Genomic DNA, 275,808 nt, shown 5'->3' on the forward strand with positions numbered 1-275,808 from the left:
TCACACACCACAATCCAAGTACCTCTGGTACACTTCACCACACACCACAATCCAAGTGCACTGTTACACTTCACCACACACCACAATCCAAGTACTCCTGTTACACTTCATCACACACCACAATCCAAGTACTGTTACACTTCATCACACACCACAATCTAAGTACTCCTGTTAGACTTCATCACACACCACAATCCAAGTACTGTTACACTTCACCACACACCACAATCCAAGTACTCCTGTTACACTTCATCACACACCACAATCCAAGTACTGTTACACTTCATCACACACCACAATCCAAGTACTGTTACACTTCATCACACACCACAATCCAAGTACCCCTGGTACACTTCATCACACACCACAATCCAAGTACCCCTGGTACACTTCACCACACACCACAATCCAAGTACCCCTGGTACACTTCACCACACACCACAATCCAAGTACTCACCTTGCACTGTATGGCATTATCTTTGCTGGCACACCAGAAGCTTGGTCCATATGAGCACTTGCCCTGCTCCAACAACTTGTGTAGCTTGTTCTGGACACCCTTCTGGCTGGTTGGACACAAGCCTATGGTCTGTTAGACAGAACATAAGGCTTAGGACAATTTCAAAAGACAAATATACTGCTGAAGCTCACATGATTATGAAGTCAACATTTTAAACTGCTGTCAGCATATGCTATTCACATATTTTCTGAATACAGAGGACAAAAGCATTAACAAACAGAAACAAGCCAGAAACTAACCATCAATCTGAAAGTACTAATTGAACTTATAGGCTATTGTAGACCATTTTCGCAATACATAATGTTTACCAAGAGAGAAAATCTGAGGAACGGTAATGAGAATTTTCAGCTTTCGGTTTATAACTACAAAGGTTATATCTAAAAAAATATAACGTTTTGAGCCAAACTACCAATTACAAAGACGTTTGCTTGAAATTTTGAAATTTTTCTTTGAGTAATGGACATAAACAGCATTTTCAATGTGGTGGATATGTTACTTCCTTTGTTCACTGACTTCTTAGAGATAGGGAAAAGTATTTTGTGAGAATTTGAGTGCATGTCCTATACTGAAATTCCAGTTAATCTGTCACACCATGAAACATTTACTATAGTTTAACTAGAGTAATATGAAATGAATCAATTAAAAACAATCAGGTATAATACTCCAAAAACATTAGGACTACACTATTCTCTCATATTACTATAGTCAATCTGTTCTGCCATGAGTGAGTGAGTGAGTACATATTGCTTAACGCCACACCAGCAATGTTGCAGTTATTCGAAAAATGAAGTTAGACTAAATGGATTTTTTTCAAAATTCATAACAAACAAGTGTTTGCCACTGATATGGCAATGTCCCCCGCCGCTAAAGAATGGAATATCTATATTTACTACTTTTTATTTTTTGGTCACATACAAGATGCCTGAAATGACTGGTGTCTGCATAATCCCCCAATGTAGGCTGTCAACATAATTGAAAACATTGGGTGCAATGTTTTATGAGATATCGCCTTGAAAAAGCGGTCAAAGTATCGTGGTGACCTTGAAGATAGGTCACGGTCACCCAAATAAACTGGTGTCTGTGTAATACCCCAATGTAAACTGTCACCAAATTTGAAGACATTGGGTACAACAGTCCATGAGATACCGCGTTGACAAGAGTTAAAAGTGTGAAAAGTGTTGTGGTGACCTTGAAGATAAGGTCAAGGTCACCCAAAATCAACTGGTGTCTGCGTAATCCCCCAATGTATGCTGTAACCAAATTTGAAGACATTGGGTACAACAGTCCATGAGATGCCGTGTTTAGAAGATTTTGAAAAGTGTTCAAAGTGTCGTGGTGACCTTGAAAATAAGGTCAAGGTGACCTAAATAAACTGGTGTCTGTGAAATCCCCCAATGTAGGCTGTCACCAAATTTGAAGACATTGGGTACAACTGTCAATGAAATATCGCGTTAACAAGAATCGGGACGTACAGACATTCGGACGGACGCCGCTGAATACATAGTCCCCCGTTCGGCATGGCGGCAGGGGACAACAATCTGAATTGACATGATAAATAGATGAAAAAACATTTCATAGCTACTTATCACAGAATCTCACCTTGCAGATTTGCCTGGGGTCAATGTCGCTGGCAAGAAGGTCAAGGACAAGTGGTGCGTACTGGTCAACGAAGGCCAAACACTGAAATAAGACAGAAACAGGAAAATGGGACATGTAAATAACTCACATGAAGCATTCCGATCTGTCTCTTTAGAATGCCAGGAGGTTCAAGTTCTAAAGTGCACAAGGATGGACATTGTAATACATAAACACTGAAGTAAGAGTTAATCAAGTTATCATGTATAATCCAAGCACACATCCATTTGGTCATCTAAGTATATCACAAGCACACATTCAGTTGGTCACCTGAGTATAGTACAAGCTAGTGTTGGGAATTGGTTGAAATCTCACAATTGATGATTGCTTCATTACCAATGGACAAACATCGAAAATAAAGGTTAGCGTCATTTTTCAGATTTTCCTATAGAGGTTGTTATTGAAAATATGTATAACATGATGCGACTTGCTACTTAAAAGTGATGACTAATATATCATGAACATAAACTTCCTTGAGTCTTCAACAAATATTCAGTCATATTCAACAGAATTTTCAGTTAGTGAAGTGAGTTTTCTAAGAATTAAACAAGTTTTCAGGCCCTGACAACTTCGAAGATATGTTCCATTGTCAAGTGTTTCAAAGACTAAAACAGCAGTTTCAAAATCGTTTGTGTTCGATTATGAGAAAATGTGATCGATTGCTTGGTCGTTTGGTTACTTCGACCAATCTTCGATTATTTCAATTAATCGGAACACCACTATTACAAGCACACATCCAGTTGGTCATCTAAGTATATCACAAGAACACAACCAGTTGGTCACCTGAGTATATTACAAGCACACATCCAGTTGGTCACCTGAGTATATCACAAGAACACAACCAGTTGGTCATCTAAGTATATCACAAGCACACATCCAGTTGGTTACCTGAGTATATTACAAGCACACATCCAGTTGGTCACCTGAGTATATCACAAGAACACAACCAGTTGGTCATCTAAGTATATCACAAGAACACAACCAGTTGGTCATCTAAGTATATCACAAGCACACATCCAGTTGGTTACCTGAGTATATTACAAGCACACATCCAGTTGGTCACCTGAGTATATCACAAGAACACAACCAGTTGGTCATCTAAGTATATCACAAGCACACATCCAGTTGGTTACCTGAGTATATTACAAGCACACATCCAGTTGGTCACCTGAGTATATCACAAGAACACAACCAGTTGGTCATCTAAGTATGTTACAAGCACACATCCATTTGGTCACCTAAGTATAATACAAGCACACATCCAGTTGATCATCTAAGTATAATACAAGCACACATCCAGTTGGTCATCTAAGTATATTACAAGCACACACCCCATTGGTCACCTGAGTATATTACAAGCATGCACCCAGTTTGTATGTTACAAGCACACACCTGGTTTGTCATCTGAGCAGACAGAAAGTTGCAAACTTTGTCCAAGACCATCTCGGCATCCTGCACGGTAGCATTTTCCTTCAGCAGTGCATCAGCGTAGTTCATCACGGTCACACACAGGTCACAGATTTCATCATTCACCTTCAGGGGCACTGAAGTACAGAGATTCCATTACTGTTGATATTCAGCAATACTCCAGCAATATACACACATATGAATAATCCAGTTTGGTCATTAAATCATACCATAAAGCCTGATTATCAGATCATACCATCAAGTGTGAACATCATATCATACCATCAAGCTAGATCATACCATCAAGCCTGATTCTCAGATCATACCATCAAGCCCGATCATTAAATCATACCATCAAGCCCGATCATTAAATCATACCATCAAGCCCGATCATTAAATCATACTATAAAGCCCGATCAATAAATCATACCATCAAGCCCGATCATTAAATCATACCATCAAGCCCGATCATTAAATCATACCATCAAGCCCGATCATTAAATCATACCATCAAGCCCGATCATTAAATTATAGCATCAAACCTGATTCTCAGATCATACCATCAAACCTGATTCTCAGATCAAACCATCAAGCCTGATCATCAGATTACACCATCAAGCCTGAATCTCAGATCATACCATCAAGCCTGATTCACAGATTATACCATCAAGCCAGATCATTAAATCATACCATCAAGCCTGATTCTCAGATCATACCATCAAACCAGATCATTAAATCATACCACAAGAGGACTGACCTATGGGCTTCAAAGCAAGAGCATTTGACACTATGTGCCTATGATAATATATGTGAGTCTTAGTGCCCTGATTATTTGTGCACAAGAAACAAATACACAATGCAGTCATTTTGGAAATCAGTCTTATACAAGACACAGAGCAATCCATCACACCATTTGAATTTATGATGACCACCTCTGGGTTTTTTTTGTCTTGTGGATAGAGTCTGCCCAGAGAGAGGAAGGTTTGCAGTTCAATCACTGGCCCAGAGAGAGGAAGGATGGGAGTTCAATCTCTGGCCCAGAGAGAGGAAGGATGGGAGTTCAATCTCTGGCCCAGAGAGAGGAAGGATGGGAGTTCAATCTCTGGCCCAGAGAGAGGAAGGATGGGAGTTCAATCTCTGGCCCAGAGAGAGGAAGGTTGGCAGTTCAATCTCTGGCTCAGACAGAGGAAGGATGGGAGTTCAATCTCTGGCTCAGAGAGAGGAAGGATGGGAGTTCAATCTCTGGCCCAGAGAGAGGAAGGTTTGCAGTTCAATCTCTGGCCCAGAGAGAGGAAGGTTGGCAGTTCAATCTCGGGCCCAGAGAGAGGAAGGATGGCAGTTAGATCCTGCGCCCAGAGAGAGGATGGATGGGAGTTCAATCTCTGGCCCAGAGAGAGGAAGGATGGGAGTTCAATCTCTGGCCCAGAGAGAGGAAGGATGGGAGTTCAATCTCTGGCCCAGAGAGAGGAAGGATGGGAGTTCAATCTCCGGACTAACCAGGCCCACAGATGAAAAGAGGCACTTGGCATCCTGCCTGGTTCACGGCTGGGGAAATAACTAGGATTGCTTGTCTTGGAATTGGCATAGGTGTGACATGGTATCACAGTAGACTAGCACTATTAAACCAGCACAGGTACAGACACACACGTCCATAGGGGTCACCATGTAAGTGCAATATTCCTGAACGTGATGTTAAACACTTTCCTCACATGATTTTTGTCTACTGATTTTGTATGAACTAACAAAGGTGCATTACACTGAAGCCAGAACCGGTGGAAGAATGCCTGAGCTAAATTCCACAGGTCGTGTCTAATGACACACTATCTCCCAGGTAATGGATTCTTACAACCCAGGCAGTGTGGTAGCCTAGTGGTTAAAGCTCACTCATCTTGCCGAAGATCTGGGTTCGATTCCCCACATGGGAAAAATGTCTGAAGCCCATTTCTGGTGTCCCCCGCCGAGATATTAAAACTAACATTCACTGACAACCCAATCTTTATTGTAGTAGGCCTAAATCATATCATCTCTGTTATCACTGTAATCAAATCGTTGACACAAATTCTGTCTTTATGAATCTCAATGAAGAAATAAATATGAAAGGCACACATTCCCAGTAAATATATCTAAATCAGTTTTCACTCTTGACTTAAACTGTTCAATTAAATGAGCTTCAATGTCTCGTGATGTTCAATGCTACGCTGAAGAAACGAAGCATCAACATACACTATGTACTTACACATGACTGGGTGTTGGTTTTGTATAGAGCAACATAACCCACCTATTTTGTTTCTTCTCTGTGAGCACAAGCCAAGGGCACTGCAAACCACACTGGCATCAAGTTCTTGGAGAAGGAGCTGTATGATGGCTGGGCTATATGTATTGACAAAGTCGGTGCACTCCTGCGATACGGTACTTGGCAGCAGGCTACATACTTTGTCCAAAGCTGCCTCTACAGCAGCCTAGAGGACACAATAATCTCATCAGAAGGGGGACAGTAATCATAACAGAAGGGGCACAGTAATGAAATCAGAAAGGGTACAAAATAATCTCATCCGAAGGGGCACAGTAATGAAATCAGAAAGGGTACAAAATAATCTCATCAGAAGGGGGGACAATAATGAAATCAGAAAGGGTACAAACAATCTCATCAGAAGGGGGACAATAATGAAATCAGAAAAGGTACAAAATAATCTCATCAGAAGGGGCACAGTAATGAAAGGGTACAAAATAATCTCATCCGAAGGGGCACAGTAATGAAATCAGAAAGGGTACAAAATAATCTCATCAGAAGGGGGCGATAATCATAACAGAAGGGGGGCAGTAATGAAATCAGAAAGGGTACCAAAAATCTCATCCGAAGGGGCACAGTAATGAAATCAGAAAGGGTACAAAATAATCTCATCAGAAGGGGGCGATAATCATTACAGAAGGGGCACAGTAATGAACTCAGAAAGGGTACAAAATAATCTCATCAGACAGGGCACAGTAATTACATCAGAAAGGAACAATAATCACACCAGAAGGGGCACAATAATAAAATCAGAAAGGGCACAAAATAATCTCATGAGAGGGGGCACAATAATGAAATCAGAAAGAGACAAAATAATCTAATCAGAAAGGGCACAGTAATGAAATCAGAAAGAGACAAAATAATCTGATCAGAAAGGGCACAGTAATGAAATCAGAAAGAGACAAAATAATCTAATCAGAAGGGGGACAGTAATGAAATCAGAAAGAGACAAAATAATCTAATCAGAAAGGGCACAGTAATGAAATCAGAAAGAGACAAAATAATCTGATCAGAAAGGGCACAGTAATGAAATCAGAAAGAGACAAAATAATCTAATCAGAAAGGGCACAGTAATGAAATCAGAAAGAGACAAAATAATCTAATCAGAAAGGGGGGCAGTAATGAAATCAGAAAGAGACAAAATAATCTAATCAGAAGGGGCACAGTAATGAAATCAGAAAGAGACAAAATAATCTAATCAGAAAGGGCACAGTAATGAAATCAGAAAGAGACAAAATAATTTCACGAGAGGGGGCACAGTAATGAAATCAGAAAGAGACAAAAATAATCTAATCAGAAAGGGGGCAGTAATGAAATCAGAAAGAGACAAAATAATCTAATCAGAAAGGAGGGCAGTAATGAAATCAGAAAGAGACAAAATAATCTAATCAGAAAGGGGGGCAGTAATGAAATCAGAAAGAGACAAAATAATCTAATCAGAAAGGGGGTCAGTAATCACAAAAATACATGCAGATAACAGAGCATGTATAGAAACCAAAAATTCTAGCGAGATATGAGGTTAATCATTTTAATGCTACATGTGAACTAGGCTGGCCCTTTAAATGTTTTAAGCTGAATTTTCTGTCATCTTCCTCTTCATGGTAACCTTAACCAATATAATTGCTTTGGTCTCAGTGAATATTTATTTAGTATCAACATTTTATAAAACTGTATTCATACAGTGCTGACATTAATCATGTTAAAAAGGTATTGTGATTGATATCATGAGATACGATGATACCGCTGTGTTAGAGTTCAGTGAACAAACCTCGACATCTTTACTACCTGAGGTACATACTGGATACTGTCAAAACTGTAGTGTGTGGACTCACCTGTGTCTTGTTGTCACCAAGGAGAGTGTCGACTTCACGCATAACAAACTCGCATATTACACATTCAGGGCCTGCAGATACCTTGGTCTTTGGTGTGAATGATGGACTCTTTGAGACTGAAATGATGCACATATATATCACAGGTACTGGTAAATAACATTTCGTGAATAACAACAATGAATATGGGAGAGATTCAGTTTGGTTTTACGCAGCCTTGAACACTATTTCCAATATATCACAGAATGTGCCTTTTTCATGCTGGAGACCTTACACATATAGCTTGCTGGAACTCAAGGTGAGGTGAAATTGGGTTTAACATTGTGCTTGAAAATATTTTGCTCATATGACGACGTGCATGGGTGTGTATGTGTATGTGCGGCTGCTTGTACTATCCCAGACTGAAGCTGGTGTTATAGTGCTAGCCCACTGAGAGACCATGCCGCAGTGAAGCATGAATCAGACACATTATACTGACTCTGAGCCGACCAGTCCTTGTTGTACAAATTAATGCCGAGCACCAGGCAGGGACCAACAAGTACCATATTTGAACATCTTTTGGTATGACGCGGTAGGGGATCGAACCCGTGACGTTCCGCTCTCCAGGCAGACGCTCTAACCACTACACCACGGAGGCGGTTGGGTGGAACTCACAGCATGGGTATGTATGTGACGTTTCCCTCTCCGGGCGGACGCTCTAACCACTACACCACGCAGGCGGTTGGATGGAACTCACAGCATGGGTATGTATGTGACGTTCCGCTCTCCAGGCGGACGGTTGAGAATTGCCTGTTAAACTGTGCTTGGCTACTAGACTGACCTTTAACACCCTTGCTGCTTGTACACAGACGTAGCGTTGTGCAGATACTCTTGGGGTCCAGTTTATTGACCAGTAAGTTGATGACAGCTGGACCATATTCCTCGACAAACTGGCTACACTCGGCACTGATGGTTGCTGGCAATAGAGTGCACACCTTCTCCAGCGCTGCTTCAACCTCCGCCTGTAATGGGAAGTCAGTACAATAAACTCTCGGGAAGAGCTGGGTTATGCCGACGTTTCTAAACTGCGACAGCATAAAACTAACAACAGCACCAGGTAAGTTGGGAAAGTATACCTCCCAAAAATCAAGCCCACACTTTTAAAAACTTAAAAAAAACCCAGAAATTCATGTGAAAGCATGGATCATTATTCCTGTCAGGTATCTCTCTCTGACTATCACAGGGCAACTCCTCAAAAAATGGCTTCAAGTGAACCCTGAGCAAACCAAACCCCACCAAAGAACACAAATATATCCTTGATAGTACACTCTTCGGGATGTAGATGTTAGGAAGCTCAGAAACAACAGCATATTGATGTATCTACAGCTTTATATCAGTACTGCATCAAACTAAGTCAACTAATTGGTCTTTGTAATTGCCCAATCAGGCTATATCTGTCTGTGAGATTCATGCCCAATCATGCCATATTAGTCTATGGGATTCATGCCCAATCATATTAAATTAGTCTATGGGATTCATGCCCAATCATATTATATTAGTCTATGGGATTCATGCCCAATCGGCCGCCTCCGTGGTGTAATGGTTAGAGCGTCCGTATGGTACTTGTTGGTCCCAGCCTGGCGCTCGGCATTAATGGGTACAACAAGGACTGGTCGGCTCGGAATCAGTATAATGTGTCTGAGGGGTATTCATGCTTCACTGCGACATGGTATTTCAGTGGGCTAGCACTATAACACCAGCTTAAGTCTGGGCTAGTACAAGCAGCCACACATACACATACACACACATGCGCGTCGTCATAAGAGCGAAATATTCTCAAGCACGACGTTAAACCCAATTTCACCTCACCTCATGCCCAATCATTTTATATTGTCTATGGGATTCATGCCCCATCATACTATACTTGTCTCTTTAACTTTGAGACTCAGATTTGAAAGTTCACCTGATCTGATCTCCTCAGGAGACAGGTATTGTACCATTGTAAACAATGCCTGTGATCTTAATGAGACTACAAATATACTACCTACCTGTGAACTGTTTGCAGAGATGAGAGAATCCACTGTGGTCATGATAAACTCACAGACGATACAGCCAACATCAGCACTGACTTTAGGCTTGACGGCTCTTACACCTGTCAAAGATAGATCACACATGTTCAATAATCACACATTATGTCAAAATATATCTAATGTGTAAGTCTAATTTCCATCAAACATTTTCCAAATATGCACAGATTTAATATGCTCATAAATATGGCTAGCCCACCTCTGCGCCTTCCTATCCTCTCTAGATCTATGCAAGAAGTGAGTGAGTGAGTTTAGTTTTACCAGGGATACTCTACAACAGGGATAGGTCACTCGCTTGCTTTCTTTACCATTTGTACTAATTAACGTGTGCCTCGTCATGCTCCAACGCACACAGTGACTTGGTTCGGTCCCAGCGCAACTTCGGCTGCGTTTAACAGTACTTCAGCCAGTGTATTGTATAGGTCGGAATTTTACAATGAATGAATGAATTAAGAGCAAGAATTTTATGTGAATGAATGAAAGAAATTAAGAAAAAGAACAAAAGAAAAAGAACATATGTGAATGAATGAAAGAATAAATGATACACCACGGCCATCCCTCCCCAAACATGTTAAAGAACGCAAAACTATCGGTAGAACACATGTTAACATCAGCTGTCCTTTTTATAAAAATCTACTTTGAGACATTTTTTACATTAGTAACTAATTCAGATATCTTATTGCATGTGTGGAATGACATGGGCATTGACAGAATGTTAACTGACACTGTCACAGACCCCTCAAGAACAGAAAGTTTAGAACTATCACAAAGCGTTGTAAACACCTTTCCAGTTTTGTCAAATACTAAGATCAACAAGAAAGAAAGAAGTTTTAGAACTATAACACTCAAGCATCACAAGCACCAATGGCGTATCAGAACAGATCGGCGATATGTCATATTTTTCACACACCTCAAATACGCACTAACAAAAAAAAAAAAAAAAACTATCACTATTACTTGCAAAAAACTTTCACCTGATGGTATATTCCCCTCATAAAAATTAAAGGTGTATGTGAAAGATGTTTTAGAACAATAACTAGAAACACTCAAATAACGCCCTGTAGTATTTCAATGGCAGATCGGCGATATGTCATATTTTTCACACACCTCAAATACACACTAACATTTTTTTTTAAATTATAAAACTATTACTATTACTTGCAAACACCTTTCACCTGATGGTATATTCCCCTCATAAAAATTGAAGGTGTATGTGAAAGATGTTTTTGAACACTAACTAGAAACACTTAAACAATGCCCTGTAGTATTTCAATGGCAGATCGGCGATATGTCATATTTCTTACACACCTCAAATACACACTAACAATTTTTTTAAAATTATAAAACTATCACTATTACTTGCAAACACCTTTCACCTGATGGTATATTCCCCTCATAAAAATTGAAGGTGTATGTGAAAGATGTTTTTGAACACTAACTAGAAACACTCAAACAACGCCCTGTAGTATTTCAATGGCAGATCGGCGATATGTCATATTTTTCACACACCTCAAATACACCCTAACAATTTTTGTTTTAGTTATAAAAATATCACTATTACTTGCAAACACCTTTTAACAAAAGGTATATTTCCCTTCTAAAAATTAAACGAATATGTGAAAGAAGTTTTTAGCGATATAAGTTAGTCTTTCTTCGCTGTGTACTGAGAATTGAAGCCAGTGAGCTACAACATGCCCACTTGAAACTTTACTACAAAGCTGTAGGTTTTCAGTTGTCACAACACTCAGCGTATGTAATCAGCTGTTGAAAATAAACCGGGCTCAATCTTAAAAACTACGCTGCCGCCATATTGGCTGCACTGGTCACGTGACGAGCCGAGGCATAGCTTAGGAGCTTTCCGAGGAGTGACCACTCCCCCTTATAGAGTCTCCCTGGTTTTACGCTGCACTTAGCAATATTCCAGCTATATGGCAGCAGGTCCTATGCATGAAGATAGATGTGGAATGGTATTGGTAAATTCCAGTCAGAGATTTACCATCAACTGATTCTGCATCCCATTCCATGGAAACTAAGTATCAAAGTTCAAATGCCCTGTGAACATGGTGAAGGAATGAGCATCCTAAACTACTTTCTGCAGTGATGTGTTAATTGAATTAATGTTGCCTGAATCTGCGAAATCACACAACACAAACGATTTTGTCAAAGAATCAATAAAGTAAGTCTTCATAATACGTGTTAGGCATGTGTTGGTGCCACTGCGGCCCACACACAATCATTTCACCTCACTTCACGAGGAAGCAAAAGCTACATTTAATTAATTTAATCTGACTTGTCTAATGAATGTGATGTTTTCCTACCCTGTGCGCACAAGCCAATTTCTTTGCAGATTTCATCTGGCTTCAAGTTCTGGACGAGCAGTTTGATGATGACATCCCCATACGTGTTGACAAAGTTGACACATTCATCACGGACACTGGATGGCAACAAGTTACAAATCTTGTCCAGCGCCGCCTCCACTGCAGCCTAGGTAACCAATGTGCAATAATCAATTCAAACAAGGCCCCAAATAACGGTTTCAGCTAGTCAATTACCACTTGCACGTTCTCACTGGGTACTGAACATTTTATTTAGGTTTTCAAATCACAAAGTTGACATTTTTTAACAAACACTGCTGAATTTGCAATCTGTTCACATGCCACCACAAGAAGGGATGTGGAAATATCGAAATTTTTAACTTGGGACTTCTTCACACTTCTAACTTCCATGTGATATTTGTTTCAATGTTGACAAACACGTTTTTGTATTTCCAGTTCCCTCTATAGATAAGAAATTCATCCATCACATGGATGTAAATGTAAACCAATAGAATCAAAACAAAACAATACATTTCATGCAGCCAGTACTATCTGCCACGACTTCTCACAATGTTTAGACCGCCTCCGTGGTGTAGTGGTTAGAGCGTCCGCCCGGAGAGCGGAAGGTCGCGGGTTCGATCCCCGACCGCGACATACCAAAAGACGTTAAAATATGGTACTTGTTGGTACCTGCCTGGCGCTCGGCATTAATGGGTACAACAAGGACTGGTCGGCTCGGAGTCAGTATAATGTGTCTGAGTGGGATATTCATGCTTCACTGCGGCATGGTATTTCGGTGGGATAGCACTATAAAACCAGCCAAAGTCTGGGCTAGTACAAGCAGCCGCACATACACATACACACGCATGCACGCATATGAGCGTTTGGTTTTACGCCGCTTTTAGCAATATTCAAGCAATATCACGGCGGGGGACACCAGAAATGGGCTTCTCTCATTGTACCCATATGGGGATTGGAACCCGGGTCTTCAGCGTGACGAGCCAATGCTCTAACCACTAGGCTACCCCACCGCCCCGAATGAAACAATACCCTGCCATCGTTTTGATTGCTCTAACTTGTGATGTTACGCACTTTCAAAGCAGTACGTAGAATTTGTTACAAACATCTTTTTCAAATGGACTTAACATCTGCAAATTTGTAAGATTGTCCATGGACAACTGAAGTGACTTTGTTTACTCACTTGTCATCTCAAATCAAATGAGTCATGCATTCATTTTCCACAACCTGCTAACAACAGTGCTATGCATCAAGTTAAAATGCATAAGAAACTTTTGTGCCCCGATCACTGCAGGTGAAGTCATGCATGAGAGGTACGTAGTTAGGAACAAGCAAAATTGGGAAATAAATCTGTACCTGACTCCTGTTGTTCCCAAGAATTTGATCCACTTCAGTCAACGCAAATTCACAGAGTGTGCATTCAACGCTGACCTTGACTTTTTTAGGAGCACCCATGACCTTGACCTTTGTTTGGTAGGAAGCCAATCCAATACGAGTCAACGGCACAGTTTTGGCTTGTGTACACAGCTTCAGATACTCACACACTACAGTGGGATCCTGCAAGAACAGAATATTATGCTTGTATTTACGCCTTCCATCATGGATACAATAAATCTATTTATTCTAGGTATGTCTTCAATGATTATTTCAAAATTCCTGACACAAAAAGAGCAAAGACTGCACCAAGGGAGGTGTTCACACATATACATAAAATCACTCAACAAAACCACTCTATTTTGTTGCCAAGTGGTATAGGTTTTACAGAGACGTGTCCCTCAGCTGTACAAGAATCCCCCAGTTTGAATGTTAAAAGAATTGGCCTTTCTGATTACCTGCCTGACAACGTAAATGGTGTATGCAGCACTCATTTATATGGATACAAAACTAGAACTCTCGGTTAACCAGCAGACATGAAACCATAACTCTTTGAAGGTCAAAACAATCCTGGGATGTTTCTGTTGTCAATTTTTTAACCACCCCTTCAAAACAAATCAGTAAATGAAGAAATGAAACAGTCCTACCCTAAATGGCATACACAGTGACATTCTTACCAGCTCATTGGCCAGCAGCTGGAACAAGATGGCAGCATATGTCTCCACCTCCTGTACACACTGCAAGCAAAACAAGAAGATCGCTGCAACTGTGCTGAAATAAGGTAGGACTGATTCATCTTAAAGCTCTATCAGCTGAAGTCAGAGGGATCTTTGATCATCTAGTGTCACCTTGACCAAGGTAATACACCACTCAATACATGTTAAAGACACATCATTTCTATGTCTATGATTACACAATGACATTTAGATAGAGGTCAAATGTAACATGTTATATTTGGGATTACACTTCCTTAGTAAAGTACAGATTCTTGTACTTTTGTTGGGTTGAGTCCCTCCAGGATTCCAACCCACACACTCAGAGTCAGGTACCTAATCGCCACCACACAAAGTCAGCTGCCTAACCCGCTCAGCCACCGCAACTTCCACTAATGTGGAAACAGTGATCTGGCATGACAGATGCAATGTTGCCAAGAAGGCAGTATATGCACACACATGCACAGAAGAACCATGTGGTTGTTACAACATGCTGCGGTGCATACCATTGGATACATTGCTAACACACACATCATACTACTGATTTCTTTAATGACAAACATACATTCCAAATCAGCCATACTGTAATTTTTACCCTGTGGGTACCTTCTTGAAAGATATTTCCCCTAAGTTCTGGGTGAACTCAGACATGTCAACAAGGTTAATTGTCAGGTGCAGGTTTTCTGTCCACCTGTAGCTGACGGCTTATTATTACAGGGTGGTGAAATCATCAGACATGATGATCAGGGTGTTATGATGTTAGCTTATCGCTGACTAACTTCATCAAGCTTGACATGTTTCCTTGAAACAATCCTGATACAGTTAATCATTTCAAATGGCTGTCATAAATCATCACACAACTGAAACGTGTTTCCTGAGTCATAAGATATGGAAAGGAAAGACATTTTCATTGGATGACTATTATCTGGTATTTCTAGTGATGGCTTGGAGAATTAACACACTGACGTGCTGAATGTTCTCAGACAAATGGGCTTTCCCCATAAGCTAGACAAGACAACATTGATTGTGTCTAATCAATTACTGGCTTTCCCAAGTCAAACATTACATACCTGTTTTTGTGCACTGCCAAGGTAGGGGCAGATATTATTTTCGACAAACTGTTTCAGCTCAGTCTGAAACAATACATCATCATCATCATCATCACCATAATCATCATCATCAATAAAAATAAGAGCAATCTCTGACTGACTGACTGATCATCCGTCCATCCCGCCAAGTCACTGAGCATGGCCATTACACGCATGGGACATGTGGGACCTATTTTATGATACAACTTAATATCCTCAACAACAAAAGCGAGTAAGTGACTCACCTGTGTTGTCTGGTCTCTGTCCAAGGCTCTCAGCTTAGTGACCACCTCCTTGCACAGGTCACATTCCACCACATCAGACACGGCCTTCTTTGCTACAGGATGCTGACAAGACAAGACAAGACTGAGTTAAGTTTAGACTGGAGTGAATGAACGAGATCCATGCCATATGCAAGACAATACTGCAAGTATTCGCTGACTTGTTTAGAAACTGGAAACAAGATCACCTGTGGTTGAGTGGTTTAGTTAGTTCCACGTAATACAGGGTATTCAAATCTGTTAAAACCTGTGGGGAAAGTCCAGACAGAAGAAATAAACTGTGAATCCATATTCACCAGCCAATATTCATTTTAGTTACTGCAGGCATTTACAGGACACAAATTCCTGCGTCAATATACATTTGAAATAGAAGAGACTTTCCATAGCCTAAATTAAGGATTGCTATCAAATGTCAGCAATCTATTAGACATTCCTGAATTTTCATTTGCTCGTTTTTCAGATGTTGATGGTTTCAGACAGGATTGATGATACGAAAGCCTGGAATACATGATTGATTTAGACCGAGTTCTTACCGAACGCTCGTGAATCTCTTGAGTACACATGCCGAGGAGTCCACAGATCTGGTTGGGGTTCTGTAACAACCAACAAACATATTGTACACATCATTGTTGATGATGGAAGCGTCCAAGCAACAATTAACCCCAGCATAACATAAGACTAAAGTATAAAAGGAACATTTAACATCAACATTTCCCTACCAAATATACTTGATCCAGAATAAATATATCATAGCGCCCGAAAATGTGCCTTGGTTAATCAACAAGCATGAGTAACCCACAGAGGTTACTTGTCATATCTTCCTACGAACCTCTGTTCTAATCCGGCCCTTTCATGGTGCGAGTGTTCAGGATTCGTGATTGGTTGCAATCAGATTTAGTTGTGCTATCAGCGACGTTGTTTCAAGGGTGATCATTCGCAAGGCCTCGGTAATTTCCGTATGCTTCGGGAAAAATATAAACTCTTTCCACGCCCAAAACGTTTCTTCTAGACAGAACTCAGTCATGAGATGGCTGATCAATAGTGTCTCCATCGCCCTCGTTGACAACGGACAAGCTAGCCATTAAATGTCTTGTGTGTCACATCAACACAAGTCCCCGGCAGAGGAGGGATATTTGTGGCCCCACATTTGATTTTGTTAGTCAAGTTGGATCTAAGTTGAAGTAACACGTGTTCTGATTGGATAGGATGAAGGGAGACAATTCGTATTGCGATTTTTGCCACTAGGGGATTTTACGAGTACCGGGAAATATGGCCGTATTAGAACAGAGGTTCGAACTAAAGATATGACAAGTAACCTCTGTGGGAAGATAATGATCAACAAGGTGTTTCAGAAATAGAGCATCCTTTTCCATTACCTCAATATGACAATGAATACTTTACACGTGAAAACTTTGTTTACCACGACACAATAGAATCCTTTACCACAAGTGAATGTTTCAACAGGACTGAGCTCTTTTACCATACATGAACACACAATGTAGAATAAAATATCATCTACTCTTATCATGACTCATACATTAGAACAATTAGGTAAGAGGTGAGGTGAGGTGAAATTGGGTTTAAAGTCGTACTTGAGAATATTTCGCTCATATGACAACGTGCATGCGCATGTATGTGTATGTGTGGCTGCTTGTACTAGCCCAGACTGAACCTGGTTTTATAGTGCTAGCCCACTGAGATACCATGCCGCAGTGAAGCATGAATACCCCACTCAGACACAGTATACTGACTCCGAGCCGACCAGTCCTTGTTGTACCCATTAATGCCGAGCACCAGGCAGGGAACAACAAGTACCATATTTTAACGTCTTTTGGTATGACGCGGTCGGGGATCGAACCCGCGAGGATGCTCTAACCACTACACCACGGAGGCGGTCGCTCTAACCACTACACCACGGAGGCGGTCGCTCTAACCACTACACCACGGAGGCGGTCGCTCTAACCACTACACCACGGAGGCGGTCGCTCTAACCACTACACCACGGAGGCGGACGCTCTAACCACTACACCACGGAGGCGGTCGCTCTGACCACTACACCACGGAGGCGGTCGCTCTGACCACTACACCACGGAGGCGGTCGCTCTAACCACTACACCACGGAGGCGGTCGCAATTAGGTAAGATGCTAAAGGTAAACTGAACGCTTTGCCATAAGTGAATGTTTCAACATTACTTTAACCACACATAACACAATCTCACAAACACTTTACCACAAGACTTGAAAACATAACATTTACTCTGTTAGCATACACTGGGTTTCATTATATACTTATAAGTCTTGTCATCTCCAAACAACCTATCCAGCTCATGCTTCAAAGCAGTTATTATATTATGTTCTACCTCTTGATATACTCATGGAAACAAATAAGGGATAACATGAACGTACATTTTCACCCACAATGCAATATAAAACATGACCAGAAAACTGGAAGAGTGTAGGACCACTTGCACTTTCGTGTGTTCCTTTATTTGTTTCCATGAGTATATAAGTGACACTGATAAAGACTGACATGAAATGTACTTACATCTTCCTGGGCAAGATACTTCAGCATTTGAGGAACATAGTTCTTCATAAGTTGTTTGCACTGAAAAAAAATAAAATAGAAAGTAAAACATTCCTACACTAAGGAACCTTGTTAATCTGTACAATTTTGTTTACAATCTTTACTCTGTACACAATTTTTGGATCAAACTGTAAAGTGTATTTAATTATTAAAGGAGGACACTGTCTCATTATGTCCATGGTCTTTGTTCAGTTTAACCTTGGAACAGACCAGACGATTAGTTTGCATTGTGTGCTGCCAGTACACATACAGTGGTGGGGGTGGTGGTGGGGTTTGGGGGGAGAGAGAGGGAGAGATGTGAGAGCAACCAGTCATCCCCTCATCCAAAGACTCACTTACAATACACCAGGTCTGAAAGTATTTTCTAACCATGCATCCTCAAAGAAGGGAACGCCACATGATGTACGACTGATTTGTATACCTATACAAATCATTGTATACCGCTCCTCAGATAAACATTTGACACAGAAGCCAACAACATCAGCCTCTATTAGAAATTACAGAATTTCTTTTATTTTGGGGAAGTAGTAGATGATTTAATATTGATCCACAACAAATGATATATTGCAATGAAATTCATATCTTCAGACAATGACTTAGTCATAGACACAGAGGATACTAAAGGACCTTCCGTGTAATACCAATTTTATTAAACCAGTTAATGATTTAGTATAAAACAAGTGAACTGACTGACTGAGTTTGGTTTTACGCCGCTTTTAGCAATATTCCAGCAACATCACGGCGGGGGACACCAGAAATAGGCTTCACACATTGTACCCATGTGGGGATTCAAACCCGGGTCTTCGGCATGACGAGCCAACGCTTTAACCATTAGGCTACCCCACCGCCCCTATAAAACAAGTGAAAGTGAATTTGATACTAAATCTTTCATGAGTTTAATAAAAATGGTATTTCACGGAAGCGAGTTTAGTATTCTGTTTATTACTCTCCAACATAAATTGATAGAAACTGCCTACAGTGTGATGACTCTCATATAAATTTTCCGCAAGTCAAGCAAGGTCTAATACCATTGCCACAGAGGCATTAGCATTGTGACGTCATAACTGTAACCACTATGATGCCATATGTCTAGCGGTATTACACTAGTGTAATATTGCCTTAAAATATTACACTGCAGTATGTTCCATGGGCAAGCAATAAACGCCCATACTCCAGCCTGTTGTGCCAGGGTGCTCATGACATTGTGGCTGGTGTACCAGCAGTGTTGAAAGGGTAAAGTACTACTCACATTTTTTAACAGTTCCCCAGACCCCATGCCTTCCCATCAGTATACACTGATTAAGTTTTGTTGGTCAAGGTAACACTCACCATTTCTTCCAGGCCACCAAACTTAGAACAAACAATCTGGTCCAGGAGTTGTTCGATCTCAGCCTGGTAGATAAATCAGTGTAATTACTCAGTGGGTCAAATTTTTATATACTGAAGAGTATCCACCTATTATTCACCAATATGAAATGTTTTGAAATGACTCTGAGGTGCATAAGATGGCTCTACTCAAAACTAAAGTTAAGAGAGTGAAAATTTACAATTACATTCAAGGAATATTGAACAAACTTTATAAATAACAGCTTCTTTTATTACGTGAGTGCAATGTTTCAAAACAGATTATTGTACCGTTGCCATTCCTGCTTGACAACGGTACAAGAATCTGTATCGAAACATCACCCTCATGTAATAAAACAAGTTGTTATCCATAAAGTTTGTTCCATATTGTATGTCCTAACTTCTAAAATGCAACTCAAAGAAGTTACATTCAAGCAAGTTTGAAAGGGACTAATAGCCATATAAAATACTGCAACAAGACCATTTGCGAACAGTAAATATCATTTGTAAAGAAACAAGCATTGTCACTAAGGTGACATAATCCCCCGTCGCAAATTATCAAATCAGACTTAAAAAGTAATGAAAGTTTAAGATGAAGTTAAATGTCAACAAAAACATGACCAGTCAACCTCTCTTGATATCTTGCTCTTTAGTTGTTGAAACACACAAATATTTTCAAGACTGACTTTGACCTTGACATGAATGTCATAGTGTATGAAATATGCAAAAGTGGTACTAAATAAATTGCTTATTGAAAATCATTCAAAGGAAGTCTTGAAAGTCTATGAAGAAAATCCAGTGAATTCAGGTTAACATGCTGAAATCTTCAAAATGTCACAGTGACCTTGAAAATTATGTGAAGGTCACCAAAATTGACTGCGCCCTACACCTTCATTAGATGAAGCTTGGTGTCAAATATGAAAAAAATCCAGTGAATGTTTATTTGCGATATCTTGCTGACTATCTTAACATGCAATTTAACATGCTGAAATCTTCAAAGTGTCTTTGTGACCTTGAAAATTAAGTGAAGGTCACCAAAATCAAATTTCCCTAGATGAAGCTTGGTGTCAAATATGAAGAAAGTCCAGTGAATGGTTCTTGAGGTATCTCGCTGACAAGCATAACATATTGTATGCAGGTTAATATGCTGAAATCTTCAAAGTATCACCATGACCAGTCTTTCTTATCGTTTCTCATATTACAGATTAAATATAAATAACAAACACTAACATTTAAACTTTATTATATTTTAAAATTTAATGGAAAATGGCAAAATACCCAATTGAGTTTGAGTGAGGTGAGTACAATTTATTTAATTACTCAAAGGAAAGTTAGGATACCCAATTGAGATGAACACAAGGACCAAAAAAGTTATTTGTAGCTCTGTGACTGGGACCTTTCTTATACTGTGATGAACCTAGGTCCCAAATATGAAAAGAATCTAGTCAACGGATCTTAAGATATTCCAATTCGTATGTATGCACGGCGGGGGATAATATACTAGTTATGACAATATTTCTAAGTAAGAAAAGTACATGTTTCCTAAAATTAATAAAATTCCACCCTACTTAGCATACCAAAATATAACAAGTATTCTAAAAAACCTTTAAATAGCAATGCTTAACAAAACACAAGTCACTGTTGAACTTGAAAAGTATTGAGCTCCTACTGAAAGACTTACTGTTGTGTTGGCTGATGACACGATATTGGATATATCAGTGAAGAAGTTGATGCAGTCAGTGCACACCTTGTCAGCACTCTACAGGGAAGAAAGGTGTGAAAATAAGTCCTCGGCATTGTTGCAGAATTACAAAAATATTGTTTTAACTTATGACATCTACAGATAAATATTCCCTTTCCATAAAATTTTAACTACAGACTTACCCCTCCGACAGAGACAACCTGGCCTGCTGCCTGGCCATTGGCTGAAACAAAACAGAATGTGGTTACCATGGTTACATACAAACAACAATTTCAAGTGACTGATAAAGAAAATAAATGACAACAGAAATGAACAAGTTTAATGTTCCCACCGATATTACATTAATGAATAATTCAAATGAATGAAATAGAAAGAAAGAAAGAAAGGGGAGGTGTGTGTCTGGACTGGGAGGGGGGAGGGACTGAGCATATTGTAGTACAGTAGAGTGAGGACCTCCCCCGTAGGCTGCTATCAAAATTGGTCATACACTATATTGTGATTTACAAAAAAGGATAAATGTTCAACAGGTATATTTCAACTCCCCACTTCAACATGTTCAAATCATTATTTGTGGGACTGTAAAATTTAACGTCTCCTTCAATCTAACATGGCCCTAGGAGACAGTGAGGTACATGTGTCATTTGTATAGGGGATTACTCCTGACTCAACATGACTCAGGAGAGGCCGTGTGATTTCCTAATGACACAGACATACTTCCTACATATAGTCAACTTCCTCTGCACCGTTCCGAGAACTTAACTTAAAGCTCCTTATATTATCTCAGACTTGTTTAGCAAGCTTGCTAAGTTATCCTTGTTGATTTGTTCAGATAATCACATTTTTATACCAATATGAACACCTGTAACACACTGTCTGAGAAATGACATCAGGGTGCTTGTCAAATTGTCATTTCAAAACACTCAAGTATTTTGTTATAATTTACAAAAAAAGTTTATCAGGAACAACTCCCACGATAGCTGGGATTATCAGTCATGTGTTTGTACACTGTTTTCCTCTCCAGAAATTGACTTAACGCACACTGTAGAATCTACCATTCTGGCAGGAAATGATAACATACAGATTGAACATAGACAACTGATGTCTGTCAAGGCAAAAGTTACACTAACATACAATCTGTGTTCCTGATACAGAACATACATCCTAAAACACACTTGTATGGTAACCCTACGTTCACCGTACTGTATATATAATAACTGGCTATGTATATCATATATCATTGTGAATGGTGAATAGTGAAACTGGAGGGATAGTCAGGGGAGAATAAACAGTATTTGAGATATGTATACAAATAATTGACTGTTTGGACAAGGAAAATATTTGATTTGAGAAGACAGACCAAAGGCTCACTAATAAGTACCAATATCTGGCCAAGGCAGTCCAATAAGGAACCCCATTTGGCAAAGTCGTCCAATGAAGACACACTTTAGTAAAAGGATGTATGATATTGACACATATTTGGTAAAGCTGTCCAACAAGGACACACATTTGAGTAAGGCTCCATACAAAGGATATACATTTGATCTTTTTGAAAGAGACAAACAAAATTTATGAAGTAATTTACTGTTTCTTGGTCTATTTTATCACAGCCTCGGACACTGTCTCGATGTCCTCATCTTAAATTCATTTCCTGATCATGAAACGAAAGCAAAACTATCTTCACATCATTTCCATAATCACTAAAACCACATGTTTGTTTGAGTACAGGACATGACTGCGAACTCTGAACAATGAATGTTTCCTGTACAGTGATGTTGGAAGTGTCCAGTTGTTGTGTGCATGATTCTCACACACGTCTGCACAATCAAATAATAGAAATTGGGGCAGAGGAAATATTTCTTAAATTCATAAATTTCCTGTTTACATCTCAGCTTTTGAAACCAATGCACAGATTAACAGTCTGGGATACAAAACATATTCAACAATTCAAGCTCCTTGTTTGTTTGGTCTCAAGATTTCCAATACATTTTCAGCTTTTGCAAATGTAAATCTAGACATTAAAACAGTAGAAAGAATGAAAATCTGATTTCAATGAGATTGGTTATATACAATAGCTTCTCCAAGAAAGACTTCTATGATGAGTGTGGTATCTGGTTTCATAGTCATAAGACTCGAATGGTAATAGGGTAAGTCGAACCTTAAATTTGAATCCACGTCTGGAACTAACATGTTGCTAGTGTGATGTGGTATTTGGAAACTCTTATAACATCAGAATTCGGAATGAAAGACGCAAGAAAGACGCCGTTGTTCCTTATTTCGGAGACAGTCTTATTTTTGTTTAAACTGACTGACTGACTGAGTTTAGTTTTACGCCGCTTTTAGCAATATTCCAGCAATATCACGGCGGGGGACACCAGAAATGGGCTTAACACATTGTGCCCATGTGGGGAATCGAACCCGGGCCTTCGGCGTGACGAGCCAACGCTTTAACCACTATGCTACCCCACCGCCCCTATTTTTGTTTAAAGAGATGTAAGGTGCGGTGAGGGTCATGTTGATCAACCATTCGGGTTCTTTAAAGTCTGCCAGAGACACCCGCACATACGCGTTGTCTTTAAGGCTCAGGACGTACAAGGTGTTTTCCTCGCAGGGTCGATCGAATCTCTCTGTGTCTCCTAGATAACCGAGTGTGACGTTGGGATGATGATTGTTCATCGTCTATATAAAAATGTTATAAAATAGTTTCCAAATGTTTTTCTGATAATTTCTCAGGTGTGCACTTCAACCCCATGAAATGTATGATGTCGGGTAGGAAAATTTTGGCGAGTGATATCGTGTCTTCCACGGCCACGGTGACTCCCTGCAAACTGGTGTGGGAACCGATGCTCCCCCGCACGTAAACAGAGCAAACGTGGAATTGTTGTTGTTTGGTCCACCGGAGTTTGATTCCTTTCACGTTTTCGACTTCACGTGATGATGGTTCGCCGAGGTAGACTTGGAATTCTCTGGTATATTTTCCAGGATGTCGACCACGTTGTCGATTTCAGACACTATTTGCAATCAAACGTTTTGCGTCCAAGGTTTACTCGATAGCATGTGGGATGTCGTACTCAAGAGGGCGCTGATGATCACACTGCGTCTCACTGTCGGGACGTAAGCCACGAGCAGGATTCAGTTGTTCACGACTTTGTTTAGGTGGTGGTCTTTGGTTTTTTTCTGTGACCGTGATGTTGAGAAACCAGTCGGTTCGAGATTGTACCAAACCCGAATTTGTTGTCATCGGTGAAGACGAGGCTGTACTGCTTGTTTCGAGAGACGATCGTGGTCTCGACGTCGTCTAGGTCGAACAGTTTGCCACTGAACGCTGGGTATATCATCCATTTATCCTCACTGCTGCGGACTAGGATGTAGCGATTGTTGCTGTTCGCTCCTGCGGTATCGACGATATCGCTTAACTTACTGTCGGGTCCACCGGCGGGGACTTCAACGTGTTTGTAAATGTTATTTTTTAGTTGCAAGGCGTACAGCTTACCGTCTATTCCTGGGTCGTCAAATCCACGAGTGTCCCCGAGGTCGGAAATCGCTAGGTTGACACATTTTCTTAATCGCGTTCCTGGGCTGTGGGCTCTAGTCATTATCGTATGTGCAGCGTTATGCTGAGGTACCTTATATTAATAGGATGGTTATTTATATCTAAAATACATATTTTTAATTCCGAGATGGTACCTCACGTTAATTTCTTCTACGATTCGGTTCTGCTGTCTTTTCCGTTTTCACTGGTACGGCCCTCAGCAGCGTAGAAGGGCATTCACCTTGAATGTTGTCCGTCGTGCTCGGCTGATCGAGATGAATGCACAGTTCGCGATACGGAATGAGATCGGGTAATTTCGTGCTGGTTACGGTGGTTTCCAGGGTGGTATGTCGTTCGGCGTAAACCCGAGCGTTTTAGCCAACGGCCGACTGAGTCACAAGTTGGTTTTTTTCGTTGTTAGTTAAAGGTCACATGCAACCAAAAAATCAAACATAATTAAAACACAATTATCACTTATTCATGACATATAATATACATTGCTGGTTATGAAAAAATATATAAACAAAATTATAAGCGTACAATCGCAAATCAAAAGTGCAAAATTGTGTACTTCGGTTTACTTCCCAAGAAACGAAGCAGCCGGGATACCGAACCCAGTCAGAGCGGGTGGGTGTGCACTCAAGTGTAACGGCTGGTTCATTTGCAGATGCCCTCACGGCTAATTGTGTGTATATATATATAGAGATGTTGGGTTTTGTAAATACATGCTCATTTTTGGTGTATAACATTTTGCAATCAACAGACATCATAACATGTCATGTGTTCAAGTATCACACCTGCCTGTCTGTGTAATTACATAATGTGACAGAGACCGAACTCGGGCCATAAATCAATGCGTTTTGTTTATGGTGTATAGCCATGATTGGTGTTAAGTTCAAATTGCATGTGGTCAGTGATAGCAGCTGTGTATTGAATATTGTCATTAGCAGACAGGCAGGCAGACACACAGGTGTCAATAAAACAAGACATTGAGTTTTGTCTGTGACAACGACATATCAATATCACAGTTAGAAATTCTGTCAACGCTAAATAATGACATTGCTTTTAAGTATCGAACTGAGAAAGTGACTCGGTAAGAAGAACGTGTGGTGAAATAGACAAATGAAATTATATAAACAGTTAATTTACTGTCATAACATATAAAAAGCTCGCGCCTGTGAGATATCAACAAAACATTAGAAAAATAGCTCACACCAAAGCCTTCACCGAGTATTCACCCGACAACCCGCTTCCAAGCTGCGCGAACCTATTTACTTGCGCGCGTGCTATGAGCGCAGCCCAGCTGTTGAAACCCGTTTTCCCCAGAAAAGTCGGGGGAAAATTAGTGAAACGTTTGAACTCCGATTTCGCGCGGTTTTTCATCGCGTTATTTTTCAACTTTATAAGTTGAATTTGCATTTTTGACGATTTGTTTCGGGAAGTCCATACCGTAGGGTATCAGAATATGCAAAGTTGTGTTTTACGTTGCATGTGACCTTTAACACGACCGTGCCATTCGAGTCGTTCATTTTGAGTTCAGCCCCCCACGGGTTCGAAGATTTCTTCGTTTAGCAAGCACACGCTGTAGTAGCTGTCCGTTATTTGGTTGCGGGTGATATTGACGAAAAGCCTGTTGTTTTTGCTGTTGATGTTGGTCCATCGCGGTAGGTAGGTGATATCGCAGAGTGCGACAGTTGAACGGACTCACCGCTCGTTATTCCTGGAAGTGTCACGTACATATTAAAGTATATATACCCATTATATAATAATTTTAAAATGTACAAACCGGGAGTCGATGCGGATGGTTTACATTTCAGAGCACAGTTTATTGATGCGTTTAAAAATTACAGGGTTTCGGTGACGAATGTGAAAACGGTGCATGCTTGGTGTAACAACCCGATGCAGTTCTAGCAGAATCAGTTCAATTTCGCCGTGTGGTGCTACAACAGGATGTGGCTTGGCGTTGAGAGACACTCGGTGTGGCCCACTGGGTCGGGTTGTGTTTATGTTTCACGTGTACTATCAGATAAGACGTATCCTCAAAGAAATCAGCGCTCCGCTTCCACAGGACAAAGGGTGGGGTGCAGTAAACAATCCGTACGATCGACGTGCGTACGAACGAATTTGCAACGAATTCGAAATCCATCCGAAGACGGATTGGCGTTTGCTGGACCATGGTTTGGGTATACCATATGATGGCGTGCGATCCGTGAAAGAAGTCAGTGATGATTTACTGAAACGAGATTTACTACGTCAGGACTTTACTTTGTCCAGTAATGAATGGCGAGATGATCGTAAGAAATTTAAAGGTGGTGTTGCTTTCACCATTCAAAAAGTGGATCAACCCAAAGACTCTGTGGACGATTGGAAAATGTTCATGCTGGACACGTCGAAAGGGTTTTTACTCCTCCCGGTGTTGTCAGATTGGACGATTCGATTCGAACGTACATGTGGGCGCTGGTGGGCACTCAGGCGCAAACATGTTCCAGCATCGTGGGTAAAGGGACTGCTTACGACGCGCAGGCACAGTTCGTGTCAAACGTTGAGGATGCTATTAATGCTCCAGTTGATCTACCGAGTGCCATCCAACGCTACCAAAACGTGTTGGAATACGCCCGGTCGAAAGTCGACTACCTGTTCAGTGTGGGATTGTATATGGCTCCGAGCGACATGCAACTGATAATCCATAAAGTGGTCGGCTACAACAACGAAATCGTCATCGCCACCGCCGATCAAAAGTTGGGTATCAACCCAGATATCAACGTCTTAACCATCACGCCTACGATGACCCGTGAAACTGGCATAGTGGCATCATCCCCGAAACCTATGGGGGTTCGACCACAACCACCACAGCCCCTGTGGTTGAAAACAAAGAACATCTCGATCATAAAACAGCGCTGGTGGGATCGCGGTTGGTTTAAAAATTCCTTAGCCGCAACGTACACCAGACCCACCACGGCGACGATGGCTGCCCACAGGTTTTGGCCGAGCCAAGTGACAGTTTTAGCCAGCCTACTCAGTAGCCACGAGACAATGCTACCCAGGATTCCCGCAAGGGCTTCGGCGGCTTTGCCTGCAAGTTTAGCCAGGGCTTCGCCGAGTGATTTCAGATGTTTTTTACCCAGTCTCTGGCGTCACCACCACCTGGTGGTGCCGCCCATCAGCCCATCAGCAATACGACCAGGGTCTATGATGAAGCCCAATGCTGTAAGAACGCTGGCGATGGTAATGCCTTGTTCCCGGAACAGAGTTAGTGGAGGACTCGGTCGATGGTTTCTCTCGTGCGACTGATTTGGGATCGAAGGGCTTCACGGTTGGTGGAAGCGGCTTCTAGTTGAGTCAATCTTTCCTCTTGTAAGTCGCGTAATCTCTCCTCTCCTCCTTGTTTGAGTTTTGTCTTCTCGTAAGCGATACGGTCGTCTAGTGCGTTCAGTTTGGCGATGTTATTTACCAGCGATTCGCGCATGGTTTGCATGGCTTTGTCTTAACCTCGAAGTTCGCGAAGGTTGTAAGGGGCTTCCTTCATTGGGGCCAGTATGTGGTCTAGCCCGTCTCTCAGATCGTCTCAATCCAACGCGCTCGCCGTGGCGCCGAGTTCGGTTCGAGTCTTTTGCAGATCTTGAACGACCTTCGGTGGAAGTTGTTTAAGCCGTGCGCCACCGTAATCTCACATGTTCAATTCGTTGCGGATCAGTTGATTCCCACCACGGCCATTGGCGAGTGTCAACAAGGCAAGCGGTTTTCTCGTGTTTGTTCATGAGATCGACCTCCGGATGAGCTTTCAATTGCAGCGCCCAGTTGTTGCCAATTTCGAATTTGGAATAGTCTCGTCCCAATGGTTCGACGTAATTTTTCTTTCGCCTCAATGCGTTGTAATATTCGTCTACGGTCTGCTTTTAAAGTTCGTTGCTATCGGTGTCACCCATGAACGAGGTGTCCAGCTGAGGGTCGGTGAAATTGGTCATTTCGATATCGTCCATTATATTAGTTATATTAAACGTGTAAGGGAAAAGAGAAACAAATACCCGACCAGGTTCTCGTGAGGTACCTCTACCAGCCGGGAGAACATGAAGGAGATACTTGGAAACGAGACACCGATCCGACATGGTCGATCAAAACTTACAACATAAAGTGGACATCAAAGACGACGAACCGAACTTGTACTATTTGAAAGATGGGCCACCGAGAGGTTTCACCAGAGAGGAATTATTGATCATACCTCACGACACAATGTTGCCCCCAACCAAGAAGTAGCGATTCAAAATATTTAACACTTACCTCTCTGTCGAGTGATCACAAAAGTGTCATGTGACCAGGAAAGTGTTGGCTCGCGGCCATAGAGACCAGGAAGCCAGATGTATTGATCATACCTCACAACACAATGTTGCCACCGCTCAAGAAGTAAACATAATAGTGTCACGTGACCAGGAAAGTGTTGGCTCGCGGTCAAGGTGACCAGGAAGTTGGCTGGGGATTCAAAAGTGGTATATAGAATAGCGGTACGAGATTAGGGCCTGATAAATTATTTGATAAATAAAGCTTTACAATGGCTTTTTGTCAGAATTGATCTTGTGCCCCCAGTATATATACTACTACAATATATTTTAAATGACATTAATACCATTCATGCTGATTTATCAAAACAATGAATGTTATTGAATCAAAATTGCACCTGACAGTATTCCAACCATTTTACAGCAGCGTGTACATAAATTAAAAGCAGGCCTGACAAACCAGTGATTGTCAGCATGAGCAACAATCCATGCAATCCAAGTACGAGGATGCAGAGTGAGTGAACTCAAGAGTTTGTCCACCCAACCAATCACTTTAATCATCAAAGAGTTGCAAAAACATCTGGTCTTATTTATTTTAATCAGGCAAAGATCAACTCCAGCTATCAAATTCCTGTCTATCTGTCTACCGCTAGTGATGCTCATTCCTCCAGGGATATCTGAACAATTAGACCAATATTCAGCCCAAAGTATACAGCAACATCAGCAATTTGTGTTTCACTGATAACTTTGCCAATAAACAAGAGGCTTTAATAATTAGTTTTACATTACGGGATTAAGTGTAAAGATGTGAATAATGTAAGTGAGTAAGTATGGTTTAACACCACTTTTAGCAATAAAAGATCCCCGACCGCGTCATACCAAAAGACGTTTAAATATGGTACTTGTTGGTCCTTGCCTGGCGCTCGGCTTTAATGGGTACAACAAGGACTGGTCGGCTCGGAGTCAGTATACTGTGTCTGAGTGGGGTATTCATGCTTCACTGCAGCATGGTATTTCAGTGGGCTAGCACTATAAAACCAGCTTAAGTCTGGGCTAGTACAAGCAGACGCACATACATATACATACGCATGCACGTCGTCATATGAGCGAAATATTCTCAAGCACAATGTTAAACCCAATTTCACCTCACCTCACCTTTTAGCAATATACCAGCAATATAACAGCAGAGGACTCCAGAAATGGTGAGAAAAAGATAACTTTTAAAATCATAAACTAACAAATTATCAATTTTCCCCCAATTTGCCATGGCTGGGACAAGGAACTAGTTTGGAATCCAAGTTACGTCAGTCACATCCGGATACAGCATTGTGAAAGTCATGTTTGGAGGCTCATGACCATGTGACAGCTACAATGTTGAAGCGACAGACTACCTGTGCAGTATGATGCACGCTGGACTTTGGCCCACTTGTGGAGACCTTTAATCCTACATCCTTTTATCAACTCATCTGCCACATTTCAGTTTTCATCACCATGCGTCATCCAAGGCTGACCCAACATTTCCTGCCTTAAACATCAACATGTCTGATCTTGAATCTAATGTAACCATTTCCCATGAATCCCAGTGGCTAACTGTTCTCGTGACTTTTATGACAAAGGAAGACTGTATGCCGTAGATCATAAAACTAGATGTTATGAACACAATCACGTTCTAGGAGTTTTACTTCGACTGCATAGGTTATGAGGGGGCCATATTTGTGTCCAAGTTTTATACAATTTATTGCTTGTTTGCTATTTGTCTGATTTTCCCTCTTGTAATTCAGATGTGGGTTGAGGAAGAATAGGGTTTAACTACACATTTTAAAGATTATTGCATACATATACAGAAGTGTGCATACACACATGTGCCCAAACAAATTCCACCTGTAATACTTTCTTGATGGCCCTCATTTCAACATTTAAAATAATAGACTTCAGTGACAATTTCAAATTTCAAAACAAGGTAGCTGTTCCTCCAAAATGAGGTGTCATTGTTTGTCAAAACATATCCAGGCAATTTGGAGGAAATATTCAGTTATGGAATAAAACAATTGTGACTTTTGCAAAGTACTTATTTCATTAAGTTTTAATATGGCTTCCATGCAACAATGCAAAACGTACAGACCCTAACAGTTATATTCTTGACGTAACTTCCATAGACTTACATGTTAATTTAGTATAGCATAAATAATTTTCATGAATTTAATTTTCGTATGATCCAAGTCAATTTTTGCACATCTGTGAGGAATCATCTTACCTACAATTACATAATTTCTGTTTAATTTTCCGTTGCTTATTTATCGAATGGCAACAATTTAATCAACATATGTACAGTGCCGTGAACTCCTTTGACATGGCGGCCTATGGGATCGTGCATTTTGGAACTATATGTAAGTTGATAAAAGTGATGTCATTAGTTAAACAGTGATCGGAAAATTGAACTGAAGTTACATGCGCAGAGCAGAGATGATTTCAAATTTGCCTGCCAAATTTTATAAGGTCTAACCTAAACTCACTTCATGAAAATTATTTATGCTACACTGAAATAACATGTAAGTCTATGGAAATCACGTCAAGTGTCCGAATATACATGGCATGAGTCTGTAGCAGTCTCTTCGACAGCCAGTGTTTCATAAGTCAACCCTGAGGGAAATACGGGGTTTTATCAGTCCCGAGTAAGGTTGTATTCCCCTCGCCTCCGGCTTGGGGAATACAACCTTAAGAAGGACTGATAAAACCCCATATTTCCCTCAACACAATGTGATAACGCATTTATCTAGCCGAATGTTTTTACTAAATGAAAAGAAAAGAAAAGAAAATTCTCAGTTGTTGTGGCAAAACGTTTCCTTGCTGCCATGTTGACACCAGCTGATCGATTGACCTCAATGCAGCGCACGTTACTAAAGGCTTGGAGATGCACGCTTTTCACGCTTTTCTCACTTTGCGTGCTCACCGAGGTGTGGCGGGATAATACGACTTTTGTACACCCTGCTCGCGGATTGTGATGGGTGTACATGGTATTTTATCAGAGTCGCGTGAACCAATCAAAACTCGACATTCTTACATGAGGCTGGATAACACTGGTTTTATCTAACTAGTCCAAAGGTTACTGTGGTCAAATGGACATGTGGTCATGTCAACACACACAGTTGCTGGAAAACGTAAATCTGGGAGAAAGAAGCGTCAATTTACGAGGAGATTTACAATTAGCAGCCCTGGATCAAAGAGGATTTTTTCAAGCTGCGATACTGCCACAATTCTTTCAGTTTGAGGATCCTCACGATTATAAATGTAAGGAAGAGAGTTTTATGGATCTTTATCCTAATGTGTATCACTTCTTAATGCCATTAAAGACATTATAAATGTAGGTCCATAATATGACAGACACGCTCATTTGTATATACATCTTTGAGTGAGCTAAACATTTGTTGTTCTGCAGACTTTAGTATGCCAAACTTTGGTAAAGTCAGTCATGGAAGTACAAAAAGGAACACGCTGGATGGGAACTTTCATGACTGTGCTGCTTGAAATATAAGTTCTAATAAGATTCATCATATATTAACTAAGCTCTCCAGACTGAGGAGCTCTATCTACAGAAAGGTATCCCTGGTATATGTTTTCAGAATCCTATGCCACCACTCCAACAGCTACATAATCGCGTTTCATTGCGGATTTGGAATCTTAGAATTATCACTGTTTAAAATAACATTTGTCCACTAGGTTGAGACTAAAGCTGGAACTTCCTGAAGTGTTAGTAATGTTTCCTTGTTGAACAATGTACCACTTTCCCTTTCTTTAGATGGCAGCTCTTTTGTGTCTTGCTTTTGTGAAACATTGAAACTAAAACCAGTTTCCAAACCCCAATGATTACTTTCAGTACACATTTTTCCTCATCAGTGAAATTTGATCAGAAGAATTTGTGTGGAGTCTTGAATAACGTGTCATGGTTCATCAACTTCCTCAGAAAACTCATGTGAGTATCTTCTAAGGTATCCCAGGTATATGTTTTCAGGAACCTATGCCCAAACCACTCCGTTATTGAGTTTCAAGGTCTATAATTTTAAAATCATCAGTGTTTGAAATAACATTCATTAGGCTGAGATTAACATGATTAAGGCTGATTAACATGATTGTCTCGATTGACCTGGAGATAGAAGCAACTATCTATTATCTCGGTACTGCTATTTTCTTACTTCGGCACAATGGTACAAGCAAATGACATTATCAAACGTTTACTTAAGACAAGTAACAAATCTAAATAGTTTTAATATTAAAAGTTATTTAGGAATTTCATTATGATTAGTAATATCATCATGTTTTTAACCAAAACATCTTAAGCTTCTATTCATTTGGATATAAGGTAACAATAACATAACAAAATAATTTTTTGCCACCTTAAAATGTGCCATACAATTTGTAGCCGGGTGAAGTTACACAATATGTCACTTCCTGGTATAGTTTTAGAACGGAAAATATGCAAATGAACTTATAAGTTGTCACGGGATTACTCTTTATGAAGTAAGTTTTGATTCGTGCAAGATGGTATGGCGGTAGGGGTCATACTAGTTTCAAAATGTCAGACAAGTTACTGCAAAGATGAATACTTCAATATTTCTGTGATTAGACATGACATTCCAATGAAAAAAATGACTTTCAAGAGCGATGAATTTTTTTTAACGCACAGCCAATGCAGGGCATGGTGTTTTTGCTTCTCTGATTATTTCTTTGTTGACAAGCCTACCACTTTCACTTTCGTTAGCTAGCAGCTCTTTTGCAGATCGTTTTTTGTGAAATAGCGAAACTAACATAGGAAAGATTTCCGCCCATAACCCCTGTATTCTATGCCTAAGATTTATAGTAAGAATAGATGTTTTCTTATAGAAAGCCTGCTCTAACCCTAAACCAACATAATGCTAAATCTAAACCCAAACTCTAAACCCTAACCCCTTGAAATAATCATAATAAATAGAATACATTTCAAGCGGAGGTGACGTGCAGAATTCCTACCATAAATTATTTTCCAAACCCAAATGATTATTTTCAGCACATACATTTCCTCATCATAAGTGAAATTTGATCAGAATTTGTGTGGAATGTCAGATGACAACCTGTCATGGTTCATCAACTCCTTCAATGATATTGAGATCTGGACTTTGTGGGGGCCACGGCAAAGTAGGAATATGATTTTCCTGTTTCCAACGGTTAGCCCGAATGGACACATGACATGGGGCATTGTCTTCTTGGAAAATCCAATTCCGGTTGACAAAATGCCTGGCAACTACAGGCCACAAGTGGTTATCAAGAATGGCAATGTACTTATCAGTGTTCATGTTGCCATCAACGACAGTTAAAGTTCCCACTCCATACGCAGACACACACCCCCCAAAACATCACTGAAAACTTCGAATTTCGTTCATGATCGGTACGAACCCCCAAACAATCGGGTCGTAACCGCTCATGCGACTTTCTCCACACATAAACTTTTCTGTCTATCCCAATCTGGACTTGTGTCTCATCACTGAAAATGACATTATCCCACTCATTTCTTCCCCAATGCAATTTTGTCCGACAAAATCGGCGTCTCTTCTCTCTGTTAACACGAGAAATGGTGATTTTCTTGCTTACCACATGTCTACGGTACCCCTCAGTGAACAATCTTCTTCTGACAGTGCGAGAAGACAGTGTAGTCTGTCCCTGATTGTTATATTTTGCTGTCAAATCCCCAAGTGTTTGCCGGCGATTTCTTTTCACAAGACGAAAAAGCCGTCGTTCGCTTCTTGGTGACGATTTTCGGGGCCGCCCACTTCTCGGCAACGATTTAACTGAACCTCGCTCCCGAAAACGTTTTAAAATTTTCTGAATTGTTCTTGGGTTTATACCTGTCAAATCAGCAATTTTGTAGCTTGATTGGCCTTGCTGTTTCAAGTCAACAATTAAATTTCTTTGGTCAGGTGTCAATTCTCGGTTGACAGGCGGCATGATAGCAGACGACAAAAATATAAACAAAGCAAGGGAGATAATCGCATATTATCGGTGCTAAACATATTTTGTGACCTGTGAAATTTGTACCCCAAATCACATCACGATTGGTGGCTTATCAGCACGGCGAAACGCTCTCAAAGTCAACCTACCCCTCAAAACATGGGCAACGTAACATGTTTTGCGAACAGACTTTTTGGCCACTGACTGTAGTAGGCCAAGATCCCCCCGACAAGTGGAAACTGTTGTCAACAATTATGGAACTTTACTCACCTTGGCTGGCAAATGCCAACACCAGTAATGCGAAGAAAGTCTTCATGTTGATCCCTCAAGAGCCAAGACAGGCCGCTGCGTCTGTTACACTAGTGTAGAACGACATATCAAGCACAGTTCAGGACACTTTGCAACTCACGTGACTCAAAATCATATGACTCCCGGTAACAATAATATCGCAATTTGATTGGTTGTTTCTCTCAATCTAGACTTGCTGAAGGGCTTTTATCGTGTAAATTTTTTTTAACGAATCAATTCCGCAATCGATCTAATTTAATTAACACAGAGGGGATATTTGTGCAATTTGAGAAATTGTTTTACGATTCGTCACCGCATGTTTTATATTAAATAGTCAAATTGCAATAGTAATTATAATTTCTACGTGTGTCAGTGGACCTCCAGACCTTAATTTGTTCTTCTCTCACTTGTCAACCTGTCACTGAATCCTGCGAGTCTGTCGAAGTACAGTAAACATCTGAAATGTTCTTTTTAGATTTTGTTAATTAGTTTTCATTACTCAGCGTGAGCAAAATGCATGGCAGAGGGTACAGTTGCGTGCTTTTCGGGATTTACTCAAAACGAAAAAAGAACACTTCAGCATTCTTCATTTGTTCAGAGAGAGAGAGAGAGAGAGAGAGAGGAGAGAGAGAGAGAGAGAGAGAGAGAGAGAGAGAGAGAGAGAGAGAGAGAGAGAGAGAGAGAGAGAGAGAGAGAGAGAGAGAGAGAGAGAGAGAGAGAGAGAGAGAGATTATATATTTATTCTGTACATAGTATTTTAAATTGTCCTATATTGTCATGTGGCTGCTTCAGTTGTATTGAACACGTCGGATAAGAATCGGAAGTCAATGTCTAGTCATGCGCACACACTTCCCTTCCAAAATAGAAAATACGGAAATCAGCATCTATATATAGAACTCAAGGTCACACAAATGTCGTCGACATGACAGATTTGACAGGTCAATCCGGGGGTAAATTTTCCTGGGAAGACCATTTTGCTTGGAGTTCTGGGAAATACTATGGCTATGTAACATGCCTTGACGACGCCATAGACCTCATACAAGAGTTTTCGTACGAAACCTCTACTTCTTACGTTGAAACTAGGGCAACAAAGTGAGGTTTCTGGCGGCTTTACAATCAATGGAGGTATACTTAATGTTAAATGTGTCGCCTTTTATGACAAGTTCGTAAAATTTCAAAATATTTTTCAATTGTATGTTATTTAATTAGTAAACAATGCACCCCTTCGTTTCATCAAGTTAATCATGTATACCCACCCACATAACCATAACAGCTATTATGATCACAGTCTAACATCTAAGTTGTGAAATGGGCGCTTCAATTGTATCCTGTTCAACTTTTATCACCAAGTTCCTGTAGTATTAATCTGTTATTAAAGCTCGCAATGTATACCTGCTAACTGCATTTTGTTGCTACTGTCATTCTCACCTCATCTTGAAATATTATGCAACCACCATTTTCGTAACATTTGAATCAAGTTGTCCTGTGTAAGGATCTGTAAATAAACATGAGCTAGATGGTGAAATATCTGCAGGTCTAAACCAGTAGGGTCATCAGGTTTGTTGTCCGGTACAGAAGTGTCTGTTATATTTGAATACAATTGTTTTAGCAAGCATTATGGGTTCACACATTTACTTCATCGTTAGGTGTGAAAGAATGAAACATATATTATTTTCAGCAAGTGTAATGGGTTCCCACATTTATCATTTCACAAGTAGGTTGGTTTCATACTGTGATGTGCATAATAATTACATAGTCATTATTAATATGGAAAGAATATACAAAGAAGCTTTTGAATGTTAGTCTCAAGAATAATGTGAACTCATCAGTTCGATTCCCATCTAAAGCAAACATGTCTACACTCTTTCCCATTATACTGAATATATTTTATTTTTTTGTTTGCTGTATGCATATTTAGTTTCTTATGCAAGATGAATTTCTTTTTGTTTATAATGTTAAATGTTTCCTAGTAACGGTGTATGTAAGTGCAAATTAAAATATCAACATCATTCACGTATTTACTCCCTTTCATGGTTGATAATACTCACATAACAGGTCATTCTCATCTGCAAACTTTTTCCCGTTAAAGGAATAAGTAAAAACTCAAAACTTTGTGTCTTTCATAGTGAAACAGATACAGTTCCTTTTTATTCATCTATGAAGTATCAAGCACATTCATCAAACATCATACTTAATACAAACATCAGTGTCATACATTAGAACTATTTGCTTATGAATGTGAATAATAAGAAAAGTATTTTATGTTTTGTAGCACCCCACTTGCAGAATCATCTTCTACGTTTCAAAGATGATGGGAAAGTCAAACATGGTTCTGCTATCAATCTAAATGGAATCCCATTTATGGTTGTTGGGTCACGGCTCATGGAATGCCATCAAGGACCGAATCACCGTCAAAACAACCCTAGTGTAAGTTGTCTTGATATACATCAAAAACGAAAAGAAGTTATTTCTGTTATTCTTCAAAGGGGCAACATATTATCACCCAAACATATTTCACAATCTTATGTCAAATCGAACTCTATTCACTTGGAAATGGGTGTCAGAAATATGTGTCAAATGAACACTGATAAAGCCCAATGAAACCATGAAGCATCATTACACATTACGTTATTGTTGCGTTTTCAAAATCACATATTACAATAGTTTCTTGTTCCATTAGGACCATCATGACTGTGACCATGGTTACACACAGAACATTCCGGCAAAGAAACTCACAGGTAGTAAAAAAAGAGGTTGTTCAGCTGCTATCTACCTTCGGGAAGTCATCACATTTCCTGATTACAAGGTATACAGCAGCATATGTAGTGAAATGTAATATAAAGCTAACAATAACATTCTGAACACTTTTAAAATCAACCTAAATCATAACACATCAGTTAACACGTTTACTGCCACCACCAGTATACTTTTAGTATGAGTGTCTGTTCGAATTTGCCACTACTAGTTATGTTGTAGCTCCATCAGTGGTATTGTAAAATCAGTTTCACCTGTTGGCAAAACAGGTACAAGAAACAAACACATCCTGGCGGTAAGAAGAATGCAAGGATATGTTTGTTTCTTGTGCCTATTTTGCCAGCAATTGAAACTGGTTTTACAATACTACTGATGGAGCTATGACATAACTCGTAGTGGCCAATTCGAACAAACATTGATACTACGGGTATACTCTTTAATGCCAGTGAACATGTTAAGTACCAATGTTGTGAACATGCAAAGTGTAAAAAATCCATTTATAGGAAAGTACTGCAAAAGTCAAGAACAAAATCAAATGTAACCTGTGCACATACCTTTCAGTATTGATATGAACATTTAAAAAAAAATCCAAACAATACTAACAAGTAACAAATATCATATTTATACAGCTAATCACAGAATCTCATCACTACAAGCAGCTTAAATCCGAGGAGCTCAGAGCAGCATTAGAATCACCTATATACGATGAGATCAACAGAAAAGCTTATCTTCATCGATCTACCATCTGAGGAGCTTCACTCAAACCACATAATGGGACAGGTAATCATTCAAAATAAAAAATAAATGATGAACGTCAACCTTCATTAGAAAGCATGGGGTATGAATACACACAAATCATCCCATATGAAAGGGTAAAACACACTGAATCATGCCCCACCTGTTGTGTCATGTATCAACACATGGGGTATGAATTCACAACAGTAGTATATTTAACAGAAGAATCATGTACATATTCTATAGTCTGTTATTACACTATGATCATTAAATATCTCGAAACAGGTATAAGTGCACAAAACAAATAATACAAGGGTCACAAACCGCTCATTGAAGAGCACCTGACCAGCTGGGGGTCAACTCACCTGGCTGTGCTCACTTGCACCTTAATGTGTGCTGGTGCTGTTCCATCAGTCGTTTGTAACCCCTTGATATGAACCATGAAAATTGCACAATATTACAGGATGGTTTCTTTAGGAACTTCTTCCACGATTTATGATATTGTGGTCACAAGTTACTGATCATAAAACGTCATATTTCATATCCTGTAAGGTAAATAGGCTTCAGTACCATGTGTCTTATTTATGTTTTGTGCACTTACCCTTAATCATCATCGTTCTCAGAGCATTATAAATCGTCATTACTGCACATATAGCAGCCTACAATAGTATTTTAATGGCTCTTCAGCCCATAGCAATATACATCATCACATTACTGCACATATAGCAGCTTAAAATAGTATTTTAATGGCTCTTCAGCCCAGAGCAATATACATCTTCATAATACTGCACATATAGCAGCCTACAATAGTATTATAATGGCTCTTCAGCCCAGAGCAATCTACCTCATCGTATGACAGCACGCATCATATAGCAGCTTACCATAGTATTATAATGGCTCTTCAGCCCAGAGCAGTATACATCTTCATAATACTGCACATATAGCAGCTTACAATAGTATTTTAATGGCTCTTCAGCCAAGAGCAATCTACCTCATCGTATGACAGCACGCACAACAGGTTATAATAGTATTATAATGGCTCTTCAGCCCAGAGCAATATACATCTTCATAATACTGCACATATAGCAGCTTACAATAGTATTTTAATGGCTCTTCAGCCAAGAGCAATCTACCTCATCGTATGACTGCACGCACAACAGGTTATGATAGGGAAATCACACCTGTGTTATATACAACATAGCAATTATACCCCATCTGTTATCTATGTATGACTGCTATTTTATATATATTATACCCCATCTGTTGTCTCATGTACCAAAACACATTGGGGTATGAATCCACACCTGTAGTATATATAACACAGGAATCATACCCCACCGGTTGTCGTCACATGTATGACAACACATGGGGTATGAATTCCCACTTGTGGTAAATAAAAATAATTTTCAACGCTTTTTTCAGGCTGCAGATTTGAAAGCTCCAATTGATTCCCGGCTAATCGACCTGATAAAGCAAAGAGTCAACGACGGCATTTATAACACAAATGAAATGAAAAAACATTCCCAGTTATTTGTGGAATGTCTTTTTGCAGGAAAGACCATGCCTAATCGTTTCAATAGAAGATTTTTTCCCAGCAGGGAAGATTTCCGTAAAATCATATACAGGGAGCGCAGAAGACTTCAGCATGGCCTCCTGGATCAGGAGTTTTTGCTCACCAAAATAGAGCAATGGAAAAAAATCAGACCACATGACAGATGGTATTTTCGGCCATCAAGTGCCACTTGTACTGACCAAACTGACCAAACAGGAGCTACACTACAAAGTTTGCTCCTGGTTTACCAGGCAGACTGGCAGCAAATGTTGCTAAAAAGATATGGCATGGACATTGTCTTTCTCGATGCCACGTATCGAACAACACGTTATGCTCTGCCATTGTTCTTTCTTTGTGTGAGAACAAATCAAGGGTATGTTGTTGTGGCTGCATTTGTCATCGAGAAGGAAGATGCTCAGTCAGTTGAAGAGGCACTCCACATAATCCAGGATTTCAATCCATTCTGGAATACCAAAAGCTTCATGATTGATGCTTCAGAGATTGAAGCAAATGCTATTACCAACACATTTCCAGGTCTGTATTTATGGCTATGTAACAATTATTCTTAAGAAACTGTTTGAAAAATACTGATATGTTTAACAGCTAGCAACAGTCAACATAATGATCGCTGTGAATGTAAATAATTGGTAATATATCAGCAATTACCACCTTCAATAAAATCACTGTCATGATTTCTTTTCCGTTATTCATAATCCCAATAATCTCATACAAAACTACAATAACATTACAGATGCAGAAATATTCATCTGCGACTTCCACAGGAAGCAGGCGTGGCAGCGCTGGACATCAGCCATTAGAAATGGAGTGGCGGAGCAACAAGAAGAAATTCTGAGATTGTTGAATGTAATTGTCACAAATAGTTTCACACATGTTAGCTCAAGTCTGTTCCACATAACATAGTAATGAAGGCATGTACATATTCTAATAGTAGGAAGGTGAAAAGTATTCACTCAACTTACAGTATATATCAGGGAACACAGATTGAGTGATTTTAGTGTAACGCTACTTTTAGCATCATTTCAGCAATATCATGTCATGTCACATAACAAATGATAATAACAGCACGCATGCGAACGCTTTTACCAACATGCAACCCCAACGATCTGTAACAGATTCACTTGCATTTCTTTAAAATACTTCTCAACAGTGTGTTGCTGAATCAGCCACACCTGCAGAATTTGAAAAGAACGAGGAGGTGCTGAGGCAAAGTCATATTTGGAGAAATTACAAACTGAGACATTACATCAACACTCACTGGCTTGCAGAAGGCAAATACCAGGTAGGTATCTACACATATATGTATTTTTGCTTATTCTTAGAATAAAAACATTGTCATTTGTTATTGACAGACTGAGTTTGGGTTTACGCCGCTTTTAGCAATATTCCAGCAACATCACGGCAGGGGACACCAGAAATGGGCTTCACACATTGTACCCATGTGGGGATTCGAACCCGGGTCTTCAGTGTGACAAGCCAACGCTTTAACCACTAGGCTACCCCACCACCCCATTTGTAATTGAGGGATGGGAATTTCTTTGTTTGGCGTATTAACCAAACCATGTTTTGTTAATAACCATGCAAATGTACGTATTCAGTCAGTTGTATATTCATACAACAAATAGTAGACAGACATAGCAATAAATGTCTATTTTCCATAATTTCAGAAATGGGTACTGGCCTACAGGCACAGTTTGCTGTCATTTATCGTCAACACCAACAACGGCGTGGAAGCGCAAAACAAACTATTTAAACACGAATATCTGGCTCCCTTTAGAGTTAAAGCTCTCAGTGGTCTCATGAGTACGTTGGTTGACAACTTCTTTGAAGACGCTCATCGAAAGTAAGTTCAAAACCCACACATACAGATACATACATACAGACAGATATAACTATGCAGTATAATAATACCCTTTACATTGTATACTTCATCTTTAAATGTAAATTTTAGAATAAATGAGTGAGATAGAGTTAGTTTAGTTTTACACCCCACTCAGCAATATTCCAGCTATATGGCGGTGGTGTGTGCATAATCGAGTCTGGACCAGACAATCCAGTGTTCAACAGCATGAGCATCAAAGTGCAATTGGGAAGCGATAACGTGTCACATAAGCCAGCGAGTCTGACCAAGCGATCCCTTTAGTCGCCTCTTACGACAAGCATTGGTTACAGAAGGTTCATTCAAACCCGAACCTTGACGGGTTGGCATTACATGAGAAATATTGGGTGTTCCTATGTTCGTTGAAAGTAATACACATTTTTCATTACATGTATTTTTGAAGATTGCACATGGAAAGATAATTTTCATAATTTTTCAAGTTGCAGTTACTTCAGTAATGGTGAGTATTGTTCAATGGCATCAGTACTTCTCATTTCCTTAAGCTTTGTACCCTAACATGCATGTTTGATATGAAAGTAGATCAAGTGTAAAGTTGCTTGCAATCATTACAAAAATGCTACACAACTAGTTCATAAGTATCTGCATAAATCGGTTAAAAAGAAAAAATATCTTGAAAATATATTTGTTTATAATTCTAAATAAATCCTACAATAACAATTCCCCATCCTGTAACAATCCCACTGCCATTACTGTCTTTTCTAAGCTCGCTTGCACCTTCTGTTTCTATATCCGCACCCTGCTTAAACCATATGACTGCTAATCGTATTTTGGTGTCTGGTGTGTCTGCATGTCTGCATGGTAGTATTAGAGTGAGTGAGTGAGTTTAGTTTTACGCCGCACTCAGCAATATTCCAGCTATATGGCGGCGGTCTGTAAATAATGGAGTCTGGACCAGACAATCCAGTGATCAACAGCATGAGCATCGATCTGCGCAATTGGGAACCGATGACATGTGTCGACCAAGTCATCGAGCCTGACCACCCGATCCCGTTAGTCGCCTCTTACGACAAGATAGTCGCCTTTTTATGGCAAGCACATGGGTTGCTGAAGACCTATTCTACCCCAGATCTTCACGGGTCAATATTAGAGGGGCGGTGGGGTAGTCTAGTGGTTAAAGCGTTGGCTCGTCACGCCGAAGACCTGGGTTCGAATCCCACATGGGTACAATGAGTGAAGCCCATTTCTGGTGTCCCCCCGCCGTGATGTTGCTGGAATATTGCTAAAAGCGGCGTAAATCCAAACTCAGTCAGTCAGTGGTAATATTAGAATAACACTGTTACACGTCTAATTCTGCAGCAGTGTATTCTTGATTTCTTGACATGAGTGTGTTCAGGGTTACGCCACACTCAGCAATATTCAAGCTATATGGCGGCAGTCTGCAAATAATCGAGTCTGGAACAGACAATCCAGTGATAAACAGCATCAGACCTATTCTACCCCTGTATCTTCACGGGTCTCTTTGACATGTAAAATGTTATTAGTAACATTGTCAGTACCATTGGTCTTTGCACATTATATCAACCAGATCATGAAAAATTGATTGGTAGAAACACTTTTTTTTTTAAATTGATATGTTATACTTATCCTGACTCATGCTTAATTGCTTGTCTCCTTCTTGCGAAGGATAGTGGAACACTTGAATACCCTTTTGAAGCTCACTTAAAAAAACAGGATGTAAAATCATTCACCCAGTGTTATCTTCCTTTAGACATCTAAAGGGAGATAACACTGTAATTGCGGTTACGTCCGCTTTTTTGGAAGGGAGCTTCAAATGGGGATTCAAGTGTTCCACTATCATTCGCAAGAAGGTGACAAGCAATTAAGCACGAGTCAGGGTAAGGAAAAATATGAATTTATGCACCTGTATATAAAGTTACTATAATTATAGATACCTTGATGCGAACGTAACGATGTCGGAAGGATGGAGGGAGGGTATGGAAAGCATTCCAAAGGAGCTCCATCACAGGCCAGCTCCATTCATTAAGCACATGAGGGAGCTGAAGCAGAAATCTGCTCACATCACTTCTGAGATGGTGAAGGAGGTGGAGGTGGACCTGTATGAAGTTCAATCAGAGAACACATCACAATCATACAGTGTATTCCTGGGCAGTGAAGACACCAAATCCATTCCATCATGCACATGTCGGCAATTCCGCAAGGACCATCTGCCCTGCAAACACTTTGCAGCAGTGTTCCGGCATGTGCCTAGTGTGAGTTGGACTTCACTGCCCAACTTCTACAGGTCCTATCCAATCATCACTGTTGATGATGACTGTGTGAAACCACAACCCATTAAACCTCTTCCAGCTGCTGACATTTCAAAACCAGAACCCTCGATCATACAGCATGTTCATCAGAAAGATGAAGAACATGTTAAGGAAGATTCACCACTGCAGCTGGCAAGAGCAGCTAAGTCTGTAAGGGAGGTCATTTCCCAAATACACAGTATGACATTCCTTGTCAAGTCCTTGGGGGTTTTGGAAAAAGCCAGATGAGAGTTGGAGACAGTGGCCACACATCTAATGACCCATGCACCAAAGACAGATGGCATCCTATTAGAATCTGCCCCTGTATCAAAAAACCCCAGCAAGGTCCGAGACCTTCCCCAAAGAAAAAGGAGAAAGGCCTCAGGATTAAGAGGTGTGTGGTAATGTGCTCTTGTCTTCAAGTAAGAATGGAGCAGCTTAAAAATAATATGACTGAATACACAACATAGTGACATTGCATGGACAGTTCATAGTTTAGAAAAAATTGATTTCTTGTATAAAAAAATGACATCTCATACTTAACCAGAATCAGACATGAAATTCTCTCCCAACCTTCAAATAACTTTGGCATTGAGTTTCGATTGAAAGTGGAGAGAGTGATGACTCCGAGCATGGTCATTGGGTGCCTGGTGATGCTTTCAGGTCAGACGTTTGTATTTTGGGTGGGGGGGATACTGACGTTTCCAATCTCGGGCTGAAACAGAGAGAAGCAAATACCCTGTTATATGATTCCGGAACATCAGAAATAAGTGACCTTTTGTTCCTTTTTTTTCAGGGTACAAAAAAACGAAAGACAACCCACAGTGAAGACTTGGCATTCGGTAATTATTTTACTGAATATCTTATAACGATAATCATTACCATTTAACGAGAACACAATATGTAAGTCATAGGACTGTGCAGTATTACCAGTATATGGCATACCTGTATGTCGGAATTCACCTTTCAAACGATAAGTACTTTGGCTATTATGTCATTACATTACTTCACATCCTGTAAATATACATAGAACCATGTTAATAACAGCTCATGAGGCATTTAAAGGACTTTGACATTCAACATTGAAAATAACTGAGCAATAGTAACTATTGGTTATTCACTTTTTGCAATTAGAATTCCCTTCAACATCCTCAAGAGTGAAGTCTGAGGTGTGCTTTCCCAATGTAGCGGGTGAACAAGTGGAAATAGCAGCAACTGGTAAGGGGATACAATTATGAAACAGTTAACTTGTTATGCAACCAAAGGACATAAATGATAATATATATATATATATATATAATGATTATGAATTAATTAATTCAACATAAAATAATCACATAATCTAGAGCAATTGAATTGGAGTAATAACTGTCTTAAATCATGTTTGTAGTTGAAGACAGTGTGACATCTGCTCCCGACCCTGAGGAGAAATATTCTGTTACCATCAGTTTTGACGCACCACAAAGGTCACCGAAAACCACCCCAGAAATATTGAAGTTCGGTAAGAAAATGAAGTGTGTTAACTAAACAATGATAAAAGAAATTATGAAACACCTCCAGCTCAAATTATGATATGAAACAGATATTGCAACATGAACCTTTTCTTTGTAATGTCTCAGGTGCAAGAGAGAAGTTCTGTAATATCACAAGAGTGGAGGAACCAGCCCATAGAATGCCCAAGAAAGGCTTACGCTATTACGTTCATGGCGAAGTGTTGGAATTTGAGGATATGAAAACTCTTCAAAATAACAACTAGCTAAATGACAAGGTAGTGTACTAAAGTACCGTTGGAAATAGCAAAAAATGGTTTTAGACGTTACTCTGTACCCCTAAAACTTACAAAACTACAAATAGCATATGTCGAAATATCCCATTTTGGGCAAACTTGATTTTTAGTGGGATGCGTAATAGGATATCCAGAAAAGCATGTTTACTCGTAAAATCAGAAAAAACTTAGAAGAAATATTAACAGCTGCTGAAAACAATACATCAGACTATAGATGGCAGTTAGGTCGCTAAGCCATGTATTATGACGGACCATTGACTCGCCTGGCATGAAGTGAAAGTGCTGCCTACAGTGATTGAGTTTAGTTTTACGCCGCACTCAGCAATATTCCAGCTATATTGCGGCGGTCTGTAAATAATGGAGTCTGGACCAGACAATCCAGTGATCAACAGCATGAGCATCGATCTGCGCAATTGGGAACCGATGACATGTGTCGACCAAGTCATCGAGCCTGACCACCCGATCCCGTTAGTCGCCTCTTACGACAAGATAGTCGCCTTTTTATGGCAAGCACATGGGTTGCTGAAGACCTATTCTACCCCGGATCTTCACGGGTCGTGCTGCCTACAGGCACAAGGGGGCACCTGAAAGATATTTTATGCTTTTCCCTTTGTGTTGACTATGTCTAATCTATTGATTAATATCTCACATGTCTCTCTTTTATAAAGTTAATGTTGAGATATGTAAAAGAGTATGATACCTGATAAACATAGAAGTGCATCCTATTAAATGTCTCCAAATATATATATTTTTCCTTATCCTGACTCATGCTCTTTTGCTTGTCTTCTTCTTCTTGCGAACATAGTGGAACACTTGTATCTCCTTAATTGAAGCTACCTTCAATGTAAAATCACTAATTGGTACTCACCAAGAGTTGCCTCCCTTGCCCTTTGCGCGGGAACAGGTGTCGCCACCCTCTGGCCTCATGCTTCACTCTCTCCTTCTTCGCCCAGTGAGCTGGATGTGAGAGCGCCTGTGTCTCCTTACACACTATATCCTTTGGTTTTTTCTTAGTTAGTTACCTCTTATAGGTTACTATAGAGGTATAGCTAGTATCATTCATTAATTTGTATTGATAATTAATCGTATTTCTACTGTTTATTCACGTGAGTTCGTGATTGTTCAGCTAGTATTACGTTGATGAAAATCTGTACTATTTGTAGATTACGTTTTTCTGTTGCTGACCCGCATTTATTATGCCCTAGTTGTGCTACGCCTTGTGCGTTTGATTCACGTTGCAGTTACTGCATTAATCTATCTAATTCTGCTTTTAATAAATATCATCTTTGCGTCTTGAGACGTACCGCAGATAGGTCACGCAAACAAGGGTTAGACATGGCCGATACATCGGATTCCCCATCCAGTCAGCTGCTGTCGATCGACCCCCTCCCGTCTGGTGTTCCGCTAGAGACCCCTTCGGAGGAGGGGGCGTGGGATGCAGTCCGCCGCCTCCAAGAAGCGTCCTGCCTCCCCAGACGTCCCGTCATCGCAGCCAAAGTCCAATCACTTCGTACCCCCAGGGCAGCGTCTACCTCCAAGGGAAAGTCTACGAAGTCGTCAAGAACTTTCTCAGCCGAGATCGTTCCAGCCACCGAACTGGGCCTCTACGATGATCAGCCGATCATCATCCCTGACGTACGCCACAAGAAGCGGCAGGTGACAGCTACAGTGACATCAGCAGAGATCGCCATGCAGCCTGATGTCTCTACACTGATGTCAGACGACTTCCCTGAGGGCCCAGCCGCTAACATCGCAGAGAGGGCACCGACTACTTCGTCGCAGACCATCCCAGATGAGCTGTTGCGGCAGATCATGACCATGATGGAGGGCCACTACAGACGGGAGAAGCAGCCAGCCCAGGGCCTGAGCAACGCAGACGACACCCCAGAGGCACCCCCCCGTCAGCGTAGAAGCCACGACGAAGCCACCTTCGAGACCACCTCGACGAAGGACCCAGATGTACAGCCTTCGCGAAGGCAGGAGAGATCATCACCTTCCTCGGCCTCATCCTTAGATGCGGACTCAGACCACCAGACTTCACGGAAGCCGTCACGGAGGTCAAGTCGCCGTTCCCCAGGTCCGGACGCAGAGGAACCTTCACGAAGGCCTTCACGAAGGCCTTCACGGAGGACACCTGACCCCAGATCGTCATCGTCCAGAAGGACATCGAGGAACTACACAAGAGCTTCGCGAAGCTATCAACATTCTCCTCGCAGGTCTCCGAGAGAAGGTCATCCCATAGACACAGATCACCAAGACGATCTCCTCGCCGTTCACCACGCCGATCTCCTCTTACATCACCACGTCGATCACCTCGCAGGTCACCACACAAGTCTGCACACAAGTCTACAGTCAGGTCTCCCCAAGTGTCACCCGACATAGAGATAGCAGCACACAGTTCACCATCAGAAGAGCATCAACCTCTCATCACCGATGCTGGGACAGAAGATGATGGAGGACCTTTTTTATTTACCGTGCTGTGTATGGTATGGTCCTTGGGGTAGTCGCTGGTGTCGTACAAATCGAGGTGTTTTTTCATGTCCTCGTACACGTCCTCGGTTCGAATCTCCATCAGCAGGGAATCCGTGTCAGTGTACAGCACTTCGCACCTGTCGTCGTACTGTTTCTTAAGCTCGTTGTAGTAAAAGTCGTACATCAGGTGTTTGGATAAGTCGAGGATGCTCATCCCCACGTAAACAGGCCGGTTGAATTTTATGTGGCTTTTCTTCATGTGTAGGGCAACTAGGTCATCGGTGAATATTTTGCTACGGTTGAATGCCGGGGCTGGCTATCAGTCTCCTGAGCTTGTCTTCCTCATTCGACCGAACCAGCTTCACGGTCACGCGTTTCCTCAGGTTCTCCATAGTCTTACCAAACACCGAGTTGTTCATGAGCTTGTAGAGATTTTTCTCAAAGTCACTGGTGGCCAGCTTTCGGAGGTCTGTGTTCATTCTGATGTAAGGCTCCATCCAGGGGCTCTGGTTGAACACGAGCACCCTGTGTATTTTGGTCAGCCTCATACCCAACGACAGGTACAGCTGTAGGTTGCGATAGTGAACGATGTACTTGGTCTTATTCATTAAGTTAGGCACGAGTTTTTCAACGTCCGCCACCCGCCCACCTAACAAGTTATGTTGGTACTCAGACATCCAGTCTGGGTTAACCCTCATACGTTCGGGGGCCAGGGGGTAGCTGTTGTGTGATGTGTGTAATGCCTTGGGGTATTCCAAGTCAACCTCGAGGATATAACCTTTGTTCGAATCCGGCGCGATGCTCATAACATCAATGGGTGATTCCCATTCAAATCCCCCTGTGGGTAGATACTGGCTCATGGCCCAGCCGTACAGGTTGTTGGCGTCGAGGTAGAGAATGTGATTGGTTGGCTTGCTAGGGTCGTAGCCCTTCACGTATTGATTATTTGCTTTCGCGTATCGTTTGGTTGCCATGCAGATCCCGCCTGCAAGCCTTTCTCAATGAATAGGTGCATGTCGTAATCTGTAAGCAATTCCAACTTAACTCCGGTCTTTTTAAGCAAGGCATCCCACGACAGACCTGGGCTGGTGTAATACCATGCGGGGTCGAGTTTATACTGCTTGAAACATGTCTGCCTAAACGTCTCAAACACGCCGGCTAACAGCAGTACATCTGTCCTCAAGTACAGATCGTGATAGTCACCCAGGTTCTTACAACCCAGTTTATTCCATACGCGTTAATAGCGTGCGAGTAATCGTCTTGGGATATTGCCGAGTCTGTCAGATTGCTGTAAAATTCTTTGATGGGGGGTAGTCTGGTCTCGGCGAACTTGGCCCAACTATCCATGTTCTCATAGGGATACACACCCTTCCTCATAAGCAGGGGTCTAGTTTCGGCGTCTGTGTATAGATCGGTAATAGGGAAGGTATCGTTGGCCTTGACCAGACTGTCTAATGAAGACTGGAGAAATTGAAACGAGTCTATGAACCTAAGGCCGTTTAAGCTGAAGGAGATGTATCTCTCCATGTTGTTGGGGATGCACGCTATATTACCATCGATTTTCGCGATGGCCTGCATGATCAAGTGTGAGTCGTACCCTCTCAAGTTGTGAAAAACCACGGGGATGTTTATTATCTTGGGGATGATTCTAAGCTTGAGGTTACACGCGTTGTGAGCGGCGCCTCTATACTTACCGGTTATGTGGCAGTGATCTCTCACCGAATCACCGTTAAGTGGTGAGTCACACACGTGACAGTTAGTGCTGCAGGTGTGAGCTAGCCTGTCGTCTTGGGTCATACGCATGGGAGCGACTCTATACAGTGCGTTCCTAATAATTTTTTCTTCCTCCTGCAAACACTTAAGAAATCTTTCAACAGCGTCGGGACCCCTGTACACTACCGGAGCTTTCGTTTCCCCGTCACAACGGACGACAACGTATCCAAACCCACAGGCTTCATGCTCTTGTGTTTTGAGTGTGGTTGGGGTACCCCCAACAGCCTCAACTGGTTTGACCAAGGCTTCAAAGTCGGCGTAGATGACATAAGGCACAGGCATTTGGTTCTTGTGGTTACCGAATTTTAGGATATTGTCACCTTCCTTAGGCATGTCGACCCGTATAGCCGTCTGCCCCACACCTTGGCAATCCTCCCGGTGGGATTCTAATAAATCAGCTCGTGTGAAGCCATGTAGGCACCGTTCGCAGAAGTGGGTCTTTTCTCTGTGTGCCGATTGGTCATACAACAGCCTGCTAAAGTGTTTTATCCATGTGTAGTGGTACTTGTCACCTCGCTGGATCATGAATATATTGATAACACGAGGGGGGTTTCCCCCTTGGGGCTCCCCCAGTTGGGGTTTCCCCAACGATGGGCTGACTCTGTGCACTATTGTTGTGTTACCTTCGTGCTCAAAGACATTTATAGCTAGATTATTCTGTTTTTCTATTTTAGTTATCTGGGATATGGGGGTGGGTTCATCTATACCATCCCAGTTGAGCCCATCATCTTGGGGATAGCTAGAAAGCCTGTCTGAATGAGTGTCAGCTGGAAACAAGGCTGACCTGATAGCTACCCTCAGGCAATCGTCTCCTCTATTCTTGACGTTGACCATGGCATGTTTTTTCCTATAGTAGGGAGGCAAGTCTAGGTATGACCCGCCTCTGAACGGCACGTAGTTAGCTATGTCTAGATAGACATTATCGATTTTATCTACAGCCCATCCGGACCCCAAGTGTGTGTAGCGTTCTAGGTATTCTCGTATTCTGCTGAAAACTGGTATCGATCGATGCGTTAATGGTCTCTGTATGCGTGACAACCTCTTGCCTACCTCTGAAGTAAGGCTGAACGTATTCAGTGGCCCCATTCCCTACCTGCTTATCGAAATGACATTTTAAATGTGATCTGAAACTTGATACTTCCCAGACTGTCTAGTTCCTGATTTATTTTATCAGCTATCAGTGGCTTAATATCTGTAATGTCTATGTTCCTATTAACATGCATGCGCCAACCTCTCAAATAGTTACCTACAGCGGCTCAGTGCGCACGAACTGTAGGTCGATAGCTCTATTCTGCCGTAACAGTTCTACAAGCTGTGGTTTATTCATACGGGAATACCCACCTAACCCCAAATCACGAACTTCAGCTTTCAATTGTTTTACAGTAGGTACGGGGCATGTGATAACAATGCGTTTAACCCGCTCTCCCAGGTTTGAATAACCCTTGAGCCCAAGCTGTTTTGCTTGAGCTTTTAATTGTTTTACCGTGAGAGGGGCTTCTAAACCTAGTAATTTCAACAATGCTGGTTTGGGCATTCGAGAATACCCAATTACACCCCTCTGCCTGGCGACCAGCTTAAGTTCACCAACAGTAGTCATAGTTGCGTACACACCTATGAAGATCAATGTCTAATTGGGCCGCCGTGAAAGGTAAAAAAATCTAGATACACTTTATCGATTATTCCCTCGACCCACCCGAACATGCAGCATAGTAGGGTGTTTTGTATTACTTGCAACGAGTCGTCAACAAGTATATCTATATCCCCATGCACATCTACTCGCCCCCCATCAAAGTAATTCCAAGTGTGCCCAGCCCATGGCACATCAAACCCTACTTTTACCATGATTGTAAACGAGCACCCCTTATATAGTTCACTAACAATCATGGGTTTGAGGACACTGATATCTATACTTTCCCCCACATCCATCTGCCAGCTTCTCAGGCAACCTTCCCTGGGCTCAATTTCCACAAACATAGCTATACGTAGGTGTGTATAATCTCTAATTGGGCTCTATCTTGAGAAGCCGCCTACGTTCTTTTATGTAGGCCTTTTTGTTCTCGTAGATGAGGTGATGTCTGACTACGTTCGCTCCGTGAGCTTTACATAAGCAGTAGTGTCCTTTCACACCTATGCCACACACAGAACACGAGTAGTTAGGGCTTCCCATGTGGAACCAACAGTACCCCTCTGTCCTACATTTCTTACCACAGGGTTCGTTCTTCCCCATAAGTATGTATTCACATCGGTATGGAGCAGGTCTCATGTTTAGCATACTTATATGAGTACTTAGTCTAATTGTTTCGCAACCAACGCAGTCGCCGCTATACCCAGCGCTATGAAGGTCAGTTCACGGTCCATTTGTCCCTTGGATGGTGTGTAGTACTGAGAGAGTGTGGGTTTATTGAGTGGCTCCAATCGTTTACCAGTTAATAAGAAGTATTCTCTCGCTGCGTCGTCGACATCGTGGAATGTTTGAACGGCATGGTTTTCACACCTGAGTTGTTCTGGAGGCGTTTTTTAGCGTACTCGGATTGTGCTGTCTGTAATTTTTCAATAGCGAGGTCGTGCGGCTTTCTCTCTGCCTGTATTTCAGCCGCGTGCGTGTGACTCTCGTAGTTTGAAAAGAGGAAATTACTCCCGAAAATGCCAGGGCATTCACTAACGCACCACCGACCATCATAGCTATCGTGGCCATCCTATATTTATTTCATAATATCTTCAGGTATTATCCCTTGTTTTACTAGGATGTCTTTTGTGGCCATCGCCATACCAAGGTTCATTATTAGCATACCCATATCCTGCAGGTTGAAATCTAGCTTGATAGTCGGTTGTTTAAGCACCATTTTGGTCAACCGAAAGCGTACCCTACTGCTAGACTGGCGACCACGGTGGCGTGGTATCGTCGTTGACGAAACGTTTTCCCCTCAGACATTATGTATATGATATAAAAATATATATTTTATTGCATGATATGCGGGTTGACCTTTAATTCGGGCTCCCTGGGATTCCTGTGCCGTGTATATAACCACGAGATAGTCACGGCAGCAGTTGCGCATACAACCAACAATAATCGAGACGGGTGGGTCACCTTAATAATTTTATGTTGGTTACACCACCGTTTTTTACCGGCAGCTACTCTCTTAGGATTCTTCTGCCTGGTGACTGTAGGGGGTTGGGGTTCCACCTCCAGTTGTTGGGGTGGGGTCTGCTCGGGAGGGTTCACCGTCTCCTCTGAAGGGGTCTGGGTCTGTGCAGCATCCATCTATACTATTATTATTATTTTTCCTCTCAAATTGACAATGCTTTGCCGTGATAATCGCCGCCGTCACCGGGGCTAACAACATACCGTATTTGTGGTACAGATCGCAGCTAATAGAGCTCAAGGCCTGTTCGATAAAAGGGTCTTTCTCAAGGTCTTCCCACAAGTAAAGTCGGCGCTCCGGGGGGATGGGAAGGAAGTATGACGCAATACCAGTGTATATCTGAGTCATAGCCGATCCTATTGTCTTTGTCATTTCTGAACCTAGTCTAGCCTCGTATTTAGCGTACAGTTTATCTATTTCTTCGGCTGACATTTTGTGAATTTTATCCGGAGTGTACTCCCCAAAGTAATGTTTGGCTTTGCCACCAACAGCCAACGCCACCAGTTTCTCTCGCTTATCATCGTCCACCTGTGGTGATTGGGGTACCAACAATTGTTCGAGCAATTCCTCACACTCCATCTTATAATGTGATAAGTAAGTTTTAGTTTTAACAATATAATACCCTATGCAGGCAAAACACAGAGAAATGAAGGTTAAGTTGCACACGACGAACACTTCAAATACCATAGCTATAACTAAATGCTTAGCATTTGCTTAGCTTTGCTTAGCATTTGCTTAGCTTTACTTAGCATTGCTTAGCTAAAACACCCTATAAGCCACGGGTTGGTCGGTCTTGAGCACGAGCTTAGCGTGTTTAGTTTCAGCGAGCTGTTTCTTAACCCGTTCCCGTTCTAATTTGCTCATCACATCGTTCTCTCTCAAACACTCCTCGAACGAATCCCTGTCCTTGCAGTGAAATAAGGCCACCCATCGCGTCTGCTCCCTGAGGTCTTTCAACACCGAGTTGAACTTCTGCGTTAGCACCCAGACGCTGTGATTTGCGTGTCGGCCGGAGAAGGCCAGGTACGATAGCATGTCTCTCTTTTTTGTTATCTCACGATTAGCGCTGCAGTCGTCCAGTATGAACAGCGTCGACTCCCCTTTAAATTTCATATGGTAAGCTTTCAACCAGTCCTGTAGACGTGGCCCCGGATCGACTCTGTGTACGTCCGGGTCCGTCATCACCAAGGTCTTTCCGTTACGCGTTTATTCATGCTCAGAGTAGGGCACATGATAACGATGTGGTCGAACACATCCCTGTAGTACCCTCCAACATATCCAACACGAAAACGGTCTTCCTACAGCCAGTCTGCCCGCACACTATGGCGCAGTGTGGGTCGCGTGGTAAACCAATGCCGGCAGGCAAATCAGTAGATGGCTTGCACGAATCTCCCATTGTCTATATTAAGTTGCGCGTCCATAATTACGTACAGATATAATTTCAACTTGCCAGCGGGTTGAGCCTTCTTGGTAATCTGGATAGTAATCCCCTCACTACCGTTGTCTATACGGCGTCCGCTACCATGTAGTTTATCGTCATCCGTGGATCGCATGTCCAACCACAGCGCGTACTTGTTGGTTAAGTATTCACCGATTTGCACGGATGATAGGTCCAGGTCTTTGGCTATGTATGGATGTTTGCTCGGCAGCTTTTTTATCTCATCCCACTGCTGGTACGCCCTCATACCATGACTGAACAGCTGGTTGGGCACGCCCTCGATGGTCACTTCCACCTTTTCAATCTCGGGGTTGAAAAACTTCTCGCTGTCCCTCCGGAACGGCTCGTAATCCTCCACGGGGACGATCAGGATGCCTTTCATCGATCGCGCCGGCACGTTCAGGTTGATATTCCACACAGTGTCGCTCTTATCCCGCGCGATGGATCTATGCCTCAGTATGCGATCGTATTGGTGGATGGTCACATTCCCGAGTACTGATTTCGAACCTGCCTGGCCAGCTCGGGTTAGTGACCATGTCGAACTCCAGAGAGATGTTGTCTATGGTATAACTAGCCTCATCGCCGTTCGGGCGTCTACGCACTACTTTGCTGTAGTCGCTAAACGTGAGCTCGTAGATTCAAGCCTATCACCCAGCGCGCCTGGTAAAAGCGCGCTGGCGTTTCGTGAGCAACTTCGAAGTCGAAGCGCACGCAGAACCTGTTCCCCGTGCACGCTTGAGCGATGGCCTTTTCACCGTCCGCGATCTTAGATAACTGGTCTGCCGTGAAGGCATACCCAATCGCGCCGACCTGGTCGATTTGCTGATGCCCTGGTACACGCGTCATTGACGCTGTTCTCCTCGCTTCCAGAGGTCCCTGTAGCAGTGAAACACGTCGCTGTCGTCGATGCTCAACACCTCGCTACCGGTGATCTTGATGGTGGTTTTCTTGATGATAGCTCGACCTACGCTCCGCACTAGCTCGCGTTTGTCGTTGTCGGAGGTCAACGTGAGGTTGAACGCCAGTCGAACAGTGCCTGGTACAATGAGGTCATTCGCGCCAAGGTTTGGAAATCTAACCAGCAGCGCGTTTGATTCTGGTCTATCTTGCTGGGGTTGTTGGTGATGGTCACCGACTGGACGACGGCTTTGACACCTAGTGGCTCTCTCGATCTTCTGAAAGGATCTAGTTTTCTACCGTACATTGTTATATAAATGAAATATATAAGTTTTAATACTAAATAATGGCCGAGTATATCCCTATGGATGATATGTGGGATGATAATGCCCAGGCATTCGATGAGCAGGAGACCTCGTTCCCCTTAAGTACTGAACTTGTACAGTCGGCCGTCGATGATTATTACGACGCAGTTGAAAATAAAGACAACATCAAGCCGTTGGGGAGGGACTATTCCAAGTTTATGGTCGATAAGAAGGGCACGCTGCGATTGAAGGCTTACCCGTGGGCTGATATCATAAAAAAAGACGGGAAACCATATGCTTTGTCAACACTCACAAGTCGCCCTGGTGGGAGTCAACTGCTCCGTGGGGAACTAGGCTTCATAGATTACGGTGGCGCACGGTCTAAGCTTCCCCCGAAGGTCGTCCAAGATCTGCAAGTAGCCAGGGCCAATACTGGGGATGCTAAAGAAACATCGGACAGTATCGAAAAAATATTGGCTACGCATCATGACAAACCCTTGCCGGGCTCGAATTTCCCCTGAGGGAACTGCGAGGCTTAGGCGAAGCCTTGAAACATGTACGTGGAGAACTTCGTTAACAACATGGGGAAACTGAGCGAAGTCGATGAAGCGCGCTCGCCTCCGCGAGAAAATAAAACTCACCGAAACTGAAGACGATGATATGAAACGCCGTATCGAGGAGAGAATAAAAAACTTGGAAGACGAGAGACGGACTCGGTTGGAATCCGCTTCCTCAAACCGGGAAGCCCTCCGATCGCAGATCAGCCGAGTACGGGAAACCATCGATCGAGTTCTAAATGAAGACACCACGCTAGCTGACAGGATTCGGACCCTGTTCCGGGAGCAAGGCATCACCATCGCCAGCATTCTGACTGCACTGGGCTTCATCATATCAACCCTGGTGGTGTCACTGACGCCTGCCGGCGGTACACCCACGCATGCACCAGGTGGGGGTGTCAAAGACTGGATAAAAAATCTCGGGGAGGCCCTGGCTAAACTGGCTGGTAAGGCCGCCGAAGCCCTACCCGGCATCCTGGGTAGCATCGTCTCGTTGTTGCTGAGCGCTCTGGCTAAAACTGCCACGTGGCTTAGTCAAAACCTGTGGGCAGCCATCGTCGCCGTGGCGGGTCTGGTGTACGTAGCGGCTAAGGAATCTTTAACCAAATGAGCCCCAAAGCTACCCCACCAACCACCAGGGCTGTTTTACGATCAATGTGCTGCTGATTGGATTGTGGGGGTGACCCCACAGGGGGTTTTGGTTGAACCCTAGGCTCCGGGGGTGGCGCTACTATACCCGTTTCACCGGTCGTGGGTGGTGGGACGTGGGGGACGTTGACATCGAGGTTGACGCCCAACTTTTGACCCGCCGTGGCTATGACTATTTCGTTGTAGCCCACCACTTTTTTTACTCTCAGTTGCATATCGCTCGGAGCCATGTACAGTCCCACTTCGAACACGTAGTCGACTTTCGACCTGGCGTATTCCAACACGTCTTGGTAGCGTTTGATGGCACTCGGGAGATCAACTGGAGCATTGATAGCATCCTCAACGTTGACAACGAACTGTTTCTGAGCGTCGTAGCAGTCCCCTTGCCTAGGATATTGGAGCGCGTTTGCGTCTGCGCACCTAACAGCCTACACACGTACGTTCGAATTGAGTCGTTTAACCTGATTACCCCGCACGCGAGTAAACCCTTTTCGATGTGTCCAGCATGAACTTTTTCCAGTCATCCGCTGCCCCTGCTCAAACCTCCAGACTCTGTAATCCTTACTGTTGTCGAAAAGCCATGTAACGGTCATCCCACTCGTTTGTTGTGATATGATATGACTTGTATCCCCATTCTTTCAACTTCTCGCTGGCTTCCACGAGGGGCATATTGTGAACGATGGGGATACCCAACCCGTGGTTCGGTCCCGCAAACGCCAATCCGTCTTCGTGTTTAGTTCGAATTCGCTGCAAATACGTTAAGTAGGCCCGTCTATCGCGTACTGGTTGTTTACTGCATTCCACACCTTTTCTTGTGGGAGCGGGCTGATCTCTTTGAGGATCGTCTGACCTGGTAGTACACGTGAAACGTGAACACAGACTGACTCAGTGGGCACGCCGAGTGTCGGTCAATGCCACACCACACCCGTTGTAAGCGCACCACACGGCGAAGTTGAGTTGATTCTGCCAGAACTGCATCGGGTTGTTGAACCAAACGCGTGAACTACCTTAGCGTTAGTCACCGAAAACTTATACTGACCGAACACATCTATGAACTGGGTGTCGAAATACAACCCGGCAGCGACCACGATCTTCATGTGGGGGAAATCTACGTCCAGTTTAGGGTAAAACACTCCAGGGGAGTACATTTTAAAACTATTATATAATGAGTTTATATACTCTAACATGTACATAACACTTCCAGGAATAAAGAGCGGCGAGGGCCGTTCAGCTGACGACCGCCGATCGATAACACGCCGGGTCAACTTCGAAGTCGCGACTGTGCGATATCACCTACCTACCACGATGGACTAACATCAACGCTAGCAACAATAAACTGTTCGTAGGTGGCTAGCAACAAGATAATTGACGGTTACTACAGCGTGTGCTCTCTAAGCGACGAGGTCTTCAAACCCCTGGGGCGCCGAACTCAAGATGAGCGACTCAAACAGTACAGTGGTGTTAATCAACAACGGAAGAAACTCCTTGAGGCTCGGTCAACCACTGGCGAGGACACTTTCGGTATACAGCCTGGCGAGATAAAACCAACGACTACCGCCACAGGCAACGAAGTTACCCGACCTAGTACCGTGCGAGAGCTGTGCATTCATCTCAGTCAGGTGAGCACAACGGACAACATTCAAGGGGTCACCCTTCCACTATACTGAGAGCCGTACCCGGTGAAAGCGGAGAAATACAACGATGGCAGAACCGAAGTCGTTTTCACCGCGGCAGTATAAGAGGTTAACCCAGGGCAACATCCCTGAGCTGATAATATCGGCGTTAGATATAAATCATAATCTCGTGAATATAGGATACCTCAGCCGCAACGCTGCACATAAAATGACCAGCGCACAAGGTCCTGGAATGAAGTTGAAAAAATGCATCAATGTAGGGATCTCCGACCTCGGGGACACACGCAGCGGATTCGACGACCCGAGTAGATGGCAAATTATACGCCTTGCAACTGAAAAACAGCATTTACAAACGCGTTGAAGTCCCCTCCGGTGGTACTAGCAACCTAAGTGATATAGTAGATACCACAAGAGCGGCAGTCAACACTAAGTACACCCTTGTCAACACCGGCGATAACTGGATAATATACCCATCGTTCGAGGGCAAACTGTTCGACTTAACCGATGTTGAGAGCACTACCGTCGCCCGAAACAAACCATATACTCTCGTCTTCACCGATGAAGACAAGTGGGTGTTATTACCCGATAAAGCCGACTGGTTTCTCAATATTAAGCTCGGTTCCCCCTACGTGTTTACGGATAACAAAGACAACCACCTAAATAAAGTCGTGAACAACGGAACCCTGCTCGTGGCTTACATCCCGACTCAGAGGCGTGGCGTAGTCATCAGCCCACTTCGCCAGTATGGCAGCCCACATGCTATCGAGTAAGGCAGGCATGCAAAGCGTGGTATTGCAGTTGGTGTCTGAATTGGCGTGGTCAAGATCCTGGAGAGTCTACCGGCTTAACTCAACACTGGTCATCCAAGTCTACCTAGGGGAACCATCGCGCGGGATGATGTAGAGATCGTGAAGGGGTCAAACTCGGTGGGGAAAACAACAACAGTATCACGTTTGCAACGTTTACGTGCGGGTGGGTGTCGACTCAAAAACTAGTCTGCAGGGTGTCACCGTGGTCGTGGAAGACACTATATCACTAACCAAGATCTTCCTACCCGACAACATACACTTCATGGGGGTGAAGTGCACCCCTGAACTATTATCAGAAAACCAGTTGGAAATTATATCGTAATAGTATTATAACAATGTCTCGGTTTCACCCCAACACTACACTTAACGACTTAGGGGACACAGAGGGATTCGACCAGCCTGGTGAGGAAGACACCTTATACATCCTGCACTTGAAAGACAACGTGTATAGGCGGGTGTCGTTATCAGATTTTAAAGAGCCTAAATGGTTGATCAACTTAACCTTCCCCTCACCTTATATCTCATTTAAGGAAATTAATTATATCTCTGAAATTAAAAATATAGGTATCATACCCTCGTGTTTCGTTCCGGGCCGTCATACAGAAATTGGGCTAACTCAGTCCGGTATGTTATATGCACACCAAGGGGGTGAGTTAGAGTATACCTGCTCCGGGCTCGTGCATATTCCGGGTATGACCCCAGGTTCAACACTCATCATAGAATTCCATATCCGTGAACTTTCTATTAGTAAAGAACAACTTTTACGCGGGGTGACAGTACACTGGAGTACCCAGAACAATAACCGACGTTACCGTATCATCATACAAACGGACTCAACAGGTTCTATAACCCACTCAATAAACCCCCCCTACTATGGGGTTCGTGTGGATACAGAGTTACCTATTCACTTCCAAACTATTTTCCTAAACAGTGATTTATACCTTATAAGCTTCAAGTTAGTTGATCAACTATTAACTGAAACCCAATTAAAATATTTTTTGTAATATATATTATAGGATGGGGCTGTACCCAGGCATAGATGAAGTAGTGAAGACCCTGGAAACCGTAGACGGGTTCCGCTTGAGGCAGTTATGCGATGTAAGACGTCAACTAGAACAAGACCGCGATAAGCGGAAAGCACTTTATAAGAAGTACCATAGAGCTTTCAATGTCGTGGACGGGACTGATACTACCCTTATGGCAGCCAGCATGGGCCTAGGGGTGGCAGGTGTTGGGTTGTTAGCTACCATCGTAGCCGCACCTATAGTGCTAGGCCTTGAAATAACAGCTGGGGTGACAGGGGTGTTAGGGTTGGTGCTTAAGTTTGCATCACGCAGACTGCATCGTAAAGCGTTGAAACACGATGAGATCAGGGTTCTGGCTGAAGCAAAGCTGAACACGGTGAGTGAGCGTATTTCCACGGCACTCACTGACAGTAAGATCTCGGAGGAGGAGTTTCGTTCAATCCTCTCTGAACTCACAAAATATGATAAAATGAAACAAGAGATTCGATCCAAGTCTCGTAAGTCTGTTATCAGCGAGGACGAGAAAAAAAAGTACATAGAACAGGGGGTACAAAAAGCCCGGCAAGCCTTTATAACGAACACCAAAGAGATCATAGGCGATTCACATTAAACTGTTTCATTGAGGCCAACGTGACATAGCGGCACGTGGACATAGATAAAATGAAATCAGACGAACCTACCTTGTACTACTTGAGGATGGGCCAGGCAGACAGGAATTATTGATTCCAGACAACGTATCACGTGATGCGTGGGTGCGCATGATCTACCCGTTAAACTGACCTACTTCAGCTAAGTCCGCGGTAGCTCAGTCGGTTGAGTGGTGCGGCCCATTATGTATAGTCTGCGCAAGCTGTGCATGTGGGTTCGTATCCCGCCGTTGTCTCTGCAACTTTGTGTGATGTGAGAGAAAGGCAGCCGGCACAATTCCCAAGGGAGGAAGCGCAATACATTTCTATTTCTCCCTTTGGGAATTGTGGCTGCCGGGGGACATTTTACTATTTTTACGCTTGAAATTTTTATAGGTTGGGAAAGCAGTAGGGGTAATGGTAGCAAGAGCTAAGGGTCCGACCAAAGCCTTATTTGGGGAATAAGGCTTTGCAGAGGCTTTTTGTTGGAACTGGTCCAAAACCCCCATTCCCTATACTACTTCTAGGAATATGTAGATAATATAGGCAATGAAGACGAGGGAGAATAACAAAACAGATCTGAATGGGTAATAACAGACTTAAATATTGTGGCTAACCCGATAACTGAGTCTTAGGAAGTAGTGGGAAATAATGCTAGCAAGTCATACAATGGAAAACACAAGTCTCGTGAAGGAATGTTTTTTTATTGAAAAGAAGGGAAAAAAACATTTTGCTAAATACTTTCAGAACTTTGATTTACTCGTTTACGAATAACTTATTTGGCATCTAGTCCATACACATATGGAGTTGAGGACATCTTGTTTATTATGAATGAATGGCACTTGTACTCTACACATGGGCACCTGGCAAACTGAAAGAATCATCAGTCTTGCTTCTACCATCAGGTGTTGCATTGTTAAAACCCCATTGTTACATACACTCCAAACTGATTCTACTCCAAGAACTGACAAAAAAAAACTGAAGCAATGTCTCATCCACACTAAACAAGATGTGATCCTTAAACCCAACCATAAAAATCCAAAAATATTCAATAACTCATATCTTTCTTTGCACCAACAAATATGCACAGGTGTAAATTCAATAGAATGTGGAGAAAGCACTTTTCATACACGATATATTCCAATACATCCAAACATGTTTCTATTTTAGTTGCTCTTAATATAGATTACACCAAATCCTGTTCGCTCAAATGCTGACATATAACTGCAAAACATTTCTCACCAAATGCAAACTGAATACTCTCAATATAAAAGAATGGATCCAAACAGAACAGGTAAATGTATACATGATACTATGAGAACACACCAATGCCCTCCTAAAATAGTTGGTTTGTCCACACTGTCCCTGATCAGGACGGACTTCGATCAGGACGGACTTCGATCTTGACATTCACTTATCTTCTTCTCAAAATGTTATCAGTCTCAGTGCGTCTGCAGTTTCAGAACTACACTAACCAATAGAAGCTAAAAACACTTAATTGCTTCACATGACATTGGTTAATCTGTCATGACATGGTTGTCCTTTAACTTCTATTAATGTCATTAACATATGGGCAAACTAACTACCGAATTGGGGCCTTAAGAATATATACAACAGGTAAGAGTGTACGCGCACAGACTTAAACAATACGATATTCATCTTGGATGACGGTAAACAGCATCTCCACAATAATGGTCTACATGTTTCCTGCTGATACAAATGACAAACCTGCTGTCATTTCACCTCTGGATAATGAGACAAAGCTGGATTGTTTTCTTCATGTTATTTGTCATCTGCAGAAGTAATATAATTCACGTCCTGCATCTTTTCCGAAATTTATGAATACTAATGTTTTTTTGCAAAAAGATCTATATCTGTATTTACTGTTGCTGATGTTTCCATACCAGGAGAGGCTATAAGTTTGTAGACCATTAAAGTAACGTACACTAACAACAATGCTGATGGTTACAAAAATAGTGCAATATATACAGTTTCTCACTGAGAGGTCAGTATTGAGTACAACCTACATGTTTAATTTTCCTGTTTTGCATAACTTTCACAATACATTCTACTCTTTGCAGTTCTTAGCCCAACAAACCGGTATGTACATGATATATGAAAATAACATGGTATCAAATCAATGCAACAAACATATCACATGGACCAATGTATAGTTTCATATCAATTCAGTTTGTAAAATGTTATATCACTGAATACAGAAAAATACAAGGTGACTTTATTGTCAAACAATATTCAAACCGAAACATAATTGAGTTATTTTCCACTCTTGTAAAAATCCCTGTTCAACTTAACTTCATAAAAATAGAACTCACAAATCTTCAAAACCCAATTAGTGTGACTTTTAAGATTAGGAAATATGACAATCTTTTCAGAACAAACCTGGAATTATACCAAACCAAATTACCATGAAAATATAGAGGTACCCTCAAGTAAAGATTCCACGTATACAACTACATAATATGAAGCATAATTTAAATAAAGAAAGGTTCATTTCTCAGATCACCTAAAAGTATGTCCTTACCACTATCTCACTTGTACAGTGATGAGACGAATAATACAAGGGAAGATCTAGCACTTAATGCAAAGTAAAAGTATGTATCTAGGTGCCTAATAATCTCCTGGATTTGTCCACTTTCCACAGGTTCTAGGAAACACAATGATACAAGGGAAGATCTAGCACTTAATGTGAAGTAAAAGTATGTATCTAGGGGTCTAATAATCTCCTGGATTGGTCCACTTTCCACATGTTCTAGGAAACACAACAGTACATAGCATCCAATGTTAAGCAATAGTTAGTTTAATACAAAATAAAAGTATTGAAGTGAGTATAATTTTCTGAGCTTGAATTTCACTTTTCGCTGTGTTCCTGATCCTGGCTTGTGTCTAGTTCCAGACATGTTTCTGGCAGTGCTCCATGGCCTGAAACACAAGGGCGGGTAAGTGAGTGAGTTTTGTTTAATGCAGTTTCACAGAGTATTTCTGTCATATCACAGCAGGTCAGCCAGTACCACAATCCAAGAACTGTTACACTTCATCACACACCACAATCCAAGTACCCCTGGTACACTTCATCACACACCACAATCCAAGTACCCCTGGTACACTTCATCACACACCACAATCCAAGTACTGTTACACTTCATCACACACCACAGTCCAAGTACCCCTGGTACACTTCATCACACACCACAATCCAAGTACCCCTGGTACACTTCACCACACACCACAATCCAAGTACCCCTGTTACACTTCATCACACACCACAATCCAAGTACTGTTACACTTCACCACACACCACAATCCAAGTACCCCTGGTACACTTCATCACACACCACAACCCAAGAACTGTTACACTTCATCACACACCACAATCCAAGTACTGTTACACTTCATCACACACCACAATCCAAGAACTGTTACACTTCATCACACACCACAGTCCAAGTACCCCTGGTACACTTCATCACACACCACAATCCAAGTACCCCTGGTACACTTCACCACACACCACAATCCAAGTACCCCTGTTACACTTCATCACACACCACAATCCAAGTACTGTTACACTTCACCACACACCACAATCCAAGTACCCCTGGTACACTTCATCACACACCACAACCCAAGTACTGTTACACTTCATCACATACCACAATCCAAGAACTGTTACACTTCATCACACACCACAATCCAAGTACCCCTGGTACACTTCATCACACACCACAATCCAAGAACTGTTACACTTCATCACACACCACAATCCAAGTACCCTGGTACACTTCATCACACACCACAACCCAAGAACTGTTACACTTCATCACACACCACAATCCAAGTACCCCTGTTACACTTCATCACATACCACAATCCAAGAACTCCTGTTACACTTCATCACACACCACAATCCAAGTACCCCTGGTACACTTCACCACACACCACAATCCAAGTACTGTTACACTTCATCACACACCACAATCCAAGTACTCCTGTTACACTTCACCACACACCACAATCCAAGTACTGTTACACTTCATCACACACCACAATCCAAGTACTGTTACACTTCATCACACACCACAATCCAAGTACTCCTGTTACACTTCATCACACACCACAATCCAAGTACTGTTACACTTCATCACACACCACAATCCAAGTACCCTGTTACACTTCATCACACACCACAATCCAAGAACTGTTACACTTCATCACACACCACAATCCAAGTACTGTTACACTTCATCACACACCACAATCCAAGTACTGTTACACTTCATCACACACCACAATCCAAGTACCCCTGGTACACTTCATCACACACCACAATCCAAGTACCCCTGTTACACTTCACCACACACCACAATCCAAGTACCCCTGTTACACTTCATCACACACCACAATCCAAGTACCCCTGTTACACTTCATCACACACCACAATCCAAGTACCCTGGTACACTTCATCACACACCACAATCCAAGAACTGTTACACTTCATCACACACCACAATCCAAGTACCCCTGGTACACTTCATCACACACCACAACCCAAGAACTGTTACACTTCATCACACACCACAATCCAAGTACTGTTACCTGTTACACTTCATCACACACCACAATCCAAGAACTCCTGTTACACTTCATCACACACCACAATCCAAGTACCCCTGGTACACTTCACCACACACCACAATCCAAGTACTGTTACACTTCATCACACACCACAATCCAAGTACTCCTGTTACACTTCACCACACACAATCCAAGTACTGTTACACTTCATCACACACCACAATCCAAGTACTGTTACACTTCATCACACACCACAATCCAAGTACTCCTGTTACACTTCATCACACACCACAATCCAAGTACTGTGTTACACTTCATCACACACCACAATCCAAGTACACCCTGTCCAAGTACCTCTGGTACACTTCATCACACACCACAATCCAAGAACACACTTCACAACACACACCACAATCCAAGTACTCCTGTTACACTTCATCACACACCACAATCCAAGTACTGTTACACTTCATCACACACCACAATCCAAGTACTCCTGTTACACTTCATCACACACCACAATCCAAGTACTCCTGTTACACTTCACCACACACCACAATCCAAGTACTGTTACACTTCACCACACACCACAATCCAAGTACCCCTGTTACAACTTCACTCAAGTACACCACAATCCAAGTACTGTTACACTTCATCACACACCACAATCCAAGTACACACTTCAATCCATCACACACCACACCAAATCCAAGTAATTCTGTTACACTTCATCACACACCACAATCCAAGTACTGTTACACTTCATCTGTTACACTTCATCACACACCACAATCCAAGTACTTCTGTTACACTTCATCACACACCACAATCCAAGTACTGTTACACTTCATCACACACCACAATCCAAGTACTGTTACACTTCATCACACACCACAATCCAAGTACCCCTGTTACACTTCACACTTACACACTTCATCACACACCACAATCCAAGTACTGTTACACTTCATCACACACCACAATCCAAGTACCCCTGTTACACTTCATCACACACCACAATCCAAGTACCCCTGGTACACTTCATCATCACACACCACAATCCAAGTACCCCTGTTACACTTCATCACACACCACAATCCAAGTACCCCTGGTACACTTCATCACACACCACAATCCAAGTACCCCTGTTACACTTCATCACACACCACAATCCAAGTACTGTTACACTTCATCACACACCACAATCCAAGTACTGTTACACTGTTACACTTCATCACACACCACAATCCAAGTACCCTGGTACACTTCATCACACACCACAATCCAAGTACTGTTACACTTCATCACACACCACAATCCAAGTACCCCTGGTACACTTCATCACACACCACAATCCAAGTACCCCTGGTACACTCCATCACACACCACAATCCAAGTACCCCTGGTACACTTCATCACACACCACAATCCAAGTACCCCTGGTACACTCCATCACACACCACAATCCAAGTGCCCCTGGTACACTTCATCACACACCACAATCCAAGTACCCCTGGTACACTTCATCACACACCACAATCCAAGTACCCCTGGTACACTTCATCACACACCACAATCCAAGTACCCCTGGTACACTTCATCACACACCACAATCCAAGTACCCCTGGTACACTTCATCACACACCACAATCCAAGTACCCCTGTTACACTTCATCACACACCACAATCCAAGTACCCCTGGTACACTTCATCACACACCACAATCCAAGTACCCCTGTTACACTTCATCACACACCACAATCCAAGTACTGTTACACTTCATCACACACCACAATCCAAGTACCCCTGTTACACTTCAACACACACCACAATCCAAGTACTGTTACACTTCATCACACACCACAATCCAAGTACCCCTGGTACACTTCATCACACACCACAATCCAAGTACCCCTGGTACACTCCATCACACACCACAATCCAAGTTCTGTTACACTTCATCACACACCACAATCCAAGTACCCCTGGTACACTTCATCACATACCACAATCCAAGTACTCACCTTGCACTGTATGGCATTATCTTTGCTGGCACACCAGAAGCTTGGTCCATATGAGCACTTGCCCTGCCCCAACAACTTGTGTAGCTTGTTCTGGACACCCTTCTGGCTGGTTGGACACAAGCCTATGGTCTGTTAGACAGAACATAAGGCTTAGGACAATTTCAAAAGACAAATATACTGCTGAAGCTCACATGATTATGAAGTCAACATTTTAAACGTCAACAAAAGCAGTCAATTAAAAGGAACTGCTGTCAGCATATGCTATTCACATATTTTCTGAATACAGAGGACAAAAGCATTAACAAACAGAAACAAGCCAGAAACTAACCATCAATCTGAAAGTACTAATTGAACTAATAGGCTATTGTAGACCATTTTCGCAATACATAATGTTTACCAAGAGAGAAAATCTGAGGAACGGTAATGAGAATTTTCAGCTTTCGGTTTATAACTACAAAGGTTATATCTAAAAAAATATAACATTTTGAGCCAAACTACCAATTACAAAGACGTTTGCTTGAAATTTTGAAATTTTTCTTTGAGTAATGGACATAAACAGCATTTTCAATGTGGTGGATATGTTACTTCCTTTGTTCACTGACTTCTTAGAGATAGGGAAAAGTATTTTGTGAGAATTTGAGTGCATGTCCTATACTGAAATTCCAGTTAATCTGTCACACCATGAAACATTTACTATAGTTTAACTAGAGTAATATGAAATGAATCAATTAAAACAATCAGGTATAATACTCCAAAACATTAGGACTACACTATTCTCTCATATTACTATAGTCAATCTGTTCTGCCATGAGTGAGTGAGTGAGTACATATTGCTTAACCACACCAGCAATGTTGCAGTTATTCGAAAAATGAAGTTAGACTAAATGGATTTTTTCAAAATTCATAACAAACAAGTGTTTGCCACTGATATGGCAATGTCCCCACCGCTAAAGAATGGAATATCTATATTTACTACTTTTATTTTTTGGTCACATACAAGATGCCTGAAATGACTGGTGTCTGCATAATCCCCCAATGTAGGCTGTCAACATAATTGGAAACATTGGGTGCAATGTTTTATGAGATATCGCCTTGAAAAAGCGGTCAAAGTATCGTGGTGACCTTGAAGATAGGTCACGGTCACCCAAATAAACTGGTGTCTGTGTAATACCCCAATGTAAACTGTCACCAAATTTGAAGACATTGGGTACAACAGTCCATGAGATACCGCGTTGACAAGAGTTAAAAGTGTGAAAAGTGTTGTGGTGACCTTGAAGATAAGGTCAAGGTCACCCAAAATCAACTGGTGTCTGCGTAATCCCCCAATGTATGCTGTAACCAAATTTGAAGACATTGGGTACAACAGTCCATGAGATGCCGTGTTTAGAAGATTTTGAAAAGTGTTCAAAGTGTCGTGGTGACCTTGAAAATAAGGTCAAGGTGACCTAAATAAACTGGTGTCTGTGAAATCCCCAATGTAGGCTGTCACCAAATTTGAAGACATTGGGTACAACTGTCAATGAAATATCGCTAACAAGAATCGGACGTACAGACATTCGGACGGACGCCGCTGAATACATAGTCCCCGCTCGGCATGGCGGCAGGGGACAACAATCTCTGAATTGACATGATAAATAGATGAAAAAACATTTCATAGCTACTTATCACAGAATCTCACCTTGCAGATTTGCCTGGGGTCAATGTCGCTGGCAAGAAGATGTCAAGGACAAGTGGTGCGTACTGGTCAACGAAGGCCAAACACTGAAATAAGACAGAAACAGGAAAAATGGGACATGTAAATAACTCACATGAAGCATTCCGATCTGTCTCTTTAGAATGCCAGGAGGTTCAAGTTCTAAAGTGCACAAGGATGGACATTGTAATACATAAACACTGAAGTAAGAGTTAATCAAGTTATCATGTATAATCCAAGCACACATCCATTTGGTCATCTAAGTATATCACAAGCACACATTCAGTTGGTCACCTGAGTATAGTACAAGCTAGTGTTGGGAATTGGTTGAAATCTCACAATTGATGATTGCTTCATTACCAATGGACAAACATCGAAAATAAAGGTTAGCGTCATTTTTCAGATTTTCCTATAGAGGTTGTTATTGAAAATATGTATAACATGATGCGACTTGCTACTTAAAAGTGATGACTAATATATCATGAACATAAACTTCCTAGAGTCTTCAACAAATATTCAGTCATATTCAACAGAATTTTCAGTTAGTGAAGTGAGTTTTCTAAGAATTAAACAAGTTTTCAGGCCCTGACAACTTCGAAGATATGTTCCATTGTCAAGTGTTTCAAAGACTAAAACAGCAGTTTCAAAATCGTTTGTGTTCGATTATGAGAAAATGTGATCGATTGCTTGGTCGTTTGGTTACTTCGACCAATCTTCGATTATTTCAATTAATCGGAACACGACTATTACAAGCACACAACCAGTTGGTCATCTAAGTATATCACAAGCACACATCCAGTTGGTCATCTAAGTATATTACAAGCACACATCCAGTTGGTCACCTGAGTATATCACAAGCACACAACCAGTTGGTCATCTAAGTATATCACAAGCACACATCCAGTTGGTCATCTAAGTATAATACAAGCACACATCCAGTTGGTCATCTAAGTATATCTCAAGCACACATCCAGTTGGTCATCTAAGTATATCACAAGCACACATCCAGTTGGTCATCTAAGTATATCACAAGCACACATCCAGTTGGTCATCTAAGTATATCACAAGCACACATCCAGTTGGTCATCTAAGTATATCACAAGCACACATCCAGTTGGTCATCTAAGTATATCACAAGCACACAACCAGTTGGTAGCCTAAGTATATTGCCAGCACACAACCTGTTGGTCATCTAAGTATATCACAAGCACACATCCAGTTGGTCATCTAAGTATAATACAAGCACACAACCAGTTGGTAGCCTAAGTATATTGCCAGCACACAACCTGTTGGTCATCTAAGTATAATACAAGCACACATCCAGTTGGTCATCTAAGTATATCACAAGCACACATCCAGTTGGTCATCTAAGTATATCACAAGCACACATCCAGTTGGTCATCTAAGTATATCACAAGCACACAACCAGTTGGTAGCCTAAGTATATTGCCAGCACACAACCTGTTGGTCATCTAAGTATAATACAAGCACACAACCAGTTGGTCATCTAAGTATAATACAAGCACACAACCAGTTGGTAGCCTAAGTATATTGCCAGCACACAACCTGTTGGTCATCTAAGTATATCCCAAGCACACATTCAGTTGGTCACCTGAGTATATTACAAGCACACATCCAGTTGGTCATCTAAGTATATCACAAGCACACAACCAGTTGGTCATCTAAGTATATCACAAGCACACATTCAGTTGGTCACATGAGTACATTATAAGCACACATTCAGTTGGTCACCTGAGTATATTACAAGAACACATCCAGTTGGTCATCTAAGCATATCCCAAGCACACATTCAGTTGGTCACATGAGTACATTATAAGCACACATCCAGTTGGTAGCCTGAGTATATTGCCAGCACACAACCTGTTGGTCATCTAAGTATACCCCAAGCACACATTCAGTTGGTCACCTGAGTATATTACAAGCACACATCCAGTTGGTCATCTAAGTATATCACAAGCACACAACCAGTTGGTCATCTAAGTATATCACAAGCACACATTCAGTTGGTCACATGAGTACATTATAAGCACACATTCAGTTGGTCACCTGAGTATATTACAAGAACACATCCAGTTGGTCATCTAAGCATATCCCAAGCACACATTCAGTTGGTTACCTGAGTATATCACAAGCACACAACCAGTTGGTCATTTAAGTATATCCCAAGCACACATTCAGTTGGTTACCTGAGTATATTACAAGCACACATCCAGTTGGTCACCTGAGTATATCACAAGAACACAACCAGTTGGTCATCTAAGTATGTTACAAGCACACATCCATTTGGTCACCTAAGTATAATACAAGCACACATCCAGTTGATCATCTAAGTATAATACAAGCACACATCCAGTTGGTCATCTAAGTATATTACAAGCACACACCCCATTGGTCACCTGAGTATATTACAAGCATGCACCCAGTTTGTATGTTACAAGCACACACCTGGTTTGTCATCTGAGCAGACAGAAAGTTGCAAACTTTGTCCAAGACCATCTCGCATCCTGCACGGTAGCATTTTCCTTCAGCAGTGCATCAGCGTAGTTCATCACGGTCACACACAGGTCACAGATTTCATCATTCACCTTCAGGGGCACTGAAGTACAGAGATTCCATTACTGTTGATATTCAGCAATACTCCAGCAATATACACACATATGAATAATCCAGTTTGGTCATTAAATCATACCATAAAGCCTGATTATCAGATCATACCATCAAGTGTGAACATCATATCATACCATCAAGCTAGATCATACCATCAAGCCTGATTCTCAGATCATACCATCAAGCCCGATCATTAAATCATACCATCAAGCCCGATCATTAAATCATACCATCAAGCCCGATCATTAAATCATACCATAAAGCCCGATCAATAAATCATACCATCAAGCCCGATCATTAAATCATACCATCAGGCCCGATCATTAAATCATACCATCAAGCCCGATCATTAAATCATACCATCAAGCCCGATCATTAAATCATACCATCAAGCCCGATCATTAAATCATACCATCAAGCCCGATCATTAAATCATACCATCAAGCCCGATCATTAAATTATAGCATCAAACCTGATTCTCAGATCATACCATCAAACCTGATTCTCAGATCAAACCATCAAGCCTGATCATCAGATTACACCATCAAGCCTGAATCTCAGATCATACCATCAAGCCTGATTCACAGATTATACCATCAAGCCAGATCATTAAATCATACCATCAAGCCTGATTCTCAGATCATACCATCAAGCCAGATCATTAAACCATACCATCAAACCAGATCATTAAATCATACCACAAGAGGACTGACCTATGGGCTTCAAAGCAAGAGCATTTGACACTATGTGCCTATGATAATATATGTGAGTCTTAGTGCCCTGATTATTTGTGCACAAGAAACAAATACACAATGCAGTCATTTTGGAAATCAGTCTTATACAAGACACAGAGCAATCCATCACACCATTTGAATTTATGATGACCACCTCTGGGTTTTTTTTGTCTTGTGGATAGAGTCTGCCCAGAGAGAGGAAGGTTTGCAGTTCAATCACTGGCCCAGAGAGAGGAAGGATGGCAGTTCAATCCTGCGCCCAGAGAGAGGAAGGATGGGAGTTCAATCTCTGGCCCAGAGAGAGGAAGGATGGGAGCTCAATCTCTGGCCCAGAGAGAGGAAGGTTGGCAGTTCAATCTCTGGCTCAGACAGAGGAAGGATGGGAGTTCAATCTCTGGCTCAGAGAGAGGAAGGATGGGAGTTCAATCTCTGGCCCAGAGAGAGGAAGGTTTGCAGTTCAATCTCTGGCCCAGAGAGAGGAAGGATGGGAGTTCAATCTCTGGCCCAGAGAGAGGAAGGTTTGCAGTTCAATCTCTGGCCCAGAGAGAGGAAGGATGGAAGTTCAATCTCTGGCCCAGAGAGAGGAAGGATGGGAGTTCAATCTCGGGCCCAGAGAGAGGAAGGATGGGAGTTCAATCTCGGGCCCAGAGAGAGGAAGGTTGGCAGTTCAATCTCGGGCCCAGAGAGAGGAAGGATGGGAGTTCAATCTCTAGCCCAGAGAGAGGAAGGTTTGCAGTTCAATCTCTGGCCCAGAGAGAGGAAGGTTGGCAGTTCAATCCCGGGCCCAGAGAGAGGAAGGATGGGAGTTCAATTTCTGGCCCAGAGAGAGGAAGGATGGGAGTTCAATCTCTGGCCCAGAGAGAGGAAGGTTTGCAGTTCAATCTCTGGCCCAGAGAGAGGAAGGTTGGCAGTTCAATCTCGGGCCCAGAGAGAGGAAGGATGGGAGTTCAATCTCTGGCCCAGAGAGAGGAAGGTTTGCAGTTCAATCTCTGGCCCAGAGAGAGGAAGGTTTGCAGTTCAATCTCTGGCCCAGAGAGAGGAAGGTTGGCAGTTCAATCTCGGGCCCAGAGAGAGGAAGGATGGGAGTTCAATCTCTGGCCTAAAGAGAGAGGAAGGATGGCAGTTCAATCTCTGGCCCAGAGAGAGGAAGGTTTGCAGTTCAATCTCTGGCCCAGAGAGAGGAAGGTTGGCAGTTCAATCTCGGGCCCAGAGAGAGGAAGGATGGCAGTTCAATCCTGCGCCCAGAGAGAGGATGGATGGGAGTTCAATCTCTGGCCCAGAGAGAGGAAGGATGGGAGTTCAATCTCTGGCCCAGAGAGAGGAAGGATGGGAGTTCAATCTCTGGCCCAGAGAGAGGAAGGATGGGAGTTCAATCTCCGGACTAACCAGGCCCACAGATGAAAAGAGGCACTTGGCATCCTGCCTGGTTCACGGCTGGGGAAATAACTAGGATTGCTTGTCTTGGAATTGGCATAGGTGTGACATGGTATCACAGTAGACTAGCACTATTAAACCAGCACAGGTACAGACACACACGTCCATAGGGGTCACCATGTAAAGTGCAATATTCCTGAACGTGATGTTAAACACTTTCCTCGCATGATTTTTGTCTACTGATTTTGTATGAACTAACAAAGGTGCATTACACTGAAGCCAGAACCGGTGGAAGAATGCCTGAGCTAAATTCCACAGGTCGTGTCTAATGACACACTATCTCCCAGGTAATGGATTCTTACAACCCAGGCAGTGTGGTAGCCTAGTGGTTAAAGCTCACTCATCTTGCCAAAGATCTGGGTTCGATTCCCCACATGGGAAAAATGTCTGAAGCCCATTTCTGGTGTCCCCCGCCGAGATATTAAAACTAACATTCACTGACAACCCAATCTTTATTGTAGTAGGCCTAAATCATATCATCTCTGTTATCACTGTAATCAAATCGTTGACACAAATTCTGTCTTTATGAATCTCAATGAAGAAATAAATATGAAAGGCACACATTCCCAGTAAATATATCTAAATCAGTTTTCACTCTTGACTTAAACTGTTCAATTAAATGAGCTTCAATGTCTCGTGATGTTCAATGCTACGCTGAAGAAACGAAGCATCAACATACACTATGTACTTACACATGACTGGGTGTTGGTTTTGTATAGAGCAACATAACCCACCTATTTTGTTTCTTCTCTGTGAGCACAAGCCAAGGGCACTGCAAACCACACTGGCATCAAGTTCTTGGAGAAGGAGCTGTATGATGGCTGGCTATATGTATTGACAAAGTCGGTTGCACTCCTGCGATCACGGTACTTGGCAGCAGGCTACATACTTTGTCCAAAGCTGCCTCTACAGCAGCCTAGAGGACACAATAATCTCATCAGAAGGGGACAGTAATCATAACAGAAGGGCACAGTAATGAAATCAGAAAGGGTACAAAATAATCTCATCAGAAGGGGGACAATAATGAAATCAGAAAAGGTACAAAATAATCTCATCAGAAGGGGCACAGTAATGAAAGGGTACAAAATAATCTCATCCGAAGCGGCACAGTAATGAAATCAGAAGGTACAAAATAATCTCATCAGAAGGCTTATAATCATAACAGAAGGGGCAGTAATGAAATCAGAAAGGGTACAAAAATAATCTCATCCGAAGGGGAGGCACAGTAATGAAATCAGAAAGGGTACAAAATAATCTCATCAGAAGGGGACAATAATGAAATCAGAAAGGGTACAAACAATCTCATCAGAAGGGGGACAATAATGAAATCAGAAAAGGTACAAAATAATCTCATCAGAAGGGGCACAGTAATGAAAGGGTACAAAATAATCTCATCCGAAGGGCACAGTAATGAAATCAGAAGGGTACAAAATAATCTCATCAGAAGGGGCGATAATCATAACAGAAGGGGGGCAGTAATGAAATCAGAAAGGGTACCAAAAATCTCATCCGAAGGGGCACAGTAATGAAATCAGAAAGGGTACAAAATAATCTCATCAGAAGGGGGCGATAATCATTACAGAAGGGGCACAGTAATGAACTCAGAAAGGGTACAAAATAATCTCATCAGACAGGGCACAGTAATTACATCAGAAAGGGCACAATAATCACACCAGAAGGGGCACAATAATAAAATCAGAAAGGGCACAAAATAATCTCATGAGAGGGGGCACAATAATGAAATCAGAAAGAGACAAAATAATCTAATCAGAAAGGGCACAGTAATGAAATCAGAAAGGGCACAAAATAATCTCATGAGAGGGGGCACAATAATGAAATCAGAAAGAGACAAAATAATCTAATCAGAAAGGGCACAGTAATGAAATCAGAAAGAGACAAAATAATCTGATCAGAAAGGGCACAGTAATGAAATCAGAAAGAGACAAAATAATCTAATCAGAAAGGGCACAGTAATGAAATCAGAAAGAGACAAAATAATCTGATCAGAAAGGGCACAGTAATGAAATCAGAAAGAGACAAAATAATCTAATCAGAAAGGGCACAGTAATGAAATCAGAAAGAGACAAAATAATCTAATCAGAAAGGGGGCAGTAATGAAATCAGAAAGAGACAAAATAATCTAATCAGAAGGGCACAGTAATGAAATCAGAAAGAGACAAAATAATCTAATCAGAAAGGCACAGTAATGAAATCAGAAAGAGACAAAATAATTTCACGAGAGGGGCACAGTAATGAAATCAGAAAGAGACAAAAAATAATCTAATCAGAAAGGGGCAGTAATGAAATCAGAAAGAGACAAAATAATCTAATCAGAAAGGGGGGCAGTAATGAAATCAGAAAGAGACAAAATAATCTAATCAGAAAGGGGGGCAGTAATGAAATCAGAAAGAGACAAAAATAATCTAATCAGAAAGGGGGGCAGTAATGAAATCAGAAAGAGACAAAATAATCTAATCAGAAGGGGGACAGTAATGAAATCAGAAAGAGACAAAATAATCTAATCAGAAAGGGGGGCAGTAATGAAATCAGAAAGATACAAAAATAATCGAAACAGAAAGGGGGGCAGTAATGAAATCAGAAAGAGACAAAATAATCTAATCAGAAAGGAGGGCAGTAATGAAATCAGAAAGAGACAAAATAATCTAATCAGAAAGGGGGGCAGTAATGAAATCAGAAAGAGACAAAATAATCTAATCAGAAAGGGGGTCAGTAATCACAAAAATACATGCAGATAACAGAGCATGTATAGAAACCAAAAATTCTAGCGAGATATGAGGTTAATCATTTTAATGCTACATGTGAACTAGGCTGGCCCTTTAAATGTTTTAAGCTGAATTTTCTGTCATCTTCCTCTTCATGGTAACCTTAACCAATATAATTGCTTTAGTCTCAGTGAATATTTATTTAGTATCAACATTTTATAAAACTGTATTCATACAGTGCTGACATTAATCATGTTAAAAAGGTATTGTGATTGATATCATGAGATACGATGATACCGCTGTGTTAGAGTTCTGTGAACAAACCTCGACATCTTTACTACCTGAGGTACATACTGGATACTGTCAAAACTGTAGTGTGTGGACTCACCTGTGTCTTGTTGTCACCAAGGAGAGTGTCGACTTCACGCATAACAAACTCGCATATTACACATTCAGGGCCTGCAGATACCTTGGTCTTTGGTGTGAATGATGGACTCTTTGAGACTGAAATGATGCACATATATATCACAGGTACTGGTAAATAAGATTTCGTGAATAACAACAATGAATATGGGAGAGATTCAGTTTGGTTTTACGCAGCCTTGAACACTATTTCCAATATATCACAGAATGTGCCTTTTTCATGCTGGAGACCTTACACATATAGCTTGCTGGAACTCAAGGTGAAGTGAAATTGGGTTTAACATTGTGCTTGAAAATATTTTGCTCATATGACGACGTGCATGGGTGTGTATGTGTATGTGCGGCTGCTTGTACTATCCCAGACTGAAGCTGGTGTTATAGTGCTAGCCCACTGAGAGACCATGCCGCAGTGAAGCATGAATCAGACACATTATACTGACTCGAGCCGACCAGTCCTTGTTGTACAAATTAATGCCGAAAGCACCAGGCAGGGACCAACAAGTACCATATTTGAACATCTTTGGTATGACGCGGTAGGGGATCGAACCCGACGCGTTCCGCTCCTCCAGGCAGGCGCTCTAACCACTACACCACGGAGGCGGCGGTTGGGTGGAACTCACAGCATGGGTATGTATGTGGCGTTTCCCTCTCGGGCGGACGCTCTAACCACTACACCACGGGAAAGCGGTTGGGTGGAACTCACAGCATGGGTATGTATGTGACGTTCCACTCTCCGGGCGGATGGTTGAGAATTGCCTGTTAAACTGTGCTTGGCTACTAGACTGACCTTTAACACCCTTGCTGCTTGTACACAGACGTAGCGTTGTGCAGATACTCTTGGGGTCCAGTTTATTGACCAGTAAGTTGATGACAGCTGGACCATATTCCTCGACAAACTGGCTACACTCGGCACTGATGGTTGCTGGCAATAGAGTGCACACCTTCTCCAGCGCTGCTTCAACCTCCGCCTGTAATGGGAAGTCAGTACAATAAACTCTCGGGAAGAGCTGGGTTATGCCGACGTTTCTAAACTGCGACAGCATAAAACTAACAACAGCACCAGGTAAGTTGGGAAAGTATACCTCCCAAAAATCAAGCCCACACTTTTAAAAACTTAAAAAAAACCCAGAAATTCATGTGAAAGCATGGATCGCTTATTCTCTGTGACTATCACAGGGCAACTCCTCAAAAAATGGCTTCAAGTGAACTCTGAGCAAACCAAACCCCACCAAAGAACACAAATATATCCTTGATAGTACACTCTTCGGGATGTAGATGTTAGGAAGCTCAGAAACAACAGCATATTGATGTATCTACAGCTTTATATCAGTACTGCATCAAACTAAGTCAACTAATTGGTCTTTGTAATTGCCCAATCAGGCTATATCTGTCTGTGAGATTCATGCCCAATCAGGCTATATCTGTCTGTGAGATTCATGCCCAATCATATTAAATTAGTCTATGGGATTCATGCCCAATCATATTATATTAGTCTATGGGATTCATGCCCAATCATATTATATTTGTCTATGGGATTCATGCCCAATCATATTATATTAGTCTATGGGATTCATGCCCAATCATATTAAATTAGTCTATGGGATTCATGCCCAATCATATTAAATTAGTCTATGGGATTCATGCCCAATCATATTATATTTGTCTATGGGATTCATGCCCAATCATATTATATTAGTCTATGGGATTCATGCCCAATCATATTAAATTAGTCTATGGGATTCATGCCCAATCATATTAAATTAGTCTATGGGATTCATGCCCAATCATATTAAATTAGTCTATGGGATTCATGCCCAATCATATTAAATTAGTCTATGGATTCATGCCCAATCATATTAAATTAGTCTATGGGATTCATGCCCAATCATATTAAATTAGTCTATGGATTCATGCCCAATCATATTAAATTAGTCTATGGGATTCATGCCCAATCATATTAAATTAGTCTATGGGATTCATGCCCAATCATATTAAATTAGTCTATGGGATTCATGCCCAATCAGGCTATATTTGTCTATGGGATTCATGCCCAATCATATTAAATTAGTCTATGGGATTCATGCCCAATCATATTAAATTAGTCTATGGGATTCATGCCCAATCAGGCTATATTTGTCTATGGGATTCATGCCCAATCATATTAAATTAGTCTATGGGATTCATGCCCAATCATATTATATTAGTCTATGGGATTCATGCCCAATCGACCGCCTCCGTGGTGTAATGGTTAGAGTGTCCGTATGGTACTTGTTGGTCCCAGCCTGGCGCTCGGCATTAATGAGTACAACAAGGACTGGTCGGCTCGGAATCAGTATAATGTGTCTGAGGGGTATTCATGCTTCACTGCGACATGGTATTTCAGTGGGCTAGCACTATAACACAAGCTTAAGTCTGGGCTAGTACAAGCAGTCACACATACACATACACACACATGCGCGTCGTCATAAGAGTGAAATATTCTCAAGCACGACGTTAAACCCAATTTCACCTCACCTCATGCCCAATCATTTTATATTGTCTATGGGATTCATGCCCCATCATACTATACTTGTCTCTTTAACTTTGAGACTCAGATTTGAAAGTTCACCTGATCTGATCTCCTCAGGAGACAGGTATTGTACCATTGTAAACAATGCCTGTGATCTTAATGAGACTACAAATATACTACCTACCTGTGAACTGTTTGCAGAGATGAGAGAATCCACTGTGGTCATGATAAACTCACAGACGATACAGCCAACATCAGCACTGACTTTAGGCTTGACGGCTCTTACACCTGTCAAAGATAGATCACACATGTTCAATAATCACACATTATGTCAAAATATATCTAATGTGTAAGTCTAATTTCCCTCAAACATTTTCCAAATATGCACAGATTTAATATGCTCATAAATATGGCTAGCCCACCTCTGCGCTTCCTATCCTCTCTAGATCTATGCAAGAAGTGAGTGAGTGAGTTTAGTTTTACCAGGGATACTCTACAACAGGGATAGGTCACTCGCTTGCTTTCTTTACCATTTGTACTAATTAACGTGTGCCTCGTCATGCTCCAACGCACACAGTGACTTGGTTCGGTCCCAGCTAACTTCGGCTGCGTTATAACAGTACTTCAGCCAGTGTATTGTATAGGTCGAATTTTACAATGAATGAATGAATTAAGAGCAAGAATTTTATGTGAATGAATGAAAGAAATTAAGAAAAGAACAAAAGAAAAGAACATATGTGAATGAATGAAAGAATAAATGATACACCACGGCCATCCCTCCCCAAACATGTTAAAGAACGCAAAAACTATCGGTAGAACACATGTTAACATCAGCTGTCCTTTTTATAAAAATCTACTTTGAGACATTTTTTACATTAGTAACTAATTCAGATATCTTATTGCATGTGTGGAATGACATGGGCATTGACAGAATGTTAACTGACACTGTCACAGACCCTCAAGAACAGAAAGTTTAGAACTATCACAAAGCGTTGTAAACACCTTTCCAGTTTTGTCAAATACTAAGATCAACAAAAAGAAAGAAGTTTTAGAACTATAACACTCAAGCATCACAAGCACCAATGGCGTATCAGAACAGATCGGCGATATGTCATATTTTTTCACACACCTCAAATACGCACTAACAACAAAAACAAAAGAAACTATCACTATTACTTGCAAAAACTTTCACCTAATGGTATATTCCCCTCATAAAATTAAAGGTGTATGTGAAAGATGTTTTAGAACAATAACTAGAAACACTCAAACAACGCCTGTAGTATTTCAATGGCAGATCGGCGATATGTCATATTTTTCACACACCTCAAATACACACTAACATTTTTTAAATTATAAAACTATTACTATTACTTGCAAACACCTTTCACCTGATGGTATATTCCCTCATAAAAATTGAAGGTGTATGTGAAAGATGTTTTTGAACACTAACTAGAAACACTTAAACAACTTCGTAGTATTTCAATGGCAGATCGGCGATATGTCATATTTCTTACACACCTCAAATACACTCTAACAATTTTTTTTTAGTTATAAAAATATCACTATTACTTGCAAACACCTTTTAACAAAAGGTATATTTCCCTTCTAAAAATTAAACGAATATGTGAAAGAAGTTTTTAGCGATATAAGTTAGTCTTTCTTCTTCGCTGTGTACTGAGAATTGAAGCCAGTGAGCTACAACATGCCCACTTGAAACTTTACTACAAAGCTACTGTACTTATACTGACACTAATAACAAGTATTTGACTTAAAATGAAGTGACAGAATAGGTAACTTATCTTCTACATGTAGGTTTTCAGTTGTCACAACACTCAGCGTATGTAATCAGCTGTTGAAAATAAACCGGGCTCAATCTTAAAAACTACGCTGCCGCCATATTGGCTGCACTGGTCACGTGACGAGCCGAGGCATAGCTTAGGAGCTTTCCGAGGAGTGACCACTCCCCCTTATAGAGTCTCCCTGGTTTTACGCTGCACTTAGCAATATTCCAGCTATATGGCAGCAGGTCCTATGCATGAAGATAGATGTGGAATGGTATTGGTAAATTCCAGTCAGAGATTTACCATCAACTGATTCTGCATCCCATTCCATGGAAACTAAGTATCAAAGTTCAAATGCCCTGTGAACATGGTGAAGGAATGAGCATCCTAAACTACTTTCTGCAGTGATGTGTTAATTGAATTAATGTTGCCTGAATCTGTGAAATCACAAAACACAAACGATTTTGTCAAAGAATCAATAAAGTAAGTCTTCATAATACGTGTTAGGCATGTGTTGGCTTTCATCACTGCGCCCACACACAATCATTTCACCTCACTTCACGAGGAAGCAAAGCTACATTTAATTAATTTAATCTGACTTGTCTAATGAATGTGATGTTTTCCTACCCCAGCGCACAAGCCAATTTCTTTGCAGATTTCATCTGGCTTCAAGTTCTGGACGAAAGCAGTTTGATGATGACATCCCCATACGCAGTTGACAAAGTTGACACATTCATCACTGACACTGGATGGCAACATGTTACAAATCTTGTCCAGCGCCGCCTCCACTGCAGCCTAGGTAACCAATGTGCAATAATCAATTCAAACAAGGCCCCAAATAACGGTTTCAGCTAGTCAATTACCACTTGCACGTTCTCACTGGGTACTGAACATTTTATTTAGGTTTTCAAATCACAAAGTTGACATTTTTTAACAAACACTGCTGAATTTGCAATCTGTTCACATGCCACCACAAGAAGGGATGTGGAAATATCGAAATTTTTAACTTGGGACTTCTTCACACTTCTAACTTCCATGTGATATTTGTTTCAATGTTGACAAACACGCTTTTGTATTTCCAGTTCCCTCTATAGATAAGAAATTCATCCATCACATGGATGTAAATGTAAACCAATAGAATCAAAACAAAACAATACATTTCATGCAGCCAGTACTATCTGCCACGACTTCTCACAATGTTTAGACGCCTCCGTGGTGTAGTGGTTAGGCGTCCGCCGGAGAGCGGAAGGTCACGGAGTTCGATCCCCGACCGCGACATACCAAAAGACGTTAAAATATGGTACTTGTTGGTACCTGCCTGGCGCCGGCATTAATGGGTACAACAAGGACTGGTCGGCTCGAGTCAGTATAATGTGTCTGAGTGGGATATTCATGCTTCACCGCGGCATGGTATTTCGGTGGGATAGCACTATAAAACCAGCCAAAGTCTGGGCTAGTACAAGCAGCCGCATACACATACACACGCATGCACGCATATGAGCGTTTGGTTTTACGCCGCTTTTAGCAATATTCAAGCAATATCAATGGCGAGGGGACACCAGAAATGGGCTTCTCTCATTGTACCCATATGGGGATTGGAACCCGGTTCAGCGTGACGAGCCAATGCTCTAACCACTAGGCTACCCCAATCACCCGAATGAAACAATACCCTGCCATCGTTTTGATTGCTCTAACTTGTGATGTTACGCACTTTCAAAGCAGTACGTTAGAATTTGTTACAAACATCTTTTTCAAATGGACTTAACATCTGCAAATTTGTAAGATTGTCCATGGACAACTGAAGTGACTTTGTTTACTCACTTGTCATCTCAAATCAAATGAGTCATGCATTCATTTTCCACAACCTGCTAACAACAGTGCTATGCATCAAGTTAAAATGCATAAGAAACTTTTGTGCCCCGATCACTGCAGGTGAAGTCATGCATGAGAGGTACGTGAAGTTAGGAACAAGCAAAATTGGGAAATAAATCTGTACCTGACTCCTGTTGTTCCCAAGAATTTGATCCACTTCAGTCAACGCAAATTCACAGAGTGTGCATTCAACGCTGACCTTGACTTTTTTAGGAGCACCCATGACCTTGACCTTTGTTTGGTAGGAAGCCAATCCAATACGAGTCAAAGGCACAGTTTTGGCTTGTGTACACAGCTTCAGATACTCACACACTACAGTGGGATCCTGCAAGAACAGAATATTATGCTTGTATTTACGCCTTCCATCATGGATACAATAAATTTATTTATTCTAGGTATGTCTTCAATGATTATTTCAAAATTCCTGACACAAAAAGAGCAAAGACTGCACCAAGGGAGGTGTTCACACAATATGCATAAAATCACTCAACAAAACCACTCTATTTTGTTGCCAAGTGGTATAGGTTTTACAGAGACGTGTCCCTCAGCTGTACAAGAATCCCCCAGTTTGAATGTTAAAAGAATTGGCCTTTCTGATTACCTGCCTGACAACGTAAATGGTGTATGTAGCACTCATTTATATGGATACAAAACTAGAACTTTCGGTTAACCAGCACACATGAAACCATAACTCTTTGAAGGTCAAAACAATCCTGGGATGTTTCTGTTGTCAATTTTTAACCAACCCATCAAAACAAATCAGTAAATGAAGAAATGAAACAGTCCTACCCTAAATGATGCATAAACAGGGTGACATTCTTACCAGCTCATTGGCCAGCAGCTGGAACAAGATGGCAGCATATGTCTCCACCTCCTGTACACACTGCAAGCAAAACAAGAAGATCACTGCAACTGTGCTGAAATAAGGTAGGACTGATTCATCTTAAAGCTCTATCAGCTGAAGTCAGAGGGATCTTTGATCATCTAGTGTCACCTTGACCAAGGTAATACACCACTCATATATGTTAAAGACACATCATTTCTATGTCTATGATTACACAATGACATTTAGATAGAGGTCAACTGTAACATGTTATATTTGGGATTACACTTCCTTAGTAAAGTACAGATTCTTGTACTTTTGTTGGGTTGAGTCCCTCCAGGATTCCAACCCACACACTCAGAGTCAGGTACCTAATCGCCACCACACAAAGTCAGCCGCCTAACCCGCTCAGCCACCGCAACTTCCACTAATGTGGAAACAGTGATCTGGCATGACAGATGCAATGTTGCCAAGAAGGCAGTATATGCACACACATGCACAGAAGAACCATGTGGTTGTTACAACATGATGCGGTGCATACCATTGGACACATTGCTAACACACATCATACTACTGATTTCTTTAATGACAAACATACATTCCAAATCAGCCATACTGTACTTTTTACCCTGTGGGTACCTTCTTGAATGATATTTCCCCTAAGTTCTGGGTGAACTCAGACATGTCAAGAAGGTTAATTGGCAGGTGCAGGTTTTCTGTCCACCTGCAGCAGACGGCTTATTATTACAGGGTGGTGAAATCATCACACATGATGATCAGGGTGTTATGATGTTAGCTTATCGCTGACTTACTTCATCAAGCTTGACATGTTTCCTTGAAGCAATCCTGATACAGTTAATCATTTCACATGGCTGTCATAAATCATCACACAACTGAAACATGTTTCCTGAGTCATAAGATATGGAAAGGAAAGACATTTTCATTGGATGACTATTATCTGGTATTTCTAGTGATGGCTTGGAGAATTAACACACTGATGTGCTGAGTGTTCTCAGACGAATGGACTTTCCCCATAAGCTAGACAAGACAACATTGATTGTGTCTAATCAATTACTGGCTTTCCCAAGTCAAACATTACATACCTGTTTTTGTGCACTGCCAAGGTAGGGGCAGATATTATCTTCGACAAACTGTTTCAGCTCAGTCTGAAACACATCATCATCATCATCATCACCATAATCATCATCATCAATAAAAATAAGAGCAATCTCTGACTGACTGACTGATCATCCGTCCGCCCCACCAAGTCACTGAGCATGGACATTACATGCATGGGACATATGGAACCTATTTTATGATACAACTTAATATCCTCAACAAGAAAAGTGAGTAAGTGACTCACCTGTGTTGTCTGGTCTCTGTCCAAGGCTCTCAGCTTAGTGACCACCTCCTTGCACAGGTCACATTCCACCACATCAGACACAGCCTTGTTTGCTACATGATGCTGACAAGACAAGACAAGACTGAGTTAAGTTTAGACTGGAGTGAATGAATGAGATCCATGCCATATGCATGACAATGCTGCAAGTATTCGCTGACTTGTATAGAAACTGGAAACAAGATCACCTGTGGTTGAGTGGTTTAGTTAGTTCCACTTAATACAGGGTATTCAAATCTGTTAAAACCTGTGGGGATAATCCAGACAGAAGAAATAAAACCGTGAATCCATAGTCACCACCCAATATTCATTTTTAGTTACTGCAGGCATTTACAGGACGCGAATTCCTGCGTCAATATACATTTGAAAGAGAAGAGACATTCCATAGCCTATATTAAGGTTTGCTATCAAATGTCAGCAATCTATCAGACATTCCTGAATTTTCATTTGCTCGTTTTTCAGATGTTGATGGTTTCAGACAGGATTGATGATATGAATGCCTGGAATACATGATTGATTTAGACTGAGTTCTTACCGAACGCTCCTGAATCTCTTGAGTACACATGCTGAGGAGTCCACAGATCTGGTTGGGGTTCTGTAACAACCAACCAACATATTGTACACATCATTGTTGATGATGGAAGAGTCCAAGCAACAATTAACCCCAGCATAACATAAGATTTAAGTATAAAAGGAACATTGAACATCAACATTTCCCTACAAAATATACTTGATCCAGAATAAAAATATCATAGCCGCCCAAAATGTGCCTTGGTTAATCAACAAGCATTCTCTTCCCACAGAGGTTACTTGTCATATCTTCCTGCGAACCTCTGTTCTAATATGGCCCTTTCATGGTGTGAGTGTTCAGGATTCGTGATTGGTTGCAATCAGATTTAGTTGTGCAATCAGCGACGTTGTTTCAAAAGTGATCATTCGCAAGGCCTTGGTAATTTCTGTTTTCTTCGGGAAAACTAGAAACTCTCTTATGACGACGTGCATGCATGTGTGTGTGCGGCTCCTTGTACTAGCCCAGACTTAAGCTGGTTTTATAGTGCTAGCCCACTGAGATACCATGCCGCAGTGAAGCATGAATACCCCACTCAGACACAGTATACTGACTCCGAGCCGACCAGTCCTTGTTGTAACCATTAATGCCGAGCACCAGGCAGGGACCAACAAGTACCATATTTTAACGACTTTTGGTATGACGCGGTCGGGGATTGAACCCGCGACCTTACGCACTCCGGGCGGACGCTCTAACCACTACACCACGGAGGCAGATGCTCTAACCACTACACCACGGAGGCGAGCGCTCTAACCACTACACCACGGAGGCGAACGCTCTAACCACTACACCACGGAGGCAGATGCTCTAACCACTACACCACGGAGGCGAACGCTCTAACCACTACACCACGGAGGCGAACGCTCTAACCACTACACCACAGAGGCGAACGCTCTAACCACTACACCACGGAGGCGGTCGCAATTAGGTAAGATGCTAAAGGTAAAATGAATGCTTTGCCATAAGTGAATGTTTCAACATGACTTTAACCACACATTAACACAATCTCACAAACATAATGATTCACACCATGTGGAATATATACCCCAAGTGAACACTTTAACACAAGACTTGAAAACATAACATTTACTCTGTTAGCATACACTGGGTTTCATTATATACTTACAAGTCTTGTCATCTCGAAACAACCTATCCAGCTCATGTTTCAAAGCAGATATTAATATTATGTACTACCTCTTGATATACTCATGGAAACAAATAAGGGATAACATGAACGTACATTTTCACCCAAAATGCAATATAAAACACGACCAGAAAACTGGAAAAGAGTATAGGACCACTTGCACTTTTGTGTGTTCCTTTATTTGTGTCCATGAGTTTATAGGTGACACTGATAAAGACTGACATGAAATGTACTTACATCTTCCTGGGCAAGATACTTCAGCATTTGAGGAACATAGTTTTCCATAAGTTGTTTGCACTGAAAAAAAATAAAATAGAGTGTAAAACATTCCTACACTAAGGAACCTTGTTAATCTGTACAATTTTGTTTACAATGTTTACTCTGTAGACAATTTTTGGATCAAACATAAGACGAACATGATCTACTTTCCACCTGGGTGAAGTTTCTGTCTCTGTTACACAAGGATTTCAATACTTCTGTAAAGTGTATTTAATTATTAAAGAAGGGCACTGTCTCATTATGACCATGGTCTTTGCTCAGTTTAACCTTGGAACAGACCAGACGATTGCATTGTGTGCTACCAGTACACATACAGTGGTGGGGCGTGGGGGGATGGGGGAGAGAGAGAGAAGGGTGAGTGAGTTTAATTATATGCCGCTTTTTGCAATATTCCAGCAATATCACACACTAGGTGATGTGAGAGCAACCAGTCATCCCCTCAACCAAAGACTCACTTACAATACACCAGGTCTGAAAGTATTTTCTAACCATGCATCCTCAAAGAAGGGAACGCCACAAATTCCGACCACAGTTGCATGATGTACGACCGATTTGTATACCTATACAAATCATTGTATACCGCTCCTCAGATAAACATTTGACACAGAAGCCAACAACATCAGCCTCTATTAGACATTACAGAATTTCTTTGATTTTTGGGAAGTAGTAGATGATTTAATATCGATCCACAACAAATGATATATTGCAATGAAATTAATATCTTCAGACAATGACTTAGTCATAGACATAGAGGATACTAAACGACCTTCCGTGTAATACCAATTTTATTAAACCAGTTAATGATTTGGTATCAAACAAGTGAAAGTGAGTTTGATACTAAATCTTTCACGAGTTTAATAAAAATGGTATTTCACGGAAGCGAGTTTAGTATTCTGTTTATTACTCTCCAACATAAATTGATAGAAACTGCCTACAGTGTGATGACTCTCATATAAATTTTCCGCAAGTCTAATACCATTGCCACAGAGGCATTAGCATTGTGACGTCATAACTGTAACCACTATGATGCCATATGTCTAGCGGTATTACACTAGTGTAATATTGCCTTAAAATATTACACTGCAGTATGTTCCATGGGCAAGCAATAAACGCCCATACTCCAGCCTGTTGTGCCAGGGTGCTCATGACATAGTGGCTGGTGTACCAGCAGTGTTGAAAGGGTAAAGTACTAGTCACATTTTTTAACAGTTCCCCAGACCCCATGTCTTCCCATCAGTATACACTGATTAAGTTTTGTTGGTCAAGGTAACACTCACCATTTCTTCCAGGCCACCAAACTTAGAACACACAATCTGGTCTAGGAGTTGTTCGATCTCCGCCTGGTAGATAAATCAGTGTAATTACTCAGTGGGTCAAATTATCATATACTGAAGAGTATCCACCTATTATTCACCAATATGAAATATTTTGAAATGACTCGGAGGTGCATAAGATGGCTCTACTCAAAACTATAGCTAAGAGAGTGACAATTTACAATTACATTCAAGGAATATTGAACAAACTTTATGGATAACAACTTCTTTTATTACGTGAGTGCAATGTTTCAAAACAGATTATTGTACCGTTGCCATTCCTGCTTGACAACGGTACAAGAATCTGTACCAAAACATCACCCTCATGTAAAAATCGACTGGGCCCTGCGCCTTCCCTAGATAAAGCTTGGTGTTGAATATGAAGAAAATCTATTGAACGGTTCTTGAGATATCTCGCTGACAAGAGTAAAACGTTAAAGTCCCCTTGTGACCTTGAAATGAAGGTCAAGGTCACCAAACCTGACTGCAGAGGTACAGATAAGCTGCGTATCTGCATAAATACCGCAAATAATTATGTGAAAACTCAATTCCTATTAAGTCTATTACGTACAAGTACGCTTGAATTTTTGTAAATACTCAATATATGTGATCTTACATGTGTACACACAAAAATGTCAAAACCTAGCTTGAGTACCGGTGGAAAGATAAAATAACTGAGGTATATTGAGAGGTTCTATTTCAGGTCATGAACTTGACAACTTGCAGTCTTTCTTATCGTTTCTCATATTACAGATTAAACATAAATAACAAACACTAACATTTAAACTTTATTATATTTTAAATATTAATGGACAATGGCAAAATACCCAATTGAGTTTTTATCTCAGGTCATGAACTTGACAATTTGCATTCTTTCTTATCGTTTCTCATATTACAGATTAAACATAAATAACAAACACTAACATTTAAACTTTATTTTATTTAAAAAATTAATGGAAAATGGCAAAATACCCAATTGAGTTTGAGTGAGGTGAGTACAATTTATTTGGTTACTCAAAGGAAAGTTAGGATACCCAATTGAGATGAACACAAGCGAGTACATAACTCAATGACCCAAAAAGTTATCTGTAGCTCTGTGACTGGGACCTTTCTTACACTGTGATGAACCTAGGTCCCAAATATGAAAAGAATCTAGCCAACTGATCTTAAGATATTCCAATTCGTATGTATGCACGGCGGGGGATAATATACTAGTTATGACAATATTTCTAAGTAAGAAAAGTACATGTTTCCTAAAATTAATAAAATTCCACCCTACTTAGCATACCAAAATATAACAAGTATTCTAAAAAACCTTTAAATAGCAATGCTTAACAAAACACAAGTCACTGTTGAACTTGAAAAGTATTGAGCTCCTACTGAAAGACTTACTGTTGTGTTGGCTGATGACACGATATTGGATACATCAGTGAAGAAGTTGATGCAGTCAGTGCACACCTTGTCAGCACTCTACAGGGAAGGAAGGTGTGAAAATAAGTCCTCGGCATTGTTGCAGAATAACAAAAATATTGCTTTAATTTATGACATCTACAGATAAATATTCCCTTTCCATAAAATGTTAACTACAGACTTACCCCTCCGACAGAGACAACCTGGCCTGCTGCTTGGCCATTGGCTGAAACAAAACAGAATATGGTTACCATGGTTACATACAAACAACAATTTCAAGTGACTGATAAAGAAAATAAATGTCAACAGAAATGAACAAGGTTAATGTTCCCACCGATATTACCTTAATGAATAATTCAAATGAATGAAATAGAAAGAAAGAAAGGAAGAAAGGGAAGGGGTGTCTGGACTGGGAGGGGGGAGGGACTGAGCATATTGTAGTACAGTAGAGTGAGGACCTCCCCCGTAGGCTGCTATCAAAATTGGTCATACACTATATTGTGATTTACAAAAAAGGATAAATGTTCAACACGTATATTTCAACTCCCCACTTCAACATGTTCAAATCATTATTTGTGGGACTGTAAAATTTAACGTCTCCTTCAATCTAACATGGCCCTAGGAGACAGTGAGGTACATGTGTCATTTGTATGGGGGATTACTTATAACTCAACATGGCTCAGGAGAAGCCCTGTGATTTCCTAATGACACAGACATACTTCCTACATATAGTCAACTTCCTCTGCAGCGTTCCGAGAACTTAGCTAAAGCTCCTTATATTATCTCAGACTTGTTTAGCAAGCTAGCTAAATTATCCTTGTTGATTTGTTCAGGTAATCACATTTTTATACCAATATGAACAACACCTCTAACACACTGCCTGAGAAATGACATCAGGGTGCTTGTCAAATTGTCATTTCAAAACACACAAGTATTTTGTTATTATTTACAAAAAAAGTTTATCAGGAACAACTCCGACGATAGCTGGGATTATCAGTCCTGTGTTTGTACACTGTTTTCCTCACCAGATATTGACTTAACGCACACTGTAGAATCTACCATTCTGGCAGGAAATGATAACATACAGATTGAACATAGACAACTGATGTCTGTCAAGGCAAGAGTTACACGAAAATACAATCTGTGTTCCTGATACAGAACAAACATCCTAAAACACACTTGTATGGTAACCCTACGTTCACCGTACTGTATATATAATAACTGGCTATGTATATCATATATCATTGTGAATGGTGAATAGTGAAACTGGAGGGATAGTCAGGGGAGAATAAACAGTATTTGAGATATGTATACAAATAATTGACTGTTTGGACAAGGAAAATATTTGATTTGAGAAGACAGACCAAAGGCTCACCAATAAGTACCAATATCTGGCCAAGGCAGTCCAATAAGGAACCCCATTTGGCAAAGTCGTCCAATGAAGACACACTTTAGTAAAAGGATGTATGATATGGACACATATTTGGTAAAGCTGTCCAACAAGGACACACATTTGAGTAAGGCTCCCCACAAAGGTTATACATTTGATCTTTTTGAAAGAGACAAACAAAATTTATGAAGTAATTTACTGTTTCTTGGTCTATTTTATCACAGCCTCGGACACTGTCTCGATGTCCTCATCTTAAATTCATTTCCTGATCATGAAACGAAAGCAAAACTATCTTCACATCATTTCTATAATCACTAAAACCACATGTTTGTATGGAGTACAGGACATGACTGTGAACTCTGATCAAATGAATGTTTCCTGCACAATCAAATAATAGAAATTGGGGCAGAGGAAATATTTCTTAAATTCATAAATTTCCTGTTTACATCTCAGCTTTGAAACCAATGGACAGATTAACAGTCTGGGATACAAAACATATTCATCAATTCAAGTTCCTCGTTTGTTTGGTCTCCATTTCAGTTTGATTTCCAATACATTTTCAGCTTTTGCAAATGTACATCTAGACTTTAAAACAGTAGAAAGAATTAAAATCTGATTTCAATGAGATTGGTTATATACAATAGCTTGGTGTGGGAATCGATGTTCACCCGCACGTAAACAGAGCAAACGTGGTATAGTTGTTGTTTGCTCCACCGGAGTTTGATTCCTTTCACGTTTTCAACTTCACGTGTTGATGACTCGATGAGGCAGACTTGGAATTCTCTGGTATATTTTCCAGGATGTCGACCACATTGTCGAATTCAGACACTATTTGCAATCCAACGTTTTGCGTCCAAGGTTTACTCGATAGCATGTGGGATGTCGTACTCAAGAGTGCGCTGATGATCACACTGCGTCTCACTGTCGGGACGTAAAAGCCACGAGCAGGGTTCCGTTGTTCACGACTTTGTTTAGGTGGTGGTCTTTGTTTTCTGTGACCGTGATGTTGAGAAACCAGTCGGTTCGAGATTGTACCAAACCCCATTTGTTGTCGTCGGTGAAGACGAGGCTGTACTGCTTGTTTCGAGAGATGATCGTGGTCTCGACGTCGTCTAGGTCGAACAGTTTGCCACCGAACGCTGGGTATATCATCCATTTATCCTCACTGCTGCGGACTAGGGTGTAGCGAGTGTTGCTGTTCGCTCCTGCGGTATCGACCATATCGCTTAACTTACTGTCTGGTCCACCGGCGGGGACTTCAACGCGTTTGTAAATGTTATTTTTTAGTTGCAAGGCGTACAGTTTACCGTCTGTTCCTGGGTCGTCAAATCCACGAGTGTCCCCGAGGTCGGATATCGCTAGGTTGACACATTTTGTTAATCGCGTTCCTGGGCTGTGGGCGCTAGTCATTATCGTATGTGCAGCGTTATGCTGAGGAACCTTATATTAATAGGATGGTTATTTATATCTAAAATACATAAATTTAATTCCGAGATGGTACCTCGCGTTAATTTCTTGTACTGCCGTGACGAAAACGATTCGGTTCTGCCATCGTTGTACTTTTCCATTTTCACCGGTACGACTCTCAGCAGCGTAGAAGGGCATTCACCTTGAATGTTGTCCGTCGTGCTCAGCTGATCGAGATGAATGCACAGTTCGCGATACGGAACGAGATCGGGTAATTTCGTGCCGGTTACGGTGGTTTCCGGTGGTATGTCGTCGACGTAAACACGAGGTGTTTAGCCAACGGCCGACTGAGTCTCAAGTTGTGTTTTTCCGTTGCTAGTTAACACGACCGTGCCATTCGAGTCATTCATTTTGAGTTCAGCCCCCACGGGTTCGAAGATTTCTTCGTTTAGCGACCACACGCTGTAGTAGCCGTCCGTTATTTGGTTGCGGGTGATATTGACGAACAGCCTGTTGTTTTTGCTGTTGATGTTGGTCCATCGCGGTAGGTAGGTGATATCGCGACTTCTTCGAGTTGACGTGACGTGTTATCGATCGCGTGCATCAGTTGAACGGACTCACCGCTACATATTAAAGTATATATACCCATTATATAATAATTTTTAAAGGTACAAACCGGGAGTGTTTTACCCTAAAATGGATATAGATTTCACGAACATGAAGACCATGGTCGATGCGGATGGTTTACATTTCAGAGCACAGTTTATTGATGCGTTTTAAAATTACAGGGTTTCGGTGACGAATGTGAAAACGGTGCACGCTTGGTTTTACAACCCGATGCAGTTCTGGCAGAATCAGTTCAATTTCGCCGTGTGGTGCTACATCAGGATGTGGCTTGGCGTTGTGAGACACTCGGTGTGGCCAGCTGGGTTGCTGTGTTTATGTTTCACGTGCACTATCAGATAAGACGTATCCTCAAAGAAATCAACGCTCCGCTTCCACAGGACAAAGGGTGGGATGCAGTAAACAATCCATACGATCGACGTGTGTACGAATTTGCAACGAATTCGAAATCCATCCGAAGACAGATTGGCGTTTGCCGGGTCTGAACCACGGTTTGGGTATTCCATATGATGGCGTGCGATCCGTGAAAGAAGTCAGTGATGATTAACTGAAACAAGATTTACTATGTCAGCACTTTGCTTTGTCCAGTAATGAATGGCGAGATGATCGTAAGAACTTTAAAGGTGGTGTTGCTTTCACCATCCAAAAAGTGGATCAACCCAAAGACTCTGTGGACGATTGGAAAATGTTCATGCTGGACACGTCGAAAGGGTTTACTCCTCCCGGTGTCGTCAGATTGGACGATTCGATTCGAACGTACGTGTGGGCGCTGGTGGGCACTCAGGCGCAAACGCGTTCCAGCATCGTGGGTAAAGGGACTGCTTACGAAGCGCAGGCACAGTTCGTGTCAAACGTTGTGGATGCTATTAATGCTCCAGTTGATCTACCGAGTGCCATCCAACGCTACCAAAACGTGTTGGAATACGCCCGGTCGAAAGTCGACTACGTGTTCAGTGTGGGATTGTATATGGCTCCGATCAAAAGTTGGGTATCAACCCAGATATCAACGTCTTAACCATCACGCCTACGATGACCCGTGAAACTGGCATAGTGGCATCATCCCCGAAACCTAGTGGGGTTCGACCACAACCACCACAGCCCCTGTGGTTGAAAACAAAGAACATCTCGATCATAAAACAGCTCTTGTGGTCAGGGGATCGCGGTTGGACTGTGCCTCATTTGGTTTAAAAATTCCTTAGCCCGGACGTACACCAGACCCATCATGGCGACGATGGCTGCCCAAAGGTTTTGGCCGAGCCACGTGACAGTTTTAGCCAGCCTACTCAGTAGCCACGAGACAATGCTACCCAGGATTCCCGGAAGCGCTTCGGCGGCTTTGCCTGCAAGTTTAGCCAGCGCTTCGCCGAGTGTTTTCAGATGTTTTTTAACCCAGTCTCTGGCGTCGCCACCACCTGGTGGTGATGTTGGTATGCCACTGCCGCCCGTCAGCGATACGACCAGGGTCGATATAATGAAGCCCAATGCTGTAAGAACGCTGGCGATGGTAATGCCTTGCTCCCGGAACAGAGTTCGTGGATGACTCGGTCGATGGTTTCTCGAGCGCGACTGATTTGGGATCGAAGGGCTACACGGTTGGCGGAAGCGGCTTCTATTCGAGTCAATCTTTCCTCTTGTAAGTCGCGTAATCTCTCTTCTCCTCCTTGTTCGAGTTTTGTCTTCTCATAAGCGATACGGTCCTCTAGTGCGTTCAGATTGGCGATGTTATTTACCAGCGATCAGCGCATGGTTTGCATGGCTTTGTCTAAACCTCGAAGTTCGCGAAGGTTGTAAGGGGCTTCGTTCATCGTGGCCAGTATGTGGTCTAGCCTGTCTTGAACGTCTCTCAGATCGTCTCAATCCAACACACTTGCCGTGGCGCCGAGTTCGGTTCGAGTCTTTTGCAGATCTTGAATGACCTTCGGTGGAAGTTGTTTAAGCCGTGCGCCACCGTAATCTCACATGTTCAATTCGTTGCGGATCAGTTGATTCCCACCACGGCGATTGGCGAGTGTCGACAAGGCATGCGGTTTTCTCGTGTTTGTTCATGAGATCGACCTCCGGATGAGCTTTCAATTGCAGCGCCCCGTTGTTGCCAATTTCGAATTTGGAATAGTCTCGTCCCAACGGTTCGACGTTATTTTTATTTCGCCTCAATGCGTTGTAATATACGTCTACGGTCTGCTTTAAAAGTTCGTTGTTATCGGTGTCACCCATGAACGAGGTGTCCAGCTGAGGGTCGGTGAAATTGGTCATTTCGATATCGTCCAATATATTAATTATATTAAACGTGTAAGGGAAAAGAGAAACAAATACCCAACCGGGTTCTCGTGAGGTACCTCTACCAGCCGGGAGAACACAAAGGAGATACTCGGAAACGAGCCACCGATCCGACATGGTTGATCAAAACTTACAACATAAAGTCGACATCAAAGACGATGAACCGAACTTGTACTATTTGAAAGATGGGCCACCGAGAGGTTTCGCCAGAGAGGAATTATTGATCATACCTCACGACACAATGTTACCCCCAACCACGAAGTAGCGATTCAAAATATTTAACACTTACCTCCCTGTCAAGTGATCACAAAAGTGTCATGTGACCAGGAAAGTGTTGGCTCGCGGCCATAGTGACCAGGAAGCCAGATGTATTGATCATACCTCACAACACAACGTTGCCACTGCTCAAGAAGTAAACATAATAGTGTCATTGACCAGGAAAGTGTTGGCTCGGGGTCAAGGTGACCAGGAAGTTGGCTGGGGATTCAAAAGTGGTATATAGAATAGCGATGCGAGATTAGGGGCCTGATAAATTATTTGATAAATAAAGCTTTACAATGGCTTTTTGTCAGAATTGATCTTGTGCCCCCAGTATATATACTACTACAATATATTTCAAATGACATTAATACCATTCATGCTGATTTATCAAAACAATGAATGTTATTGAATCAAAATTGCACCTGACAGTATTCCAACCATTTTACAGCAGTGTGTACATAAATTAAAAGCAGGCCAGACAAACCAGTGATTGTCAGCATGAGCAACAATCCATGCAATCCAAGTACGAGGATGCAGAGTGAGTGAACTCAAGAGTTTGTCCACCCAACCAATCACTTTAATCATCAAAGAGTTGCAAAAACATCTGGTCTTATTTATTTTAATCAGGCAAAGATCAACCCCAGCTATCAAATTCCTGTTTATCTGTCTACCGCTAGTGATGCTCATTCCTCCAGGGATATCTGAACAATTAGACCAATATTCAGCCCAAAGTATACAGCAACATCAGCAATTTGTGTTTCACTGATAACTTTGCCAATAAACAAGAGGCTTTAATAATTAGTTTTACATTATGGGATTAAGTGTAAAGATGTGAATAATGTAGGTGAGTAAGTATGGTTTAACACCACTTTTAGCAATAAAAGATCCCTGACCGCGTCATACCAAAAGACGTTTAAATATGGTACTTGTTGGTCCCTGCCTGGCGCTCGGCATTAATGGGTACAACAAGGACTGGTCGGCTCGGGAGTCAGTATACTGTGTCTGAGGGGGGTATTCATGCTTCACTGCAGCATGGTATCTCAGTGACCTAGCACTATAAAACCAGCTTAAGTCTGGGCTAGTACAAGCAGCCGCACATACATATACACACGCATGCACGTCATCATATGAGCGAAATATTCTCAAGCACGATGTTAAACCCAATTTCACCTCACCTCACCTCACCTTTTAGCAATATACCAGCAATATAACAGCAGAGGACTCCAGAAATGGTGAGAAGAAGATACCTTTTAAAATCATAAACTAACAAATTATCAATTTTTCCCCAATTTGCCATGGCTGGGACAATGAATTAGTTTGGAATCCAAGTTAAATCAGTCACATCCGGATACAGCATTGTGAAGGTCATGTTTGGAGGCTCATGACCATGTGACAGCTACAGTGTTGAAGCGACAGACTACCTGTGCAGTCATATGACGCACGCTGGACTTTGGCCCACTTGTGGAGACCTTTAATCCTACATCCTTTTTATCAACTCATCTGCCACATTTCAGTTTTCATCACCATGAGTCATCCAAGGCTGACCCAACATTTCCTGCCTTAAACATCAACATGTCTGATCTTGGATCTAATCTAACCATTTCTCATGAATCCCAGTGGCTAACCGTTCTCGTGACTTTTATGACAAAGGAAAACTGTAGGCAGGTGATCATAAAACTAGATGTTATGAACACAATCACGTTCTACGATCACATGAGTTTTACTTCGACTGCATAGGTTATGAGGGGGCCATATTTGTGTCCAAGTTTTATACAATTTATTGCTTGTTTGCTATTTGTCTGATTTTCCCTATTGTAATTCAGATGTGGGTTGAGGAAGAATAGGGTTTAACTACACATTTGAAAGATTATTGCATACATATACAGAAGTGTGCATACACACATGTGCCCAAACAAATTCCACCTGTAACACTTTCTTGATGGCCCTCATTTCAACATTTAAAATAATAGACTTCAGTGACAATTTCAAATTTCAAAACAAGGTAGCTGTTCCTCTAAAATGAGGTGTCATTGTTTGTCAAAACATATCCAGGCAATTTGGAGGATATATTCAGTTATGGAATAAAACAATTGTGACTTTTGCAAAGTACTTATTTCATTAAGTTTTAATATGGCTTCCATGCAACAATGCAAAACTTACAGACCCTAACAGTTATATTCGGACACTTGACATAACTTCCACAGACTTACATGTTAATTTAGTGTAGCATAAATAATTTTCATGAATTTAATTTTTGTATGATCCAAGTCATATTTTGCACATCTGTGAGGAATCATCTTACCTACAATTACATAATTTGTTTAATTTTCCATTGCTTATTTATCGAATTTAATCAACATATGTACAGTGCCGTGAACTTCTTTAACATGGCGGCCTATGGGATTGTGCATTTTGGAACTATACGTAAGTTGATAAATGTGGTGTCATTAGTTAAACAGTGATCGGAAAATTGAACTGAATTTATATGCGCAGAGCAGAGATGATTTCAAATTTTAGGTTTAGGTCTAACCTAAACTCACTTCATGAAAATTATTTATGCTACACTGAAATAACATGTTGTAAGACTATGGAAATCATGTCAAGTGTCCGAATATACATGGCACGAGTCTGTAGCAGTCTCTTTGACAGCCAGTGTTTCATAAGTCAGCTCTACAAAGTCATAACATTAGATAAAACTACACAACATGAATCGATAATTTCTTAATTCCACTGTGGGTACATTTTACAGACATTTATTGCAGATCTGGGGCAAATATTACCCTTTGAAGAATTCTAGATAAATCCCTATAAGGACATGTGACTTTTGCTGAAAGAATTAATATTTAAACAGTATGGCTTGCATGCTACAAGCTGTTACGAACAGTTTTCGTACAAAAGATGAGAATCATCCAATCGATAATTAGCAAAAACTCTGTGTCATTTACAATTACAAATAATTATCACAGTCAAGGGATTTTAATGGAATGTTTTAAACTGACTTGTTGGGATTCAACATAATGATCTGACATGTAATGAAGAAATATACATCAATATAGACGTGTCTTGTATCCCAGTTGCAAAACAGGAGGCAACCCTTTCATGATGATACTACTGACAGATAGATACCACTGGTTATATCTAACTAGTCCAAAGGTTACTGTGGTCAAATGGACATGTGGTCATGTCATGTCAACACACACAGTTGCTGGAAAACGTAAATCTGGGAGAAAGAAGCGTCAATTTACAAGGAGCAGATTTACAATTAGCAGCCCTGGATCAAAGAGGATTTTTTCAAGCTGAGATACTGCCACAATTCTTTCAGTTTGAGGATCCTCACGATTATAAATGTAAGGAAGAGAGTTTTATGGATCTTTATCCTTACGTGTATCACTTCTTAATGCCATTAAAGACATTATAAATGTAGGTCCATAATATGACAGACACGCTCATTTGTATATACATCTTTGAGTGAGCTAAACATTTGTTGTTCTGCAGACTTTAGTATGCCAAACTTTGGTAAAGTCAGTCATGGAAGTACAAAATGGAACACGCTGGATGGGAACTTTCATGACTGTGCTGCTTGAAATATATGTTCTTATAAGATTCATCATATATTAACTAAGCTCTCCAGACTGAGGAGCTCTATCTACAGAAAGGTATCCCTGGTATATGTTTTCAGAATCCTATGCCACCACTCCAACAGCTACATAATCGCGTTTCATTGCGGATTTGTAATCTTAGAATTATCACTGTTTAAAATAACATTTGTCCACTAGGTTGAGACTAAAGCTGGAATTTCCTGAAGTGTTAGTGATGTTTCCTTGTTGAACAATGTACCACTTTCACTTTCTTTAGATGGCAGCTCTTTTGCGTCTTGCTTTTATGAAACATTGAAACTAAAACCAGTTTCCAAACCCCAATGATTACTTTCAGTACACATTTTTCCTCATCAGTGAAATTTGATCAGAAGAATTTGTGTGGAGTGTTGAATGACGTGTCATGGTTCATCAACTTCCTCAGAAAACTCATGTGAATATCTTCTAAGGTATCCCAGGTATATGTTTTTCAGGAACCTATGCCCAAACCACTCCATTATTGAGTTTCATGGTCTATAATCTTAAAATCATCAGTGTTTGAAATAACATTCATTAGGCTAAGATTAACATGATTAAGGCTGATTAATATGATTGCCTCGATTGACCTGGAGATAGAAGCAACTATCTATTATCATCTCGTACTGCTATTTTCTTACTTGGCACAATGGTACAAGCAAATGACATTATCAAACGTTTACTAAAGACAAGTAACAAATCTAAATAGTTTTAATATTAAAAGTTATTTAGGAATTACATTACGATTAGTAATATCATCATGTTTTTAACCCAAAACATCTTAAGCTTCTATTCATTTGGATATAAGGTAACAATAACATAACAAAATAATTTTTTGCCACCTTAAAACGTGCCATACAATTTGTAGCCGGGTGAAGTTACACAATATGTCACTTCCTGGTATATTTTTAGAACAGAAAATATGCAAATGAACTTATAAGTTGTCACGGGATTACTCTTTATGAAGTAAGTTTTGATTCGTGCAAGATGGTATGGCGGTAGGGGTCATACTAGTTTCAAAATGTCAGACAAGTTACTGCAAAGATGAATACTTCAATATTTCTATGATTAGACATGACATTCCAATGAAAAAAATGACTTTCAAGAGCGATGAATTTTTTTTAACGCACAGCCAATGCAGGGCGTGGTGTTTTTGCTTCTCCGATTATTTCTTTGTTGACAAGCCTACCACTTTCACTTTCGTTAGCTAGCAGCTCTTTTGCAGATCGTTTTTTGTGAAATAGCGAAACTAACATAGGAAAGAAATTATTTTCCAAACCCAAATGATTATTTTCAGCACATACATTTCCTCATCATAAGTGAAATTTGATCAGAATTTGTGTGGAATGTCAGATGACAACCTGTCATGGTTCATCAACTTCTTCAAAAGAATCGTGTGCGTATCTTGTAATTAGATCTTGTAAAGTTTGGGGGTTCAAGAGCCTGATTCCAGCAACCTAGACCAGCTACGACTGTGACTGTCACTCTGACTAGGACTGGTTTTTTTTCCATGATAAAGGCACTGTTTCAACAATATATTCCACAGCTCGCTCAAATTGTTATGTTCTTGTCACGGTACTTGGTTGTACTAGTAGGCCAAGATCCCCCGACAAGTGGAAACTGTTGTCAACATTTATGGAACTTTACTCACCTTGGCTGGCAAATGCCAACACCAGTAATGCGAAGAAAGTCTTCATGTTGATCCCTCAAGAGCCAAGACAGGCCGCTGCGTCTGTAACACTAGTGTAGAACGATATACCAAGCGCAGTTCAGGACACTTTACAACTCACGTGACTCAAAATCATATGACTTCCGTTAACAATAATATCGCAATTTGATTGGTTGTTTCTCTCAATCTAGACTTGCTGAAGGGCTCTTATCGTGTAAAATTCTTTTAACGAATCAATTCCGAAATCGATCTAATTTAATTAACACAGCGGGGGTATTTGTGCAATTTGAGAAATTGTTTTACGATTCATCACCGCATGTTTTATATTAAATAGTCAAATTACAATAGTAATTATAATTTCTACGTGTGTCAGTGGACCTCCAGACCTTAATTTGTTCTTCTCTCACTGGTCAACCTGTCACTGAATCCTGCGAGTCTAAGTACAGTAAACATCTGAAATGTTCTTTTAAGATTTTGTTAATTAGTTTTCATTACTCAGCGTGCGCAAAATGCATGGCAGAGGGTACAGTTGCGTGCTTTTCGGGATTTACTCAAAACGAAAAAAGAACACTTCAGCATTCTTCATTTGTTCAGTTTGCTCACGTCACCTCGACGTGGCTTCGCTTCAAGGTGTATGCGCATCTGGTCAGAGCTTCTGTACATAGTATTTTAAATTGTCCTATATTGTCATGTGGCGGCTTCAGTTGTATTCAATACATATACAATCTTCAAAAAAGAAACGAATAGGCCATAAATATGGAAATGTCTTATACAGTATTTAAGTGTATAAGTCGATTAAGCTTGAACTTAGATGAAGGAAATTCGACACTCGAATGAACATATGTATTGTTGTCATTTTCATTATTAATTAAGTTCAGTCACTGAACATGTGTGGACACAAGGGGGCGTTCAGGTCAGTACCTGGTGACACCACCCTTACAGAAGTCACTGCTCGACACCGCCTTGGAAAGGATTTTGGCTTGTGGAATTCTTCGCCATTCCTCCGGCAACGCGTTGGCAAGTTCTGCAAGTGTTTACGGACGCGTCTATCATGATCGTCTCATAGATGATCGATCGGGTTCAGATCAGGCGATTTGGAAGGCCAGGGAAGGACATTGACGTTTGCATTGGTGAGATAGGTACCTGTTACACGAGCTGTGTGCGGCCGATCGTTGTCGTGTTGAAACACTTCCCTCTGGCGGTTAAAAAGTGGGGGAAAATGAGGTCGCAGTATCGGTCGATGTTGCGATTTGCTGTAAGATTGCCTTGAACCACCATTAGCTCTGACCTACCCGTGTAGGACATGGTTCCCCACACCATGACGCTTCTCGAACAAATCTGTCCACCTGTCGAACGCAGTTCGGGGTAAAACGTTCTTGTTGATGTCGATAGAGACACTGTCTCCCATCCCGTCGTTGCAGGAGGAAACGCGATTCATTGCTGAACCAAACGCGTTCCATTCGTTCCCCAGGTTCCATGCCTGTACCCTGTTGCACCATTGGACACGTCGGTGTAGTCGTGTCAGGACAGGTCCAACGTTTGGTCGTTATGCTCGAATTCCCACTTCTCTCAGACGATTTCTGATGGTTTGGTCTGAAATTCTTCGAAGAGCAGGCACCTGTCCTGCAGTGTCCGTTAAGTAGCAAATCGGTGACGTAGGTGAAACACCCGGATGAATCGGTCCTGATCAGGAGTGGTCAACTTTTGTCTTACACTTTTAGGATGATCTTATGTCGAATTGAAGCGGGTATATCGATGTCATAATCGAGATATGGTGCTGTGGCGAACGTTGAAGTGTCTTTCAACGGCAGACTGGGACTCTCCTGCTTCCAAACGTCCAATGACGATATTTCGGTCAGTAGCATTCAATCTTGGCATTTTTTATCTTCGTTTACGTCGTAAATTTCGTAAAGAAATTATGAATTTGGATTGGCCTTTTATAGTCGATGTCTCTACTCATGTGTCCGACATATTGCACGTGCATTACGTGGAAAACTGCATGCATGCACTTTTCATCTATCATTTTCATTTTTTTATGACAAAAGTTTACAAACACATTTTGGGATGCGTTTGCGGGCACTACACAACAACCACGACATGATTAACGGGATTCAAACATAGGAATTGTCTTAATGACGACTGCTGTCAAAATATATCGAAATGAACTGCTGAAAACGCCTATACGTTTCTTTTTATGAAGAGTGAGTTTAGTTTTACGCAGCACTCAGCAACATTCCAGCTATATGGCGGCGGTCTGTAAATAATCGAGTCTGGACCAGACAATCCAGTGATCAACAGCATGAGCATCGATCTACGCAACTGGGAACCGATGACATGTGTCAACCAAGCCAGCGAGCCTGACCACCCGATCCCGGTAGTCGCCTCTAGCGACAAACATGAGTTACTGAAGATCAATATTCTAACCCGGATCTTCACGGGTGTTTTATGAAGAGTGAATCTCGTGGTTGTTTGTTTACTAGTCGATATCGAGTTGCAACAAATATGTGTGTCCGGTTAATTAATTAAAAAAATAATATTATCATGGGACATCACGGGACATCACGTTTTCCTTGTTGCAAACTGACGAGGAAATTGACGAGGACATAAACTGATTTGTGTAATATTTGATTTAGATATTCGACCAAACATTGTTGTTTGTCGTTTATAAAGATCACGGGAACATATTTAGGAAATCCCCGGTTTCTAAGACAGTTAAGGTACGGGTGGAGTGGCGGTTTCAGGGTGGGAACTTAAATGGGATCTGATTGACCGAGGAATTATCCATGGCTAGTCTCTATTCGCCTACATCTCAATTCGCCTACATCCTATTTCGCATACAAAAACAATGTAGACTAAGTGGGATTAGAAAATGCATCCCTACTCTTATAATGAACCTGACTCACTGGTCAGTGCCATAATAATTAGGTAAATCTTCCAAATTATCCTTACTCCATGTCTAAATTATTGTTTAACGACACACATTTTGGAAAATGTAAGCATAAATGGATAATATTATTAAATATTTTTTTGACGAAATTGGACTTAGTTATATCTGGAATTCCCAAATTTTTTGAATGTAAACTAGAAGAGGCGTATAAGCAAGTGTGGTTGTCTACGGTAGAACATTCATCAAAAGGTATCTTATATAGCACCTTATCTAACTTATATTTAAGGTTGAGTAAATATTTGGATATTTTAAATGATAATTGTTCACAGGCATTGTTACATTATGAAACAGCAAATCATAACTTACACATTAAAACAGGCCGCTGGAGCAATAATCAAAAACGTGATAGAATATGTAAACTTTATAATGGTAACGATGAATTTCATTATTTATTTATTTGTTCTCACTTTATAAATACAAGAGTTACATATTTAAAGCCATATTTTTATTCCAAACCAAATTTTCATAAAATGTATACATTATTCAATAACAATAAGAAAGGTATTCTTAGAAAACTCTGTATATTCTGGGATGTTACCTCTGGGCCCGCCAATGAATGTAAGGTTATTTAGTTATGGAACATGTTGTACTGTCAGGTGCAGATGGATGGGATATTGTTCCTTTACGTTCATATTCATGGAGACACTTGTCGAACTAGGTAACTGTCTGATATTTTTGATGATATTGCAATCATTTCACAAATTCATTGACAATAAGAATTTTAAAAGCAACATCTAGTCACAGGGTGAGGTGAGGTGAGGTGAAATTGGGTTTAACGCCGTGCTTGAGAATATTTCGCTCATATGACGACGTGCTAGTCACAGGGAATCGCTCTAGACCATGCAGTGTCAATTTACCGCGTATGAGTTTTTCGGGATTGTAACGGGAAATACTTAGGTTCATTGTGTCTTTACTCTACACCCCTTCAGTTTTAACATGGGAGCTTTAAACTAGCATATATATGATCCACGTAATAAACTTCGAAGGTTAATTAATCATCGGTTAATTAAAGGGTAATTATGAAACTCTCGAGGTTCCCCCCACAAGTGTTATTATTTGATTGATCATTGTTCTGTAATGGAACCTATTATATAATGAAGCGCATGCCATCATAGACAACAATTTCTTATTTATTGCCTAGAGTATTTCGATTCTCACACTGTTGGCGTCCAGTGTGTTGAATGTCCAACAAAGGGCAGATAACTCTTATCTTCGTGAAAATAGTCATTACAAAGAGTTCAAAATGGCGGCTGTAGATGTATCAGTGTACAAGAAAAGGTAAATATTTCCAATTTAGCCTTTTGGGTCGCTTGCAATTGTGTTTTGGAATCGCATGTAAGGTTAATAATACTGTACAGAAAAGCTTTATGTGAAACAATCTCGATTTCCCGTTGGTATTTGTAGATAAAATATCTTTTCATGTGATCGTCTCTAGACGCGGCTGCCATGTCTGCTCACAATTATTTGTTCAGTGGACAGCGGTGTTTGTTTTGTTTCGAAAACTTCATTTCTGTCTTGTTCTAACATTGCAGTAACACGTTTCTTACATATATTAATTGATTGTCGCCGTCATTGTAAATAAAGTAAGAGAAAAATTCAGCATGAAGACGCTTTTGACTAAATTATGAAGATGGGTGACGCTAGCCACAGTTTGTGTAGACTTGCTGGGGCTCCAAATCGTGAAAAATAGTCCCCCCGACCGATGTTTTGTCGCATTTACGTGGATGGTATAACAAACATAGGTGATAATCTTTACATCATTCTGTTATTTAAACATTTCTTTTGTAAGTGATAATAAAAAAAATGATTTTGTGCGTGCAAGAATTAGATTTAGGCAAAATGATAATTTTATTCTTAAAGCTGACATTTTTGGACAACACATTGAAACATACTTTGTTTTGTCGCATTTACGTGGATGGTATAACACACAAAGGTGATAATCTTTTCATCATTCTGTTATTTTAACATTTCTTTTGTAAGGGATAATAAAAAATGATTTTCAGGGGTGGAAATAACCCATTGCCCAACGCCCGAGTCCAGTGTTTTTTTCTGTCGGGCGAGCAAATTTGTATATCACACTGCACCGGTGTCCAGTTGACTTTCCAATATTAATTATGTTGTTTATTTAAAAAATCAACAAGAAAACAGACCGTATAGTGGAAAAATTATCAGGCAAGTGATTTTACATGTGCCACTGTACCTGAGTACACTAGCAATTTTAAAGTTATTTCCACCCCTGATTTTGTGCGTGCAAGAATTAGATTTAGGCAAAATGATAATTTTATTCTTAAAGCTGACATTTTTGGACAACACACTGAAACATACTTTGTTTTGTACATTTCATAAATTACGTTCAAAAATAAGCAATGCTTGATAGTCATAAATGTTATAAATGCAGAAACTCACATCTAGCCATTGATTGATCTTTCATTTTATCATTTCAGTATGGGAAGTACACAGTTGTACAAGGAGGCCCTGGAACAAACAGCAAGTTTCAACACACGTATGGCCATGGAGCTCAAAATGAGATTACCATTCCTAGATTCACAGACTGGCTTGGCACAGAATCACAGCAACCTGTGGCATCCTTATATGAACAGACAACCAGGTAGTCATGAATTCATTATATATGGAAATACATAGGGGTTCAGGACAGTATACTTGGTACAGGTTCCTGTAACCTTTGCTTATCTTGAGACCACAAAATGACAAACAATGAATCAAGTGGTTGCCATATGAGCTGGGTTTGATTATTGCTCATACATTCAAGCAGCTGGCTCAAGCTTGATTTAGACATATGCTTGCTGGCCATTACAACATTGCTCAAATATTGTTAATGTGTCCAAAAGTCTCATTCACTCTGACCAGTTGGCTCCGAGGCATGACCATGATGATCCACTAAGCTCCAGACATTAAATATGTTCTGATGCAAACAGGATACATATGTTGGTACCAATGATAAATTAAACTTTAAGTTAGACACAAGGTGTTTGTTTGCTGCTGGGTACATTCTACTTGTGATTATTTTCAGGCAATATATATGGTCAAATCTACTCATATCCTGCCAAGCGATGGAAAAAGAAAAAACGCTCATTCTTTGCTGCTGAGGTTCGTCTAGCACGTGCAGGGGACATTGAGATGGGAGAAGCAGGTGAGCTTGACGGTTATATTCTTGATTGCTCAATGATAAATCCAGGTCAACTCACCCCCTGGATATTTTGATACTACATCATAGTCCCCAAAAATGAGTTACCTAACTGCAAAAAGTTGGACTGTAACTAAGTACTGGTTGACCAACCTTGACATTTGACATGCATTACTTATAGAGAAGAAAACAATGCTTTCTTAAATGCATGGTGCTGGGACTCAATCCCAATGTATTAACTCGTTCAGTTCTCTTATGTTCTGTTTGCAAGTCAACCATGACCCATGTTTCTTTTGAAAAGATGTAAGGGCCAGTAAACTAAGAGGTTGTTCTTTGGATGTGGTTGAGATTCATTTAACTATTGTAATGAAAAAGAAACTGTTTAGAAGTCTCTGTTTGAAGGAGTACTATTGTTTTTGTTTGCATTATATCTTGTCTTGTCCACTAACAGTAACTACAACATTTTCAAATCACTGTCTTCCCCGTTTTATTTTGATGTTTTCATCCTACCAACAGCAGTCAACCAAAATAAGTCCACGATCCAAGTAATAAAAAAAGGTTGGCTTTATCTTCATTATGTTCATGAATTTGTTTTGTTACCCGTGTGAAAGAATATAATATGTAATTGATTAGTATCTAACCATGCTAACATTTAGGATTATAATGTTGATCTATGTAACGTAGAATGCACTCTGTATTAATTCCTTATCAACATGATCAACCTGTGTTGGCTCCCATTGAGAAATATGCCGTGTGTTGATTCAGAGACAGGTCCAAATCACCTCAGGTGATTAGCTGACTAGTGAAGCTGGAGTGGTTGGACCCATTGAATATACAGTCTACAGTCATGGGATTGCCCAACCCACACTTGATTCCAGACTGTTGTAGTACTTGTGTGGCTGCAATATTGCCGATGTGAAACGCAATTCACTCATTACACCATGTTCACTCACTTACTCATTCACTGTGTTCACTCACTTCTTCACCGTGTTTACTGACTCACTTCTTCACCATTCACTTGTTAATTGAGGTCATGCACATTAGGTCATGTGCCAATTTTGTCCCATGTACTGTTCATTACCACCAATTAATCATGGGCTTTCTATTAGGAGCTGGGGGCGGTGGGGTAGTCTAGTGGTTAAAGCGTTGGCTCGTCACGCCGAAGACCTGGGGTCGAATCCCCACATGGGTACAATGAGTGAAGCCCATTTCTGGTGTCCCCCGCCACGATATTGCTGGAATATTGCTAAAAGCAGCGTAAAACCAAACTCAGTCAGTCAGTCTATTAGGAGCTGTATTGGTTCATTAAGTATTTGAAAATCAGAATACAGATTTTACTAAGTAGGGATTGTGTGTATTCCTAGGAAAGGGGCCCCAGAACACCCCACACCTATCATTTTGTTATCAAATGCTGAAAAAGGGAACAGGCTGCTTTATATGAATATGACCGATGTAACTGTAATTACGTGACAATGTGAATAGGGTCGTTAATACTTAATATAGAAGAGGTATGTTTGAATCATTTGTTAACAGTTTTATTACTCTTTGAGATGACAATGACACAACATCTAAGATGGCCTTGATCAACTTGGTACCAGTAATGTTTAGAATTGTTATGTTGGGACTTACTGTTGATAATCATATGCCAAATAGTAAATATAGATATTACCAGTGCCTTGAAATGAATATTTATGGCTAGTCCCAAGCCTAAGCCTAGTAAGGTAAGCTTATAATAGTTCATGAAATTAAATTCTCCTGAAATAGTTCAATTAAATTCTCCTGAAAATAACACAAAGATACGTTTGGTCTCAGTCTCAAAAGAGTTATGCACAGACTGAATTTGCTCTTGGTAATGCATGCAAATATAAGCTAGGTAATGCATGCAAATATAAAGCTACAAGTTATGTTACTGCGAGGTGCTCTGACTCCTGATGGTTTCAACTTGTCATGTCCTTCGAAGACCTTCTTTCACTTCATCAGCTTGCTAAACACATGACATCACTAGTGACTAGTGATATGGACATATCTGAGCATGTGTCTATGTATTTCAGACATGCATCAAATAAGTGCAGTGGAGAACCCTGCCCACAGGGGAAAAGAAGATGAGGATGTACTGGAACAGAAGGCTGAGTCCCAGGACCGTTGGTTTGAGGACTTTGATATGCTCAGTGATCCCCCAGATGCTGGGGAGATGGTTGATGATCAGTCAGATATCAGTGATTATGAAGATACAATTAAGAAAAAGAAGAAAAAGGTGAGTGGTTTTTTAGAAAAGTTACATTGACACAGGAAGATTATGGCTGTGTTTCATTTTGTCCCATTTTAGTTGACTAAATAATGAAATCATATAGAGACACCCAGGAAAGTAATGTAAATCAGAGTGCTCTCACAACATCGATAACATTAGACAAGCACAGATTGTTTAAACATTGACAATTCCAAGGCTGAAAAATTCTTTGCATTTAATTAATTATTGTGAAGTTTGGAGTTTATTTCTACTGGTAAGTGTGAGTTATGTTTAGGCCGAGTGTGGGCTGAGTATGTCATGTTTGCTGTTGCAGGGACCAGGACGAGGAAGGAGGAAGAATGTAGACAAAGATTTGATGCCAGAGGAAAAAGATAAACCCTATGTTTGTGAAGGTGAGCACATTCCAAGTGATTACTTGGGTAAGGCATTAATCAGCAGCTGATGGTAAACCACTAGAATGTAAATGTGTGGTCCATCCATTCATTACAGTACGTACGTACCCAGGGGTGGAAATAACCCATTGCCTGACGCCCGAGTCCAGTGTTTTTTCTGTTGGGCAAGCAAATTTGTATATCACACTGTACCGGTGTCAAGTTGACTTTCCAATATTAATTATGTTGTTTATTTAAAAGTCAACAAGAAAACGGCCAGTATAGTGGAAAAATTATCAGGTCAAGTGATTTTACATGTGCCACTGTACCGGAGTACACTAGCAATTTTAAAGTTATTTCCACCCCTGGTACCTACATACATACAGTACGTACCTATGTACCTACCTACGTACATACATACATACATACATACATACATACATACATACATACATACATACATACATACATACATACATACATACATACATACATACATACATACATACATTTTAAACATCATAGCTGTGCTCAAGATTTTGTATCATCAAAGTAGCAAATATCGTCTTTGGGTTTTCTCTTTCCTCATGAAGTTAGATTCTGTTCCACTGCAATCTGTGCTCACTTCAGCAGGACTCCATGGTTGCCCTAATTGAGTGTTTTCTTTGTCCTCTCCAGCATGCGGTGCCCGCTACAAGACCCGGCCTGGTCTGGCATATCACTACACCCACTTCCACAACGGCATGATTGACGAAGACTCCAACACACAATCTCCCAAACCTCAGACTCGTTCCAATGGTAGCAAGTGTGAGTGTGCAATCCGCTTACACAAACCACCTTCGTGTTACCATATCTCAAAACGTTGAAATTATTTCTACATCTTTTGTAACCACTGTAGGTCATAATGCATGTCATTTTTATTACAAGCTGATAATTTGTAGATTTTTTGTTATTTTTAGTAATTTTCAAATTTTGTTTTGTTGACCCCTGTATTATTTTAGATGGATATTTTGCCAGCTTGGCATCTGGATCATGGATGTTGTCAATCTTGCTTATATATAAGTCGACCCCTTGCACTTGGCAGTATACATGCATTCTGGTAGCATCTAGACATTGTTACTATACAGTATGATAGCACATTTCACCATTCTGAATTGTATAACAGATGTGGACAAAATATACTACAATTTATTTAGCCTACAAATGTGTCAATGCCAAACTCGATTGAGGAAATAGTGGTGAAATATGATCATATGAAATGTATTGTGTTGTGTTGATATTTGTTTAAAAGATTATATGCACATACATGTGATAGATCGCAAATGTGAACTATCAACCGTAAGTGTGATGCTTATGCGATATGATGCGATAGATGGTAGTTCATTTTTGCACTGAGGAATGTGTTTGGGATTTATCACCTTTAAGTAGAGTATTTCCATTCTCGTGATTTTAGCACCATTGATGTACAGTAATGTTGATTAGATGATGGAGACAGGTATCCAGATTTATCCTGGTATATGCTAGAATCTCACAGTATTGTTATGCATCATAACCCTAACTGGGGCCCTTGTTCCGCAATGTGATCTTAGCTATACAGATGTGGTGATTCAATGTTAAAGTTTGTGAACGCTACGATCCCATTGTGGAATGGGGGCCTACAGTTTATCTGTTTACCTACCAAATGATGCAAGAATATTTAACGATGTTTGTAACTGTAGTTGCCACCCATGGTGTCTTGGGGTCACCCTGTGTTACTGATGTCCCCTTCACTTTGATATTCCCTGAAGTAACATTCCTTCACTGTTCTGATATATATTATTTGGAACCTCTTTAAACTATCTCATGATCACACCAAATTTGCCACCCAAATATTCTGAATCCTCCCAGTCCAGACCAAACTTGAAACATCCTTGCCATGATTTCAATGACCTTACCCTGTTTGAAATGCCTTGCAATTACAAATCTCCTCATGTGAACTTAACAAGATGTCTTCACTCTAAGTCTCCATGTGTTCAAGATTCCCAACCTGATTTGAAATGTTCCGACCATGTTTGGGAGCTGCCTAGCACTATACCTGTCATGCCTTGTGTGTCCCTACGTATGTGTCTAACAACCCCTAACCCTATAGATGGATATCCACACCTACCTAATACATCAGTAACCGTCCTATGTGTGCCTCTCCAGACTGTGGTGTTATCCCTGTCTCTCACCATTGGTAGCTTGGCAGTGGAATCATAGCCGTCACTCGCTATGCCCACAAGACCTAGGTTTCCTACCTGGGTATATGTGTAAAGCCTTTTGACCACGCAGTCCTGGAGTATTGCTATCATCCAAGCCAGTCTCACCCACAATGTTCACACCAGTTCTGTTCCCACTATAGCCTATTTATGGCGTCACCTTGTCTTATGATTATAGTTTGTTGGGATTCGAGGTCTGAATGAATTTTGACTACCTGCTTGTTGTTGAAGATGATTGATGGTCAGTGTGGCTGTCATGTATACGTTATATGTGAATGGATGGTCTTCTCTCTGCAATGGTCACCATGATTATGTAGATTGTTGCTCTCTCTCCACACTCTCAACCAATGGTTTGTCTCCACTAGGGCCAGTTTCATCTCAAACCCGTGTGATGTTGACATTAAATTAACCAAATTAACTGATACTATTGTCCATTAGCACCAAGTTACCCACTAATCAGCAAAAGCAACCAGATAAAGTTCAGACACGTATACAAAGTGTGCCGTAAGCAGGTTTATATTTGTCAACAATCCGATCTCCATCCTCTGCAGACATTCTGTGAAGCTTGACATTCCTCAGTAGCTCGCTCAGTTCGGGTACCTGTTCTCACAAGTCTCCGGTTCGAAAATGATGTCACATATTTTGGATCTATCACATGTATGGCAGTGTGTGCAACCGTGTTGTGGTAATGTATGCATGTTGCATGATGGGATGTTATGGTTCTGTTGTCATGGACTTATGGCAGGTATAGACTGAATACATTGCCTTTCACATTAAAAGTCACGTAAATCTGAACATACAGTCACAAAAATATCTGAAATTTCCAAATACTGGTTGAAGAAAGAAAACACCCATGCTGTTAAAGCTTTGCTTGTAGCCTAGTCATTGTGGTCTTCTTTGTTAAAGGGTTATGGAAAGATTAAAAGAAATGTAAAGCAGAAATAAAACGCCTTGAATTTTGAAGAAAAAATGACAAACTTTTGTTGATCCTGTCCACTTTCTCTATCATGTTATGATTTCAAATAGGTTGAGTGAACTTGAAAATTATTGTGCAGTGTTGTTTTAAAGGGTGTCACCTAAACAGGTTATCGTTATCACTATACTTTTGCTTTGTTGATATCTGCTGGGCTAACATGGTTATAAATATTTCTCTAATCCTAAGTGCTTGTTGTAATGTCATTGCATTCAATGATATGTTCAAGTGTAATTATTCAATTAATTACTTGAAAATTGTTGATTGCAGATTCTTCTGTGAAGAAGACTCCACACCAAGTTTCATTTAATGAAATCTGCTGAAATTGAAGTGATTTTGCCCTGTCACACCATTTTATTTGGTTCTATAGAATTTGAAAAAATAAACAGTGGGACAGATTAAGGATGAATGGAAATCTGGGATTTGGAGGTTGCCTAATGTCTTGGGTAGTTGCAGGTTGAAGAAGTTGATATTTTTCTTATTTTTTGTTCTTTGAAATGAAGGATTAGATAGAAATTCTTAGCCTTTGATCATAAGTTACCATAAGGGGAAAAGTGTCAGTATTTGTTCTCAAGGATGAAATTTGTACACGTTACTGTAAGACCCATCTGAACATAGTGAAATCTTTCCACAATCCTCCTACTTTATGACGGCCTTAAGCAGCCACGATGTGAATATACATGCCTTATTAGAGGTTAGAATGTAACTGTTGGTGTAGTAGATTGCATGCCCTAGCACCGCAGCATGTTATGGTTAGTTGCACTCGAGCCCACTGCAGCGCAAGTCTCAACCATGTCTGCTTCTCCCGCCCACCTGCTGGTAGAGTTGTCAAGAATGTGCATGCTGGCCCCACCCCCTCCATATCCCTCCTCACCCCCAAGACAGACGCAAGGGTTGGTGACAATATCTGTCTCTCTGATATTATGGTTTTGGATCCCAGCGACTAATCTCTCCTCTAAGTAACTTTTTCTCCGTTTCAGGTGGGTCTATGCGAGCTCACCGTCACACTTAACTTCCCCCACTTATAGCCTCTTCGTGGACTTCTGAATGGGATGTACAGTGTGTGTATAGTTTCTAAAGGGCAACTTTTTTTTTCTCGATTGGATCATTCATCCATTTTTGCTCCTAACATCACCTGGTGATTAAATGTGTGATCTTAATTTTGCTCATTTTTTGGTGGGTTACATGCCAAATGGCTGATGGACTCTACTGAATTTTTGTGGCTGTTTGTCAGAATTTGCTGAATATGCCAAGAATATAAGCTTTTGATTTGCCCACTGCTTAAAGTTTAGCTAGTTGTATGATTTCTTTATTGTGATTAATTTGAAATGCTTGATTGTTTGATTAAACGTAGTTTGCAAATTTTGCATCTTAGTTCTAAAACTTGAATATTCATGATGTTCCAGAATGATCTATGCAACCAAAACATGAGCTCAAGAAGAAAAAGTCATATTTTGACATTCATAAATATGTTCCGCTGTCACCAATTTTTAACTGTCTTAGTCATAACTATAACATGGTCTTTATACATAGATCTAGACTAAAATGTAGTTTTAGAAGTCCTGCTAACTCTTGCATAATCTGTGTATATTTCCTTTTTTTTTAATTGTTTTATTTACCAGAATATATTCAGTGTTTTTCTGTATGTGTTCAACGTTGATATCAAAGTGCCTACTTTCATTAATGTAACATGGTGTGGACTTTTCTTCACTCAGTAGATCATGAGAGGGTTTCACAAGCTTTTTCAAAGGTGGTAGAAGGTCCTCTAGCTCTTATACCAACAGCTTTCATTATATTGTTAGGGTGAGGATGATCTGTGTTCCTGGGCAATTTGGCAACAACACTTTTGTCTGTATATTGAAGTTGGGTAGTTTGGCAGTTCATTTTTTGTTGTTGAATGAATGAGACTTGAATTTTTTTATTTTATACAATCGTGAACATTCTTTTCTAGATAGTTTTAGTTATAATTCCATATGACAAGACAGTCTGTTGCTGATAGTTATTCTTCACTGAATATTGGAATAGTTTTGATTATCAAACGTAATGATACTCTTGTCACCAGTAAGATTAAGTTATGAAAAATGAACTATTGTTTGGATCAAAGATTTAAAGTTATTTTAAATTTGATCCTTATGTGACAAAGTGTACATAACAGACCAGTGCTGTGATAATCCTAATATATTTAGCCCCTAGATAGCTGGTATCTAGGTCCAAATTTGACAAAGTGTCCTTATTGCTATGACTATGTTCTTACATTGATAAAATGGGGCTTGTCGTAGATTTAAGTCTTTGGGATATTGGGTGTAGACTGTGAAAATGTTCTTGAAGCTGTCCTCTGCTGGTCAAGCCTCCATGTTGGACTGACTCCTGCTGTGGGATGTGTTACAGGTAAAAATGCTGATGGGAAGGCAACTGCTAATAACTATTGTGACTTCTGCTTGGGAGATGCTGCAGACAACAGGAAGACAAAACTACCCGAGGAGCTGGTGTCTTGCAGCGATTGTGGCCGTTCAGGTAACACAGACTTTCTAGCCATGCACTTTTTAGTTGTCTTATTCAACCTTCTTCATGGTCAGATATATGGAGTGTCCGCCCCAGAGTGAAACCTTGGTTTGGTCTGAGTCATAACAAAAGACATTAAAAAATGATATTTGATGTTTCCCTCCTTGGCAATTGAGATTAAGGGTAGTAAGCATGGACTGACATTGGTGTGTTGGTATACTGTGTCTTGGTTAAGTATGTCTGATAAATTGTGTCATTATGTCCGTGGGCTAGCTCTCTAAAGCTGGCATTAGTCCAGACTAATACAAACTCACACATGCACACAGACATATGCATGTACATCCGTATGTGAGTGCAGTAATCTTGCACACAATGTTAAACCATGAAACTCAGCCTATTTAAACTTATACACTTAGCCAGTTCATAGCCTTCTGATGAATCGATTTAGTTCAAATAAATAGTTCCATCTCACACTAGATCACTGGATGCCTAAAATGAGTGAACAATTGATGTACACCTTGTTTTATCACATTTCTGTGTTAAACCCAACCTGATACAGTCTATGCATTATGTATATTAGCCAATGGTGCATTCTGTACCTGTTCATGATATTTTAATGTGTATTTCTCATGTAGGTGTAAAGTTTTTCAGCATTGATGTCCATTACGAAGCCTAGATCCGACTTATTTACAGACACATGTCATCACCCCATTTAGATCGATGTTCATGCTGTTGATCCCTGGATTGTCTGGTCCAGATCCGATTATTTACAGACCGCCACCATATAGCTGGAAAATTGCTGAGTGCGGCGTAAAATTCAACTCACTGACTCACTCAATCCTTTGCACTAACTATTGACATGTATGTGACCAGCTCTATGTTTGTCTGCAGGTCACCCAACATGTCTCCAGTTCACAGCCAACATGATCATATCAGTGAAGAAGTACCCCTGGCAGTGTATAGAGTGCAAGTCATGTGGACTGTGTGGGACCTCTGATAATGATGTAAGGGATGAAGCTGCTCAGATACCTTTATATAATGCAACTCAAAACAACTTAAAGATCACATCATTTTTACACATTTGACTATAGTTGATCTAATCATGCCATCAGTGTTTTCAGGGTGTATGAATTGTATTAACTTGAATAAATCAATGAATACAATGTAAATTTTATTCATGTTTTTCCTGTCAAATATTGCAAGGGAGATAACTCTTGTTTATAGAGTTACAGACCTTTGATGCCATGACAACTAAGCATTTGGTTTCAATTCAGATATTTTGAATGCATTTCAGATAGTTCTTTCATGGCATTAACATAATTAAAAAGATCTGAAATATTGGTATATAATAAACTTTTAAAATTAATCCAGGAAGAATATTTCAAAATTGACACTGTTGTGTGTCCCACATGAGTTCAGCGCTTTGTTTTGACCATTTCAGGATCAGTTGTTATTTTGTGACGACTGTGACCGAGGCTACCACATGTACTGTCTCACACCACCTCTCACTGAACCTCCCGAGGGTATGTGTACTCTACAAACTACTGGGCTGTGGGGTAGCCTAGTGGTTAAAGTGTTCGCTTATCATGCCAAAGACCCGGGTTCGATTCCCCACATGGGTACAATGTGTGAAGCCCATTTCTGGTGTCACCCGTCGTGATATTGCTGGAATATTGCTAAAAAGCAGCGTAAAACTAAACTCACTCATTCACTCTACAAACTACTAGAAATAGGCTTGCAGGCAGAACAAGTTCCCAATGTGTAAAGAATGAAAGTCAAGTGCACACTTATCTGTTTACCAGTGTAAAAGTAATGTAAAAACAGCTGTGACAACTGATTATTTTGTTGTTGTTACATTATGTTTTAGAGAGATGTTAAACCAGGCTTGCTGTCTCACTGTTGTTGTGTCTGTTGCAGGTAATTGGAGCTGTCACTTGTGTATTGAAGAGTTCCACGGGGGTAAGAAGCCTGCTGGCATGCAGTGAGGACCACACCTCGGTTGTTCTCAGGGCTGACAGTGGGACTTCACAGTGGGAACTTAGCATTTATCATATCGGGTCAAGATCTCTCATGCACAAGAAACATGCATCAATGCATTCGAGCTTAGCTTTGTGCAGATGTTACACGTGTAGAAACTGCTATCACTGTCATCTCAAAACCTTTACAATAAGAAGGAAGTTGATATCCAGTCAAGCATAGGTGGTACTCGGGTGTCATGGCATAACAACACAGTAGGGTACCGCAGTACTCATTTACCAAGATCCATACACAGGAGTTGCACCGTAACTGTCCAAACTGTGATGATCAAAATGATTCATAACTGCGTGGTGCCCTCGTGGCAGGATTGTGTCTGATTGATGTATTCTGATACATTCAAAATTGCTGCTGTATCATTTCAACCCAGGATGGCATCATCACAGATACATCGTTGCCATCTACAACATCACAAAGAGATTTGCCAGACACCCTGGGGTATCATAGTGGCAAAGCATTCCCATCTAAATGTCGAACCAACTTGTACATTATCTTGTTCATATTCTCTTTCTTTTGTCTATAGACTGTATAGTGCCTTTAATGCTTGTGTTATTCAGGAATTGTTCTTGGTATTGTCCTTTTCCTCTTCCTTACCATAATAGGCAGTCACATGGTGACTAGTGCCAGGATAATGTACCGATGACTCTGAATAATGTAAGGAACCATATGATCAGTGTTACAAATGGTATTTTAATGTTTCTGCACTTTTTCATGAAAACAAGAGAGCACATATATTTTGAAACTGTGGTCACGGAACTGTGTTCCACTTTGAAGTGGAAATTGCAATGAGCTACTCATAAAAGGTGTTTACAAAACAGTTGCCGGTGAACTTTTATCTGAAAATGATGGTATTGTCATCAGTGATCCATGTAATAATGTTTGTCATTTTTAGTATTGTTTAGTAGCACCTGACTAAAATGATTTCAAAATCATCACCTACAAACATGTCAAAAGCAGCTTTTTCTATAAGGACTTCAACTGATAACTGCTGATGAACACTGATGAAATCTTTCTGATTTTGTCTTATCACCAGTACTTAATTTGGCATGAAATGAGAAAGTGTTGACACAAGACTGTCTCTGTGAGGGAATATTCTACTCTGTAGACATACTGTATGGTGGAGCTATCAGTCAACTTGGTGTATGATATATTCGAGTAGAAATACTTTTGTTACTTTGACATTTTGCTGTTCACATAAGGGATGAATATATAACCAATGGTGGGGCTTGGAATTGAGCACTTGTGGTTCATTTCATTGTTTGTCATTGCCATTCAATCATTTATTCAGTATTCAGGTCTCCCGCCCAAGTAAAGTAACACAGTGAAAGTGTTTTCAACATGCGTACAACAGCAAATATTTACTATTGTGAAGATGATAGATTAATGACACAGTTGACTGTACCTAAAAAGAGCCACTGTCATGAAGAGATGTAGTTGGGGATCATTTGTGCAATATTTTATGATTTGCAAAGATCTAATAGATTATTTTTATACAAATGACAAGAATTCAGTAATGCAACGATGAGATTAAATCAAAATAGGATTTGTTGTTCAGATTGTGCCCTCTGGATATTTTTGAAAGATTTATGTAGTCTTTATAGTGCCTGGTTATGTTTAACACCTGATCTGTACAGCAAACTTTGGCTCAACAAAGAAAATGCCTCTCCAAGGAAAAATGAGATAACAGTATTGTTAGAAAGACCCCAGTGAAAAGAGAAGTTTAGCTGTTGCTGGAAAATGACTTGTTCGAATTTAATGTTGATTTGTTTTGTATACCATTGTGGTTTGTTTTCAATGGTTTACAGTTTACAGAATTTAGGCTTACTAATTCAGGTAGGTAGGTTGAAAAAATTAAATTATCTTGATTCCAATTTTCAAATGTTTTTATGCTTCTTTCAGTTTGTTATAGTATATCCTTGTCAGTATTCTAATTAATTGGATCCACACTTTTTGTTCAATAATGATACATTTCACAAAGGTCCAGTGCACTGTATTCCTTCCCCTTGCCTGTATCTTCTGATTGTAGCTTCAAATTCTGATTTAATGAGCCTTGGTCTACCTGCACTACACCTCTGTGCTTGGACAGATTTGATAACCTCTACGACTTCCACCACGTAAGGCTCATCACAAACATATTTCACTGTGGTGTGAAATATCATTCAAAAGTAGCAGTATACCAGTTCATTGTTTGCTTTGTATAGAAAGGGCTAATGGACATTGAATTTGTCCAAGTTCAATGGGAGACCCTCCTATGACACATTATCAATTTGATTTAAACTTCACACGTGTTCATTGTAGGAGACTTTACCAAACAGGGTTTTTTTAGTCCTTGTAAATATGCTTTTATGAAGCGCATTCTGAACTTTCCATGCTATTTGAATCTCTGATTCAGAGGTAAATTTAGTATCCAGAATTTTGAATCTTAACTCTTCATAAGATTCTTTGCATGGGTCAAATAGTTAATGCCTTATCTGCAAATAACCACATGGTATGGCTGTGAATTGGTTGAAGTGGCACTATTTCCTATTTGATCACTAAATGAGTACGTGCAGTGGCTTAAAAATATTGTTACTAAGTGATTTGGAAGTTTCAGATCATGTTTCAAAAGCTGCAATGCTGTACTTAAATTCTATTTCTGAGTAATTATTTCATTGTTCCCTCCATTCTAGGGTGTAGTTGAAGTTACAGTAGCATGGAATGTTGAAGATGTGATGGATGTCCAGGTTGGGTTTTGCCAAGAGATTCTTTCAGGCCAGTAAGGCAGCTGACAGTCATGTCTGTTGTTTATTTCATTAAATCAGCATCATTTATAAATCACTTAGCATATTACAGTTTGCAAACAAGAAAGGTGCTCGTCAGTTTCACATTATTGTAATCATTGTCCATCTGTCACCGTTTGTGCATAATCAGCAACATTAAAGATCACAGTGAAAGAACTACTTTGTTTTGTTTTGTATTTCATTGTTATTGTCAAAGGTCACATGTTAAGGATAGTGGTTAATTGTTCAGATTTTGTTTCTCTTATGATGTGATATTCTAAAGTGTTTAATGAAAATACAAAGAACAAGTGATGAATTTGTTTTGGCCTGTGTCTGGCAAATGAAGGGCACTGGATGGAGTAATCTTTTCATCCTTATATTAGTAGAGATCCCAATCTCTCCCAATTCCTCAGACATCAAGGCAAGACAATTGTAGGATGTGGGGAACTCGTAATCTTGTGTTTTCTAGAAATACAGAAGAATTCTTGGAAGAAGTACTGATGATGCACCTCAATGGAGTTTTCTATAGGTAAATGGGTTTCTGGGGTGTATGATGTGGCCGAGCAGGCTATTAATAAGGCTAAAATCACAAACATTATGGTCCTACCACATGTCAACTAAAAGAAGTGAGATGCATGCTACTGTCAGGACAGTTATCATCAACACACACCACAAAACCACTGGATTTAAATACTGATTCTTCGTATTTCTTCCCACCAAAGAGCACCAGAAATTGGTTTCTATTTGAACACCTTACTTCAGGAGACAGCTGAGAGGCAACACTGACTGATAAAAGTATGTTATTTTAGTTCTTGTTTGATAAGGATGTCAACTGTTAAGGTATTAACAAAGATTTTTCAGGGAAATGTAACGAGTTTAGTACTAGTTACATTTCCTTAAAAAGTATGAATAGTTAACAACTGATAGTCATTCAATTGCCAGCAAGGTGACACAGACACACCATTAATTCACACAGTGAATGACATTTGTAATTCCACCAAATTTGGGGCTTTTCAGAGAATTCTAAAGTGATTTCTTTCATGAATTCTGAGTTGCTTGGTTCAAAGTCTTCCAAGAACGCTGATATACAATTTCTGTACTTTTAGATTACATTGATTATACTTTGAGGATTCATAAAAGTACCTTCCTCCATCACCCATGAATACATCAGACCAATATTTGTTGTTATTTTAAACCAATGAATCCAGACTGGTTTCAGCAAGAGAGAACCAGTAAGTGCTCTCACAAAACTGCTCTGGTCACATCACACAAACAGTAATGTGTCTGCTTACATGTGAGATAGCCTTGTAGTGACATGTATTGAGGCGTTGAGGCATGTACTTACATGTGCCATAGCCTTGTGACATCTGCTGACGTGTGTGTGGTCGTCATATGAGCGAAATATTCTCAAGCACGACGTAAAACCCAATTTCACCTCACCTCACCTGCTGACATGTGCCATAGCCTTGTGACATCTGCTGACGTGCCAAAGCCTTGTGACGTCTGCTGACATGTGCCAAAGCCTTGTGACATCTGCTGACGTGCCATAGCCTTGTGATGTCTGTTCACATGTGCCATAGCCTAGTGACGTCTGCTGACACGTACCATAGCCTTGTGACGTGTGCTGACATGTGCCATAGCCTTGTGACGTCTGCTGACGTGTGCCATAGCCTTGTGACGTCTGCTTAGATATGCCATAGCCTTGTGACATCTGCTGACACATGCCATTGCCTTGTAGCATCTGTTGATCTGCTTTAATGACAGGCAGCAGTCGGACCATCACAAATCTATATTACATAGTTATCATCAGAGGTCATCTCATTTCCATCAGCAACCTTCAAGATTCATGCTAACCAGTCCAAGAAAACCAAATTACAAACCTTTGACCACACGCATCTCACACATAAATCTTTAAATCAGGGAAAGCACAACATGACATGTTCTTATGAAAATATCATTTATTACATTGAACCATGATAGTTGTTTAATCAACAAGTTGGTGGTCTGTGACGTTCCTCCAAAGACAGTAGGCCACAGAATGTCATTGCAGCATCCAGACACGGATGGCCTATGACTGTTCCGACAAGTTAAAGTCTTACAGTCAGTGAAAGGGCACACTCTGTTCATACACAGTCTCAATATCACCATTTGCCTACATCTTCATAACTAGGAATATTTCAACAATTGTCAAAATGGACAAAATGGCCACACATTGGAAGAGGCTTGAAGTTCAGTACTCAAGGTGCTAAACCTGGTGGCTACTTTGAGTACTATGTGTGCCTTTCATAAAGCATTAGTGTTGAGTGTATCTGAATGTATAAAAACAAGGGTAAAACAAAACACTATTTAATTCCATAGAGTACCTGACTGCTGAAGCATAGTTTGGTCTATGCCCATTGTTAGGTTGTTCAAAAAGTGGGCAATGGAAGTACCCACAGTTTGTGGATATTTCATCGAAGCATTTCCAATTTCATGATTCATGATCGAGATTATGACTTCAAACTTCAAATCTCATGCGAGTGTTGAGACTTAGTTTAAGGCAGTCTTAGTTTGCTGACAAAAATAGACACTCAAGACTTCAATAGATTGGCAAACCTTTGTCATACATCCTCCTCCACAAGCACATCAAAGGTAATATGCATGAAGAAATATTTTTAACAAAACTTAGCTTCAGTGATACATATTCTTGAAGGTATAAAAATGAAATCCTGAAACCCTGGTATCTACCTTCACTGTTTGGGAACATCAGAGGGCAATCGAACCGTCCCAGTGACTTGTTGCTCACAAAGTTTTCAGATCTGGACATTTTCACCTGGATTGTACAATCTGGATTAACAGACATTCACTGTACAACAGGATATGCCATGAGCAAAATGATGTAACAATCTTTGACAAATTTTCAGACAGTTTTCCATTCTCTGTACAACTTGAACTTTCTGTGACTTTTAAGGACTCGGGAGATAGATCTGTAGGAATCTTGTTCCAGCTAGATCTCTAGAACTCAGCTTGTTGCTAGAACTCTCCCTGATTACCAGGTACTCGTTTGTATTGGGCATATTATTGTAAATATGGTAATTATGTTACACTGATGGACTAGAGATCCTGTTTGTGTCGACAACTGCACAAACAAACATTTGTGGAATATTGTACAAGATTTCTGACTTGGTCATACATTACACCTTCAATACTTTTAAGTACAAGCAAAAAAAAAAACCTAAATGGAACAGTAACAAGATTCTTGGAAAACGATGGTCTGGGTTCATGAAGGTGATGATTGTGTTATCTACTGAATCATATACTACTAAGAAAGAAGTAAAAGAACAACTGATTCTTTCCTATTACTATAGGTAACCTGCCATGCCATGACTGATTCCCTCTGGTAATTTGAAAGATTCTGAACTATGAAGCACAATAACATTCACATTCATAAACTCAGATTTTTGTGACTTCTACTGCAAAAACAGTTCAGAAGACTTCGCAGAAAAATTTGTTCCCATCATGAATGCATCTGTACTAGCAAAGTGAACACAAAACAGAAGTATAGACGGTAAATTTGCAAAGTTCTGAAGACAGTTACACAATATGGTTCAAAACAGTATTGAGTCCAGATTTGTTCGTTGATGTCATTATTTTCTGAAAACTAAATAATGCTGAGAAATTGTCAGCATATTTCTAAACCTCAAAAGGCACTGACATCTATTCTCTACTAAGAGAAATAATAGATTTGGGTTAATGAAAAGAAAGCAGCAATTTTCTTCCACCTTCACACTAAACTAGTGGCAAGTGGCAATAATGCACCAAAACCATGTCAATACTGATTGTGTAACAACTGCTCAGTGTCAGGAATATGCTCAAAAAGGTTATTGGGGTGTTTCTTGTTTTAACTCCAGTCAAAATATTTCACTTTTCACCTCCTGCTGAACCAATTAACTTATTCAAAAATTAAAAAAATCTTTGAAATAGGTAATTTTATTTATTTATATTTTTTAAATTACAAAAAAATAATTACATATGAAAAATATCTTTGAAATGGGTAACTGAATAAATTAACCTGCCTTTTCTCCCTACTTTTTTTTACATTCTGCCTATATATATTTTGGCCCCCTATATCATCCAGAAAGGGGTGTTGGGAGGTAGAATCTGTTGAAAACATCTTTAAATAAGAGATGTCCAACTGACAACTGCCTATCCAATTGTGGTAGAATCAGTTCCTGTGGCTTGGGTACACGTAACTCGTCACTGTCATAGTAGAGATGCATTCACGAGGTGTCAAGCTCTGGGTTTATGGTTTCCTTCACACAAAGCAATTAGCTATACCATAAAACATGAGAACAAATTAAAAACATTTCTCAAACTATGCACTGATAATGATACTTGCTCAACAGTTTGCCGCTCGTCAGGAAACATTCATAAAAACAATATAAATGTACATTCCTAGATACACAACTATATTACAAACAGTCAGATTGTGTAATAAGGTTGTACGATGGAGTGTCCACATTGCCACAACACCATATCCACCAAGCAATGGCTCCCTTCAACTTATTCTTACTTTGCGTACCAAATTTATTGGTAAGGAAAATGTTTCTTCATCACTGACGCAGAAATAGCTCTGCTCCACCTGAAATATATCTTTAGGTAGGCTGTTTCATGTATGCAAATCATGAAAATGTCTGTTCCATTACTGTTCAAATATAACTTAAGGCCAGACTAATCTTATATTTTGTTATACGGATCTACCAGTCGTAATTTTTCAAGAACAAGAAAAATATTAAAATTAATTTTCTCCGCTCAAAAATAAAATCCTAATGTCAATGTGATATGAGAAAAATACTCTAGGAATCAGTGTGAAACCTGAACTCATTCAACCTATTTTAAGTTGATATAAACTTCCCCACCCTCCACACATTTTAGGTTTTCTGAAGACAAAAATCTGTAACACAAGAAATAAAATGGGTCGGTCTAATTGGGGGAAAAAAACAAACAAAACATGCTTAAAGATGCATAATATTGACATTTTCTTGTCTTGAGGCAAATACAATGTATGTCATTTCTCTCCTGTCAACAATAATCACAATACCCTCATTCAAATCTGTGGCCAGTTACTTACATTCTCAATTATACTACTCAAAACAAGTAAGGACCACCATTCTTTAATATTAACATGGTTAATCTGCAGTTCTTAACTTCTAATGAGTAGTATAGTTTGGTGTATCCCTATACCAGCCTAATGCTGGTGCTCTGTGTCAGAACTAAGATGTGAGCTCCATTATATGAATTTACCCAGATTGACGCCAAGTTGCATGTGACCGTACTTTATTGTAACTAGTTGTGTAGCGAGTACTACCAACACAAGAATGAAGAACATGCAGTGCCTGGTGGACATGATGTGATTGGCTTGTTCCACTGAAGACATGGTATTTACAATCTATGTACACAACAAACTATACAAACAATAACGATATGAGTAGTATTTGGAGACAGTGAAATCGACATGTCTTAGGCCACACACAAGCCAATGTCCGAGTGAGCATATCACTCACTATAGAGATACTGTAATTGTCTTAACAACATAAACTAGGGGATTGGTTGAGGGCAACTAACACTGGGACTGCAGGAGATGAATTAATTATTATACATAACTAAAACAATGCAAGCTGCGCAAGTCACGTTTGATTCTGAATTTGTGAAATTTGCATTTGTTTCAGCTCCTACAAAAAAAAAATGAGGTAATTTCATTTTGTGAAAAATAATAAAAAATTAAAAAATCAATCTGTTAACTAGGACTCCACTTAAGGATGTACCTTTGCCTACTACATCTGTCATGCACACATTTACCCAAAATATATAAAGTTTTAACACCTAAGCAGGGAATACAAGTTGTTATAGACATGTCACACTGTATCACACACGCTGTAACACGTATAAAAATACTTATACTGATTCACTGTAAGTCTGTACGTTTTCCTGAATCAGCATTTTTTGACATCTTGGAAGAGGTATTGCCAGTGGCCCTGTGAAACACAGTTTCATCTTTCAACTTAAAATATACCTTTTGAAACAATGATATACCTGTGTGGACGATTTAGTATGAAAGAATGAATTCAATACATAGTAACCATATTAATTTTATACATATCTTTAGCGCCCTGGGGGTTTGACCAAGTCAGAGACAAAAGGGGGTAAATTATTTATATCTACGTTGGGAAAAAAAATAAGGGAACACCACTTCATGGCAGTGTTCCTGTATTTATTCTCAGATTTCCTCCCACAAATCTGTTCAAAGCTGGTGATGAAAACTGGAAAATATTAAAGAAACGCTTGAATTTTCTTGTGTTCCTTTATTTGTTTCTCTCAGTATATATAAACCAACTTGAACAGGAGGATCTCATGATTTGGATCTGTTCACAAAGATTACTCAGGGTTCCTTACAAATTTTTAGTCTTATACATATGATTATATCTGTCCAACTCAATCAAATCATTATTTGATTAAACAAATCCATGACATTGTTCTTAAATTTAATTTTCTAGACAGAGGAGTAGAAAGGGTTATTTTCTGACGAGACGAAGATGGATCACTTGTACTGTGGTAGTAGAGTACATGAGGAGGGGTTTATGAAGCGAGGGGTGCTAACCACACCAAATATGGCAGTTGAAACTACCTGAAGCATGACATTTATCACAATGCAACTCACTACCTGAAAACCAAATAATATTCACACCCTCGTGCTGTGCTAGCATGCAGCATGGCCTCATATTAACTGTTTCAACATCTTCTGTGCCAATACTTTTTCAATTTCCATTTACAAGCTGACAGCTATTATAAATATCTTTTACACTCTGCACCAAATTAAAGCCAGAAATGGTCTAATACACAAACACAAAGTACTTCTACAAACACCTTTGAAAGTGACGAAGTATTAGTTCCTGCTGACGTAACATGGGCTCAGTCTGACCTAACACTGGCTCCCCTTTTCACAGCCACATATCACCCAAAACCAGCCTACATTTACATAACAAGAGTCCAGGGTGATGAACAAGGTACTGCATTTACAACCATTGTTGGTTGACCAGCTTCTCTTAAATATAATATCTAAGGTCCTAATGCTGTGATTATTGAAGTGTAACCAACACACATTGAATTTTTTGCTGTGAAAGTGTGTAAATAGTGAGATTCTGAGATTTTTGATATGGATGTAATTTATTAAAGCTTCTTAAATTCTCATCAATATTATATTTTTTTATTAGTTACGAGATAGTGTTAGTCACTGCTTTTGAACTACCTCTGAAATTGACCAATTACCCTGTTAAGTATGTCTCTTTGTGTCTGTCAAGAAATGACTCACTTCACTACAAATGTAACAAAAAATACGCAACATGAAATGCTCTGCTGTGAAACGTTTTTTGATCTGAGTTGTTAAAATATTGATATCTTCATTCAAAGACCTTAACCAAAACAAACTTTTTAAAACAGTTTCCAGGTAGATCTAAGTACAAGTAGTACAATTTAGATATCTGGTTGGAGCGATCAAGATGTCCATGATACACTTCATCGCCAAGTCACCGTACAACAGGCTAGGTGCAAACCACCTTCATTATCCATGCTGAAATGTAGGGTGTGGTCTCGGCCACTGAACACAAGGATGGTGGGAGGATGGTAGAGATGGTAGAGATACAGGAGCCCTGGGTAGATGGGTATGGAGTGCTGCCTCTCAAGAAAATAATCTGGGCCCTTATTCTGGTAAGAATTCTTAACCTTTGATCGTGTGAGCAATGTGTTAAGAATGGACTGGAGAAGTTCAGAGGGCTCTTCTAATAGCCTGACAAACTTGTTCTTCTAATGACACGTGTCGTATTGTCGTAACTGTACCATCAGAGATTTGACTCAACCATATATTACTGCGTGATGATCTCACAGACTGCTTCAGATGTAAGACTTATCAAAATGTTTCTTTATGTAACTCTTCAAGGTTTTAATTCTTTATCAGTAGGACATCGTTAATGTGGGCTGCCATTAACTTTCACATGGAGAGTGTGTGGCAGCCATACAACATGTTTACCACTTGCTGACAGTGAGGAGTCAACAAGCAGCAGATCCCAGCACAGCCAAGGGAGATAACTCTTTAGGGAGAATCACAGGACTCTTTAGCCAGCTGACCAAACTGCTGGTGTTTTATTAACACCAGATCTCTATCAGAAATCTGGATTGCTTTTTATGAAAAGAACTGTCCAGATTAACAAGTGTACACTTTAAAGGAATCATACCAAAAGATGTTAAAATATGGTACTTGTTGGTCCCTGCCTAGCGGCATTAATGGGTACATCAAGGACTGGTTGGCAAAGAGTCAGTATGTGTCTGAGTGGGGTATTCATGCTTCACTGCGGCATGGTATCTCAGTGGGCTAGCACTATAAAACCAGCTTCAGTCTGGGCTAGTACACGCAGCCTCACATACATATACAAATGCATGCACGTCGTCATATGAGCGAAATATTCTCAAGCACGACGTTAAACCCAATTTCACCTCACCTCACCTTAAAGGAATCAGGGACCAGATGTTTATTAATGGGCCTGTGTTTCAGACAATACGACAAAAAAGGAACAAACTTCCATCCCTAATCTTGGTCAGTTTCTGTGGGATTCTGCCATGGAAATACAATATTTATCACTAAATTCTAATAGTTATTTGTTTTCAGTAAGAAACCCATGAATATACTATTATCAGTGCAGGTAAATTTATATGTTATTTTGATGTAGTAAAGAGACTATTTCCTCTGGCCCCAACAATTCATTTTAACTGTGAAATACTATTTTTGTTGACTGCAAAAGTTCTCCCTGAAATGCTTTGCCAATAAATGACTGTCCCTCAACTGTTTGCATTAAATCGTTTTGTTGATGGAGTATGGTATATTGTCTGTTACTCACACCTCTTGTCTTCTCTTGAGCCATATTTAACCAATGACAAATGCACATTCCACTGTATGCCTCAGTAACCATGGTGAGAACAACAACATGGTCGGACATTTCAATCCCAGGTATATCAAACATTATTCACAACAATCAACAAAGTAAAAAGGGACATTATCAATACACAGTCTTGTACACTCTATGTTTCTCCATCAACCATGAATGTGTAAGGTCACTTTGCAATGCAATCACTACTTTCAACTGTTCCAGTGCATATGGCCAATGAGTGACTGAGTTTGGTTTTACGCCGCTTTTAGCAATATTCCAGCAATATCATGCGGGGGACACCAGAAATGGGCTTCACACATTGTACCCATGGGTCTTTGGCATGACGAGCAAACGCTTTTCTTCAACCACTAGGCTACCCCACCGCCGTCAGTCCAATGAGAACACAGATTACGCCAAAGATGCAGCAGTCATCTCGACAAACCCAATACATACACTCATTTGTCTCCCATCGGCAGCCCTAAAAATTCATGATAACCCCCAAGCTCGAGACTACTACTTTGTGCTGATGGCAAGTGAAAACTGGATGACGTTAGACCCTCATTGATAAGTATTTGAGGCCTTTTACCCTGAAGCAGTGTTAAATATTTCAGTTTGGGTAATATGGGAACTGAATTGACAATGTTAAAATGGAATTCTTTCTTCTCTCATTCAAACAGGGAGAGCTAAAAACTCAGAAGACTAGAGAACTAAGGGTTACATCAGTCCTCGATCCTAAATTTCTAGAGCTGATGTAGTCTCATTTCCAAACAAAACACGTCACGGCTACATTGCAGTTTGACCCCAGGATGTGTGAAGGAGGAACAACGAGCATGCAAGCCTGTGAAGTATTGAAACAGTAAAGAAGAGCAAGGTGTGTTTCTCCCAGCACTAATGACAATCCCCTCAGACAGCAATAATAACAAACATAACTACGACGAACGGCGTTGATGTCTGACAGACACCAGGCAATAAGGACCTCGTCGTCACACACTCTCAAGACACATAACAATACATAACAATCGATAATTAACATTATAAAATATTTTCCAATGAAATCAACCAATCTATACAATCTTCAAAAAGTAACAAGTTAGCCCTAGGTTTGAATGCTGAATATCATACAATATTGTATTCATGTCAAATGTGAAAAAAGGTCAGTGGGGAAATCATTTAATGAAAATAGTATATTCTGAAAATAAAGATATGTTTTGGTGATAAGTTGAACATGATCTCATGTATTTCGTTGCTATGGAAACTGTTTCTTTTAAATTTGAAGGTTTCCATCAACAGATATCTTTCTATGAAAAATTCATTGATTTTTTCGATTTCATTTTTTATCACATGTAAACTTCATCCAACATAAACTGCTACTCATAAAAAAGACCCCAAACTTGTTTGCTTTGTATAGAAAAATAAAAAGACTTCACTTCGTCTAGATCAGGGCCTGTTTTCACAAAGCGATCGTTACGCACGACGGTTATAAGTGTTACAATTGCCTCAGCGCTGGAATCGATTTGTGAAACAAGGCCCTGGAGTGAAACAACATTTCTTTGGACTTGATGTGTCTGATGTGATGAGGTTAAGTACTGAGTAGATACCTACATCTGAAATGTACAACGAGTGGGTGCACCTACCCTACATGCTTGTGTGTTTAAAGCATTGCCAGGAGTTATATACATGCAATGTAAGGATGAAATCGACGAGAGAGAACTGCTATGATAGCCAGCTGCCTTCACATGTCAAGTCAGCCGATTCTGGGACAATGCAGTGGAACCCTCCCCAGTGGAGGAAGGTCAAGGACACCTGTCTTAACCTAACAATTTACAGGATCCTCAGATTCAAATACCCCAAGGTGTCTTGGGTCCCTGAAACACTGCTATCTCCATAGAAACAGTATCTTTCTTTGTGTTCATAAATAATAGCACTGCCTTGTTTTATGTTTTCTGCAGTCAAACATCACCATTTCACTGGGTTTGATGAGCTAACAAACATATTGGAGTTAATCTCTGACTAGGGTAAACTGAACTCTCATCAATCCACTGAGGTTGGATTCTTAAACTGAAAGTTCTTATTTGCAAGTCAAACCCTACAACGGATTAACTGTATATAGACAATTCTTGGTTCTTTTCACTAACTGCTCTAAAAAACCCAAAGTGTCTGTCGATATGAAGAATGTCCAACTACACAATATCCTTGTCCTTTGACTATAATCCTGTTTCCTTCATGGGAGGTGCTAGCGTTGAGGCTAAAGTGTTCACTTAAATATGTCAAAAGTCAATAATCATTCGTCTCTGTTCGCCATTGCTGCGATACTGCCCCACACTGATGTCAGTCCATCTATTCAGTGATGCCTAATTTTCTGAATATTTTTCTTTGCTTATCTTGAACTCAGTTTTACAATGTCATGATGCTTGACTGCATATTCCTATTTTGAAACAAACAAAACTATATTTCTTTGTTTCTTCAGCAACAAAATACTACATGATTCTACGATTGGAAGCCCTGATAAGATGCATTGAGTAACACTGTAACATTTTTTAAACTGATAACTTCTAGTTCAACTGTAGCTAAATTAAGCTAATGCCCAACAGAAATATAGAGAAAAGTTCAACGTGTTTGAATAAGGGAAAGAGAAGAAGATTCCTGTTTGTATCTGCTTGACCTGATCAAGTGAATACTAATGCATTGCGTGACCGTGTCACAACTGGTTGGGTCTATTATTGTGAAGGGGTGCACCTTTTTCAGTTGATTGTCAACATGTCCGAACAGCCGAGACAAGGTCGCCGTTTGACATCTCACTGTCAAGAAATCGTCAGCAATATCCTAACTTTCTTTAAAAATGAAGCTACAGATAGTTTAATGTTTTCGATTCGGGCTTTTAGGCAGCAGCAACTGATGTTTCCAGTGCAACCAGGGGCCGAATAGCAACATTGATAACATTCTCTGCTCCCCTCTTTAATGAAGTAAACTCGACCTGCCATTTGTGCCTTTTAACCTCCCAGGTCATGCATATGTAGAGTAGCTCAGGTCAAGCTGAACAAGTTTTAAGTTGCATGAATATCGACCTAATCCTTCAACATAAAAATGGACCCCAAATCTGCCCTCAGGAACAGCCATCTTGTCTGGCCAGCTTGTCACACTGCCCGAAAGTACTATGGCATATGATTAAGCTAGGAAGAACTAAGTACTTTCAAAGTTTGGCACAATCTAAAGATTTAAAAATAATTGCAAACAAAACCTAAACTCTTTGACCTTAAAGAAGTGAAAATTGACTACCATTTGTTCCTGTCTGATACCTAATTTCCTTCTATGGAGCTGTTGATAAAACAGCCGCCCAAACTGGGCAGGGTTCCACTGCAATAGATAGCCAGCTAACAAGTTTCCTGATTCATGGATCAAGGAACTAGATGTAGAGAAAGCTGTACAACAATTATTGGCACTTCATTTGGTCCTCTGTGGGGATTCTGGGAAAGCACAGGTCCCAAGTACCCCATGCTAGCAGACTAAACAGGATTGGGTGGTCACAACGACTTCTGATTGGTTGACGCCTGGCATGTCCAATATGTGCGCATTCACCTCGACTTGTTCCAGAAAGCAGTCAAAGCGCAATGGAACTGGCAAGTCTAGGCTAGAGGAAGAGACTTGCAATAGTCACAGATGTTACAATAGTCACTTCATGGAACAAAGAGTGTCCTCATTCCACACTCTGATCATCACCAGTGTAAGTTAAAGAACAGGAATTGAAATAATCTTAGCGCTAAGATCACAATGTGGAACTACGCCCTGGTTCCATTTCACAAAGCGATGCCAACACTATGTCGTAAATCCATGTTAAGAGGATTTACGATCGTCTCAATTGAAAGATCAGTTTGTGAAATGTCCTGGTTGGCTTAGTGTCACTGTAATCGAAGAGCGATGCACACATGGATGGACATAACAGGCCACCGTAGTATTGCTGTAACATTGCTGTCTACGGCATAACACAACATTCACTCATGCATCTGAAATATTTTGTTTTACGTTCCTGAAACAAGATACGAGAAATGTGATGTAACACAATGGGATTCCTATTTTTCAACAGAATCTGCCATTTAAGCCACCTGTTCTGTTATCTATTTCACTAGGAAAGTAGTAGTAAATACAACAGAGGAAACATTAACTAAATCACTAAAATTGACGGAGGTTATTACCCAAGACCAGATCAGTTTTCAATTTACATACAAGTTCATGAGTAGTACTAATCAACTTTACATTGGATCAACATAGAGTTGGACAGCTTTACTGAAACAAGTAATAATATCCACAAATGTTAACTCTATGTTTTGAGATAAACAAATATATATGTTATTCACCTTGCAAGACAAAGTCTTCTTTATAAAAGTGAAATTGGCTACTTTTTCAGAACTTGAATCAAACTGATCTGGTCTAAAATACTCATGGAAAGAAAATAAAGGATTTTGCTCAGTTAAAGCCATCTAGTAGTAGAAAATTTAAGAAATAATTGTGACCATTCAACCCACAAAAATATAACTTGAATTAACTATGCCCAGCTTCCTTACAAGAAAGCGTGAAGCAAACACAAGCTTGTAAAGTCCGAAGTATCAACAACTGGATGTAGATTGTAACACGTCAACAATACACCTGTAAGGCAAAATACACCCAGCCTCTCATTGGCTCAACCCACAGGGTCAGGGGTCAGGGGTCATACTTGGGTCACTTCACAACCATCCCACTCATTGTCTGATTCCGTATCCGAGAGATCGTCGTCACTGAAGCCCCCAAGGGACACACCCTCCGCGCTCCCTGATACGGAGGCGGTATCGCTGCCCCCTTCGCCGCCCCCCATCCGGTGATTGTTTAAAGCATTATCTGGCGGCATGAGGAGAACTCGGTTGGGTATAGAGTGTTCGCTTAGACTCAGCTTGGTCACAGAACTTGACAGAGTGCTACTGCTGCTGCAATCCATGGGCTGTGTTTGAGGTACCCACAGTTTGTCCGAGGTCTGTGACCGAGGCTGTGTGTACTCGTCCCCTCTCTTGCATGTCTTGCAGATCATATTGTCAGCACTTTTACTGCGTTCCAGGTTCGGATTTGGTTCCACCTCCTTCATTGGTGAAAAGATTACTTTCACCTAAAAGTGTAAAGCATAGAAATGATGAACCAGTGTTTAGTTTAAAAATGTGGACCGACAAGTAATAGTTCTTGTGTAAAGCATAGAAATGATGTACCAGTGTTTAGTTAAAAAACATGGACAGACAAGTAATATTTCGTGTGTAAAGCATAGAAATGATGTACCAGTGTTTAGTTTAAAAACATGGACAGACAAGTAATATTTCTTGTGTAAAGCATAGAAATGATGTACCAGTGTTCAGTTTAAAAACATGGACAGACAAGTAATATTTCTCATGTCTCAACCAAAATACAATCCTTTCTGTGAGGGATTTATCCAGAATTCTAAAAAGATGGCCTCTTGGAACAATTAGGGAAAAAATCTTGTACAAATTGTTCAGTGAAGTACTTCTCACCTGTCCCAAACCGTCACTAGTTTTACTGTTTAACAAATTTGGGAATATTTACTGACATTTCCAGCTGTGTTTGAGCTGAATATTGAATTTCTTGAATATCTGAGCAAGTCCAGATAAATCCCTGATTCTACTTTTAGATATGCTTTGTTGTTTTATGCTTCTGCAAGCAATATCCAATGCACTAGCCCCTGCAAGTAACAAAGTACTAGGAAAACCAGTGCCTCCAACGCACCCCAATCTCGGAGTACAATGACACACAATCTCTGCTATGTGAGTCAACAAGTTACAAGCATCCTATCCCACCTGGAACATCTCAGAAGCCCTGTTAGATTTAGGACTCACCTTAAAATTAGGGCTAAAATTTCTATGTGACTTGTCCTTGTTAGCTCTGTCGAGTTCCGTCTTGGGCAAGGTAAGCGTGAGGTAGCCCTGGTTGTACTCCTCCCCTGTGTGGTCCCCCCCATCCTCCCTCACTGACCCCCCACTGAGCCTCTGTCTGGCCCCGTTCAGCTGGTCGCAGGCCTCCCACTCGTTAATGAAGAACGTGTTGAACCAGAAGTGGAACATCCTCTCCTGAAAATGGCCATATATTATGAAACGTGCGTGACTCAATCAGATTGGTAGTAAACTAATGATAATCAAGGAATTCAAGCATAAATACTTCATGTCCTAACATGTCCTAATTTCAATTCCAAACGAAATACAATCAATGGTCGGACAGCCATATCAGACTTCTTCACTCAATCAGCAAATTTTAAATGGAAAAATGAAAATCTTCATCAGCTTACGAGGTAAGCAGTAATAGAATAACACCAGAAGCAAGCGAGCGAATATTGCTTAATAGTTCTGTAACGATGCATCAAACTATCGATGGAATGCTATTGTTGAGTCTCCGATAACAATTAATCGATGGTAGAAATGAAAAACTATGCATCGATAATTTGTGTGACTATCGATAGTTTAGTTATTGATTTTTCGTTGATAAATGTGCAGTGCAAAATACGGGAAATACCAGATTCGTTCACTTTCAATTTAGAGTTATCTGCCCGTTACCTCTTAAACAAAGACGGCATGCGACATTATGTTTTAACTGTTTACTTGATCCGGGTTTCAAGTCACTTGTCAGTTATTAAAAGGGACTGAAACTACTTCAACTTTTTTGTTTCTTCATATATACTTTACATTCATTTGGGAAATGACTTCAAATGAGAGAATCCAAGGAGAAAAAAGACTATTGTAATAGTACTGCAATAGTTGGCTGCGAGAGACTATCACTATCATAATCGTATGTTGCAATAGACTATCGCTATCGCAATAGTTGTTTTCCTATTCAATAGTCACCCCTATTGCTTAACATCATTTGTGGCAGAACGCCGGAAGTACATACCTTCTTCCCATATCTTGTTTTATGAAAAAATTCAATCTTGATGTCCCCGCACAGCGGAACAGGCTGTGTCATGGGCATAAGAAAGGATTCATCTTTCTTCTTGAAGCCATCAAAGTTCCTCGATGAAAATACTTTCACTTTAAGCTGGTAGACTTCGAAGCAAATAGCTGTGGAATATAAATATACAAAACAGTGGAACAAGCTTCAAGGATGCCATGAAAATGGAGTGGTAAGATATTACAATGTGATGATACAGCCACAAAGATCCCATATTGAAACAAAGTAAGTGAGGTGAGGTGAGGTGAGGTGAGGTGAAATTGGGTTTAACGTTGTGCTTGAGAATATTTCGCTCATATGACGATGTGCATGCGTGTGTATGTGTATGTGAGGCTGCTTGTACTAGCCCAGACTTAAGCTGGTTTTATAGTGCTAGCCCACTGAGATAGCACGCCGCAGTGAAGCATGAATACCCCACTCAGACACATTATACTGACTCTGAGCCGACCAGTCCTTGTTGTACCCATTAATGCCGAGCGCCAGGCAGGGACCAACAAGTACCATATTTTAACGTCTTTTGGTATGACGCGGTCGGGGATCGAACCCGCGACCTTCCGCCCTCTGGGCGGACGCTCTAACCACTACACCACAGAGGCGGTCTTGAAACAAAGTAAGTGGATTCATTAGCTCGACCACTGGTCTGTAAGAAGGCTGTTAGTTTATAAACCTCACACTTTCTACTTATGCTTCACCAGCTTACAGATTTGTTGTATCCATATCAAGAGCTCTGCTCCTGTATCCGCCCCCGACCAACTTCAAGACAGAGCTGGATGTAACCTTAAGAAGCCTCTGTGTAAGACATTTCTAACAGGCCATATTTTCTCTGTTAGAGAAAACAGCAGTTCAGAAAGAGTATGCAACTGCTAAGGGACTATTATTGGAATGTCTTGTTCATTGGCAATGGCTCAGTCTCAGAAAAACAATTTGACTTGAGTTCAATATCGATCAGCACCCACTCTACTGTGTTTGTAAGTGTTTATTATGGCAAATACGGTAACATTATCCTGACAGCTTAACAACGTTACAGATTTCATCATCTGGAAACTGACGCCAAACTGTCCAGCGTGAAATCATTAACTGAAACATCTGACAATCTGGAACCTGTTTGTCGTCACAGTGCTTGTGAACTTACACACTGATCCCACGTTGACCATGGGCACCGTTTCAAACTTGATCTGTTTGAGCAGTAGGGTGACTGGCTTATACTCCAGCTCGCTGCGCAGTAGCTCCCCGTAGTAGCGGACGTACCTCCGCTGGCTGGGTATCGTTACTCCCTGCAACAGATCATCATATCACTATCAGGGAAGGAGGATCGGACATAATTTTCCTACATAGTAAACAAAAGTTATAACAAAGTCAAAGGGACCACAAATGTTTTTACTTATTTCAATGTATGAATTTAAACTGAAATGGACAGGACACAAAAACAAACTTTTGCTATGTCCATCATTGTCATAAGCAAAATGGTTGTAAACAGAGTTGAGTATTTACTCGTCTGCATCTGAACGATGTAAAGTGCTGATAGGATGTCATCAAGTCAGCTGCTACATGTTTTGAGTCTGAGTAACCTAATTACACGATGAACTCAGGTTTCTTCTCATTTCACTCCACAATATTTGAATGCCATAAAGAGTTATCTCCCTTACCACACAAATTCCAAGCCCCATTCATAATATTCACTTAACAAACACTAATACATGTTTTAAGTTTGGTTGTTTGTTGGCTAATAACAAGTTGAGTTTGACAGACAGACAGACAGACAGACAGACAGACAGACAGACAGACAGACAGACAGACAGACAGACACCCATTCTTAAATAGCTTCATGGCAATAGATCATAAGCTGTTTTCCCAATGTGAGAAAAATCTCTAAAATCAGAAAAAGATCTAATACTGAGATGTGGAACTCCAATTGAGAAAGATTGCTTATACAAACACCTGGACATCACTAGCTCCAGAAAGATTTGAAGTTTAAAGGGCAAGTCTACACTGTCCACATTTCATCACCTCTGTGGTCCCATTTTTAGTTGAAATCCTTTTCCCCCGCAGAAATGCATTTAATACTAAAAGAAATCAATCACAAAAAAGGGTTGTGTCAATGGCTAAACTCACCTTATAATCTCTGGTCCTTGTTTTTCCATAGTATTTGAGGGCCTCATCCGCATCCTGGAACCTCTTCCTGTGCAGCATGTAGGCACAAATCATCACTCCAGTCCGACCCTGAATAGCAGAAACAAACATTATACATGTCATCCAAGTAGTCCAGAACCAACAACATATGCCGTGTAAATGACACGTTCAGAGCCTCAAGTACAAACACTTGACCTAAAGATGTCCAAATGATGAATGTTTCAACATAACCTCCTTCACAGCTGTTACAATGCTTTATTTATCCATCGGCATATCTTCCTGATGAAGTAGCGCAATTAGCCTTTAGAAGAGAGTCCCTCATGATAATAGCTTATGTATCCCTGAACACAATGGCCATAACCTTCCCAGTAAATGGGACAGCCTTTGCCTTCTTTGGCAGTGTTGATGTCAAAGGCTTCTACCCATTTGATTCTGTTTTTCCAACTCTGGTAGCAAGTTGTGAAATCACGTTATTACAAAAACCTTTCTGGATCAGCTTCAAGCAGAGCTAGATTATCATCATACATGTTGTTCCAAACAAGCTGATACATTCATTATTGCCAAGGTTTCTGTGATTCTCTCCCCTGAATTGCTCTGAACAAGCAATATGACAAAATTTGGAAGTGGAGTCTTTGAGGCACTGCAGGTCAACTCTGCAGCCCATCTCCTTACACTGGCAAAAACAAGGGCATCCTTTCTTCTTTGATGGCTTTTAGTGTTAAGCCCTTTTACTGCAAGTATCTAATCACCGCATGTTGTCCAATTTCCAAACACAGACATTATTTTACTGACTTGACACAGAGAAACAATTTGCTGAATTTTTTGTGGATATATCACTATGACAACATGTACACTAAACAATGGTTACAACAAAATCAAGAGGACCACTCCTTTTAGTTTGTTCTAATCACAGTTTGTTAAACACAGTTCCACTAAAATATACTGCAAGTGTCTTGGATAAAACCCCGGTTGATATAGGTGTCATATTTTCCTACCTTGCCAGCTTTGCAGTGAATAGCTGCTATATTCTCCTTGTCCTGCAACAGCCATTGGTCCAGATCATCACAGAATGGCTTAATCAGCTCCAGACGTGGTGGATTGTGGTCATCAAATGGGAACCTAGCAACACGCTGGTGGAATTTGGATGCATCATAGTCTCTCTCATGACACCTGCAAATAGTGGACAGGTGTTTCTAAGAGTGGTAGCATGAGTTTAACTCTAGAGTGATTGATTGATTGATTGATTGATTGATTGTTGCGTTACGTTGATTCTGCAACATGACAGCTTTCTTTGCAGGATACATCTGAAGATAACAGTAAAGGAGATTTGAACCCCATGAAAGGTTCTCGATTTAAGAAATGGAAACCAAAATTAGCAACATCAGCCAGTATTGAGTATAAATGATAAAAACCCAAACTATCTACCCACTCTCCCTAGATCGAGGATGGGAATGAAGAATCCAAAGCTCTACTTCAATCAGTTTTATGATTACAAGACAGGGGTTCCTGAATGTTAATTTTTGTGGATATTATTAACAGCCCTTATGATTCATGTTTCAGAACTCCAGAATTTACACCAAATACATCACTATCACCCAATTAATTTTAATTGCTTATAAATGTATGCATGATAAATTTAAAAACCTGATGGTATAACTGAATGTATTCTTTTCACCTTGTGTACCCTGTGTATCTGTACAGATTGTATTTACAGATCACCTGCAGGCATCACATAAACATGAACTCAGTGAATAATGTGAAGACAGGTGCTACCAAATGCTCATTGGTAGCTAGTGCTCTTCTGAGTTTATGCGACCCGTGAAGGTTAGAATGGATCTTCAGTAACCCATGCTTTAGTAAGAGGAGACTAACAGGATCAGATGGTCAGGCTCGATGACTTGGTTGACACATGTCATCAGTTCCCATTTGTGCAGATTGATGCTCATGCTGTTGATCACTGGATTGTCTGGTCCAGATCTTATTGCTGAGTGTAAAACTAAACTCACTCACTCTGAGTTTATGCAATGTGTTATATTTATTTCTTATAGTTTAACGCCGCACTCATCAAGATTCCAGCTATATGGCGGTGGTCTGTAAATAATCAAGTCTGGATCTGGCAATCCAGTGATCAACAGCATGAGGTTCAATCTTCGCAATTGGGATACGATGACATGTGTCAACCAAGTCAGCGAGCCTGACTACCCGATCCTGTTAGTTGCCTCTTACGACAAGGGTTACTGAAGATCAATTGTAACCTGGATCTTCACTAGTTGCAATATGTTAAACAGCACACAAATAGATATATTAAAAACCACCTGAAAGAGCATTTCAAGCAGAGTTTAAAGAAATGTCCACTCAATGGCATAAAAATAAATATGCATGACCATGAGGTGAGGTGAGGTGAGGTGAGGTGAGGTGAGGTGAGGTGAGTCGAGATGAAATTGGGTTTAACGTCGTGCTTGAGAATATTTCGCTCATATGACAACGTGCATGCGTGTATGTGAATGTGCGGCTGCTTGTACTAGCCCAGACTGATGCTGGTTTTATAGTGCTAGCCCACTGAGATACCATGCCGCAGTGAAGCATGAATACCCCACTCAGACACATTATACTGACTCCGAGCCGACCAGTCCTTGTTGTACCCATTAATGCCGAGCGCCAGTCAGGGACCAACAAGTACCATATTTTAACGTCTTTTGGTATGATGCGGTCGGGGATCGATCCCGTGACCTTCCGCTCTCCGGGCCTACGCCATGACCATGAGAGAAGAAACACATACATACATCTTCGAGTTCAACACATAAGGTCTAACTCTACACGTCACTATTGAAACTTCCGCACTGGGGTAACCACGACCTGAGTATCAGTCAGTACGGGATATATCACGCACATATATGTTAGATTGCATTTGTCATTGATCGAGCACCAGGTTCTGATCACGAAAGGAACAAAAAAGGATAATATTTGACACAAAACAACTTGGTAATTAGAGATCTTGTTAAAATTGGAATACCAGTGATCTAAATAATGTGCACATTTTATGTTTATGAAAGGATCCAAGTACTGCCAAACATTGGGAAAAGTAGATATTGCATGGCTGCCGGATCTATTTTCTTCACTATCATAAGATTAAAAGAGTATGTGATAAAATGAACACACTGAATGCCTAAATGAATACCAAATGATAACTTAAGAGGAAAATACCAAATTATCCTGAATCCCGGTACACACATTCAAGTATGGCAATCTTAATTTCATTCAGTTCTACACATGACAATAAGGACTATTTATGGATCTGCTTCTTATTCAAATTTATTTTCATAGAGGCTGGACAAAGTTTATTTCCTGTTCGAGATATTTTAAAATGTACATATTGTGTGCCCTAGTGACAGGTGGCCGATTGTTGGCAACTTCCTGCATTCAACCACCTGGAAACACCACTTTCACTGGAGTTCAAAGCAAGGAAAGTGTTACGAAACAATCAATACACAAGGAACAACATCAATATTTATATTACACTTTTGCAAACATTTACTATTTCCTGGTTAGAAGAAAGACGAGAAGTGAGTGTTTGGGAAAGTGAGTGAGTGATGGATAAGAGTGATTGTTTGGGAGAGTGGTTGGTGGATAAGAGTGAGTGTGTGTTTAGGAAAGTGAGTGAGTGAGTGGATGTAGTGAATGAGTTTTTGGGAGAGGGAGTGAGTGAGTGGCAAATAAGAGCGAGTGAGTGGTGGATAAGAGTGAGGGAGTGGTGGATAAGAGTGAGTGTGTCCATGTGGGGAATCAAACCCGGGTCTTCGGTGTGACGATTGAACGCTTTAACCACTAGGCTACTCCACCGCCCCTGAGTCGGTAAGAGTGAGTGAGTGAGTGAGTGAGTGAGTGAGTGAGTGAGTGAGTGAGTGACCATTATGACATGAACTGGAAAGCATTTTTTAATTCATGTTTTCGACTTGTGGATTCAAACACAAAAAAGAAAGATCTGGTAATTTACCCGGTCTAACCATGAATGTATGTGATAAACTTGGTCTAACCATGAATGTGGGAGATAAACTTTGTCTAACCATGAATGTGGGTGATAAACTTAGTCTAACCATGAATGTGGGTGATTTACCCGGTCTAACCATGAATGTGGGTGATTTACCCGGTCTAACCATGAATGTGGGTGATAAACTTTGTCTAACCATGAATGTGGGTGATTTACCCGGTCTAACCATGAATGTGGGTGATAAACTTGGTCTAACCATGAATGTGAATGATAAACTTGGTCTAACCAGGAATGTGGGTGATAAACTTGGTCTAACCATGAATGTGGGTGATTTACCCGGTCTAACCATGAATGTGGGTGATAAACTTGGTCTAACCATGAATGTGAATGATAAACTTGGTCTAACCAGGAATGTAGGTGATAAACTTAGTCTAACCATGAATGTGGGTGATAAACTTAGTCTAACCATGAATGTGGGTGATTTACCCGGTCTAACCATGAATGTGGGTGATTTACCCGGTCTAACCATGAATGTGGGTGATAAACTTTGTCTAACCATGAATGTGGGTGATTTACCCGGTCTAACCATGAATGTGGGTGATAAACTTGGTCTAACCATGAATGTGAATGATAAACTTGGTCTAACCAGGAATGTAGGTGATAAACTTGGTCTAACCATGAATGTGGGTGATTTACCCGGTCTAACCATGAATGTGGGTGATAAACTTGGTCTAACCATGAATGTGAATGATAAACTTGGTCTAACCAGGAATGTAGGTGATAAACTTGGTCTAACCATGAATGTGGGTGATTTACCCGGTCTAACCATGAATGTGGGTGATTTACCCGGTCTAACCATGAATGTGGGTGATTTACCCGGTCTAACCATGAATGTGGGTTATAAACTTGGTCTAACCATGAATGTGGGTGATAAACTTGGTCTAACCATGAATGTATGTGATAAACTTGGTCTAACCATGAATGTATGTGATAAACTTAGTCTAACCATGAATGTGGGTGATTTACCCGGTCTAACCATGAATGTGAATGATAAACTTGGTCTAACCAGGAATGTAGGTGATAAACTTGGTCTAACCAGGAATGTGAATGATAAACTTGGTCTAACCACAAATGTAGGTGATAAACTTGGTCTAACCATGAATGTGAGAAGTATCTGATCATTGTACCACTGTGGTTCATGCCTGAGTCGCCTGTATCTTGTGACACGAGGGGCATGAGAATCCAAGAGTCGAACCAGTGTTGTGTCATAGAGAACCAGTATCGTGTTATAGAGAACCAGTGTCGTGTTATAGAGAACCTGTGTTGTGTTATAGAGAAAGTGTTGTGTTATAGAGAACCAGTGTTGTGTTGTAGAAACCAGTGTTGTGTTATAGAGATCAGCAAGTTCATTCACACCCTCTGGAGGCTCTGTGAGTAACTGTGAAGACTGAAGATCCCTAGCCAAGTCTTCACGGGAAACAAGCTTAAGGTTCCTACACTGGACTTCAACAGGTTTCTCAGCTGGTTTGAGAAAATTGAGTTCTACAACTATCCCAAAGTGATCAGATGATTGTCTGTCTTCAACAAGGATGTTTTGCACCACATCTCTCTATGCCGAGCAACTATCCAATCAAGTGTGTGACCTTTCCTGAGTAGGTTAAAAAACAAGCTGGGTAAGGCCATGTGACTCCAGCAGCTTGACACATTTCTTGACCTCAGGTTTACATGCACTGTCATAATGAATGTTAAAATCACCCATCAATAGCAAGTTTCCATTCTTCAAAGTGATATCATCCAGTAGCTTTGAAAAATCATCATAAAACTGGCCAAAGGAAAACTTGTTTGCCTTTGATGGCGGTGGCCTATATAGGCAGAACAAGCGTAGTGCTTGACTATTTACTGTTAATAACGTTTCCATCATTTCAAAAGAAGAAAATGAATATGTGGAAGTTCTATACACTACCAAGTTCAAGAGTGTTTTATAAATAACAGCCACACCTCCTCCAGAAGAATGTTCGCGTGGAACATGTTGAAAAAAGTAAGCAGAAGGAGTCATTTCCTTAATCTTGGGCTCATCACCTTGACTCTTCAGCCATGACTCTGTGATGAACAGAATATCCACACTGTGTTCAATAAGTGAATCAGCAATGTACAGGGACTTACTCCTGGCTGACTGTGCATTCCACAAGCGGAGTTTCAAGTGTGGTGATTTCTTTACAGGGTGTACGGTAATCAGATTTGAATAATCCACAGTTTTAACATTTGACGAAGAATCAGATCCCTCAAACACATTAGTGACAGTCTTCATTTGCCTTTGTTTCCGTTGCCCAGCTCGCTTGCCCCTCAATGTAGGCTTTGGTACACCTATACCCAGCAGACGCACCTTATGTAAAACATCAACTGGTAGACTGCTTTGGTACACCTATACCCAGCAGACGCACCTTATGTAAGACATCAACTGGTAGACTGCTTTGGTACACCTATACCCAGCTGACGCACCTTATGTAAGACATCAACTGGTAGACTGCTTTGGTACACCTATACCCAGCAGACGCATCTTACGTAAAACATCAACTGGTAGACTGCTTTGGTACACCTATACCCAGCTGACGCACCTTATGTAAGACATCAACTGGTGACTGGTCCATATGCACAGGTATTGTTAAAGGCAAGTAGTTGTGCCTCTGTGTAGACAATCATCCTTTGTTGATCAATCACAGGTGACCAAGAGTCAGCTTCTCCACTGATTGGTATATTGTCAATGTTGAAGGCCTCCCTCCATGATTTTTGAATCAGACAGGATAGAAATATTATCAATTGTACTTGAAACTGACTCATATGTTTTAAAGTTGAAAAGTTCCCCAAAAGATGCTTGAACACAAGACAAATGTCCAAGACAAGTGTTGCAGATTCAAAGAACTGTGCAACTAGGTGAAATAGCAGATAGTTGTCGGAGCAAAAGTAACAGCTGCCTGTCAGGCGTAAGTGATGCTCAGTTAAGTCTAACCACAAATGTGGGTGATAAACTTGGTCTAACCACGAATGTGGGTGATAAACCTGATCTAACCATGAATGTGGGAGATTAACTTTGTCTAATCATGTATGTGGGTGATAAACTTGGTCTAACCATGAATGTGGGTGATAAAATTCTAACCATAACCTTAGTCTAACCATGAATGTGGGTGATAAACTTTGGTCTAACCATAATCGTGGGAGATAAACTTAGTCCAATGTGTGGGTGATAAACTTGGTCTAACCATGAATGTGGGAAATAGTTTGTCTAATCATGAATGTGGGTGATAAACTTTCTAACCATGAAACTGGGTCTAAACTCATGATGAATGTGGGTGATAAACTTGGTCTAACCATGAATGTATGTGATAACTTGTCTAACCATGAATGTATGTCATAAACTTGTCTAATCATGAATAAAATAAACTTGGTCTAACCATAAACGTGGGAGATAAACTTGGTCCCATGAATGTGGGTGATAAAACTTCTAACCATGACCATGTGATAATGTGGGTGATAAACTAAACTTGGTCTAACCATGAATGGGTGATAAACTTGATAAACTGTGATAAACTTAGTCTAACCATGAATGTGGGTGATAAACTTGGTCTAACCATGAATGTGGGAAATAAACTTTGTCTAATCATGAATGTGGGTGATAAACTTGGTCTAACCATGAAACTGGGTGATAAACTTACTCTAACCATGAATGTGGGTGATAAACTTGGTCTAACCATGAATGTATGTGATAAACTTGGTCTAACCATGAAAGTGGGTGATAAACTTACTCTAACCATGAATGTGGGTGATAAACTTGGTCTAACCATGAATGTGGGTGATAAACTTGATCTAACCATGAATGTATGTGATAAACTTGGTCTAACCATGAATGTGGGTGATAAACTTGGTCTAACCATGAAAGTGGGTGATAAACTTACTCTAACCATGAATGTGGGTGATAAACTTGGTCTAACCATGAATGTATGTGATAAACTTAGTCTAACCATGAAAGTGGGTGATAAACTTTCTAACCCAGAATGTGGGTGATAAACTTGGTCTAACCATGAAAGTGGGTGATAAACCTGGTCTAACCATGAATGTATGTGATAAACTTACTCTAACCATGAATGTATGTGATAAACTTGGTCTAACCATGAAAGTGGGTGATAAACTTACTCTAACCATGAATGCATGTGATAAACTGGGTCTAACCATGAATGTATTTTATAAACTTAGTCTAACCATGAAAGTGGGTGATAAACTTGGTCTAACCATGAATGTGGGTGATAAACTTGGATTAACCCAGAATCTATGTGATAAACTTAGTCTAACCATGAATGTGGGTGATAAACTTGGTCTAACCATGAATGTGGGTGATAAACTTGGTCTAACCATGAATGTATGTGATAAACTTGGTCTAACCATGAATTTATGTGATAAACTTAGTCTTACCATGAATGTGGGTGATAAACTTAGTCTAACCATGAATGTGGGTGATAAACTTGGTCTAACCATGAATGTGGGTGATAAACTTGGTCTAACCATGAATGTGGGTGATAAACTTAGTCTAACCATGAATGTGGGTGATAAACTTAGTCTAACCATGAATGTGGGTGATAAACTTAGTCTAACCATGAATGTGGGTGATAAACTTGGTCTAACCATGAATGTATGTGATAAACTTAGTCTAACCATGAATGTGGGTGATAAACTTGGTCTAACCATGAATGTATGTGATAAACTTAGTCTAACCATGAATGTGGGTGATAAACTTAGTCTAACCATGAATGTGGGTGATAAACTTAGTCTAACCATGAATGTGGGTGATAAACTTAGTCTAACCATGAATGTGGGTGATAAACTTAGTCTAACCATGAATGTGGGTGATAAACTTAGTCTAACCATGAATGTGGGTGATAAACTTAGTCTAACCATGAATGTGGGTGATAAACTTAGTCTAACCATGAATGTGGGTGATAAACTTAGTCTAACCATGAATGTATGTGATAAACTTGGTCTAACCATGAATGTATGTGATAAACTTGGTCTAACCATGAATTTATGTGAAAAACTTAGTCTTACCATGAATGTGGGTGATAAACTTGGTCTAACCATGAATTGTGGGTGATAAACTTAGTCTAACCATGAATGTATGTGATAAACTTGGTCTAACCATGAATGTGGGTGATAAACTTAGTCTAACCATGAATGTATGTGATAAACTTAGTCTAACCATGAATGTGGGTGATAAACTTGGTCTAACCATGAATGTATGATAAACTTAGTCTAACCATGAATGTATGTGATAAACTTGGTCTAACCATGAATGAATGTGATAAACTTGGTCTAACCATGAATGTGGGTGATAAACTTAGTCTAACCATGAATGGTCTAACCATGAATGTATGTGATAAACTTGGTCTAACCATGAAAGTGGGTGATAAACTTAGTCTATCATTATTACTATTTCTCCATTACAAACTGCACCCATGGTGTAACTTGCAATATATAAATGCAAATGTGACAAACTTGTTGCCACACAAACCAATGCATGACCCTGCATATATCAGCCTCTTGTTACGCCTGCTGAGAGTAGGCAGGGGCAGGGATGGTCTGTCTTCCACACTCATGGGATATAAAAACGAGTCCAAATCAAGTCCAGAATGACTTGGCAAATCTAGATTGCAATACAAACAAATACAAAAGATTAATTCAACGCAGGTCTAGAATAGCTTGGTAAGTCTAGACTGTTTCAGCTCTAAGCATTGCTCCGGGCTCCATTTGAATTTCATTTTTCATTTCATAGACATACATTCCAAAATGAGATAACATTTGCTCTAGTCTACAGTGAGAAGTGAAAGTTGAATCAGTGTTTCCGTAAACCGGTATTGACTGGCACAAAGTAATTTCAAAGGCTGTCAGTCATCGTTTTCTAATTACCTTTGTCAATTATATTTTCCCTAGAAAAAGATTATGTTTCCACAATGACATCGAGGTGTTGTCAAATAGAAAATAGCAGTTTTGGAAAACCCCAGGCTACAGATAGTGGCACTGACGCATTGTGATACCATCCACATTTCTGACCGGTTGTTAGGGTGCAAGGTTTTGCACACAATCAAAAGCGTGATCACTTGCAGGGGTGGAAATAACTTTAAAATTGATAGTGTACTCCGGTACGGTGGCATATATGTAAAATCACTTGCCCTGATAATTTTTCCACTATACCGTCTGTTTTCTTGTTGATTTTTTAAATAAACAACATAATTAATATTGGAAAGTCAACTGGACACCGGTACAGTGTGATATACAAATTTGCTTGCCCGACAGAAAAAAACACTGGACTCGGACGTCGGGCAATGGGTTATTTCCGACCCTGACTTGAATGGCAAAATTTACAAATGACCGGTATTTGAAATGCTAGCCAGTCACAAAATCCAGCTGTAAAAACATCCAGCGGAAACACTGTGAATCTAATCTGTCAACAATACTCCATCTACATCACAACACCACATAAATTGAGGCAAGTCATTGCTTGATCACGCCAACTGCTGGGGTATGTATGATGACACAGTTTTTCAAAATAAGGATATCCTGGATATTCTGGGACTACTCTAGCAATTGGATAGCGGTGCCTTTAATTTTTATTTTTTGAAAATTATACCCTAAATGACCATATCTATATTGATCATATTATTTGAAAACCTTATCACAGCACAACAAGTGCCATCTTTTACAACTTTTGGTATGATGCAGCCAGGGAAACAAACACTAAACTTTCTCTCTCCAGGCAGACACTCTGTCCACTGAGGCAGTCAAACACAAGAACTTTAAAACTGCCTCATAATAGCACTATTTGACTCGTGAAGATCCTGGTTAGAATATTGATCTTCAGTAACCCATGCTTGTCGTAAGAGGCGACTAACGGGATCGGGTGGTCAGGCTCGCTGGCTTGGTTGATACATGTCAACGGTTCCCGATTACGCAGATCGATGCTCATGCTGTTGATCACTGGATTGTCTGGTCCAGACTCGATTATTTAGACCGTAGCCATATAGCTGTAATATTGCTGAGTGCGGCGTAAAACTAAACTCACTCACTCACTCATAATAGCACTAACCATTCTTATTGATCATACAATTTCAACCATTTCTAAAATGTGAACCAAAAGTTACAAAATCAATTGATACCATAAAGCCAACATTAAATAACAATAATAACAATAATTTACATTAAGGTATTAACCTGGTATGAATTAAGTGTAACGTTGCTTTTAACCATATTCCAGCTATATCACGGCATGTCAGGTAAGTATTAGAAAAAAGCCAGTTGTGATGCAGGTATCAGTTTACCACATCCATAAAATCGTGTATGGCCTAGAAAGTAAATCTAGGCAAGCCGGGATTCAAACCCACAATGAGAGGTCAGCTGGTCCACTCAAGGGATGCAACTCTGCATAGCAAACTGGGTCACCCACCCTTAATATCTATATATACCCCAAATGTACACAATAAACATCTTCCTGGTTCTCTTTCACAGTAGGGTGATGGGTAGCCAAGTGGTTAAAGTGTTCGCTCGGCACGCCGAAGACCCAGGTTTGATTCCCCACATGGGTACAATGTGTGCAGCCCATGTCTGGTCTCCCCCAACCGTGATATTGCTGAAATATTGCTAAAAGCGGGTAAAACAAAACTCACTCATTCACAGTAGTAAACCCATGTGAGTGAAAAATAGTTTATTCCTGTTCGACTGTAACCCAATAAGAATTTTCTTCCATCTGATAATGAATACCTTGCTTAACAAATACTTTATAAAATATTGAGACCTTTAGTACCTATTCAGTCCCATGTCCAATTAACTTCAAGTCTCTATAATCTCCTGTATGAAAGTGTAAATCGATGAGGCTATGTCCGACACAGATACATAGCACCCACTGACTGACTGACTGAGTTTGGTTATACGCCGCTGTTAGCAATATTCCAGCAACATCACAGCGGGGGACACCAGAAATGGGCCTCACACATTGTACCCATGTGGGAATTCGAACCCGGGTCTTCGGCGTGACGAGCCAACGCTTTAACCACTAGGCTACCCCACCGCCCCTACATAGCACCCACAGCCAGGTTAATCAAATATAGGATTACAAACTTTACGAGTATATAATTCCAATGAACGTTTCACATGTGTGCTGGCTGAGTAACACGATCTCTGGCAGTTTCAGTGCAAAGTACAGAGGATCAACAAGGATGTTACAAGGATCATCCCGTTTCATGCATATTTCGTGTCATGTCAATCTCGTTTGTAAACATGCTAATGGCAACATTAGTCTGGCTGGAGAATACACGGAGAGGGCACACTGACATGTGAATGTGATGTGCGTTACACCCATCATCTTGTTGCTTGTCACGCTCAGATAGGATCATATATCCCATACCTAGAGAGTCGGGTTTCATTTTTTTCATCTTTTCTATTAAATTCTGTATGGCAAGGCAAGCTGTGAAAATTGTCACATGGCAATAGATGTACCAATGCATGTGGCCTCATGCATCAAATTTCACAATTTGTCATATCATGTGAGTGGGTCGCAGGGCGAATTTTTCAACATCAGGAGTACGTACTCCTTATTTGTTCAATATAGGAGTACTGGAAAACCGTAAGTGTACATTTAGAGTACTGAATGGAAATTAATGGACTCTCAGTAATCTTGTTTTTCGTTTCATATATACACCACAATATTGCTACTCTTGTGTAAACAGGTCAATAAACAATAAAACAATACTTTTTTCAGATAAATACGCCTGCAAATGATTCTAAGACCGTACACCATTGCTGTGGTGCGTATCTGCTATGTTTTCTAAATTATTTCCTACCATATCATGCATATTTTATATCCGTACATACGCCGATACGGCCCTTATCTGGAGCCCTGGGTCGGATTTAACAGTAATAATACAACTTTCAACAGTAAACATATTTCATCCGTATCATCGCTAGTCATCCTGTTGTGAGAGGAAAGTCTAGACATTCTCCATTTTAACCAAATCCAAAATGCTTACTGCTAATCTGTGAATATATACAACTCTGGGATTCGAACCGATACTGTTATGTTTCTAGTCCGTCGAAGGCTGCACAGCCAGTTTCGGTACCTGATCCAACAGGGTCAGACGTGCATCTTGTTACATTACAGAGTGAATGAAAACAATCCATAGTGTGGGATTTAACAGAAACTGTTCACTAATACTGGACAGCCTGCTAGTAACAATCAAATGATATTGTTGCAGTGACTATAAGCATTTGTGAGTATAATCCGAAACCAGTTCACAATGGTTCACATCTTCTACAAATGGGAACTGAATGAAACTTACAGCATATGTAAACAGTGTGAATATTTTGACCTCCTCCGAGCAGGGCTAACTATAATCTCTAAGTACAATAAATAAGACTTAGGACTAATTCTTGAGACTGTTGAACATATCAGGGGTGGATATAACTTTAAAATTGATAGTGTACTCCGGTATAGTGGCACATGTAAAGTCACTTGCCCTGATATTTTTTCCAGTATACCGACCGTTTTTTGCTGATTTTTTAAATAAACAACATAATTAACATTGGAAAGTCAACTGGACACCGGTACAGTGTGATATACAAATTTGCTTGCCCGACAGAAAAAAACACTAGACTCGGACGTCAGGCAATGGGTTATTTCCACCCCTGCATATGAACATTCATCACTGAACTACGACAAGCCTCAATCATGTCTGCACTAAGAGTACAAGTTTATTACTGCCTTAGGAAATCCTTATACCTCAGACCTCATAGTTAGCTTATTTTTACATTTGCCTGACATTTATAAACAAGATAAGTCTGAGATTCCATTCATTAGCTCAGTCATGTTACAGTGTGACAAATTTATCCTACCCTGATGATGAAGCACTGTTTTCTTCAGAAACCAATGTGATCCATGGCAAATTTGGTCATTCATTTTCATATTTAGTGCAAGGAGATCTGTATTTATATACCTGTGAAGATTCAGGTTAGAATTGGTCTTCAGTAACCCATGCTTGTCATAAGAGGTGACTAAAGGAATCAGGTGGTCAGACTCACTGACTTGGTTGACACATGTCATCGTATCCCAATTTCGTAGACAATGCTCATGCTGTTGATCACTGGATTGTCTGGTCCAGCCTCGATTATTTACAGACCGCCGCCATATAGCTGGAATATTGCTGAGTGTGGCGTAAATCTAAATTCACCCACTCACTCACCTAATTTATACGGAAACTGTAGTCCTCCTATGACAGTTTGTAGTTAGCCTATATTCTCTGATATTGACCTCCTAGTGTAGTGACATATACATGTGCAGTGAAGGAGGTTTCACGGCAATACAGCAGATGGTTAACGTATTTGAATCAAACCTATGGATTCATGGAATATATGCATTCTCCAGAATCTTGTAACATCTTGACTATGACAAAAACCCTTGCCTTTGTCATATAGAATGAAATAATCATTAAAAGGTCACCAAGACTGAGGACACAAAGATTTAGAAAACTAGATGCCTACTCCATTCATTGTGATATAACTTCTCAGTTGTGAGTAGCATTCAGACATGTCTACCCAATGATGTTTTACCAACAAAACAACAGAATATACTTCTTGTCAGTGTGCAACCACCAACGTTAAACCCAGTGAAGCAAATCAAGCCATTAGATCTAGCCCCCATGTAAACATATGTTCAGAACCATACATGCCCACTAGTCCCACTGAGCCACATGAATAGCTTTTTTCAACCTCAACTCACAAACATAGGGGTCCCAGGACCCCTAATTATTAGTATTAAGGGTCCTTGCAGGCCTTACAAGGGTCCTGTGAAGTAACGGTTTAGGGAACTATATGTTTTGATAATTTCTTTAGAGCCTGGAATGAATCATTGATCATGTGGACTGGTGGATGAAATGATGCACGTAACTGCTCTGAATGAAACAACCTAACACTTAGCAAAGTCACAGATGTGTTGTGGGTACAGTGAATAATATTGTGCATCCCTCTGGACGCAGTGAGGGGCGGAGGGGTAGCCTAGTGGTTAAAGTGTTGGCTCGTCACGCCGAAGACCCGGGTTCGAATCCCTACATGGGTACAATGTGTGAGGCCCATTTCTGGTGTACCCCGTCGTGATGTTGCTGGAATATTGCTAACAGTGGCGTAAACCAAACACAGTCAGTCAGTCAGATGCAGTAAAAAAAAATTCTACACTAGTGCGTACTTGACGCACATTTGCGCATCGTGTAAAACCCTCATAATCACTGGTCGTTAAGGACACGTGCACCTATCCCCCGATGTGATATATATCGTAATTCTTTGTTCATTATGCAATACCTAATTGCAGCAAATGATTTGTGTGCATTTTGAAATTTCACATAATTTTAATAAATACATAATTTTAGTCTATCCACCAGTTTGAAAGAGACTACAACAGAATTTAGTCTTAAGAAAATGTACAATGTACTGGTACTGGTAAAATTTACAAAACATTTACATTTCACTGGGGAAGGACAAATTTTATCATTCAACTGCTGTTTTATATCTTCTACAATACAGCGAGTGAGTGAGTGAGTTTAGTTTTACGCTGCTTTTAGCAATATTTCAGCAATATCACGGCTGGGGACACCAGAAATGGGCTTTACACATTGTACCCATGTGAGGAATTGAACCCGGGTGTGTCTCAGCTGTGTCTCAGTGTTTCGTGGGTACTACATCACGGAAATATGTTCATGTGCACCGAAACCTCTGACGTTTTAACACACTAAGTTGCAACTGGAATTTGGCTGTGCAACCAGGTCTTTATCTTAGGTTGCACCTGGTGCAAGTAGGTTAACATCTCTTAAATCGAGCCCGGTAAGTTTATATTGCAAGAACTTTCCATAACTTGGGTGCAAAGTAGGGAGAGGGTGTGGAAATGAAAAACATTAATTTGAAAGCAGAAGCACATGGTTTCATCTTATTAGTGGATTTTTAGCTTCAAACACTTTGCTTCTTGTGCACGTGGTCCATCAATAAAAGGCACTGTTCTATAATCATGACAGCAGCAGTGATAGATGTTAGAGGCTATTCTACCATCAGCTGAATTAATAACAATGGTATATATAGATCCTGAGCATGCAGTGCTGCAGCCAGGATATCCTTGGAAGGGGCCACTTGGACCCTACCTTCAGAAAATGTGGGCCAATAACCAAAATTGAAATAATCTGTAATCCTTCACTTTGAGTGAGTGAGTGAATGAGTGAGTATGGTTTTATGCCGCTTTTAGCAATATTCCAGCAATATCACAGCGGGGGACACCAGAAATGGGCTTCACACATTGTACCCGGGTCTTCGCGTGACGAGCGAACGCTTTAATCACTAGGCTACCCCACCGCCCCTCCTTCACTTTGACATTTTGACAGCCAAAAACATTTGATGATAAACTCGGCACATCAAGTCGATCTCCATACAGTGATTCATATTACTGTTATGTATGCGAATAGACATACTAGCAATGTGCAGAGCTTAGGAAGCCTTGTTTTGAATTCCTGAAGTTTCAATATCTGGATTTTGAATTTCCGAATGTTTGACATCACTTTCAATGAAAAAAGTTGTATTTTTAATTTTTACAATTACACGCCTGATATTCAAAAACGTGTTATAAATTATAAATTGTTGGTGCATACATATATAGATAAAGCTCCAAGGTAAGTACAATTAGCGGAAATCCCGCAATTACGCTGTCTGGCTGCAGCACTGGCATACGACACGCTGTTTCAGCAGCAGCTCTTAAAACACTCCACCACAAGTATGATAAATGAACCACAGGCCCAATCTCTATCTGCTGCCGACAGTTTTGACAACATTATAAAGTAGTCATAATTGCCCATAAGTGAAGCTTAATCATAATTACAACAATGTTATTATTAATTTGCAGCTTTATCAACACAAAAAGTTCAATGCTATCAGCACCAGGGAGATATATGACATCGGATATAGTAGATCCTTGTGTCAAGATGAAAGTTACACGGCTTCTCACGTATACCTCGGAGTACAAAACCTGACCTTTATATACATAATGTATGTGATTATGCTAATTTGAAGTCGACAGCATTAAAGAGAGCAAAATTAGTTCACTGTCAGTTGGAGTAGATTATGTACATGTCAGTGAGTACGTGCAGTCTCCACCATCTCCCACAATGATAGGCTACTTACAGGTTGTAAACCTTGTACTTGTCTTTGTGCTTCTCTTCCAGAAATCTGAAAAACAAAATACAATATTGTAATTGTGAAAGGGAGAAGGGGAGAGAGTTGTTCAGTGTTAAACAGTCTTAATGGACACACTACAGAGAGTTAGTGAGTGAGTGAGTTTTGTTTTACGCCGCTTTTAGCAATATTCCAGCCTGTTGACACCAGAGAGAGAGGAGAGAGGTAGGGAGAGAGAGAAAAAAAGAGACGGAGAGAGAAGAGAGACAGCAAAAGAGAGAAAAGAGAGAGAGAGAGAGAGAGGGGGAGAGAGAGAGAGAAAAAGAAAGACAGAGAGAGAAGAGAGAGACAGCGAGAAAAGAGAGAAGAGAGAGAGACAGAGAGAGAGAGAGAGAGAGATGTAGAGGTTCAAGGTAGATTCAAATTCTTGACTGGCTTGCTAAAACCCACATCCAAAGACCTTTATTAAACAAAAATCCTTTCAAGGTTGATTTGCTGCCAGATTCATGGTCTTTAAAACATTTATGGCCCTTTGTCTGGTTTTGTGGTGCGGTATGTTGGTTTGTGTTGGTATTCCTCTATCACTCATACCTACATACGCCCTCATCGGGCCTGGCCAAGGCCATGTGGAGGCAAGTCCCAGTTATCAATATTCATCATATCAACTTGATCATATCCGTCATGCAAATTACCGACATGACGCAGATAACATCAGCTGATAAAGATGGCTCAGTATCACACAAAAGTAGAACATATTACATGAAGCTTCTGAAGTGGGTCATAGACCCAAAACACCTGGGGTTATAACCACAGGGGGTTGATTCAACATGTTGGATAACCTCAAACTTATTACTGAGACATATTACCGTATTTGTCATAATAAACTACCCATCAAAAGTTTACACATGGACATGCTGGACATCGTACTATATATGTTGAATCCATTAACTCCAAGTCAAACATGCCACATCGACACTTTTAAAGCATGACATTTAATGAAAACACATTTTGGTTTGGCTTACTTTTGTTAGATGTTTAATCTGATATTCTACTACTAGTCTGTCTCACAGTCCCTGAACCATATTATTTCCCTACAGCCTAGCCCTCTCTGTAATGTAGTCTGTCTCACAGTCCCTGAACCATATTATTTCCCTACAGCCTAGCCCTCTCTGTAATGTAGTCTGTCTCACAGTCCCTGAACCATATTATTTCCCTATAGCCTAGCCCTCTCTGTAATGTAGTCTGTCTCACAGTCCCTGAACCATATTATTTCCCTACAGCCTAGCCCTCTCTGTAATGTAGTCTGTCTCACAGTCCCTGAACCATATTATTTCCCTACAGCCTAGCCTAGCCCTCTAATGTAGTCTGTCTCAAGTCCCTGTATTATTTCCCTACAGCCTCTGTCTGTAGTCACAGTCCCTGAACCATATTATTTCCCTACAGCCTAGCCCTCTCTGTAATGTAGTCTGTCTCACAGTCCCTGAACCATATTATTTCCCTACAGCCTAGCCCTCTCTGTAATGTAGTCTGTCTCACAGTCCCTGAACCATATTATTTCCCTACAGCCTAGCCCTCTCTGTAATGTAGTCTGTCTCACAGTCCCTGAACCATATTATTTTCCTACAGCCTAGCCCTCTCTGTAATGTAGTCTGTCTCACAGTCCCTGAACCATATTATTTCCCTACAGCCTAGCCCTCCCTGTCAGGCTAAAGCCCTAAATGAAGCAAGTCTAGATTTCCTCAGGTTCTGAATCTCTGTTCTCCCTGGGGCTCCTTTTCAATCTAATTGGGTTTATTTGTTACAATCAAAATTATATATTATTCAGTCTATTCTGCTAGTACCAGTACAATCAATGGATAGCAAGGTAACTGAATTACATGTACTCCCTAGTTTATACAGTGTTGTAGGGGCACAACCAGTCACTGAGATAGGACGTCTCAATATTTGTTTGCATCATTGTTACCAGTACTATTGATAATCTTCTATGTCACATAAAAATAAAACAATTCCTAAAATGACTTACAACTTGGGATGTCACGATACATAAGTTTCATGAATCGATACATATCACGATACCCATGTCACGATTTGATACCTTCACGATACCTATTTTCGCTGCATTATTGCGTAAATTTATTAAACATTAATATTTCATATTTTATAATTGTCCATGAAGAGATCAACATTTTTGGTTCTCAGAGATTAAAAAGTTTGAATTTCCCGTCTTTGAGCATGAAAAATAATCATTTATAACTCTCATAACATCAAAAACCAAGATACAACTGCAAAATGTAAACGATACATAAACATATTTAAACCGATACTTTCAAAACTAAATATCGATACAGTTTTGAATGTATTGATAATTGTATCGTCTTGGAAAAGGTATCGATGTATTAATGTATTGTGGCAGCCCTACTTACAACTACAAGTATCAATACAGAATTAAATCTATCCTGGACATGAGAGCAATATTGGCTTGAAACGGAGATTTTCCAAGCCAGTCAGCCAGCTTTGATCTGCAGTAATGATCGTGGGTGGGCTCTATTTCCAACACTGGTTATCTACAGTCAGTGCCCAACATAGTCTAGAGTCTCTTAGCAGCATTTTCAGTCTTCAGTGTTATCTTACAGACTGAGATGAACTTAGTATAGAAAACATTTTAACTGGTCTCAGGCTTCAGACGAAAGGCTAGAGTTTCACCCTATGTAATTTTTAAAAGCTGCGGCACAAAGTTAGCGATTCAAATCTCAAGACATAAAAAATCCTACAGACTACAAGCTTACTTTTTATAACAATATTAATTTTAAGCAAATCATTGACAAACCATTAATTTGTGATGACAATATTTTCAAATACTGTCAAAAATGTTTTCATTCATTTCATAGGTCCCTCTGACTTTCAACTCATATTAACTTTCAGTACAAAATGAAACAAATTTGATCTTTGAAGAACGTATGACACTCAAAAAGACAAAATCATAGTTCTTAACAACCTCTGTGATGAGGTTAAAGGGTTCACTGTCATGGTTGAACAATCTTTGTTCATTGTGCAACAAACAAACCTGTATTTACTTTGTGGAAGGAAATTTTAAACCAGCTGCAGCCTCATATACCATTTTTATCTGCAAACACTTCCGTCTTAATTATCACATCAAAGTGTGAGTTGTAGAAAAATGTTAATATGTGGAACTAGTTTCAATTAAACAGTATGCAGGTCAAGAGATAGGTTATAATATACACAAAATATCAACAATAGTTGATACAAACAAATCAGTTTGTTCTATATGCCACTTAAAGAAATCAGTTTGTGTTTTGCAGGAGAGTACATACATGCTGAATTTGTCAACTGTTCAGACACTGACACTACAAACAGACAAGCAGTAGACCTAAAACTGTGCTGCACACTTTGTCGACATAGTTATTTCTAGGATTGTCACCACTCACAGCTGCAAATTTACGTCTGATTATATGATACTCCCAATAATTAATTCATACATGATAAATAATTCAGCAATTACTTTCTTAAAAACGTTCCATTTTCAATATGACTGCATGAAACTATCAAGTTACATTCACTAGTTCAGGACAAACAGGTTCAAGAACAACCACTTGTTAGCATGGATACAATTGGTAAAGTTATTTAAGAAGTGGGAACAAATTCAGCTGATTTTATAATAAATGACAAAAGTTAAAGTAAAATTGAATTTAACACCCGTTCAAGATTCCTGATCCTACATCATGATGCACATACATGTGTGTGTGCATTTGTACGTACGTATGCATGTACCAGACCGAACTAATGACTCCAAGCTGGCCTGTCCTAGCACCAGACAGGGTAATAGGTTCCATCTTAACATCTCTGGAACTATCCACCTTGCACTTTCAGCAAGTTCAGGGCAGATGCTGGTCAAGCGGAACAAAGTAAAACAGCCTGCAAGTCCTGCAATTACATCTTCAGAGTTTAACAGACAAGGTGCAAATGAACACTTTCAACCAGCAACTTCTCTAGCTCTGTAGAGCATTACCAGCTCATACATTTTCACATCAAGAAGGTGGATGTCAGGGACTTACTTGACTACATCATCGATGTTGTTGCGATAGACGCCTTCCAAGTTGTCGGCAGGGAAGCCCATTGCTATTATGTTGGGAATAATGTCTGGCACAAAGTTAAGGCAAACATAACATGTGTAAGGTGCTGTTGCTATGGTTACAAGACAATACTGACTTTGGCTTACATATTGCATCACATATCACACATTAAAACAGTATCTATGGCATACTCCACATTCCACAAACAACAAAAACGTTCATGAAATCACTGAATATTCAATCACCTGATTAGTGAGTGAGTTGGGTTTTATGCTGCTTTTAGCAATATTCCAGCAATATCACGGCAGGGGACACCAGAAATGGGCTTCACACATAGTACCCATGTGGGGAATCGAACCCCGGGTCTTTGGCGTAATGAGCGAATGCTTCAACCACTGGCTTACCCCACCGCCCCAATTCACCTGATGAAGGAGTAAGGGTTTACTCTGAAATGTTGAGTTCCTCATATTACAAAAGTTTACATCCATATATTTCCCTCCTTACATCATGTACATGAATGTAATTTGTAATCTATGCTTTTAATATGAGGTTAATTATATAACTGATCGTGTGGTTAGAGGTACGGACTTTGGTGTCTGCTTGTCAATTTATACCAAATATACATGGATCAAACGTCACTATATCAATCACATCAATCAACATCGCAGCAGGACACCATAAATGGGCTTCGCCCATTGTTCCCATGCGGGAAATCGAACATGAGTTTTCAGTGTGATGAGCAAATGTTTTGACCACTCGGCTACCACACGGCCCTGACAGACTTAAGACAATCATGGAGTTAAAGTTTTGTCTTGAAATGAGGGGCGGTGGGGTAGCCTAGTGGTTAAAGAGTTGGCTCGTCACGCTGAAGACCCGGGTTCGAATCCCCACATGGGTACAATGTGTGAGGCCCATTTCTGGTGTCCCCCGCCGTGATGTTGCTGGAATATTGCTAAAAGCGTCGTAAAACCAAACTCAGTCAGTCAGTCTTGAAATGAATTCTGATTATGTTTGTTGTTAACTGTGCAGTCTGCAACATTCCAACAATGGGATAACTTTCTGTAAATAACCATAAAATAAACAATCTGTAAAATCAATAAATAATTGATATCATGAGCACTGATCCACACACCTGGGATATGATATATCACACTATCAACCACACCTATCCAGACCACAGAACGATTAAGTCATCTCTTACAACCAGCTCTGGCAGCTGGGACCAATCCCATCCTATATTCCCACGGGGTGATATAAACAAAACCAATTAGTTCCAAGACAACACGTTTTCACCCCATCATGCAAGCAAATCAAAGCTTCTCTGTGGGTCCGTGGCCCGAAGCATCCCACCATCACCAGCCCACCTTGACAGAGAACGATCCGGCTGCTGTATCTATTGGCTGTTGTAGATGCCGTACCTCCTCAGTTGTACTGACAAATGTTCCCCGACTCCACCTAATTGACTCGGTGAGTGAGGGGGGTGTCGGTACACTGGTACTGTCTTCAACACCACTTATCCCAACTGAAGCCCAGGTGAGACTGAATCTAACCCACCTTCCAAAACTACCAGCTGCCATGCTGATCAGTAGAGTGGTAGTTTCATATAGTTTCATTTGTCAAGATATTTACTTAAAACATGTTAAATGGTTTCACTGATTAGCTAAACTTACAAACTTATTTCCATCAGTTACCATGGTAACTACTTGAAAATGATGTTTCCAGATTGCCAAGGTCAAGAATGGCCATGCTAAATTAATTTATAAGACACACAGTTCTATTCCCTAAATAGCCTTCAGCCGAATGCCCCAGCCTGATCATGCAATTTAGAAATTCAAATGAACATTCAAAACATAAGGTGGGACGCTTTTCAACACAAACCAACTAATCAAGGCATAGATGAATATTATATGTCAACAGATTGGATTTACAGGAGTCTTTGACTGGACCATCCATGGTGAAATTCATAAAATAAATAAGAAGGAAACACAAATATCAATCTCCTTCCACCTAGATTTTTGAAATTCTCTTAGTGTTAAGATGGTTATAAGTGCCATATATTAACATTAACTTACGACTATCTTAGGCCTAAAAAAAAAAGCTTGTGGTTCCATTTTCCCGACCGACAAACTTTAAATATTCCCTTTGAGCCTAACAATTTTTACTCACCACATAATAAATGAGTAATGAAAAAATATTTATTAAACCCAAACATAGTACCTACCTGACCCTGGTGGACAGTTCTGAAATTGTTTTGGGCTTTTTATTTACAACATTTATTTTTGGGGCCTTAGCTCTAAGAGATTTGCTTCAAAATCTTTTTGGCCCTGGTCTCAAGCTATGAGTGGCACTCAGGAACAACACAAAAAGAAGGTGTGTGTGTTTTTTTTTGGGGGGATGCGAGCCGTGTGGGATAAAATCTAACAATATATTCACAATGGCCAGTTTTTGAAATTCTCACAAGCTGGCTTCAGGAAGTAGTGCCATTCCTAAGTCTACAACTTTTACTATTAGATAGATGGCAATTTGCAGCAGTTCAGTTTTGCTGACTAGTCAAAACAAAAAATATATTTCCAACTCTGTCTGAAGAGAATCTCAGAAGGCGCCTGCATTTTTGTTGTTTTTCTTACGTCAGAATGTTCCTCACTGGTCTGACCATGCGTCCTGCTTCGACATGGTACTGCTTTCAATGAGTCATTATTATTCAACTTCCTGATTAACAAGCGTACCCAACAGTTCAAGCAACAGCCCATATTACATCATGGTTCACACACTTATATTTCAAAACAGATTAGGGAGGATGAGTTGGATATAACCTGCTTTTAATAGCATTTCTGTAATATCATAGTGCGTCAGCTTCATGTTTGAGAAATCCCAGATTGATGCTGGTCTCAGATACCCATCACATCAGTGAAATCCATCAACAGGGCCATGGAGCAGACTTTCCATCTACAATCAGGTCTATCTGATATCTGAACCTGTGACCCGTGACTCGTGGATACAGGCATAGGAAAAATTGCATTAGGGCAAATATCCTACATCTGTGTTATTATCGTATCCATGTAAGACGAACAGTTCAACAAATAAGTTTTTATTGTATGGCTTCCTCATCCTTGTAACTGTTTACCGTATTAGCTGCAATAAGGGCCATAGAACCTAAGAACATGGCTAGCTATTCTCGAAACATTTGTAGCCCTACGAACTTCTTAAGCCCATTCTTAACACATTGGCTACGATCAAAGTTAAGAATTCTTAGGGCTATGAATGTTTCGAGAATAAGGAACATGGAGTGTTTGTTGTGTAATGCTGCACTCTATTCCACCTATATGGCGCCGGTCTGTAAATAATTGAGTCTGGACCAGACAATCCAGTGATGAGCATCGATCTATGCAACTGGGAACCGATAACATGTGTCAATCATGTTCACCCGATCCCATCAGTCACACCTGCTTCCTCCTTTTTTATTCTTTGAACTTAAAAGAGGGGAAGCTTATTAACCCATACTTGTGTTCAATATGAAACATTTTTCTATAACTATTTTGAAATCCTGAATGCCTACATTTAAATGTGAGTTCCTTGGACCCCTAAAATCTATAACTCAGGTAAACCCTGTATTACTTCCAGCTTAGTCTAGAAGTAGGATAGTGTATGCTTAATAAGGCATATAGACTTTACACTGACATTAGAATCAATCATTGTCTTAAGAATTCTATTGCGGGAACATTTCTTGATAAGTCAGTTTACAACAGCCAAGCTACAGCTATGGTGAGGTGTTTGTGTTGTTTAATGTCACGCTTAGCAATATTCCCGATGAGGGACAGATGTCTGTAAATAATCAAGTATGGACCACAATATCCAGTGGTTAATATTAGCAATACCTCCGGGTACGAAGATGCCTACTCATTTCGATGGTGGACCTAGTGAAGTAAATATGTTCCAATTAATAGACAAAACGATTCTGACAAAGTCATAGTCAAACGTCAACACCGTGAAGTGCTTCCTCAACCAGTTCGACCAATCAATGCCACTGTCTCTTTCTCTCCCTAGTTCGGGAGATCACTAACCAAACATACCAAAATCTGAAACCTTATCTGAATATCACAATCAGCAGGCACTGAGTTGTGAAGACCTTTCAGACTTTTCAATCAGTTGGTTGGTTTGTTGTTAAACTACACTCAGCAATATTCCAGCTGTTTGGCGTCAGTCTGTAAATAATCGAGTCTGGACCACACAATCCAGTGATCAACATCATGAGCATCGATTTACGCAGTTGTGATACTATTTAATACTGTCATGGTAGTAATCATGTTGGGTATCATACCTTGGTTTCAGAGCAACAGACAAACACTTTACCCATTGGGCCACCCCACTCTCTGATATGATATGGCCAACAGAATCTCTGTCCACTACATCACTGAGGTGGTCTACCACTGTTGAAGAGTTTATCTCAATCAATTCAATTAACCACTAGTCTGTCTCACAGTCCCTGAACCACATTACTTTCCCTACTGCCTAGCCCTCCCTGCAATGTAGTCTGTCTCACAGTCCCTGAACCACATCACTTTCCCTACTGCCTAACCCTCCCTGCAATGTAGTCTGTCTCACAGTCCCTGAACCACATTACTTTCCCTACTGCCTAACCCTCCCTGCAATGCTAATTCAGCCTTTAAATGAAGCAAGTCTAGATTTACTCAGCTCACTGGGGCTCCTTTACAATTTAAATGGGATTATATGTTTCTATCAAAATAATATATACTACACGTAAGTCTATTATTCCACTAATTATAGCCATTCTTGAGCGGTGATTTGTGTGCATGTGGTATTATGACACAGTCATGTATGAACCAGGAAGTTCAACCTGATGATCTGTCAGAGGCCAAACCCTCTGAAACATTCTGAAGCAAGGGATAGGCTTTTGTCAATGGAAATATATACAGCGCCACATCATAGTTGATGATTAACCCACTATAAGTACAAGTGGCAGCTCGTCTCACATCACAGAGTGAGTGAGTGAGTGAGTGAGTGAGTGAGTGAGTGAGTGAGTGAGTGAGTGAGTGAGTGAGTGAGTGAGTGAGTGAGTTTTATGCTGCTTTTAGCAATATTCCACCTATATCACAGCGGGGGACACCAGAAATTGGCATCACACATTGTACCCATGTGGGGAATCGAACCTAGGTCTTTGGAGTAACGAGCCAACGCTTTAACCACGAGGCTACCCCACTGCCCCCAAACTTTTATGAACGTGTTTAAATAACTACACAGATAAAAAAGCACAGAAGGTACAAGATGTGCAACACAGACCTGTAACTTGCCTACATATTGGTACTGACATTGTACCCATGTGAGGAATCCAACCTGGGTCTTTAGAGTGACGCTTTAACCACAAGGCTACACCCCCACCCCCACACATCATCATGATCATAGATATTCAAGTTTGGATGAGTGAGTGAGTTAAAATTTAAAGTCACATTGGCAGTATTTCAGCCATATCATGACTATGAAAAGTCATAAATTTGTAAATGTATAAATGAATAAAAACAAACTTATATACTTACCTGTCTGCAAAAATAACCAGTCTATCACAGATTTATACTTAACACTAGCATATAACCATAAAACATTATTTCTCGCCAACAACAGAAGGGTGATCACCATACTAGGGACCATGGGGACTTAAGGTACTTTTGCTACCTGTATGGACCCTAGCTGGATTTACACCATCCCTTCAGCCACTGGCGATTATATTACAGTTTAACCAAACATGAAAAGAACACATATTCTACGATAATAAACATGTAGTCTGAAAAAAACTTTGAATGAAATGGGACTTACAATTTACATACCTTCTCACGGGTACAATCGTTGTTTGTGACTTCAACCCCCCTTTGAAAGTAATGCCACTAACAGTCAAAGTCAAGTTTGGATGAGGCCATATGTATTGAAACATCCTTTACCTCACTGACTCAACAATCCATAAATTACTAAGAGTTTCTTTGGTATTATACATTTGGTTCCTACATTCTTAAAAATAAGAATAAGAAACTGTTTAAACCCTGAGTACAACCAGTGTTCATTCTAGACCGCACCCTTGCGCCCTTCTCGCACTAACATTTTAAATGGTACACTGTACAAGTACAGGCGAGTCGTGACCGCGCATTCATAAATACATAAATATAAATCTGAAATCCATTCCGAGTTGGTTTTCGCTTGGCAGCTCAAGCAAAACTCAAAACTCAGAGGTCTTTGCGAAAAAACCCAATACACCTATCCTTGCCAAAATGAGTTATTATTGCTTTGAACTCACGTAATGACTTTTAACATGTGTTTTGAATGACAGTGCAAAACTTAGAAATCGGTGTATTGATAAAAACCGAAGCGCTTGGTAAAATTGATTGCGATTGGTCGGTTTTGTCTTGTGAACCAATCATGAGGCATGTTGCTTTTGTAGGCATGTGGGACACACCGGGGCACGTTGTTCAGCGAAGGTTGCAAGCTTCACTACGCTGCTTGCTTTCCTGTACTTCTGACTGCCCTATGAGCACTTCATTCAAAATGGCGTCACCCAATGCAAACATATCACCGATACTGTCAAACTCCAATGTGAGTCAAACGCTTTTCATTTTTCGTGAAGTAGCAATGTCCACATGTTGTTGTTTTTCGTTTTTGTAAAAATTTGGTGTCAAGAACTTTTCATTCTACCAATGCAGCAAATCGTATATGATGTGTGCATGGCAGCTTCAAGTTTAGAATAAAAAATGAAAATCGCAAGTATTCGCTGGCCAGCAACTACAAAATCGAGCTGAGGGCAATTAAAAATTCAGTGATGGCTGTCACTGACTGGTAGTATCTGATAGCCAAAATTCTGAATCAATTCTCAAGATTTTAGTATTCTACAAATTGTAACTGAATAAAACTGACACTGAATGCAAACTAGTGAACATATTTGTCTTGTTCAAGCTACAAACACAGGGGTTATGAAATGAAGTTTACACTGGTCTTTTGTGACAATCCAAGTAGACAGGATTAACCAAGAAACCACTGAAAAAACAAAGGAAGTATTTCATAGCTCATAACAATGTCAAATACTGCTGACCACGAACAAACATATCATCGGATCTTACAGACAAAGGCGGGAAGATTCAATGTATAGATTTCATTCTTGTACTTCAGATGTCCTTCAACAAGTTAAAAATCTTCCTTGAGAGGCATTATAGAAGTTGGGAAGTACAATATCAGGGATTGGGAAAGGCAGTGGCCATGGGCCATTTTGCACATTAGAATAAAACATGGCCCATTAAAATTTTGATGCAAGGACAGTGACCCATCATTCAGAAAATGGCTAAAAATCCTGAAGATGGCCCATTGCCAAAGTTCTCTATCCCAATCCCTGCAATATAGACAAAGTTTATGGATAACAACTTTTTTCTTTTGTGAGTGCTACGTTTCAATACAACGGTACAAGAATCTGAAATGAAACATTACATTCATGAAATAAAAGAAGTTGCTATCCACAAAGTTTGTCTGTAAGGTAAAATTCCTCTAGAAATAAAAAAGAACCATCAGGACACAGGTATTTAAGTTATTAGACAAAAATATGAAATATTCTTCCACAGCTCATATGCTTATTTTAGTGCAGGTTTGGCCTGACATGAAAGTTGGAGTAACCCAGTTGATGGACTGTACCGGTAAGTCATTATCATTGATATTCAGAGCGTGCAAATCATGCAAATTGTTGCAACATTAACCGACTTACTTTGTCAAACAACTGGTAACTGAAGTCCAAATCCAGGTCTAACCAGGGCACACGAAGCAGTAGACTTTAAACCATATCATGTGCAATGTATAATTAGATTTAGGTACTGCAGCATCCAGACTAAAGGGGCATTGTAGACAGGTTAATTCACCTTCATGATTTTGTAAGAGTCAGCCCTATCAACGTACTAGTAAACATCGACACAGAAATGACATCTGGTAACCATGGCAAGCATGACTGATCAGGGTGACAAGATCGCAGTGAAACTGTATCGTCACATCCCAGGTTTTCAGTGAGTGAGTGAGTGAGTGTGAGTGAGTTTAGTTTTACGCCACACTCTGCAATATTCCAGCTATATGGCAGCGGTCTGTAAATAATCGAGTCTGGACCAGCCAATCCAGTGATCAACAGCATGAGCATCGATCTGCACAACTGGGAACCGATGACATGTGTCAACCAAGCCAGCGAGCCTGACCACCCGATCCCGTGTTATTCGCCTCTTACGACAAGCATGGGTTACTGAAGGTTCATTCTAACCCAGACCTTCACGGGTTCTAGGTTTTCAGACGTCATATGTTTTTGGACATATTCTCGCTATAACGAGGTGGGTAATGTGTCACACAGACACAGTAAATACTCAGATGATGGATTAAGATTAAAGATGTCTTCACAAGTTTGTGACAGATTTAACAACTGTTCATCTGATAATTGAGACCACAACCGATATTCTTAAGCATCCGAAAACCTGTAACACGATGAACATTAAAAACATTGAAACTACACAATTAAATGTTGAGAAAGTTTTCAACTATTAATCAAAACTGGTCCTATCATTATTTGCTTTCGGTTTCCAACCTAACTAACTCAACCATGTTAACGCAGCTTCTCTGAGCCAGTGTTAACAGTGACTGAGCCCGGCGGAGCAAGCTGGTATTATCATTACACAATCAGCTCAGTAAAACCTAGTTCCTCCTTGCACTCACAATTGTGTTACTGTGTCACCATACCACGGTTATTTATAGACATGCATATAAACACTCAGCATGTGTTTATTCAAAATCCATCTCTTCAAAACCACCTGTCCATAATGGCAGAACTGTTGATCAGTGCACTATGAGAAGCTCTCAATGCCAAAGAGCCTACAGCCAGGCAATAAATGCTGTATCAATTACCAACCTTATGCCATTCACAGAGCCAGAGATCTGCAGAGACCAGCTCCCAAAAAGACTCAATCAGGGCTACAACCTTCTCCAAAGTTGATATCAGGAAGGTGGACCATGACAAAGAACTACTTGTTGCTGGGGGAAAATACACACTGGTGAAAAAGTAGCACTGCAGAAGTATAGATGTAACATAGGGTACGCTTTGAAGGCTCCTGGGGCTGGTGTGAAAGGCTGTTGTGTTATTATGTCTAATACTTGGGTTCCAGAACCAGTGGCAGGGAGAGATGGCTGATGATAGCCATAGAAAACTGAAAAGATGATCTAGCAACGTTTTATCGAGTATTTTTTTAAATGTATTCTTTTTGAAAGTCTCTCCCAGTGTTTCAGCACAGGGCAGGCTGCCAAGGACTGGATATCTCCTGGCAAGCTTCATCCCTCCAGCAGTTAACATGGTTAGGATGGAGGAGTGCCTTTCAGGACTTAATGGATCTCTGATTCTAACAGAGATTGGCAGTTAAATATGAGCTGCAATGATACAGTTCTCTAAAATAAATCCCATGGTAAAGAGTATTGAATTTATTCTGAGCTTATACAATAACATGAAGAACAGATAGAATAACAGACAAATCCATGCTAAACTAACCTGAAGGTAACTGCGAGAGTGAAAAACACACTTTAACTGTTCCAAATAAAGGGGAAATTTAAATATGGCACAACTGTGTCAATGGGTGTTATCAACAATTTATTTCAGTCAAATACAGATCAATGCACTTCTTCATCTAGGTAATTTGTTAACAAATTTCATCGGCGTTTCAGTGGTAGCAACCAGTGTCCATGTCAAAATTCTTGATCAGTGAGCAAGCTGTCACAGCACCATTCCAGAGTTTAGCAATTCATTTTTGTTCATATCACTACAGAGTGAGTGAGTGAGTGTATTTTAGCATTATTTCAGGAATATCACGAGGGGGGACACCAGAAATGGGCTCCACACACAGTACATCTGTGAGGGAATTTAACATAGGTTTTCAGCTTGACAAGCGAACACTTTAACCAGTAGGCTACCCGATCGCTCAATCACTAGAGAAATGACGCCACGCAAAGTTTCTATGATAGGTCAAACTGCACCATGAAATTACATGCTGATTGATGCACAGTTTTAAAATTGCTGTCATATACTTCAATCAGATCAGAGGGATTGGGTGAGTATTGTTTTATGTTGCTTTTAGCAATATTCCTGCAATATTATGGTGGGGGACACCAGAAATGAGCTTAACACATTTTACCCATGTAAAGGACCCTGGGGTTTGGTGACAACTGAACGCTTGAACCACTTGGCCACACCACAGATCCTCAACCAAGTTTGAATTTTGTGAACAGTCATCATTGCTTGCAAAAAATGAAAACTCTATTTGTACTCAACAAAACTGATTGAATGCAATCAGACTGAGTCCAATTGATTCAAAGAGGTTCATGAACATGAGAGAGAGAGAGAGAGAGAGAGAACTTGTCCAATTGAGAAAGAGAGATGAGAGAGAGAGAGAGAGAGAGAGACCAAGAAAGGAAAACCAAGTTCTATGAATAGTCAACTTCTTTATTGCAATGAGTGTGACGTTTCGGCATAGCTACTAACACTGTTATCAAGCAAGTGATGGCTTGCTTCATAATAGTATTAGTACCTACGCCGAATTTTATTTTTTTATGAGAGTTGTAATGATTCACCTATATGTAGCATAGATGATACTTAAACACTGTTGAATGAACATCGTTGAATCCTGTTTGAGACATTGCAGTTCACCATAAATAAAACAGGAAGTGAAAGAGTTACCTCCCATAATGACAAAAGCACAGCACCACTTCTAAGTATGACAAAACAGGATGGCAGAGGACGCGCCTGGTAACAGTAACATTTAATAACCATCCTTTGATTCAAAACCGGTTTCTACTTGTTTGGGGGTTGATATTTTATAGACAATAATAAATAAATGCACGAAGCAGGAGATGTTATAGTTCTATTTCAGTGATTTCATTATAACTCACTATTTGTTGTGGTGTATAATGATACCAGTAGTATCATCTAGTGTTGGGAATTGGTTAAAATCTCATAACTGATGATTGGTTCATTACAACCGATCCACCATCGAAAATGATTGGTTAGTGTCATTTGTCAAATTTTCCTGTTATGTTTTGTTAATGCACAAAAAAATAAACTGACTGACTGAGTTTGGCTTTACGCCGCTTTTAGCAACATTCCAGCAACATCACGGCGGGGACACCAGAAATGGGCTTCACACGTTGTACCCATGTGGGGATTTGAACCCAGGTCTTTGGCGTGACGAGCCAACACTTTAACCACTAGACTACCCCACCGCCCCACAAAAAAATAAAGAATAAACATGTAGTTCTTTGGGTTTTTTTGCAAACTGCACAAATTGCATTTTCAAATTTCACATTTTTAAAGGAGGACTAGTATGTTAGGAACCAATTTCCTGGTGTCTTTAAGTTAAATTTGATCATGACTTGGAACAAGCTCGTTGTGCTTATGAAATGTAAATTCAATGACAGACAAAACCAACCTTGTAAAACAATCGTTAATGCAAACAAGTGTTTGATTATCAATTGCTAGGTTGTTTACTCACAGCGACCAATCTACGATTATTTCCTTTAATCGGACCACCACTAGTATTGTCAGTCCATATCATGATACATATCAAATTGCAAGACACCAGGCTATAGTTTGAGCATTATACATGAACATGATAAGTACAGGAGCAAGGGTTGATGTCTATTATTCCATGTTCAACTACCCTCAACATAATGTCTTTTTGTATAGCCGAGAATGGTGGTATCACAAATGAGTTGGTCACAGACAGTCCTTGGATTGGTGACTAGCAGCTGGACTCTTGATAGTTTCTAGGACTTCAGTCCTGACCCACAACCAACACATGTGGTCTCACCTTAGGCAAGTGCGTTTGTTCAAAATTGCCTCTGTTCACTCAGCAGTGAATGGGTACCCGGTGGGATGAAATGGTCATGACTGTTAACATTCTAGTGCCTCACAGGGTGTAATGTCAGCACTTTGAGCATAATATTCAAGTATGGAAAGTGCAACTAAAAAGTAAAATGCATTAAAAATGTATTATTGCAATGAAAGTTCTGTTAGTACACTGTAGGTTGAACCTGGTAACATCAGACCCAGTACATAAGGTTATCTATAGCTGTTATCTGATTCCAAGGTCTGATTCAAGCTTGCTACACAAGGCTAAACTCGTAAAGGTAATCAAGTATGCATTTGCACAAAAAAGGTAATAAAAAATCGCACCCTGTCAACACAGTTCAAGCATGATATCTAACAATAATAGGCTTAGTTAGTGCCACTGTGGTACCTCCATACAAATACTGAAATGAGCTGCAGCATGGTAAAAATTGATCAGGCGGAAATTGTGAAACATGCCAGGTGTTGAAATCTTTCTCACTACTGTTCGGTGCATTCAATTGTGTCCAGCCTCACAAAGTTAAGAGATGCTTATGGACTGATTGGACACTTTGGAGTTTTGGGTCCGAATACAAAGTGTTCGTAGCGCTACGCCCTTTCGTAAGCTGATGGTAAACTGTAGAGTTACGATAGGTCGTAATGTTACGAATGCTTTGTGGATCTGGACCCTGATCACTAATACAAAGGGATCCACTCTCAACATATAATATATTCATCAGATGCTGAGTGTATTTGGAAACCAAACTTGTTAACTGTGCCGTGTAAAATAGAATAGAATCACTCGTTTGGTACATCATCCTACACCAAAATCGAGATGGCAAACCAGTTTATACAAACAAAGAAATTCAGGATTTTAGTTCAGAACATTTCCTGTACCAATACTGCTATACTAAACCTGTGCACTCTGCGTTTGAATTCAGGTTGTTTTCTGCAATATATCATCATGTACAGACATCATTATATCACACCTGTGTATTTAGCCTTGACTGACTATACAACACCATACAACAACACTGCTTTAGGAGTACAATAATCAAAACCAAAGTATATTGATCTGCCTTTTCTAAAGAGTATTCAGGTTTTTCTAATGTTCATTTTTCTAATGTTCACATCCCATAGCAAAACCACCACAATAAACCAGAGTATTGATCAATAGTATACAGAGGTTTCTAAGTTCAGTACACATCCATGCCAACATTGTTTGACAATAATCCAAAGTATACTGCCTTGGGATTTTTTCTAATGTTCATTACACATCCCATAGCAAAACCACCACAATAAACCAGAGTATTGATCAGGTTTTACTGCTAATGTTCATTACACATCCCATAGCAAAACCACCACAATAAACCAGAGTTTTCATCAATAGTATACAGGTTTCTAAGTTCAGTACACATCCTATGCCAACACTGTTACAATAATCCAAAGTATTCTGCCTTGGGATTCAGGTTTTTCTAATGTTCATTACACATCCCATAGCAAAACCACCACAATAAACCAGAGTATTGATCAATAGTATAGAGGTTTCTAAGTTCAGTACACATCCTATGCCAACACTGTTACAATAATCCAAAGTATACTGCCTTGGGATTCAGGTTTTTCTAATGTTCATTACACATCCCATAGCAAAACCACCACAATAAACCAAAGTATTCATCAATAGGATTCAGTTCTTTTATTTCAGCACAAATCCTGTATCAACACTGCCACACTAAACCAAAGTATTCAGTCTTCGAAGTCTGGTTTTTGTAGAATATTTCATATCGTCTCCTCGGCATTAGATTGTTTTTGGATTCAGCATATCATCCTAAACTGGAACAATATATGAGTGCCTTTAACCTTCGAAATTCAGGTGTTGTTCAGTATATCATTCAATACCAACAATGCTAGAATGAACCACTGTATTCAGTCTCAGGAATTTAGGATATTATACACCACTACAATGAACCAGCTTGCATGTGAAGATCTGGGTTAGAATTGGTCTTCAGTAACCCATACTTGTCGTAAGAAGCCACTAATGGGTGGTCAGACTCGCCAACTTGGTTGACACATATCATCACAGGGGTGGAAATAACCCATTGCCCGACGTCCAGAGTCCAGTGTTTTTTCTGTCAGGCAAGCAAATTTGTATATCACGCTGTACCGGTGTCCAGTTGACTTTCCAATGGTAATAATGGTGATTATTTCAAAAAGCAACAAGAAAATGGCCAGTATAGTGGAAAATTGATCAGGGCAAGTGATTTTACATGTGCCACTATACCAGAATACACTAGCAATTTTAAAGTTATTTCCACCCCTGTCATCATATTGTGTAGATTGATGCTCATGTTGATCACTGGATTGTCCGGTCCTGTCTCGATTATTTACTGACCTCCATCATATAATTTGAATATTGCTGAGTGTGGCGTTATACAACCTAACTAACCCAGGGTTGCTCCTGGTGTATGTTGACATCAGCATACCTTCGGGCATGGAGTTTAGCTCATTACAAACAGACTCATTATTATTATTATTATTTTTATCACAACCTTGATCCAGCTGACTAACTGTGCTGAAGATATGCTAACTACTGACATATAAACAGTGGTTAATTTAAAAAATGCTAATTTCTCTGAGAAAATATCTTTGAATGGAATTACTTATACATCACATACATTCTCTTGCCCTTTCACTAGTGAAGATACGGGTTAGAATTGGTTTCCAGCAACCCATGCTTGTTGTAACAGGTGATTAATGGGATCATGCGGTCAGGCTCACTGACTTGTTTGACACATGTCATCGTATTCCATTTAATTTGCTCACAGCTTCAGCCAAAGACAGAAAAACACACTGGACTTGTCATATAGCTTGAATATTGCAATGGGTTATTTCCACAAACCCTGATTATGAATAATTATTTAGTATGCAAATGATAACATTTGGTACTAAGTTCACATATTGTTGTGGAGAAAACTCTCTCATTAAGTCACAAAAATGGGATGTTTTGACATGCATTGGGTGCATGTACAGATAAATAATAACCTGCATTTTTCAATGTATCATAGTGCATATATCATATGGTTAAGTGAAGCCTGGTATTGGGTAATGGGACCCACTCTATTTATATGTCTCATACCATGTCCTAACCATTGCTACTCAACACTTTAAATTACATCAATTTTTCAGTGAGGTGGGTGGGTGTTGGAATAACATGATGTTACATGTGATAAAACAACTTGTAATTGTGCTAAGCTACATCCCGATCAATGGCTGACATACCTAAAAGCTTTTTCAATACATAACATAAAAGACTTGTAAGCAACCTGGGTGAGAGACTGCAAATGTCTTAAATTATACTTGATAAAAAAGACGTTGGTCCAGGTTTTCAGAAATTGTAAATTGCAAAATAATTTACTAATTGGCTGACCTGGGTTGCACCTGTAGTAGTTTCAGAAATTAGAACTGTATTCGTAATAAACAAACCACTAATAAAAGCCAAGCCACTAATAAAACATCTTTTCAAGAATATCTTATCATTCCAGCTTCTAAATGCCACTGAAATCTAACCAAATATTATCAACTTATCAACCATGGCTTCCCCTAAACCAGTTAATTGATTCAATGTCAGTCATGTTTTCGTAATATGAAAACACAACCATAAAAATCCTTTGGAGTGCACTCTCAAGCGACATGCATATAAAGTTGCAGGAAGTTGATTGTATACTTGACTAACCGACAGTTAATTGTAAAACATCAACATGTGGTAGAAATATAAGCATCTGACATCCCCAGCTAACTAATAAATATGTACATTATTACATATTTACTGTGCAAAATTGCATGAAACCTAAAAATATGCAACACCATGTACACTCCACCACAAGAACAGGAGTCTAGGTTCAAGAGAATTACTTCCTGTTAAGATTTTGTCCTGTTGATCTAGTTATCAACATCTGCCTTGAGTATATGACAGCTAGGAGTATATGGAGCTGTGGTACAAAAATATTACGAATATAAATAGTTGAACACATGCATTCATGTCAGTTCATCAAATAACAATTGTCAAACTGAAGACATATGTAAAATAATTACTTTAAGTGTCATTTAACTCGTCTGAGTGTGAGATGTTTGACATTTTGAAATGTTCAACATGTGTTAAAGGATACACGTTAAGTCCAGGTCGTAGCCATCTTCTTTGTACCGACGTTTGTTTTTGCTGACCCATTCTTTGATTTTATTCGCCATTCTTGGAAATTTCGGAACACTCAAAAGTCAATGTTGGTGGAACGATGTAAAATTATCGCGACAGTGCACCGATAGATCTATATTCACATGATATCACCTCTTCGGTTTTGGCAGGTGCTCGCGCTTTGTCCCTTTCGAGCCCTGTACACACAACATCACCTCAGATTTTGTGTCAGTTCATTCCGATTTTCACACCGGGTCCAAAAAATCCATTTTGAATATCAAAATCCCACTGTCAATTCATGTTGAAGCTGAACAGGTCTCAAGCCGACTTGTGTGCGGAAATAACAGTGGCCATGATGGCGGTCGCCTTACCGTTAACTGCGCACCACAAGAAATAGTCCCTATGTACTATATTTATCGTGCTTCACTGTTCCCATATTGAACTATACAGCTTGCAGCTACATTGATTGTATGCACTAATCAATGAATTTATGTTCGTAGAATAAAAAGCAGACTTGAATCTACGCCGGGTTAAATTTGACAACAGGTCAAGGGTCAATGTAGTGTAAGTTCTGAGCCCCACTTTGGTGACCTTTTCTGCGCGGTAACTGGGTCACATTGAACGTAAGTATCGTATTTGACCCAGTGACCGTAAGATGCACCCCGGCAAAATGCATCGATTAGCACGGGACGAGCATAATTGGAATTGTAATGTCTCAAGCAGGGTCATCGTAAGGGGATACGATTTGTCGTTGTTTAGACATGTTAGTTTGTCAGACGGATTTTATGACAAGTTTGATCCCCGCGTGCATGTTTATTTATAGCCACGATCAATGTTACGCTGTACTTTATATATTTCCCTCAATTAATTCAACGCACATTTAATTCCTTACAGAATATCGTTGTTTTATCAATATATTTCCGTGAACGGTTTTTTTGGGCACTCAGTGCTCATATTTTTGTGGTTTATTCGTTTGCTTGTTGTATTTTTTGTTTATATTCAAAGTTTAATTTTGAAAGTGTTATTGAGAGGGATATAATTTGTTTGAATTCTAAATTTATATAATTTGAATTTTAAAATTTTGTTCTGCCTAAACTGATCATTTAATGTATCGTCCTAAATATTATTGATTTTTCATTTAGAAACATATACAGTCTGCTAACTTCCACCTTTATTTGTGATGTTTGTACTTATAGGTTACACGTACGTATTGATATTGCTTTGCTATGCGAGAACAAGAGCTTCAGAGGTGAAAGCAGATGGGATATTGATGCACTGGATATCGATAAATATTGCTGTTTGAAAACAACCCACACGACTAACGTTGATAAGGTCCCAGCTGGTGCAAATGATCACAAATAAGGCCTGTGTTTAAACTATATCTTAGTGGGTTGAAGATATATATATATATTCTCGATGGAATTAAACACACTACAATTAAAATGAAAAGGAGTACAAATGAACCTAGCTGGGGTGTGTGTGCGTGCGTGTGATACTCCATGTGGTTCGCTTAAAACTTGTGGAACGAGAAGAATCATTTTTGATAGAATATATAATCTATTCAAGCGTCTGACACTTGATTGTTTCCGCATACTGCACAACTGCTGATTGGTACTTTAGACATCTTATGTATAAAAAATCAATAAAATAAATATATTGCAACATTTCAAATATTGTTTTTCTTACCCAGTCCTCACTGAACCAATTTATTTTTACTTAAACTACCCAGCTGCGGAATCCGTTTTGCAAACTGTTTTGGACTAATGACTGATTGATAGACATTATCAAATGTAAATACAGACTCTTTGAATGGCATTTAGTGATACACATAAATACAATAATTTTTGGGATGTCAACTTTTTTATTGTGATAGACACGACGTCTTACTCTTTCATCAGGTGAATGAATATACTCCGAAAACGTCGTGTCTATCACAATAAAGTAGTTGACATCCATAAACTTCTTGCCTAAATGTAAAAAAAACCCCAGTTCTTACAGTTTTCAATTACGTAAAAAGAATCCAACAAAACTTGGTATTTCTGTGTTGGAGGAACGTAATGTTTATTGGAACCTGTATATTGGAGATGATCAATAACCGATGAACAGGCAAGTCCGGTTTAGTTTTCATCAGGGAAAGTGTCATGATCATGTTGCAACGTACCCGAACATAATTACCTCCCTTTTTTCAAAATAGCTTGGGACCAAAATAGTGAGTGAGTATGGTTTTACACCGCCTTTAGCAATATTCCATCAACATCACAGAGGGGCACACCAGAAATGGGCTTCACACATTGTTACCATGTGGGGAATCGACCCGGGTCGTCGGCCTGACGAGCGAACGCTTTAACCTCTAGGCTACCCCACCGCCCGTGGGACCAAAATAAGTGGCCATAAACGAGAAAAAGATGTTTCATCAATAATATCTAATTATTAACAGCCTCTAGATCAGTAATAATTAATAATTAAGAAATATTTCTTACCTGCAACAAATTGCTGTAGGTAGAACTTCTATACTAACGTGTGATCGTGTTTACGTGGCCCAGTCGATAGGGTGTCTGGCTGGAGTTCGGAAGGTCGGGTTCGATTATATATAACAAAGGCGTAAAAAAGAGGGTACTTCAATTGTTGTTACACTGATTCACTTTTAAACTCAGGTATCCGACAGTTCAGTGGGCTATAAACCCGCATAAGTCTGGACTTATACACTGAATCGCTGCAGTCTATAGACGTGTGTACTAAATGCGATTAAAGTTTGGAAAAGGAAGGGTGTGATGTGAACCGCAACATCGGTAATGCGAGAAGCAATGGGGTTTGGCGTTCGATATTATTGCAGTTATATATAGCGTTGTGTAATGGTATACCTTGTAATCAATGTGTTAATGTCCAATCTTACCTGTCGGCATATTAGATAGTGACCTATTTTCTTAGTCTGTAGTTTCTTGTTTTATACGACCCGTGAAGGTCCGGGTTAGACTATTGATCTTCAGTAACCCATGCTTGTCGTAAGAGGCGACTAATGGGATCGAGTGGTCAGGCTCGCTGACTTGGTTGACACATGCCATCAGTTCCTAGTTGCGCAGATCAATGCTCATGCTGTTGATCACTTGATTGTTTGGTACAGACTCGATTATTTACAGACCGCCGCCATATATAGCTGGAATATTGCTGAGTGCGGCGTAAAACTAAACTCACTCACTCTTGTTTTATACTAGCTTTTTCGTACAAATGTATTTTATTACTGTTTGACGGCTGTGCAATATGAAGTCTCTATGGGTTAGTAGAGTCTTATCTTACCTTACTATTCAGTAAAGTTCTATAAATGTGGCCTTCTTCCAGCGAAGAGTGAGTGAGCGAGTATGTTTTTACTCCCCTTTTAGCAATATTCCATCAAAATCACAGCGGTGAACACAAGAAACCAGAAATGGGCTACTCATGTTGGGAATCGAACCTGGGCCTTCGGCGTGACGAGCGAACACTTTATCCACTACGCTACCCCACCGCGCCCCAGCGGAGGAGTGACCCCAGTGTCTAATCTTTTATTTATTTATAATATGTTTACCTTAAATATAAAAGAATGTGTTGTATGTACAGGTATAATATATGGCTATAGGGGCTTTAAATGAGAGAGATACGTATATGATGTCGTCGTTCAGTAGAAACATGACCTGTCGCCGAGCCGAAATGATTTCCGGGTCTGCCTCTGCTTCCCTATTATCAATGATAAATAACTGAAACACGACACAATCAAATATTTCCTCCACATAGAAAAATGCAAACACAAGAAATGTGTGTCACCTGTCGACAACAGCTGTTAGCGAGTGACTGACTGAGTTTGGTTTTTACGCCGCTTTTAGCAATATTCCAGCAACAATACGGTGTGGGCTTCACACATTTTACCCATGTGGGGATTCGAACCCGGGTCTTCGGCGTGACGAGCCAATGCTTTAACCACTAGGCTACCCCACCACCCGTTAGCGAGTGAGTGTTGTTGTACGCAACAGTATATTCCCACTGTCATGGCGGTCTATCTGTACTGGAGTGAGTGAGTGTGGTTTTACCACTAGGCTATCCATCCGCCCCCGTATATAAGAGAGATTTACAAAGAGTATTTGAGTATGGCTACATCTCTCGGACTAAGACCTTGTACGTTGATGTATGTGAAATTGTCTATCGCCTCATAAGCGAGATATTTTGGAAGCAGATTGTCTGGGGAGGCGTAAGATCCAGTCATCACTCATGTGCACAGAAGGGCGCGGTACCATTAGTTGTTCACTTGTTGCCAATCTAGTGCCGTAGTTCTGCATTCAGCCCCGCTGGGTAATGGTCGTACTTCCTCCTGTAAACGACCCGTGAAGGTCCGGGTTAGAATATTGACAGTAACCCCTGCTTGTAAGCGGCGACTAACGGGATCGGGTGGTCAGGCTCGCTGACTTGGTTGACACATGTCATCGGTTCCCAATTGCGCAGATCAATGCTCGTGCTGTTGATCACTGGCTTGTCTGGTCCAGCTTCGATTATTTACAGACCGCCGCCATATAGCTGTAATATTGCGGTGCGGTGTAAAACTAAACTCACTCACTCCTCCTGTAAACGAAACTACTGTTGTCTGAGAATCATTAGCTTGGTAATCAGAGAACAAGATCTGATTTTAATGATATTGATAACTCCGTATGTACAAACGGGTCTCTGATAAACACTGGATGATAAACACGCTACAGGTTCAACTTCTAACAGTATAAATGATCTATGTGTTATATGTTTTGGTATTGTATATAAAGAAATGACAAAACCTGTTACTGTGTCAATGGAAATGTTAAGGCCTTAAAATGTATGGAAAAAGTGGGTTTGTGAAAGAGCGACATATACCCTAAGTTGCAAGGTTTATCGGTTGATCAACTCGAGGAAGCCATCGAGCCATAAACTAAGGGCGGGCAGACCTGCGGTAACACGTGACATAATCGCCACAATAGAATTATGTTTGTACACATAACATCGCTGCTAAAACCGCGAATACGTATCTGCTGAACGAACATGTGAACTGTATAATAGTACGGTAATATATGCCTCGTTGTGGGAATAGCAACGCTTGGATAACGCTCGATGATTGAGGAATACTTCACGGACTGAGTTTGGTTTTACGCCGCTTTTAGCAATATTCCAGCAACATCACGGCGGGGGACACCAGAAATGGGCTTCACATGTTGTACCCATGTGGGGATTCGAACCCGGGTCTTCGGCGTGACGAGCGAACGCTTTAACCACTAGGCTACCCCACCGCCCTGAGGAATACTTCAAGCAAACTCGACTTGTTCCAGTTAAAATATAAGTCCCTGAGAAGTTATTAGAGGCCATATATACATTGGCCTATCCACGGTTTGTTTTAGATGGATCCTCCCCGTTGTCTGGGTGATAAAACGTAAGACGACCGAAGGTGGGTGGTGTGATCACATCAAAAGACGCTGAAAATGGTACTTTTTGTAACCCTGCCTGGAGTTAAAGGGTTGAGTTGTGAGTTCAGTTGCGCTTTTCGTCACATCGGCATTATTCCAGCCATATAGTGACGAGATCAAGTTTCCATTGGAGTTAAAGGGGCTGAGGGGACTGGTCAGCTCGGGGACAGCATAGAATACTGTGTCTCAGTGGGGTTTGAATGTTAAACGTCATGGTATCTCAGTTGCACCACAAAAACCGGCTGATGTCCAGAATACTGCAGACTGGCGCATACGATCGTACGCACACGTACGCGCAATACTCTTTATCATTATCATTATATGATATTTGTATCGCACCAATATCCAGATCGGCTCAGCTGTTCAAATGTTTCTACTTCGATCATAGGATGTCAATGTCAACGGCACATCGTATTTTTCGGTCTCAACTCCCTGGGGAGCATTGCAGCCATTTAGGCGCATCAAATTAATGTGGCTTTCCCATCCTTACGAGGTACCCATTCACAGCTGGGTGGACTGGGACACATAGTCACAGTACTGTCAAAGTTTACTGCACGTTTTCCTCTACCGGATTCGTGGATATATTTAAGAGCAAAGGGTTGTGTACTGTACAGTAGGTGTTGTGACAACACTGAAAGAGTCAGCACCAAGGTTTTTACACAGGTGGGCTCGATCCCGGCACCTTAAGCTCACTGGATCATTAAACCTGGCTCCTTAGACAGCTCGCCCACAGCGCCCCCTAGCTCTTGAATGGATAAACTCCGTGTCACCCCACCTCGTGTTATATAAAATACCAGAACGGCCTTGAGTTACAGAAGTAGCAGTGCAAGTGAACGGTGTCTGGATCAATAATAACTGTGAAGAAACTTACAGGTGGTTGACATGTTTAGGCGTCACGACATCAACTGATGTACCTCACAGACGGAGCTATGTTGGGACACGAATAGTGTGTATAGCCGGGAGATCTAGTCTCTTCGTGATCTATCTTTGTCAGGTCGCGAAACTAATTTACACATCTACTCAAATAAGCATCATTGCCATACACAGTGACACAGCGTCAGAGGCAGGCAATTGTCTACTGAACCAGAGTTAAAATAAATCGCCTTGTTATCGATATACGTCACAGTATTCAGACGGACGAAATTCACCGTCCCGACGTATATGTGCAAATGTCAGCGTTTATCAATTGCCTGGTTGTCTTGCTAAAGATACGTTAAACCCTTACAAGGATGTAGGTAGCCTATTTATGTAGAGATGGCATTGATATCCTATAGCAACGGATAACGACAGCGGAATCAGGATATGGTAGTAGGTTATTTCTATAGAGGAACATGACGTTTATACATCGTTCAACAGAGAAATGTCATTTCAAATCTTGTAATTTTGGACTTGACAGCTGTAAGTACGAAACCATGGTTAAAGTTTACTACTGAGAAAATATTTATAAGTTACACATTAATGTGGCTAATCTTATAATCGACATTCATCTGGTTATACTGCAAATACGTTGTATGGAAACTTGGGTTTTTTGGTGTGAGAATATCCACATAAACTAACCCCCAAAAATGATCTTAATGACATAAAGGCTTCAGCTTAGATGCAACCAAAAAATTTAAAAAAAATAAATAAACATAATTAAAACACAATTAGCATTTATTCACGACATATCATATACATTGCTGATTATGAAAAAACAAATTAACAAAATTATAAGCGTACAATCGCAAATATTTTGTACTTGGGTTCACTTCCCTCGAAACGAAGGACCCGGGATACCGAACCCAGTGAGCGGGTGGGCGTGCACTCAAGAGTAACGAAGGCTTTCACTGGCTGGCTCATTTGCCGATATACTCAGGGCTCTTTGTGTGTGTATAGAGATGTTGGGTTTTGTAAATACATGCTCATTATTTGTGTATAACATTTTGCAACCAACAGACATCCATAACATGTCATGTGTACAAGTATCACACCTGCCTGTCTGTGTAATTACATAATGTGACAGAGACCGAACTCGGGTGCACGAGCCATAAATCAATGCGTTTTGTTTATGTTGTATAGCCTGATTTAAGTTCAAATTGCATGTGGTCAGTGATCGAATTTGTGTACTGCATATTGTCATTAGCAGACAGGCAGGCCAACATGAGGCTACTGTATTTCCTGTACTCGCGCGTAGTGAGTGAGAATGGTTTTACGCCGCTTTTAGCAATATTCCAGCAATATTACGGCGGGGGACACCAGAAATGGGCTTCACACATTGTACTCATGAGGGGAATCGAACCTGGGTCTTCGGTGTGACGAGCGAATGCTTTAACCACTAGCCTATCCCACCGCCTCTCGTGCGTAGTTGTACACACCACCGGGTAAAATGGTTCTTGGTGTTTGCTAGGTAACAGATCAGTAGATGAGGAATTCACTCGTCACACCCTGGTCGGGGTTCGAACGCCTCCATCTTCGGTACCGCGATATTAATTTTGTATTTTGTTTGTACACCGTCAAGTGAGGGGAATGAATACTCATATACATAATTGATAGCTAACCTTTCGGCAAACCTACACTAAACACGTCAAATCTGCAGGGCTAGCTTTCCAGTAAACGTTCAGTAAACATGTTAAATCTCCAGGGCTAGCCTTTCGGCAGACCTACACTAAACACGTCAAATCTGCAGGGCTAGCTTTCCAGTAAACGTTCAGTAAACATGTTAAATCTCCAGGGCTAGCCTTTCGGCAGACCTACACTAAACTAGTCAAATCTGCAGGGCTAGCTTTCCAGTAAACGTTCAGTAAACATGTTAAATCTCCAGGGCTAGCCTTTCGGCAGACCTACACTAAACACGTCAAATCTGCAGGGCTAGCTTTCCAGTAAACGTTCAGTAAACATGTTAAATCTCCAGGGCTGGCTAGCCTTTCGGCAAACCTACACTAAACACGTCAAATCTGCAGGGCTAGCTTTCCAGTAAACGTTCAGTAAACATGTTAAATCTCCAGGGCTGGCTAGCCTTTCGGCAAACCTACACTAAACACGTCAAATCTGCAGGGCTAACTTTCCAGTAAACGTTCAGTAAACATATTAAATTGCCAGAGCTACCTATTCGGTAAACGTGCACTAAACACCACATATCTCCAGGACTAGCCTTTGACATCACATTGACATGACATGTAGGATGGAAGACGGTCATTAAGATGTAATCTTTCTCAGAAGGTATCCGACGCTCCACTGATTTAACCTTCACTCTTCTCCATGTGTGTCCGGTGTTTGTCATGGGCGTTGCTAAACTCATCTGACCATATCTCTCAAACTTTGACATCAGTGGTATACATAGAGAATCTCACCCAAGTGTCTTCTGATATCAATTATATCAACACGAGTTGATAAAGTTACAAATATCCGAGGCTTGCCGAGGATATTTTAACTTTTATCAACGAGTGTTGATATATTTGATATCAGAAGACACGAGGGTGAGATTCTATTTATCATCCAAAATCACCCTTCATTAGTTTTCAATGAAAAATGTACATCTCTGAACACAGTACTGCCATTAGGCTTGCAGTGAAACGATGTCATAGCATTGTGACGTCATCAAGTGCATGACGTCATAGCATTGTCAGGGCATTGTACAAAATCTACTGTCAGAGCGATATCTCCTAGGAGATATCGTTTGATCTCACACAAGCAATATCTCCTGTGGAACACAGTTTTGGATGATAAATAGTAATACATAGTCAAAGACTACATCGTGGACGTATCGCTGTGCCAAGCTGATCGAACAGACGCCCCTATACTCGTTAAGAAAAGAATCAGATGCACATTTATTTATCAAAGTGTATTCACACATAAGACATTCTATATACCCCAGGGGAGGATACAGCTTTTTGAGAAGGGGGTGGGGTTGCACACTCTTGAGAAACGGGGGGACACTTCATTTTCACCCGTTTTCCATGGTCATTCAATAAATGTTTAGGACAAGGGGAGGGGGGGAGTCCCCCATACCCCCCTGGATCTGCCTATGTCCCCTCTTCATTGTTTATTAGACACTAGGCCACGAATTATCCAAACAAGACAAATGGTTATGTTGAAGGTTCATTAAGTCTCAACGAGGGGATGCCTTGGTGATTGCCTTCAGAATGCGCCTTGATGTATCGATTTCTTGTCAACCCGAAAGCGCCAGCCGCTGCTCAGATTATCAGTCACAAGTTTTATCTTGCCTATGCTCGATTTGATCGAGGTCAAATATACCTTCGAAAAAGGGGACTTATGAAAAGACAGTGAAGGAGTAACAACGATAAATGTATGTAAAACATTTTAATTATGATTGATTAATATCTGCAGTGTTCACCGTGTCAGGGGATGCATGTCTGATACCTTGATGCCATATTGTTAACTTGTTTATGTCAGCCTATGGTACTGCGGACCAAGTTTGAAGGGGACACCTCCCAGTGCCAGTATTCCGTTTGATTTCATTTCAGTTAATTGGCAAGGTGATGTCTGGCGTTGTCACCTTGTAGTTACAACTGTTTGCACATGTCTACTAAATGGAGTGTGTTTAGTTTTATGGACCACTCAGCAACATTCCAGCTATATGGCGGCGGTCTGTAAATAATCGAGTCTGGACCAGACAATCCAGTGATCAGCAGCATGAGAATCGATTTATGTATTTGGGATACGATGACATGTGTCAACCAAGTCAGCGAGCCTGACCACCCGATCCCGTTATTCGCCTCTTACGACAAGCATGGGTTAATGAAAACCAATTCTAATCCGGATCTTCACTGGCCGACACTAAACAACGGCACGTCGTAACATGTCGTCAGCACATCGGTGGCTTGTCAAATGTCCCCATGTCAAAACCGCATAACATGGCACTACCACCCCAAAACCTACAATGTCCAAGAAATGTCGACCCGTGAAGATCCGTATTAGAATTGATCTTCAGTAACCGATGCTTGTCGTAAGAGGCGCATATTTATTAGATATTGATAGATTTAATTGATATGGAAGGCCGCGGTTACTGACTGTGAACAGAAACTTCAGTGTTGCACCAGCTTGTTGATAATCAGTCGCGAGCTACGTTATTGGCACAAGGGGTGGTGCCTATACTCTTCAAAAGCGCCAGGGGATATCGATACCATGCTGTTGCCCCAAACTTAAGCAATGACCTTTTACGACAAATATCACATGCCTGTAGAACCTCACACCGTGAACACATCCTATGCGCACGCCACACTCGTGGGGTGTCATTCGAACCTGATTTCATCAGGTTTGGCGTTGGATGGCATCACCGTGACTGAGCGAATCCTACATAACTTGATTAACTTGTATTTGCTGCAAAACATTAACTTCAATGTGGGCTGTAGTCATTTTCAAAAGGTGTCTTTTGGTATGACATGCCCGGGGATCGAACCCGCGACCTTGCGCTCTCCGGGCGGACGCTCTAACCACAACACCACGATCGAAACGGACGTAAAATATCCCTAACGGACGTAGAATATGTAACTAGAAAAAGAGGTGAGGTGAGGTGAAATTGGGTTTAAAGTCGTGCTTGAGAATATTTCGCTCATATGACGACGTGAATGCGTGTGTATGTGTATGTGCGGCTGCTTGTACTAGCCCAGACTGAAGCTGGTTTTATAGTGCTAGCCCACTGAGATACCATGCCGAGGTGAAGCATGAATACCCAACTCAGACACATTATACTGACTCCGAGCCGAACAGTCCTTGTTGTACCCATTAATGCCGAGCGCCAGGCAGGGACCAACGAATACCGTATTTTAACGTCTTTTGGTATGACGCGGTCGCGGATCGAACCCGCGTCCTTCCGCTCTAACCACTACACCACGGAGGCGGTCTACTTGAAAAAGAAATTCTCAAATGCATCGTGATTTTCGCCGTCTCTGTAACCAATTTGTTCAAAGTTAAGAAAGGGAGTAAAACCACGGATTTGGGTATTTTTATGAGATATAAAGACGTTGACAATACCATGACATGTGTTCTTCGTAGTGTATTGATGGCGTTTGTCAGTTATCCATTTAGCTGATAGTATATTTGTTGCAAAATAGAAGATTTCTGCACAAGAGTGAGTGAGTGAGTATAGCAGCTCGCCTCACATCATAGAGCGGGTGAGTGAGTTTAGTTTTATGTCGCTTTCACAATATTCCAGCTACATCACGGCGGGGGACTATGCATAGGGAGAATTAACCCTTCTGCACAGCAAGAAGGAACAGTGTTATGTCAACATTCCGTGAAGCAGTCATAAAATCCCTCTGAGTGAAATCCATTACACGGTATATATGTACATAACCCATTAGTCAGTTGTAGTGTCGTCTTATTCACAATGCCCCGTACAGCCCATTGACTACGTAGATTGATGGTCTATCTGGAATTGCAATCTTATATATAGGATATTTATATAGCCCACATATCCACGCAACTAGTGCATGCTCAAGGCGCTGGTATTTTTTCCCTCGATCATTGGATCAACGGCACATGGTATTATCAATCTCAACTCCCTGGGGAGTATACAACTATTGCTGCCACTAGGCGCACCGAGTTATTGTGGCTTTCTTATCCTAACGAGGTACCCATTTATAGCTGGGTGGACTGGGACACATAGGCACAGTACTTTGTCCAAGTTCACTGCACGTTGCTGTGCCCGCAACAAGGTGTTTGCAGGTATTCATGTGGCCACCATCTTGTCATTTACCAACGGATTCGTGGGTTCTTTAAAGTGCACAGGGTTGTGTACTGTACACAAGGGGTAGTGACAACACTGAAAGAGTCTGCACACAAAGTTGACTCCAAGGTTTTTACACCCGGTCACAGGTGGGCTCGATCCCGTCACCTCAACCTCGCTGGATCACTAAGCATGGCACCTTAGCCAGCTCGCCCAGCTGGCCCATCGCGCCACCGCCTTATAAGGAGGACCATTGCTGTGTCTGTATCGTACAGGTCACACGCAGGGGTAACAGTGCTGAAACCAAGGATGTTATTTCCTTCTTCATTGACGAAAAGGAGGTTCGCATATGCTATCATATACTCCTGGGATAACCAATTCCTTCATACCGTCTAGCCGATTTGCGAAGCAGTTTCAATCTTGCAATCACCTAATTTCAAAGATTAGCAGCCGGTGTAAGATTGAAAACATACCCGCGTTGAAAAGGTACCCGGCGGGTACGTTTTCAACATTGAATTATTACCCGGACTCACTTTTCAACGCCCTGGGTCTTTTTTCAACATTGAATAATTACCCGGCTGCTATTGAAAAATAACCCGGGTCACGTATTGAAAAGATACCCTCGTTGAATAATGACCCTCGCTGTTTCGAACGCTGTAAACGTACGCGTAGCCAATTGAAACACCGTTGATAAGCTTTTTATCCATGTACTTATTTATGTACATTTCTAGCAATATAACTTAATTATAGATTCGTGTTTGTGTTTTAATATGGTCTCTCGCAATTCCGTGGGGAATGGCTTGTGTACTCATATTTATGGTTTTATCAAAATGTTTTGTTCAAAATGCTGTACATACGGTGAGACCGAAATAAATCATTTGTTGGACGACTGTGCCTGTTTTGCCGCAGATCCAGACGGGAACATCCAAATCTTTGATATCGTGCCGTTTCACGTCCGTATAAAATGTTACACATTTCAAAAGAATATAACACTGAAAAAGTCATTGCATTTCAACACTTTTAATCAACGTGGAAGAACAAGAAGTCAAGCATATCTAAGATTTCAAAAGCAGTAGGAACTACCCAAAGTGGGCGTCTAAAAATCGGCGAAAATGTGAAAAATTCATTCTGGATAACGACAACCTGTTTTTCAAATCCAAATCCGGACCGCTAAGAGTCCCTCAAAAGGCAGATGTGCCAGTGTCCCGATTTCTCGAAACAAACTTAAGTTTTGACTCAAATTTCAAACTGAGTTTGACAATTTGAAACAGCTGATTTTTTAAACTCAACTGCATTTTTAAAATAAAACCCCAAACAACTTAAGTAATCTATCCACCAAACTCAAATTCTCTACTATGTTTGAGTTTTATATGGATTTCAGTTCATCCTGGAAATACATTTTCTCAAATTTGAGTAAAAACTCTAACTTAAGTCAAAACTCAGACTTAAGCTTGTTTCGAGAAATTGGGCCTGAAGAGCGTCCATCGGGAAATGGGGGCACACCTTGGTGTAAATAAAACGTAAGTATACACGCTTTTTTAAAGGCAAATTTACTGATATTCTAATGTAGCTGCGGTTTTATTTTATTTGACCTTTTCACGCGTTGAAGTATATATATGAATCCGCTATTACCTGTCCACTAAGGCGTATATAGAACATCAAACTTGATAGCAACGTTAGTTTTCGTACAACATAAATTTCATTTGAATTATACCGAGATTAAAAACTTAAACGACACTAGCACTACCAAAAAGGTGAGAAGCCGCAATTGATGAACGTGGATTTTATACGTCATTGACAGAACTATGGCTACATTCCTTCTCTCCTATGAGATTGTTCTGTATTGATCCGATATCCTATAGGTGACTGACGGTGATAGTGTTTTTGGTGTTGTCATGGCTATAAAAAACATACACATCTCAATATTCAGTGTTATCCTAATGAAACTGCAATAATTTTATTTTATTGCTTTGGTGTACGGTAAATAATCATCTCTAAGCAATTATGTTGTTTTCTTTCACAAAGCTCTCTTCACTTTGTTCCTTCGCCACAACCAGACATCTCATCCCACAACATTACACCCCACCCCTACAAGACACATAACGCCTGGACATCCACACCACTACAAGCATAGACCCCCTACCCTACATCACATGTCCGCATATCCCCCCCCCCACACACACACACACAACCATACCCCCTCCCTAACAATCATACATATCCCCACACCCATACCCCCTCCCCAACAATCATACATCCTCATTCCCACAACCACTTATCCCCACCCCAATAACCAGACACCCCACCCCTGGACATTGGAGCAAGCCCATTAATGGACATGTAAACCAACACAAGAAGTTTAAATACAACGCTGTCTTTTACAGGGAGCCAGTGTAAATCCTTCAGGACTGGTGTTATGTGCACATACATATGTGTGCGTGTTACGAGTCTGGCAGCTGTGTTTTGAACACGCTGTAACGTGTCCATGAACTGCTGTTGTGTTCCATAGAGTACACTATTTTAGTAGTCTAGGCGTGATGTCTCAAATGCATGGATTAGGCATTTTACTGATGGTGTGTCCATGTACCTGCTAATCTGTCTGATGGTCCTTAGGTGGAAATTTGCAGATTTGCAGATGTTACCAACGTGATTTTCCGTGCTTAATGTTGAGTCAAAGATGACTCCTAGATTTCGAGCATGGCTTTCTGGTTGAACAAACGTGTCTCCAATTTGAACTCCAGGGACCTTGAACTTTTATTTTATCTGTTTGGAGCTGATGATGAGAATATCCGTTTTGTCATCGTTCAGTTTCAGAAAATTACCCTTCATCCAACATTTGATCTCAGCTATGCAATGTGTTATTGTCTGCAGGGTATTCTGTACAGAAGATGCAGTTTGTGGCTTGAATCCGAGATACAGCTGAGTGTCATCAGCATAGAGATGATAGCTGAGATTGTGGGCTCGGGCTATATCACCAACGGGTACGGTATATACAGTGAACAGAATTGGGCCCAGGACTGAGCCTTGTGGCACTTCATACCTTAATTCACTGCTCTCAGACTTTACCCCATCGATGATAACTGATTGCTTGCATCCTGTGAGAACAAACACCCATCCCCACACCCACAACAATACATCCCACCGCACATTCCCACTCCCGCAACCATACCCCGGCCCAAACAACCATACAAACCCACCACTATTATCACACATCCCCACCCCAGCAACCTACATCCCCACCTTCTCACATTTCCATCCCAACAACCAAATATCACCACTCCCAAAACAACAAATCCTCACCCCCACAACCTACATCCCCACACTCACAAGAAAACATGCAACCTTCTCACATTCCCATCCCAACAACCAAATATCACCCCCCCCAAAAAAAAAACCCCAACAAATCCACACCCCCACAACCTACATCCCCACACTCACAAGAAAACATCCCACCTTCTCACATTGCCATCCCAACAACCAAATATCACCACCCCCAAAACAACAAATCCACACCCCCACAACCTACATCCACACAACCATATATCCCACTTCTGCACATTCCCATCCTCACAACCAAAGATATCCACCCTAAGGACCACAGATCCCAAATCCCCCAACCACGTGTGGGTGAGAGATGCATGGTTGTGGGGGTAGGGATCTAGAGTTGTGGGGGTGGGGATGTATGGTTGAGGTGTTGGGGATGTATGGTATTGTGGGGATGGGCATGTACAGTAGTAGGATGTCTGGTTGTTGGCTTGGGATATATGTTTGTGGAGGTGGGGATATGTTGTGGGAGGGGTGGGTGGGTTGGTGGGGTGGGTGGGTGTGGGGTAGTTATCTGAATGTTGTCACATTAAGTGTCTGAATCGGTTTGCAAAACAACATGACAAAGGTATACCAATATTATTCAGAAATGTTTATGATTGCAAAAAACATGGAGAATCAAATTCTCTGTACACAATAATACACACAGATATACTGCTCGATACAATGAATTTGACACATTATTTTACTAAACTGAATATATAAAAATACACAGGATGATCAGTATGTTAATACATTACCCTAAAAATGCATACCTTGCCATAAAGGTACATATATTTGTAGATGAACTTTTTAGACAGATACATTCCACTATTTGTGATTATTACTTATGACACCTGTCCTGAGCACTGCAGTTTTTATGGCTTAAAGCCAGTATGACAGTATACATTTGCTATATATTGATCATTTTGAGCATGATATCCATGGTGATATTAGAATAGATTTGATACATGTCAATAATACATAATTTAATATCAACAATTATTCAGCCAGATAGCAGGTAACACGTTTGATTAAATGCAGCAATGGACTCTTTTTGCTTTACTTTTTTATATTTTAGAGCAGTGCATACATACCTATATTTCAACACACAATCAGTGATTTTGCTTGGAGAATGTTCTCTGAAATTGTTGACTAGTGAGTTGTTTTAAAAATTAAAATTGTATGGTGTGCCTCGAAATTGTGTCTTTTTATGATATTTGGATATTGTGTCACCACCTAAACTTATTTGGACTAAAGCACAAACTACCCATGGTACACAGAGTAAAGAGGCAAATATGGCATTGTACAGGTATTGAAAGAAAGTTGGAAATATACAATGCCAAGTTATATTTAAGATAGTTGATGCTATTATTGTCTCTATAGTGTGTTATGGTACAGAAGTGTAGAGCACCCCATATTGTAAAATTATTGAAGATGTACAGCATAAAATGTGTAAAACAACAAACAATGCTATGGTTTGGGAGACTGTGTCAGAGCCCCTCTCAGACTTGAGTACACCAAGGGTTAAATATTAAGTATTGGTGCAGGCTACTGTATTTGGATGAACACTGTCTGCCTCGCCAATTGTATCTAATGGACGACACTGGCTGTACAATATGGGCTACTCATATAAAACATATTCTGTTTAGACTTGGATTTGAATATGTCTGGTTAAAACAAGATGTGAGAAATGTGAAGATATTTTCTTCACCTTTTCAAACCATGATTATATCACAACCTACTGCAATCATGATTAAACAAGTAATCATGGTGCAGTTCTGTGAACAGTTTATCGGATTCATTCTGTTAATATTTCATAATGTGTCCGTTTTCCGATGACATAAAAAACTGCAGCAGCCACTGCTGTATCTGGGGTTGGAGGGGTATATTCAGTTTTATATAATCATAGTAGATAACACGCCAGTGGTCCGATGTGTAATCAACTTCTCGGTAGCATCACGCAGATGTTGCCATACAATGACTATTGTTATACTTTAAGATCAATGCCTACATTGTGTCACCATGATCAACCCCATGCAAAATGGAAGAAAAGATATAGATGCAAGTATATTTATATTGAAATGATGTATGAAAAACAATAAATATATTCTTCTTTACTTTAATTTTTTTCACACTTACACTTCTGCACAAATACATTTTCGAATTAATCAGTTATGTGTATCAAATGTGTTAGATCTATTTATCATTAATTATATAATGTGGTAACAACCATTTTCTAGTTACTATTACTAGGCGTTCAGTTTATTTCCAGCATACAACAGGAGGAAATGGGACCAAATCATCGAATTATACCTAATCAAACTACATTAATACTAACTATATTCAAGCAATTTGGTCTTTAAGATCCATGTTTTGTGTGTACTATTTCGAGACATCAGCGAGCTGACACGAAATATCAACGCACATGTCGGTGTTGGAAATGGCATATGTGTTATTGTTTACCAATGGCATATGTGTTATTGTCTCGAAAGGGCTTAAATAGCAATCAAGATTTACGGAAACTGTCGATGTTTACCGACGAGAGGCCAGACGTTTGTTCAAAGGAGAGGGTAGTGCTAATGGGAGGGTCAGTGGTCAAATATGAAATGCAGTTAGACAAATTGAATACGATGAGTAGAAAGGTAAATGCATGACACACAAGCTCAACACAATATTTTGTGTAGAATCGGGCTGTCCAGTTTCGATCAGGTTTCCAGCATCGCGAGTGTCACGCCTTGTGTGTTTTATGTAACGGATGTAACGGGTGTAGAGGTAGTATTTTCAAAAAATTCATTTCTTCACCGATTTTGTTCAAACTTGAAATATATGTTAATCATAACATATGAAAGCAATATACGATTGCGAAAGTCTAGATTTTCATTTTTGTAAAATTAGTGTCTGTTCTGGAGGGTCCGTGAAGAACTGATGCTCTCGGACACAGTACTTGAAAGCACAAATACACGCGCGGCAAGGACATTAGCTGCACGAAATTCTGTGCGAAGGTCGACCGCGTATGATACAGGTGTTAAAACTTTCAGTTTTAGGCACTAGTGACGGTTGTTAATGGGTAAATCTCTCCACGTGATAGATGTTGAACTAGCAAGAAAAGTATAGATTAAATAGAAATACACATAGTCGAGAGAATTATCCATTAACATTTTGACAGTTGCTAGATGGACAGTTTCCTCATATTAAGTTTAAACTTCATGATTTATTAGTTTATTTCACATTTCTCATTGCGTTAAAAATGGGATTTCACGTTTAGTTGATTATAAGGATTTCACTTTTTAGTTGATTATAAGGAGATTTCACATTTAGTTGATTGAAAGGTAAGTCAAAATTTATGTAGTTTTAGTTTAATTTTCCACAGCGTAACAGTGTCCAAACAGTGATTTGAATCCATGTGATACAACATATGAAAAATGGTACATCTCCAGGTATTGTCCTTATAGAAATGATTAAAACAAGTGAATCTACAATAATGCCCTTTTGAGTAGCAATGTTCAATAAAATATTTTAAATGGTTGTTTCCCACAAATGTGGAGTAGAGCAATTATAGTTCCTTTACTAAGCTCACACGGGAAAATATATACTTGTGTTTTAAATGAAAGACTAACAAAATGGGAAAATGTTATGGATAAAGCTTCTGAAACTCAAGCTGGTTTTCGGAAGGGCTATTCAGTTGTTTACCATATCTTCACATTGTATGCTATCATCGAGAAAAATCTGTGTAGAAGGTTTTATAAAAGCTTTTGGTTTTGTAAATACAGATAAACTCTGGAAATTGCTTTCATGAGTATATATAAAACAGTAAAATCGTGTGTCAGAGTTCAATCCGAGTTAACGGTACATTTGGTTTACGGCAGGGTTGTATGTTGAGTCCAATGTTATCCTCATTGTTTATAAATGAACTTCCTATAGAAATCACAACTTATGGTAAACATGGAGACAAATTGTTTCCAGATGTACTTGAAATTCTAATGTTGTTATTTGCGGATGATGTAATTCTTGTGTCAGAAACTATTGGTGGTTTTCAGTGCCAGTTAGACACTTTAAAATCGTATGCAGATAACTGGGGATTAGCTGTAAATTTAGATAAAACTAAAAATCTTGTTTTTGGGACAGGTGGGGAATTAGCGGTTATGGAAAACTCGCTTTATGATGAGAGAAACATTGAAGCGGTAAACTGCTACAAATATCTATGTTTTGTTTTCGCTTGTAATTGTAGTCTTAGACAAGTTGTCTCATAGCTTGCAGCTCGTAGTAAAAAGGCTTAAATGGACTTAGCTATAAACTCAAAGGTCACATACAACCAAAAAATTAAACATAATTAAAACACAATTATCACTTATTCATCACATATAATATACATTGCTGATTATGAAAAAAACACACATAAATAAAATTTTAAGCGTACAATCGCAAATCAAAAGTGCAATATTTTCTATTTGGGTTTACTTCCCCAGAAACGAAGGAGCCGGGATACCGAACCCAATCAGAGCGGGTGGGTGTGCACTCAAGTGTAACGGCTGGTTCAACATTTGCAGATGCCCCCACGGCTCATTGTGTGTGTATATATAGAGATGTTAGGTTTTGTAAATATATGCTCATTTTTTGTGTATAACATTTTGCAATCAAAAGACATCATAATATGGCATGTGTACAAGTATCACACCTTTCTGTTTGTGTAATTACATAATGTGACAGCGACCGAACTCCGGCCATAAATCAATGCGTCTTGTTTATGGTGTATAGCCTGATAGGTGTTCAAATTGCATGTGGTCAGTGATCGAAGTTGTGTATTGAATATTGTCATTAGCAGACACCCAGGCAGACAAATAGGTGTCAGTAAAACAGACATTGAGTTTTGTCTGTGACAACGACATATCCATATCACAGTTAGAAAGAACGTGTGATCAACATGTTTTAACAAAATTGGACATCTACTCTTGAAAATAGTTCATGTTATAAGTTTTAATTCTACTACAATCTACGAGATTTCGACACGCACGGTATACAACATTCAAGGAACGCTGACAAAGTTACTTCTGTCATACGTTATTAAGCGTCAAAGAGACACAGACCTACAATAACACAACTATATCAGAAACAATAGTGCCATGGCACTGTAGTTTACGGAAACGTGCTTAGCGCAACGGGAGAGGTCAAAACAAAACACACAGACAAATCCGTAACATGATATGCATGCGTTACGCATTGCTATTTAACAAATTCCAGCTGAATCGGTGCGAAAATGAGCCACTAATGAGACAAGATGGCAATTTTATAATGAAGGTAAAATGCGATGCACAGCAAAACCCGCACTATATTTGTTGATTCTTACTATTCAGTACCTACATAGTAAATTTCAGCTGAATTGCTGCAGAAATGAGTCACAAATCAGTCAAAATGGCATTTTCAATATGGCTATATACATATTGCAAGAAGATATATGAAAATGTTCAGCTTCATCACTCAAGTAGATAGTAATTTCAGAGAACATGTTTAAAGATACAACTGAAATTAAAGGCCGTGCCGAATAACGGGTCAAATAGGTAAAATGGCGAAGTAAAGCAAATCTGTTGAGTTTGCTATCTGGCACAGATATATCAACTTTCAGCTGATTCACTGCAGAAATTGGGGACTAAAGAGCGAAAATGTCGTTTTCAGTATATGTCCGCTGTAGTCGCCATATCTGAAATGGGATCGGAATGCCTCTAACAACCGTTGGTGTCCTCTTGGTTTGGATCATGTATGTCAAGTTTGAGTCTCATGGGCTAAGTAGTTTCGGAAATGATGTTTACAGATGTCGCACGACGACGGACATACAGACAACGACATAAGCTCATCTGAAGTTTGTCCAGGTGAGCTAAAATGTGTCTATGTTCAACATCCGACCAGTGTGCAAAATAGTTTCCAAATTGTACTTACCAGTCGGGCAAGCTATGCCTGAAAGTTTCTAGCCCACAAAATATATCACTAGCCCGAAATTTGAATGTAGACACGGGTTTCATCAATATGATGAACATTTTTATCAGGCCTTAATCTTGCATGATGTCGGAGAGAATTATATGTTTTCAAAATCACCCCATGAAAGTTCACTTGCCAGTCGGCCCAGTGACTGTGGAGATTTACTGGCCCGACTGGAATTTTACTAGCCACGGACTAGCGGACCAGTGGCTATTTCGCACATTGCATCAAACCAAAGATGTCCGGTACGTTGCATACGCGTATATATCTTAACATATGTTTCTTACTGACAGTGTAGAAACAGCGAGGGTCATTTTTCAACGAGGGTATCTTTTCAATACGTGACCCGGGTTATTTTTCAATAGCAGCCGGGTAAATATTCAATGTTGAAAAAAGACCCAGGGCGTTGAAAAGTGAGTCCGGGTAATAACTCAATGTTGAAAAAGTACCCGCCGGGTACCTTTCAACGCGGGTATGTTTTCAATCTTACACCGGCATCGCAGATATCCACTTAAAACTAGTAATTAAATTTAAAATATTTTACTATAAATGACAATACAATATAAAACAGGCTATATATTGCCAATAGTGAGTGAGTGAGTTAAGATTTAAAGTCACATCGACAATATTTCAGCCATATCGTGACTAAAACAAGTTTCAAATTAACCATAAATACATGTAAATTATAAAAAATACCTGTCTACGAAGGACAGTAAAACCAACTAGAATATCACAGTATTAAGAATAAATCTAGCATATCTGGCTAAAATTGAGAGAGGACAAGACAGTATAAAAATGGGCTATAGATCGCCAACAAACGAAGGTAGATCACCTTACTAGTGAGTGAGTGAGTTAAATTTCATCGTCACATCGGCAATATTTCAGCCATATCGTGACGAGAACAATTAATTTTATACATAGTAATTAATGGTAAATTGTAAAAACCTGTCAACGAAGGACAGTAAAATAACTAGATTATCACAGATTCGAATTTAAAACTAGTAATTAGATCTAAAACAGTTTAACTATAGATGACAGTACAATATAAAAACAGGCTATATTTTGCAAACAACTGAAGGTAGATCACCATACTAGTGACCATGGGGACTTACAGTACCTTTGCTACTTGCATGGACCCAATTTGGATTTACACAATGCCCTCAGCCGCTGGCGATTGTAGGAAATGTTAAGCCGAATTTTAAAAGAACAAATATACTACGTTTAAAATCTGGTTAGCTTAAATTTGACTTTGAAGTGTTGGGACTTACGTACCCTCTCAGGAGGACAATAATTTTACGATACTTATACCCCTTCGAGGATACAGCCACTAACAATCGCAGTTGCTAATTTATACTATCATGTTTAAAATATCATTTATCTATTTACAAAACATAAATTAAATAAATTGTAATAATTCTATTCCCTTTTAAAGTCGATTATTAAATGATAATTAACATTATAAAAATATCTCTAACTGATTTGAAATTGAAATATTTATCCCTTGTGATGGAAAATCAATACAGTCAAGCAGGACATGCTTGACTGTGATTCTTTCATCACTAGGGATGCAAAACGGAGGATCTTCATCTTTCAGCAAATATTCGTGTATGGCCAATACGACATCGTCGTATGATGACCTCTTTAAATCTGGACTGACATCCCAAGTAGGTGTAACCAGAAATGCCAACATGGCTGGGTAACCAACAAAAGACGATGCCGCATTGGCCAGTAGCAAGATCATTATACAATTCAATACTTTCTATTAAAAGTGGATGTTTACAAGAAAAGGTTTTTAATGACCTGAAGGCACAAAAGAGAATCGGAAAAGATTATGTATTGTTTATATTTAGGGTTTATATTTAATACATTTAAAAGTTGTTAATATGGCGTGAGCTTCTGCTGTGAAAATATAACTGATATTTGGTAGTCGAGAAGATAATGCTCTGGATCCAATGACAGTGGCACAAGCAACTGCGCCACCATCCTTTGACCCATCTGCAAATAAGGATTTGTATGTATCATATTTAGTTTTTAATTGATTATATTCTTGTCTATAATGTAATTCATTAGTTTCGAATTTTTTAAACGCTGTCAGTGTAAGGTCAACTTCTGGTCTTACCAATTGCCAAGGAGGAGAAGAAAGAAGGCGGGAAGGATATATATTTTCTAGCTCAATGCCAGTAGCAGAAATGAAAGTTTTGACTCGTAATCTAAGAAGTCGAACAAGAGAAGACTTTTTGTTGTACAGGTCCCCATAAAGAGGATTGAAAACACAATTGAATGCAGGATTTGACTTATTTGAATATAGTTTTGTTACATACTGTAATGATAATTTTATACGGCGATGGCTAATCGATGCAGGAGAAGTTCTAAAGGATCCAAGACAAAGTCTTAGACCTTGGTGATGAATAGAATTTAACATTTTTAGGTTGCTGTCACCGGCTCCACCATACGATGGAGCCGCAATCAAGTTTGGAACGGACCAATGATCGGTATAGGTGTAGGAGGGTAGCTTGATCCTCTCCCCACTTAGAATTGGAAACAACTTTCAACAAGTCAAGTGCCTTCAGGCATTTAGTTTTAAGGGATTTAATATGCGACAGAAACGTTAAATGAGAGTAAAAAATTAAACCCAAGAACTTGGCCTCCTTGAACTTTGATGGGAGTGCCATTTAGAAACAGTTCAGGGTCTTTATGCGGTTTATATTTTCTTCAAAAATGTATACAATTAGTTTTGGATTTAGAAAATGTAAAGCCGTTTTCAAGACACCATTTAGTTATCTTGTTTAAACACAACTGCATTTGCCGTTCAATAGTATGCATATTTTTGCCACGACATGAAATATTAAAATCATCCACAAAAAGTGATCCATCGATTAAATCGTTTAAAACCTTTGATAAACTGTTGATCTTGATACTAAACAATGTGACAGACAAAATACTGCCTTGCGGGACACCCTGATCCTGATTGTAATGGTCAGACAGGGTTGAACCCACTCGGACTTGAAATTGCCTGTCATTTAAAAAGTTGGATATAAATTGAGGCAAACGGCCTCGTAGTCCAAAGTCATGTAAATCTTTTAAAATCTCATGTTTCCATGTTGTGTCGTATGCTTTTTCTAGATCGAAAAAGATCGACACTGCATGTTGTTTATTAATTATGGTATTTTTTGCAAAAGATTTTAAACGTACTAAATGATCGATTGTACTTCTGTTTTTAGAACTACCCCAAAGTGGACTGTGTCCATTTAAATCGCCCATGATAATACAGGGCTTGGGGAGTTGGTCACATAGAGAGCTTTAAGTTCAGACTGATGGAGAGACGAGGACAGTGGATGATACAAAGAACACAATGTAATAACAACGTGCAAAGTAACACGGACAGCAACAGCTTGAAGGGGAGTAGTAAGAGGGACAGGGCTATGGATGACACCACGTTTCATCAGGATTGAAGAACCTCCAGTAGCTTTAGCTCCAGGAAGTGAAAAGACATTATAAGAAGTATACCCTCTTACACCAAATTTGTCAGTGTATCTATAGTATGTTTCTTGTAAACAGATAGCCGATGGTTTAAAATCTTGAATTAAGAGTTGTAAATCATGAAAATTGTTCCTATGACCTCTACAATTCCACTGTACTAATGTACTGTTAGACATTATGGTGGAGTAATAGGAGACCGCTCACGGTCTTTTTTCTTTGGAGAATGACTCTGGGAGCGGGTGCTCTGAGGAGAGGAAACATCCATGTCCTCTAACACCCCAAACTTATTGAACAGAAAAGCAGTATTTTTCTGAGCTTTGGGTAAACGATCGGAACGTTCATTTTGCTTTGAATAATTGATATTTGCATTGGGTTTCTTTTCATTTGAAGGATGAATAATTGTTTGTGAAGCAGATGTCCGTTGAGATGGTTTGGCTGGGATTTTAGTAGAAAGTAATAACAGAGCAGAGGACTCGGTCCATGTGTATTCCGTCTGGCAACCTACTGAATTGACTGAAATGATTCTAGGAGCTGTATTAGAAGCTGGAGGAGAAATGGAAACAGCAGCAGCATATGATGGCCCTCGTGTTTCTTGGGCGAGAACAATCTTTAAGCATCTTGGAAAGAGATATTGCGTTCATGCTTGACTCGTGAAATTTTGGGATTGTTGTTTCCACGCTGGGCAGTCTTTGGATGAAGAAGGATGATTGCCAGAACAGTTGACACAAGAAGGGGATTTGTCACATAATGCGCTATCTTCACATGTTCCACCACATCTATGGCAGGCAGTTGGGTTTCGGAATGATTTAGAGCCGTGTCCATACTTTTGACAACAGTAGCATCTAAGAGGATTTGGAATAAAAGCATCGACCCTTAAACGGCAACAACCTGCTTTGAGTGAGTCGGGACGTGTTGGAACACCAAATGTGTATAAGTATGTATTAGTTTTTGTGATTTCGTTGTCTTACCTGAGAGTAAATCGTTTCACATCAAGAACACCTTGTGAATGTAGTTCTGAAATTATATCACACACATTCATATCTGAGAGGCATCGGCCAACATCGCGGACAATTCCTTTACAGGTGTTTAAAGTTGTATGAGGTGAAACCTCAACAGGAACGTTGGCCAGTGACTTTGTAAAAAGTAGAATTTGTGATTGGATTTGCTTTTTGCATTCGATAAGCAGATGTCCCGATCGAAGCTTTTTGACCTCTTTTACGTCACCAGCTAATCCTTCCATGCCCTTTACGATGGCAAAGGGATTTAACTTGAGAGGATTGCCATCAGGGGAACACATAACAAGAAATCGTGCCCAATGATCAATGTTGTTTTGAGATATTAAAACATCATCATCTGATGGTTTTTTGTGGGGGTGCCATGGTTATATCAAACATTATTCACCCTCCTAGCTCCCCAGCCACCATGGAGTGTCCACACGGACGATGCCTTATGTCTGTGGGTCTCAAGCAGACGGCACCAAGGATACTAGAGGGGTATACTCAAGCAGGATAATATCTTGAAAAAGATATGTCTTGCCGGATTGGCCCATGAGCCTGCGCCTTCTGGCACCAGCATCTAGGCATTTTTTCAAATTTGAAAATCCATTGATCATAATAACGTAGAGAAACAAACAAGTCAGTAATGTCTCCAAAAACCAAGCCAAAAAGTGACAGAGCAATGAAAATAGAGTGCTCAGGGCTCGGCATGACCAGCCGATTGGTTGAACCGGGCCCATTCAACCACCCGTCTAGGTGAAGTCAGGGCCGAAGTGGTGTGTTGGGCAAAGGAACACTGTTCTTGGAACCAGTGCCCTCAACCACCAGAATCCCTTCCTCCACCGACACAGGGGCGCAACCCACGGAAAACGGGTTGGTGGACCAAATATACCCCCGGGTCCACAACGGGGGGTTGAAGAGCTCTTAGCGTTACCCAGCACCCACCACGAGGAGGTGGCTCTTCACGGGTGCCTCTTGACTAGATGTCTGTGACGGAACTTCAGACAGGATCTCCACGTTATCTCCAGATTTCAATGTCTGAGAAGACTGTTCAGGTTTGAGGCTTGTTGGCTTTAACCCACGTCAAGTCTGCTTGAAAGTGTATTGACGAGGTGGTAACTGATAATGTGTCTAGCTTTGAGGTGGTTTGAGAAGATGACCTTGCAACTGATGCATACGAATCACCTGGTGCTGTTGATTCAACGATTCTTTCAGCAAAGCTAATATTTTGGGTGAATTTAAGTTTAGTAATTACCATTTGTTTCTTCCAAATTCGAAAATCCTTTGAGAAGAAAGAATGACTTCCTGAACAGTTTGTGCACTTTTTGGTTATTATTACAGTCTTCTGTAACATGCGTAGTCTCACTACAGTGGGCACATGCGATTGGTTTTGTACAGGTGTTAACACTGTGGCCATGTTTTGACACCTAAAACATCTCAAAGGTTTTGGGATGTAGGTGTCAACTCACAGGGCGTGTCACGCTTAGAGAACAGCATTAGAAAGACATATAGGTATATCGACCCTACCCTAGTACTATATAAAAGGAAACAGGATGTAACGACGGAACCTAAGTTAGATTTCACCACGTAAACTATTTTTAAGGCCCCGTCGAGGCCTACGGATCAAAAGCGAGATGATTTCCTACAAAATGAGCTATAAATGGCCACAATCGGATCATTATTTCAAAAGTTATACGCCACGACTCACCGAAAGCTACCTCCGCAATTCCAAGCCAAAATCATGGATCACACAAGACAGCGAAAACTCACCTTTTAAATTCGTTTATTAATTCCAGTCAAGTTGACAGCATCTATGTAGGGCTATATTCGATCGGCAGCGGCTATCCACGGGTCTAAAACCTTATTGCAACATCTACAAATCATTTCCTCGACAGTAAGGAGGCATTTTCTCCAAAACCATCGGCAATCATACTCACTTGTCGGCCATAGATGGCGGGGCCTTAAAAATAGTTTACGTGGTGAAATCTAACTTAGATTGAGGAGGAGGGGTGGTTCCGTCGTTACATCCCTTTCCTTTATATAGTACTAGGGTAGGGTCTATATACCTATATGTCTTTCTAACGCTGTTTCTAAGCGTGACACGCCCTGTGTGTCAACTGACATATTGCAGTACCCTGCCCTGACTGATTTCGAAGGAGTTTGGGAAGAAAATGAAAAGAGGTAGGTATTGGTTTGAATGGATTCATTGTTTCTGCGGGTCGTAAATCGTTTCACATATGTTACTCCCTTGGTCTTTCATTTCAGAAACAATGTCCAATTCTGACATATCAGCCAACAGTCGCTCTCTGTCTCCGATTATACCTTTACTGGTATTTAGTGTTCTATGGGCAGAGACTATAACTGGAACTCCAACAAACATATCCGTAGATAGCAAGTTGGTCGCTTGCTGTTTTCTGCTACATTCAATTGAAAGGGGATCCTGAACGCAAGCGTTTGATGTCTCTCAACTCTCCTGCTATTCCGTTGACACCTTTAGAAATCGCAAATGATTAAGTATCAAGGAGTCTTATCCGGAGTTTCCATAATAAAAATCGTGACCAATAATCAACAGATTTACAAGGTCGCTGTTCCTCATTATTGTCGATTGGACGTTTTTTTTCTTAGGGTGTTTGGTATTCCATGTTAAGTTTTATTTTTTTCATCATCCGAGCTCCCAACCCACCACGGCGTGTCATAAAGACGATGCTAATAACAAGTGGATCTCCAACTTGCAGCACCAGGGATACCCGGATGATATACTCCAGCAGAAAAATTAAAAGTTAATTATTCTACTGGATGGCCCATGATCCACCGCCTTCTGGGTATATTACTCTAGGCAAATTACAAAAGTGTAATATTTTCAAATTCAAATACATAAACTTAAGTCAAGTCATTTCACAAAACATTTTATAAAGTGTCTAAAACTTGTGTATCAATATATACATACACAGGGCTTGGCATGACCAGCCAATTTATTCAACGGGGCCCATTCAACCACCCGTCTAGGTGAAGTAAGGGGCGAAGTAGTGTGTCGGGCAAAGGAACGCTATTCCTGGAACCAGTGCCCCCAACCGCCAGACCGTCCTCCACCGACACAGGGGCGCAACCCACGGCAAACAGGTTGGTGGACCAAACACGAAACGAAATATCAATTTGAAATGTCCATTGTGCAATGAATGTACAGAGACTTTCTGCCACAAACAGCATATCTTACAAAATATGATGGCATGGCTCGCTGCTTCTACTACTGTCTTAGCCATGCCTATGGCTTTGACTCCGAGGTCCATCCATTGTCCTTTTTGATAAAGCCAATGAATTTATATCATTGAATTTTCTGTCCCTTTTAACATTAATGTGAGTGGCAAGATTCAGGAAAAGCATACTAAATATGCGGACCTCGCCTTTGAAATGTCCTGCTTGCATCCCAAGTACACTGTCGTAAGACTACTCATTGTTCTTGGTGCCCTTGGTTTGGTAGCTCCTGATCTCTTGGCGCAGATCAGGAGAGTGCCCGGGTTCTCCACAGCCTTCTGACACTCTGGGTAATGCAGAAGGCTGCAGTGTTGGGGAGTCCACATATTCTCCGGAAAGTTCTTGGTATGTTCGACTAGGCAGCGTTTCCTGGGAGAAGTCCCATTCGCTGTCTGGGCTGCGTGTAGAGGGGGCAAGTCCCTGAGGTGATGATTACCTTACCAGTCGACTGTGCAAGGACCACAAGAACCCTCTCTGCTGCAATTTCGTCTTAATCTGCAAAACATAATGATAATATAAATAACAGGTATTCGCAAAAAGGTGAAGGCATAATGCCTCACGTGCGTCAACCTTCAATACCACATTTAAAAGCAATTAAATTGTTCATCTGAAAGACACACAAACCAAAAACTGGATTTGATTTAAACATATTTATTCAAGAGAATGGATTGGGTACAAGTTATGCCAACTTAGTGAAACCCTCTCCTATTTACAGTGCTTACATGCAAAAGTGAAACAAACTATATGTACAGGGATAGAAAGATATATACAAAATGATATATACAATACAATGAATACATGAATTATTTAGATCATACACATTATATCTAATCACTGAACCTTTTGAATTTGATATGTATTTTTGAACTTCTTTAAAATGTGAATATTGTCACTATACGGAAGATCTGCTGCCATTTAATAGTACGTCTAGGTTTGTTGGTGCTTTAATGTTACCAATTCTGCTAATATTTTGAAACATTTCCTGTCTGATAACAGAATACAAAGAACATTCCATAAAATAATGTTGAGAATTTTCAGCAGGTAAATTCTACAATTACATTCGGGGTTCTCTATGAGACCGATCCTATATAGATCACCATTTAATCTACTATTTGAATATCTTAGCTGGGTATGAATTACATTGAGTTTTCTATTACCAAATGAGAAATATCCTGGTGCTTGACTTTACGCGAGCTTATATGCGATTTAAAACTTTTAAGGGAAACTGATTCTCTAACATATAAAGGAGATTATTCCAAAGTTGTGCAGATGATGGGGAAAATGATTGACTGTAGCACAAGCATATTCCAAAAACTGGAATATGGGGGTCGGTCAAAATATATTCTCGATGTCCAATGTTTGAAAAGCTTCCACTTTAGTTTGAAGGAATCATTAGCAGAGCCATATCCAAAATGTGGGTAATGTGGTTAACGAGATATTAGTCATCACAACATATTGGGGTATAATATTTCAAAAAATTGCAGAAAAGAAAAACGATCATTGGTACCTCTTGAATAATGGCATGCCCTTAGATCATATGTATCAGTATAATATTGGATGACTTCCCATCATAATCAACAGTCAAAGATGTGTTTGATCAAGGTTACATCATTCAAGGCCTTAGTAAAGCGTTCAAGAAGATTTATGGTAGATATGTGGAGGAAATTTCCAAACTTGATGCATCAGTGACACAAATGATGACCGATGCAATTCCTTATTTTGACCTTTACCATACGTTCCCGAATTATTTCAGGTAACAAATGACTGAACTTTGATATGTTTATGACGGGTGCCACTGGTGGGGCAGGATACGCTCACCTTCCGCGAACACCTGGTATAATCACTCATTTCATAGTGATTCATAAACACATGCTCTGTCATCGCATGGTGACAATCACTGGATTATCTGGATCAGACTCGATTTGTTTGCAAACAACGTCATACAGCTGTAATAGTGGTGACACAAATATATAGATCTGCTAATGATAGAGTCACAGTTGTTCAATCGACTCTGCATTTGGCGGAGAATTCTTATGAATGTGGAAAGGATTTTGTCGCTTCTATATACACGTACCTTTATTTGAAAATAGGTATAGAAAATGTGTTAATCGTGTATTTTGTTTCAAAAGTAGGTAAGAGTTTGGTATTTCACGTTTCCATTTGAGCAAAGTAGCATAACACCCTTGCCGTTACAAAGGCTTGTTAAATATCTATAGGCGATCCGAAGTATAGGACCCGTGACGATCCAGGTTAGAATTGGTCTTCAGTAACCTATGCTTGTCGAAAGAGGCGACTTACGGGATCGGGTGGTCAGCCCGTTGACACTTCTGCCATCGTATCCCAAAATGCTTAGATCGATGCTCATGCTGTTGGTCACTGGATTGTCTGGTACAGACTTGATTATTTACAGACAGCTTCCATAGAGCTTGATTGCTGCTAAGTGCGGAGTTAAACATCAAACCAACCAACAAACCAATCCATGACTTTATAGGAAGAGCTATCAGTGAGTGCGGCGTTAAGCAACAACCAATCAGCCGAAATATAGGATTGTGTCAACAATCCCATAATGGCGTGAGACGATACCCGTTAAAAAGCTGGCGCAAAAGTGAGACACATACGAGTGAGTGAGTGAGTTAAAATTTTAAGTCACATCGGCAATATTTCAGCCATATCCGACTACAAACAAATTATAATTTTACAATAGATAAAGGTAAATTAGCGAAAGACAGTAAAAGAATGAGTTTATCACAGATTTCAATTTAAAACTAGTAATTAACACTAAAATACTGTAACTATTGAGGACGATACAATAAAAAAACAGGCTATAGATGGCCAACAACTGAAGGTACATCACCACATACAGAGACACATACGAACACCAACACAGAAAGGAATATAAAAACATGTTCAGCGATCAAACATATTCACTCAGCTTTCACTGTAAATGTAGCACTTTTACTACAGCACATGATCAGAGAACTGCCATAAGCATACAATGTTCATGCAGAAGGTGACATCTTATAGATATATACGCACTGTATATGTCGCATATGTATCCACACTTCAGACGTTACAATTGAATTATGCATAATATATTGCTAAGTACATAATCCAAAATCATTTACACACAATGCGAACGCATTTCGACCAAAGGTATTTTTTCAGTTACACACGTTTCTGCGTCCAAAATGCCGTGTCTGCATGACTTTGTGAGGAAAGAAACGGTTAACCTCTCGTGAGGACAGTGAAGAAAACGACGCCACATGTTATGTTGATGAAGAAGAATACCCTCAGACACATTGCATCAAGCATGGAAGATACATCCTTCCAGGTTGGATCATCTGTGCACTTCTTTGTATTCACATGATCGATGTGTTTTTCATGTACATCAAGATCCAGTCTCTTATTTGAATGACAACACTTCAAATAAATCACCAATTTCTGCAACAACAACGGGACCTCTCCTTGTCGCCTATGTATTCTGAGGATAACAACCGACATTACCACATGGATGGAGCTTAGGGTGAGGAGGATGGTCAAGAAGATGGTGAGGTAGGACGTCTGACGGGATGTCTTGGGCATATTGTTTGTCATCTGAGTGAGAAAGACCCCGAAGGAGAGTAGAACGGTCATGGAGAGACCTACTTTGTCTCCATACTCTGCTGGCAGAGCAAACACCAGGGAACTGAGAATGGACAGTAGCACAATAGGGATGATCAAGTTGAAAACATAGTATGATGGTTGGCGCTTAATAGTCAGGTTTACGATTAGTTGCGGGTAGACTGAGACGTTGGCAAATGTTGAAATGTCCTGTAACTGCCATAACCCATTCACTTTGGTAACGTAATCATCGAATTCATGCGCACCTGGCGTGAAGTGAATATTGTCCGATTGTGTGACCCATGTTGACAAAATAAGACTGCTGTTTTGAGTATCAAATGGAATATATACAACATCAAAATCGCAATGGCTCTGGAAGTGATCACCGTGGTACCACGTGACTAATCCTGTGTGTTCCACAGATACAGGTACAGTGTGTTCATTAAATAACGTCCTGCCCGAAGCAGAATTCACAAGCAGTACATCAGGTGTCCAGACATTATCGCTTGACAGGGTTATGTTCTTTATGCTGTTAAAGTCTGAGACGTTCCACATCAAGGCTTCATCCACCCACTGCAGTCTGAACCATCCACTGGTGGTGATGGATTGTCGCTGTTCATCCTGTTCAACTATTTGTGAATGAATAAACAAAATACTAATGTAGAGTACTTCGTTGCTTTGGAACAGTTGTGGTTTGCTGTTATTTAACAAGTGTTGTAAAAGTCTACCTTGATCAGCTGACCTGTTACCGTGGATATAAAGGAGAACAGTAGTATATACTCCAATGACGATAACACGTTTGAATACAGTCAGAGCCATCCTTAGGGAGTCGTTTCCTTTGAATTATCAGCGGTTACAGAGTTAAATGCTATCGTCACGTATACCTGCAAGTTAGAATGCAGATCAATATTCACTGAATAACTGTAGGTACCTGCAAAATGTAATATCTGTGCCAACACGCAAGAAACATTTTACATATTTTCTTCCGTATGAAAACCTAATCATCTCCATACAGAAGGGAACCCTGATGAGTTAGCCACAATCAATACCAGTTTACTTTATATTTTTTCATGATTGTATATCGGCTGTTAAAAGGAAAGCCTATTGATTCGATGAGTGATCAAATAAAGAGTTGAGCTGTATAATTATCTTTAATGGTTACATAGCATCATACTACAAATAATGTCGTCAATTATGTCCGCGTAATTCTTATTTGTGCAGATTTTTGAGTGATGTGTCAACGTCAGAGAATAATCAGTCTCGACTTCATGGAACATAAAAGACAACATAGAAGTGAAAAAAAAGGAATCCTGAAAATCAGCGATGACTGAGATTTGCGCGAAAGAGCTATGATGGTGTTTCATTTCGTTTTGAGGGGTTTTGATGTCGACAGCAAACGACCACAACCATCATTCAAATGCTGTTACACAGCTCGAGTTTACTATCAATAAAGTAATTGAGTGATCGATTTTCATAGAAAGACCTAAGAAATGAAAAAAATAATATCAGATATCAGTATACTTTGCCAAAACGATCTTTATGTCCTTGCTTTCGAGCGATATACACTGTTATGGCCAGTATCAACTGATAGCAATTAAGTCAGACCATATTCCATAATGTTCAAAGAAAAAATATTAATGATGGCATAGCATGTGGAATGCAAAGTGTGAGTATGGTAAGTTATTCCCTGTAAATAAAACTGAATACAAAATTGAATCAGTCAATGTTTGTAGAATAGCAAATCGAACCAGATGTCTACCAATACTTTCGCCCTAAACATGATTAGAATATGTAAGGTGATACAAACCTTGCTTTCTTTATGTATAATTCTTTCAGGAACAGGATAGAAACTGGACATCATCAAAGAGCCAGCAGTTTCGTAGCATTGGTAGAACAGCTCCCGCCTGAGTAGTCAAAGTTGACAATCACTTGTAGATTGTAACACACAATAAATGTCATGATTTGCATACCTGGCTTCCCTTCCAACAAGCGATCTGCGATTGCAAACCTTTGTTAAAGTATGGGCTTGGCGTCACGTATAATTATCTTTAATGGTTACATAGCATCATACTACAAATAATGTCGTCAATTATGTCCGCGTAATTCTTATTTGTGCAGATTTCTGAGTGATGTGTCAACGTCAGAGAATAATCAGTCTCGACTTCATGGAACATAAAAGACAACATAGAAGTGAAAAAAAGGAATCCTGAAAATCAGCGATGACTGAGATTTGCGCGAAAGAGCTATGATGGTGTTTCATTTCGTTTTGAGGGGTTTTGATGTCGACAGCAAACGACCACAACCATCATTCAAATGCTGTTACACAGCTCGAGTTTACTATCAATAAAGTAAGTTAAAATCTTAAGTCAATTTGGCAATATTTCAACCATATCGTGACAAAATCAAGTTATAGATTTATAACAATTAAAGGTAAATTATAGAAAAACATTTTAACAAAGTATAATAAAACAACTAGAATATCACAGATATAAATTTAAAACTAGTGATTAAATCTAAAACATATTATCTACAGAGGACAATACAATATAAAAACAGGCTATAGATTGCCAACAACTGATGGTAGATCACCATACTAGGGACCATGGGGACTTACAGTACATTTTCTTCCTGCATGGGCCCTATCTGGATTTACGCCATCAGCTATTAGCAATTTGGGACAATCTAGCCATTCATTAACATAACATATTCTACATTTAAAGATAGTGGTATGTTTAACTTTACCTTGAATGTTTTGGGACTCAGATGCCCTCACAGGATTATTATCAACAAAGACGGAAAGATGTTATCCTCATCCGAGTGATTATACTGCAATAGAGACTCCCAGTTCTTACTAAGCACCAGTTTTGTTTCGCCTACGGTCTGTCCCTTACACGATGACACACTGTATGCATTGTCTCTCTTTGATTACACAGTGAAATATTACTTTGATCAATATTCGCTGCGTGTTGTTTTAATTTGTTCAAAGTTATTAGACCGCCTCCGTGGTGTAGTGGTTAGAGCGTCCGCCCGGAGAGCGGAAGGTCGCGGGTTCGATCCCCGACCGCGTCATACCAAAAGACGTTAAAATATGGTACTTGTTGGTCCCTGCCTGGCGCTCGGCATTAATGGGTACAACAAGGACTGGTCGGCTCGTAGTCTGAGTGGGGTATTCATGCTGCACTGCGGACTGGTATCTCAGTGGGCTAGCACTATAAAACCAGCTTAAGTCTGGGCTAGTACAAGCAGCCACACATACACATACACACGCATGCACGACGTCATATGAGCGAAATATTCTCAAGCACGACGTTAAACCCAGTATCACCTCACCTCACCTCAAAGTCATTAGGGACACGCTAACGAGGAGATAAAATCTAATTTACCATATGTTAGATAGCTATGAGTTGATTTTGTTGTGGAAAATAGAAAATATCGATTTTCATAGAAAGACCTAAGAAATGAAAAAATGATGTTGTCAGATATCAGTATACTTTGCCAAAACAATCTTTATGTCCTTGCTTTCGAGCGATATGCACTGTTGTGACCAGTAACAACTGATAGCAATTAAGTCAGACCATATTCCATAATGTTAAAAGAGAAAATATTAATGATGGCATAACATTTGGAATCAATATTCGCTGCATTTTGTTTTTCTTTAGAGACACTTATGAGGAGATTAAATCTAATCTGCATGAGATAGCTGTGAGTTGATTTTATTGTGGAAAATAGAAAAATCGATTGTCATAGAATAATCTTACAAATAAAACATATAACTTGTCAGATTTCAGTATACTTTGCAAAAACAATCTTTATGTCCTTGCTTTCGATTGAACTGCCATGACCAGTAACAAGAAATAGCAATTAAGTCAGACCCTAATCCATAATGTTCAAAGAAAACAAATTAATGATGGCATAGCTTTTGGAATGCAGAGTGTGAGTATGGTAAGTTATTCCCTGTAAATAACAATGAATACAAAATTGAATCAGTCAGTGTTTGTAGTAATAGCAAATCGTACAAGATGTCTACCAATACTTTCGCCCTAAACTCCTCAGACATAATTAGTTTATGTAAGGTAATACAAACCTTGCTTTCTTTATGTATAATTCTTTCAGGATAGAAACTGGACACAATCGAAGAGCCAGCAGTTTCGTAGCATTGGTAGAACAGCTCCCGCCTGAGTAGTCAAAGTTGACAATCACTTGTAGATTGTAACACACAATAAATATGTCATGATTTGCATACAAAGCTTCCGTTCCATCAACCGATCTGCGATTGTAAACCTTTGTAATAGTATGGGATTGGCGTCACTAACAGGCATTACATCATTTCGACCAAAAACATTTCTGTAGTAGAGAGAATAGAGCTTGTTCTCTGGACAAACATATTGGCTAAATCTCAAATTGCTCAAATTTTGAGGTGTCGGCATGATCAGCTATGACATTCATTCTCCCTGTGGAATCATTGATACTGCTTTGGTTTAGAAGAAAATATATGTTGACATTTGTTGAATGCAAACGATGTAATTAGTAGATCTTCCACATTCCCAACAAATCTGTTACAATGTACCTTTCTTGAATGTGCACATTCACATTGATTTAGCATTGAAACGGGAATACAGGAATAGGCACAAATAAAACAAAGAGACGAAAAAGCAAAACAAAACACCCCCAACCACCCACGAAGAAACATACACACAAAAAAGAAAAAATATCAGCAAAAAACCCAACCAAACAAACATACACACAAACCAAACAAAAACAAACTTTAAAGAAAAAAACAAACAAACAAGAAACAAAATGAAATAATAAAAAAGGCAATGTGTGACATATATTAGTATTGGTAAGATAACCCTATTTGTTTCAGTGAGATGACCTTTGTCAGATTGGTGTAGTGGTTTGAGCGTCCGCCCGGAGAGCGGAAGGTCGCGGGTGCGATCCCTGGAATACCAAAAGACGTTAAAATACGGTCCTTTTTGGTATCTGCCTGGTGCTCGGAATTAGTGGGTACAACAAGGACTGGTCGGCTCGGAGTCAGTATAATGTGTCTGAGTGGGGTATTCATGCTTCACTGCGGCATGGTATCTCAGTGAGCTCGCACTATCTTAAGTCTTGGCTAGTACTAACAGCCGCACATACACACGCATGCACGTCGTCATATGAGCGAAATATTCTTAAGTACGACATTAAGCCCATTTCACCTCACCTCACCTCACAGATAATATTGCGCATTTTCCGAAAGAACATCGTCACATGTTCCAACGTGTTTTGTGATTCCTGTGCATGCATTTCATTTCACACTACTTATGGAAGATTTGTTTTCCCTTTTTCTCAATTGAACTTTCAAATAAGTCCTAATTTACGTGCATCCAAATTTCCTTTGATTTCAAGATATGAATTTGACGTTTTTTTCCAATGCACCATGCATTGTTTGGACAACACTTTCAATGGGCAGATTGAGTCAGACATGGATATCATAATGTGTTCCTTATTAAGGATAATGGAAGGTTAGGTATCAAATTCTCTGGCTGTAACATGTTATATTCTAAGTGCATGGATCATATATCATATATATGGGTGTATGAACAGAACTACAAAATACGCCATAGCAGCATATATGCGGGATGTGACCAAATTTCACAATAACAATACATTTTCCAAAAATTAAGAAACGTTATATGTTCATTATGCAAATAAAACCAGATGATGTGCATGGTGAATAAAAAATAGACTAAAGTTGATGCAAACCATTACATATGCAACAGGACAACGCCTCACCTTCCAGTGCAAGGTTTTACAAAAGCAGAAATCAACCACTAGATAATGTGTTTGAATACATAAAGCTCATGAAATCGTGAGATGTATTTGTTTTCTACTCAGCCCCAATTTCAGGAACATTCCAGTTTTTTTGAAGGATTATAAGATCACAAATATAGGCTGATAGTAGCTAATATTTTCCAGGAAACCTTGCTTTGTGTGTCATATTCCTTCAGCCAATTATGAAATAAAAATATTGCTTCTCCTCAAGGATTTGTTCTTGTTCGTCTCTTAAACACCATTGCCTCACGAAGATCCGGGTTAGAGTTGGTCTTCAGCAACCCATGCTCGTAATAGGCCACAAACGAGATCGGGTGGTCAGGATTGCTGACTTGTTTGACACATGTCATCGGATCCCAATTGCGTAGATCGATGCTCATGCTGTTGATCACTGGATAGTTGAGGACAATGAGGTTGTTACTTCTATGAGAATTATGATTTGTGGTGTTCGTAATATGTATAGTTTGACAGTAAGAAGAGATGTGGTGTCAAGAGTCAGTTCACAAATTCAGTATCGTGTGTGGCCATCATTGGCGTTGATGCAGGATGAACAGCGACGACGCATAGACGACACTACGCGATTGTACAAAGCTTGGGGAATGTTGTTCCATGTCTGAACCAAAGTTTGTCACAATTCATCTAACGTTAATGGCTGATTCTGGGCTTGACGTAAACGTCGCTCCATGTCATCCCAAGCGTGTTCAATAGGGGACAGGTCCGGAGAAACAGCTGGCCAGGGGAGTACCGGAATCGTTTGCTGTCTCAGGAAATCTGTCACAACACGAGCGACATATGGACGGCCATTATCGTGCTGAAGCGTGAAGTTACAACCGAAGATGTTGTCTGCACCAGGCAAAACATGCCTGTCGGTGACGTTGGAGCACAACTGAACGCATTGCAGGCCGTCGGGGCCAGATTGTGCTTCCCCAGTCGACATTCAGCCCCATTTCACCTCACCTAACAGATAATATTTCGCATTTTCCGAAAGAACATCGTCAAATGTTCCAACGTGTTTTGTGATTCCTGTGCATGCATTTCATTTCACACTACTTGTGGAAGATTTGTTTTCCCTTTTTCTCAATTGAACTTTCAAATAAGCCCTAATTTACGTGGATCCAAATTTCCTTTGATTTCAAGATATGAATTTGACGTTTTTTTCCAATGCACCATGCATTGTTTGGACAACACTTTCAATGGGCAGATTGAGTCAGATATGGATATCATAATGTGTTCCTTATTAAGGATAATGGAAGGTTAGGTATCAAATTCTAACTGATTAACACCATCCTCCTCTATGCGCAAGATTTCAATCTCGCCACAACGCGAGTTTACAACAGCTAAATGTCTTGACAAGTGTTCATTACACTGATACAACTGATTGCTTCACGTCAAGTCAGTATGTCCTGAAAAGTATGATCCTTCTGATCAGTGTAATATCCTACCTTTAAGCTAAAATTGTTTGATATCCAAACTCTTCCCAGGGTCGACCTAATCACACAAGCATTGGGGTACTTTTGGATCCATTTTTCAATCACGCTGGAGGCTCACTTGTCTAACAAGTCAAATCAACACCTTGAGAAATAACATTCTTGGCAGCAATAGATCCTGCTATGGACAACAAAATGATAAGCGTTTCTCAAAACTTAAACTGAAATAAAATTAGGATCGTCAATACTGTGTTGACAGTTCTTGAGAGGGGATCTGCTGGTTGTGGATTTAAATAGTCTCCGCCAGCACCATCTCACAGAATCTCTGTCTTCCACGAAATGCATAAGCATGAAAGAACTCACGAAAGAAAATTGAAACAAATAATAACGAATATGCTGCATCATTTGATTTTGTATGTATTTTGATATATCTGCGAGTTAGAGAAAACATCTAATATTGAAGTGAGAAGTGTTCCGGAAGGAGAGATGGTAACCACCCCGAACGATCGTAGTCAGAGCGTATTAAGTTAATGTACCTGCAATTGTAATACATTACGTTTTATAAACTGAAGGGAAATTACTTGGAAGTATGTTTGACATTGCCAAATCAGTGTTTATTTGTTTTCAGAATCAAACATCAACTATCACCCTATTCGCAACCTCTCTATATAGAGGATACTAAACGACCTAACGTGTAATGCCATAATTATTGAACCAGTTAATGATTTGGTATTTGATACTAAATCTTTCACGAGTTTAATAAAAATGGCATTTCACGGAAGCGAGTTAAGTATTCTGTTTATTACTCTCCAACATAAATTTAGAAAATCTGCCTACTAACGCTCTGATGACTTTCAGCTTTCCGCGAGTCAAGCAAGGTCTAATACCATTGTGACAGAGGTATTAGCATTGTGACGTCATAACTGTAAACCATTATCACGTCATACGTCTAGCGGTATTACACTAGTGTAATATTAACGTAAAATATGACACTGCGGTATCTTCCACGGGAGAGTAATAAACAGCAATACATTGACTTTGCGGGTTCCATTTAGATGAATAGAACAGTGCTGGGGATTTTCAAAAACGATGAAAATAACATACATGTTGGACAGTTTGTTGAAGGTAGTCAGTAGTAGTAAATGGGTCTGCTAACCTTCGATGTATCCCAATTCATTTTCGTAAAACACTCTAAAGTCTGCATTTTGACATTAAAACCAGAATATATGGAGCAAAAACAGGTATGAAGGAGTGAAATGTATGTAGGCCAACTTTGTAATTACGAGGTCAATGGTAGCATTCCAATTATTTTTTACCAAGTCACCTGTACTCTAAGTGTGGATGTAGTTTCATAACATAGCATGTAGCAGAATACATGAAACTAAACCAGATATAAATGAGGAAAATGAATGGATACGAAGAACATGCTGCCTTCATAATACAGAAGTTGACACATATAAATTTCCCCCTTTGTATGTATTGCTCCTAAATGTCATTCACAGATTACAAAATATACCAGTTTTTTTGCAATTTTTTTATTTTAGAAGTAGAGTTGACAAAAAATGTGATATAGGTCGCTTACAATCAGTTTTCTTGTCAACTTCTTGGAAAACAGGTTCTAATGTATGAACACTCTAATTTGGATTGATCTCCATATTGTATTGAATATTTATCCAAGGGTTCAACATATATCGCATATACAGAAACAGATATAGTACCAGTGAGAACAACTCAGCTATACATATATGTTGCATACATCTGTGCAGGTAATGTAAGAAAATGGGGGTAAAACTGCATGCAAAGTGCTTGGTGGTGAAACAATGTTATTCTCCATCCATAGATTTCAACAGAGATTTACATGAATTCAAATTATCCTGTGGTCTATATGCTTCCCTTAAATAAGCGTAAACATTATAATAAACAGTATATGAAATTCATTCTCTATACTAGTACGACATCAAGGACACAAACTTGAGCTCAATTTAGAACGTTGTCGTCTAATGTTAACAATTATTTGACATTTTGTATATGTAATGTTCTGATTCGCATGAGAGGATCGACTGTATTCTGACATTATAACGCTTAATACAAACTCCAGGTAGAACAGGTGCATGATTGAATACAGTGGTAAGTAATATGATCATTGAGTCTGTGGCCTTACAGGTAAATTTGGTACGGTATTGTCTTAACTGGTAAATGAGATACCCAGAATTTTGGACTCAACTAGCTATTCACCTCGCCTAAATTCAACCTCATTTGTTTGTCAGCAAATAACAGCATGAGTAATCTTATAATAAACCCTTATACAGTTGAACACAATAATACCAAAGACTGTCACTTTATGTAATATAATAAGTATAAATGTATGCATAAAAACGCAACAGTTTTACTTTGACACATCAAAATAAAATATCCATTATCATATTGTGTTCATGCTGAGGATATTAAATAATATAGATGCAGGCACTAATAGGATCATTTCACACACACACACACACACACACACACACACACACACACACACACACACACACACACACACACACACACACACACACACACACACACACACACACACACTCACACACATATATATATATATATATTATAAAACACATATTATTAGTTATTAGTTAGTTTTAGTTAATTATAATCAACTATCATCACAATGATACACACATATACTATTGCATTTCAACCAAAGACAACGACCAACTTTACGCTCTTGTAAGGATGGTGAAGAAGATGACGCCACATGTGATGTTGATGAAGAAGAATACCCTCAGACACATTGCATCAAGCGTGGCAGATACATCCTTCCAGGTGGGATCATTTGTGCACTTCTTTGTATTCACATGATCGATGTGGTTTTCATGTACATCAAGATCCAGTTTCTTATTTGAATGACAACACTTCAAATAAATCACCAATTTCTGCAACAACAACGGGACCTCTCCTTGTCGCCTATGCATTCTGAGGATAACAACGGACATTACCACATGGAGGGTGCTTAGGGTGAGGAGGATGGTCAAGTAGATGGTGAGGTAGGACGTCTGACGGGATGTCTTGGGCATATTGTTTGTCATCTGAGTGAGAAAGACCCCGAAGGAGAGTAGAACGGTCATGGAGAGACCTACTTTGTCTCCATATTCTGCTGGCAGAGCAAACACCAGGGAACTGAGAATGGATAGTAGCACAATAGGGATGATCAAGTTGAATACATAGTATGATGGTTTGCGCTTAATGGTGAGGTTTACAACGAGATATGGAAAGACTGTTTCGTAGGCAAATATTGAAATGTTCTGTAATTGCCATAATCCATTCTCGAAAGCAATATTTACATTGGATTTATGTGCACCTGACGTGAAGTGCATATTGTCCGATTGTGTGACCCATGTTGACAGAACAAGACTGCAGTTTTGAGTATCAAACGGAAAATATACAACATCAAAATCGCAATGGCTCTGGAAGTGATCACTGTAGTACCAAGTGACTACTCCTGTGTGGTCCACAGCTAGAGGTACAGTGTGTTGATTAAACAGTGTCCTTCCCGTAGCTGAATTGAGAAGCAGTACATCGGGTGTCCAAACTCTATCGCTTGCCAGAGTCATGTTCTTTATGTTGTTGAAGTCCGAGACGTTCCACATCAAGGCTTCATCCATCCACTGCAGTCTGAACCATCCACTGGTGGTGATGGATTGTCGCTGTTCATCCTCTTCAACTATTTGTGGATCAAGAAAAAACATACTTATGTAGAGTACTTCGTTGCTTTGGAACAGTTGTGGTTTGCTGTTATTTAGCAAGTGTTGTAAAAGTCTCCCTTGATCATCTGATCTGTCTCCGTGAATATGAACGAGCATGGTAGTAAAGATACCAATGCTGATAACACGTTTGAATACAGTCGGAGCCATCCTGGTTGCGTCGTTCCCATTGAATGACCAGCGGTTATAGAGTTAAAAGCTATCGTCACATATACCCGCAAGTTAGAATGTAGATCAATATTCACTGAATAAATCTAGGTACCTGCAAAAGATTCTAATTTTGCAAACACACAAGAAACTTTTTACCTATTTTCCTCCATATGAAGACCTTACCATACAGAGAGGAACCATGATGAATCAGCCATTAGTATGTCTGACAGTAAATACGGTTTTATATTTTTTCATGATTGTATATTGCCTGTTAAAAGGAAAGCCTATTGATTCGATGAGTGGGATCCATTATCAAACGAAGAATTGCGCTGTGAAATTTTCTATCATGGTTACATATCACATACTACAAATAACGGAGTCAATAACAACCTTTTAATTCCTATATGTGCAGGCTTTCAGTGATGTATTAACATCAGAGAATAATCAGTCTCGATTTCAATGGCCATAAAAGGCAAAACAGAAGTGAACATAAAATGAATGGATTACTGAAAATCAGTTTTGTGCGCCTACGATCTGTCCCTTAGGGGATGACCCACTATATGCTTTGATGAACATTGCCTCTCTTTGATTACACAATTAAATATTACTTTGATCAATATTCGCTGCATTTTGTTTTTCTTTAGAGACACTAATGAGGAGATTAAAGCTAATCTGCATGAGATAGCTGTGAGTTGATTTTATTGTGGAAAATAGAAAATATCGATTGTCATAGAATAATCTTACAAATAAAACAGATAACTTGTCAGATTTCAGTATACTTTGCAAAAACAATCTTTATGTCCTTGCTTTCGACTGAACTGCCATGACCAGTAACAAGAAATAGCAATTAAGTCAGACCCTAATCCATAATGTTCAAAGAAAACAAATTAATGATGGCATAGCTTTTGGAATGCAGAGTGTGAGTATGGTAAGTTATTCCCTGTAAACAACAATGAATACAAAATTGAATCAGTCAATGTTTGTAGTAATAGCAAATCGTACAAGATGTCTACCAATACTTTCGCCCTAAACTCCTCAGACAAGATTAGTTTATGTAAGGTTATACAAACCTTGCCTTCTTTATGTATAATTCTTTCAGGAACAGGATAGAAACTGGACATCATCGAAGAGCCTTGTAGGGATGAGCGTATGCATGTCCATCGGTCCAGCAGTTTTGGTAGCATTGGTAGAACAGCTCCCGCCTGAGTAGTCAAAGTTGACAAGCACTTGTAGATTGTAACACACAATACATGTCATGATTTGCATATCTGACTTCCGTTCCATCAACCGATCTGCGATCGTAAACCTATGTTAAAGTATGGGATTGGCGTCACCAACAGGCATCACATCATGTCGACCAATAACATTTCTGAAGTAGAGAAAATAGACCTTGTTCTCTAGACAAACATATTGGCTAAATCTCAAATTGCTCAAATTTTGAGGTGTTGGCATGATCAGCTTGGACATTCATTCTCCCTGTGGAATCATTGATACTGCTTTGTGTTTAGAGGAAAATGTTTGTTGACATTTTGTTGAATGCAAACAATGGTAATTGGTACACCCCTGAAAAAACACACACTCAAAAAACAAAAAAACAATCCAAAACAAACCAACACACACACATACAAAACAAACACAAGCAAAACCAAGAAACAAGACAAAAGGATAAAGAATGCAATGTGTGACATATACTAGTATTGCTTAGGTAACGCTATTTGCTCCAATGAGATGACCTTTGTCAGATTTGTGTAGTGGTTCGAGCGTCCGCCTGTAGAGCGGAAGGTCGCGGTTTTGGTGTTTTGGAGGCTCTCACATCAAGGACGTGAAATCCGGCTCTCCACAAAATATGAAATAAGAAGAAAAAAAACAAAGAGTTGTAGCACGAAAATGGTACGTATGCATTCGTGACATTATGCTGCATACGTATGTGTATGAACCTTGTGTTGTAGAACTAAATCTTTTGTAATAATTTAGGAAAACTGTGTCTCAATGAAGATAATCACTGAAAGTGTTTACATCGCCCATTGTTCAAAGCGCTTGGGTTCTGATTGACACAACAATGAATGAAAGTGGAGACAATAGTCAGTACTATACACAGGGTGTGTGTGAGACTGACACAAGCATATACAATGAACTTGATGATAATCTAGGTCAACTTGACCGAGCATCATTTGAAGAAGAATTAGTACAGTTATATACAAATGAAGAAGATAAACTGAATAAAATCCGTTTCAGTTTATATGAAACTGCAAAAGACAGATGTGAAAATGTACCTCATGGTTACATTTCAAAACGTGTTCAAAGAGGCCACTCCAAGAAGACTATCATCGAAAAGTATGCGTCAGATGTATACATACTATATAGCTTTATCAACGGTGCAGTCTCCGCCGAGGTGCTACAGAAGGAAGTTCTAAGCAAGCAAAAGAATAGAAACACGGAAGAAAATCAACACAGAGAAGAAGATAGAGAGGAGGATATCATGAAGTCGCTCAAAATAACAGATGCCATCGGATTCATAGTGTCAAAGGTAATGGAACTAAACGATAGAATGAAACAGAACTCTAACGATATTGACATGAAGATTGATAGTTTACATAAGAAGTTTGACGATGATATGAGGAGAATAAATTGTGCCGTAGAAGAAAGAAACAAAGACTTGGAAAAGGCTGAAAGGGAAATAGAGAGAACACATATTGTGGAAATGAAACTAAGGGGTGATATACAAATACTAGTAGCACAGCTAAGAGAAAAGGACAAACAAATTGCACTTCTGAGGGATGAAATGAAATCACGCATAGAAGAGGTATTGCTTAAAACAGGCAGTATAGAAAACAAAGTAGACAACACCAACTTTCAATTTAGGGACATGAACTCAATGACAAAATCGGACACGCAACTTCTACACACAGATAAAGAAGGTGAAAATACAGAGATAACATTTGCTGATGTTCTGAAAACACCAGTTAAGTCTCGAAAACATACGGACAACACTTATGTATCACCTGAAATCACCATCCTAACGGATTCAAACACCCCTGATGAAGACTCTACACCTATGAACACGACAACTGTAAAAAACAATCCTGTCAGACAGTCACTTAATGGCGGAGAACACAATATACATACGGAGAAAGTTCAGGAATCTAGACATGTACGATTTGATAAGGAACTAGAAAGGGCCTTCCAGGGAACATCCCCCAAAGTTAGACGCAAGAGGTATGTTCTATCACGTGTAAGCGCAGACAAACCATTTGAAATTGTTCAGGATGCAATAGTAGCTTATGCTAAGAAGCGCGATGTTCATATCTCATCATCAATCCTTCTTAAAAAAGTGGGAGGGGTATAACTGCACATACACTATTCGCATAAATGTAGACAACAGATCAGCAGAGAAAATAGCAGAGCCAGAATTTTGGCCAAGGAATGTACTTTGTCGAGAATGGATTCCAAATTCGCAAAGACATTAATGACTCTTACTGACAAAATGACAATCGTCTTTACACTTATTCTCATGTTTAGTGTCGGTACCTGGAATACTAGAGGTGTCATGTACAATGGACAAAAACTTGACAAGCTATGTGATTTATGTGATGTGTTTACCATTACGGAACATTGGCTGAACAATCAGACAGTCTCATACCTGGACAGATATCAAGATAACTTTCATGTTGCGGTGCAACCTAAAACAGTCCAGAATGGATATAGAGGTGAAGGTGGAGTAGCCATCATGGTGAGAAAACTTCAGTGGAGTAAAACTCAAACTATATCATACGAAAGTGACTTTATTATTGGTGTCCGAATCTCCCGTCCCAACTGTTCAGACGTAGTGGTAATATGTGCACTATTACCCTCAACTAATCAGAATATTACATCCTATAAAGACCACCTACTGGATGTATTCAATGCTGTAGACGAGATGTCCAACTCAAGCTTGGTTATTCTGTGCGGTGACTTTAACACTGACTTGGTCAACAAACGTAATTGTGCTAGTCAACCCTGTTACTCAAATACCTTCAGGATAGAAACATGGTATCATCATATGACAGTAGTACCACAACCGGACCTGCTATGACGTGGAGAAACAAACTGAATACACAATCATCAGTTATCGATTACGTGTTTGTCCCTGAGGATCTCAAATCCTCAATTCTTAAATCAGAAATATGTGACAGTATCCCCTACGAAGTATCTGACCACTACCCCATATGTGTGTCCTTTCAGGGAGATTCTTTCATCACGAGACAGAAAAAATGGTACACACAAACACTCAAATGGGGAAAGGCTAATCAAATGGAACTTGATATGTACAGGACAGAAGTAGATCTGTTACTAGGTAGCAATTTACCTAAGGCTGATGATATAGACATAGACACTATAGAAAGCTACTGTGACCTAATAACCAGCTCTCTGCACAACGCTGCAGCACAGTGTATACCACGAGGCCTATTCCGACCGTACCTCAAACCCTACTGGAAAGGTTCGAACCTAGACTTCTATCATTTCCATATGCGAGAAGCGAAACGAAAATGGAATGTAAATGGAAAACCAAGGGACAAAAGTGATCCATCGTATTCTGAATATAAAAAGAGAAAAAGTGACTTTCGCAGAGTTCACAGACGAGCAGAAAAAACAATGGAAGAAAGAAAAATATATTGACATTACAAATGCTAGCGAGGTGGATATAGGCGAGTTCTATAGAACTGTAAGGCGACAACGTAGACAGAAGGTGTCAATCACAAAGTTAGAGTACGACGGACAAACAGCAAATACACCCTCATCAATATGTGGACTATGGGCCGACTACTATGCTAACCTATTATCTCCCTTGGAGAGACCTGAATTTGACAAAAACTTCCAAGATGAAATAGATAATCGAAAAGAACAGATAACAGCAATGAATAAACAGGAGAGTGACCCTATACTACAAGAAGACTTTACATGCCAAGAGATAAATGATGTAGTTAGACAGTTGAAATTAAGAAAAGCACCAGGCCCAGACTGCATAACAAATGAACACATTACAAATGGGGGGAATACTCTTCCTCAAACATCTCACGAATCTATTCAACATGATAAGACTGATTTGCTATACTTCCAAACTGCTTCAGGACTGGTACAATCATACCCCTACATAAAGGCAACAATAAAGTGAAGTCCGACCCTCGAATTACAGAGGAATAACTTTGACATCAGCATTATCAAAAATATTCGAGAAGGTACTTTTGGATCGCATTGAAAACTATCTGAAGAGTGTCCATTTGGATTTTCCACATAGACTTCAATGCGGTTTTCGAAAAGGATACGGCGCTGCAGTGTCGACATTCGTCGTGAGAGAAATAATCTCCCAGTATGCACAGAGAGGATCAAATGTATATACTGCATTTCTCGACAACGAGAAAGCATTTGACCGAATTTGGCATAATGGTCTACTAGTGAAACTGTTTGATCTTGGAATACAAGGCCGTGCCTGGCACCTTGTGAACCACAGCTATGAACATTCATGTGCATATGTACTCCATAACGGATGTACGAGCCGGACGTTCAACATAAAGCAAGGTGTAGGTCAAGGGAGAGTACTTTCTGCCTTCATGTTCCTTGTCTACATCAATGACCTCATCACGCAGCTAGATATGCTTTCAAAAGGCCTCGTCATTGGAGATGAACATATCCCAAGCATTCTACTAGCAGACGACACAACATTACTCAGTCCTCAGCCAAACGGACTACAGGCCATGCTGACCACTGTGCAATCATACGCTATTAAATGGCGCCTTACGTACAATGCAGATAAAAGCTGTGTGATTATATTCAAAGGCGGTCATTCGGTTGACAAAACCTTGTGTTTTAGACTTGGTGAAAGTGTTCTTCCGACAGTGAGTAACACCATATATGCTGGATCCCTTTATAAGTAATAAACAACAAGCCGAACGAACAGAACGTTCCTGTGCAAAAGCCAGAAAACTGCTATATTCCCTCAAGGACGTCGGCTTAAAGGCTGGTTTTATAAGTCCCATAGGATGTGTCAAGATCTGGCGTAGAGTTATACTTCCTTGTGCATTCTATGCCTGTGAATTATGGACAAACATCACGGAAACAGAATATAGCATCATGGAGCGAGTTCAACGGTTATTTGCTCGTATTGCTCAAAACTTCCATAAACGGTCATCAACTTCAGCAACTGTTCAAAGCTTGGGTCTCTGGTCAATGCATGGAACCATCGACAGACTAAAACTCATGCTGTTCGGCAGGCTATGTCGCGCAGATACTGGAAGCACCCACAAAAGAGTACTTCCTGTATAGAATAGGACAGTTTATTACTGATAACACGTGTGATGTCTGGTTAACCCATGATCTTCTGAAAATTGTTCTAAAGTACGATCTCTGGTCGCATGTGAGTGAATTTATGAAGACTGGTAACTTTCCGTGCAAACTGGAATGGAGTAGAACTATAAATAGAAAAGTAGCCGAGGCAGAATATTATAACTGGCAAATTACACTCACTCAGACACCAGAAATGAGCCGTTATGCCAACATTCACAGTGCTCTAGCCCCACATAGACTGTGGGGAATGTGTGAACTGTACCCAATCTCAACCAGACCTATGTACAGTCTAGTTAAACTTGGTGTATTACCTGTTGTAGGTGGGATGTGCCTACTCTGTGACACCGAGTGTGATGATATAGTCAAACACCAACTCTTATACTGCTGCAGTTTATTCTCTAAGCGTAATGCGCTTAGTGAACGTTTGTTTGACAATATGACCATTGAAAGTTATATACAATTCGAGGATTGTGATGACAGTGAACTCAAGATTACCACCCTCCTAGGTGGAATCACACCACTCATTGAAAACATGTCACTGAATGAGTGGGCTGTATTTATTGACATTACAGCAAAAAGCATCAGCTCCTGGAACCTCAAAGCCCTGCTGTATCTGTAAAGCTGAGATTATGTCAGAGGCTATGCCAGAGACTATGTTTGAATATGTAAATATGTTTAGTATTATTTCCTAAGATGTTTTCATACATGTACTCTCCGTCTTAATGGAGGAAATAAAGCAGATTCATTCATTCATTCATTCATCATTGGTCCCTGCCTTGCGCTCGGCATTAATGGATACAAGGACTGGTTGGCTCGGAGTCAGTATAATGTGTCTGAGTGGAATATTCGTGCTTCACTGCGAAGTGAGCTAGCACTATAAAACCAGCTTAAGTTTGGGCTTAAGCAGCCACACATACAAACGCATGCACGCCATCATTTGAGCGAACATTCTTAAAGGCACAATGTCACATATTTTCGACAACATTTTGGCCTTTATTATATATATTGGGGCATATGTACTTTAGCTTTCTATTGATGCAATAAAAGACTTATCATCCCTTACGACTTGCCTGAAATCGATTATTGAAACTTCCAAACAGCTTCCAAACAAAGAACACTTGTCATATATAGAGTGTAAACCATTGCTTCATAAACCATCGCACGCGGTGCTGTCGATGTTTGCCGAACTGGTTTCAATCACATGTTGCGTTATAGGCTATACGTAGAGATCTCTCTAAAAGAGAATACCTGTATGGGGTTCACTTGAAATGATGTTCGGCCAGTAGAGTACGCGAGGGTCTATTTAATGCAACATTGCATTAATTCATTTGAACTTTTTAATTTAATATTGTAATCTAAATGCGTAATATTTTTTTAAATAAATCATATGGTAGCTTGCCTGAGGGCTGATAGTTAATATTATTGAGAGAAATGCACTATTTATTTTCTAGGGAAGTGTGGGGTGACATATTGCCATTAAGTACAACGTTAAACCCCATTTCACCTCACCTCGCCTCAACTCACCTTTGTCAGACAATATTGGGCATTTGCCGAAAGAAACTCGTCACTTGTTCCAACGTGTTTTGTGATTCCTGTGCATGCATTTCATTTCACACTACTTTGTGAATTCCCTTTTTGTTTTCCCTTTTTCTCAATCGAACTTTAAAATAAGTCCTAATTTACGTGCATCCAAATTTCCTTTGATTTCAAGATATGAATTAGACGTTTTTTCCAACGCACCATGCATTGTTTGGAAAACTCTTTCAATGGACAGATTTAGTCAGATATGGATATCATAATGTGTTCCTTATTAAGGATAATGGAAGGTTAGGTATCAAATTCCAACTGATAAACACCATCCTCCTCTAGGCGCAAGATTTCAATCTCGCCACAACGCGAGTCTACAACAGCTGAATGTCTTGACAAGTGTATATTACACTGATACAACTGATTGCTTCACATTGAGTCAGTATGCTCTGAAAAGTATGATTTTTCTGATCAGTGTAATATGCTACATTTAAGCTAACATTGTTCGAGATCCCATTCCAGGGCCGGCCTAATCACACAAGCCTCGGGGTACTTTTGGATCCATTTTTAATCACGTTGGAAGCTCACTTGTCTAACAAGTCAAATACATGTAGACGTGATCAAATAGTTTTGGTGTAAGAACCAGAATTATTGTGTATTCGTAGACAACGTGATGTTGAAATGACGTTCATGGGTAATATATTTTGTGACAACAATAACTTTTTTAGATGGTACACTTTGTGTTTTTCCAAACGTGTGGTGGATTTACTGACTTTCAAATAGTTGCAGCTACTGCTCCACCTTGTACGCTCAAAGGTATTTGTTTCAGGAGATACACGACACTGGCTGTAACATGTTATATTCTAAGTGCATGGATCATATGTCATATATATGAGTGTATGAACAGAAGTACAAAATGCGCCATAGCAGCATATATGCGGGATGTGACCAAATTTCACAATAACAATACATTTTCCAAAAATAAAGAAACGTTACATGTTCATTATGCAAATAAGACCAGATGATGTGCATGGTGAGTCAAAAATAGACTAAAGTTGATGCAAACCATTACATATGCAACAGCATAACGTCTCACCTTCCAGTGCAAGGTTTCACAAAAGCAGAAATTAAATCAGCAGATAATGTGTCTGAATACATAAAGCTCATGAAATCGTGAGATGTATTTGTCTTGTCTGCCCCAGTTTCAGGAACATTCCACCTTTGTGAAGGATTATAAAGTCACAAATATAGGCTGACAGTAGCTGATATTGTCCAGGAAACCTAGTTTGTTTTGTGTGTCATATTCCTTCAACCAATCATGGTATAAAAGTACATGTATTGCTTCTCCTCAAGGATTTGTCCTTGTTTGTCTTTTAAACATTGAAACGCGAAGATCCATTTTAGAATTGGTCTTCAGCAACCCATGCCTCTCGTAAGAGGCGACAAATGGGATCGGGTAGTCAGGATTACTGACTTGGTTCATAGATGTCATCGTATCCCAATTGCATAGATCGATGCTCATGCTGTTGATAACTATATTGTCTGTCCCATACTTGATTATTTACAGACCTCCACCATATAGCTGGAATATTGATGAGCGCAGCGTTAAACAAAACCCAGACCAAGCTCTAAACACCATTTAAGTAATAACTGTTGTTCTTTTGTCGATGTCTGATCATCAGGTCGAATCGGCAACTCCAGTCTTGTCCTGTGATCCTGAACAATGAGAATGTAAAGCGGGGACAATGAGCTGTTATTTCTATGAAAACGGAAAAAACTTAAGGAAACAATTAGACAAAACAAAACAAAAACAATAAAAGTGACAAATCAAAACAATTAAACAATATTCTCAGCTCACTCTACTTGCATTTAGAAATATATTATATTATATACTACAGGGATAAAGTAACTGTGCATTATTTGATGTTATGCCATTTTTAATGCAAAATAATAACATTATGCTTTTAGTTGTTTTCTTTAATCACTGTTTAAGTGTTTACACGATAATATCGAAATCTGTATGGTTTGACAGTAGGCATCGTGGCCCGTCCTTCAAGCAATGTGGTGTCAAAAGTCAGTTCACAAATTCAGTATCGTGTGTGTCCACCATTGATGTTGATGCAGGTTTGACAAAGACGACGCATAGACGACACTAAGCGATTGAAGAAAGCTTGGGGAATGTCTGAACCAAAGCTTGTCCCCATTCAGCTAACGTCAATGGCTGATTCTGGGCTTGACGTAAACGTCTCTCCATTTCATTCCAATAGTGCCCTAAAGGGGACAGGTCCGGAGAAGCAGCTAGCCAGGGGAATACCGGAAAGGTCTGCTGTCTCAGGAAATCTGTCACAACACGAACGACATGTGGATGGCCATTATCTTGCTGAAGCATGAAGTTACGTCTCCGTCCTTGAATGAACGGCTGCACATGAGGCCCAATAACCCTATCCCTCGACTGGTCAGTGAACCAAACACTATCCCAATCTTGTCTGCTGTGCCGAAGATGTTGTCTGCACCAGGTAAAACATGCCTGTCGCTGACGTTGGAGCAGAATTGGACGTATCGCAGGCCGTCGGGGCCGGATTGTGCTTCCCCCGTCCTGGAACTGACTGGACGTACGTCAGGAATGGTCCGAGCAGTCAAACCTGCATTCTGAAATCGGTTCGGTAGATGGGTCAGCCGAATGTGGTTGTCATGCTGACATGACGTCAAGTGTAGACGGCCGGTCCGAGGCAAATCTCTCATGTTCCCATTATGTTGAAAATGTCTCCATAGAGATGAGATCGTCTTTCGATGGACACCAAAATATCCGCCCACTTCATTTTCGGCCATTCCAGTCTCCAACAATCCCAAGGCACAGAGACGCTGATGTTTAGGTTGAAATTAATGTGTTTTCCACAACAGTCAGAGGCAAGAGAATAATCACCCGTCTTCAATTTTCAATATCAGGTGTGTGAACTTCAGGTGTCAAAAAAACATGCAAAAGGTAAGTTCATTCTGCAGGTCATGTGCCACACACGATACGTGACATCAAAATTTCATGCAAAGTCCTTTGCTACATGTTTATTTAGGTTTATTTTTGTAACTTTTCAAATAACGTTTTAATGCAATTATATGTTATGCACGGTTACTTTATTCCGTATACATACCGAAGGATCATTTCTTGACAGTCTGTTTGGCATTGCCAAAACGGCGTTTCTCTATTTATTTGTTTTAAGAATCTGACACCAACTATCAAATTATTCGAAACCTAACGATACATCAGAACATGGACCTCTTGGGTGAGTGAGTGAGTGAGTGAGTTAAAATTTATAGTCACATTGGCAATATTTCAGCCATATTGTGACTAAAACAGTTAATATGATAACAAGAAATATTATAAAATCTGTCGACAAAGGACAGTAAAACATCAAGAGTATCACAATTTGAAGTATTAAAACCAGCATTTAACTTAAAAATATATGACTATTAGGGACAATACAAAATAAAAATGGACTAGAGATCGCCAACAACTGAAGGTAGATCACCATACTAAGGATCCGGACCATGGGGACTTGACCTCTTTGATTTGATAACAGATGAATGCTGTACTAATGTATTTTTCTCTTAAATATAGGTTTCATGTACTCATTTTTCTAAAACCCATTACCTGTCTATGACTAATGGAATTTAAGAAATTGTAAAAGACTGACGTATGGTCCAAATGAATACCTTGATAAGTAGCATACTTGGCAGAAATAGATCCTGCTTTGGACAACAAAATGATAAGCGTTTCTCAAAACTTAAACTGAAATAAATGTACGATCGTGAATATAGTGTTGACAGTTCTTGAGAGGGGATCTGCTGGTTGTGGATTTAAATAGTCTCCGCCAGCACCATCTCACAGAATCTCTGTCTTCCACGAAATGCATAAGCATCTATGAAAGAACATTGAAACAAATAATAACGAATATGCTGCATCATTTGATGTTGTATATATGGCCTATATTAAAGAACGATATATCTGCCAATTAGAGAAAGCATCCAGTATTGAAGTAAGAAGTGTTCCGTAAGGAGATATGGTAACCACCCCGAACAATCGTAGTCAGAGCGTATAAAGTTAATGTACCTGCAATTGTAATTATATTACATTTTATAAACTGAGGGAAAATTACTTGGAAGTATGTTTGACATTGCCAAATCAGTGTTTATTTGTTTTCAGAATCAGACATCAACTATTATGCTATTCGTAACCTTTCTAAACAGCAATAGATTGACCTTGTGGGTTCCATTTAGATGATTACAACAGTGCTGGGTTTTAAAAACGATGAAAATAACATACATGCTGGATAGTTTGTTGAAGGTAGTCAGTGTTAGTCAATGGGTCTGCTAACCTTCGATGTATCCCAATGCATTTTCGCAAAACACTTCAAAGTCACTAGCATTTTATGTGTGCATTTTGACATTAAACCCAGAATATATGGAGCAAAAACAGGTATGAAGGAGTGAAATGTATGGAAGCTAACTTTGTTATTCCCAGGTTAATGGTAGCATTCCAATTATTTTTTACCAAGTCACCTGTACTGTAAACCATTATGACGTCAAACGTCTAGCAGTATTACACTAGTGTAATATTGACGTAAGATATGACACTGCGGTATCTTCCACGGGAGAGTAATAAACAGCAATACATTGACCTTGCGTGTTCCTTTTTGATGAATACAACAGTGCTGGGTTTTTTTAAAAACGATGAAAATAACATACATGCTGGACAGTTTGTTGAAGGTAGTCAGTGGTAGTCAATCGGTCTGCTAACCTTCGATGTATCCCAATTCATTTTCGTAAAACACTCTAAAGTCTGCATTTTGACATTAAAACCAGAATATATGGAGCAAAAACAGGTATGAAGGAGTGAAATGTATGTAGGCCAACTGTGTTATTCCGAGGTTAATGGTAGCATTCCAATTATTTTTTACCAAGTCACCTGTACTGTAAGTGTGGATGTAGTTTTATAACATAGCATGTAGCAGAAAACATGGAACTAAACCATATATAAATGAAGGAAAATGAATGGATGCGAAGAACATGCTGTCTTCACAATGCAGAAGTTGACACATATAAATATCCCCCTTTGTATGCATTGGTTTTAAATGTCATTCACAGATTACAAAATATACCAGTTTTATTTGCAATTTATTATTTTAGTAATACAGTTGACAAAGAATATAGGTCGCTTACAATCAGTTTTCTTGTCAACCTTTTGTAAAACAGGTTCTAATTTATGAACACTCTAATTTGGATTGATCTCCATATTGTATGACGAGAATATTTATCCAAGGGTTCAACATATATCGCATATACAAAAGCAGATATAGTACCAGTGAGAACAACTCAGCTATACATATATGCTGCATACATCTGTGCAGGTAATGTAAGAAAATGGGCGTAAAATTATTTCATGAAGCGAATCACAAAACTGCATGCAAAGTGCTTAGTGATGAAACAATGTTTTTTTCCATCCTTAGATTTCAACAGAGATTTACATGAATTCAAATTATCCTGTGGTCTATATGCTTCCCTAAAATAAGTGTAAACCTTATAACGAACACTGTATGTAATTCATTCTCTATACTTTTACGACATAAAAGACACGATCTTAATGAGCTCAATTTAGAACGTTGTCGTCCAATGTTAACCATTATTTGACATCTTGTATGTGTAATGTTCTGAGGTGTATGAAAGGATCGACTGTATTCTGACATTATAACGCTTAAAACAAACTCCAGGTAGAACAGGTGCATGATTGAATACAGTGGTAAGTAATATGATCATTGAGTCTGTGGCCTTACAGGTAAATCTGGGACGGTATTATCCTAACTGGTAAATGAGAAACCAAGAATTTCGGGCTTAACGAGCTAAAAGGAAAAGACAATCAGAAGGAAATTAGAAAAGAAATGGCAGAATCAAATCTTGTAATCGACCGTCAGCTCTATGTTCAACAGAAACACAAGGTTAACTACCTGATCAGGAAAGAAAAGATGATACTGTTCCAGAATTAACAGAGTTATCCCCTTTCTCAGATGAGGAAGTGCCGAAGCTTATTAAGCAGCTGCAGCCTAAGTACTGTGAATTCGATCCGATCCCAACCCATCTGCTGATTGACTGTATTGATTTCCTACTTCCGGTCATCACAAGAATAGTCAAATTGTCCTTATCTACAGGCAAGTTACCAACCTCCTACAAGGGTGCCCTTGTGAAACCCAACCTGAAGAAACAAGGTCTTGATGGCAACATTCTGACAAAATGACAGACCAGCATCTAATATCTCGTTCTTATCCAAAGTTTTGGAAAAAGGTGCTGCTGCCCGTATACAAGATCATCTTATCAGAACCAGCATGTTCGAGAAGTTTCAGTCTGCCTACAGGACAGGACATAGTACGGAGACAGCCTTACTTACTCAGAGTGACAAACGACATTCTCACTGCAATGGACAACCAGAATATGACCCTATAGGTCCTACTTGACCTCTCTGCGGCATTCGACACAGTGGACCACAGAATACTGCTGAACACACTTCGGCATGACCTAGGAATGACTGGCACAGTACATACTTGGCTGACCTCATACATTACTGACAGATCGCAAGTTGTAGCTGTACGTAATTCCATATCCTCCACACTCAGTCTCGATTGTGGTGTTCCACAAGGTTCTGTTCTAGGACCCATTTTGTTCTCACTCTACACAGGGTCACTAAGTACTATCGCTAACAACCACAATGTGAATCAACATCAGTATGCTGACGATAATCAACTCTATGTCTCATTCATAACGCCTAACGCCCAATCTTCAGCTCATGTTCTGGAACACTGCTTCTCTGATGTAAAGAAATGGATGCTCAAACTAAACCAGGGAAAGACAGAAGTCATTCTATTTGGCCCTAAAAACTCATTAAATACAGTGGTGATATAGGACATCTGGACATAGAAGGTGCAGCCATTCAACCCTCAGAAACAGTACGAAACCTTGGAGTTTGGCTGGACCAGCAGCTGATGATGAATCTCCACGTAACACGTGTATGTCAGACAGCTAATTACCATCTACGTAACATTGGAAAACTCAGGCCATATCTCAACAAAGATTCGACTGTCAAACTTACCGTTGCGATGATTCTATCCAGAATAGACTACTGCAATAGCCGCTTTGTTAATATCAACAAAGACCAGATAGAAATACTTCAAGCCATTCAGAACTCTGCTGCAAGAATTATCTTCAAATCTTCAAAGTTTGACCATATAACGCCATTACTGAAAGACCTCGTTTGGCTCCCTGTAGCTCCTCGCATAGACTTCAAAATTCTTCTGACTGCTTAGAAGTGCTTCCACGATCTGGCTCCATCTTACCTGCAAGAACGTCTGCACACATACTCTCATCTAGATCTCTTCGATCTCAGCACAAGCATCTCCTTACAGTTCCAAAGTATAAGACAGTCACATTTGGTAAAAGATCCTTTGCCTACGCTGCCTCAACCTTATGGAATGAGCTGCCTGCATCCCTAAAAAATGGTTGAAACCGTGCCTTCCTTAAAAAATAATCTAAAGACTTATCTGTTTCAAAAGACATTTCTTTAACAATCAGTTTGTCTGAGCAGCGCACAGAACATGCTATTGTGTGAATAGATGCGCTACAGAAATGCACATATTATTATTATGTTTTACAGATTAAAGATGAAAATGCAGCAGAGATGGTTCGGGTGATCCTGGCACAATCAGGCTGGTAAGGCTCATGATCAGCTCAAGGCCCTTGCCCCCTCTACACGCAGCCCAGACAGCGAATGGCACTATTCCCAGGAAACACTGCCTAGTCGAACCCACCAAGAACTTTCCGGAGAATATGAAGGCTCCCCAACACTGCAGCCTTCTGCATTACCCAGAGTGTCAGAAGGGGCTGTGCTTCCGGTGGAGAACCCGGGCACTCTCCTGATCTGGAGGTACAGGAGGTACCAAACCAAGGGCACCGAGAACAATGGGGAGCCTGACGACAGTGTACTTGGGATGCAAGCGAGACATTTCAAAGGCGAGCTTCGCATATTTATCGCTTTTCCTGAATCTTGCCAATCACACTGCTGCCAAAAGGGACAGAAAATTCAATGATATAAATAAATTCATTGGCTTTATTAAAAAGGACAAGATCAGGTTTGTTGGCAGGAATTCTTTTGAGGCTGTATATGGGCCTATACCACAGACGTTTGTAAGCATCTTTTTCAATGACACCCTGGACATGTTGAGGGTCATACCATAAATGGACCTCGGAGTCACAGCCACAGACATGTCGGAGACGGTAGTAAAAGCAATGAGCCGTGTTATCATGTCATATAAGATATGCTATTTGTGCCAAAGAAGGGCCTCCACTGACAAGGTGTTGGACAGTCTCCGTAAATTCATTACATAGTGGACATTTCATATTGATATTTTCTTTAAGAATCACATTTTGGCGATTACGAATGGGAAGTGACTACAGTTGAACACAATAATACCAAAGACTGTCACTTGATGTAATATAATAAGTTTAAATGTATGCATAAAAACGTAACAGTTTTACTTTGACACATCAAAATAATACATCCATTATCATACTGTGTTCATGCTGAGGAAATTAAGTAATATAAATGCAGGCACTAATAGCATCATTTAACACACACACACAGACACAGAGACATATATATATATATATATATATATATATATATATATATATATATATATTATAAAACACATATTATTAGTTATTAGAAAGTTTTAGTTAATTGTAATCAACTATCGTCACAATAATACACACATATACTATTGCATTTCAACCAAAGACAACGACCAACTTTACGCTCTTGTAAGGATGGTGAAGAAGATGACGCCACATGTGATGTTGATGAAGAAGAATGCCCTCAGACACATTGCATCAAGCATGGAAGATACATCCTTCCAGGTTGCATCATCTGTGCACTTCTTTGTAATCACATCATCAATGTGGTTTTCATGAACATGAAGATCCAGTCTCTTATTTGAATGACAACACTTCAAATACATTACTAATTTCTGCAACAACAACGGGACCACACCTTGTCGCCTGTGTATTCTGAGGATAACAACGGACATTACCACATGGATGGAGCTTAGGGTGAGGAGGATGATCAGGTAGATGGTGAGGTAGGACGTCTGACGGGATGTCTTGGGCATATTGTTTGTCATCTGAGTGAGAAAGACCCCAAAGGAGAGTAGAACGGTCATGGAGAGACCTACTTTGTCTCCATACTCTGCTGGCAGAGCAAACACCAGGGAACTGAGAATGGATAGTAGCACAATAGGGATGATCAAGTTGAAAACATAGTATGATGGTTGGCGCTTAATGGTGAGGTTTACAATGAGATATGGATAGACTGTTTCGTAGGCAAATATTGAAATGTTCTGTAATTGCCATAATCCATTCTCGAAAGCAATATTTACATTGGATTTATGTGTACCTGGCGTGAAGTGCATACTATCCGATTGTGTGACCCATGTTGACAAAACAAGACTGCAGTTTTGAGTATCAAACGGAAAATATACAACATCAAAATCGCAATGGCTCTGGAAGATATCACCGTGGTACCATGTGACTACTCCTGTGTGGTCCACAGCTAGAGGTACAGTGTGTTGATTAAATAACGTCCTGCCTGTAGCAGAATTGAGAAGCAGTACATCAGGTGTCCAAACTCTATCACTTGCCAGAGTCATGTTCTTAATGTTGTTGAAGTCTGAGGCGTTCCACATCAAGGCTTCATCCATCCACTGCAGTCTGAACCATCCACTGGTGGTGATTGATTGTCGCTGTTCATCCTGTTCAACTATTTGTGGATACATAAACAATATACTTATGTAGAGTACTTCGTTGCTTGGGAACTGTTGTGGTTTGCTGTTAGGTAGCAAGTGTTGTAAAAGTCTCCCTTGATCATCTGATCTGTTTCCGTGAACATGAACGAGAATAGTAGTAAAAATACCAATGCTGATAACACGTTTGAATACAGTCAGAGCCATCCTTAGTGCTTACCATCCGTTGGATTCTCAGTGGTTGTTGAGTTAAATATTATATACCTGCAAGTTAGAATGTAGATAAATATTCACTGAATCACTCTAAGTACCAGAACACACCAGAAACCTTTTATGTTTTTTCTTCTATATGAAGACCTAATTGTCGTCATACAGAGTGCAACCCTTATAGATGAGCCATTTGTATGCATAGCAATAAATACTGGTTTACTTAATATGTTTTTTTTATGATTATATTTTGGCTGTTAAAAGGGAAACTTATCGATTCGATGAGTAGGACCCATATTCAAACAATGATTTGCGTATATAAGTATCTATAATGGTTATATTGCACCAGACTACAAATAATGGCGTAAGTGTTTCCACTTAATTCTAATTTCATTGTTTTTGAGAGATGTGTTAACGACAGAGAATATTTTAACTCATTTCATGGGCCATAGAAGACAAAATTTGTGAAAAGGGAAGCTGATTGATTCCATAAGTAGGACGCATAATCAAACAAAGAGTTGCGTTGTATACTTATCTTTAATTTACATAGCGTTGGAATACAAGGAACGAAGTGAGCAGGGTATTGGGGTACCATTGGATCCATTTTGAAAATCACGTTGGAAGGTCACTATTACCACAAGTTATTTCGATGTGATGAATTAGCTTTGGGTGCACGAAACAGAATTGTGTATTCGTGAACAGCGTAACGTTGGAATAATGGTCACGGATAAATATGTTTTGTGACAACTACACGATATGTAACTTAATACACTTTGTTATCCTTTCTAATCACTTGAATAATCACTGATTTTCAGTAAGCCTTTCATAGAGTTTCAACTACTGCTCTGCCATGAACGCTCACGGGAATTTGTTTCAAGAGATACTCAACACTGATTATTTTGCAGATCCCAACTTGTTCGTTGAAGGTGCAGAAATTGTCTGCTCAGTGTATGACGAGAACTGCAAAAAACATAACCAAATTTCACTGTAAGAACGCATTATCAAAAGAGAGAGAGAAGTTGCATGTTGATAGTATTGTATTATATGTGTGGATATAGCTGCATAAAACGACAAAACAGAGAAGTCGAGACATATAAACTTTGATGTGTATTGCTTGTAAGAGCCATTCGAAGATTACACTGTTGCTGATGACACCTGTGAAAACAGCCAGAGCCATCAATACGGCGTCGTTTTCGTTTAATGGTGTATGGTTGTAGAGTTAAACATTATATACCTGCAAGTTAGAATGTAGATCAATATTCACTGAATAATGAATCCGTGATGACCAAATTCGATCGATAATAACGTTAAGACCAGTAACAATTGATAGCAATTAAGTCAGACCACTTTCAAAGAGTCTTGTTGCTTGGGAACTGTTGTGGTTTGCTGTTACTTAGCAAATGTTGGCAAAGTCTCCCTTGATCATCTGATCTGTTTCCGTGAATATGAATGAGAATAGCAGTGAAAATACAAGTGCTGATGACATGTGTGAATACAGACCGAGCCATCCTTATTGTGTCGCTTCCGTTGGATGGTCAGTGGATATAGAGTTAAACATTATATACCTGCAAGTTAGAATGTGGATCAATTTTCACTGAATAACTCTAAGTACCAGCTAAAGGTTCTATTTGTGCGATCCCACAAACAACCGTTTACAGTTTTTCTTCTATATGCAGACCTAACCATACAGAGAGGAACCCTGATGAGTCAGCCACTTGTATGCATGGCAATAACACGGGGTTTCTTTATGTGTTTCAGACTCGATTTCATGGGCCATAGAAGACAAAAACCTGTTAAAAGGGAAGCTTATTGATTCTATGAGTAGATCCCATAATAAAACAAAGATTTGGGTTGTATGATTAACTTTAATTTCCATGGTATCGGAATGCAAATAGTGATGTAAACTGTTTTCACTTATCGTTTTCTTTTGGTTTGTGAGTGATGTGTGAGAGTATAATCAGTCTCGATTTTCTAACGAAAAAGAATTCATGGGTCATTTGACCTATGTTAAAGTATGGGAGTTCAGCTTAAAAACAGGCATGACTTTATTTCTCGAAAGGCAACCTCCACGTCAATTTCACTGGTACAATTTCTGAAGCTTGTTCTCTATACAGTAAAGGACATTTTTAATAATGTTAATTATCATCTAATAATTGATTTTTAAAAGAGATAGATTTGTTAAATGAATTTTGATGATGTTTTGTAAATAGATAACGTTTTATAATTGGTAGTTTAGATTATCAACTTCGATTGTTAGTGGTTGTATCCTCAAAGGCTCAAAGGGGGTTAAAGAACAGTAAAATTATTGTCCTCCTGAGAGGGTACGTAAGTCCCAAAACTTTCAAGGTCAATTTCGCCTACCGAACTTTTAATCATAGCATATTCGTTGTATTAAATTATGGCTTAACTTTCCTACAATCGCCAGCGGCTGAAGGGATGGTGTAAATCCAACTAGGGTCCGTGCAGGTAGCAAAATCACTGTAAGTCCCCATGGTAAGTCTGGTATGGTGATCTACCTTCAGCTGTTGGCAATCTATAGCCCATTTTTATACTGTATTGTCCTAATTTAAAATACAATTTTAGAGAGAGTTGCTAGTTTTATTTCTTGATACTGTGATATTCTAGTCTGTTTTACTGTCCTTCGATGACATGTTTTTATAATTTACATGTATTTATGGTTAATTTGAAACTTGTTTTAGTTACGATATGGCTGAAATATTGCCGATGTGACTTTAAATTTTAACTCACTCACGCACTTGTTCTCTATATAGTGGCAGTATCGGGTGAGTGACGCATCGATGTGGTTACCTGATGAAACAACATATATATTCTCACCCGTATTTTCTCAACAGCAACACTGGCACCTAGTTTGAAAGATGATGAGACATTTTCTTAGGTAGCATTCAAAAACAAACCAACAAACATCACAATCACTTGAAGCTCAAACTCTATATATACGTTTGGCTGTATGTAGAATACATGAATAAAAAGAAACGTAACATTACCCTTTAGCCTGGATATTCAATGATCATGTCGAAATACTGACACTTTGTAGAAGATATTCAGTTGTTGTTAAGTTGTCTTTTTAACCCTTGTTAAACACCTTCACGAATCTGTTCGCAGCACTACAAATTTACCTTAATTAAAAGCGTATATTCACATATTCCCCGAAGGGGATATGTGTAATACAACTTCTTCCGACGCAATACATTTCGTTTAACACTATTTGTGGAAGGTCGATTTTCTCTTGTTCACTAAATGAACTTTCCGAAAAGCCTTAACTTACGTGAATGCAAGTTTGCTTTGATTTCAAAATATATAATGAGACGTATTTTCCAGTGCACCTTGCGTTGTTTGGAAAACACTTTACCATTCACAGATTCAGTTAGATATGAATATCATAATGTGTTTCGTATTGAGGATAATGGAATGTTAAATAGTTCAATGTCTTGCTAAGTGTTCAGTACACTTTTTCTTATTAAGGGTAATGGAAGGTTACATACTTAATTCTAACAAAAGCTGATAAACTCCATGGTCCTATAGGCACAAACTTGAGTCTACAGCAACACATTTATTTCATATTGAAACCTTTTCGAAGACAGGCCCAGTCACACAAGAATTGGGATACTATTGGGTCCATTTTGAAAATCACATTGGAAGGTCACTATTACCACAAGTCAATATGATCAAATAGGTTTTGGTGTAAGAGCCAGAATGGTGTATTCGTGGACAGCGTTAAGTTGGAATAATGGTCATGGATAAATATGTTTTATGACCACTACACAATGTGTGGCTTGGTACACTTTGTTATCTTTTTACAAAACACGTGGTGGAATCCCTGATTTTTAGCAAGCCTTTCATAGAGTCTCAAATACTGCTCTGCCTTGAGCGCTGAAGGAAATTTGTTTTAGTTAGTGAGTTTAGTTTACGCCGCTTTCAGCTATATTCCTGCAATATCACGGCGGGGGACACCAGAAATGGGCTTCACAGAAATTAATTTTAGGATATACTTGACACTGATTATTCTGTGGCTGTACTGACTCATTAAGGCCGAGAGCTGCATTTATGGGGCACATTACTCAGCTCCTCACAGCGAGTGACGTGTTCATGGGGCAGGTAATTGGCAGTTTCTCACAGCGAGAGCCACATATATTCGTCAACAGAAAGCACCTCTTATTCAGCGAGAGACGCACATGCGTGTTGAACTTATAAAAAATCGCACTGTACCTATTATTTCAACCAATTTAGTAGTACTGAGCAAATATTAGCTTTTCATACGAGTGATGCTACCTTTAGTGTCAATCAGAAGAAGTATTTAAAGTGTTTTGATAGCAATTGCTAATCATTATCATAGACTTGTACAGCGTTTGGTAAATGAACACATGTCGGCGAGAAAGGGGATTATGATGTTTTTACAGAGGTAAATGTCTGACACTCTTCATTGGGAATGGATACTAAAATACTTCTTATGCACATTGATTGACTTAGATGTAATGGTTTAGAGGATACTGAAGATTATATTTTCTTCAAATTCCTATTAAGTAGGAAACAATATACGAAATTTCAAGGACATATAAAAAATTCAAACACAACAGAATAGTTTGAATTTACTTTTTAGGCATTATTCTTTGCCATGTTTCATATAATGAAACATAATGTATAAACTAAAATAATTATACATCCAAGCTCGAATACATTAGACATAATTTAACTTACTTATTTGAAGATTACTGAGCTGTAACTAGTTATTTTCCATAATCTAAAGTTGATAATGCTACCTAATCGAATATAAACTGGCGCCTTTGCATCGAATATATATATACATGTCAGTGTTATTACAACAATGAAATATTTTACTACGTTTGTTACAAAACACAGTAAGTTGGTAATTCAAAAACTTCTCACACATAGTCAGAAGTAATATCATAAGTTATTACATGGTATTTCAAGCATTTTTGTTCAACAACTTAACCTGAGCAAAGACATTCCTTCCCAAACTCAGAATGGAACCCAGGAAATGGTCTCAAAAACGCAACCTGATCTCGGTGATGGTACGGTGTTCTTCATGTTTTTAATGCAACTCATGCTGCATGTGCTGTTCACAAGGACCAGCCCTATAAAATGCACCCCGAAACCTGGTTGAAACATTCACATTACAACGTCAGCAGGATGCCGCGACTCACGACAGCTCAGAGGAACTAGGCGCTAGGAAGACTTAAAGCTGGCCACACTGCACAAGCCGTTGCCAATCACTTCCAGGTCAATGATCGGACCATCTACAGGCTGCAGCAACGTTTCCGGGCCACCAACACCACAAATGATCGCCCTCGTACTTGCAGACCAAGGGTGACCACAAGACGACAAGACCGCCATGTTGTGCGACAGCATGTACAGAATCCCTTCATGCAGGCATCCGAAACAGCACCCCAGACAGTGGGAACACACGGATGACCAATCAGTACTTCAGTTGTTGGCAATCTACAGCTTGTTTTTATATATTGTGTTGTCTTCTGTATCTAAAATATTTACATACTAGTTTTATATTCATAACTGTGGTATTCTGTCCGTTGACAGGCTTTTTAGAGTTTACCTATATTCATTATAAAATTAAATTTGTTTTCAGTCACGATAAGGCTGAAATATTGCCGACTTAAAACCTTAACTCACACACTCAATTATGTTTTACAAAGTCACCTGTAATGTTTGTGTGGATGTAGTTTCATAACATAGCATGTAGCAGAATACATGGAACAAAAACAGGTTTAAATGAGGTAAATGAATGGATACGAGGAACATAATGCTATCTTCAGGATACAGAAGTCGACACATATAACTTCCCCCATTGTATGTATTTGTTCTAAATGTCATTAACAGATTACAAAATATACCAGTTCTACTTGTGTTTATTTATTTCAGTGATACAGTTGAAAGACAATATGATCACAAAGTTAGCAAACGTCTACTCCAGAATACCCTCGCATTGGTTCGGAATATCATTGTCGGAACCTACCCAAATAATACCACATCAAACACATATACATCAAGTTGTTTGTAGATTATTTACGTTTATTTTCTTTGCAACTTGAAAAGCACCTTCTAATCTATGCTCATTCCAATTTGAATTGAACTCTTGAACATATACATTGTGATTCATTTCTCCAATGCTCAAAAGAGCATTATAAAATGTATAAGGGTAAAGAACAATGTGTTTATCACTTATCATGTATATTGTTTGAAGGGTTTAACATCAAGATGTTTTATTGTACTAAAGGCGTCTGTCCCATATACAAAACAAGGGAACAAAGATATAGTATCAGTGAGAACAACCCAGCTATGTAGATAAGCTGCATACAACTATTCAAATAATGCAAGAAAATGGGCGTATATAACTATTTCACGAAGTGAGGCTACGAAACAGTATATCATTCTGGCAGGGAAGAAAGTGCATGGTGATGAAATAATTGTTTTCCATCCTTAGACATATGTTTAACATATGTCGGTTACATCTTCACTTCAATCAGTGTAAATAGTACAACAAACAGTATATGCAGTTCATCCTCTATACACGTTAGACGTACAACACAACTTGAGAACACAGTCGTCCAATGTTAACAAAACCAGACACATCTTGAATGTGTAATGTTCATTCGTTACAATCTGTTGATTCGTAAAATCCCTATAGTTGTGAGCTGTATAAAGAGGATTGAATGCATTTCGGCATCAAACCACATAACACGAACAGGTGTTAATTTGAATACAGTAGTAAGTAACAGGATCACTGGATTTTGGCCTCTGATTTTAGAATGGGTTTGTTTTCCTAAATACAGCCACATTTGCTTTGAAGCCATATCACAGTATTTGCGTCTAGTAACACATCATTAGCATAACATCATGAATAATTCTAAAACACCTGCATACAGTTGATTACCGTACATCCCTGTCTAACAAAACCGTTGTCATCAATGAAGCATGGTGAGTGAGTGACTTTAGTTTTTACGCCAGCTATATGGCGGCGGTCTGTAAACAATCGAGTCTTGACCAGGCAATCCAGGGATCAACAGCATGAACATCGATCTGCGCAATTGGGATACGATGACAAGTGTCAACCCAGTCAGCGAGCCTGACCACCCGATCCCGTTGAGTCGCCTCTTACGACAAGCATGGGTTACTGAAGAACAATTCTAACCTGGACCTTCACGGGTCAGTGGAACATGAAAGAACACCATAGGACGTCATAAGCAGCCTTATTTGAACCAAAGAGGACAATAGTTTAACATACCATCAAATCGTACACATGCTGTAAAATTTATATGCATACTTGTTAAGATTTGTAACATTTTACTCCTCAGGCCTGAATTTAGCAAATTATGTGAATGAAACGCGTTCTGAAAGTCAAAGAATGTCGCTTGATGTTTCTTCGTATGTTTTAATACATATTTCTGGACATTAGAAAGAGTGCGCAATGTGGTCAGTAGAGGCCAGGTAATTGTGTGCCCACATGCCATGCCTCCGTCTAAGGATCAAGAACTAATAATCAAGCTTGTTACAAATGTGAAACATTGCAGTATCTGATGCAGAAATAGCCGACTTAGAAACGTAACCATGTTAAATAAATTTGATGTACTACAAACGTAATTATTTTACTTTAACACATCAAACTAAAACATACATTAGCATATTTTGTTCTGGCGGAGGATAATGACTGTGAGTGCCGCCTCCGTGGTGTAGTGGTTAGTGCGTCCGCCTGGAGAGCGGAATGTCGCGTTTTTCGATCCCTGGCCGCGACATGCACCAAAAAGGTACTTTTACTTGTAATAAGGTACTTGTTGTTCCCCTGCCTGGAGATCGGCATTAATAGGGTACAACAAGGACTGGTCGGCTCGGAGTCAGTATAATGTGTCTGAGTGGGATATCCATGCTTAACTGCGGTCAGCGAGCTGGCACTATAAAACCAGCTTAAACTGGGCTAGTACAATCAGCCACATGCACACGCATGCACGTCGTCATTTGACCAGAAATGAGTCAAAATTCAAAAATGTAATTTGAAAAATAATGAATTTTTTTCTCTGATGATACATCTATGTATCCGAAATGGGATCCCTATCTTTCGACTCTAGAAAAACGTTAGCAAAACCCACTCAAACCCATCCATTCGTCGTGCAAATGACGTTAGTGCCAAATCAGGTTTTGCACGTGCAGTCGATCACGTGATCTTCGCATCGAAGTTTTCTTCATATGCACGTGTTTGCATTGGCCTCAAGAATTGAAAAAACACTTTTAAACCACAGTTCTAACGGTACTTGAAATGCCACGATTGTCAAATGTGCAACGTGAACGTGCCGTTGGCATGTTGCAAGCGGAAGATCAGTTATTGACGTCGCAAGAGCAATGGGATGCAGCCGTCGTACTGTGTATGACTTGCGAGGTCGTCTACAACAAACTGGCACCACTTCTGATCGCCCAAGGTCGGGTCGTCCACGTGTGACGTCACGAGCAGAAGACCGTCAAATCGTCCTACGTCACCTACGTGACAGATTTCTGCCGGCTACACGAACCAGGGCTGAGATGTTTTAGAGGTCGACTGTCCTCACAGACCATTCGAAATCGGTTGCGGGCTGCCAATCTCCATTCTCGACGTCCATATCGTGGGCCAATATTGACGCCGTTTCATCAACGTCAGCGTCTGCTGTGGGCCCAACGTCACCTCCGATGGACCCAGAGACTGGAATCGAGTCGTCTTTAGCGATGAATCCAGGTTTACCCTCAGATTCGCGGACGGCAGGCATAGAGTCTGGAGACGACGTCGTGAACGGTATGCCCAATGTTGTGTACAGGAAGTCGACAGATTCGGGGCGGAAGTTGCATGGTGTGGGGTGCTTTCTGTGGGAACAACCGTTCCCGACTTCTGGTCATCCGTGGAAACCTCACAGCTGCTGCTTACCGCGACCAGGTGCTCACCCCTGAACTCGTTCCTTTCATGGCGGCTCATGGCCCAGGTCTACAGTTCCAGCATGATAATGCTCGGCCGCATACCGCGATGTTGACACGAAATTTCCTTCAAAACGCTGGAATCAACGTCATGGACTGGCCATCGAGGTCCCCTGACCTTAATCCAATAGAGCACGTTTGGGATGCACTTGGGAGAAGGCTTCGTGGTCTTAGGAACCAACCTCAGAATTTGCAGGAACTTGGCGCTGCCTTGCAAGAGCAATGGCGCAGAATCCCCAACCACGTGTTCACAAGCATCAGGCAGTCGATGAGGGAGACGGTGTTTGGCAGTGGTGAATGCGCGGGGCGGCCATACACGATATTGAACTGAGAAATTTCGCATTTTTATTCTTGTTACTTGACATTCTGTATACCCATGTTTTGGAACGGCGGTGTAGCCTAATGGAACTGATTATGGCACTGTCAGTGTATCGAGTACATCACACAGATCTCAGCAATGAAATAATAACAATTTAACCATCTTACCATCTCTTGTTCTTTTTATAGTGCCCTGAAGAAAGAATGTGAAGTTTCTTTTTGACTCAGTATATTTCACCTCACCTCTGAGACTGTGACAAAGACAACGGTCAACTTTACATTGTAAGTAGAGTAAAGAAGATGACGCCACATGTGATGTTGATGAAGAAGAATACCCTCAGACACATTGCATCAAGCATGGAAGATACATCCTTCCAGGTTGGATCATCTGTGCACTTCTTTGTAATCACATCATCAATGTGGTTTTCGTGTACATTAAGAGCCAGTCCCTTATTTGAATGACAACACTTCAAATAAATTACTAATTTCTGTAACAACAACGGGACCACTCCTTGTCGCCTATGCATTCTGAGGATAACAACCGACATTACCACATGGATGGAGCTTAGGGTGAGGAGGATGGTCAAGTAGATGGTGAGGTAGGACGTCTGACGGGATGTCTTGGGCATATTGTTTGTCATCTGAGTGAGAAAGACCCCGAAGGAGAGTAGAACGGTCATGGAGAGACCTACTTTGTCTCCATACTCTGCTGGCAGAGCAAACACCAGGGAACTGAGAATGGATAGTAGCACAATAGGGATGATCAAGTTGAAAACATAGTATGATGGTTGGCGCTTAATAGTCAGGTTTGCAACGAGATATGGAAAGACTGTGTCGTAGGCAAATATTGAAATGTCCTGTAACTGCCATAATCCATTCTCGAAAGCAAGATTTTCACTGGTTTCTGCGCACCTGGCGTGAAGTGGATACTATCCGATGGTGTGACCCATGTTGACAAAACAAGACTGCAGTTTTGAGTATCAAACGGAAAATATACAACATCAAAATCGCAATGGCTCTGGAAGATATCACCGTGGTACCACGTGACTAATCCTGTGTGTTCCACAGATACAGGTGCAGTGTGTTCATTAAAAAGTGTCCTTTCTGCAACAGAATTTACAAGCAGTACATCAGGTGTCCAGACTCTATCGCTTGACAGGGTCATATTCTTTATGTTGTTAAAGTCCGAGACGTTCCACATCAAGGCTTCATCCATCCACTGCAGTCTGAACCATCCACTGGTGGTGATGGATTGTCGCCGTTCATCGTGTTCAACTATTTGTGAATGACTAAAGAAAATACTAATGTAGAGTACTCCGTTGCTTGGGAACAGTTGCGGTTCGTTGTTATTTAGCAAGTGTTGTAAAAGTCTCCCTTGATCATCTGATCTGTTTCCGTGAATATGAACTAGAATAGTAGTAAAAATACCAATGCTGATGACATGTGTGAATACAGTCAGAGCCATCCTTAGTGCGTCGTTTCCGTTGCATGATCAGTGGTTATAGAGGTAAACGTTATATACCTGTAAGATAGAATGTAGATCAATATTACTGAATAACGGTCAATGTGTTCCAACACACAAGAAGGCTTTTACCAATTTCCGTCTATATAAGGACCTAACCATCGCGATACAGACAGCAACCCTGATTGATAAGCCATTAGTATGCATGATAATAGAGGTCTACTCTGAATATTTTTCATGATTGCATATTGTCTGTTAAAAGGGTATCGATTCGATGAGTAGGAGGCATATTCAAACAATCATTTGCTTTTGTAAGTATCTATAATGGTTACATAGCATCAGACTTCAAACAATGGCGTTATGTATTTCCACCTAATTCTAATTTCTCTAGGTTTTGGAGTGATGTGTTAACTCCAGAGAATAATCAGGCTCGATTTCATGGGCCATAGAAGACAAAATCTGTTAAAGGGAAGCTGATTGATTCTATGGGTAGGGCCAAAAATCAAACAAAGAGTTTATTTTCATTTATTTTGTTCTCTTGATTTGTGAGTGATGTGTCAGAGTATAATCAGTCTCGATTATCTAACGAAAACAATTTCATGGGTGATTTAACCTATGTTAAAGTATGGGAGTTCAGGTCACAAACAGGGATGGCTTTATTTCCCGAAAGGCAACCTCCACGTCAATTTGACTGATACAATTTCTGAAGCTTGTTCTCTATATAGTGGTTATATCAGGTGAGTGAAACATCGATGTGGTTACCTGATGAAACAACATAAATATTCCCACCCTTATTTTCTCAACAGCAACATTAGCACTGATTGTGAAAGATGTCGTGAAGACACTTTCTTGGGTAGCATTCAAGAACAAACCAGCAAACATTGCACCCACTTTGAAGCTCAAACTCTATCTATTTAGAATAAATGAACAAAACTAAGTCTAACATTTTAGCCTGGATATTTAATGATTCTATCGAAACATTGATACTCCTTTGGTAAAGATGGAAATATATGTTGGATACTTTGTAGTAGATAATCAGTTGTTGTGAAGTTCACATGTTCACGAATCTGTGCACAGCACCACAAAGTTACCTTTCTTAAAAGCGAACATTCACATGATTTCAGTATTGAAACGAAAACACAGGAAATAACACACACACAAAGAAAGACCATCCAACAAAATAAGAATTATGTGGCACAATTTCGAATCACTTCGGTAACACAGCCTTCAGTGAGAGAATATATCTTTGTCAGATGACGATGCTCTCAGGAGGGCACATGTGTAATACAACTACATTATTATTGATCCGACGCAATACATTTCGTTTAACACTATTTGTGGAAGGTCGATTTTCTCTTGTTCACTAAATGAACTTTCCAAATGGCCTTAATTTACGTGAATGCAAGTTTGCTTTGATTTCAAAATATATAATGAGACATTTTTCCAGTGCACCTTGCGTTGTTTGGAAAACACTTTACAATTCACAGATTCAGTTAGATATGAATATCATAATGTGTTTCTTATTGAGGATAATGGAAGGTTAAATGTCTTGCCAAGTGTTCAGTACACCTTTCCTTATTAAGGATAATGGAAGGTTACACATTCAATTCTAACAAAAGCTGATAAACACCATGGTCCTCACACAGCGCTTGAGCAAGCTCATGTCCATTATCAGCTACTGAAACATTTGGTTGAATCATGTCACACTCTTTAGGATCAGGATCAACAGTTTATCAAAGGTTTTAACTGATTCAATTGATGGATCACTTTTTGTGAATGATTTTAATATTTCTTGTCGCGGTAAAAATATGCGTACTATTGAACGGCAACTCCACTGACTAAAGGCACTTGACTTGTTGAAAGTCGTTTCCAATTCTAAGTGGGGAGGGCATCAGGCTACCCTCCTACACCTGCATCGATCATTGGTCCGTTCAATACTCGATTATTGCTCCATCGTATATGGTGCAGCTTGCAAAAGCAACCTAAAACTATTAGATTCAATCCACCACCAAGGTTTTAGACAGTCTCTACATCGAGGCAGATGAGCCATCTCTTACACAACACCGTATAAAATTATCTTTACAATATATTACAAAACTATATTCAACGAATCTAACGCTGCATTTGACTGTGTCTTCTATCCCAAACCATTCATTTCTGCCGCCGCACTGAGTTGGAAAATATATATCCTTCATCCTCCTTGGCAATTATTGAGGCCACAATGCAAGTTGATCTAACACTGACAATGTTTAAGACTGACTGACTGACTGAGTTTGGTTTTACGCCGCTTTTAGCAATATTCCAGCAACATCACGGCGGGGGACACCAGAAATGGGCTTCACGCATTGTACCCATGTGGGGATTCGAACCCGGGTTTTCGGTGTGACGAGCCTACGCTTTAACCACTAGGCTACCCCACCGGCCCGACAATGTTTAAGAAATCAGAAAATGAATTACAATGTAAACAAGAATGTAATCAATTGAAAAGTAAATATGATACATACAAATCCTTATTTACAGATGGGTCCAAGGATGGTGGCGCAGAGGCTTGTGAAAGTAGGTAGAAATAAATTACATGCTATAAAACCCTATATTTGTAATTATATACCTACCCTACTTGGGTTGTCAGTCCAGATTTGAAGAGGTCATCATGTGAAGATGTCGTATTGGCCATACTAGATATACGCATGAATACCTGTTAAAATGTGAAGATCCACCCTCCGTTTTGTATCCATGTGATGAAAGACTCACGGTCAAGTCCTGCTTGACTGTATTCATTTTTCCATCACAAGGGATAAATATTTCAATGTCAAAACAGTGAAGGATCATTTCAATGTTAATTATCATTTAATTGTTGAATTTTTAAAAGAAATAAAATTATTAGATGGATTTTGATAAATGGTTTGTAAATAGATAAATATTTCATTATTGTTAGTTTAATTGAGCAGCTGAGATTGTGAGTGGCTGTATCCTTACAGGGGTTTGAAGTATTGTAAAATTAGTGCCCTCTTGTGGGGGTACGTAAGTCCCAAAACATTTGAAGTACATTTAAACTAACAAACTTTTTAGTAGTCGAATATTTGTTCTTTTAATGTATGGCTAAATATGTCTAAACTGCTAACAGCTGAAGGGATGGTGTAAATCCAGCTAGGGTCAATCGGTTTTTATATTGTATTGTCTTTCATAGTTAGGATGTTTTAGATGTTCATACTCGTTTTACAGTTATATTCTAGTTAAAATCAACCCCAACCCCACAAACAATAACAACAACAAAAAATACACCCAAAATACAAGCAAAAAAACCCCAAACCCAAAACAAAACAAACCCAACCAAACAAAAAACAACAAACCCGCAAAACATACAGGATTTCGGTTTTGATGCTAATTTCATGCTTTCATTCTTAATTAACAATATAGCATCCGTGACTTAACAACATGTTTTGTAATAAAACATTGCCTAAAATTGATAAATCGTCTGCTTCTTTTGTAAACAAACATGGCTACCCAGTTATCTTCAATCAAAAACAATGATCTGGTCAAGGTGGACGGAGACATTACTGGACATGCAGCGAGAATAATGCAACCACTAAATTCCTTTCACGTGTGTGTGATAAACAATGAATATGGTGAAATGGAAGTTCCCACTTGCCTGCACGAGAGTGTCATGCTGTTCATAACGTTTTTTTCTGGTCCAACGTACGGTGGAGTTCTCAACTTCACTATTTCAAATGATTCTTCTTGCAACAAACCGCCAGCACCGATAAAGCGTATTTTGCTTGTTGTCGACTCGGACTCGGACAAAGGTTAGAGTTATCGTTCCTGACATATAACCTTACACGAGCCCAAACTAGGTAGCAGTCCGTTTCAGCAAAATGTTGGCAAACGTTCACAAATTCTGTACCGTCTCCTTGAAGAATGTTCACCATTCCTGCGTTTTATTGTTCCCCTGCAGATTCTTTGCTGTTTCATAAGTTAACGTTATAAGAATTTGACAGGTCTTTGCGGTTTTGTATCCAACCAGAGTCACAGTCATTTCCTGACGCGTTTAGATCGAAGTCAAGATCGTCACATCTGCGATCTACGACTAAATACTGGATATGTGATTGTACTCGTTAAAATAAACTTAATCTTTACAAGGGTGTGTGGTCGATAACATCCCCATCAAACGAAATTTTGAAACTGTTGAATTGTGTACTATAATCGTAGAGCGATTCCATTAGGCTTGAGCAGTTTCATTAATACGTATCAGCTGATTTAGTTGTAAACACGTAGATAAGAAGATGCGGCTTTGAGTTAATAAATACTGGTTTCTCGACTAAATTACAGAATGTGTTATAATAGAATAATCCACGATGTACGAGTGATTACGGGAAATATGTCCCACGTGAAATTAATGTTCAAGACCCTCTCTAAAGCTCGGGACAGTGAACATTAATTTTACTCGGGACATATTTCCGTAATCACTAAACCTCGTGAAATAATTCTCTAAGGATGGACGCATTTTCAAAAAGAGAGTGAAGTTGTATATTCATAGTATTGTATTGTATATGTGCATGTAGCTACATAAAACGACAATACATGGAACAAAACAGGTATAAAGGTGTAAAATGTATGAATGCCAACTTCAAATGGTCTTCATAACACAAGAGTCGACACATATAAACTTTCCCCTTTATGTGTATGCTTCTAGATGCCATTCACTGTTGCTGATGACAACACTCAATAAACTGTGTTACCTATTGTCTTCGATACGACCTAACCATTGCCATACACACAGGAACCCTGATGAAACAACCATTTGTATGCCTGACAATAAGTACGGGTTTCCTTTATATAGTTTCATGATTGTATCTTGCTTGTTAAAAGGGAAGCCTATTACTTCGATGAGTAGGATCCATAATCAAACAAAGAGTTGAGCTGTATAAATACCTGTAATGGTTGCATAGCACCAGAATACAAATAATGAAGTGAACTATTTTCATTTGATTATCGAAGTATTGATTATCTCCCCAAAAAGATTTCATGGGCCATAGAAAGCAAAATAGTGATGAACATGATATGAATGTCATACTGAAAATCAGTTCTGACAAAGGGTCTCCGGGTAATGGTGATCATAAACCTATGTTTAGGGATGACTTAATTTTCCAAAAGGCAACTTCCACATCATGGCCAGCTTGTTCTCAATATGAAGATTCTGACTGTATCTCGAATTGCTCTAAGTTGAAATGGACTGGGTGAGTGAGTGAATGAGTTAATATTTAACGTCACATCGGCAATACCTCAGCCATATCGTGACGAAATCAATTTATACAATAAAGATGAAAACATACTGTAGAGTAAAACCTGTCGACGATGGACAGTAAAAATACTAGAGTATTGCAGATATTAATATAAAACTAGCATGTAAAACTAAAACATTTTAATTAAATAAGACAATTCAATATAAAACATGGGCAATAGATCGTCAACAACTGAAGGTAGATCACCATACTAGGGACCATGGGGACTTATAGTACCTTTGCTACCTACATGGACCTTAGTTGGATTTACATCATCGAATGGACTGTGCATTGAGTTAGGCATCAGCAGGATAACCTGATGAAGAAACATAAACATGACTGACCATCCCTTATCATCTCTACATTAAAAAATTGTAGACAAGCCAGCAAAGCGAGGAAAAGGCAGAGCGTTATTTCCGCCATCATCCAACTGTCCATAACTTAAATAAATTTAAAATACGCAATGCAAGGCACGTCGTACCTTTAAACAAAACAAACGAAAATCTTGGAGAAATTATGTCTCAAAATTTATTCACGCACGCCCATGTCCAAGGTATGGAATATGGTTCAGAGAATTAAAGGCAAAGGTTCAAAGTCTGCTGTTCACCATCTTAAAGATGGTGATAATTTAATTACTGACAAGAATAAAATTGCAAATAGAATTGGCGAAACTCTTGCCAAAAATTCATCATCGGCAAAGAATGTCCCTGAGTTTCAGGGATATCAGAAACAACAGGAAAAGACAAAACTTAATTTCGAATCAAATAACGGTGAGGATTATAATGAAGTGTTTTCATTACATGAGCTACATACTGCTCTTGAGCAAGCTCATGCCACTGCAGCGGGTGATGATAATATACATTACCAGCTACTGAAACACTTGCCTGAACCATGTCTGATGACCCTTTTAGATATATTTGACCAAATATGGACGTCTGGAGAATTTCCTCCTTCATGTCGTAATGCCATTGTAGTCCTAATACCAAAACCTGACAGGGATCATACAGATCCGTCTAATTACAGACCGATATTTCTAACTAGCTGTGTCTGTAAAACCATGGAACGTATGGTGAATAATAGATTAACTTGGTATCTTGAAACCAATAACCTTATAACAAATATTCAATGTGGTTTCAGGAAAAATCGTAGTACCATTGATCATTTGGTACGTTTAAAATCCTTTGTTAAAAATGCTATAGTAAATAAACAACATGCTGTATCAATTTTCTTTGATCTTGAGAAAGCTTATAAAACGACCTGGAAGCATGGCATTCTGAAGGATTTACATGATTTTGGTTTGAGAGGCCGTTTGCCTCTTTTTATATCACAGTTTTTAAAAGACAGGCAATTTCAAGTCCGAGTGGGTTCAACTCTGTCTGATCATTATAATCAGGATCAGGGTGTCCCTCAAGGCAGTATTTTGTCCGTCACACTGTTTAGATCAATAGTTTATCAAAGGTTTTAAAGGATTCAATTGATGGATCATTATTTGTGGATTATTTCAATATTTCTTGTCGTAGTAAAAATATGCATACTATTGAACGGCAACTGCAGTTATGTTTAAACAAAATAAATAAATGGTGTCTTGAAAACGGTTGTAAATTTTCTAAATCAAAAACTAATTGTGTACATTTTTGTAGAAAATATAAGCCTCATAAGGACCCAGAACTATCTTTAAATGTCACTCCCATCAAAGTTGTAAAGGAGGCCAAATTCTTGGGCCTAATTTTCGATTCCCATTTAACATTCCTGCCACATATTAAATCCCTTAAAGCTAAATGCCTGAAGGCACTCGATTTGTTAAAGGTTGTCTCCAATTCAAAGTGGGAAGGGGATCAAACTACCCTCCTTCACTTATATATATCATTGGTGCGAGCTAAACTTGATTATGGCTCGATCGTATATGGCGGAGCCTGCACAAGCAACCTTACACTACTTGATTCTGTTCACCACCAAGGTCTAAGACTTTGTCTTGGATCATTTAGAACTTCAACAGTTGATAGTCTCTATGTCGAGGCAGATGAGCCTTCTCTTACCCAAGCCGTATAAAATTATCTTTACAATATATTACCAAACTCTATTCTAACGAGTTGAATCTTGCATTTAACTGTGTTTTCAATCCTCTATATGGGGATTTGTATAACAAAATGTCTTCTCCACCTCTTGGACACAGAATTGTTCCGCCTCTTGGACACAGAATTAAACCATTCATTTCTGCTGCCGGCATTGAGCTGGAGAATATATCTCCTTCACGTCTTATTTCTTCTCCTCCTTGGCAATTGGTGAGACCAGCAGTTGACTTAACATTAACCACATTTAAAAAATCAGAAACTAATGGTTTACAGTATAAACAAGAATTTAGTCAATTGAGAAACAAATATAATAGATGCAAATCCTTATTTACAGATGGGTCCAAGGATGGTGGCGCGGTGGCTTGTGCCACTGTCATTGGATCCAGAACAATCTCTTCTCGATTATCAAATAACAGCTCAGAAGCTAACGCCATATTAACAGCTTTTAAATATATTAATAGACACCCCAAATATAAACAATACATCATATTCTCTTTCTTGCCTTCAGGCTATAAAAAAAAGAATATCTCTTGTAAACATCCACCTTTAATTGAAATAATTGAATTGTATAATGATCTTGCAACTGGCCAATTCGACATCGTCTTTCGTTGGTTACCAAGCCACGTTGGCATTTCTGGGAGCACTCAACAAATATGTGACACCACTTCTTATTCCATACTCTGATTACAAAGCTAGCATTAGAACTTACATCCGTGAGCTGATGCAAAAGAAGTGGGACACCCAAGTAGCTATTAACAAATTACATGAAATATAGCCCTATATTGGTTACACCTACTTGGGTTGTCAGTCCAGATTTAAAGAGGTCATCATGCGACGATGTCGCATTGGTCATACAAGGTATACTTACAAATACTTGTTAAAAGGTGAAGATCCTCCGTTTTGTATCCCTTGTGATGAGAGAGTCAGAGTCAAGCATCTCCTGCTTGACTGTGTTGAATTTTCCATCATAAGGGATAAGTATTTCAATGTGAAAACAGTTAAGGATCTTGTTAATACTGTTAATTTTCATTTAATTATTGGATTTTTAAAAGAAATTGATTTAATAGATGAATTTTGAATAATATGTTCTGTAGATAGATGTATTTTAATGATTGGTAGTTTAGATTAGTAACTTGTATTGTTAGTGGCTGTACTCTCAAAGGGGGTTAAAGTGCTGTAAAAGTATTGTCCCCCTGAGAGGGTACGTAAGTCCCAAAACACTTCAAGTAAATTTAAGTCTACCAGGTTTTTAATCGTAGTATATTTGTCATTTTAATGTATGGCTAAATCTCAGTATAATTGCCAATGGCTGAAGGGATAGTATAAATCAGGCTAGGGTCCATGCAGGTAGCAAAGGTACTGTAAGTCCCCATGGTCCCTAGTATGGTGATCTACCTTCTGTTGTTGGCGATCTATTGCCTGTTTTGCATTGTCCTTATAGTGCTATTAGTTTTAACCTTCCATACTAGTTTTAAATCTAATTGTGATATTCTAGTTGTTTTACTGTCCTTCGATGACAGGTTGTATAATATAAACATATTCAATGTAAAATGTTCTCGTCACGATATGGCTGAAATGTTGCCGATGTGACATTAAATATTAACTCACTCACTCACTATCATCTCTACAGCAGTATTAACACTGATTGTGAAAGATCACTTTAAAGCTCGTCCCTAGTGTGGTGATCTACCTGCAGTTGTTGGCGATCTATAGCCTGATTTTATATTGTATTGTCCAAACAAATGCTATTTGTTTCAACGTAACATACTAGTTTTAATTCTAACTGTGATAATATAGCTGTTTTACTGTCTTTTGACGACTGGTTTTATCTTTATCAACGCCAATGGCAATATCGTCACGATATGGCTGAAACATTGCCTATGTGACGTTAAATATTAACTCAGTCAATCACTCACTTTGAAGCTAAAGCTCCATTTGGCTGTATTTAGAATACGTGTACAAAATCACACTAATCTTTAGCCGGGATATCCAATAGCTCTGTTGATACTGATTTTGTAAGAAGGAAATATGCTTGACATTTTGTAGAAGATAATCAATTATTGTGAATCGTTCTTTTTACAACCCGTGTTCGCACCCCAACGAAACTGCTCAGCACCACGAAGTTCCTTCCTTCAATGTGAACATTCACATGGTTTTAGCATTCAAATGAGAATACAGGAAATGACACGTTCAGGAAACACTATCCTAAGTGAGATAATCTATCTTTGTCAGATGATGATGCTCCCAGAATCCGTAACAATTCGTCAGAAGGGCATATGTATAAGAAAAACGCAATGCATTTCGTTTAACACTATTTGTAGAAGGACGATTTTCTCTTGTGTAATTGAATTTTAAAAAGCCTTAATTTACGTGCATAGGGGTAATAATAATAAATAATAAACACCCTCCTCCTTTAGGCACAAGGTTTCTTTGCTGTTAAGACATGAGTCTGCAACATGTTACACTTTTCATAAACACATGGTGGATTTTCATGAAGCCATTCAAATAGTTTCAGCTACTGCTCTGCCTTTTATGCTTAAAGGAATCTGACTAAGACTGAGGCTGATTATTCTCTGGCTATGACGTATACTATTTTAAGTGCATAGATCATATATTAGCTTAGTAAATTCAAAACCTGTTCTTTGAAACTCCGGACAAGGAACAGAAAGTGTATGCATGCAGTGACAGAACGTTACAATAACAACGCATTTTCAAGTGTTCTTTCAATCTTGTGGCTTTGGGGCGTGAAATCTCTGCAGTGTATTTGTCTCCGAAGTTGCATGTTATTTCATACACATCCCTTGGGTTCTGGGATGGAGTAATAGGGACATCTACCGTTGGAATGTAACATGTTTTTCAGTAATCTGAAGTGAAAGCCACATCTATACTGTTTTTTTTTGTGAGCACTCTGCTGATCAGGGCCCCGTTCCACAAAGCGATCTTAACGCTACGACTGTCGTAAGTCTATGTTAAACTATGGGAGTTACGATCATCTTAGCGCTACGACTGTCGTAAGTCTATGTTAAACTATGGGAGTTACGATCTTCTTAGCGCTACGACTGTCGTAAGTCTATGTTAAACTATGGGAGTTACGATGGTCTTAGGGTTACGATCGCTTTGAGGAAAGGGGCCCTGGTAGCGGCATAGCATGTTGATGGATGATGGTGCTGGTTTTGGCTTTGAATCGGGATCTCCTTGCTGGGTATATAGGCTTTTTCGTTTGGTTTCCTCAACGAAATGTTTGGGATACCCTTAGAGGACGAAAAAGGTATGCTTGAGATGCTGAATTTCTTCAAATGTCGGTGGCTAGGGTGAGAGATTGTTTAATCTGAGAATGGTGGTTGGACATGTAGTGAATGTACTTTTCCGTGTGACTGGGTTTGCGTTAGACAGCAGTGTGTATGTTGTCATGTTTGTTGTAGAGCTGAACATCATCATCGTAGAGACAGACCAGGACAGACCGATATAGGATGTGTTATGTAGCAGTGATTTTCATGTTCCAAGTGTAATACATTGTATATCTGATATTCAGTGAGGGGAAGATGTGTGCTATATTTAGACGTGTGCTGTATTTTGTTCTTGAGTTTGGGGATGTCCTACTATATTATTGGCATCTTCAGCGATGCAGAAAACAACTGAATAGAAAAGTCGGGTAGTATTTGTTGTAGTTATATATGGGAGTTACAATTAGAATTAAAAGGTGCAATTATGGATTGTAAACCTCATTCATTTCTCATGGTATTGCAAGTAGATTCATCAATATGAATATCTTGTAAACATATAACTGACTATATTTTTTTCCTATGTATGTTCATTAATTCTTTTCTTTTAGATTTATTAGCAAGTCCTCTACAATTAGCTGAGATAACTTTTCTTAACATTACCCACTGTAATCAATAGTTGTAGGAGTTATCAGAAATATCCATATACATACAATCTGTCTAAATATTTTGGCATCATTGCAAACTGAATGGAAAAAATGTTAATTACATCTCACATTTTTTTGTTTTGTGTTGGATTCATTTGTTCTTTTTCGGACTGATTCTCGGTGGCCTTTTCAGTGTCGACTAGGGAATTAACACGTAACAGAGGTAATTCCACAAACCCTCTTGTTCAAATGGCGAAACTAACTGCTATTTTCGAGTGAGTGAGTGAGTTAAGACTTACAGTCACATCGTCAAGATTTCAGCCATATCGTGACTTACAAATTACAAATTCATAATAAACGCAATTAAATTGTAAAAAATTTATAGGACAGTAAAATAACTAGATTATCACAGAGAATCCAATTGGCATGTAAATGTAAAATTAAACACATTTTATGAACAATACAATACTAGTATATAAAAGCGGGCTGGAGATCAGTAACCAACTGAATGTAAGTCACCATACTAGGGACCGATATTTTCGAATAAACCTAACTTTGTTTGCCATAATCCTTCAGCCCGTCCTGATCTCACCACATGATGGCACTGTAATCTGTAGAGTTTGCCTTGTAAACACACTGCACACTAAATGCCACTCAAATAGTACATTCATTTGCTATTCTGATCTTCCATCCTGGCTGATGAACATGGAGGACAACTTGTCACTCATATGAGGAGAGTGAAGCAAGCAACACAGAGGATGTGGCTTATGAAAAGGAATGCCCTCAGACATATTGTAAAGGATGAATGGATCTGTGAAGATGGGTAAATATACCGTGTAAATCCTTGTCTGGGAAAGCTGTCCTGGGTCATTGCTGTTTAGTTGTTGTAACAGTCAGCCCCGTTCAGCAAACATGTTTCTGAGTATTAAAAAGCCGATAATTGCGAAACATATATTTCGGGAGCCTTTGTAATACTTTCACTTTCCCTTAATGTTAAATTGCTCTTGCCTTTTCCAGTAATGAAATGTGTGTAATAATGCTGATCAACTGATTGTGGTAAACGAGCGGGTATGAAAACACGTATTTCTTTCCAAAAAATGCGATTTCTAGGGCAGGCCTTCTACATACAATTGTTCTCAATGTCTAAATTATATATCATATCGGTGATTTATTTGCAGAGTCTACAATCACATATATAAAAAGAAATGATCGATTTTATCCTTATCATACAGCTGCCTGTATGCACGACAACGCGTTCCGTGTTAGCGAACAGGAAACATCTTACCTTATTTATGGGTAAGCCCCACAACCAGTGTTCAAACATACATATTGCACCAATAGGACATATGTGCAGAGTAAACAAATTAGAACGACTACTCACTCAGCATAATCCTGTACTCTCCTTGATTGTATCGATGACAAGAATATCGAATACTATGGCAATTCAATTCAATTACGGGTAAACGTACCTTTTGAGATATAGAACATCCTACATGATTCGGAATACGTTAGTAGATCACAGTATAAGGGTATCAAGACATAAGTGTACAAACGTTTCAAAAAGACCAAATTGTTCTGAATATGTCTAACAGTCCTTGTAAATATTTAAAAAAATTAATAGTGAGAATTTGACTTGCCTTTGCCTGTGTTTTGGACAGATGAGTGAGTGAGTTAAAATTTAAAGTCACATCGGCAGTATTCAACCATATCGTGACTAAGAAAGTTATAAATGTAAAACGAAATTTAGTATGAAAATCTAAAACATCTTAACTATGAAAGATAATACAATATAAAACCCCCACGCAAACAACAGGCTATTGATTGCCATCAACTGAAGGTAGATCACCATACTAAGATGCCATCAGTGTGACAGTATACGCTCACTTTGGGGGAATACCCATTAACATAACCTTGATCATGTGATCTTGCTCTTCTAATTGCCTTTAACAGTCAAATAAAACCAGAAGTTCACCACGAAAATAAAGCAAATGACACTTGCAATTGTAAACACATTGATGCCGACATTTTAGCGTACAGATGTTTCAGCTCATTCTAAGTATTTGATTGGCATATATGAGTCCTGACCTTGACTGCGCCGCATTTACAATATTTTGAGCAAAGGAACGTTTTCGCTAAATCTATGAATGTGAATATATTTAAATTCTTCTTGTATAACTGCTATAGTACGTCAGAGGAAAAGCAACACGTTAATTAAATATGTAGATTATCTGTCCTGCTGTAAAGTGGTACAGTTTACAATGACCCAAAATATGGCATGAACCACGTAGGGCGTAATATTTCCCTTCATTAGGAAATTACAAAACTGCTAAGGCAAAACCAAATTATCCCTTGATGAGCGCTAAAAGCATCAGGCGCTGTTCAACATTGTTAGTTTTCATCGCCGCTAGCCTCACTAAAAGTTCAGTTTCAGAGTGGTATAATAACAATAATGAACATTAAACACAGAATGAGACGCAGCAAATGATACACTTGTCCTTGATGCATGATCGCCAGCAATGCAGCCGTTAAAACGGCAAAGTGGACAGGGTAAAACATTTCAACATTATCCAACTAGAACTGCCACGGACATATATTTGTATATACTCGATAAATAGTAAAGTAGAAACTATCCATTATAGTTCAACAGTTCATAGACCGCCTCCGTGGTGTAGTGGTTAGAGCGTCCGCCCAGAGAGTGGAAGGTCGCGGGTTCGATCCCCGACCGCGTCATACCAAAAGACGTTAAAATATGGTTCTTGTTGGTCCCTGCCTGGGGCTCGGCATTAATGGGTACACCAAGGACTGGTCGGCTCGGAGTCAGTATAATGTGTCTGAGTGGGGTATTCATGCTTCACTGCGGCATTGTATTTCAGTGGGCTAGCACTATAAAACCAGCTGAAGTCTGGGCTAGTACAAGCAGCCGCACATACACATACACACGCATGCACGTCGTCATATGAGCGAAATATCCTCAAGCCTGACGTTAAACCCAATTTCACCTCACCTCACCAACAGTTAATAGCCTATGGCATCCGTCCGTGACTGTAGCCACACCTATAAACGTTGTAACATTTACCTTGTTCTCAGTTGTTCCACAAAACTTACTGAACCTTGTTGGGTTTGTGCATCGTTCTTAAAATTGCATTTGTGGTAAAATATAGAACACCAGGTTTAGGCAGATTCCAAGTATATATTCCGGCTGCGTTATTTGTAATATTAAATAGAAGCTCGTGTAAAAGCATACAAACGCCATTCTCTGTCAAATCTTCTGTAAATGACTTCAATGAAACGTCAGGTTCGTCTTAAATTAAACTACTTTGACGGCGTGGGTTCATATGCGCGTACCTATTGTATTGTGGGAGTTTTAACATTATTTCATTATGAACATAAACCTGATATGAAACGGACATGAGATTTGAGTGCTGCTTAAAACAAAAGTTGATTATTAGTTACTTCTCTGAATGGCATTTTGGAAGTTAGGAGTGAGTGCACTCAGCAATATGCCAGCTCTATGGCGGCGGTCTGTAAATAATCGAGTCTGGACCAGACAATCCAGAGATCAACAGTATGAGCATCTATCTGCGCAATTGGGAACCGATAACATGTGTCAACCATGCCAGCAAGCCTGACCACCCGATCCCGTTAGTCGCCTCTTACGACAAGCATGGGTTACTGAAGATCAATTCTAACCCGGATGTGCACGGGTTGGAAGTTAGACAGTACAAGAATGACAAATGTATGGTTAACAATTTTGTGAGCGCGACGTTTCGATACATCCACTAAATTGTCGTGTTACATTCATGCTAGACAACGGTAAGAGATTCGGTAAAGAAATGTCGCACTCACAAAATAAAAGTTGTTTCTATAGATGTGTCATTATTGTATTAGTTACTTATCAACAAAATTATGGGACTGCCAAGTCTATGTGTCACTTGCTCCATGCATAGTATTATACCACTGCGTTCTGAAAAAACACACGTAAACGTTCGTCACAGTCACAGTACAATCGCCTAATATCCCTTTTATGAAATATACTTATTTATTACCCATACGGGTGAAGAGATCCCGTGTAATATCTTTTTGATATTTGCACAGTGTGCAATTTAGTGATTCACGACGTTGATTAGTAGATCGTATATTTGTACATTTTCATTGGATGCCGGACCTACTTTCACACACTACGTTCATTCATATAGTTTCATCGATTCATTGATCGTGATGTAATCGCACTTATTTGAGATTTAAAAACAGAACAAAAACAACATACAGGATTTCGATTTTGATGCTAATTTAATGTTTTATTTCATACTTCATTAACAATACAGGGTCGTCTACTTAACATGTTTTGTAATAAAAAAATGTCTAAAATTGATAATCATAAAGTCGTCTTTGTAAACAAACATGGCTACCCAGTTAACGCCAATCAAAGTCAATGACCTGGTCAAGGTGGACGGAGACATTACAGGACGTGTAACAAGAATAACACAACCGCTAAATTCCTTTCACGTGTATGTGATAAACACGGAATATGGAGAAATGCAAGTTGCAAGGTACAGACTGAAAGTGTTGCCGGAAACAATCTTGAGCGTGTCGGCTTCTCACCAAAGTCCCCACCTGCCCCAGAGTGTCATAAATGACTTGCTACAAGATGATTTTTTTGACACCCCAATCGAAAACAAAACTTTTGACAGGTTTGTTCCTGTTTATGACCATGACATTGATAACTTCTTGGCTGCGAACGAAAACGAAAACACAATGAAAAAGACAAAATTGGACATGAATCTTGTTTATAGATTTCTTCGCGAGAGTCTTAATGATCCAAGACAACTTGAAGACATTGTCCCCCATGAACTGAACACTATCCTATGTAAATTTTTCATATCGGCAAGAAAATCTGATGGTTCGGAGTATGAACCGTCTTCCCTCCGGGGAATAAAGGGTAGCGTTGAACGCTATTTGAAGCGTAATGGGTACACACATGTGTTAGCCGAGTCAATGCATTTCATGAAACTGAGGGAGGTTTTGAAATCAAAACTCAAGTCATTAAAAAAAAACAAGGTAAAGGAAACCTACCATTCCGTGCTGATCCTGTATCCGACACTGAATTACAAAAACTCCGTGAATGTGGCCAACTAGGCACCAGCACGCCAGATTCCATTTTAAACACATTATGGTGGAACAACACGGTTTGTTTGGGCTTGAGATCGGCGACCCCGCACAGGCGTATGCAATGGGATGATGTAACACTAAAAGTTGATTCAGAGAACCGAGAATATCTCCAGTATATTGAACGGCAGTCAAAAACCCGTCAGGGTGACCAGTCTCGCGATCTTGCTCCTAAAGCATGGGCACAACCTGGGGATCTGTGTTGTCCAGTCGCTGTTTACAAGTCGTACCGTGCCTTGAGACCACTAAACTTCTCCAATGATGATCATCCATTCTATTTGGCAACAAACACCAAGTTTGGGGTACGAACCGGGAATACTTGGTTTAAACGTCAACCGGTTGGCAGAAATAAACTGGGATCACTGATGAAAACAATGGCAAGTAAAGCAGGGCTTTCTAATGACAAACGGTTGACAAACCATAGCGCCAGGAAACGCATGATTCAAACTTTGTCTGACAAAGGTGTTCCAGCTCACCAGATCATGCAAGTGTCAGGGCACAAAAACGTTCAATCAGTCAACAGTTATTCCACAATGAATGAAAAACAACACCAAAACATCAACAGACTTCTGTCGTCCAACTGTGATTCCACACCACGTGACACAGGCCTGTCTCTCCCTTGCCTACAAAATGCACCAAAGCCTCAGTCGAATCAGTCCCAATCAGTCATGTCCCAGATGAATTCAGTTTCCCATGATATCCATGCTGTTCATACTCTTTTTTCTGGTCCAATTTACGGTGGAGTATTCAACTTCACTATTTCAAATGATTCTTCTTTCAACCAACCACCTGCACCGAAAAGGCGTATTTTGCCTGTTGTCGACTCGGACTCGGACTAAAGTTGGAGTTATCGTTCCTTACAAGGACACTGACGCTAGCCAAAACTAGATCAAAGTCAAAATGTTGACAAACGTTAATAATTGTGAACCGTCTTCTTAGAAAAAAGTTCACCATTCCTGCGTTTTATTCTTCTCTTGCAGATTTTCACTGTTGTGTCAGTTAACGTTGAAAAAAATTGACAGGTTTTTGCTGTTTTGTATCCAACCACCACGAGTAGATCTAGGCTAAACATTTGCGATCTACGACTAAATATTAAATATGCGAGTGTACTCGGTAAAAATGAACTTAATCTTTACAGGGGTGGGTTGGTAATAAAATCGTCATGAAACGAATTTGGAAACTGATGAATTGTGTTGTTTTTCATACCGTTTTCTACAGTACTATATTGGGGTTCGTATGCGATTCCATTAGGCGTGAGGCGTTTGGTTTCCTCTGCGCATTAATACGGATCAGCTGATTACGTTGTAAACACATAACGAGGTGCGGCTTTGAGTACATAAGTACTGGTTTCTCGGTTTAATTACAGAATGGGTAATAAAAAAAATAACCCGCGAGGTACGAGTGATTACGTGAAATATGTCCCGAGTGAAATTAATGTTCACTGTCCCGAGCTTTTGGACACACACGAGCTGAAGTAATCACTCGTACCTCGTGGGTTATTCTCTAAATCATATTTTTAAAAAGATAATATTTAGTTGAAATGACTTAACCGATTTGAAGTTCTAAGGTGCAGATTTGTGTTCAGAGAGATTGATAGTCTAAAATATCATAAAAAAAGGTGCTAACAGACAATGACTTTCGAAAAGGTCATTGTCGTGGATGCTTGTCGACGGATTTAGCCTGAATAACAGAAGGTATTTGAACGGCTGACATGCGGATATATTGGGTAACTTTTGACAGTCGAAATTATCCAACCTTAATGACAATACCTACCACACGTATGAAAGTGTGACCTTCAAATGATGAGCTGAGGCAGTTTACCACACTCATCAGGTTGCTTAAAATACATGATATAATAATCTTTGTATCACGACCTAATTTTTATCTTGATTTGAATTTCAGAGATACTTTAGATATTCAAGATAAAATACGAGGGTTATTTAGATTTTCGAGACTCAATAAGAGTTTCATAGTGTTTAATGTAAAATTCAATTCAGTTCCTCATTTCGTTGGTGTACACCATCAAGCCCCAAACCACAGTCGAGTTTCTACAATGTTAGAATGTTCGATGAAATGCAGACATTCAAATTAATGTTCTACATTGCTAAATTAGTGTACAACATACGGGTTGACTATGTAAGCATATGCAACTTTCATATGTGATATAAATAATATTTTAATTGACTATAAGAAGGGCAGATTAAGAGAAAGTGATACTCCCAATATCCTTCGTAGCATACACAGGCTTCTATTTCAATAAACTAAGTGGAGAGTTAAGTTTTATGCCGCACTCAACAATATTCCAGCTATATGGCGGCGGTCTGTAAATAATCGAGTCCGGACCAGATAATCCAGTGATCAACGACTGGAGCATCGATCTACGCAATTGGGATACTATGACTTGTGTCAATTAATACAGCGAGCCTGACCACCCAATCCGGTAAGTCACCTCTTACGGCAAGCATTGGTTACTGAAGATCAGTTATAACCCGGATCTTCACGGGTATCATGATTTCGGAAAATCTAATGAGTGAGTGAGTGAGTTATTATTTAACGTCACATCGGCAATATTGCAGCCATATCGTGACGAGAACACATTTGATTTTGAAGTGGAATATATGTATATTATAAAAACCTGTCGACGAAGGACAGTTAAACAACTAGAATATCACAATTAGAATTAAAACTAGCGTGGAAAGTTTAAAACTCATAGCACTATTTGGGACAATGCAATATAAAAACAGGCTATAGATCGCCAACAACAGAAGGTAGATCACCATACTAGGGACCATGGGGACTTACAGTACCTTTGCTAGCTGCATGGACGGAAAATCAAATGAAACGGTCTAGAATTACAATGCGATACCCGTTCAAATACTTTCTATCATTCGGGCTAAATCTGCTTGTTTTACAGACCGCCGCCATATAGCTGGAATATGGAGTGCGGCGTAAAACATAAAACCAACCTGCCAACCGAAATGATGACTACATCGCCAGAGCGTCTACGCCCATTAGCTGCTCTGAGTGTAGACTGCAAACTGTAAAGTTACTACATATCTGATCACATGGGTAGTCAATTGTCCACGTCTCACATAATCCGACAATATATAGTTCATTTATGAAGTTAAGGACATTTGATCACATAAATTTATAAAGCCAGCTATGTTCCAAAATACATGTATTATTCCTTTTGTCAGTCACGACAGGAACACCATTCTTATAGAAAACGCGTCCTCCTCTGCTCGAGTGTTTTGAGACAGCTTCAAAACTTAAATGAATACATATGTACTGCCCTATATAACACAAAATTCGATATTGACATGTCTCGCACGTTTCGTTTGTGATGAACGGCATTTTATGCGCTTCAGCAACATTTTTGTTTTTTTCTTCGGTATGCCAAATTTTACGTCAGTGTTTACAATGTCACATACTGGCTTTTTACAGTCTTTGGTGTTTGGTCTCTATAAAAAATAAAACATTGATTTTTCGATTCTATTGCTCCATTTCTTCTATGTTATCCTGTAGTTCAACACCATGTCAGCTGACAATTCATTAGGGACATTGGAGACTTCCTCACGTTTTTTAGAACAAGCATTGTCACTAAGGTGACATAATGCCCCACCGCAAATTATCAAATCAAACTTAAAAACTAATGAACGTGAAGGTCGTAGTTTAAGATGAAGTTAAATGTCAACAAAAAGCATGACCAGTCAACCTCTCTTGATGTCTTGCTCTTTTTTTGTTCAAACACACAAATATTTTCAAGACTCACTTTGACCTTGACGTGAATGTCACAGTGTATGAAATATGCACAAATAGTAATAACGAAATTGCTTATTGAAAAACATTCAAGTGAAGTCTTGAAAGTCTATGACTGACTGACTGAGTTTGGTTTTACGCCGCTTTTAGCAATATTCCAGCAACATCACGGCGGGTGCCACCAGAAATGGGCTTCACACATTGTACCCATGTGGGGATTCGAACTCGGGTTTTCGGCGTGACGAGCCAACGCTTTAACCACTAGGCTACCCCACCGCCCCTGAAAGTCTATGAAGAAAATCCAGTAAATGGTTCTTGAGATATCTTGCTGACAATCTTAACATGCAGGTTAACATGCTTTGTGTTGAATATGAAGACAATTCAGTGGACAGTTCTTGAGATATCTCTCTGACAAGGGTAAAACGTTCAAGGTCCCTTGTGACCTTGACATGAAGGTCAAGGTCACCAACCTGACTGGCACCTTTCTTATACCGTGATGAACCTAGGTACCAAATATGAAGAATCTAGTCAACGGTTCTTAAGATATTCCAATTCGTACGTACGTACGGACGGACGGACGGACGGAGCCTAATACTATATCCCCCGCTTCGCGCATAACACGCGGCGGGGGATAATAAATGTTAAGTACTCCAATATCCAAACTAAGTACAGACTGTTCTCCTTTCAGTATTTCAATATTTCGTTCAAGCTCGTCAACATTATCACTGACGATTCAAGTTTGTGTTTTTGATGTCCCTGATATCACAAATACTCTCATTTCACACTGATCGAAGCTAATGAAAAATCATACATTTAAATGCACTGAAATTACAAGTATCGATGCTTTTACTAGACTGTCTAGGGTTTGATTCAATGTCAAGGATGCTATTCCAACTAGAAACAACTATGAAGCAAAACACACGTAGCTTGATGCTGATAGTCGATATCATCATACGGCTGTCGCTTGTATATTTAGACATCAGTATGGCCGATCTGCCGGGTCCCATGTGGGTGGGAGAAACTATTTATTCTCAACCTCCAAACATCCAACTCGTGAAGGTCCGGGTTAGAATATTGGCCTTCAGTAACCCATGCTTGTCGTAAGAGGCGACTAACGGGATCGGGTGGTCAGGCTCGCTGACTTGGTTGACATGTCATCGGTTCCCAATTGCGCAGATCGATGCTCATGGTGTTGATCACTGGATTGTCTCTTCCAGACTCGATTATTTACAGACCGCCGTCATATATCTGGAATATTGCTGAGTGCGGCGTAAAACTAACCTCACTCACTCCAAACATCAAGAGAGTCCCATATTAAATTGGAACTGTTCACAAACTCAGTTGAAACCAATCTGGAATGTTGGCTTTACTGGCAGGTTTTGGTCTTATTGTATTTGTTAAAGTCATGTGAGTGTTGATCTGTATTGATCGTCAAATATGTTCTCTTCGTATATATGGGGACTTTCAAAGGCCTGATTACTTCTATCCGTCCGGTCATTTTCACAACACAACCAATACAGATGGAAGCTGATATTGTACAGGATCAATTCGTAAACTCCCAGTCGTTATTTGGATGTTTAACAGCAAAAAGGAGGAGGTGAAGAAGCTGTCAGTGAACGATGCCGGGGATGATGTTCATGAAGAATAATATCCTCAGACACATTGCATCAAGTGAAGCAGATACATCCTTCCAGGTTGGATCATCTGTGCTTTCCTTGTTAGCATCATGCACTTGGCTTCCTATCTGAAGGTCGAAAGTTCAAATAAATTTCATATGTCTGCAACATTACTAAGCCACTCTGTTCCCCTTGTCAGTTGTTGGCAATCTATAGCCTGTTTTTATATTGGTTGTCCTCTATAGATAAATGTTTTAGATTTAATTACTAGTTTTACATTTGTATCTGTGATATTCTAGTTGTTTTACTGTCGTTCGTTGACAGGTTTTTATAATTTACCTTTAATTATTATAAATCTATAACTTGATTTAGTCACGATATGGCTGAAATATTGCCAAAGTGACTTAGAATGTAACTCATTCTCTCACCGTTCTGCATGTAGTGATTGAGTGAGTTTAGTTTTACGCCGCACACAGCAATATTCCACCTATATGGCGGCGGTGTGTAAATAATCGAGTCTGGACCAGACAATCCAGTGATCAACAGCATAAACATCGATCTACGCAATTGGGATACGATGACATGCGTCAATCCAGTCAGCGAGTCTGACCACCCGATCCCGTTAGTCGCCCCTGACGACAAGCATGGGTTTCTGAAGATCAATTCTAACCTTCGCGGGTCTATAGCACATAACAAGGCCTAGTGACTGGGTACATCTGCTGTGTATCGTTGACACCTGACATATTCTCCGTTAAGGAATGCTCAACCCCCTTACTTATGAAGCATCCACTCATGGCGATTGATTGGCGCTGTGTATCAATTCCTTGCTAAATATTTTGAGTTGCTGTTGTCAAGGACATGTTGTAGAAGTCCCCTCCGTTCAGGAAACATGCTTCCTATAAACATAGCTAAAGTAATAATATTAATGAAAACACTCAAGCGTATGGAACTTTGAAAGGTTTTGCATCCATTCTATTTGCATAACATGCCCAGATTTTCAGTCCGATTCGACCACTTCCTGTTACCACTGTAAACTCCATTAACATTACATTACCCAGATTGCATAACAAACAAAAGAACATTTATGCACATTGGTTCAACACTCAAAGAGCAATGTTAAACGGATGTTACATCGTATGTCTAAAGTTCAGACAGTCTTGCTGTTGACAAGATACGTTCGTGTTTGCCATAACGATTGAGCTGAATAATATCCATGGCAATGTCTGTTATATTATCCACGTTACATAATGTTTATGGTGCCTAGCGTAAGTGAGTGAGTTTAGTTTTACGCGGCACTCAGCAATATTCCAGCTATATGACGGCGGTTTATGGGGTGTCCTCTCATTCTGCCTACATCTCATTCTGCCTACAGCTAAAAACAACACCAGTCATGGTCTGTTGGTCACAACTGTGTAGGCAGAATGAGAAAGCGATAGATAATACTTGACCTATGGTGCCTAGCAGTCAAGGAACGTGGAAGCTTATCGGTCAGCATCACTATACTTCACACCTGGACATAACCGAATTGTTTTCGCCATTTTGTACCTATGTATTTCACTGACGTTGGAACTTTTTCTTGGTTAAAGCGTTTGTTTGTCACATGGACGGCATCGTTTTGATTCCCCAAATGGGTACAGTACGTGAAACCATATCTGGTGTCCCACTGGTGTTACGGCAGTGCTACCGAAAGCAGCTTTAAAACACTCACCTGCGTAAAAAACGCGTATTCCCTAATAATTTACTATCACGGCTGACGTCATACCTGAACTTAATCTCTACTCTTGCATCCATTTCGCAACCCAGCGACACGTCATGTTGACAAAGCATCAGGTCAGCATGATTTGAAATGCTGAAGAGGTAATGTCCTTCTATATGACTGAGACCCGTGAAGATCCGGGTTCGAATATTGGCCTTCAGTAACCCATGCTTGTCGTAAGAGGCGACTAACGGGATCGGGTGGTCAGGCTCGCTGACTTGGTTGACACATGTCATCGGTTCCTAATTGCGCAGATTGATGCTGATGTTGTTGATCACTGGATTGTCTGGTCCAGACTCGATTATTTACAGACCGCCGCCATATATCTGGAATATTGCTGAGTGTGGCGACACAGCTGCTGATGTTAATGACCAACGACCGTCCACATCTATTGAATACTGGCCACGTTTTATAGTGCTTGAGACCTTTGACAGGACTCCTTTAAAGCTGAACCCTTTTGCCGTTTCAAAAGGCATACAAGGCATTGCAGGAGATGTAAAAAAGGTTAAACGCTTGCGGACATTGCGTTTCTCTACTTGTTGAATGCAGTAAAAGACAACAGGCAACCAACCTCCTGTCAACTAAATCTTTTGTCGGCATTCCCGTATCAGTCTCTGCCCACCGAACGCTTAACACCAGCAAACGTATAGTGCGAGACCGAGACGGACTTTTTGGTGATATGCTGGAAGTTGATATTGCATCAGAGATGAAGGAACAAGGTGTGCTATACGTAAAACGTTTCACTACCCGAAAACACAATGAGATCCAACAAACGAACACCTATTTGTTTTCATTCTCCACTCCAACTGCTCCTAGTTCCATAAAGGCTGGTAACTGTCACATCAAAGTGGATACGTACATTCCGAATCCACTGAGATGTTTCAAGTGCCAAAACTATGGCCATGGTGTAAATACTTGCACATTGTCTGTTGTCTGTGCTCACTGTGGTGAGAAGACACACACACCAGAAGATTGTGAAAGTAATTATAAGAAATGCACCAATTGTTCTGGAGACCATTCCTCTTTCTCTAAAGAATGCCCAATTTGGAAGCTACAGATGGAGATAAACAAGATCAAATTCACTCAAAATATTAGTTTCTCCGAAGCCAAACAGCTTGTCCAAAGATCTGAATTAACAGGAACGTATGCTTCAAAAAGCAAGACACCATCTGAGGCGACCGATATCATCTTCAGGCTGTGAAACAAATTTGACTTGGGTGAAAACCGATTCCCCACAGATTTTCGCACCTGCAATATCCACTCAGACTGTTGAGACACTTCCTGGCATGTCCAAGTCAACCAGACCCAGATCGTGATCATGATTCATCATCTCAGTCTACCACAAGGTCTCAATTGTTATCTAACGTGCAACAAATTCATAAAGGCAAAAGTAAACCTAAACCTGATTCTTCCCAAACACAAAATGACAGAGCCCCAAAAGGGTCCGAAAATAAAATAAAATTTTACAACAAATATAGATCACTTGAGGACATGGACGTGTCCGAAAATGTCCATTCTAGGGCACAAAGCTTGTCGTCCTCCAAAAAGTGCGGGGTAGTTCCCAATAAATCCCCCGAAAAGATAGTTTATTCCAATAACATCGTACAGTGGAATTGCAGAGGACTACGGCATAATTACAATGAGTTACAGTTATTAGTCCAGGATTGTATGCCGTCAGCATTTTGTCTGCAGGAGACTTATTTAAAGCAGACAGATCCTTTTGACCTACGTCATTTCACTGCTTATCATTATTTCTCACCTCCAGGTGACAGGGCCACTGGAGGATCTTCAATCTTAGTCAAACAGAATGTTATCCATAGCCCTGTTACACTTACTTCTAATCTTCAAGCAGTTGCCGTGCGACTCACTTCACACGTTGCATTTACATTATGCTCTTTATATATCTCACCGTCTTCAGTCATTCAGAAGACTGATCTTTAAACCCTATATGACCAACTACCAAAACCCTGTAATATTATGGGGGACTTAAATGGCCACAACCCACATTGGGGTGGTACAACTACTTATGCTAAAGGTAAACTGTTAGAAGAGTTCTGTTCAGATAATGATTTATGCATATATAATGACGGTTCCAACACCTATTTACATCTTGGCACAGGAACTTATTCGGCGCTTGATTTATCAATCACGTATTCAAACCTACTGAATGAATTTGAATGGTCAGTTCACGACGACCATCTGATATTACCCCATCTTCAAGATGGAACTTTAAAAAGGCTAACTGGCCTTTGTATCAAACTCTGTGTTGTAACAGACTTAAACCTGAACTTTTTATAGAAAGTCCTGATCCTATAAAGGGTTTCTCTGATAAACTAATTAACATTGCTGATAAGTGTATCCCAAATCCTCTGCAATTCCACATATCCGAAAACCATGGTTCAACCATGAGTGCAAACAGGCTAGAAAGTCCCGGAGGAAAGCTGAAAATTATTTCCGTCACCATCCTATAGTGCATAATCTAAACAAATTCAAAATCTTAAATGCTAAAGCGCGGCGTACATTTAAACATAGTAGACGTCAATCTTGTTAAAATTATGTCTCGAAAATAAATTCTCGAACGCCCGTGTCCAAGGTATGGAACATGGTACAGAAAATTAAAGGTAAAGGTACTAAATCTAGCGTCCATCATCTTAAACATCAATTACTTACCGATAAGTCAGATATTGCGAATAAACTGGGTGAAACTCTCGCTAAACACTCTTCCTCTTCTAATTATGTGCCTGAATTCCAAAAATAAAAAAACCCAGCAAGAAACGAAAGCTATTAATTTCATTTCTGATAATGGGGAAGATTATAAACCTTACACTTGGTATAAATTCATGAAAAGATTTTCATTTTTTGGCACGTTTACGGGACGGAGCTCAACAACAAAATCCGGACCCTTAGAGGTCTGGGCTATCACTGAACAATCCATAAATATGCCCATCAGATGGGATGTCT

General features: G+C 39.9%; 7 protein-coding genes across 10 annotated transcripts in view; 2 read left to right on the forward strand and 5 right to left on the reverse strand.

The window, feature by feature from the left end:
* LOC124278435 (prosaposin-like) overlaps positions 1-35,362 on the reverse strand; it is a 43,210-nt gene extending 7,848 nt beyond the window's left edge. The window contains exons 1-18 of the mRNA XM_046714140.1: positions 35,216-35,362; positions 21,346-21,386; positions 21,143-21,220; positions 19,447-19,509; positions 18,079-18,138; positions 16,067-16,126; positions 15,498-15,599; positions 15,235-15,297; positions 14,129-14,188; positions 13,434-13,634; positions 12,063-12,228; positions 9,706-9,809; positions 8,499-8,679; positions 7,682-7,797; positions 5,838-6,018; positions 3,545-3,696; positions 2,117-2,197; positions 458-586 (exon numbers count right to left, since the gene is read on the reverse strand). Of these exons, the coding sequence (XP_046570096.1) occupies positions 458-586; positions 2,117-2,197; positions 3,545-3,696; positions 5,838-6,018; positions 7,682-7,797; positions 8,499-8,679; positions 9,706-9,809; positions 12,063-12,228; positions 13,434-13,634; positions 14,129-14,188; positions 15,235-15,297; positions 15,498-15,599; positions 16,067-16,126; positions 18,079-18,138; positions 19,447-19,509; positions 21,143-21,220; positions 21,346-21,386; positions 35,216-35,261 (1,884 nt within the window). The 5' untranslated portion in view covers positions 35,262-35,362. The remainder of the gene's footprint in view (positions 1-457; positions 587-2,116; positions 2,198-3,544; positions 3,697-5,837; positions 6,019-7,681; positions 7,798-8,498; positions 8,680-9,705; positions 9,810-12,062; positions 12,229-13,433; positions 13,635-14,128; positions 14,189-15,234; positions 15,298-15,497; positions 15,600-16,066; positions 16,127-18,078; positions 18,139-19,446; positions 19,510-21,142; positions 21,221-21,345; positions 21,387-35,215) is intronic.
* A 1,991-nt stretch (positions 35,363-37,353) lies between these two features.
* On the forward strand, positions 37,354-45,650 carry LOC124278436. Its single transcript, XM_046714141.1, has 10 exons — positions 37,354-37,660; positions 37,914-38,039; positions 38,617-38,730; positions 40,145-40,808; positions 41,026-41,138; positions 41,443-41,574; positions 41,960-42,135; positions 44,066-44,832; positions 45,235-45,280; positions 45,573-45,650. The coding sequence occupies exons 1-8, from the start codon at positions 37,466-37,468 to the stop codon at positions 44,685-44,687; spliced, it is 2,142 nt and encodes a 713-aa protein (XP_046570097.1). The 5' UTR covers positions 37,354-37,465; the 3' UTR covers positions 44,688-44,832; positions 45,235-45,280; positions 45,573-45,650.
* A 16,586-nt stretch (positions 45,651-62,236) lies between these two features.
* On the reverse strand, positions 62,237-80,637 carry LOC124278455 (prosaposin-like). 2 transcript variants are annotated; one of them, XR_006899095.1, is made up of 8 exons: positions 80,497-80,625; positions 78,591-78,771; positions 77,769-77,884; positions 75,392-75,573; positions 72,328-72,478; positions 69,847-69,929; positions 68,169-68,297; positions 62,237-64,491 (listed from the first exon to the last, which is right to left on the reverse strand). XR_006899095.1 is itself a non-coding variant. In XM_046714161.1 (5 exons), exons 1-4 carry the CDS (start codon positions 80,620-80,622, stop codon positions 75,448-75,450), a joined length of 549 nt encoding a protein of 182 aa, XP_046570117.1. In that variant the 5' UTR covers positions 80,623-80,637; the 3' UTR covers positions 72,400-72,478; positions 75,392-75,447. The 2 variants fall into 2 exon arrangements, 1 of the variants encoding a protein (XP_046570117.1); XM_046714161.1 differs by lacking the exons at positions 62,237-64,491; positions 68,169-68,297; positions 69,847-69,929 and having other exon boundaries at positions 72,400-72,478; positions 80,497-80,637.
* A 2,059-nt stretch (positions 80,638-82,696) lies between these two features.
* LOC124278437 (prosaposin-like) lies at positions 82,697-102,274 on the reverse strand. The gene is made up of 11 exons (XM_046714142.1): positions 102,123-102,274; positions 91,087-91,127; positions 90,884-90,961; positions 89,456-89,518; positions 88,137-88,196; positions 86,723-86,782; positions 86,152-86,253; positions 85,892-85,954; positions 84,789-84,848; positions 84,090-84,290; positions 82,697-82,888 (listed from the first exon to the last, which is right to left on the reverse strand). Exons 1-11 carry the CDS (start codon positions 102,166-102,168, stop codon positions 82,697-82,699), a joined length of 966 nt encoding a protein of 321 aa, XP_046570098.1. The 5' UTR covers positions 102,169-102,274.
* A 4,039-nt stretch (positions 102,275-106,313) lies between these two features.
* Positions 106,314-121,533, forward strand: LOC124278457 (zinc finger protein ubi-d4-like). Of its 2 annotated transcripts, XM_046714163.1 has the most exons (11): positions 106,314-106,365; positions 107,532-107,695; positions 108,119-108,238; positions 108,749-108,790; positions 110,284-110,486; positions 110,794-110,872; positions 111,530-111,658; positions 116,450-116,575; positions 117,455-117,567; positions 118,005-118,086; positions 118,481-121,533. In XM_046714163.1, the coding sequence occupies exons 1-11, from the start codon at positions 106,331-106,333 to the stop codon at positions 118,546-118,548; spliced, it is 1,161 nt and encodes a 386-aa protein (XP_046570119.1). In that variant the 5' UTR covers positions 106,314-106,330; the 3' UTR covers positions 118,549-121,533. The 2 variants fall into 2 exon arrangements, with proteins under 2 accessions (XP_046570119.1, XP_046570120.1); XM_046714164.1 differs by lacking the exon at positions 108,749-108,790.
* Positions 121,534-123,299: 1,766 nt separating this feature from the next.
* Positions 123,300-177,166, reverse strand: LOC124278458 (phosphatidylinositol 3,4,5-trisphosphate 3-phosphatase and dual-specificity protein phosphatase PTEN-like). 2 transcript variants are annotated; one of them, XR_006899096.1, is made up of 11 exons: positions 176,778-177,166; positions 160,710-160,794; positions 156,646-156,690; positions 140,408-140,582; positions 139,395-139,502; positions 138,415-138,556; positions 137,226-137,392; positions 136,181-136,411; positions 130,726-135,444; positions 127,726-127,728; positions 123,300-126,245 (listed from the first exon to the last, which is right to left on the reverse strand). XR_006899096.1 is itself a non-coding variant. In XM_046714165.1 (9 exons), the coding sequence occupies exons 1-9, from the start codon at positions 176,854-176,856 to the stop codon at positions 135,016-135,018; spliced, it is 1,461 nt and encodes a 486-aa protein (XP_046570121.1). In that variant the 5' UTR covers positions 176,857-177,166; the 3' UTR covers positions 129,795-135,015. The 2 variants fall into 2 exon arrangements, 1 of the variants encoding a protein (XP_046570121.1); XM_046714165.1 differs by lacking the exons at positions 123,300-126,245; positions 127,726-127,728 and having other exon boundaries at positions 129,795-135,444.
* A 60,203-nt stretch (positions 177,167-237,369) lies between these two features.
* On the reverse strand, positions 237,370-249,144 carry LOC124278439 (the record flags this gene model as incomplete). The annotated part of the gene is made up of 4 exons (XM_046714143.1): positions 237,370-237,546; positions 237,649-237,829; positions 248,389-248,601; positions 249,027-249,144. Coding segments are annotated over 4 exons (689 nt in total), but the record flags the coding sequence as incomplete, so codon positions are not given.
* Between the last annotated feature and the right edge of the window lie 26,664 nt (positions 249,145-275,808).

Source organism: Haliotis rubra, unplaced genomic scaffold, assembly GCF_003918875.1.
Source record: "Haliotis rubra isolate DU_JTF1 unplaced genomic scaffold, ASM391887v1 Scf237, whole genome shotgun sequence".
NCBI classification, from domain to species: Eukaryota; Metazoa; Mollusca; class Gastropoda; order Lepetellida; family Haliotidae; genus Haliotis; species Haliotis rubra.

Coding starts and splice junctions, on each gene's coding strand:
- LOC124278436 (XM_046714141.1), top strand. CDS start 37,466: ATGAATGTGAATAATAAGAAAAGTATTTTATGTTTTGTAGCACCCCAC. Junction 38,040..38,616: donor TCACATTTCCTGATTACAAG/GTATACAGCAGC, acceptor ATATTTATACAG/CTAATCACAGAATCTCATCA. Junction 41,575..41,959: donor TTGCAGAAGGCAAATACCAG/GTAGGTATCTAC, acceptor CCATAATTTCAG/AAATGGGTACTGGCCTACAG.
- LOC124278455 (XM_046714161.1), bottom strand. CDS start 80,622: ATGTGTGATCTATCTTTGACAGGTGTAAGAGCCGTCAAGCCTAAAGTC. Junction 77,885..78,590: donor AAGCAGCAAGGGTGTTAAAG/GTCAGTCTAGTA, acceptor GCATCATTTCAG/TCTCAAAGAGTCCATCATTC. Junction 75,574..77,768: donor TTGGTGACAACAAGACACAG/GTGAGTCCACAC, acceptor TGTGTCCTCTAG/GCTGCTGTAGAGGCAGCTTT.
- LOC124278437 (XM_046714142.1), bottom strand. CDS start 102,168: ATGAAGACTTTCTTCGCATTACTGGTGTTGGCATTTGCCAGCCAAG. Junction 91,128..102,122: donor GTTGGCATTTGCCAGCCAAG/GTGAGTAAAGTT, acceptor GTTTTGTTTCAG/CCAATGGCCAAGCAGCAGGC. Junction 82,889..84,089: donor TTGGGAACAACAGGAGTCAG/GTACAGATTTAT, acceptor TTGGTTACCTAG/GCTGCAGTGGAGGCGGCGCT.
- LOC124278457 (XM_046714163.1), top strand. CDS start 106,331: ATGGCGGCTGTAGATGTATCAGTGTACAAGAAAAG. Junction 108,791..110,283: donor GATCCAAGTAATAAAAAAAG/GTTGGCTTTATC, acceptor TATGTATTTCAG/ACATGCATCAAATAAGTGCA. Junction 116,576..117,454: donor CAGCGATTGTGGCCGTTCAG/GTAACACAGACT, acceptor GTTTGTCTGCAG/GTCACCCAACATGTCTCCAG.
- LOC124278458 (XM_046714165.1), bottom strand. CDS start 176,856: ATGGCGAATAAAATCAAAGAATGGGTCAGCAAAAACAAACGTCGGTAC. Junction 156,691..160,709: donor AACATCGATGATGTAGTCAA/GTAAGTCCCTGA, acceptor TTTGTTTTTCAG/ATTTCTGGAAGAGAAGCACA. Junction 138,557..139,394: donor CAAGGACCAGAGATTATAAG/GTGAGTTTAGCC, acceptor GATCTGTTGCAG/GGAGTAACGATACCCAGCCA.